General features: G+C 41.3%; 1 protein-coding gene and 1 pseudogene across 2 annotated transcripts; one reads left to right on the top strand and one right to left on the bottom strand.

The window, feature by feature from the left end:
* Positions 1–53304: 53304 nt before the first annotated feature.
* On the bottom strand, positions 53305–202664 carry SH3RF1 (SH3 domain containing ring finger 1). 2 transcript variants are annotated; one of them, XM_054576065.1, is made up of 12 exons: positions 202477–202664; positions 200488–200974; positions 108625–108900; positions 107710–107805; positions 90240–90542; positions 84405–84515; positions 77862–78016; positions 76524–76694; positions 73852–74111; positions 72610–72959; positions 63792–64150; positions 53305–55704 (listed from the first exon to the last, which is right to left on the bottom strand). In XM_054576065.1, exons 2-12 carry the CDS (start codon positions 200878–200880, stop codon positions 55536–55538), a joined length of 2643 nt encoding a protein of 880 aa, XP_054432040.1. In that variant the 5' UTR covers positions 200881–200974; positions 202477–202664; the 3' UTR covers positions 53305–55535. The 2 variants fall into 2 exon arrangements, with proteins under 2 accessions (XP_054432040.1, XP_054432042.1); XM_054576067.1 differs by lacking the exon at positions 90240–90542.
* Positions 115750–123676, top strand: LOC129072484 (mitotic checkpoint protein BUB3-like; annotated as a pseudogene).
* Positions 202665–203009: the final 345 nt, after the last annotated feature.

The raw sequence follows: 203009 nt of genomic DNA, 5'->3' as shown, positions 1-203009 counted from the left end.
AGTGAGCAGGTGCCAATACTATAAGAAGAATCCTGCCCCTCTAAGAATTAGTCTCACAATTTGATTAAGTTAGGGAGTTAAGAAGAAAATATTTATGGGTCCCTATATAACCTATACGTAAAATAAATGGGAAATTTATCCTCTTATTTTAAAAAATGACATAGTAATTTGTCTGGCTAATAGGTAATGGTAAGCTCTAGACCATAATAATTTAAAATATTGTAAATGAGTATAAGCAGATGATCCCTAACCAATACTATGGAAAGTAGTCCTTTTCCCTTCCGCTGCATAGACATAGATAAATCCATTGAAAAGTATTTATTTAGAAAGTGACATATTGCCCTGGCTAGTGTGGCACACTGGATTGAGTGCCAACCTGTGAACCAAAGGGTCGCTGGTTAGATTCCCAGTTTGAGCACCTGCCTCTGTTGCAGGTCAGGTCCCCAGTAGGGGGCATGTGAGGGACAACCACACATTGATGTTTCTCTCCCTCTCTTTCTCCCTTTCTTCCCCTCTCTAAAAATAAATAAATAAATATCTTTAAAAAAGAGAGAGAGAGAAAGAAAGAGATGTATTAAAACATGAATATTTTTCGGCCAAAACAAAGACTTAGTCTGATATTTTAGGCGAGGCTCTGGACAAATATGTGGTTGGCAATAGAGCGTGGTGTCTAACTAGATGAAGACCCTGAGTTTGATTCTGGCTATACCTTAAGTTTTTGAGTGAATTATTAAACTCCCTTGGTTAAAATTTCTGTATCAGTAAAATGGGGAAGTAATATTCATTTCAGGTCTCTTACCAGCATAAGATGGGTTCGTCTTATACAAAGCATTTAGCACAAATCTCTCCCCTCAGAATTATTACTAATCGGCAGTACTTTATTTCCCTGGGAACTCTGGGCACATGCACTGAGAACCCTGCTTTAGCAGCCACCATTTAGAGTCTTGTCTTATGTCATTCTTCTGATTTCTCATTTAAAAAGCATTCTTTTCCTCTGTTTCTCCTCCTCCTTAGGATCCCTGTCACTTCCTGGAGCTCAGGCAGGGTGCTAGGTAATTTATATGTGAATGCCTTTGATTTAATATGCACATATGCCTTGGAAAGGAAGATATCACAGTCCCCGTTTTATGCACAAGGGAAGTGCAACTGGTTGAGGTTAATGTCACTTGACTGCGGACACACATCTAAGTGTGACGCGTGGCCAGGGGCTTGGGCCCGGTCTTGCTTGCTAGAGCTACGCTCCCTCCACCTCACAGACGAACAGAGTTATTAAAAAGCTTTGCTTCATTGCCACCTAAGGTTAACATTTCAGATGCATTTGACTTTAAATGGTCTTTACTAGGTATCAGCAGACACAACAAAAGTAAATTCTGTATATTATTTTAATGCATATATATGCACTTATTTCCCCTATTTAAAGCCTCATAGTCACATAACATCCCGATCTCTTAGTCTCTATTCTGTTCTGTTGCGGATTCTTGTGTATCCTGAATTAAGAGCAATGTAATGGCATACAGTCTTATAATGGTGACAAGTGTATTGTGACTTCAAGAGCATGCTTAAGACCCACGGCAGTAGGCGAAGCAAACACAGAAAGATCGATAATGATGTGTTGGACATGTAAGCGACTGTGACAGATGTCATGGGAAAAACAAAACATAAGAAGTGCACTTTTTCCTCAAGATATGTACTGCCTCAGAGGAAAGACAAAAATAAAGACGTGGAAACAAGAAGTAGGCAGAACTGGAACAAAAATGCAAAGGTACAATGGCGTACGATTCACTGTGAAATGGGTGCTTTAAAGAGGTGAGTACAGAGTTTCATGAAGGACCTAGAAGGCCTCTCGGGTCCAGGGACACAGGAAATGAGAACAGTCTGCTTGTTCCTATGCACAAGGAAAATCTATGACGCCTACGTCACAACCCCAAACAGTGAAAGCTTGTCACCATCCATGGCCGACACACAGTGTAGCCTCGTCCCGGGGGAGAACGTCCAGAAGGTGATTTTCCAGGTTTGGAGAACACGACTCCTGAGTGGTCACTGTAGCAACCGTGACACTGTCCTGCTCCTTCTGGCTGAACCAGTGACAGGTCGCATCGCTAATCCTGGAGTTTATGATGAAGCGTCCTCGTCTCACGTGGAAACCTCTCTGGAGGGTTTGCTGCTGTCCTCCCGGGCTGGTTACTTGCGATTCATGTCCTGAAATACCAAACTGCATTTTTACCCTGTCATCAAAGCAGATCAGAACCAAAATGACAAGATTTAACACATACTTTCCCACGCCAAAGACTAACGGCAAAAATTGCAATGTATGTCGCCACATCCAAAGTAAACATGATATATTAATGACTGGGTTTTCCACTCTCACGAGTAATTACAGGTTCCTTCTTACTAAAAACAAATTATTTTAATTTCCCTTAAGAAGATTATGATTAATTGTACAAAATTACACTTGTCTTTAATTGAATAGATTTCCTGCTTTCCTCTGGATTAATGGTGTATTATATATTATTAAAAACCCAAAGAAGGAAATCTTCCTCTTCAGGACTAAAGCTGGGTTTTAATGGCTACTGTGCAAATATACATGATGATTGACAAGTTTCATTCCTTTGTTAAAATGACTTGTGGCAAATGGTCTTACAGCGCCGTCTCAGTCTGTTTGGGTTACTATAACAAAATATCACAGACTGCGTATCTTTTAAAAATATGTTTATTGATTTTTAGAGAGAGAGAGCAAGGGGTGGGGGGAAGGGAGAGAGAAAGACAGAGAGAGGATAAAGAGAAACTCTGATGTGAGAAGGAAACATCGATTGATTGTCTCCTATACAGGTCCCGCTGGTAGATCTAACCCTCACCCTAGGGAGGTGCCTTAACAGGGAACGGAAGCCCCAACCTTTTGGTGTATGAGAGGATGATCCAACCGATTGAGCCACACAGGCCAGAGTTGGGTATCTTATAAACAAAAGCCATTTATTTCTCACAGTTCTGGAGGCAGGAAGTTCAAGATCAAGGGTGCTAGCAATCTCTTCATGAAGGCTGGGTAAAAGCTCTCTTTTACATTCATAGCCAGCAACTTTTCATTCTGTTGTCAATGGTGGAAGGGGCAGAGGGGCTCTGTGGGGTCTCTTTTTAAAAAGTATTAATCCCATTCATGAGGGCTCCACCCTCAAGACCTAAGCACTTCCCAAAGGTCTTACCTCCTCACACCATCTTCTCATCAGGCATTAGAATTTCAATATGTGAATTGGGGTCATGGGGAAGGGGACACAAATATTCATACCATAGCAAGTCTCAATTCTCATATATGGGAAGCATAATGATATCACCGAAATCTCACCAAGGGTACCAAAAATTTTGGTTTTCAAAATTTTTGAAGAAAAACACAAAATGAAAGGAAAAAGGGATTGGTAGCATGTGGTAGGCTAAGGCTTTGTGAAGATATATCCCTAAGGTAGGGTTTCTCAACCTCAGCGCTGCTGACATTTTAGGCTAAATAATTTTAATGTTGTCATCAGGGGAGGCCGTCTCATGCAGTGTAGAATGCTTAGCTGCACTTACCCATAGATGCCAGGAGTACACACACACCCCTGGATGGGACAACCAATGTCATCCTCTGGGGGGCAAAACTGCCCGTGGTTGAGAGCAACTGCCCTAAATTATAACACTTCTTTCTGGCCTGCAACCTAGAGGCCGTGATACCTGATTCTGCCCGTCGCTCTCCAACATCTGCAACCCTGTTCTAATAAATGAAGCTCTAGCTAACCTTGTGGCTGTCCATGACAAAGACCTCACTTCCTTACCTCCCCTGCAACTAGATGGAGCAATGGTACAAAAAATTATGTGGCAAATCCCCGGTTATGCCCGTAAAATAAAAGGAGTATTGTCTCCCATTCCACTTTCCCCATTTTCATTGGCTAGGTGTGAGCATGCTGGTGAGAGCTAGCCACATAGGTAGGACCCACGGATGCCACCACCTGTTGAGGATGCTAGAGCAGTAAGAAAAAAGGTAGCTGGATGTTAGATATAGAGGAAGTGCCATAACAGCTCTGAGTCCAGAGCGGAAAATAAACTTCTGTCTTGTTTCAACCACTGCTCTATTGGAGTCTTTGTTATAGCAACTGGCATTGGCATCTTAACCGATACAGATCCCAACTACTGTTGCATAGACTAAGTGGGCAGCGATTAAGATAGGAGGAGCTTTCTTTGCCCCACCGGAATTTAAGGAAGGCTCTAACTGGGTCTTCATTCTTGACTGGAAAATAGCCCCTTTTGGCTCTAACACTACTGGTAGTCAGAGAAACAAATACTGAGCAGTGAGGGAGGATGGAACTAATGATCCAGTCAGTCAGGCCAGCTGAACTGGCCCAGGTGAACCAACAGGAAGGGAGTACGTGAGGGCGGTCCTTTCAGGCTTAAACTAAGATTCATGTCTGGAAAGGAGAGGCTGGTGGAGTCCCCTCGATAGCTGTCTATTTGCATGAGATATTTTGCCACGAAAGTGCGAGCTAGGATGCACTTTTTTGTGTGACTGCCTAGAATGAGAAAGACGTATCACTGGAAAGGACTGCCAGTCTCTGGTCACCTGCCCCGCCCCGTGGACAAGTTCAGAACCAGTGAAGAGTGAAGGTGACGGGTCCAAGTGAGGGAATGGGTTTGGGAAGGGCTTCCTGCAACACAAGGCGCACAGGGCGGAAAAGGGTACGCATGGCTGGGAGGATGAGTCCTCTCCCCACTGTGGCAAGAAGTGCAGCCCCAGCTGGTGGGAGAGTTTTAGTTCCTCAACAGTGACAGCAAGAGGACAATGGCAAAGGCATAGAGGAAGGCAGAGCCATGTGCACATCATGGTACCTCACAGGGACCTCCCAGAGCAGAGTGCTTCTGAGCAGACAGGACTTTGTTTATGAGCACAAATGAGATACTGTCATAGTCACAGCCGGAAATACTTGAGGATGGGGGATTTTGAAAGAAGGTGAGGCCACACATGATCAGGTGAAGCCTTAAGCTGGCCAAGTTGACCGTTAATGTTGACTATCTCCTGTGGCAGACAGTGACGAATGCCTGACCCAACCAGCATTCCAAGACCTTCTCCCTACCACATTCCAGCCACAAGGGACTCAGGCCATGTTCAGGACAATGTGACAAAAACAGAAGGCTGTAGTGATATTCCTGGGAAAAGATTTTCCTTCCTGATGCAAATGCTGCCCTTTCTCCTTCTTTCTTTTTTCCCAAAGGAACGTCGACGTGATTCCTGAAGCAGCAGCAGCAGCTGCCATCATCTTTGAGCCTCTGTAACCTCTGATGTCTGGACTTATTGTGAGAGAGGAAATAGCCCCATGTGCTTAACTGACTGTAGCTGGGCTTTCTCTCACTTGCAGCCATTGCTACCTGATATGTGGCTATGGGCTGATAAGGCCCGGGGAATTTTATATTACAACAAACGTTGCTGTCAACCCTCCTGAAAAAGCTGTCTAAGGCTCATATACAAGCCAAGTATCTCTTTCCACACACTTCGTTCAGTCTGTATTCAGCCTTTGTGTGAATTCTTACAATGTCTCGATGTTCATTCACCTATCTAAAAAAGTTTAATGCTGGCAAGGATACAGAAAAGTAATCCCTCTCATACTGCCCAGGGAAATATAAAATGGTACAGCCACTCTGGAAAAATTCTTAGTAGTTTCTCATCAAACTAAACACTCACTTTCCATACAATCCAGCAATCGTATAGTCTTGGGCATTTATCCCAGAGAAATGAAAAGTTATGTTCACACACACATGCACGGAAACCTCTACGTGAATGCTTATGGCAACTATCTCTGTAAGAGCAAAAACCTGGAAACAACCCAAATGTCTTTCAAAGACTGAGTGGTTTAACCTGGAACGTCCATACCTTCGAATTCTACTCAGCAACATAAAAGAATGAACTAATGATATGTGCAACCTCCTGGAGGGATCTCAAGGGCATTACGCTTAGCGAAAAAAAGTCAATTTCAAAAGGTGACATACTGTGTGATTCCCATTACATAATATCCCGTAAATGAAAAAAGTATAGAGATGGAGAACAGATTAGTGGCTGCCAGCAGCTTGGGACAGGGAGAGGGGGCAGGAGGATGTGCACATAAAGGAGTATGGTGGAGCTCCTTTGAGGTGACAGAGCCATTCTGCATCCTAACTGTGGTGGTGGTTGTACAGATCTGGACCTGGGGTCAGGCCACATAGAACTATAAACACACACACACACACACATACACACAAACTGACAGAAAATTGAATAAGGTCTAGAGTCTAGTTACTGGTTTTGATATTGTACTACCGTTATACAAGATGCCCCCATCAGGGGAAGATTCGTGAAGCATACAGGGAACTCTGCGTTTATTTTGCAACTTTCAGTGGGTTTATATTTCTAAATAAAACACTTTAAAAAAATAGTGAGCCCCAGCCCGTGTAGCTCAGTTGGTTGGGCCTCATCCCGCAAAGCAAAAGTTGACTGGTTGGATTCCCGGTCAGGACACATCCCTGGGTTGTGGGTTTGGTCCCAAGGCTGGTGCAGGCAGGTATGAAAGGCAACTAATCAGTGTTTCTCTCTCACACTGATGTTTCTCTCCCTCTCTCTAAAATAAAAATTAAAAAATAAAATGTATAAAAAAATAATAAACTTAAAAATTAAAAATTCTTAATAATCAGAAAAAAGAGACAACTAACTATTCAAAAAAGGATCTTTTCTGAATGTAATCTATAATTGTTTCCTTTAAAATTTCTCATATAGTTTTAAGCTTGATAGATAAAGTATGACAATTATAGAAAGAAAGAGAAAAAAGTTTGGGGTATCCCTGGCCGGGTGGCTCACTCGGTTAGAGCATCATCCTATTCACAAAAAGGTTGTGGGTTCAATCCCCAGTCAGGGCACATTCGGTTGTGGGTGCAATCCCTGGTCGGGGCACATACAGGAGGCAACAAATTGATGTTACTCTCTCACATTGAAGTTCCTTTGTCTTACTCCCTCTCTCTCTCCCCCCTGGCCACTCCTGTCTCTCTAAAATCAATGACCATATCCTCAGGTGAGGATTAAAAAAAAATTGGGGGGAATGGAGGAAGAAAGCAGGGAACAATACATATCCTTTGGACTTGGAGATGAATGGTAAATAAAACAATGAAAATATTTTCAAATTTTAGTTAGAAAATTGAACTTAAGAGTAGTATTCAAAGATGAGTAATAGCCCAAAAAATAAGGTGAATATAAGTACAATGCAGACGTGAATCTTTCAAGTCAATGACATTGTTTTGGGAAATTCGATTCAATTGCCTTTTGTGGGCCAAAGAAAGACTCCCTGTCACCCACCACACACCTCTCTAAGGAAAAAAAGAAGGAATTAACAAATTGTATATTAAGGAAGTTAAACAAAAACTGTATGTACTTTTCCTAGAAAGATAAGTTGTACATATTCACAACAAGCAGAACAAGAAATGTTTGTAAGATTCTTACACAAACTCTCTTTGAGGAGAAAAAAAGAGAAGCCGTCATTGGGCCAACCCCAGTTGCCTGAGGTGAGGTACTGAGCCACGGCAGAACATTCCCGTCACCCTTGAACATGACCACGGCCCTCATTTCTGTCTGCAGTGGTAATAGAGATGTCAGAAAGTTTTCCCTTTCGAAGTGGTCATCTGGTCCTTCATAGACATAGCTGTAGATTAGGGGCAAATATCCCCAAATCAAATGAAAGGGGGACTCCATATGGCTGTAACTTAAAAAAATTACTCTTCCAAGCAGCTGAAATGGGTATGGCTATTATATGAATGTTGTATAGGATTAGCTGGGGTAGAACGTAAAGGACACAAAAGAAGAATGGTTTGAGTCGCTGGTGTTCTGAGCTTCAGACCCCTGGCTTAATAAAAAGAACTAAAGCTAGACGTACAGGGAAGAGGGCTATCCTTGATTTTGGCAAAGCCCTTATATATTTAGGAGACTTCCTTTGTTTTTTGAAGTTTTACTTGTGACCTCTGATAGTTTGCAAACATGTATAGACTTAGAAAGTATTCTGGAAGCAAATTACACAAATTGAAAAGTCATACACATTTTATCTCTGCACATAGCCCAGCAATGCCAGACATAAAACTGTGGCAAATACTGGCTGCTGAATGAATACCTGAGTAAGTAAAATTTAACATAAACTTCAAATTACTGCTCTCATTTAAAAATATCAACTGGGTATGGCTATATCATCACATTCAAATTTCAATGGGAATTTTCAGAAAATTTGAGAAATAAATGTGCAATTCCAGAAGAACCATCACAATTATTTGAAATTATGTATTAGGATTAAACTTTTTGGGAAAAGGAGAGCACCCTTCATGGGTTTTTGTTTATTTGGCATTCCATCTATGCAAGTACAGGATTTTTAAAAGAGCAGAAGGCTGAGTTATGGCACCAATTGAAGGGCCCCAGGTATCCAACTGTGAGGAGAGACTGGATCAAAGGAAGACTGTAACTGTGGCCATTCATATTGTACAAACTAGTCAATTCTTTTATCCTTAATAGTAGCTACAGGAAATGTCAAAGCTCAATGTTTTTTCCTCTTCTGACTCATATTTTGTTGTGAGACGCACATCCTATAGTAACTCTTGGCTGACTTGAAAGGCTTTCTGGGACATTCATTCCCCAGAACTCAATTTTCTCTATCAGATTGTTGCAAATAAATCTCATTTTATATCTCAGCTCATAACAGCATAGAAAATGCTTTACTGTGTCTCCGCTTTCTATTGCTGTGTTTAATGCTACAGCTGAGGACTTGATCATCCTCCACAGAAGATGGAGACACAGAAGATGGAGAACATTATTTCCCTTCCCCCACCCTTCAGCTCCCAGGAGCAACTGAGCAGTAAGGTAGTAAATCACCATCATAATTGTCTAGATATATCTAGTCAACTGGCTTAATGAGACGGGAAGTAGGTTGCAGGGAAAGAGGAATGACATTTTAACAAGACAACTTGAATGAAACTGTAATTTATCCTTAACAACACATTTAATTTTTCTGGAAAGCTATCAGAGGCCAGATCGCCCTTTTGAAGATGCCAAGCCCCGCTTAACCCTTTTGAACCACTTCATCAAATCAACAAAAGCACACAAAACATTTTTTAAAAGTCTTTGAAAACATATACTAGCAAAATTCTATCTGTCTTCCTCATTTTTGATGGTTCTGTAGCATTTCGGATTTAAAATATGCCCTTTGAATAGAGTAGTTCAATACAGTTTGGATTTTGGGGTTTTGGGGTTGTTGGTTTTTTTTCCATTCTGCCAAGACTTGGCAAATTCTATACCCATCCTTCCACCTTCTTCTGCTAAGGAAATAGACTGGACCTGAGCTTTCTGTTTACTGTCTTCAAACCTCGTTAAATATTCCCAAACCTAAGACAGCCCAGCATCCCAGAACCTGCGAGGGCTGCGGTTCAGGCTGCGAGGGCGCTGCCAGCGCCGTGGTTTCTACAGCCTCATCTGGGGGACGAGGCGTCTGTGTTCACGCCACAGCAGCTTTGTATTGCCATAGTTTTTATCTCAATGTAGATCAGAAGTACATTTTTTAAAATGGAAATCACAACTGTTTCTCTCTTTGTAACTTTTGAGTGAAACGCTTTACCCGTGCTCTGCTTGGGCTTGAACACTGACAGAGGCCATACTCACAGCAGGGCCGGGTCTCTCTTACGCAAGCCTGTCCCTTTGCACCACCCACCATTCTCTTCCTTCATCCGAACCTCTCCTTGTCCCTTTTTTCTTCTTATTTTCACCCTTCCTCCTTTTCTCCTCCCTCCCTCCCTCTTTAGGTATCTCAGCTTCTCAGAGACCCTTCACCCCTCCTCTTTGAATTGCTTGCTGGCCCTCGATTTAGATGTAATTCAAACATAGGGACTTGCCCTGATCAGTGTGGCTCAGTTGGATGGGCGTTGCCCGGCAAAGCAAAAAGTTGCCTGTTCAGCTCCCGATCAGGGCACACGCCTGAATTGTGGGTTTGGTCCCTGGTTGGAGCGGGTGCAAGGGGCAACTGATCACTGTTTCTCTACCTCTCTTTCTCCCTCCCTTCTACTCTAGAAAAAAGGGAGAGGAACCTCACATGGATTTTTTAGTTGAAATTTTACTGATACTTAAAGCCTGCATTTCTGCTGTGATGTTGAGATTTTAAAGGAATAACTACTCTACTGCTTGCACGAAAGCATGCATCTTCCCTAAGCCTTTGCTTTAAGCAAGAGGCAATCACTGCGGTCAATCAGCCCTCCCAGTGTCCCGAAAGGGATGTGTGCTCAAAACACCTAGTCCCTTAGTTGAAAATAGGTGTATCTGCTCATGATATGGGCTTAAAACAATTCAAATAGCATAGAAGTAGACAGACTAAGTAATGACTGTATCGGGCTTGCCCTCATGGATGTACTCTTCACAATTCTCTATAGGTACTATTATTATCCCCAACTTACACCTGTGGGAATGGAGGCACAGAGAAGCTAAATATTTGCCCAGAGATGCACAGCTGGTCTCTGTTACAGCCAAGATACTCAACATGCAGGCTGGCTCCAGAGCTCCGACCTATGATCACAGCCCTACGCTTCCTCTATAGATATGTGGATATAAAGGACAGAGTTCAGAGGTTTTTAAAAACCTCCAAATGGGATAATACTGTACCCACTATTCTGATATTTAAAAATCATTTCTCAGTAATGGAGAATGACTGCTTAATGGGCATGGGGTTTCCTTTTGAAGCGATAGAAACGTCCTAGAATTTAGACAGGTGTGATGGTCGCCGGACACCATAACTGTCCTAAATGCTATTGAATTGCACACTGTAAAATGTTTTATAGTTAATTTTATGTTATGTGAATTTTATATCAATTTAAAAAATTAGTTCTCATTATCTTGGAGCTCTTCCCATACTATTGTATAATAATCAATGTAGCCATTACCTTATTTATGGACAATCATATTTTTGTTCCCAAGATTTTGCTATTACAAATCGCACTTTAATAAAACCTCCTTGATCTTACATATTTGTACACGTGTTTTTCTATAGGGCAGATTCCTTGAAGTGTAATTATGGAGTTGGAAGGCGTTCCCATTTAAAGTGTTGATAGATGCTGCCAAAATTCCCTCCAAAAAGATGTGTCGATGTATACACTTTAATAAGAACCACCACTGGAAGTGGATTTCTATATTGCAAAGCAGTTCCGTCACCTTCAGGTGGAAGTCTGATGTGTTGATCTCTACATCCACATATTAAAATACCACATACCATCTCAAGTTCTGATCTTGTTTTTCTCAGTAAGGAAGGCGTTAGGTGGCGCTCGCTGTGGTCCCTGTGCCCCTACCATGGACTTACAGTTTTAAAAGCCCTTCTGCGTCCAGATCCTACGCCCACACAGTCTACCTCAATCCCACTCCTAGGTGACTGACTTCCTTGCTTTCCAAATATACAGGGCCCAGCACAAATAACAGCCCTTTTTTGTTACAAAATCTTTTATTACAAAATCATAAGCTTGGAATTCTATAACATAATATCACACTGAAGCATACCATGTGACATTTTAGGTGTCATAGGTGAAATGTTCAAATTAAAACTATGTTCAAATTAATTCTAGGTGAAATGTTCAAATTAAAATTATAGGTGAAATGTTCAAGTTAAAAGTATAAATTATTATACCCATATTACTGCCCTACCAACCACATTCGAGCAGGCATTACTTCTGCTGGACCCTGTATATGTGTATCCATTTCTACCAAACATCTTGCCACTTTTAACCTATCGGGAAGCCCCTCTGAGGACCTTTCTTCCTTTCTATCTACTTATCTATCTATCTATCTATCTATCTATCTATCTATCTATCTACCTCCTCTGCCTCTCAGCCTCCATCCCTTATTAGAGAAAGTTGCCTGACTCTGGCCTCTGAAAGCTGGACCTTGACCTGGTCAAACCCCGGGAGCCACTGCTCCTCCTAGGGGGGCTTACAGAGGCAATTTCCCCAAAGATGAGCCTCTCCCTAGGAGGAATTTTCACATCAGCTCCTAAAAATATACACACCAAAATGTGTCAGGTCTTTTACTTTGAAAAAATAATGTGCTGACTCTTCCTTGTTGGATAAGTATTCACCTTCCTATTCTAATCCACCTTTTCCACACCCCCTTTTCCACACCCCCTTTTCCACAAGGAGAGGAGATATCTGTTTCTCTGGCTCCTTACACTTGACATCCTTCATTAACTCTCTGTCAGATTGTCCTTCATCAGGATAATAACACTCACCCAGCATAAATACATCAAATCGTTCTCAGCAGGCAAAATGAGAAAATTGCTCTCCTTTGCCATTTTTCCTTGTGCTCCCCTGTTTTTGCTAAATGCCTTACAATGCTCACTACGAAGATCATATTTCATTCTTCTTGGGCATCTAGAAGATTAAGGCCTACTCACCTTCTTCCACTGCTCATTTTGTCCTAAGAATAAAGTTAGTAAAGGAACAAAAAAACATAGTCTCTCCATCACACACTTTAGGAAATATGAGGTCTGTCCAGAAGGTAGCCAGCCATCTAATATGAAAAATAGAGACATTTATTGAAGAAGATACAAGATAAAAGACACATTGTACATAGGACAATGATGCCTCAATCCCCCTCAAAGTAGGCACCTTGGGACCTCACATAGTTCTCCCAATGGCCATCGGCTGCCCCTTCTTTTTTCTTGAATCTCATCAACAGTCTGAAATTTCTTCCCTTTCAAAGGTGATTTTAGTTTTGGGAAAAGTCAGAAGTTGCAGGGCAGAAAATCTTGTCCATATTGGGACTGAGTCACCTGGGTGATTCAATATTTCACAAAAAAACTCTGCATAAGACGTGATGCATGAGCAGGCATGTTGTCCTGATGAAGGTGTCAATCACCAGTTGCCTACAGCTGTGGCCTTCTGAATCATCCCAATAATTTCCATGGAGGAATGTTCAAGCTTAATTGATCTGACTGACAACAGACAATGACTTAAGCTGATCGATTTACTGAACTACCTAGTGATTAGGTCAATGTGATTACTTTATTCCTTTAAAACTATGAAACCATATCAATAGCCACACTTCAGAAATAATTCTAAATAATTTATGTGTTCTCATCTTTTAAAAGTTAACAGAAACAAGGTTTCTCTGAATTTGAGGTAGGGGATTCTGCCAACTCCTGATGAGTTGCTCTACTCACTCAGTCATTTTGAATGCCATGGCTACACAGGACACATGGCCACTCTATGGCATTTACTGCTTCCCACTGACTAGTACAGTGAAGTTGTCATTGTTCACACATGTGCATTCCAGTCCACTCTCCTCGGCTGCCAGGTTACATCAATGTTGTGCAAACCATTCTTATTATATTAACAATGGCTGGACTTCTTCCAGACAGACCCTGTGTAGTATCTTAGTTCTTGCCTTATCTCAGTAGGAGAGGAAATTTTTTTTTGATAGAAAACATCCCAGGAAGTGCATCTGTGGCAGAATCTTGCAAAAGTAATGTCTTCCAAGAATCCAATTATTCAGACTCCCTCTGACTCAAAATCTTTAACTCTCAAAGGTTTGGGTTTACCCTGCAGGGGCAAGCATCCAAAAAATGAGAGGCTAGAAGAAGTACACAGTTTCCTAAGGGACAGGGTACACCTGTTACATCTGAATCCCCAGAAGCACAAAAGCTGCCCTCTAATTTTCTGAGAACTAATTGTTCCAAGGCCCAGAGGGACCCTCCGTATAATCAATTTCTGCAGAGACTTCATTCCCTGGCAAGAAGAACCTTTTCCTTTATTTTTTTTTTCCTGGTGAGCTTAACCATTTAATTCCAACTAATTCCTTAATGAGTCTTTGTTTTCCATGAGGACTTTCACATATTAAAGCTACTGCTCCCTTCTATTTCAAAAGTTTTGTCAAGTTTGGTTTGCTTCAACTGGAGCTGTGCCTACGCTACATGAGCAACAAAACAAACAAAAACAAAAACCCAGAAAAAAAGCAATTAAGTGATCTGACTGACAACAGACAATGACTTAAGCTGATCGATTTACTGAACTACCTAGTGATTAGGTCAATGTGATTACTTTATTCCTTTAAAACTATGAAACCATATCAATAGCCACACTTCAGAAATAATTCTAAATAATTTATGTGTTCTCATCCTTTAAAAGTTAACAGAAACAAGGTTCCTCTGAATTTGAGGGTAGGGGATTCTGCCAACTCCTGATGAATGTCGCACAGCTAAGGCTGTGTAGAAATGCAATGCAGTGGCACATGCCATCCAGAACCAAGAAAATCTTCAAAGAAGTACTGATAACTTCATACTGCAGAAAAGAATTTCCATAAATATAAATACCCAGGATCCTGAGGAATTAATTTTTAGTTTGTCTTGTTGAGAATTCTGTAGACTCCTATCTATGAATTTCAAATAGGTTCAATTTTTTTTTATTTTTAGAGAGAGAGAAAGGGGGAGAGGAGTGGGGCGGGGAAGGGAGGGAGAGAGAGAGAGAGAGAGAGAGAGAGTGACATCGATCGGTTGCCTACTTCTTGTATGCGCTCCAAACAGGGACAAACGCACAACCTTTTGGTGTATGGGATGACACGCCAACCAACTGAGCCACCTGGCCAGGGCTCAAATGAATTCAATTCTCATGTTTTATAAATGGGAGGGGCTAATGTACCAATTACCCAATATTCTCTCCGAGAGCCTTCTTGGTAGTCTGCAGCATGGCCCTTGAATGAAAATTTAATTAGAAACGGCCACTCTGGGCAGCAGTTAGGCTCAGATAGGGGTCCTGTATCAACTAAGTAACAAGGTTTCTTCTTTATCTTTTAGATTTTATTCCAAAGGTATTATTCTTTAGGCCAAAAGAACTGTAATTTAGATGATTTCTCATCAGTCCAGCTCCCACCTCTGGCTGTCCCAAGCCCTTTGCCTCATATGTTACAATTTCCAGGGAAGAGCAGTTGATTCAGTGCTGATGGCTGAGACGAATGTCCTCGCCTCCTCCCACTTTTCCATCCTTAATATTTCATGGCTCCCAAACCAACGTGTGCTCACACATGTGCACACACCTCATGTTAAATGCACCTTCTTCTTAGCCTTCTGTTAATTTCTCTCCTTTTTGGTGGATATTCAAACATAAACAATTATCAGAGCAGCTGAGTAGGGGAGAGACCTAAAAATCTGTTGGATAGGATGTCTCATGGACCTTTAAAGAGCCTGCTCAAAATTGATGTGCTCCTCCATCTGGACCTCAGTTTCCCCACCTACAAAAGGAGAGCAGCTGTACCTGCCAATGGTTTGAGAAGGACGAAAAAGAAACCGCTTTCAAATTCTCTTTAAGCTTCTATGTAAATGGTGCCAGCAAAGAACAAAGTAGCTTTTTCCTTCGGGCAGAATAATTAAAACAAAATCTCATGAGTCCCTTCTCCATGCATGTCTCTCAAATTGATCACGCGGTGATTTTTAAGAACAGAGCAGCCTGTGTCATTTATTTATAATCGCTTTTCATGGTTACAGTGGGGCATTCAGACACATCACCTTTGGGCTCTGGGGAACTGCTCATATTCATTAGGGAAAGGAAACAGTCTTTCTTTCAAATAAGCAATCTGATTGCTTCAGGAATAGGTCTGTAATTACTAGAGCGCTGGGATATGTTATTGTTAATCAGATGACGACACCAGCCTTGCTCCAAATCAGAGGGGGTTCGGCCTCTTCTTCCAGAGATTGTAATTAAAAGGGATGGCACCGGCCCCCCTTTGCCCCGTGACAGGGCTGGCACCACACTGCAGACACTAGGTCAGAGGTGCCTCCTCCCACTCTTGTCCTTTGTGGAGCTGGTGGCCCAAATAGAGCAGACATCAGAACACTGACGTGGCCATGCAGGGCAGATTCACGTGAAGGCACGGAGTGAACCCTGCTGCTTACCTAGACGGTGGGGAGGTCCAGGGCGTGACTTCTCCCCACATTCAGAACAGTGTAAATAAGATCATTAACTGTGGGAGCCTGTCAAGCATTTAGAATTTTACTTTTCATATCCAGAGGCTACATCAGATTCTAACTGGAGTGGACAAATTCAGGAAGATTTAATGCTTGAAATCTGACAGAAACAAATGCATGTCCTATTAGCAGTGGGTATTCTAGTTTTCCAGGCTTTATTTTATCAGTCTTTTCAATCATTTGTTCAGTCAGTTAACCTGACAAACATTTCTTCGTTTCCTGTTCTCTTCCCAGTGAAGTGTGTGGCTCTGGGACAAAGTGGTCTTCTTAAGAACTCACTCACCAACCTGCTCCCCGCCCCCTGCTTCTTCTTATGCTATTTGGGTTGTTAGCCTTTCTCTTTCCTTCATCCTTGCCTTTCACATTCACATTTAAATCTTTTGCCACGTTCCCCCTACTGTTTGCCCAGCCTTACGAAGCTACCAGCTGTAAACAAAAAGTCTGACATAAAAAGTCTCGTTTTGCCCCCCTTTTTGCCAACCATTATACGTACCAGCAACAGTATCTGATAAAGAGCAGGTTAGCGGGGCGTGATACAGAGAAATAAACCTGGACAGCAGCTTCATGGGGTTATGCCTGGTGCAGTTCATTTTAGCGAAGGACAGTGCGAATAACATATGAGGACAATTCCGCCGTGGCATCTGAGGACACGTTTTCCTTTTAGCCAAGATCTGCTGGAGTGTGAGGATTTGGAATTGTTTTGCAAAGAGCACATTCTTCAGTCAGTACCTCAGGGAGAGATTTTTTTCTATTAGAAAAAAATTAATTTGAGAGTAGAAAGAGGAGCTTTCCATGTTCTGCATAACAGAGGTAGCTGTCCTTTGTGTTTCAAGGAGGCGCCTTTGGTGCCAATCTAGGTGCTCGTCAACTGTTTCCACTGCAGCAACGAGGAATTTGTACTTCTCTCCGCAGCCCTTACTGACCCTCGTGGCCAGTGCCATTCCCTGGGGAGACAGGGGACAAGGTTTTGAAGGGTAGCAGGACTGGCCACCCCCAAAATATGCCACTCTGATGTACGGATTGTTTTGAACTGCAGGCATTTGAAAAACAGCAAGGAGAGGCTTTCTCAGAACTCCCCTTATCTGCCGAAAGACAGGTCCTCCGAAAGGAACTCAATTGTCATCGATTCCCTCCCAGGAGTTTTGTCAGCCAGGAGATTGTTACAAAAGAGACTAGAAGTTGACACCACACCTAGATGAACTTTGTCACAAAGTGTCTCCCATCTATTCTTCTAAGGACCCATTCATTTTTCCTAAAAATCATTTACTCTCCTCTAAGAGCCCTACATCACCGTCCCATGCCCTTTTGTTATTAAGATGCTATTTAACTGTGAATTTTAAGTCACCTTGAGGAGTTACTCATTTTTCCCTGGGCATTTCCAATATGTACATGAGGTAAACATGTTAATAAACACTTGTTTGTTTTTCTCATTAATCTTTCTTTTATTACAGGAGTCTCATCTAAGACCTCAGAAGGGTAAATGGAAAATTACTTTCCCTCCCCAACAGTTTAGTTAGATTAGGTAGATTTTTTTTTTTTTTTTTTTTTTTGGTGGTAAGTAACAAAACCCAACTGAGCTCACCTTAAGCACAAAGGAGGAATTTAGTATAAGAAAGCAGAAGTGGACCAAGGAACCCAGGGCAGGAGTGTAGCCAGGCCTTAGGAAAGGCTGGAATTAAGAACGGAAAAGCAACCGTGTTCCCAAGATGCTCTCTTGGACCACCTCTCCTCTGCTTCTTCCTGTAGGCCTGCTGCAGTCTCTACTGGTAAGTCCAGCGTCCTCTGCTTTCGTTTCCATAAAGCCAAATATGGCTGAATCACAACTAATGAATTTATCTGTGATTGTTCCAGTCACTAGCAGAGACTGGCTGGCTGGCTCTCCTTTCCTCCTTCTGGGAGAGACTGTGATAGGCCCTGTTTGAATCAAGTGTTCACCTCTTGTTCAATCATCTGAGGCCAAGGTCGCACAACATAAGTAGAGCCGCTAGGAGCCGGCCTGTGTGGTCAGGGGCATTTCTCAGAGGAGGTGAAATGCGTTGAGAGCTGAAATACTGAGTTTTGGTAAAGATACCCCCCGAAAAGTGTCTCCAAGGTGGCCACCGAATTCTGGAAACACAGATAAATACATAATAAATGTTTTTAATATTAATATTAATAAGTATTAATAATTAAGACTTATTGATATTAGAATATTAAAAATAATATTTGTGTTTTCAGACTCAGTGGCCACCTTGTACTATAAGGGATGGAGCCTACAGCCCTAGAATAAAAGGAAGCTGTAGGACGTGAATCCTCAATGTTGTCATTAGCCTGGCTGTCCATTCATCTGAGTTAACCAGTCATAAATGCCCATGTGGATCATGAAAATAGATTCATATGTAATAAAGAGATAATTACTTCAGCTTTCTAGTTGCAACCAAATATCCTCTAGTTTCAGAGAATACTTAGCAGGCTAATTAGTAGCATTCATTACCCTCCCCTTAGTCCCCCAAGAATGATTCATGCTAAGTAATCCAAATCCTAGGGCTCAACATTCCAGCTATCTGTCCCTGGCTTGCACATTGATTTACACCCCCTCTGTTAGACTTTCCACAGCTGTAGGATCATGCTCATGTAAAAATAATAAATAAATAGAATGTGATCTCTCTAGCATAGCCCCTTCACTACAGCTGGACATCTTATCTGTCAGCTAAGGGCTCCCAAGACATGGAGAGAGAAAGAGGAAAAGAAAGAGAAAGAGAGAAAAAGAAAAAGAGAAAGAAAAAGAGAGAAAGGGAAAAGAGAAAGAGGAAAAGAGCAAGAGGGACCTGTATCACCTTTTGTGATCTAGCCTCAGCATGTTTGCTGTATTGTTTATTATAAGCAAATGAGCTAATGCTGATCCATAACGAAGGAAAGGGGAATTAGACTTTTCCTTTTGATGGGAAGAGAGTCAAAGAATTTGTGAATGTATTTTACAATTACTGTAAGAAGTTTATTTTCCTTGCACAAGGGGAAGCGCAAAGATAAATATCCCAAGGCGACTGCAGTGGCTCAACCGTGTTATCAAAAACCCAACCTCTTTCAACCTCTCTTCTGAACATCTTTAAGGGCTTGGCTTATCATGTTATGTTCATATAATGGCTGCTGCATCTAGAGATATCACATCTGTATCTAGGCAGATGAAGGCAGAAAGACATTTGTCCCCAATCCCCAATATCTTACTTGCCTGAGCAAGAAAGTAAAAGTTTCCTTCTCCACCATCCCAATAACTTCTTCTTTGATTTACTATCCAAAGTTGTGTCACATAGTTCTGTCAGAGGCTCAGGGAGCTGGGTGAGACTGCTGAGCTGTCAAGTGTTGGAGCAGTCAACTGAAGCAACGAGCTGAAATTAAAGCAATAGGGGAGGCTTAAATTGTTTAGTGACACAGTATAAGCGGGAGGCTAACCTGAGAAAGCACCCACTCGTCCAGCTTTATTTTTCTCCAGGGACTGGTATTCCTACACCACTGGAGGACAGTGAGGGATCAGCACAGACCTGGGTTGTCTTACACTTGAGGGAGCCCTGAGTAAAATATTCCTGCAGTTTTATGGACCCGTGGGGAGGGAGAAGTGTAAGAAGAAGGGCCAGAAACAGAAAAGTACTGAGTTGGTGGAAAAAAATGTCTTCAAGTTTTCTTCATGGGGAGACTGTCAAATGGAGGCCCCTGGGCTAGGAATGCAACTATGTATAAGAGCATGACAATCTAGGGGTCCTTGAGCCCTTCACTTCAATGCCCCTTCAAGGCTGCCACATACTAATTGTGAATGGGTCTGGTGTCAGGCAGGCAGCTTTCTCCTTGGAGGTCTGCCAGGTGAAGACTTTGGAATTGCCCATGGTTAGGCCTGAAAAATTCAACAGAGGTTTTAAACTAAGAATGAGCTTCCTCAGGCTTCATCTAGCTGCAAGAGAAGCTGGGAAGCTAAAAAAATTATGGAGAAAAACTTATAAACATTTGAAAGTTGCTTAAAAAGGAGAGAGTAAAACTAGGAAGTTGAGAATTTTTCTTTCTAGCCTCTACAATAAAGGAAACAAGGGCAAAGGTGACCAGGAATGTGTGCTGAATGAACAGTTTGGCATTATGTGTCAAGAAGCATAAATTCCCAGGAGCTCAGTTTTCATTAAGGATATTTGGATGACAATTCAACCGTAAATTTTTATAAACATATTATAATGAGTATATGTAATAGATACCAAGTAGGAGAAAGAAAGAAAATGAGTTTGAGGAGAGAAAAGTCAGGAAAAAATTGGGGAGGAAAGAGATGATACAAATGGGTAGGAACAGAGACAGATCCTCTGAAGCTGAGGAAAGGAAGGAAGGTCAGAGACCTGGGAGTTCAGTTTCTCAAACTACAGCTGAGTTGGTGTTAGTGTCTTTTGACATGTACAGTGTGACAGGTCCTCTTTTGACCTGTCCCTTCAGCTTGCCTCACAGCATTGTGAAATTGGTTTGGCCTGTTTTTGGCAGTAACACAATGATAACTCCCTTGTCAGAATAAAAGATTTATAATCTAAAATGAATCTTAAAGTTTTCCAGACTCCTCTTCAAGCAGAAAGTTCTGAAAATGAACGCACCCTAGCTCCATATGTTTATTTACCATCCCCTCTGTTAGACTTTCAGCAGCTGTACAATTATGTTCATGTTAAAAAAAAGAAAGAAAGAAAAAGAAAAATTGTTCCTGTTAAATTCCTTTTAGTAACACTTAATTTTTTTCTGCCAAAGTCAGAGATGAATTAGCAGTGACTTGGCAGCCAATTAAAATTCATGGTGAGCTGTTCTGTGACCCTTGGGTCAGAAACAAATTTCCTATAAACCGTAAGAGAGTATCTCTCCAGGGTTTCTTTGGGGTGAGAAAAATTCATATCCTGCTCTCCGGTTCTCGTCCCCTGTACAAGGTGATGACCAGCCGTGGTCCTGAGTCATTGTTTGTGAGACCTCGAGACAATTCTTAATTCCCCAGTCAGTTAATTCTCTGAAATGTGGAGAGGCCTGTGACTACAGCTGCCAGTAAGTGATTTTCAGCTGCGATTCTCTGTAAGCTGTGGATCAAGAAGAGACATGAACAGAGGGTTGGAGCAAAACTTGTCTGTTTTCCACAGTTCTGAGATTTGATCATTCCACTGAACTGAGAAAGTACCAGAAGGATACCATGCCAGGTCTGCAGCAGGTATGGAACAACCAGTTGAAGCTGATGTGAGTCTCCCTTTCCATGAGTTGGTGAGACAATTTTATGTTTTAGGATCCGTACATGAACTGATATGGGGAGAAAAATCTATTTCACAAATGTTTAGAACTTCCTGTTCCAGCAGGATTAGAAATCTCTGAAATTCCTAGTAGTTGACAAATCTTTTTTGTTGATGGTTATTCCACTGAGAAAAAAACAATCTTTGACCTTTAGTCATTAAAAGGATTGAATACGTATATGCAACATGTCTTTTTATGTCTCTGTATTTATATTAGAGCAAACACATTCCAACATGGAACATCTGTGAGGATAATATGCCATTTCTGATACTATGCTGCCAAAGGGACAGAAAAAAAAAGATTAATATAAAAATAAATGCAAATATAACTAATGTGTTATATTTGAGGGCAAAGGTAGGGGAGACATATTAACCTAATCTTCACAGTTGCTAAACACCTGACAAGGGAAATATGAATTTTAACTAGCTGCCAAGCAACTGGTTATTCATGTGTGACACAAAAAAACAGGGAAACCTTAATTTTCTCCTTGTCAGTTTTAAACAGAGAGACTATCAATTCAGCTACCAAACATATTAAAGAAGGACACCATTCTACCAACATCTAGTCTCAATATAATATCAAGCATGAGACCGCTGTATCATTATTGCCTATCCCACTCCAACCAGCTCCAGCCCTGTTATGGATTATTGCTTTTTGGGTGGCACCATGCTCCCTGGGCTCTGCCATAGCCCTGCAGAAGTGTGGCATGACATCAACTCTTTTAACAAGTAGCCATTATGCACTCACCTTCCTGGACCACTGTCTGACTCACAGAAGAATTAACGGGATTCCAGTTACTGGCTTAGTCCTAATTAGTTCAAGTCAATTTAACAAAAAGTGTTAAGCATTAGGTTAACACCAGGTGCTGGGGCTCTGTGTCCTATACCATGTTTTTAAATATGATTTCCAAAGTGCTGTCAAACCATTGGACATCTGGTAACAGCTACAGACATTCCCAGAAAACCCTTGGGTGACATTCTCAGTCACCTTGGGAAATGTGATAGGTAATAGATGATTTAACAAATACTTATTGAGTCCCACTACTCTCCTGCTCCCAAGGAACTTACATCTAGTAGAAGGAGATGGGTAATAACATGTAATCAAATAAATAAGGTGATCTCCTTGAAGTTCCTGCTATGACGAATATGAAATATGCTAACGGGATAAAGAGACTCTGGACAGAAAAGGTATAGAGCTACTTAAGATATGAGGGTCAGGAAGGAACTCTCATCAAAGATCTTTGAACTGAGCCCTGAATAATGAGGAGCTAGGCAAAAAAAGGAAAGGTGGGAAGAGTTTCCAGGTCAATTCCAAGGCCAGAATAAACTTCTAGAGAAGGCTGATAGAAGCAGGAGCCAGGTCCTAAGGCTGTGCAGATCCTGGTAAGGGGATGGGGTTTTAATCTAATTGCAACAGGAAGTCATTAGCGTATTTTCAGCCAAGTTGTGATAAAATACTTTGCCTGCTGTGTGGAAAATAAGAAGCAAGGACTCCTGTCAGGAGGCTTTGGCGTGGGCCAGGTAAGCTGTGATACCCTTCTTCACAGGAAAATCGATATCACGCTGGAATTCTGGTTGAGCCTTACATGAACTGAGTGCCTAGTGTGTGTTTGACCGGACGATTCTCAATTCATGACATTATGTCCTTAGAATATGGGGCTCCCCTGACTTAGAGTTGGGAATTCCTGGAGGATTTACTCTGACCTATCTTCTCTGCATGTAATCCTTTGAAAACAACAACAGTCATTGGAGAAATATCTAACTAGGGCTAGAATCTGAGGCCATGAAACAGACAAGAGTTCACTGAAAAAAGGTCGCTCACATTCTTGTTCATGGCTGCATTGCTCACACCTAGCACAGAGGCTGACACATAAATATTTGTTGAAGGATTTAATATATTGGTCTAGTCAAAGCTCAGGACATACCACGAGTAAACATGAGTAGCACAGCACCCCAGGCAGCTCAGCTAAGCAGCCTGGGGTACTAGCCTTGGCATTTGAAGACTGTTTTTGTGGAAGAGTGAGATGGACCCGCATCCAGGGCTTATTGCTGCTCAAAGCTTCCTACGCTGCCTGACCATGCAGACAATTCTACCTCTAGCCCCGCCCTCTGCCCCCAACCCCACACCCCTCAGAAAGATCCTGCAGACCAGCGTTGTATTCCCACGCAGCACCCTCCCGGTGGGCACCAGCCCCTCATCCTGCTTCTCAGCTGCCTCCTCCTTTGCCCTGCTTCGCACTTTGCACAAAAGCAGGGGAGCCTTTTGTGGGAGCAATCAAGCCCTAAATCACTATTTATATTTCTTGGAGTAAACTTAAGACTGAGAAAAGGTTCTGGAATGACTGCCCTGGGGACTAAAGCCCATCTGGAAACATGAATAATGTGAAATTTATCCCTCCATGGATCCCCCCCAAGACCAATTACAATATCATCCTTGCCGGGAATTTCTGCCAATTTTTTATGGGGTCACCAGAAAGTTATATCTTAAGTGAAAACTGCAGAGATTTATATAGGGGGTAGTTAACTGGTGGGCGAGATATGTGGAAGTAAACTACAGGAAACAGTGATGCTCCACAGATGGAAATGTGTGTAAATTTGGCTCTTCACTTCAGGAAGTAGAATGGATTTATTCATTCACCCACAGGTATTTATTGAGCGACTACTGTGGGCCAGGTACTCTTCAGGCACTGGCGAAAGAGCAGTGAGCAGCACTAACGCTACCCTTGTGGAGCTGACATAAAAGTGTTTTGTTTTGATTTTTTTGTTTTTTGAGTCATGTTACTTATTAACGTCAATGGGAAAGAAGCTAAGATTAAAAGTTGCTATTTAACAGGAACAAATATTGGTACGGTTTCCTTCCTGGAGAGGGTATGCGCTCAGATCATGAGATCTACTGATTTTTCACTGTTGAGTCCCCAGACTCGGTATTGCGATGCAGGAGTTAGGGACGTCCTCACGCTCCTGGCTGGGAAAGCGGCATGGCCAGAGATCCTTGTTTCTTATGAGATCTCTCTCAGCCACAGCTTTCCTGGGTTTTTTGTTTTCTGTGCTGCCAACTGACTCCAGACTTTCAGTCTTCTTTCCTTTATCCCAAAGTGCTTCTTTCTCTTTTTTCCTTTCTTCCTTTGTAAAAAAGCCTTCTCTGTCACATTGTGTTCCTCTGCCTGCAGTGCTCTCGTTGTGGCTGTAGTCTCTCCCTCTTTCCCAAAGTCTAAGCTCTTGAGCTCCTTCCTAATCCCCTTGCCCCTCCCTGTAATCCCTGTCAGTCTCATTTTAGGAATCTTTGGCTTTTCATTCATAAATTTGCCATCATGGCCCTGGCTGGGTAGCTTAGGTGGTTAGAGCATTGTTCCTGATACACTAAGGTTGCCAGTTTGATCTCTGTGCAGACAGGGAACATGCAAGATTCAACGGATGAAGGCATGAATAGGTGGAACAAGTTGATGTTTCTCTCTCTCTCTCTCAAAAATAAATAAATAAATAAATAAATAAATAAATTCAGTACATAAATTCATCATCAGAGCACTGGCGCCACGTACAACTTTCCCTATGGCACTTCCATCATTCTGGTTCTCTGTCTGATTTCTCGGCTTTTTCTCTTTTTTTTTAAAAAAAAAATATTTATTTATAGAGAGAGGAGAAGGAAGGGAGAGAGGGAAAGAAACATCAATGTGCAAGAGACATATCAATCAGTTGCTTCTTGCACACCCCTAACTGGGGACCAGGCCCACAACCCAGGCATGTGCCCTGACTGGGAATTGAACTGGAGACCTTTAGGTTCTCAGGCCGGCACTTAATCCACTGAGCCACAGCAGCCAGGGCAGGGCAGCTTTTTCTCTTTTGTCCAATACTTTTTCAGGCTTCTTCAGCAGTTTAATCTTTGTTTCCTTCTTCAATCTGTCCCTTTTCATATGTGATACCAAAAGTCAACATGGGGTAGACTCACTGACAATGTGAAGAAACCAAATTTGTGCTTCATTATAGTTGAGTGAAATAGGTGTGCGGCCTTAGTTCTTGAGAATGTGCAACAGAATCATATTCATTGTTTGAAAACTAGAATAACGACATTTGGCATTTATGTCTTCCCTCGAACTTCTCTCCTGAAGCTGCAAAGTTCAACTGAGAGCTATTTGGCAAAAGTCCTCTCTTTTGCTGAACCAATCACCTGACAACATGAGTGGGGATCTGAGCCAGCCAGGTTCTAACTCAACTGGAGCGGTTTGATTAGGTGATGAGCACACATTATCATAAAATTGCAGAGTGGCTGTAATTCACCACATCACAGCTAAAAATGATCTGCCTCCAAGGAAAAAATGTCAATGAGCGGTCATCTTCTTTGGGTCGGTAGTTCTTAAATTTTAGTTTCTGAAAAATCACTCAATGAGTCTCTAACAGAAAGAGCCCAGCTTCTTCCCCTAGCAATTCAGATTAAGGTCTGGGAAAGAGTCCAGGAATTTGGCCCCAGGCCCTGCCGATTCTGCTGCAGGTGGTGCCCCATTTGGAGAATCCCCATACTGCGCTAACCAGAAGATACAGAATACAGACTTCCAGTTCCCTCCCCCAAGCACGAAGTATCTTGGCCAGAATCTCACCCTTGGAAGGGAAGATGGCTGGGAGGGTCTCCTTTACTGATTACAGCTTATTCCTTTTTCTCATGGACTCAGACAACGTCGTTTAGCAGCTACAGTGGACAAGGCAGAGCCTAAAGGGAGGATGTCGTGATGAATCGGCACCAGTTGCTGCCCCGCGGAGCATACGCAGACCTTTATGGAGGGTGGAATGGAATTAACTGGGCCTGAGCTTGTCTGGCCTTGCACTGTGCTAGGGGCTCACTCATACAGCCTCTCACTGGGTCTTCCCAAGTTTTGCCTCTTCATCCCCTTCAAGTCTTTACTGATCTGTCTCCTTTTCAGAGAAAGCTCACTGCCACTCCAAGTCAAACTCGTGTCAAAAGCTGAACTTTTAATATTCCTCCCAATCTGCTCCTCCCAGAGTCTTCCCCCATCTCAGTAAGAGCCATGTCACTTACCCACTTGCTCAAGCCAAAGTGGTGCCAAATTATTTCTACTACCCCCGTATCCGATCCATCACAAGTCCTGTTGGTCCTGCCTTTAAAATATATCCACAACTCTACCGCTGCTCCCCACCTCCGCTGCTCCCACCCTGATCCAAGCCACCGCTCCTCCTGCCCCAGTTATTGCAGTAGTCACCCAACTGCTGCCCCAGGTTCTGCCCTAGGCCCCCTTCAGGTTGTTGCTGACCCAGCAGCCAGAGCAGTCCTGCTACAATATAAGTCTGGTCAAGTCATTTGTCTGCTCCAGACTGGCCCTCCACGTCACTCTAAGTAACAGCCAGAGTCCTCACAGGAACCTGACCCGCCTCCCGGCCCTTACCCAGCCCCCTGTCTTTCTGCTCCCCTCCCACTCACTTCTCCCGCCCATGCCAGCACAGTCTTACTTTGGCACCTTCCTACTTGCTGCTCTTGGAATTCTCTTCCTCCCTTTGTTCTCATGGTTTTACTCATCACTGTCTCTGCACCCTCAATTAAATGTTGCTTTCTCAGTGGGCTTAGCTGGCCTCTCTAATATTTGAATACCTCTACTCATTTTTCTCATCCATTCTTCCTACTTTCCATAACACCTCCTTATTTTCCATAAAGGCAGGGATTTTCGTCTGTTGCTTCCTCTGCGTTCCAGGGCCTATCACAGTACCTGACATGTTCAGTCCTATTTTTTTTAAATAACAAATGAGTTAAAGAATAAATGAATGAATAAATAAAATTGCAATCCCTCTGCATTCTGTCTCCTTCTCTCTGATTTATTTTCTTCATAAAACCCTCTATTATACTGCATAATTTACATATTTATTTTATTTAATGTTTATTTTTCCCTACCAGAATATAAGTGCCATAAGGGCCAGGATTTCTATCATGATCACAGTTATATCCTTATCACCAAGAATAGTACTTATCTCTTATGCTTAATATAGTTTATTGAATGAGTAAATTCTTTATATAAGAGTTTATATTTTTATATGTTAAGAGATTGACTCTTAGTAAAATTGTGTAAACTAAGCATGGTCATTTATGTGAGATCTGTCCAGAAAATATCCAGCTATGTACTATGAAAAAGAGAGACATTTATTAAAGAAGATACAAGATAGAGAAACATTGTATATAGGACAATGATGCTTCAGTCCCCTTCAAAGTTACGACCTTCTTGAGGAAATTTGGTTCATTAGTAGTGGTTTGAATCATATCATTAGCAAGTGCAGCACGATGTACCTTCTGCTCTCGTACCAGAAACTGCGGAACAAATTTTGCCATGACACGTTTCATGCCAAGATCCTGTATCAAAATCTTGGACACAGTAGTTTTTGGAATTCCCAGGTAAGCTTCTAGTTCCTGCACCGCCAGTCACTGACCTTTGTTGATTGTAGCCTGTACACGTTCAACATTCTCAGGTGTTCTGCTTGTTGCAGGCCTTCCAAAACATGGATCACTTTCAACAGATTATCTATCGTCTTTGAAGTGTTTGCGCCACACTTTTATTTGTGCTGCACTCATTGCATCGTTCCTGAAAGCCTTCTGAATCATCCGAATAGTTTCTGCAGAGGAATGTTCAAAGTTAATGCAAAGTTTAATGCAGAGTCACTGCTCTACTCGCTCATCGTGAATGCGATGGCCACACAGTACACATGCTCACTCAATGGCATCTACCACCCCCACTGACTAGTAAAGTGAATTCGTCATTGTTCACACATGCACATTCCAGGCCACTCTCCTTGGCTGCCAGGTTACACTGATGTTGTGCAAACCGTTCTTGTTATATTAACAATGGCTGGACTTTTTCTGGACAGACCTCATACAATTAGCCCATAGCAGAGTCAGGGTTATAATTTGGGTCTGGGCAACATTCATAGAATGTTCTGCAACATTCTCATAGTACACTTGTCTGTCAAGAAGGCATTTGAGCTGGGTATTAAAGAATGGGTAGCAGTTGAGTAGAATGACTCCCTTTGCTGCAAAGCTCTTCTCCTTTTCATTTCTCTCTCCTTCACCTCATTAACCATCACAAAGAATGAATCATAACTGAGATGTCCCTTCATCCGGAACATTGGCTCTGATCTCCACGCTTGCATCTGGAGTTCCTGTCTTTCTGTGTCATAGTACTTCCTACACAGCCCAGAATGCCAGTTACATATTTATTCTTTTATTTTCTCCACTAGGTTGTAAGGTCTGTATAGGTAGTGGTTATGACTACCTTGTTCACTATTGTACTTTGAACTTGCCATGAGATCTTGTTCATATTAGGTGCCCCATGACGTTTGGTTAATTTAATGAAGGAGGGGAAGGAAAATTCAGGTAGAGGTAAAATTGAACGTCACTCAGAGAATCAAAGAGGGCAAGTAGAGCTATGTGCCTGAGGCAGAAGCTCCAGTGGTGTAAAAATGTGAGAAACATGGAAAAGTGGGGATAGGTTATAAAAAAACATTGAAGGTTCTGGATTTTTTTTAAAACTCTGGACTTCAGTAAGCTATGGGGACCAGTGACTCCCTTTGTGCAGAATGGCAGAGAATGCTTCTTTTAAAAGATTAATCTGATATTGATAATAGATTGAAAGGAGAACGGGGAAAGGCAGAATCTGCTATGATAGCCAAATCATTAAGGTGAAAAATATCCCAACTTGAAGGGCAGCAATAGGATTGGAATGGAGTAAACAGATGTGAGAAACATTTCAGGAGATTCAATAGGACTTAGTGAATCACTGGGTGTTGAAGACAAAGTAGGCAAGGGAATTGAGGCTTTGACTCAGTGTGGCTGGAAGTCTGGTAGTGCCTTTAATGGAAAAAGAGAGAAATTGGAAAGAGGACATAATCAGATGGAATGAGAATGAGTTTAGCTTCAGGCACTTCAAGTTTGAACCATTTGCAGGCATTCTGGTAGAAATGAATCAAATTGGAAATTTAGGACTAGCATTCAGGAGAGATGTCTCTCTGTAAAGCCTTAAGTACTCTAACCTCTGTCATAGAGATTTACTGATGTGGACATTGAAAAGTTTTAAACATTATCTAAAGGGTTGTTTAATTTTCCAAAAATATTTAGTAATCCTTTCCTATTCAATGAGGCAAGACTCTGAGCGGATAGACGCACTTTTCCACACCTATAACCTTCAGAGCCAGAGGGCTCTTGGCATTTGGCTGGGATGAGTATTAACTCTGTGGACATTTGAAAAACTGGTGGAAAAAAATACACAATATAAATCTGAGAAAATATGTTCAAGTATTGAGATAAACACTATTGGCAATCTTCCTATTTGGGACAAATTGCTAGGTCTTCAGTGCTGTGCACAAAGCCACCAAATTTCCATTATTTGAAGGCTCAAAGGAAGCTGCTGTGTATAGTCAACAATTTACTAGGAATTAAACTTGCTTGTGCTTTTCTACGTACTAAAAATAAGTACGCATGGGTTTGAGTTCTATCTGCAATTTTTAAAAATATCTAATACACATGGGACAAGATTTTAGTATTGACTAAACCTGGATGGTGGACATTTGGGTATCTAATGAATTACTCTCTGTATTCTTCCATATGCTTGAAATACAGTAGTTCAAAAGTTTTTTAAAAACCTTCAAAAAACAGATATGCAAAACAGAGCAGAGGACTGAGATTCTGAGGCCTAGACAAGTCTGGGAAGATGACCTACAGAAGCAAAGGATTGACCCCTTTTCCAAAGTCCCCGTCTTCTCCAAGACGAAACAGCCATCACATTGACCAGACTGTCAGGGGTCATGGGAGAGAGAGGGAGGTAGTAATTATTTTCACAGGCCATGGGTCCCACAATGTCTGTAACAGTCCTCCTGAGGACTTGGAAAGTCACAGACCCACCACTGACCGAAGTCAATGTGACACAGGAACACAGTGACAGAGGAACTTCCTTAGGTCCCCCTCCCCCCGACACTGTGTCCCTGAGCTCAGGCTTGGTTCCAAGAACAGCGTCACTGTGTCCCTTAATGCCATGGCGACTTTCTGAGTCAAAACACCAAAGCATGCTGTCTTAAGGATTGTCATTCTGCTCCCAGGGCTGTGTGTCACCCAGAGCCTAGGTGACCTGGGAAAGGTGGGAAAGAGCCTTCTAGTGACAATTCCCTCAAGTCCTCCAAAGCTTTCCTGTTTTTTGCACCCTCCGTTTGGGCAAATCAATGAGAGTCTCTTTCCAAAGGCTTACAGCAGTCTGTCTAAGGCACATGCTTTAGAAAATTCAGCATTTCCCAAAGTGGACAAACATCTCCTCTGACCTCAGCTTCTTTCATTCAGGCCCTCGTCGGAAACACCACTCTCCGATAAACATCAGCCACACCAACCGCATGGGAGGCCCGGTGTGGTGACAGCCATGTTCTAGTAAATCAGCTTTGCAGGCCCAACACACAGGTAATCCCACTTGAGAGAAACGTGTTCATGAAGAAAACCTGTGAGCTTCAGACTCCTGTAAGGAGAAGGACTCTCGACAGGGGAGAAAGGGTGAGCCTATCTTTCAAGCCAGTTCTAAGTAGAAATCCTCCCCCACAACGCGTCTTTCAACAACGGAAGCAAGCCCGCCTCTGGCTTTTAAGCCTTTGAAAACAGCATCTAGTTCACAGCGTATCCCTCTGGGACGGCGGAGCCCTTCCCATAGTTCCCACGAACGCTTCCTCTGGGCCTCCCACCCAGCTCCGGGGTGCGGAGAAATGAAATCCCTTTCCCTCTGGGCTCTGTGATGTGGGGTCCCTCCAGATTGCTGCCTCTCCTGTCAGCTCTTCCTGCCAGCCCTGCTGATCACTCCCCTCTTCCAGCCAACCTGCCACTCTGCCAGGCAGTAGGCCCCTCTTTCTCACTGCACAATTAGGAACAGTTTCAGTGTTCCCAGCTTCTCCTTCCTGTGTCTGTTGTTCCCCCCACGAACACATGCTGCTTTGCAGTCCCCGTCACACACACGACACCATTACTGAGACAGGCCGGGCGTATGGTGCTGATCAAATTTGCTGTACCAAGTTGCCAGGACTTTCTGGAACAAATAAAATTTAACATTCAGCTCCTGGAGCACCCCCCAAACCAGACCTCCTAAAGTCTGCCTTTCCTTTCCAGCAAAACATTTGAGTCCCATGTTTCACTGTGGGAGAGGAGTTGATCAGAAATTTTAAAAGTCACACTGACTGACTGTGCCCCTCACTTTTAGCTTCCTGGGACCTCTGTGCAGTCACCATGCCTTCTCGGGCCTTAGGCTTTGAGGGTCAACACCACACAGTTCTCTTTCTAAGGAAACTGGAGAGTCACCAACACATACCCATTCTTTTAGTGGCTTATATACCACTTCTTTCCTGTATTTTTTTTTTCCTTGTGGACAACTTATAGGAAAACATGGCTTCTCTTCTTCCCCGTAGCCAAGTTGGTGCCCACAAGAGCAGGCAAAATGGCCTCGAGTATCTCACCGTTGCTACGACTGGAACTTGTTGGAGCACAAAATCAATTTTACACATATATTATATATCCTGACGGTCAGGGTAACAGAAGGCATCTTCTCAGTGTTGATGTTGTTTCTTATTTTGGAGGTCAGGGTAGAGGAACAGAGCCCAAGTCAGGCCTGGATATATGTTAAGCGGAAGAGGAAATGAGTCCGAGAATCTCCAAACAGTCTTCTCTGGTAAAGGGAGAGGGAGGGTGTATGTACCTCCTGTAGCACCCAGCTCTCAGAGCACAGAGGGAATTCAAGAGATGTACCTTACCAGTTCAGGCAAAGCATTTGAAATCCTGGTTGAAAAATACCTAATATAACCATGTACATACATTACTGGATGAGGTCTTTAAATCCATATACACAAATGCTAGTGTTAAAAGCAAAAGGTGACGGATTGGGGAATAACAGAATGCAGCTTGACCACCGAATTTGTCTCTTGTTCCAAAAATAAATGTTTTGGCAAATAGTATTTGAAGGATGGAAAGAGGATGCCAGGTCAAAATTAATATTAGAACAAAATAATGTAAAGAAAAGAAGCAACCGCAGGTGAAATACCCAAGGGTTATTATTTACAGATGTTTCATGTTTCCAAAGCCCCCATCTTGGCATCTGTCTTCCATAGACCCTATACAACATATTAAAAAATGCTGGCTAAATCTTTGAGTGTCACAGGACTTGTAAACTGCATGATTTGTTTAGCATCAAATAAAAACCAGAGCCTTTCTAAATTAAACCAACACTCCTTTCCCTGAGTTTTATCTTGCTTATGTGGGGCACAGAAAGCTGCAGTTTCTCCAATATAAACTTCTGCCAACACCAGCTAATATTAAGTAAACGTGTAGGATCAACAACTAAGGGTTGTTCGAGTTGTTTTCAAGTCTTTCCCATGCTGGGCTCATCAGGATCCAAGCCTCTCTCCCTGAGCTCCAGCTTTAAAATTATATGACTCTCGTTGCTTTGGCAGTGATTCAGAGGGAAGAGAAAATAGCGAGAGGGGAGGGGAAAAGATAATTACTTAAGCATCACTCCTAACATTCTGACAGCATTGAATAGGAAGGATTTTCAGAAAATATTCTGATCACACCACATAGGCATGGCGGTGCTGGGACAAGCATTGGTTAATAACCACATATATGTGCTGTTCCTTGCTGATTTTTTGGTCATCATTCTGCCTTGACGATTAGACAAAGACGTTTCTTATGCAAGAGGTCCCCAGAGCCATGTGGCTTTATCTTTCCCATCTGAATCGAAGGGCGAAAGGGCAGCTCCACAGCAGTTCTATGTATTTCTTATTATGTTCCTAAGGTAGTCATAAAGCAAATGACTGTTACATAAGACAGTCATTGTTGAACCAAGATCTCCCAGGGCCGGCGCCCTTCCCTGGTAGCAACCGTGAAACACATTAACTTTTGCAGGCAGAGGAAAATAGACCCTAATGGGTAGCAACTGTAATTCCTCAGCTAAATGCTGCCTTTGTGGCCCCTAAGTCAATGTGCTACACCAAACTCCAGCGCGCCAGGATGGCAGAGTTCCTGCATTTTCTGTATCAGAGAGTGCCCCTTGTTTTGCAAACATGCCACTGAACACCAATTGCACCAGCCATTCACAACAGTAACGTAGCAAAAAAGAAAAACAGGGATAACAAAAATCACATCACTTGAATGTCCAACCAGTTAAGGTGGCAGAGACCTTGCTTAAATCTCTCCTGAAACTCATCGTGATGAGTCCGTGCCCATGCTAGTGGGCCCTGGGGGTCCCAAGCGGATGATCAAGGGCCTGCAGAACACCCTCCCTGTCTCCCTCTGAGCTATCACTCATGCTTTAACCCCTCACCTCTCCTTCACAATGATGTAGTCAGCAAGTCACTGAACTTGAACTGGGCAGTGCATATTGTGGTCTTTTATGGTTGGTCTTCTCTGCAAAAATCCGATTTTTGTCCTTGCTCTGTCGTCTCCCTCCCATCAGATATGGCTACAGTGTGAAGTCAATAAAAATGAAGCTTCAGAATCCCTCATCTGCACAGACTCTTTCCAACATTCCCGGAGGGCCCCTAGCAATGTGCTAATCTGTTTTTAAATAAAATATACAAACATAATACATTTTAACTACAGATGCTTTAGAGCAATCACACTCTCCTCTACGCCCCTTATGTTAGATGGCATAGAAGTGGCCCTGAGCATTTTGGGGACCCAGCTAAGGGGGAAGTTGAGTTAAGGACACATTTAGCTGGATTTAGTGGGATATATTCATCTGGTTCACAGACATGTCTGTGCATAGTTACTGCTAGTCATCCGATGTCAGAATGGCTTCCAGGAAAGCTACCACCCATTGTGCCAACCCACCCGGCATCGTGACAAGAGGTGCAGGGCCAGGGTCCGCCTCGCCACATAGATTGTGCTGTGGCTTCTGGCACCCACACGTGTGTAGATCATGAACTTAAAACATAGTTTGAAACACATGGAGCTAGAAGCCAGTCTGGGGGGAAATTCTTCCAGATTGTATAGCTTATACATGAAGAGAATTTGGTAGAGGTTATCCCAAATTTAACAATAACCCTAGAATTTTAACTGACATTACCAAGAACAATTCTTTCAAACTATCATAAACAAATTTCAATTAACCATGCCAGAGGAAAGACTGAATGATTCTATTGTCTAGAGAAAATTAAATTATAAAATTATGTTCTTAAAAAAGAATATACAGCCCTGGCTGGCGGGGCTCAGTGGATTGAGTGCCAGCCTACGAACCAAAGGGTCACCAGTTTGATTCCCAGTCAGGGCACGTGCCTGGGTTGCCGGCCAGGTCCCCAATGAGGGATGCACGAGAGGCAACCACACACTGATGTTTCTCTCCTTTTCTTTCTCCCTCCCTTCCCCTCTCTCAAAAAATAAATAAATAAAATCCTTAACAAATAAAAATATAAAATAAAAAGAATATACAGCCAAAGGGTATAGAAGAAAACAGCAGTCAAGAGAAGTACAACAGTCAGTTAATTCATAAAAATATTATATTCTTTTTCTGGGTTTTGTGATTTTTGTATCATTTGTTAGCTTTTTAAAATATGTAATTTGTCATGATTTCTTTACTCATTACATCAAAACAAATGTGGTAATATAATGTATTTTTTGGTAAAGAGGGTCCACTAGATTATGTAAACTTCACACTCCACAAAACTGGGACCTGCCTCTACCTCCCACTGCATGTAGGAAAGTGCTAGGTAAAATGCTGAAAATGTTAGAAGTAGAACACTCTAAATGTTGGCTGACTCAAATCCTGCTCCTTCTTCCTTATTAAAAATCATTTCCTCTGCTTCATTTTCTCTCTCTTTCTCTCTCTTTCCCCCCCACACCACACCACCTCCCACCTCCATTTTACCAGCAAGCACAGACTCAACTCCATCAAACTCACACATTTCTCCGGGTCCCCTAGAGCTGCCTCCCCTTGACCACTTTTTCCACCTGCCATCTGGCTCATCCACCAAAAGCTCATCAGCTCTACAGAGATGCCCACCAACATCTACAAGATCCAGGAGCCTGCAGACTGATGGGGTTTGGGGGGAAGAGAAGGGGGCCCCTCGGGGCCATCTGTGCCAGCAGCAACGCTTCCGGGACAGCAGAGCGGGCGGAACAGCCATCCCAGTAATCACTGGTGTTGACCTTGAACTACACCACCATTTCTACAACAGAAACTTACAAAAGTACATCAGAGACAACCTAAGACTTGTCCAAGGCAGATTTGAGGAACAAAAACCTAGCTTAGTAAACTATAAAGCCTTGATGACAGTAAGCCACAGAAAAAATAATGACCACTGCGCTCCTCTGAAATTTAATCAGCTCTTTGTAGATAAAAACAGGAATCCCAATGGCATAAGTGTCCACTAGATTTTGGTGAAGGTGATGTGATCTACATGTGATTTTCTTGTGGGATGGTTTAGAAACAGAACGATATCAACAAACAAGAGAGTTCATTTGAGCTATGACCAGGGACACCTGCTTTTCCTTACAGCACTGGGAAAAACTAGACTGATGTCATTTTGACTTTTATTCATATATTTTGGTGTTCATTTATTTAAAGTGAAGGCATACGGGTTATCAAAAATTAAAATAATATTTTTAAATTTTAAATTGAGGTTCTTTTTCTTCCCAAAGTTATTGGCTCTCCACCTTTTGACTCAACGCCATCGATTACTTAAGGAGAAGGTAGAAATAGCCAGTAGTCAGGGGAGGTGCTGGGTGGATTTATAATTTACAGCATCTGAAGTTGAAGAGGATTGAAAGAGCTAGTCGAGAGAGGGAGAGGGAGACAGGGGGAGAGAGGTGTGAGTATTGTATTTTGAATTCCAAAATGGCTTAGCTTTAAGATGATAGTAAAAGTTTGGAGGACCAAGGCATAGAATTTAAGGGTGTTAACCTCTAAAGGATACATGTCATAGTACAAGGTTATCTTTCTATCACAAATGAAGCAATAGAACTATTTCCTGGCTCAGGACACAGGAGTAGGGGGCGGAGCCTAGACAGATTGGGAGAGGAGGAACAGGTTACATAGGAGTGCCTACTGGGGAGAGGGGGCTGTGCCCTGCCACCTGAGCTGAAACCCTGCTGGCTGGGGGTAGAAAGTAAGGGAGTGAGGATAGGGGGGCTCAGGCTTTGTTTCCCTCTAAAACTCTTGCTACCTGCGCTGCAAGAACATGGGGGAAGGAAGATGAGCAGAAAGGTCAGCAGCACAGACCTGGATTGATAGAAGGCTTCAAGCAACCTCATTGCCTTGAACCTCCCCGACTTCCTTTCTGTACGAGGAGAGCAGGAAAAGAGCCCAGAGCTCCTGGAACGAGGAAGGCAGCCGAGAATGAAGAGTTGTGGACAGCAGCGGCCACACTGTGGAGCGTGGGTACAGTCAGCAGGCAGTGGCCCCCACATGCTGCCTGAGAAGTGACTAGGTAGGTCAGTGGTGAAGGCAACAGGGACCAAGGGTGACACCTGTGACCAAGGTGACAAGATGTCTCCAAGGAGGCCAATTCGGGCCAGAGAATGGAAAGCATGGGACTCGGAGCCAGGAAACACCCCCCGCCAGAACTCACCCAGGAGAAGACGAGAGAAAACAGCCCTGATGGAGTTAAAAATCTTAAACTGACGGTGGAATTACCCAGAAGACGCTTTTAAGCCAGAAGGGAATCAATTATCCTAAAGTGCCAAGACTGAGTTTTCCACTACCTCACAAGCACATTGAGTGCAGTTATAGAGAAAGAAAGTTCCATTTTTACACATCTGAGATGTCACTGTAAATTTGAAATCCACTCTACAAGTTAGAGAGCTCTGCCCTCCCTCTCTGTGCCCCCGAATGGTTCCAATGACAAAGGCAGCCTTGTACACTGAGAATGTGCTTACGTTTTGGGGTGTAATTAGCAGGACCTGGACCAGGCAGACAGGCATATTTTAAACTTCCAGAAATCTACTACTAACAAAGCACTACTCTGAATTTCCAGAATTCTGATTTGGGGAGGTATTCAGGAGAGAGGGACTACTGTTTTGTTTCGTTTTTTAATGTGGGTGACATGAACAGTGAACACTGATATGAAAAGTGATAACCCCAATGTCACCTAAATAGTCACCTTTTCCGTGCTGTCCTGATCTAAGATAACAGGACGCACAGTGCAGTGTCTACGTTTTTTCCTCGTTTCTCCCTGCTTTAATTTGACTGATGTCCTGCAAACAGGAAGTTATGAGGTACACATTTGCTGCTACTGTCCTCTTTAAATGACATCCCCAACGATTAGGGGCGCCTCGCAGACACAGACCCTGCAGAAAGGGTGCAGCGTGCCCGGCGTCCAACCGGCGTGACCAGCACGCTTCCCTTTGTAGGGCCTCTGACTTATTTTTCTCCGAGCGAGTGGGTGAGAGGCTCTGACCGGGCTCTCCCAGTGCCCTGGAGCTAAGCGTCCTCGTGGGCTTTCTCTGGAGTAATTTCATTTATTCCCTCTCCCCTCCGTACGAGAAGGCTCTGCTCCCAGGCCTCTGTGACTGCAATGATTCATGCGTAACCGAGATAAAGGCCTTACAAATCATGTAGGTAAAACGAGGACGTTCGGGAAGTCCCATTATACACTGGGAGTAGCCCAAGTGCTCAGTGGAGACTAAATTACAGATTGAGGGTTGTCTGCTCTGTGTGTCCCCAAGGAGTAGCTTGTTGCTTTGCGTGTAGCCAGAAAACACAGAGGTCCCGGGACTGAAGCTTCAGCTCTGCTCTGAGTCTGTACGTAAGAGCGGAACTGAATTCTTGGTGATTTACTTTTCGGTATTGTGGCCCACATCCACTGAGCCCACATCAAAGGGGGCCAGGGGTATCCTTGCCAGTGGTCATCTGCGAGCCCCACCCCATGGCATTTCTACTCTGCCTCTGGAGCTTCCTATGTACAGAAGCAATCTTGGAAGCTTTGGGCCGTCCACAAAACATCTTTATGCATTTTTTTATATTAAACGAGCTTTTTAAATTTTCACACATATACATTAGAGCTAATTATCTTACCTTTGTAATGCCTTGCATTTTCATAAAAACATAGAACCTTAAGGTTAAAAGTTCTAAGCAAAAATAAACAAGTTGGACTACATCAACCTAAAAAACTTCTGCACAGCAAAGGAAACTGTCAACAAAATGAAAAGGCAACCTGCTGAATGGAAGAAAATATTCGCAGATTATATATCTAATAAGGGGTTATATTCAAAAGATATAAAAATTCATAAAACTCAATAGCAAAAACCAAAGAATCCATTAAAAAATGGGCAGATCTGAATAGACACTTTCCCAAAGAAGACATACAGATGGACAACAGGTACATGAAAAGGTGCTCAGTATCACTAAATATCCGTGAAATGCAAATTAAAACCACATTGAGCTATCACCTCCAACCTGTTCCAATCGTAATTATCAAAAAAGGTAGAAAATAACAACTGCTGGCAAGGATGTGGAGAAAAGGGACTCCTTGTGCACTGTTGGAAATATGAACAGCACAGCCACTATGAAAAACAGTATCGAGGTTCCTTAAAATATTAAAAGTGAACTACCATATGATCCAGCAATTTCCACTTCTGGGTACTTATCAGAAGAAAATGAAAACACTAACTCAGAAAGATGCACACACCCCCAGGTTCACTGCAGGAAACCACCTAAGCGTCCACTGACAGAGGAACGGATAAAGAAGTCGTGGCATACACACACCCATACAGTGGAATATGACAGCCGTGAGAAGGAAAGCCTGCCTTCGTGACACATGATAGACACTGAGGGCATTATGCTATGCGAAATGAGCCAGCCAGGGAAAGGCAAATATCAATGGTCTCACTTATGTGTGAAATCTTACAAAGCAAAACAAAACATAACAAACTCATAGATACAGAGAATAGACTGCTGGTTGCCAGAGGTGGCCAGGGGGGCGGCAAAATGGGCAAAGGGAATCAAAAGGTACAAACTTCTAATTATGAAATGAGTAAGTCATGGGGATGTAATGTACATCATGAGGACTACAGTTAATAATACTGCATCGTGTATTGAAAAATTGACAAGGGATTCGATCTTAAAAACTCTCAAGAGAAAAAAAAATTTTGTATGGTAACCAATGTTAACTAGATTTATTGTAGTAAGCATTTCAAAATATATATAAATACTAAATCATTTTGTTGCATGCCTAAAATGTTATGGCAATTGTATCTGAATAAAAAAATTCTGATAAAAATATTAAAACAAAAAAGTTGAAAGTTCATGTAATCTAAGCATAGCTTGAGGCCCCTCAACAGTACCTCTAAATGCTGGCCACACACCTCTTATCTGGCTTCTTCACGACAGATCACTGACCACCTCTCAGCACAGGCTCTTCCTTATAATAGGCACTACTGGCCTTGGGTTCATCTCCTGACACCCAGCGGGATAAATCTGAGCCCTCTTCCATGTGTAATTCTTTGGGTAATTGGTGACCGTTATAGACATACCTCAGAGATATTGTGGGTTCAGTTGCAGACCGCCACAATAAAGCAAGAATCTTAATGAAGCAAGTTTTAATCTTTCTACTGGTAGAGGGTCTTGTCTTCAGTTGGTGAAAAAGCGTATTTGTGTAGAGCAATAAAATAAGGTGTGCCTGTATCTTATCTCTCTCTTCGAGGCCTTTCTTCACAGGCCAACCTCCTTCAGGTTCTGTGACCACGCCTCCTGTACCGGGGGTCCGAGACTGCTTACCGTCCTGGCGCTCCCTTCTGAATGTCACCAACGTGTCAAGTCCCTCGTAAACACTGGCGCTCATAGCTTGGCACAGTGCTCAGCTCTGGGCTAGTTAGTGCAGAGCGAGGTGGGCTTTGTTCTAAATACTAAGCCTCTATTCACACAGCCTAGGGTTTAATTAGCTTTCTTGGCAACCACATTCAACTATGGCTGTTTCTTAGCAGCAACTACATAGATGAGTAGCTGAATTTTTAAAACCCCAAAACAGAGCCTGCCGTTTACTACTGATAGACGGGTCTTGGAATATGGGCTGATGGGTTCAGACTTTAGAGATCTTTTGCGATTCTGATTTTGCCCTTGAATGTATTAGCATTCCACTCTAGCTCTGCATCACCTGCGAATAAGCACATTTTCTGTCTTTAGTCAAGCCACTGATTTAAAAAAAAATCTCATGTAGCACAAAAATGTAAAGTCCTGTGGTATGTCAATAAAAACCTTCTTTTAAATTAAAAAGTACTGATTAATTAGCAAACCTTCACTATGATCCTTTAACCATTTATAAACCTACCCAATTAATTACCCTGTTCCTTCAACCCCTGTGAGGACATGAGCCATCCTTTCTTTTTTTTTTTTTAAATCCTTACCCAAGGACATGTTTTTGTTTTTGTTTTTGTTTTATTTGATTTTAGAGACAGAGAGGAAGGGAGGGAAGGAGAGAAACATCTATGTGACAGAGAGACATCAATCGTTTGCCTCCCATATTCGCCCCAACTAGGGATCAAACCCACAATGTTTTGGTGTAGAGGAAGATGTTCCGACCTACCGACTCAGTTTGCCAGGGCATATTGGTCATTCTTTATGGCAGCCATCATCTGACCTCCTTTTCTATCTGGGGTAATTATCTACCTTTTGAGTCTTTTAGAAGGCAGAGACCACCTCCCAGTATAAAAGGTGAAAAATGTCACCTACTGCCTTTTCCAGCTTCCTTTGCAGCTAGGGTATAGGTATGTGATCTAGGCTTCAGCAATCAGAGGCCTCCGCAGAACTCTGACCCAGGAGCTAGAGATGCAGAGAAGCTGGGACTTCAAGGTTTCCCTGCTGTCAAAGGGTGGGGAGAGCTTCATCCCCTTTTCAGGACGTCAGAATTTGTGGTGTCAGCAATACAAACAGCGGTGTTCATGCCAGTGTTGAAAAGCTGTCATGTCCTCACAATATGAGTTCTGTGGTTTGGAGATGTGCTTCTGATTGGTGATGGCCAAGCCTGGCTGTCTCGCCCTATAACCTTGAATAAAATCCCTTTTTGCTTAAACTATCTAGAATTTCTTTCTGTTGTTTATGACCTAAAAACAGTGAGTAATACCCTTCTTCCTACCTTATCCTCATGGTACTGGAGTGAACATGTCAGATTTCTTTCAGGAATGTAAACATACTATATCACAAGTTTGTCAGCCCAATAATCCTGTCAAGAAAGGAGATGAGAACAGCCTGAATTTATTTTCAGTGACCTCATGCTAGCTCATAATCACTGCTTCCCTTTCTACGAGCTCAGAAACCACCTTCTAGTATTCTCTTTAAGACTCTCAGCAAGGATCAATACCAAGCTCACTAATCTATAGTTTACAGAATCTGCCTTCTTTCTCTCCTTTTGAAAATTTCAGTGAAAATGTCCCCATTTCTCATGGCTCTGTTCTTTTTCATGATTCCTCAGACATTATCCAAAAGATTTCTCAATTACTTCCTGCAAATTCTCCCAGTATCCTGGGATGCAATTTTCCTGGCTAGGAAAACAGTCTCCTACAAGCCTCTCATATGTCTCATTTGAATTTTTTTAGTTTGAAGAACATTCTTCTTCGAGAGTGCAGAAGTAAAGCAAGAGTTGAGGAATTCCACGTTCTCTGTTAGTTTGCAGACTACACCATCAGTTTACATTACAGCATGTCCTCAAAGCCGGATCGTATCCCTGAAGATCAAGGCAAGGCTTAGCCCACCTGTCGGCAACGTCAAACATCTGAACAAAACCCTGTGCCCTCAAGTCCAAACACACCACTCTTTTTCATAGTATGTGCCTTATAAACCTCAGTGGAACAAACCTAACAAACAACTATAACCTATCCCGGGCACACCTTCTGGCCATTCAAACTTCATTGCTATTATTGCATACTTAGATTCTACCACAGAAAAATATGAAAGATTTGTAATAGGTAGTTTACTTCATCTGGGCCTTATTTAATTTCATTAAACATGACCTTTTAGTCTCAATCTATCTTACATATCTTTGGCCAAAAAGAGGCATGGCGAGCTTATTTCAAATTGTTTCTTAGAATCATCAATCTTAAAATTATTATATTGAGTTCAATTAATTTGTGCACAAATAATCACTATTCGGTTATAATGAAATATTCAGTAGAAATGAGGTTGGAGGTGAAAAATAGAAAATATCTAAGAAAGGAAGAGGAGAATGAGGAAGATGAGAAAACAGAGGAGAGAGAGAGGTAGTTTCCAAGGAGAACGATTATATCCAGAATAACAGGAAGAAATATTCCCTATTCCTCTGAATTTTTGATATCCTCCATAATTCCTGCAAAATGTGTTTAAGCTGCAAACGAACAATTTGAATTCAAAATTGCCAGACTTCTAAAGAACAAAGAGCACAGAGGGAAGGAAAAAACAGGGAGTAGAGAGATTATCAGCAGAGAGTGGGGAGTGGGGGTGGGAGAGGAAGGAAGAGCCGGAGGAAGGGAGCAGCGGGGAGACGGGCGCACACCGCCCCCTGCCCATCTCCTGACCTCCCCCCGACACCCTGTATCTATCCTTCATGATTCCTCAGAGGTCCTACCAAATCACCCTATGGTAGAAGACATTTTTCTCTTATAGTTCTAAAACATATGCATAGTCCGTTCTGACTCAGTTGCTTTAACTGAATGCTTCGTCTTTCTATGTACTCAAACCAGCCTCCCTGAGGTGTCCGCTTCCTAGAAGGCACGCTTTCTTGAATTCTGCCTCCTTTTCCATTCCACCCGGCAAAAACCTGCATGTAAGGGCTTTCTAACAATTAAGTCATCAAACTGTGTCTAGTGTCCTAGGAGTGGCGACTCAGAGATGTGGGCAATTAGGCTTTTGTGAAGAATTCAAGACAAGACACTGTGAAGTGAGCAGGCTTCTTGGCAGGACAGAGATGTTTCCCCTGCAGCACAAGCAGGTTCCACAAAGCGCTCCAGAAGAATTCGCAAAACATCGTACCCAGAGGGCCCCCTTTTCTTCCAAATTCTCATTGAAATGACCCTGAGAGAACAATGTGGTTCTACATCTATCGGACTCATGGCCGGTAAGGGATAGCACCACCCACATGCCAAAAACTTAAGAGGAATTTCTTTAACACAGATTGTTTGGGATCAAGACCAGAGAAAAAGGAGGATCAACCAGGGCAAGATCCTCCAGGGAAGGTCCTGTCTGAGAGGAGGAAAGCCGCTCTGTGGGAACTCGCCAACCTTCCTGGTCTGTGTGAGGGCGGGGTGAGGCTGGAGGTGAGGCCACAGGCCGGTGGGAACAGTACCAACTTGCCCCACTGAGGCCTCTTAGAAGTTACCAGATGCCGGATCCCAGGCCAGGGACATCTGGCTGTAGTGCCTGGGGCTTATATTTAGCAGAGACGGGGTGATGAGCAAGTCAGGTCTGTCTCTACTCCACCTCCAGGGCGGGCAGCTGTGGAGTTAGAGCGAGGTCCCCACCCTGGGTAACTTCAAATGACTGTGAGACATGTGTGTGGTGGGGTGGTTTTTAAGGGGGTCCCCTGCCAGAAATGAAGCATTGAGATTACTCCCTCCAATTAGGTGAGAATTGAAACTGAAGACCCCCCATTAGGGGAGTAGGCATGGGTCAAAATCCACATTGCCTGGGGAAAGGGGTGAACTCACAAGATACTTTGTCCTTTGAGGATTTCAAACGGAATCTGCACCGGCCCTTGAAAAGAGACCCCCGAAGAGCAGGAGGGTAGAGGTGGTCCTGGCCCGCAGAGCAGTGAGCTGGACATCATTCCAACACAGGTCGGCTGGCGGTACTGCTGCGGGCGTCCCTCACACACGACGTGGTGACTCCTCTCTGGGGCGGGGTTATGGCCCTGGGACAAATGTGCTTATGAAGAAAGAGATGGTCACTAATGGCTGTGACACTCTGGGCTTGGCCTGGTAGGGAGTGAGGTCCCCACAACCAAGCCTGGCTCCAGGGAGTCACTGCTTCCAGGGCTCCTACAGAAAGCTTTGCTCTGGCCGAGATGGAGCAGCAGCAACAGAGACACAAAACTCAGAGACAGCTTCGATCGCTATTCCATCCTCTTCTCCTGAGAGGACCCAACCACTGCCAACTCCTTAACTGCACGTGCTCACCACTGCCCTCTGCCACCCTGCACTGAGAGCTGACAAGGAATGGCAGGGTTTGACTTGAAGTCCCTGGGCCAGTGTGGCTGGGAGCGGGGTAATGGGGGACACCTGTAACCTGAAGGTCCCCAGCCAGCAGGACCAGAAGGTGTGGAGTACAAACTCTAAGATCAATTTCTGCAGGAGACACTGCTTCTCTCCTGAATACCCTTGGCCACTAGGTGAGGTCAAGGCTTTGCCCAGCTCTGGGCCCTGGGCGTAACTTGCCAACACAAGGCCCTCTTCAGTCAGCACCTCCTCTCCACCCTAATCACTTACTGACATGGGATCAAGCCCATTTGGACTCAACACTACACCCAAACTACCAGGAAACTCATGGACAGATAGGAAGAAAAGAGTGGGAGTATTTCAGAAAGACTGACTTCTGGATTTCCTGCCATGATGGGGAAGGTGGTGGTGGTAGGGGGCTCTTGAATGCTTGCTCTCTGGGGATGGAATGGGTCATATTATTCCTCCAAAAAATCTGTAGATCCAAAAGATACGGTTGTTGGTACCAACAACACTCCACCTACTCACACCCTTATCTGTACGATGCCAAAGAAAACTACAATAAATCTAAACATTTCCCATCTCCCAAAGGTTTGCAACAGAATCCAAACCATTCTAAAAAAAAATTACATTTCAATTCACATTGCCAGATACACATAGACTCCCCTCTTTAAGGATAAGCAAAATCACAACGAAAATCACCATACATAGGAAAATATTGAACAGTGCAGAGGAGGCCAACCTGAGGTATCAGAGTAGCTGGCCCCTTTCAAAGAAAACTACAAGAAACTGTAGAAACACTCAGAGAGTGTTTAACTCATAGCCTTAAAGAGTAATTACAGATATTTTTCAGGGAGGCCTCCAAGCGAGGTTCCCAGCCTCAATTCCAATGTGTGCGCTGGGGGCCAGGTGCTTCCCACACAACACCAAGCCATTCTCAGAGACCAGCAGGGTGTCCGAGAGGTCCTACTGCTGAGAGTGTCAGATTCTACAGCTAAAGGGTTCAGTCCTACAAGACAGCCCTCTCCCCGCTGCTTCAGACACCAGTGCACGCCCAGGTCGTTATGGGTGCTTCTGGCCAATGGGCTCCAAATTGGAGGTTCCAACACCCTCCTCCTTGAGTTCGATTTATTTGCAAGAATGGCCCACAGAACTCAGAGAAGCATTTTACTTACTAGATTACTGGTTATGAAATGATGTAACGCAGGAGCAGCCAGATGGAAGGCATTCGTAGAACAAGATATGGGGAAAAGTAGAGCTTCTATGCCTCCTCCAGGTGCACCACTCTCCCCTAATCTTCATGTGTTCGCAGCCCAGAAACTCTACAAACCCTGTCCTTTGGGTTTTACTGGAGACCTTATTACGTAGGCATGATTGATTACATCATTGGCCACTGGTGATTAAGTCAACCTCCAGCCCCTCCCCACTCCCAGAGGTCAGGGGGTGGGGCTGGAAGTTCCAACCCTCCGATCACGAATCTTGGGGTTGCCTCCCCCGGCAGCCAGCCCCCATCCTAAAAACCTTCCAAAGTCATCTTATTAACATAACAAGAGGAACCTTTGTTGTTATAGCAGGAAATGACAAAGGTTTTAGGAGCTCTGACAGAAGGGGACAAAGACCAAGTATATATTTCTCTTTAAAATCACAATACTGCGGCCTCCCCTGGCGGCGCTCTGCACAGACACTCGGCGACGACGAGCAGGTGGAAGCGGTGGGCAGTGCGAAGCCTCGGAGGGCTCGAGTCTGCAACACGACTACCCTTTACAGTCCTGCCCTCCACGCTACCTCGCACTGGGTACGTTGGTAACCTGTGACCCCTGACATCTCTTTCCAGTTCACCGTTGTATGTGATACCTGTCGACCCAGGACAGAAGGCCCAAGGGGAGTAGGTATAAACACAGGCCTCTGGGGAGACTTGAGTCAGAACACCTCCCCACCCGAGCCAAGCCTGCGTGAGCAAGGGGAGACCCAGGAATCCGAAGTTGGACGCGCTCTTTGAGGACGGGCAAAGTGTTTTATGACTCCCAGGATGTTTTCTTTCTGCAAGGAAGAAACACAAACAATTCTGGGTACTTCTCATTTTGTCCTGTCAGGAAGGAAACATTTTCCACAGACACCCTATGTTCTTGATCTTGAAAAATCACCAGCAGAGTTAATAGACATCACGAGCACTGCAGAATCAACAACAATGCGTGTTTCTTCCCTCTCCGTGGCCACACGCCCAGAGTGCGCGATGTAATATAAGAAGCAGAGAAAATGATTAGCGATGGAAAAAAATCGCATAAAGGAAGCAACCGGCCAAGATGTGAATCCAAACAGCGAATGGAAATGCTTGTTAAGTGTCCGCAGCAGCGAGCACTTGCCGAAATCGCTCCTCATACCAGGGATGTGGATCCCTGCACACGACTGTATGAATGGCCCAGGAGGGTGTGTGACTGTTCTCATCAACGATGTGTTCTTATTTCAAACAAGAAAAATCAGTGCAAGGAAAACATTGTCATATTTACATAGCAAATACCGTGCCGTGTTCAATGAGGTTTTTACATGGTTTTAAAAGACATTACTTTTTATGTCAGTCCCCATATAATATGCCAACAGGATTTACATGCCATTGTACGATTACATTACAGTAAGAACACAAATTTTATTTCAACTTTGATGGGGTCTACAAGATCTTTACATTCTTTTGCAGAAGAGGGATAGCTTTCTCTCTTCTTCCTTTCCTCCCTCCCTTCCTCCCTCCTTCCCTTCCTTCCTTCCTTCCTCCTTCCTTCCTTCCTTCCTTCCTTCCCTCCTCTCTCTCTTTTTTTAAACAGGAGGGAAAAGGGGCAGGACAGCTGCCAAGAACTTCTTGGTTCGGTTCCAAAGCATTCTGAGCAGAATCTCTCAGAATGTCAAACATAACATCCTGTTCGGGGATTCAGTTGGGACTGTCGGCGATGTGAGAAGAAGTTGGGAAATATAAACTGCTTTCTCCGTTCCTCTCTCTGCTGTGGTAGACCCTGTTGACCTCTCTTTCTGGAACATTGACCCCAGCTTTCAGGACGTGTGACTTATCCTGACCCTCTCCTCCTGCCCTGGTTATCAAAAGGAAGTGCTGCCCTGTGAGGGTCCCTTCCATGCACTCACCTGCTCAGGGGCCCTTCCCAGCAGCAGCCCTTGCTGCTGGGCTCCTCTCGCTCTACACACTCCTTTTCCTCGAACAAGTTCAGGATCACCTGACTGAGATCTTTCTCACTGTTGCCCTACTTGAACTTAAGTTCCACATTTTCAGCTGCCTTTGGGCATTTAAACTCCTGCCATCATTTCAAAGACAACATTTCCAAAATAAACCATATCATTATCCTGTGGAAATGCTCTTCCCGTCCAACTTCTGCATCCCTTTCAAAGGCTCCACCATTCCAACAGTCGTCTTGATATAGATCGCAGATGTTGTTTTTGTTCAATCGCTTCCATTTCCTATATTCATCCATCAATCAACACCTATGGCCTCGTTATCCCTGAAAGTGTCCCTACTAGCTGTACGTTGATCATTGCCTCCGCACCACCCCCATGGGCTAGGTGCCCCTCTCTTCATGCTGTCCCTGATCCCCCGATCCCCAGCCCCTTTCTCTAACTCTAATCTTGCAGCATATTGCTGGGCTAATCTTTTCTCCACTTCGCTTCTGTATTAGGAAACCTATGGCAGCGCGAAGTAACTACTTCTGCTTGGCTTTCATGACTTGCTAGCATCCAACCCTAAACTAACTACAAAAAAAGCTCCAAACAAACAAGACAACAACCCCCCCCGGTCCCCCCCCAATTTTCTAGATGAGTCCTGGGTTTTCCAACTCCTGACAGATGTGCCTGTCTGACTGCTGAAGAGCCATTGTGATTGATGTCCTGTCCCCAGAATGTCCTTTGCTTCCTGACACCTGCTCAACATTTCTCCCTTCTTCATTGCCCAGGTCCTATCACCGTTTTATCAAAAACTCATGCCTGCCTTTCCCTTTCCTCTGAGCTCATACTGTATTTGTACTCTCTAACTTAAGGTGATGGTAATACGATGCACTGTCCTCTAATCCAGGGGTCCCAAACCCCCGGGCTGCAGACCAGCACCAGCCTGGAGCCTGGTAGGAGCTGGGACAGACAGGGCCGCACGCAGGAGGTGAGCAGCAGGGCGAGCTGGCGAACCGGTCCCCGGTGCCAAAACAGTTGGGGACCACCGCTCTCATCTTTCTTATAATTTTGTTTGTATTTTTCCCCCAACCAGACTGCAATCTCCGTGAGGGGAGGGACAATGTATTTTATTTCCTCCTCATTATCCCCACCTCTTGATAGCCTCCTTGTTTTCCATGATCCCATATTTCACCAATTTTAATTTTTACCATTTTTATTGTCCACGTTCTTGTAATGAATTTCCAAATATTTGCAGGATTGAAAAAAAAGCATTTCTTCTCTCTCTCTCATACTTACCATTGTGCTAGCTAAATATACAGTGATTTGAGAGGGCCCACACAATAGTTTTGAAAAATATAAGGCGTATGTGGATTAATTTCAGGCAACTAAAAAATATAACCAGCTAATTAAGAATCTGAATCTAAAAAGAATCATTTAAGTCGTTTTCCCCTGTGACTCAGATATGCTGTCTTTTTTTAATACCCCAGTATCTTGATCATGACTTGATACAACTAAAACTGAATAGAAAAAAGGTAGAAATGACAAAAATCTCGAAGGCTCTTCAGATGGACACTTAAGGGGAGTCGCTGATAGACCGTTTCTAGCTGAGGACACTTGTTCATGGAATATTCCACCAGACAGCAAGCTCCACTGCCCAACACATGCACTGGAGAGAGTGTGGGGGGCAGCGGGCGGGGCAGGGCAGGGAGTGGAGAAGGGTAGGGAGGCAGAGATGGAGACAGAGACAGAAACAGGGAGGCAGGAGATAAGAAATAAATAATCCAAAACAGTTTTTCTTAAGGAAAAAAATGCATTCTCCAACATAAGGAACAGTTCAGGATCCAAGGCTAAGATCTGATTTTACAAGTTTTGAACCACTGGGTGAACTTAGACGGCGGAAGACGTTATTACAGCTTTGCTTTTGTGAAGCATTTCTTTTGCCATTTCTTCTTCATGAAACTTCACTCACTTCAGTTTTATTATAGGGGCTGACTGATAACCTGCCAATCCCACACGTCTGTCTTGGTGGGTAAATAAATCACAGGAAAGCACATTTCAGTTTAAAGGGTAGAAATTCAAGTCCAGCTTTGATTTCTGCCACTGTCACCACATCACAGGAACCCACAATTGCCACCCCAGAACCAGCCGGGCGGGCTATATATGGAGGCTGCCCTATCGCTGCGGGGGCGGCGGGGGCAAAAGCAGGATCAGACAGCTTAGTGTATTTCCTCGCATCTGCAAGAGCTTAGCTCTTCCTCCTCTCCACAGGGGAATGGAGGAACCGGTCCTTGCTCCTTACTTACCTTTGCCGCGTGTCCCAACAGGTGGCTATTGTGTGTGGTCTTCGCTGCTTGAGCATCCTGGGGCCTACATAATATATGAGCCACTTTTAAGCTCTAGGTCTCTTAAGTTATTCTCTCTGTCCATCTTATTTCACTGTACACAGAGGACTCCCACAACCAAGGTGGTCCCATTTGATGAGGAGCCGTTTAAAGCCGCCAGTTGTTTCACCCGAAGACCCACAAGAATTGGCAGTGCTATCTCCTGACGCAGAAAGAGGATTTTCCCCCACAGAACCCCCTGCCCCCCCACATCAGGATTCTCGATCAGAATCAGTTCTTACAAAATCCTTACTAAACCTTAGTTAACAAGGAAAATGAAAGGGGGTTACAAATGCAGTCTGCGGGCAATGATGCAATTAGCTTGTATTAAAGCACAAGCTGGAGGAAAGGCGTCAGTCTTTACTTTGTTTCTGCCTTTAGGGAGTTTATTGAATGTGCTTTTGTGATATAAATTATAAGGAAATTGGTTTTACTCAAAAGGACGTTTTTGCTTTATGTCTTGTAGCACCCTTGAGTGCTGAAAAAAAGGGAAAAGGTAATTCCATTAAGCTTTCAATTTTCACTGGCAAAAAAAAATGAACTGGATGTGATTGGAAAGATAAGGCCCGGCCTTCACATGAACTGACCTTGCTCCAGGGGTTGGAAAACGAGAAGCGTGGCCTTTGTCCCAGAGGTGTCACTTCAGGTTTAATTAGAGGGCTAGAATTCCTTTTTTTCTTTATTTTCCTCTATAAACCCTGACCCCAATCTGCCCCAGAGAATGTTCACTAAGTTCACAGTAGGCAGATCATCCGATCATCTTAACAGCTTTGGGAGTCATGTGTTTACTCTGGTGATCCTTCATGGATTCAAGATCATGGTGAATGTTAAAATCAAGACACACTTAGAAGAGACAAGGCCTGACCTTTGACTGACTACAGGATCTCTGCTTGTGTAGAAGGCACTGGTCCATGCAGCCACACCAAAGGGCTTCCACAGAAGCCTGTGTTCTTCTTGAATATAATCTCTAACTTCATCTATTTTTTTTTCTTTATTTTTTGGAGAGCAGAGGAAGCAAGAAACTATTCAAAATTAAAGAAATAATCTGTACAGCTCAAAGTTCAGATGTTTTCCCATCTCTTCGGGGGTTTCTAACACCATCAAGTTCTCCGTTCCCTAGAGCAGAGGCTGGACACAGCAGAGCCATATGCCACGCTTTCACATACCCCTTTTCTGGATGCTCATTTGGCAACAGATTTTTAATTCTCTGAAGCTGAACTAATACAGTAGCCATTTACATGCATATGGATATTTATAGTTAAATTTTAAAATAAATTAAATCACATTAGAGACTCTGTTTCTCAGTCACAGTGGTCGCCTTTCAAGGGTTCAGTGGCCACACAGGGCTAGGGGCCACCACAGTGGAGAGCGTGGATGTAAAACTCTTCTGTCACTTTCCAGAGCTGACGTTCGATGGGCCAGCACCGTCTAGGAGACAATGTATTGATGGAGTTTGTTTCTCTGTGCTCACACATACATGTATCAGAGTGCCTAAACATTTAAATAGCAATTCAAAGGTAATTTTACAACCACCATTAGCCTGTTTAAGCTATCAATTAGGTCTTACGATTTAATGGCCACCTGGGTTATGGTCAACTGATCTCTCATAGTGGGTCTTTCAAAGACTCCCCTTTCAAAAATACTCAAATTTAAAAAAAATAATAGAATTTCTTGAAAGGGAAACTTGAGACTCAGCAGAAAGAGCTGGAAAAAGACTCTTCCCACAGTGCCGGGAAGGACTCCATGAACTTTCTCTCACTCGCTCACACCCTTTGTGTTGTGCGAAAGTCTCAGTTCTTCTGTTGCTGCTCATCCTCTTGCCCGCAACAGCTCTACTGGGAGGGCGTGGCATCAAGGCTGAAAGGGGTCTGACCCAATGATGATATCATTGGACGATGGCTCAGAGATTAGTGCCAACTGCCGAGCCCTTCAGCCTGGCTCTTGGGAACACGGGTCACAGAGGTACAACAAGAATTCGCATTGAGTGAGACAAGGTGATGTTTTAGAAGTGGAAATAGCCATGTCAGAAAGTTATGAATAAAAACACATGAAGAAACGGTCATTTGTAAACCTGAGAGAGGGTATTTTAAAACGGTCATGGTTCCCATGGGCTGGTTACCACTCCAATAGTTCTGTCCTGTCTCTGGTGGTTTACTACCAGGAAGAGCCAACGTCCCCCCAGCACGTCCTGTCCCAACGTGGAGTTCACAGGAGTGAGTGAAGGGTGAGCCTTACTAAGCCTGGACATGGGCTAATCTCTTTTAGAAATATCCTCTGAATTACTCTGGTAGGTTGGCAAATTCTTTTTCCATGAAAGTAGTCGTTTTGATAGGATGCTACCTTGGTAAGGGCGTAGATTAATTGATTCAAAACATAGTTCTAAAAATTTCACATACACACAATGAGCTATACAAGTACTGAAATCTATTGAAAGCATTTTTCCAAACTTGAATTCTAATGATTAGAGTTCTGGATTGAAATTTTCACCTGAACTGCCAGAGGTATGAAAAAACATCTTTTCATTATGAATAGAAAACTAAATGCACAGCAGTTGGAAACATCACCTTAATTTGTTCCTTCTAAATCCAATTACACCCAGTAAAGGCATTATCTCCATATACTCCAAGGGACAGTGATGAAATATATGAAACCAGAGATGAAAATAATGCCACATATTAAAAGAGCACTTTTCAAAAACAGTGACATTGTCTCCTTTGCTCATCTTCACCAAGGGAGGCACACAGAAAAGCAACAGGAAGAAACTAAGTAATAACTGACTTGTTCAGGTGGTTGCAAAGAGAGTTTCTTGGCGAAGGTATGATACAACCTAGAATTCATGATCTTTTCATTCTGGTAAGTAATTTGATAGCAACTAAAAGTAAAGTAGGAAAATATATTTTTTTATATGACATACATGGTCCTTTTAAACTTACGACTTGTTGGCATTCCATGGAAGACTAAAATCACAGATCATGTTCCCAAGCCCTGCTGAGGCCCATGGGTTACTCCGCGGTTGCTTGTAAGTCTGGCCCTCCTTCTACGCCTAAGACAGAACTTCCAGGAGTCACTAGACTATTTTATTTAGTCACCATAGAAAGTGAAGCTTATACCTGGTGAAACTCCACAGACTCTTCTAAGGAGACTTGAAACTTTTGGGGGAACTAACCAAATAAGATTTATTAGTTGGAGGGATAAAATGTAGTATTACCACCAAAATGATTATTGTAGACTTTTCCTGTTTGAGGTGTATGCAAAGGATTTTTATGAATTAGTAAGTCAAATGTGTCCCAGGGGGGAAAAAATGAAAAGAAAACAATTTTAAGGACTGACACAAGAAGCATATGAAGGATGAACATCAAATTTTAATCTTGAACCTTTTCTCCAGTCTTCAAATTATTAACATGATAAATTGCAATTTTATCATTACCCTATCAATGTGTAACAAGCCCTTGTTACAAAATCTCCATCTATTGTCTCAAAAAAAAAAAAAAATAGAAAACCCATACATTATATTATCTAGGTGATCTATTAACAGATGAAATTTTAACCAACTTTATACCAGGAAACTATTAACAGAGGTACTCCAATCACATAGCTTAAAATATGGAGAAAAGACAGGTAAAAAATTATCTTAACCTGTAGTAGTCTTTTTACTTTTTAAAATTTTTATAAAATACACTAATTTCCCAAAATAAAGAATATTATGACACATTGGTGTCAACTTACACAGATGAAAGCTGATGTCAGCTTTTTTTTCTAACTAAAGTTTATTTCACCAAACCTTTATATATTACATGAATATCCAAGTAAAGTATTTTTTAAAAATTCAACACACAGGAACATAATGTACAGTGTCTTATAAAAAATGGTTAATTTAGGAATGATTTCACTTCAACCACATAATATATCTTTTTAAGACCATGAAACCTCTTGCTATTGCAAGAAGACTTTTCAGTTCGTATTTCTATTTCCCAGTTGTAATTCTTAAAAGAAATGAAAAAGTTTTTGTGTGTGTTTGTTCATGAGAAAACTGTGGCAATGATTTCATTCACTACGAGGCTGTCTTCCCTCCTTGTGTGTTTTAGGATGGCCCAGACCCATGACTGCGTGGCACGGGAGCGAAATGGGATAAGAGGCCAATGACATCAAAGAATGGATATAAAAAGACAGGCTCAGCTGGATCCTGCCACAATTGCAAGGTGCGGGCACTCTCCGGCGAGCCAAGCCTCCCCGAGCTGCAAGAGAACAGTTCCCGGAGATCCCGCCTCCCCCCGACATCCGTCAGCTGCGGGGACAGATAAAGGACCCTTTTCACTAATGACTTCATGTCATGGCTGATGGACACCTTAGCCAGGAAGGGAGGGAGTGCACTCAGAGAAACTGGTCAGTAGTGGCTTTGGGGAAGAAAAGAGTACTGTTTATTTTTCAGTTCCTGTGTTGGTCAACTCCGAGGGCAAACTCACCTCAACAGGAAATTGCAATGAACTACACAGACCATGCACAGCCTAGATCACTGTGGGAATCCAGGAACACATGCAAAACGGTGGGAGGAGACTCACGATGGATGAATGTAAACTTTTCACAGTGTTTCTTACAGCCTTTGACTTCAGCACAAGGGCATCACTGACCACCACTATCTCACAGACGCTTTACTGTGTCCTGGGCATGCAGACCACTTAAGGGAAAATGGGTGGCTTACATTCCATAGCCATTCTCAGACAGGAATACAACTGCAAGTTTTCCAATTTCCAACCAATGGATGGAGCTGCTTCTCTTGTAAAACTAAATAAATTTCTGAATACATTTTTGTTTAAAGGTTGTGCTTTACTCTTCCTTGTCCTTTCATTGATTTCTTTCCGGAAAAATTAAAAACCCACATTATTAAATTGAGGACTAGGTCTAAAGGGCGATCCCTGACCAAACCAGAAAGACAGGTAATCGTTAACTTCTCTTTTCTCAAGTTTCTGTCTCCCGAACCCCAGGCCCTTACTGATACTGATTCAGTGGCATGTTTTGGTTTCCTGAAGAGGAATACCAAATCAGAGAACTGGCATTTCTGTTAAAAAAAGAAAAAGCCAAAAATAAACAAACAAACAAAAAAACCCCAACAAAACAAAAAATCCCAACACCGGTATGGGGAAAGGAGGGGTTCATTCTCTGTTAAAAGGATTCTCTTGCTCTCGACAGGAGATAATCCAGCTTCTCCTTAGCTATCATTTCATAAATTAATAATTCCTTAAAATCATAATCCAAAGAATTTATCTATGAGAAAAATTCAAGTTTAAAAAAAGCAAATAAATTAGTTAAGCCTTGTAAACAATTGTCCATTTTAGCTATATCTCTTTAAAAAAAACAAAAAAGGTTTCTCTGTAAAGTAAATCAGACAGTACAAGGCACACCTTACACATCAGAATCCAGAGTGACAAAGACCACATACAGGCCTTCTTCACGCTGCCTGCTGGCCTAAACGTGCCGGGGCACTGGGGTCTCACGCCAATCCTCCGCTCATCTCCTGACCATCTGGAAGTCCACAAATGTGCTCTTTCCATTACATTGCGTTGTGCTATTTTGTTGCGTGATAGGATTGTAAGCTTCCTCAGTGTTAGCCTCCTCAGATGTTTTCCACAAAGCTTCCTGGGAAAAGGCCAGTTTTCCCATTACGTTGTAACGTGCCTTTGAACCAGCCATCCTCTCGTTTTTTATGGACAAACACAATATCTCCTTCCTTGAGTTCAAGTTCGGCCTCACTCTGAGGAGGATAGGAAACCACCACCCTGTGCCTAGAAAAAGAGATACTTTAGTTAAGAGTAGTGATAAGAAATGGTGTGTGCACACAGAACAGGAAGTAGCATGAGTCTGTTTACAATGTTTGTAAAACAACTCAACATAAAACTATTCTCTGTTAAGTACAGACTTGGTGTTAAGAGTTTGAATACGCTTGATAGCCTGCTATTGACACTCCAGACTGGTTTTTTGAACGTCATTCTTGTCCCCTTCAAACATTCATAACATGGAAGGAAAGTTTTATTCCATTTCCCTGGAAGAAATGTCCCTTCCTTTTCCTTTCTCCAAGAAGAAAGGAGTGGACGTATTTGATGGGTGAGCATGGGGAGAGGAGCGGGCGGGTGGGCTCCGCCCTCTATGAACACCTGCTCCGGGCCCAGGGGGCTCTGCCCTGCCTCTCCGCCGCGGCGTAAGCACAGAGCGGGCCAGGGCGCAGGCCTGCCTTCCAGAGGGGTGTCTGAAAGTCAGCCTCTCTGCGTCCCTCACACTGGGGCTAGACACAGACGAGCAGCAGATCTGAGGTAGTCCATCCGCGTTACATACTCAACTCCTCTCCCGGGGGGAGGTTGTCCTGAGGTCTAGACAGGGAGGGGAAGATTGTGGCCACAAACTCAATCCAAAGCCACCAAAAATGAGGCTGACACTCTTATCTCCATTCGTGTAATAACTGTGTCTGTTTCTCCATTGGTTCTCAACTCAGACACCAGAGGGAAAGGTGTAATTGTCACTTAAAAACCCCAGAAGTCTTGTCGCTTTAATGTTCTCTATGCCGTTTACATGCTGAGGGAGGTGACTTGTTTTATGCTCTATATCTTTTTATCTCTTTATTTTTCCAGCATTAAGGGCCTCCTTTACTCTTCCCTTGTTTTTCCCAACCTCCACAATGGCCCCAGGGAGCCTTGCCCCTGGTATTCATACTTTTGTGTAGCCTTCTCCAGCAATGTATAGTGATAAACCATGTGATCAATAATATATTGTGAAAATGACAGGGTGTGATTTTTGAGGCTAGGTCATAAAAGGCATGCGGCTTCTAGTTTACTTTCTCTTGGATGTTTGCTCTGGGAAAAATCAGCTGCCATGCTGTGAGAAAATTCAACATCCCTAAGGAGAGAACCATGTGGTGGGTAACTGAGGTCTCTTTCCGAAAACCAAAACCAACTAGCCAATAGAGTTGTGAGTGAGCCACCCCGGAAGGGAGCCCTGCAGCCCAGTCAAGCCTTCAGACGACTGTAGCTCAGGCTGACATCCGGACTGCAATCTCAAGAAACATCCTAAGCCGGGACCACCCAGAGAAGCTGCTCCCAATTTCCCAGCCCACAGAAGCTGTGAGGTAATAAATGTTTATTGTTTTAAGCCACTAAATTTTGGGGGTAATTTGTTACACAGCAGATTACAGAATCTTCTCTTGACTGTAAGTAAATAATGTTATGGTTTAAAACATGATAGTCAGAAGAAATTCTATAGAACTGCTCCCAAATTCATAAAACCGATCTGAGCATAGTCCTTTCAGAAGATTGCTAAGCTTCACCAATCTCTAGCCCATAAAAATCAGAATCTATTCTCATTAAGAAGGACCAGAGCAAGGGTCCCAGGCTATTAATCTATTAAGAAGACATGTCTCAAACGTCTAGCGGCTGCCCAAATAATTCCAATTGCCCAAAGAGCTACTTTGGGCACACAGACCAAATTATCCTCCAAGATCTGAAGCAAAAGCACAAAAAGAGGCTGGCCTATCATTGCTGAGAAAGGTTCAGTTAATTTAAACATGCATATTTATAGACAACAAGGCTTAGGGTTTAATCAAGTATGGAATGAGGGCAGAGGCATGGCATTGTGGGGGAGACCTGGCCCTGGGTCTGACACAATTGTAAAGGTCACTGGGAGCAGATTAACTTTGGGCCAATTACCTCAGCGCTCTCGGTCTCAGTTTCCTCACCTGTAGAACAGGACTGTAGTGAGTTAAACAGGTACTATTATGTAAAGTAGTGAAAGTATAAGTGTGATGCTCACAAAGTGCACACCCCATTATGATCACATGGCTGAGGCCAAAGCAGGCAGGGGGGCTGGTGCTCCAAGGCCGTGAAGAATGGGCCAGTCAGTAGCTGGCTACCACTGCCCAAGAAACAGACTCAGAACACAACCTGAGGGAAAGCTGGCTGATAATGAGATCTGACAAACTTTTGAATGGCGTAGTTAAGGTCTCGGAATCCCTCGTCTGCCATCTGTAAAAGCAAGACACATAATTTCATCCCGGACTTCTCTGAAGGAAGGGATCCAGACGAGATTTCTCAAGTCTATTGCCAAAGTGCTAAAAATCCATGTAAAAAGCAATGTAAACAGTTGCCGTTTGGGGAAAGTTAAAATTTCAGCAAAGCTGTATAATTCTAGGGGAAAAAGTGCACAAGTGACTCAGATCGTTTCAGAATAGATGTCTGATAAAAAGTGTTCCCCACCAGTTTCCTGTGAGCTGCCTTCAAGGGAAAATGAAACAAAAATAGTTCTTGAAAAACTTGCAGTGAATTAGATTAATATTTGCATTTTATGAAATGCACTAAGCCAATTTTGTCAAAAATTTTTTGAACTAGAACTGCTGCTGGGCTATGAACATAATCTTCCTGCTAAGTTCCCAGGGGAGCACATTTTCTTTGCTAAGTTATAAACCTCTGGGGGGTGGAATGAGAAACCATGTGCATAATGGAAACTGTGACACAGCCTTGATTGTATGAAGACTACCAGGTGCAGCAGTAACAGACTCTACGCAGAAATCTTCCAGCTCCGATCCTGGCCGGGAGCCGTGTGAGGTAGTTCGCATGCAGATTTCCAATAGGAACGCTCACAGCCAAATGCCGGGCACAAACTGGCCAGCTATCTCAGGCATGGCACGGGTCTGCCAAGTGGCATGGTTACAGACCAACAGACAGACGTAAAGTGCAGCTGTAGGGGCCCTTCTCGTCTGCTGCTGCACCCTCTGCCTCTCTCGGATCGTGCTTGTCTTGATTTGAATAGGGTTTTTGGCAAATTCGGGATCTCAGGAGTCGAAGACTTCTCTCCCATGATCTCCGCGGGACCTGCTGATCCTCCCTCAAAATCTGCACCCCGTCCACTCCTCTTTGTTGTCATTGTCACCATCATTTGTGGATAAACTCATCATCTTCCACCTAATTAAATAACCTACCTGTTCTTGCCTCAGATCTATCCCGGTCCCCGCTCCATTCTACACTGAACACACTCATCTTCTTAACTGGCAACTCTATTTGTAATGACCTATTGCTCAAAAACCGTTATCAGCTTCTCAATGTCTGTGAAAGGGGTTAATCCTCAGACTGGTACACAAGGCCCTATGTACCATAAAGGTCTGGCCTCCTTCTCTCTTTATGGCTATAGTTACTATTATCTCCACGAATGTACCAAACATTTCTCTAATCCTGAACACATCTCGCAAATATGACCTTTACTTCCTCCATTCCAGACCGGGGCTCTTGTGGTTCCTCCCACAAGGAACGGCCTGTGACGGCCTCTCCGCCCATCCACACCCAATCAGCCTCTCAAAGCCGCACTCCAGTCTCCCCGTGAAATCCTCGCTAGCCCCGCGGCTGGAAGTAATTTCATGCTTGACCAGATCCCAGAGGCCTCATGTATATTTTTCATGGCACTTGGCCCAGTCTACATTGTGTTATTGCCATCTGCACCCCTGTCTCGTTTATTCTACTGGACTGTAAGCTGCTTGAGGGGTGAGATGATGGTAATTCCCTACACGCCTCATACCAGTTAGCAGAGCACAAAGGATAACTCTCATGAAGCACGATGAATGACAAAAAGGCCCGATTATACAGTGAAACTATTTTTAAAAATGTATAAAGCTCCTTTAAAAAGTATGAAATTCTGACAAATTTAACAATACAGAAGAACCGTGAAACATTATGATAAGTGAAATAAGCAACACAGAAAAGGATAGTATCACACAATTTCACGTATACACAGAACAGCCGGGCTCACAGAGACAGAAAGCAGAATGGTGGTTCACAGAGGCTGAGGGAGGGCAGGAGAAGGGAATGGGCAGTTAGTGTTTCATGGGGGCAGAGTTTCAGCCGGAGATGATGGAAACATTCTAGAAATGGAGAGTGGTGACGGTTATACAATGTGAATATACTTAATGCTGCTAAATTTGAAATTGAAAAAATGGCATATTTTATATATATTTTACCACAATTTTAAAAATAGATGAATGAATGAGTGACTAAAAAGAATGGAAAGATTAAAGGGGAAAAAAAGTAAAAATATCCAGACTGAGTGGTCACTTGGTTAACTGGAAAGCACTCCCTGCCCCGTGGGCCAGAACACCTGGGAGGCATTGCGGCGCGTGCGGCGCGGCTCACGGACTTGGCCAGAGCCAGGAACGGGCCTCTGCCTCCAGTGGCTGTTGGATGCTAATGCAGTTTCTGGGGATAGTTGTTACCAGGGTGGAATTCGAGAAACAGAAGCTTGCTACAGAAAGAAGCTCCACTGGCTTTGCAATGCCAATCTTCCTGGTTTGGGCTACGGTGTTCTGGCTTCCACCTAATGGGCACTTGCAATCTTTCATTAATACACATTTTCTATTTCCTTCATTTTTTGGCTTCTATCACATTTTTTGTAGCTGATGCATTTTTGTCTCTAAACTCCCCTGGTATAGCCCACATGGGACCCCCAGTGGCTCTGGGAGGCATTCTGTCCATCACCCTGGTCTGGGTGGGTAACCATTTACTGGTTGCCGTTAGTTGCTACAACAATCTAATAGCCAATTAAGTATTTTACTGGCAAAACCATACTAGCTCTCACCCTGGCTGGTGTGGCTCAGTGGATTGAGGGTAGGCCTGAGTACCAAAGGGTCGCCAGTTCCATTCCCAGTCAGGGCACAGGCCTGGGTTGCAGGCCAGGTCCCCAGTAGGGGAGTGCACGAGGGGCAACACACATTGAGGTTTCTCTCCCCTTCTCCCTCACTTCCCCTCACTAAAAGTAAATGAATAAAATCTTTTAAAAAAGCAAACCCCAAAACCATACTAGCTCTCTTTGCAGTTTCCTGGAAGTCCAAGTAAATATGTCCACTGTTTCACCCAGCGGGTTCGTTGTCACCGACCCATGCTGGTTAAGCCACCTACCTTTATATAATTTAGGTTTCCAAGTGTTCTAGCTTAATACTTGATCAGAGATCACAGGTTCTTTTCTAATTTAGGAGATGGGTTTATAAGTATATGGTTATCAGTTTAATTCCTAAGCTTAAAAATACACACGGAGGTGGCTTGCTACATCTACTTAAGCCCTTTACCTGTATATTTTTTAGTAGAAAACAAAAAAAAAGCTGTCATATTACTTTCTTTTACTTGCCATCCCTTCTGAAATATTTTCTTTCTACCTTCTGTTTGCAATTTCCTGGTTAGTTTTTCCTCAATCCCTCTAAAACAGAGCCTAAAATATATGCTCTCTTATTTTTGCTTTCATCAATTATACATTTGCTGCTTCCAGGATACAGTGTCATTTCTTGCTTGTTTTCTTCAGTCTCTCTGACAAATACAAAAGAATCCTTTTGTTCCCCAGAGAATCCCCTCCGCAGACACCAAGACCTGTCAACACACCTCAAGGTCCGTCCCTCCTTATTGTGAGACCCTTTTAAGTCTTTCAATGCCGAGAAGGCTTCTTTCCGCTGACAGCACCGGCTGCCCTAGTCACATTCTTCCACTTTAGATTTATGGGACCGGCTCATGGTTTGAGAAGAAATTTTATGTTTGTTCTCATTATAATCTGCAGATGAATCCTATCTCATACTGTACCAATACTGTGCACTGAAAAATAGTTCTATGAAATGCTATCAGTCAAAATTCTACCAAAAGAACCCCAGGCATTCTGCACTTTACCAGGGCAGGAGTTGTTGATATTTAGATTGTGAATCAAGGAATCTAAGATCCTGCAACGCTTTCTGAATCGTACTGACGTGAAAGTTTGTTGTTCCTTCATTTGTAGCATTAAGTATTCTTTAGTGTGTTGAAAGTTTTGAAATATCAAAAGTGATATAGTTGGTAGGCTTCTGTTAGTGAAAAAATTTCCTTCCCAGTGAATAATAGGATTTTGTCCCATATTACTTGTTTCCACACATTTTTCCTATCATTTTTATAGCCGGACAGACCTAAGACTCCAAGTTAAATAAATATTATCACCATAATTGTATGAAGGCAAAGGGACTGTGAAAAGTTTGTCAGGCTGGCTGTTACATGTCGTATTCCACTGAACATGTGGATTATGATAACATACACTTGGGCAGAAATCTTCTCCAAAGACCCCTTTCCCACTTGTGAAAATGGAAATGATTACATAAGAAACGTGCTGGAGAATTCCAGAGTGCTGTGCCCGGCTGCCCCATCATGAAAGTCTCCACGTTCCCTGTCTGATGCATCCTGCGCTCCCTGAACCGCTATCACCTGCCTGTTCTCCTTTTTCAGATGCACCGACCAGCAGGGGCCTGCTGTTAGAACTGAGCTCCTGTTGAGGAAGGGGCTGGACTGCAGAAGCCACAGAGACTGAGGACATCTGGCAACTGAAAAGGAACGCACGATGGAGGCGGGAGAGCCGTGCCCGGGCTGGTGCCTGGGGAGAGTCTGGGCCAAGTAAATGAGCACTCTAAGCAGTCGCACAAACACCACAGATGACAGGGGAAGAAGAGAGAAACTCGGGGCATGAAGGGAAAGCTGCAGATCAATGCCTGGGGGTCGGCAGAGGAGGAAGGAGCCTTTGTGACCAAGAGAAAGTAAACAAGTCACTGGAGTGACTCCAGGGACAGAGGCTCCATCCCTGGAAAGCAGAGTGACACTGCAGAAGAAAAGGCTGACTCTCAGAATAAAAGCTTACGTGAATTCAGGACAAAATTTCAAAGCTCTACAAAGAATACAAGAGATGAGAGGATGGATGGAATTTTCTTTGTGGGGCAAGAGTACTTTTTAGGGTAGTATCTCATTTCAAAATGGTTTTATAAAGATTAGGACTACAGAAAATTATCCCACCTCACTACAAAAATACACAATAAATTGTGTACTTCACACTCAATGCATATAGATTGTGTGAAGTTTATTCCTTTATAGTCTATTTCTGGGTAAAAAAAAAAAAATTTCCCAAAAATATATGAATGAAGGCCTCAGATTCTGGTGGGTACAAATGTTCATCTGAAATACTGAGTTAAGATGAATTCAAGCTATTTTAAAGTATAACAGTTTATAGTATGTTTTCAAATCAGTAATATGAAATGCTACCTAAAAGGCAACACTTCCACAAATATTTCCTTTATTTATGAAATGCAGGTACAAAGGGCATTATGAAGCTTATGAAAATAGACCACTCCTTTTAGTGTATTTCACGATGTTTTCCTGGAGAATGAACGGTGTTGCATTTTTAATTCCAAGAATCCTAGCAGATATTGTTTATTAAATATATCTTCTTTCCTAAGGCACTCCCCCACCCCCAGCAACTGCCTCAGACAGAACTGCTCACCTTTCTAGTCATTATTCAAGGCTAGAATCACAGAAACAGGCTGTTGCTCTGAGTGTAACTGAACCAAGTCACTGGGTCAGGATGGGTAATAAGTCCCTGAGAACGGAGCCACATCTTCTGGCTCAGGAAGAATAAAAAGAGCATCCTTTTGGTTGCTGGGATCCTCCAGCTGCTTTACAGGTAGCAGGTACTAGTACAAAAGGCAAAGGATGGAATAAGGGAGCAATCGCTGGCAACAGAAGAGAAGCAAGAGGAAGGAAGAGATGTGAAGAAGTTTCCAGTGGTGGCCCAGCTTCACCCAGACACAGCTGTGGCGTCTGGAGGAGCTACACAACAAGAAGGCTGGAGGCCTAAACCCGTGTAAGGCACACAGGAGGGAAGAGCAGAGACTGGACTATGTGACAGGACATGGTAAAAGAAAGCCAATGCTTGGTTGTTATTACATATTTTAGTTAAAAAAAAAACTTAGGAGGATGTGAAAAAATATCTTAAATATCAGAATAAATATTGCGATATAAAGCTTGCCACACAGTTCTTCGTTTTTCTCCTGCAAAAACACTGCACTCACCTTTCGCAAACAACAGGCCTAGACTCACTCATGACGGAGCCCAGGGAGGAGCACGGCTGCCGAGGAGGTGGGGCGATGGGAACGGAAGAGTCCAGGGAGCTAGTCTTGCGATGAAGAGCCTCCTGGGCCAGAGCTGCTCCTGCGGCCACTGTGGAGGCGGGGCCGTCCCCGTCGGAGGGGCAGGAGCCGGCCCTGCCGTGGGCACCCCCCAGCGGCAGCTCGGGACCCACGGCTCCCTGCAGTGGCACCTCGCTGCCACTCAGCTCCACTTCCAGGGTGGGTGAGGCTGGAGGGGACATTCGGGGCTTCCGTTTGGTGGAGGCGCCAGACAGCAACTTCAACAAACCCTTTCTTTCTTTCTAGAAAACAAAAAGGTACATCAGTTGAAGACTGACAGTACTATTGTGCTGCAATGTATAGGGCACTGCATTTTCAATTTTCAGTTTGATCTCTTAAAATTATTTCTGTAGGTATTTGGTTATCCATGGTCTACCTGTCAATTCTGCATGGTATTAACTGGATCTTGTGCTTCTCTTTCTTCTCCCTCTCTGCCTGCCTGTTTCTGCTTGTGTGGGAGCATTCTATTGTTTATCACTACATTCTGCTGAGATAGGATATGAGATTAAAAAAGGATGTAAACCAAAAAACTCACCAATTCTCATCTCAGGCTTGGTGAAGGCTGAAGCAGACATTTTAGGACAAAATGGAAATCTCAGATTATGGATTTAATTTTCCAAAATTTACTTATCCTATCTCTAGTTCTTGTATGCCAGATTAAACATAAACCTAACAGCATTTTATCCTCTATCCACAGACTTGACTTCTTATATTTATAGGTAGTGATGTCTTGATCTAAGGGCTAACCTACTTCTCACATGTCACCTTTATAAAATTTAACAAGCTAAAAATGACAGAAGCCAAACCATTTGTATTGTACAAGTACACCCTTGCTTAGAAAGCCAAAAACAACTACAAAAATTTAAAGAAAGCTTCAGTATAATCAAAACCATTGTATGTCTCTTTTTGCAAGCAAACATATAAATGGGAATTTTCCCCAGCAGTATCACCCCAGAGAAGTCATCTCTTGAATCTTTGTCTCTTTTGACATTTTTGTTCTTTGCGCCTCTCAGAAAACCAGATCTAGAGCTAGTTCCCCTTCATTCCCAAACCCTAAGCGTCAATGTTCTTTCTGATGACCAAGCATAGGTAACAATCATCATTTTAAAATGTTTCCCTAAGATGTCAACTACATCATAAAGTCTTCTGAATGAAAATATGGCTTGAAAATAAAATGTTTTCAGAGAAACAATTCTTTAGAAATCTCTGTAGGCAAATTAGAATTATTAAGGTCCCACTAAGAGAAAAATAGAATTAAGAAGAGCCTGTATGGAAATATACCACTGAGGAATTTTTCTTGGAAATATGAGTTAGTTCATACTCAGTAGAAATCCCTTGGGGAAAAAAGAGTCCAACTCCGCAATAGCAGTTTCATTAGACACAGAATGGCAGGAGAGAAGGAAGAGACAAAAGAAATCATTTATCAGGCAATGAAAAGGCATCTGGGAGACTGCACCACATGCCCACTTACCTAATGCGGCGCACAGTGTGTGCTAACTCACGGGTTAGACACAGAGGCAGGGATGAGACGGTGGGAGCACTATCGTTTCTGTACATCCTCAACTCAGGCTGCAGGTGCGAAGAGCCAATCAACCAATTGCGGACCCTCTTTCTCCCCACCCCAGCCAGAAGAATATTCTTTTGCATTTTCCTTTAATGCCTGGCCTCACTGCACCTTACCAGCTACTGCTTCACTTACCTAATGTCACATTTTCCAAAAGGTTACTCTATGTGTTCCAATAAATAACCCTGTAAAGTTGGACTACCTGCTTGAGTGCAGTGCCTGGACCTCAGACACCTCTGGATCACATCCAGCGCCTAGTGTGCCTCCTGGCACCCCCTGAGTTGAGAGGCCAAGGTTGGAAGAGGAGGAGGCGAAAATATTTAGTTCATCCCATGGCTAAAGAAGTAAGAGGATATTCTGGATTACCCAGTGGTGATAAAGACTTTCCGCTATACAATGGCCAATGAAGTGGCCGGATGAAACACCTGCCAGAGCTGCTGCCACACTTCTCTAAGGGGGCCTGAGGTGCCGAAGGCCGGAAAATAAGCTGGGACAGAGAAACATCCCATGGCTTACACAAGGAAAGCAGCAGTCAGCCACAGCTTCCAGCTATTTCTGCCATGATGTAAGAAAGCACTCTCTAATTCTTGGACCCCTACAGATGTACTGAGAACATCAAGTCCACTGATAAATTACAATCTCAGCAAGCCACAGCTAAAGAGGTTTCTTAAAAGCTCAGTCTGGGCACTCAGAAAAATATCAGTTAACTGAATGGCGCTCAGGGAACAGCCTCTAAAGTGATTAAGAAGAAAGATGACTTGGCTCATCTAAAATGATTAAACACATTAAATACAGATTGCTTTAATGACTTCTAGGGGATGTGTTATCATCATCAGCCGATGCCGACGACCCAAGGAGCGGAAGGCAGAGGATTAGGTGTTGTTGGGGGGGGTGTGGCTAGGGTTGGCGGGGGGTGGTTAACACAGAAAAGATACGGCCAGCATTCCAAGGAGCTGGGCTCTTAATATCCCATTCTGATGTTCTCTATGTGAGCAGAACAATGTGCCACATGAGAGAGACAATTTTGCAAACTCAGGTACTTGTCATCGAAGGGCATCTTTGTTTTTTCAAAACCCAATGGCAGAAATGAAAACTACAGATGAATTAGTAAAGACTGCATTTCAGCAAAGCAATTTTTAAAATGTAATGTTAGCATGCATAAAAATAAGGGTCATATCTTTTAACATAAACCTTAATGATTCTTCTCTTGTGGGTTTCCCAAGAAGTTATTCTCAGATGAAATAATGACTTACAGTCATAATTTTCTTTTCAGAAGATTTGATGATTTAAAACTGCACCTCAGATAAAAAAAAAAATGAAAAGAACTACTCGGATCAGAAAGTCATCACTAGATACCAGAAAGAGTAATTTTTGCATATAAAAATAATTTCTGAACATCAATTTAATAACTTTCTATTAGTCACATCACAGAGAATAAGTACAATATGGGAAACATCAAGTCAGAGCAATTTTCCAAGCAAAAATAAATTTCATATAAGCAACAGCCAATTAACCACATTCACACCCTCCCCACGCAAGTCTTCCTCTTATTTTCCTGCCCTCAGATGTACAGAGTAAGTAGCAAAAGATAAATAATCTTCCAGGCCATTGGTCATCAAAAATCTACTCAGGCAGACTCCCAGTAATGAGGGTTGCTATTCTTAGGTAAGGAATTTCAAAAGCTTGATTCATATGATTGTCTAATAATCACTCATTGTTTCAACAAATATTTATTGAATGTCATATATGAACTAACAATGTGCTAGGCTCTGGGAACAAAATAGCGAGCAACACAACAAGCAGTTCACATTCTCTAGCACAGACGCCAGCATGGCTGTAAAACGGGCGCTCTGCCGAAAAATAAAGCAGGGTAAGGGGAGAGAGAATGACTGGGGGGTGCTAACTGGGAAGGGGGCAGGAAAGCATTTTTTAAAGAAGTGCATAGAGAAAGGGAAAGGCCATGTGACATTGTAGAGGTGGTTTAACACCGACTGGATTCAAAAATGTTATCCAACATATTGATAAGGATTTCCACATTTATTCCTCACATCTCCCTGATGAGACAGGTATCACTGTGATTCTCATTGCCTAAACCTCTCTAAGTTTGCCTGAAATCACACTGCTAGTAAGGAGTGATGGCTGGAACCAGGCCCCCGCTCTCCTGGAGCCCAGTGCAGACATCGCCTCTTGAAGCACAGCTACTCTGTGCAATGGCAAGAGCAGACGCACTCACCCCAGGGCTCCGATCACAAAGGTCACTCTGAGCTGAACACTGGGGGAGATACACGCCGTCCAGACTTAGTCTGGGTCCCAGCTGTCTGCAGGGGCAGCAACAGTGACTCCGATCACTTAACGTGAGGGGAGAGCTCCTTAAGGAAGTGAAATGGCGAAGCCCACAGACCACCTTGTTTTTGACAGCAAAACAAGAACTGGGGAAAAAGGAAGATCGTGTGAGCAAAGGAAGTGATTAGTAGGCACTTCAGGGCACATGTTCAGAATAGAAGAAAATGGGCATTTAAAAACTAGATGGATCCTCTTCTTAAGAAAACCAAGACTAATAGCAAAGAATCTTCAAACATTAGCAGGCTGATTGAAGAAAACCTGTGGTTCACTCCTTAGGGGAGAAAGTCAACAGGAATTTGGGGGTGGGGTTTGAGGCACTAAATGCTGATCCCTTGTAGAAATGCTGCCTTGCAGGAACACATACTGGATATGGCAGAGAGCGTGAGGACCAACACCCACTCCTACTGATTCCTGTGGGAATGAACGACAATGTCATTCATTGACACTCAATGAATGAATTAGAGGCAGTTTCTTCTCTTTTTCTGATGTGAGGGTTAAAACTGTTAAATTAATTAAACCATCAGAGGTTTCATTAGCGGCCATTAGACTGAAGTGGTTCTAATGCATTAGCATCCTACAACGGCACACCAAAACGTGAACCTGTGCCTCACAGTTAAGAAGTCAAAACTAAAGGACGATCAGTTATAAGCAGCCAACAAGGCTTTCCCAAATAAGGCAACTGCTCAAGCTAGTCAATCAAATAATTTCCTTGCTTTGCTTCCTATCTTCTCTGTAAAAGTCTTGCCCCAAATCCTGTTGGTCGCTGGTTCCTGACCACTTCTGGTTTGGTACCGCCTAACTTTAATAAGCAAATGCACTTAAATATATATACACAATATTAATGATTTTCTTTGAAATCTTGGATCATATTTAGGTTTTCTGTTTGGATGTTTGGATTTTCTCTAACTTCTAAATAAATATATATAACTTTTATAATAAGAAAACACAGCAACTATATACATACATATTCATGAGCATCTCATAAGGATTGAGAAACACATTTGTGTGGAGTCTAGCTAACCGAATAGTGAAAACTTTAAACTGAAAATGAAGTTAGAAAAATGCCCAGAGAAAGCTGTTAAACTGGTAACTGTAGAAGATATCAGAAATCTTATAGAAAGAACAACAATAGCAAAAAGGCCCAGGATTTCAACCAAGAAATAACAGATGATGTTTGGGAAGATATTACAGCGTTTCATTACCTTTTCATCACATCGCAGAATGCAGTTACCAGGCCAAATTAGCTGGAGACTTTAAATCAGGGACAAACACACGTTTCCTGAGACTTTGTGATATAGGACTTCCAGATAAAATATTGTTCAGCAGGAATAGCCCAGTTAGGTGTAGAGCTGCAATGGTCCTGTGTGCACATCGAAAGTCACACGCCACTGTGGCACACCAGTGGTAGCCCACAGCAGAGCACAGGGTACAGAGAAAAGAAGCAGCTAAGCGACAAGCTATCATTTGGGGGACACATCCCGCACTGCCTGGAGAGTTTATGTAAATGGGTGATGCTGATCACAAAATGACAAAAGAAGATAGAAATAACAAGAGAGTTGTCAAACACCTAAGTATTTGCTGGAAGTCTCAACTAAAACTAGATTCTCTGATACACTTTTCCCTTGACTTTTGGATAAGTTAACCTCACAGAAAGTTGAGCAAACTGCAACTTTGGATCTAATTCTGATCAAATGGGGGAAAGGTTGAGACCAGGTAGGGGGTGAAGATGTTCGGCTGTTGAAGCAGAAATATTGAGAACTTATAAGTAAGTACTCAAAGAGAAGTTAGATTTGAACTCTAGAGTTTAAAAGAATATATTTTAAAAGTTCAAAGAAAATATATGCATGATCTGAAACTCAAAAGGAAAAATACTTCAAGAGGGAGGGCTCTCCAGAATAAAATTCTAACCATACAACTGCAAATTACCTCAACAGATGAAAATGTAGAGGCATCTAAAGGTACTAATGTGATTTCCCCAGGGAGCAGCCTAATGGGCTCAAATTTTTAAAGGACTCTTACAAAGAGATCAAGAGAAAGGTTCATGAAAGAACATAATCATGGCCCACATGAGCTTAAAGTTGCAAAAAATGCTAAAGACCAAAAAAAAAAGGGGGGGCGGTGGGGGCCTGCACTGCTTTAAAGCTATGTTTGAAATGAGAACAAGAAAGATAGAAACCTGCTGTTTGAGATGGATGGTAGTTCTCAGATGGTATGAAAAAAAGCAAGGATAATCTTCAGACTGGGAAGGAAGGACAAACCTTGATAAGAGGAAAATAGATGAAGAGATTGGGATTTAGAGATCAAATGATTGCTCTTGATAGGCTGAATTTACCCCAGAGCACAGAGAAAATTTACAGCTGAAATGCAACCAATTATCTTTGCAGATCCTGGTGAGTCTGGGATCAGGTCAATTCAACAGGCAAAAGAAGGGCATGTGTAGTCATAATTTTCAAAAAGAAGACAACAATGCACTTTGCAGACCATCTGGAAAATTCTAGAATAATGTGTTAATGAAAGATTTACTTAGGAAAGGAAATGAGACTCTGAGGAGGAGACTCCTGCTTGCTAACAATAAGTAACAGCCAAAACGATGGGGTCACTGGGGAACTGTTTGGATGAGAGAATGGAAAAGACTTTTGATTTCAACAGTGATTAGAGAAGTTCTTCCATGATATCCTTGTAGACAGGATGGAGAAATGTGGGCTATGACACCCCAATCTTGTTAATCACGGAATTACTGAATTTACATCAATCAGGAAAAGTCTCTTTAATGGACTTGGAACATCAAATGAGGTAGTAGATTTAGGAAAGAAAAATTTGTTACCTGTGACACAAAGAACAGTAAAGAAAAAAAACTTCAAGAGTGTATCCACACATATGTCCTGGCTGGTGTGGCTCAGTGGGGTGAGTGCTAGCTTGTGAACCAAAGGATCACTGGTTCGATTCCCAGTCAGGGCACATGCCTGGGTTGCAGGCCAGATTCCCAATAGGGGGTGTGCAAGAGGCAATCAAACATTAACGTTTCTCTCCCTGTTTTTCTCCCTCCCCTCCCCTCTCTCTAAAGATAAATAAAATCTTTAAAAAAAATAAAAGAATGTATCCACACACAGAAGATAACCCTGAAATACCTTAAGGTATCCTATAGAAAGGAGACCAGCGTTTTCCACATAGCATCTTAAAACAAAGAAAATGGCATGGGACACTCTGGAGCTAGGGTGCTCGTGGTCAATATGGTATCCAAACAGAGGCCAGTGGCCATTTGTCAAGAATGGGTACTCAATAGCATATCTGCGTAAGGTCCTGTATGAATTTACTACACAGGGTAAAAATCAGGTCCTAAAATCAAGGTGTTGGCAGGGCTGCATTGCTTCTGGAGGCCCTAGAAAAGAATCTGTTTCCTTGCCTTTTCCAGATTCTAGAAGCTACTTGCACTTCTTGGCTGTGGCCCCTTCCTTGAATCACTCTGATCTCTGCTTCTGAGGTCACATCTTCCCTGGCCCTGATCCTCCTGCCTCCCCTTCATGAAGATACTTGTGATTATATAGTCATCCCACCCTGAAAATCCAAGATAATCCCTTTAAAACCTTTAATTTAATCACACTGGTAACATTCCTTTTGCTATGGAGGGAAATGTATTCTCAAATTTCAGGGGAAGGACATGGACATCTTTCGGGGGCCATTTTTCTGCCTAGCCCAGGTCCCTTCCAAGCCTCAGAGAGTCCATGGATTCTTTTCTGGGAGGGCAGGGGCTGAAGAATCCCTGTTCTCTTCAGTGACAAGGGCTCTGAGACACACTGTCCCAAAACTTTAAAGTTTACACTACAGAATAATTCCTTTAAAAATATTGACAAAGTTGAACATGTCAGCTTGAGTACAAGTTTAATGTAGTTAATTACAAACGCTGAAGAGATACCAATCTTTTTCAAAAACACTCATGTTAACCCAACAATTAAATATTAACTTTTTAGTAGGCTGTAAAGTTTATTTTCTTATAAACCCCTGTTTACAGGCTTACCTAACTTTTTAAATAGAGCGACATCTATTACCGCTGAACCAGGTGGCTAAGAGTTTATGATTACCCTAGAGCTTCCTAGTACTGGGTTTTATTGTATAAAAGGAGAAATGCATGACATACTGAGGAAAAGGTCATGAATATAATACAATTATCCAGACTCTGTTATCATTCTTCTCTTTCATCAATTCCTAAAATCATCATCAATTTCCCTCGCATCCAACCACCTGTCTCTGAACTCAACCATAGATTAGTCTTTCCAACACAGCTTTCCATTTATGTGTTCTCTGAAATTCAGCCCCAAATGAGAGATTTGAAAAAGACCAATGGATTTACAAAATAATTTTCCTGTATAATTCAAGTCAAGAGAAAAACTATCCATGCTGATTATAATCAAGCACACTGGAGAAAAAATAAATCCACAAATAATACTTCTGATCAACAGTTTCACCGCCACTGCATGTCACACACATACACACTGCAGGCCTTCTGACAAGAAACGAAACGGGCTGGACAGGAAGAATTAAGGACAGCAAAATGATGAAAGGGTGAGTAAGGGGGAAGAGAATTTCTCCATAAGACGTAAGCTGCAGATGAAGAAGTGACTAAGCATCTAATACAGGGCCTGGCAACCAGTGGGTGTTCAAATGCGGAGAAACATGAAACTGGGACCTGCACAGTGACTATGCATGGTAAGCACCTGAAGGGCCGCTGAATGGGTCCTTTCATGAGTAGAAATGACAGGACAAAACATAAGCAGAGAAAGAGGATGTAGGTCTTACTTTACTATCCTTGTCTGGTTTGGCTGCTGAACTGCTCCCACAAGCGGATGAAGCACTGTCAGGAGAGGTGGGAAGTCCAGAGAGAATGGCCATTATCTGGCTACTGGGCTCGGTCTCTAGAGAGGCGGAGGCGACGCTCGGCGAGGTCATCGGAGCAGCTGGAGCACAGGCCAGGGGGCCGCTGGCCCGACCCACGTTGACAGCAGCCACTGGAGGCGGAGGTTGTACCACAACCGGTGAGGCCATGGGATGATGGGACAGGCCCACAGCTGCAGGCCCCACGCCCGTGGCGTTCTGTACTTGGATGGGTGTCACTGCTGCTGTAGGGCGTTCTTGGTTGTGTGCCAAAACTAGTCAATGACAGGAGGGAACATGGTAAAATTCAGCTTTCCGGTAAATGCTACTACTCATCAAAACATGAGTCATTTCATTGCATCAGACCGTAATGAAAGGATGCTCTTGCATTTATTACAATAAATAATGGATGTATGGTGTTTTAAAAGCACTTAATCTTAGCTGGGTCCCTAGATGTCATTTCCTCTCCAAAACAGCCCTTGCGTCTGCTGAGGGCCTGGAAACTCAGCTGTAACCCTGAGGCCCTTCAGTTAAAGAAGGCCTTTCCACATAGTTAGAGATGCGGAGCCCCTTTCTGAGGCAGTCTTCATGGTCACACTACAGTGGCCTCCAGTCCTTTTTAAAAATTATTCTCTCTATTCTTCCTAACCACTTTCTTTCTTTTGGTTTTTCAGATATAAGTCAAACGTTTACTCCCATTGTTACCCAAGACTCCTGGTAGGTGTTCAATGCTGTAGAAAGAAGAAAGCTATGTAAGGTCGCAATAGGTCTAAAATAGACTTGTGACTAAATTCCCAAAACAAATCACCAGCACACCGAGTAGCAGACCACCATGCGGTAGACACGCAGCTGGCAGGGTGAGATTTGAGATCGTGTGATCTTGACCACAGATGTCGTATTCCCAAATATTATTGATATTCTTAGGAGCAGCCTAATTTCTTTCAGGCTTTCAATCTGTAGGTCAGGCTTGAATTAACGTGCAGGGCAGGTTTAGCCAAAATAAGCAGATGTAAAGTGCCATTGACTACACTGTGCCTACTTCTATTTCCTGTTATTTGTTATTTTAATATCACATCTGCTTTCCTCAACATCTGTCATAAAAGATCTGCTATCAGGCAGGCGGCTGACTGCCTTTCCTGATCCTTTCCAGTCGGGCTTCCTCCTTACCTGTCCTCACAGCATTGCGGGCCTGGTTGACTGTCATCTGCCCCGTCATGTTCAACAAGACCTTGGCCTGCGGACTTGTGTGGACGTGAGCTGCTGACACCACGGCTGTGGGGACAAGACTGGGACTCCCAGCCATACCATTGCCCTGGAGCTTCTGGGAAGACCCTCCTGCAGTGGAAGGACTGACCATGGTCACCCCCCGACTTGTCTGACCAGCTGTAGACATAGGGACTTTAGCTTGGGAAGCATTTGTTACTGCCCTGCCAAGACAGAAGCACAGACAGTCCAGTCAGCCATCAGCAAAGTGGGAAATAGAACAATTAAATGCAAAAAAAAAAAAAAAAAAAGACTCAAAGCTTTAAGACAAAACATTTTAAAAACTGAATGGAACTGTTTTTACAAAGCCTAAGAATAGCAAATTCAAACAATGCCCTGAGGCAGAGAAAGGTCTTGAAATGTATTCTGAGTCACAGAAAACCATACATCGTGTTCTGTTCAAGAACATACAGTTACTGGGCCTGGTGTTCCGCAGCAAGGCCAACCTCTCCGCTGACGTAAGGCCCTCGATTCTCCCACTTTGTCTGTCCAAGGAGCCAGGTTTGTCACCTTACAATCACCACACTCCCAGGGCCTTGCTCACATTTTCTGACCTTCTCCCTACCTGACCCCAGCTCCACATCACCCAGGTGTCTGTGTACATACATGCATGTGTGTGCACACACACATATACACACACTCTCTGCCACGTCCTCTCTGCCTTACCTTACCCTTACCTTAATCTCACTTTTGCTTCCAGATCCAGCAGAAATCCCGTCATTTCAAGAAGCCTTGCCTCAGGCTCAGGCTTAAGCCTGTATGACTCTATTTCATGTGGATCTCTTTATTCTATGCCCTGATCGTAAAATTTGGTATTATTTTTTTTTTTTTTAGTAAATTCCTTATTAAGTATTCCTGACTCAGTAAAAGTTCCTTGATGACAGGGCTAGTGTGAAATGGTTCTTTTCCATTGCTCCAGGATTTGTAGTTATAGTGGTAGAGGCAGCTCTAAACAAATACTTGCTGGTTGAATGTAATTAAATTAGGTTTGGTATAGTTTTGTGTAATGTAATTTTTTTGAGATCCTAAATTCATTGAAACAACAATTCTATTTATAGTAACTTTCTACTAAGTTGAACACTTGATTAAATTTGAATGTCCTTATTGTTTACCATGATGAATAACAAAGAATTAATTCTAGGCATCTCTCTGGAGGCCTTAAATACTTTGTTTTTGAGTCTTACAAAAATTTTTTCTTTTATTAACTTAATATTTTGTTGCTGTTTGGTTTACTTCTCTTACTTGTTTTTGTGGTTTTTGTTTTTTATTTCCACCAGGGAGGGTCTATCTACCATCTTCCGGATCCTGAACACAGATTTTAACATACACAGAAAGGAAGGTTTATATTGATTAAAAATCTGCAAGTCTAATTAAAGCTAGCGTCCTGTCACCATCTGCAGCAACACTGATTTTCATTTGATTAGGCTGCTGGCCAACCTATAAATCAAGGCCAACATCTGACAAACATGTCAATTCATTAAGCCATTTATTCAAAATCAGAGGGCTTAGGGAATGATTTAACACAGTTAAACCTGGACTACTTAAGAGCCCAGTGGCCAAAAACTGAGGTTCTCTCAATGCTGATGCCATTATAGGTCATTTCATTCAGTTTCCAAGGCTACTTTCCTCAGCAACCAGAAGGTGGACTTCTCTCTAAATAAAATAAACATTTTGTTTATCTTAAAGCTCTTACTTCCCATTACCCTATAAGAGGGTTTCTCAGCCTCAATGACATTTTGGGCCAGACAATCCCTGTCTATGGGAGGCTGTCCTGTGTCCTGTGATCTCTAGAAGCATCCTCAGCTTTTATGCACTAGATGCCAACAGCAACGTCTCTCTCAACCTCCCCTCCCATAACAACAATCAAAAATGTAACCGTATTTTTCCCCCGGGGAGCAAAATCACCTTCAGTTAAGAAGGAAAAGGATCTATGTTATATTTAAGGAATTTTATTTGTCTGTATTACAGAAATGATTAATAATTGCCAAAATTCAGAAGGAATCAAGCTACTGGAATATAAAGCCAGACCACCTGGGTTTGAGCACTTCTTCACTACGTGATCTCCGACAAGTTATATAATCTCTTTGTACCTCCATTTCCTTATCTATCAAGTAAGGATAATAACAGAAACTACAGCAACGAGTTGTTTAAGGACTTAGAGTTAATATGTGCAATGCATTTAGAAATCTGCCTGCCTGGCACATAGTAAGCATGATAGAAACATGTAAGTATTAATAATATAGCTTTTGTTTATACTAAACATTATACTTTTCATTTTCAAGCAGAAAAATATGGAAAATGGTCTAGTTGAGTCCTCTACATATTACTTAATCAAGTAACTTAAAACCCAGTACATTTATTCGTACAAACTACAATTTCACATACATCCATGTGAATGGTAAGCTAAGAGTTTTAAAGTCAGAAGGGATCTCAGCAAACATAGATATGGATTTTTTAAATGTTGGCTTGTAATAGGCAATTATAACATGTGAAGGAATCTGGATAGGTTGAGAGCCATGGGAAAGAACAAAGCTTCTCTGTTTAGAACTTAGTTAACTATTTATTCAAAACCATACCTTGTGACTGGTGCCACATAATTACCAGGGAAAACCCCTATCTTGCTGGTATGCATCGACGTCCCTTTGAACCAGCCATCCTGGCAACGTTCAAACACTAAAAACATCTCCCCTTTTCTGAGCTCCAGCTCATCCTCTTTCCGGGGAGCATATGGATATATAGCAACATACCTAGAATAGAAAGAATATTTGATTTCGGGCTGAGTAAAAGACAAAATCCAAGATGCTCAAAACTCATCCTTGATATCGTCTTGAATATCTTGTACAAACGTAAACAGAAAGTAAAATCCTTTAACCTGTACATAGTATTGGCACTTATCCATTGAAAAAGGTTTTCCTATCCACACTTAAAAGACAGAGGCCCTCCTGATTAAGAACTGCCAACCAGGTCCTCCCAGTGTGAAGGTGACTATCCCCACCAAATGGTATTTGTTGGGTGTGAAAGAATTAATGCAGCTTCCCAGAGTGCCTAACCTGCTGCTGGAAATTAGGTACCCACTGGGAAAATTGAGCTCTTTAAATGGCACTTGTTAGACTCGGGAAGTAGCCCCAAATGAGGACATATGGTAAAAAGTCCCACTGGGAAGCACAACAAGCTGCCTTCCACACACAAGCTGAACCTCGAGGCTTGGGCTGCACCTGCTTTTATGTGCTTAGCCAGGAACATTACTGAGTTTGAAAAAGTCAAAGGGAAATAAAAGTCCAGATCACAGAGAGTACAAAACAACCCCGTAATGCAAGGCGACTATGCTCCCCAGCATATGGAAACCAGGCAGGCTATGCTAACCACTTGTTTCACCAGGGCTCTCAACTGTTCCATGTACTGTATAAACTCACACAATGTAAGATCCACAAAAATCTAGCTGCATTCTGCCACGGATAAACTCTGAACAAGACAACCAGACCTTTCTGGATACTTATTGTTGGGGGTTTACAGCTTTTCCCATGCCAACTACGGACAACTCTATCTGCTTTGTGTAGAATGCCTTCCCATTCCTTAGTGTCCTAATGCAAGAACAAAAATGGAGACAAAAGGCTCAAAAGGCAGTTCCATCCACATCTAACATTATGAAGAAGCAAACAGCTATGGTCCCCTTAACTACGAACAGCCTTCCCTCAGCAGGATGGCTGCCCAGTGAGCTCCTGTATTAGGCCCATTTTGTTTCAGCAGTTTCCTAGTTATATGCATGACTGGGTAGAAGTTTGCAGAACACAAACCACTTTGGTGAGCCATAAGCCTGTCACCAGCTCGTATCAGAAAGATGTTTCTCTACCTCTGCTGTTTGAGCTTAGTTTGAAATGAACGTTTCAGCAGTAATAAATGACACCCTCACTTACACGCTGGGGCGAGTCTGAGGTCGTAAATGTGCGATCTGGTCAGCGGGTCCCGCTGTGGGCCTCGGTCCCATACCAGCAGCAGCAGCGGCAGCAGCAGCAGCACCGGGTGGCGTGGAGGCCAGGAGAGGGGGCGGGGGAAGGGGAGGATTCAGAGTCTGGTATAAGAAAGAAACAGAGGGGGGAAAAAGGGACAAAACACTTATTTACATCTCTTATGCAAGGTGGGAAGGAAAAGGAATCAGAAATGGAAAAAGACTTTAATGTAATCCAAACAGAGCAGAACCAGCAGGCTACCTAGTATGAAAGCCTCCTTAAAATAAACAAACAAAAGAAAACTCCTATCTTGTTCTTTTACAAGATCTTAAAGCCACAGCAACCTTTTTCAGCAAACAGGTAAGTAATCACACTTGGGAGGAGGGAAAGAAAAAAAATGGAAGTCACATGCAATTTAAAGATTAATAATACTTTTAAGAATAGACTTGGATAAGAACTCAAATGCCTTTCAAGGAGGCAGCTATAATGTCACACTGCTTGCTAGGAATTAATTTGTGATTGTTTCTGTAACCTGAAACTTACACACAACACTAAACAATAGGGCTGCACTGTATCTCAAACCATGCCTTCAGAAGAAAATTTCCTTTGATGCTTGGTCTCCAAAAAGCCCCAACAATAGCAAGCCACAATCACTGGGCTGTTGTTGCTACTTTTGCTTATTCTCTTCTGAACTATGCCAGCTTTTGAAATTTAGGACTATCAAGGCTGGTAATCTTTAACAAGTACACCAGTGAAAAGCTGCTGGTTCTTTTATGGGCACAGACTAATGGGGTTCTGCCTACAGGATTCCATGCCTTTTGAAAATCAATGGAGCAATTGTTACCTTCTGATCTATAAACCCCAGATAATTCTTTAGGGTCTGTATACCGAAACTCCTGGGAAAACAGGCACACAAAGACCTGCCTGAACCTCCACCTCGCCCTCCCCAAATCTTTGAACCACTAGATGTAAAAACTGAATCAAAGGAGAAATGAGAAGAGTAAAGAATGCACCTAGGAAAGCATAAATGGCTTTGATACATCAGCATATTAGTAAGAAAAATCCAATGACTTCTAAACATAGTTCATAATAGACATGTCTATTTTTTGGAATAAAAACTTGAATCTCATCAACACTGACTTCATCTGTCTATTAATGTGCATAGTTCCACAAACAAACTGAGTAGAAAAAAATTTCAAAACTCTAGACATATGTTGCAACTGTTTCACACTTTATATTTAATTTTCTTGCTAAAGTGACTTTCGGGAAGAATTTTTCCCAAACAGCAGCTCAGGCTGTTGCAGGAGTCAGAGCAGAAATAAATGAGGCGTAGAGCTGCTTACAGAGTGCTAACCTGGATGAGGCGGAGGTCAGCTCAGAAGGTCAGAACTTCGTGAACGTTATTCATGTTCTCCATACAAAACACGGCAGCATTCAGATTTGTTACAGCTTTGGAATGTGCATAGACTTGGGCTTAGAGCCTTCCAATCCTTTAACCAGGAGAAGGTCAAGCAGTCATTGCATTTGGTCTCCTTCCAGAGACAAAGTAGAGAGAAGTAAAGCTAACCCTTAGTAAAATACTCAGCAAATGTGCGACCTGGGCAGTAGATGGGTAATAACACACCAGTGGCTTGACAGGTGAGATAACAAGTCTAGACTATACATCCAATAATATACAGAGACTGTAAAATTACCACTTAACTGATTTCCATTTAAATCTTTTTAAGCCCAATTTCAAAACAGCGCAGCTGTGGAAAGGCAGAAGACAAATGACATGTGCTCAGCAATAACCATCCTAGAAATTACTTAACGTAGCACCGAAGCCACAGAACCAAAAAGCTCTATTTCACATCCTACATAGGATGGCATTTTCAAGAGGAAAGGAAATTAGAGTCACCTGTTATATTTTAACTTATTAAAACAGAGGATGTATTAAATTGGTTCCAAGAAGGAGGAGGCAAGGACATCCTTAGGCCTGATAAAAATATGTGCCACATTTTGTTACCAAAATGTAAAAAAAGGTCACCTCTCATAGTTAACAAATAGAGTAAACAAATGTTTCATGCACATGACTTTTACAAAGAGTAAGCCGTAGGCATTTGAAATATAGATAAAGACGATATTCTAAAAGCTCGCAAAGGTTGTGCTTGAGAGAAAATAGTTATATTCCCTTTATATGGTTGAAACAGATGATCTTAACAAAATTGGGCAGATTCTCCCCCAATGCTGGGTTACCTATCTTTGGAGAAAAGTGCACATGTGTGTGCATGTGTACTCCTGGGTATATAAGCACACAAAGACCAAGAGAGAAAGTCCAATTACAATCAGATTCCTAGATGCTGCTCAGCCCTGCGGGGTTGGTAAAGTGATAGGGCTCTTGCGAGCCCAGGGCTGTGACCGACTAGGAAGTTCTGTGGGTTGCTTTATAAACAACCTAAACTGGAATAATCTGGTGATGTGGAAGTTCAAAAGGTAATCCGCTGTGTGCTCTGCTTCAGGCAGCTTGCTTTCCTGCAAGACCTAACATTCCTACAGAGCAAACCACAGCCTTGCATTCACCCAGAGCTGACCTAGAGACCTGTCTATTATTTCAGAGCCCGGGCTGGCCCCGGCTCCAGGGGCCAAGACGCACGCCCCGCCAGCAGGAAAAAACAACATCTATGGTCCTGAGCCAGGAGCACAGGTAACAGGGTGCTAACCATATTTTTGTTACCTTATTATTGTACAGAATCAGATACCATATTTAAATGCCATATTCACTGGATACTACATGCCAAATTAATAGGGGCTTAAACGGTGCTCATCACTTGTTGTTTTATGGAAATGCAACAAGTCTATTTCATCAAAGTAAAGCTGTCCACAGCTGTGGCCCAGGCCACAGAAATACTGGTGTAGAAAACTGGATGTTATTTTGATATTCATTAAAAATGAGTTTCCTGTTTGTGCTTTCATAGATTCAGACCTTCCGTTTACCAGTATGTGGTAATGATTTGAGGCAAGAATGACTATTTCTGAATGACACTTAGCTCACAAACAGGACTTAGTAGTGGTCTGCTAAGGTAAACTGGTCATACTGTGCCATGTCTGGGTTCCCTTCCACGGCCCACTGATCTTCAAAGAGGAGGCAACTTTACGTGGTAGAAGCAGCATGGGCTTTGGGATAAGGAAAGACGCAGGTCCTAATCCTGGCGCAGTCTGGGACGGCAGTCCTTGGCTTCCCCGCTCTGGGAGCGAGCAGCAGGAAAGAAGTGCCCTCTCTCGGGGCAGGCTGGACGCCAGGACACGGGCAGGGCGCACTGCTGCTGGGTCTGTCCTACCCCTCTCCTGCCAAGTCCAAAGGCTCTCTTTCTTCCTCTCAAACTACCAAGATTGGCAGGCTTATCTTTCCCCTTCCAAAGGCCTCCCCCGATCCCGTCGACAGCAGTAAATTTTGTTTGGCCTCTGCTGTAGGCTGCAATGAACTACTCACATATTGGCTCTTCTGGGAACCTGATATCATTTAATCTCATTTCTTTAAACAAGGTGCGCGTGCGTGTGTGCATGTGCGTGTGTAAAACTTTTTTAGTTAGGGTTAGACATTTTTGTAATGCGATCTGTTTATAAGTTGTCTATGGGTCAGATTTGGCCTTTATTGACTTGGGCATCCTATGACATCTTACAGCTAAACCTCTCAGCTGGCACAGAGGATCAAGGGTTATGAATCACTTGTTGAAAAAGCTCTTCTACCATTGGATGGAAGATTCAAGACTAAGAGCTTCAGCCTCTTCCCCTCAAAAAATTAGCTGGAAAAAACCCTCACTACTATTAACAGACTGATATCTGAATTAGCTAGACATGATAACAGTTTTGTTTCTAATATTAGATATTTAACATTTTAACTGTTCCATGGGAGATGTATGAGACAATACGTTCATAACTTCATTTGGCATAAAAGATTAAATAGTCTCAATTCATAAAAAGTACTAGAAATAATGTTCAATTTCTAGTCTAGAAGTGGCATTTATTACCCATAAGTCCACACCACGAAAAGTACGGTTTCCATCCTACCAAGCTGCATGCTATTGCTGTGATAGTGCTCAACATCTTGGGCAAAACTTCAAATTTTATAAAGGACACTTGCCATGGTTAATGAGAGATGCAGAGGGCACATGCCACTGAGATGTTTCCCCAAGTAAACCTAACATATGAGATGCACAACATCTCTGCCAACCTACCAGAAGCTTTGAGATCTAGACATCTCCTGGGATGACAGACATGTCTGTTTATAATTAGTTTTTCATTTAGTGAAATTGGCACAGTAGACATACCATTTAATAGACCTTCCTCTTGCTTAACATGAAGCTTTCTTCTATAACTCCAGGATAAATCATTGAATGTAAATTACTTTTTGTACGTTCGTGCTCTCCTCTGACAGGTCCCATTGATTTGCCCTGGAGTGTACCTCCCACTAAGAGCAACTGGCCATTTACTATATCGTAAATTTTTTAGCTCATGAGGGTGAAACTCAGCCAGCTCTGTCTTCTCCACTAATTAATTTTTCTAAGATCCGCAAAGTCAGTTTTTTCTCCCCTTAGGAAATCAAGTTAGAACGTTCCCATGTTAAGTAGTCTTTTGGAAAGAGGAATGCCAACTGATGGTGAAAAAGGAGGAAGGAAAAAAGAATCTTCTCTGGCGGTGAGAGGGCAGGAGGTTAACAGAACTTGGCTCTGGTCAAAATACCCAAGGGCTACCAGAATGTCAGGGAACTACATTCCCGAAAGCTGACTGAATTTCATCTTCTCCCCAGATGTCTCAATGCAACGTATCCTCCTGCACCAAACTCTTATACTATTGAGGAAGCTATAATCATTCTAGGAACATTAAAAAAAAACAACAAAAAAAACCTTTAACCTTTAACCAGAACATTATTAACTTCCACTTAAAAACAAGAACATGCTTAACTCTATAAAACATTTTCGAAAGTCTAAGTCAAGCTCGGTTCCAACTGCATTTATTTATATCCCACTTTGTTTCAAAGTCAGTTTTCAATGATTCATAACATGTACCAAGACAAATATAAAAGGAAAAATGAGGCAAAAGGAAAATGAGGACAATAAAACTAGGTGGAGCCAACATTTTAACTCACAACATTGTGCGGTCTTAGCTGAAGAAGGGTACCAATTCGACTCTAAGCATTCTAGCAGAGGGAACTATAATCTTTACAACATATATTAAATCCACAATCTAAAAACAAACCAGCTGCTTAGAAGCCTCACTGTTCCTGGTATAGGGCGCAGGGAAACCTGTAACAAAATGAGCCAGGCCCTCCAAGGCATTCATAGAGTAAACCAGTGGCACATGCTACAGGCCCACCTTGAAACAGTCCTCAGTAGAGGTTAATAACAGGAGCAATAATAGTCACCTCTCTCTACACTGTAGGTGTGGCACTAACTCTCGGAAGTAGGTACTATTATCAGTCTCATTGTATATGCAGGGCCATGGAGGCTGAAAGAGGCCGGGCGACGTTTCATGGTCCTGTAACATCAGTGGCCGACTGAGGCTTCCGACCCAGCTCTGGGCCCCCGTCACCGGTCACACCATTTCTCTGACAACATCACAATCGGGAGATTGGGTAAAACAGTTTATGGGGGCGCGGTCCACTGGACACATCTGATGTGGGGATCTTTTCTATCCCCTTTCAACTCAGCACTGAAACAGTCTGAAAGCATGAGCCAACGCATTGGCCTAGATGAGAGATGTCTCACAATGGCCGGCCCCTTGCAGTTCAATTGCCTGTGATTTTAGGAAAAATGGATTTAAGCCATTGTGTTTCAGCTACCTAAGGTTGCATTTGCTTGTTTTTTCCCTTTTAATTTTCTCTCCAGAGTGTTTCTTCTTTGTTTTTACCTCCCTTGGCTGCCCTCCTTCTTCCTATTAATTTCCCCCTTTAGAATGTTTTAAAGCAATTAGTGTTTAGATTCTGCCTGTAGGATGCTATGTTTGCAGAAAGAAAATCTACATAATTTGAGGGGCCTTCCAAGGCAGCAGGGACCTTTGGGCAGCCATGGCTATACCCACAGAAGACAAGAAACTAAAAAAGGCGAATCATAACTGTAGAGATTTTAAATCAACTTAGCGTGGGACTGAAGAAAACCATTTAGCCTTAGGGGATCCCAGCTTCCTCAGTATTTCTATTAATGTGTCTTTGTAAAAAGTAAGCAAGGTCTACAAACTCAAAAGAAATATAGGTTAAGCCTTCAGGAAATCAGGATGAACTATAATGAAAATTAAAAGTATTTTACAGAGTTCTTCCAATAGCTTCAGGCCACTGACCCTCACTGTGAAAATTTTTTTGCAGGCCGCAGGCAAGAGACTTTCTAATCTTGTTCTAAGTTCAGCAGAGATAATAGATAAAAGATACACCCCACCTAGCAAGTGTCATGTAAACTGCAGGTGTTAGGAGGTGGAATGCGCCAGAGTAATGTGACTAATACCTAAAAGACAAACAGAGATGGGAGGAACTATACTCACTCCAAGCGCAGCTGTGTAGGGAGCATCTGATGGGAATGTGAACGAAGGGCCAGTTGTCACTGGGCTGCTTGGGGGTGGGGTCACAATCAACCCGGTGGTACTTATATGAACCTGCCAAGAAAAAAAAAGGTAGTAAGAAGTCAGTTTATACCAGGTAACCATGGGAAGGCAAGTAACAATTTTTTTCTTTTTAATCCATAGTTGCTATTATTTTTGAAAGGCAGAATCCCTTTCGGTTTATTCAACCAAAATTTACTGCTTACCTAATTTGGATTAAGACACTAGGAAGTCATGTGGTAAGTACTGGTCATGACAATGTTTCACCCACAGAAATCCACTGCTGTTGCCTTTCACAATAACACGCTGCCTCACTGGGATGCTACCGTCAACCAAGGTGGCTTCTCAGGTGCTCAGGTCCTTTGGGGCCGGTGCTCCACTAGCCTGCTAACAATCTCCCTGAAGATCCTGTTGAAACGGGTTATAGCCGAATACGCGCAGTTCTATCAATATGTTAAATCTCTGTGAAATGGTTCAGGTGCTCTGCTATTTTCAGTATCATTTTCACGATTTGTACCTTTTGGTGGGGACACATAATTAAAATGCAGCTGCCTAGACATGCCTAGAGCAGGCAATTACTTATAGAGCCTTTAAGGGAACGATGTCAAGCCAAATTAGCTGTGTTCAAAGGTGCCTTATCCATGATACTCCCTAAGATTAATTTACTAGAAAGAAACTGAGTTATTCAGGTCATTTCATTGCCTGTGTTCGGTTACTCGATCAGTTTCAGCCAAGTTGCGCATCAGGCCTGACTGCAGAATGCAGTGCTGCTACTTGATGCTGCAGAGCTAGGGATGTGAGTGCCTGTACAAACGATGTCTTTCCTTCACTATCAAAGACATGGGGCTGGCTGGTACCTTGTTTCCCCATGGAAGCAATGCTATACCCCCCAAATGCTAGGCTTTTTGTAATAAAAACTTAATCCCAAACAGAGTTTCCTCAATTGCCACAAATTAAATAAAAGAGTATCGGGACAGAGAGAAGCTCCGAGATGAGTTAGTTCCCAGAGGGCCTGAAGGAACCTTTAGTTTTCCACTGGGTTAGCCCCTGCACAGCTAGAAGATTCAGCCTCACAGCATATATCTGAATTTTCACCATTAAATCTGTGTTATACATGGAATCCACATCCTTTTCAAACTACTTCTGTACTGATTGAACTTAAGCACATTGAAGGGGTGCCACTAAAAAAATGTTTCCCTTCAAACCTTCATTTTCTGTCTCTTCTGTGAATCAAAGTCTATTCCTAATTAATTCATAATAAGAACAACACTGGGTAATAGGAAGAACACTGTTTTTTCATTCTTGGAATAAAACCTAATGGCCTTCAGCTACTTTATCTAATAAATGTTGATACACACACTCCAAGGACACCTGCAAGATTGGCACCTCATAAAAGATGGTCTTTCTTAGAAGATACAATGGAGCTCACTTCAATGTGTGCACCATTATTAAGGAAGGTTTTGGGGCAGAAGAAAACCCACCACAATACAGCTTCCTAGGCCTGGCCCTACAAACATCTGAAAAAGATCTCACTCTGGACTGACATTTCTCTACATGCCCCCAGGCTGGGAATCAGGATAATTAGCTGCTAACAAGCCTGGGACAAGTAGGTCCCTTCACATCTCTGGAGATGGACCAGAGCTTCCCTAACACCTCTACCATCAGGGACACAGGAGTGAAGCTCTGAGCACGGAGAATCTTGCCGGCTCCACGTATGGCACCGGTGCATCATGGCGCTGCTCCCAGCCCTGCAGTAAAGGAAGGGAGGGAAGTCACCAGAGAATGACTAAAAGCAGGAAAGAGAAATGGCTGATGGTGGGCGTGTCCAGAATAAACGTCCAGAGGAGGAACAAACTGACTCCATGCTGTGCTCATCCCTTTCCCATGGAACTGCAAATCAGGTGGGTCTGCCCTCCTAGAAAGGACTAAGCTGGGAGGGGAAAAGGGTGGGGAGAGCAAATGAGAATGAGTGGGTGGATTTTCTGGCTTTCCCTGAAGCCACTGGCCATAAAAAAAAAAAAGTGCCACAAAAACTCAATATTATGAATCAGTCCTCCAGCTGGCGAAGGCCAAAAAAAATATCACGGGTGTGGCATCATGTGCTTTCACAGGTGTCAATCATAGATGTCTGTACACATCTGTTCTGAAGGTGCACCTGGACAGCAGAGCCTATAAAATAATCTTTCAATTTATGTATTAGAAAGCTCAGTCTTCACTCAGTAGTCACTGAATAAAATTGCATGCAAGCCCTTTGCTCCTTTCTTCAGTTCATTTCCCCATCCTGCTGCCTAGGATTTGGATGGGGCAGAGATCTCCAACTGCCATCCAGAAACATGAGGATAAAGACCTAATGACGAGGTGAAAAGGTGAGTTGGAAGGCACTGGCACACCAGCTCTGAACTGCCTAGAAGTGGCTCTCACTTCAGTGAGAGAAAAATGAACACTCCTTTCTTTAGGGCCCTTACTTTAGATTTTTAAATAAATTCAACCAAACCTAATTAAAGTAAAGCAACACAGAAATCAGGTCACTAGCAAGAGACATATTCTGTCATGGGCCTCAGTCAAATCTACTGAGCAGTCCTTTCCTCGCAGAAGGAAAGCTCCATTTAAAACAGCCTCACAAGCACCATTTTCCATGTCCACTCATCTCCATGGTTAGGGGAGTGACTGCCTGTCACACATGCTACACATACTCATCGCTTATTGTGGACTGTGGTTCCCACCAATGTACACAGCACCCCGGATAAGTAGTGTTTTCTGTAAACCTAGACTGGAGAAACAAGGCAGCACTTCAAACATCTCCCATCCTCTTCTAGAAATAACCTCTCCCCGAGGCAACACATTACCACTGAAAACAGAACAAATCAGAACATGGGAGGAGGGTAGAATGGTAGAAGGGGGAACTGTTTCAATGGAACACAGAAAGGGCCTTGTTTCCTAAGCTACTCAAACGCAAACAAAAATAGCTCTACTTTTATAGTCTTCATTCCCAGCTCTGGTGTGGCGGCGTCAGGCATGCTCACACCTGACTGCCGAGTTCTCTACAAAAGATACAAACACTAAGTTTATCTTCCTCTCATTTCATCTTCTCTATTGCCAAAAGATTACTGCCCATTCTTTTAAAGCAATTTCCCACTGGGAGTTGCCATTATTCTTGACAGAAATTTATCTTTTATTTTAAGAAAACATCGTTGTAGCCCTGACTAGTGTGGCTCAGTGGGCTGGGCATTGTCCCACAAACCCAACGGTCACCAGTTCAATTCCTGGTCAGGGCACCTGTCTGGGTTGCAGGCCAGGTCCCCAGTTAGGGGTGTGAGAGAGGGAACCAACTAATAATTCTCTCACATATGGATGTTTCTCTCCCTCTTTTTCTCTCCCTTCCCCTCCCTGTAAAAATAAATAAGTCTTTTAGAAAAGAAAAAAATCACTGTGCAAATGTCGGTAGGCCAACGAAATAAAAAACTCAAATGATTCGGTTTTCTATTCATGAATGACCATCTTTACTAGCCTTCTCCATCAGAACTTGATTAAAAAAATCTTCCGTTTTGAACTTTTCCAGAGTAACTTCACTTGGTACTTTGTGCTCTGATCTACAGTCTATTTTTCATACAGTATAATTAGTTACATGAAAAATAACACAGTTCTCTCTACACATTTTTCAAATGAGTCATCCATTCCACAATACTTATCATTCGACATTTGGGATATATCAGTGAACAAAACAAAGATCTCTGCCCTCACTGTCCTCGTGTTCTAGTACAGTGTGTGTATGTGTCCTGTTTCTCTCACAAGATCAAAAGTTTCATGGCCCTACCACCTAAAAATCATCGACAAAATGCAATCTTATTCAGGGAGTAAAAGCATTTAACTCATAACCTATAGTATGAATCTAAAGGAGCAGGGTCAAATAAATGAGCCTGAAAGAAAATAATTTTCAATAATATTAGCAAGGATTACCAAAAACTGTTGTAAATAGTTTTTCTGTGGTCCAAAACAAATATTAAACTGTGCAGGTTTCTTGAGAATAAGGACTGTGTGTGTGGGGGTTTCTTTCTTTCCTTTAAGGGAAAATAATTCATTTGTATGGCTAAAAAAAAGAAAAGAAAGAAATAAAGAAGCAAGCAAGCAAGCAAGCAAGCACAGCTATAGCTCGGGCTGGCTAGCTCCACTGCTTAGAGTGTCATCCCAATACGCCAAGGTTGTGGGTTCAATCTCTGGTCAGGGCACATATAAGAAACAACCAATGAATGTGTAAGTACCGGTAAGTAGAACAGCAAATTGATGTTTCTCTCTCTGTCTAAAATCAATAAATTTAAAAAAAACCACAACAATTACAAACCACAGCTATAAATATTACAGAGTAGAACATAAAATTTACGTGAATTTTTAAAATAGAACATGAGACTTGAAAGAAATTTCTCCCACTTGTGCTGGCTCCTCTGGACAAGGCTCTCTGCCTCTGGGTTGAGAAAAGCACAGCTTCCCTCTAACTGGATGACGACAGCGGGGTCTCCGCTACGCTCATGCGCTCATGCCGCAGTCCAGGGTCAAGGCCGAAAATAGGGAAGTCCTCTACCTTACTGGGTTGGCCAAAAAGTCCTCTTAGTTTTTTCCATAAAATAGAAGACACTTTTTCATGTTCACCAGTAACTTTATTCATTTGCATATTTTGAATATGTCAGCTCTCTCCTGCATGTTATAATGTTGAATTGTCAATTAATGTCTTGATATGATCACTATCAACTTCAACTGGTCTACGCAACCATGGAGTATTACCCAGCAAGAAATCTCCAGTACAAAACTTCCCAAACCACTTTTTCCCCCCCCAAAACACTTTTGACATGTTCGATCAGTCACAGAACCGTCTCCATACACTGCACAGATTTTTTGCATTTCAGTTGTGTTTTTACCTTTCTTGAAATAATACAGCATAATATGCCAAAAATGTCACTTATTTTCTTCCATGACACATAAAAATTCACCAATTTTGATGTTTTTTAAATGCACACTGATATGACAGCTGTCACAATACAATCTAACAAAATTGTTTCAAAAAAGTTAAAAACAACTATGTGCTACTAGAGCCATCATATGGAAAAAAACCAAACAAACCTTTCGGCCAACCCAATATTTAGTTTGGTATATACACAGTTCCATGAAGAACCTATCATAAGGCAGCCAGTAAATGTTTGCCAAATGAAAGAATCAATGTTCCCAATCACCTTGAGCATTTTTATTAACACAAGTATAATTTGCAGCTATTTTTTAAGACAGTCCAAAGTCTTGATGAATTAATGAGCTTTTAAAAAGATGTTAGGCCGATTTCTAATTTAAATTAAATGTTCCTTCATGCCCTATTCTATAATTCTGACTGGGAAATCCAAATAGCAAGGTGAGTTACACAGCTGTAGGCAACTGCAACCTTTGTGAGTTTCGACCACAGCATCTTCAGTTTGAATGGAAGTAAAGTTTTCGTTACCAAGATCTCCCAAAGCAGGGGGAAACAGGGGGATTGCTTAGTGATACTGATAATTATTATTTAAATTGTTTTCTAGTTTCTGATCTTTCCTCTGAAAACTACTGAATACCTCTGGATTCATACGCTCAAGTTATTTCCCCATTTTTCCACCTACAAAACGAGGAAGGCTTTGCTCCCCAGGAAAGCTGCTATCTTCTGAAGGCTACAACAGACACACTTTTCAGCTGGGGAATACACATGCCAGTCTAGCTGGTGATGCGATGTGGCCAACCTCTCCCCGCGCCCTCGTGATGGCTCACCTGAGAAGGGGCGCTGCAGGAGAGACCGGACAGCTCGCTGATCCGCGCGGCCGCGGTGGGGTTGCTGGAGCTGATGAGGACCGGGGGGCTGATCTCCATGGAGTGGCGGTTCTGGGACGCCTGGGAGGACTTGTTGGCCATGGTGAGGGACGTGAAGGAGTGTCGCTTTTTGGTGTTCTTCTTGGTGTCGGAGTGCTTTGGGCCAGTGCTGCTCTGAGCTGCTGCCGAGGTACCTTCTCCAACGTCAGCTCCTGGCACAGGAGGCTTATCCCATTCTATCAGCTGCTTAGCAGCTGAGTTAAACTGCAAACCAACATGTCAACACGCGTTAGGTGATTCTCAAGGACCCACTGGGACTGACTTTCAACACACTTTTATCTAAAATTTAACATCGCCACTTTAATATTTGCAAATGTAAGTACATATATTTTTTTCTCCATGGGAAATACCCAGATACCTTTTCTCTCCATATTGGGATGTCCTTGCAGTATCTATGCCACAGATAGATGCTCAATCAAGAATAAACAATTCCAATGCAAAGGCTAAAAAGGGTAAAACCATTCCCCCCCCGCCGCAAGAATCTTTGGAATATCTAATTTTAAAATGTGCCATTAACAAAAAAAGATTTATTTCAGTCTGCTGATGAAATGTAGAGAAGTGCAATGAAAAAAAGGTGCATTTATCTGACCGAAGACTCTGCTGTCCAACAATGGCTGGGTATTCGCTCAGAGCACAAATGAACAGCGAAGGCACAACTTTGGGGCTTGGTGAAAATGAGAAGGATGATGAAGGATGAAACCATAAACATTAACTCACATGTTTCAATATAAATATGGGGGAGCCTCACAAAAAAGATGGTAGGAGCTCTTGATATATTTTTGTCATGCCACCGTGTCTGTTATTTTTATATAACTGTGACTAAATTTTAAATCCCAACAGGGTAAGACATGAGATTCAAGCCCTGTTGGCAAGATAATTTCCTCTATTCAAAAAGTTGCTTGAGTGTGAATGAAATAAGGAGCCAAGAGGTCAAGAGCTGTGCACCGGGCTGATAACGCCAGCAAGAAAGGAAAGAGTATGAGGTTTTTGTTTCCCTGAGGTGGACTATGCTTCTGGTAGCCTCATTAAAAACAAGCTGCTTATAACTTACCTAGATATTACAATAACAGGAAAGCACTGAGTGTAATTCAACCCCTCATAAAACACACTAGATAAAAAAATAAACTTTTTAAAGGTTAATTTAGGTGATAGAAAAAATAATAGAGATTTTTTCCCACCCCAGCTCTGCATGCTCAGCACTTCACAAGTACCTTTAGATAAAGTAACACCATCAAACGTTATTTTTCACCCACCTAAAGAATGGTTAGGACCATGTCTTTTAATCCTGTTGATGCAAATGTCCTACTAGAAGAGTGAAAATCCTGTTGGTCAATACTTAGCAGTGAACTTGCTTTGGCACAAGTGGCTGTTCACAAAGCCATATTCACTGCAGCTCGGTAACCAGTGCTTCTAGGGATGACTGCAAATTGATTAACGATTTGCTCCTGCGGTTCCCCCTAGGACTCAAATTCATCTGGCCTGTCTGATCTGTAATTAGTAGGGCACTTCTTTTGCCAACACAAGCATACCTTTCCTCTAGGGTTCAAGGCTTTCTTCCACGTGAGAAGTTGGAATAATAGGCAGCATTACCACAGTTAACACCAGAAAGGAACCATGACTCTGCGTGTGTGTTTAGGGACGAAGAAATGAGGTGGTATTAAAGGGCAGTCTTATAATAACATAGGATGGCGTTTTGACCAGGAGATCCTGAATTTACCAATCCTACCTTGGTCTAGCCATCCTACCTTCTGGTTGGTTCCTAGGAGAATCAAATGACTCAGGGAAGCAATATAATGTTTCATTTTTTATGATGAGAACAGCCCAAACCTCAGTGGGGAGTGCTAATAAACTTCAGCACACCACGTGGTGGGAAGGCCTTCATTCCTACACAAGCTGGCTATAAGGAGTTAGAAATCAAAGCAGGCAGAGGAGCTACTCTATTTCTCTCCTCCTAAACTTACCATTCCAATGAGATGAAGGCCCAGCACACCCCACAAGGCCAGAGGATAAGGAGTAAGAGAAAGCCTTCTTCCAACAGAAGCTCATTTAGTCCCCAAGGCACTAACCCTCAAAAGCATGACCTAATCGGTGTGCTAAAATTGGACCAATTAACTCAGCAGTGCTCCTGTGGCACTAAGAAATAGGGGAAGAAACTGAGAAGACTTCCTAAAATATGAAGAGAGAAAACTATTACATCTGCTGGCTTTCATGGTTGAATTAATTCTGGAGTCAAACCATAGGCTCCATTAGCAGCACCTGAATTGAAACAGTCTGAAATATTACCATGGTCTAGTTATGGTCATACCTAGCCAAGTGTCAGTTACAGTTAATATTATGTTAGTATTTCAGGTTTCCATATGCTGTGTTCTAATAAAAACATCTGAAAATTATTCCCTATATTCCCTACTGTTTTCCTCAGTAGAGAAATACTTCCCTTGTGTCTTTTTCTAAATCATGCACTTTCTGTCACAACAGATACACACTGAGCTCCTGGTGTGTGCCAGATAATGTGCTAGAGATCTACAGCTGCAGAGAAAGGGTCCCTGACCTTATGGGGCTTATAAACAGACACACAAGTAACACAAATGCCCTCCACAATTTTCTGTGTCTGGCTTCTTTCACTCAGTGATATGATTGTATCCATATTGCTCCATGAATCAGTCATTCTATTTAATAGCTGTGTAATATTTCATTGTGTGGATATACCACAATTTATTTATGCACTCTATAGTTGATTTATATTGGGGTTCTCCTTCCCTTCCCTCCTTTCTTCTCCCCTCTTCTTCCTTCTTTTCCCTCCTCCCCTCCCCTTTCTCCTTCCTTCCTACAGCTTTTGCTTATTAACAACAATACTGCTGTGAATAATCTTGTACCTGTCTTTTGGTGGATATTGGGCCTATGTCCAGGAGTGGAACTGCTGGGCCACAGTGTTGGCATGTTTAGAAAAATACGGTCTATGTGCAGAAGCATGTGCATGGAGGTGGACATGTGGTGTGATCAACTAGCAAACTGCAGGCAGAAGTGCACGGTTCTGGTCCTAGCACAGCCATTCACTTTGAGACCTCTCACGATGGCAGTTTCCTCTGCTATAAAGTAAGGAAATTGGAGCCAGGGAATTTTTTGTCCCCTTTAGCTCCCCAGATGTATAATGATCTCACTTTAAACAGATATAGCTCAGTTTTCCATTTCATTCCTTTTACCTCTATTCCTCTAAATAGGCTAGTATAGTTTTCCTGCATTTCATTTTTACACATGGATGCTAATATTTGTTAGAAGAATGTTGTCGTATTTTAAAATTACTTTAGAACTCTTCTAAAGCAGCAGAGGTTATAATTACGGGTCAATATTTGCTGTCTTATAAGTTACAAAGACAGCAATAAAGTTGGGACTATTTGGTAGAGGCAGTCGGTACATCTAGCAGGAGCTTCAAGAGGCTTTTGTTGTAAGTATAATTTAACCTGGAGTAACAACAGGAAAGCAAAGATCTGACAGATTTTAATGGAATTTTGCTAAGGTTCATTTATGAATGTTTGAGCTTAGTAGTGTAGGCTGTTCATGACATTTATCTAGACATGACCTTTAAGTTGAAGAGTGCACTCATCACCTGCAAAATAAATTTATATCCTAAAATACCTTTTTCTAAGCACTTAGGAAGGAATATTTGATAAGATTTAGGCTGTCTACAAGGAAAAATTCAGCCCATGGGAGCTAAAAGCATGGACAAGTGGGATTTGTTCATCTTAAAACTACTCTCCCATTTAGGTAAACCTTAGAGTTTAGAAAGAATTAGTTTTTGAGTTTATCAAAAGTATCAACAGAAAAAGGAAACACTGACAAAACAATGATGACAACAACAAGGAACTTAAGAAATAACAAAAAAAAATTTGAGTATCTTCTCAAATTTGGCTATCTTCTTTGCTAAAGAAAATATGGCCTTTATAAAGGAAAACAAAACATTTAACGAGAACTAGCATGAACACTCAGTATTTTACATGAAGCTTTAGAGATGAATCAGTCTCCAGCTTTTGAGCACTAGAGACTACAAATAGTAGGTCTGAGGAATCCATAACCCATTAGAGTGCCCTGAACCTAACAGTCTCTCAATAAAAGGCAAATACTTTAGACTATGTATTATAAAATAATATATCCTTCCACATATTTTCCATGTAGCTGTTGTTAAATATGCATCTATTTCATTGCTAACACAAGCAGCACACACTACTCTACACCTCTCAGATCTCATGAACCTCTTTTCACGTGAATAGACACAGGTCAAGAGTTTGCTCCGCACTGTCTGGACATGCCATCGTGTGTCCTGGCACGCCTGCGCAAGCACAGCTGCAGGGTAAACTCCTAAAAATGAGACTGTTAGCTCAGAGTGTAAGCTTAGAACAGTTTTTTGAAGGATATTGTTATACTGAACTCCAACAGAGTCCATTTTCATCTGCTCTAATAGTGTATAAAACAGCCCATTTCCTTATATTATTAATAGTATTAAGTGTTATCAATAATTTTAAAACTTTTATTAGTTGGAGAGGTTAAAAAAAACTCTCTGTTTTAATTTGTGTTTCTCCATTTATTAATGAGATTAAGCATCTCTTTTCTTTTCCTAGGATTTGCTTATTCTCACACTTTAGCCATATTTGTTAGGTTGTTGGTATTTTTCTTATAGACTTATGTGTTCTTTAGGCATTATATAAGTCATTCTTTAGTATTATATGCATGTATGTATATATGTGTATATAAATCCATCAAAGTAAAAATATTGTTTCAATTTGTTTTCTAACTTGATATGTGTTTGCTATACATATATTTTTATATTATGTGCCAAATTTATCAATCTTTTTCCATTAGGGCATCTCAATTTAACATCGTGCTGTGAAAACCTTACCCCACAATTATTTTTAAAAAGAAAATCACTTTTTTCTTGTATGTCTATAGTTCCTTCCTTCCTTCCCTTTTTTTCCTTTCTGTTTACCTCTCACTCTTTGAACCACGTGAGCCATCTGGTTTTGTGTGAAGGATAAGGTGGGGCCAGAGCTCTGTCTCCCACGGGGCTCCGCAGCTGGGCCAGCAGCACCGCCACGTGGACCTGATGGTCCATCTTTTCCGCACTGGCTTGAAATGCCACCTTCACAAAGCCATGTTTAAATGTTGTATTCTAAAGTCGTATGCCTGAATTTAATATAATGGTAGTAGTACCCCAATAAATTTAATTTAAAAAAAAAGAAAGAAAAAGAAAGAAGTGGAGTACGTCAACAGTCTACTGCACGGCTAGGTCCAGTGTGCCTTCTCCAGAGAGTCAGACACTGTGAACAAAGCCAGTGAATGGGCGCTACGGGATGGGACGTCATGCCATTTACCTCCTCTTAAAAGAAAGGAAACTATTTTGCCTCACATTGTGAACCTTTGCAAAATGTTTTTCACATAACGGCAATGAGGAATTTGTATTTCCATTAGTCTTCTATTCTTCCCTGCAATTTCAGTAACAAAGTTTTTGTTCTGGGATGACCTAAATACAAAAGCAACCTCAGTCTTCATTTATAATACAAGACTCCTCCCACAGAAGAGGCGTAATTAGAGAGACCGAAGGGATTACTTGAGAATCTTTTTAAATTGATCCAAACGCATCCCTCAGGTAGCAGCTCCATCTAGGCCTCTGTAAACATCTGTTGAATGAATAAAAATGTTGTTCTGTTAAAACTACCAAGGGAAGGAAGCAATGCTGCCTCTAGATCAGCACTGTCCAGTTGCGGTATTGGGTTGGCCAAAAAGTCTGTTATTTTTTTTTCCCGTAAAATAACAGACATATCTTTTCATTTTCATCAGTAAGTTTATTGATTGGATTACTTTGAGTATGTTGGCCATCTCCCAGTATTGGCTTCTAGTGGGTAGAGGCCAGAGGTGCTGCTAAACATCTTCCAATGCATAAGCCCCACAGCAAAGAATTATTTGGCCATAAAATAAATGTCAATGGTACTAAGAAACTTCACCAACCACTTTTGACACATTTGATCAGTCACAGTGCCTTCTCCATACACTACACAAATCTTTTTTGCATTTCAGTTGCATTTTTACCTCTCTTGAAATAATAAAGCAAGATATGCCAAAAATGTCACTTATTTTTGTCCATCTTCAATATTAAAATGGCTGCACAAAAATTCACCAATTTTGATTTTTTTAAAAAAATGAACACTGATGTGACAGCTGTCACAACACAATCAAACAAAATTGTTTCTAATGAAGTTAAAGACAACCAAACACTACTAGAGCCATTGTATGGAAAAAAATGTAACAGACTTTTCGGTCAACCCGATATAACATGAGTCATATTGTAATTTTAACTTTTCTAATAGCCACATTTTTAAAAAGATAAAAAGAAATAGTAAAATGAATTTTAATGCTATATTCTATTTAACCCAGTATATCCAAGATAGTATCACTTTACCATGTAGACTCCTAACTAAAAGCGGGTCACGGCAGGCGGTCAATCCCAGGCCTGCAGCTCCCTTGGCAAAGGTCAGTCTGCGCCTTACGCGAGCCTGTCTGTTGTCCTTTGGCATCTAAGATAACACGCCCTTGGAATGTCAGAGTAACCTCCTCTTCTAGACCCCTCAGGGTGCAACTGGGCACTGAAGCAGAGATCACAAACCCTGTATTATCCTGTCCCCCCAATACCACCTCCATGGGCTGAAAATGCTAATCATTAACTATCCTGTACCAACCAATGCAAAAGAAGCAAGCCCATGCCTCTCTGTTTCACTCTTTATCCAATCGCAGAGGTTTCCCCATCTTGCTCTCTCCCACCCCCTAACATACCACCCATGCATTTCATGTAACCACCCCCTCATGTCTCCAACTTCGACTCTAATGTATAAAACAAGCTATAAAACTGCCGTTCTCCAGAACAGTATCACAATCCACTGAGATTCTGCTTCCCAGCAATTGTCAGTTTGGCTCAAATAAACTCATGAAAACTCTCAGCAGGTCTGGACCTTCCTTACGTCGACAAAAGGACGTCTGAAACTCCTCCCTTGACCTCCCGCAGCCCCCATCTGCGAAGCCCCCCAAGCCCTGCGGCCGCTCACTAGTACTGACGCCCGGGTCACTCCGTTTGGCCGTAGGACAGTGAGAAACACAGACGTGCAATACACCCCCCAGGGCATCCTGCCCAGGGAAAGCAATTTTCGGTGTAACTGCCTCACTGCACTAGGTTAGGAAGACGAAACATCCGTGGCTCAGCTCATTGCTTATTTTAATTATCGTCACCTCTGTTGGGCCCAGCTGTTAAAAAATACACAAACAAACTAGAATGTTCTTTTCCCTGTTTCTGATTTTGAAATGTAAGGGGCAAAGGGAGGGTGCACTTCACAGGCAGCCTGAAAAGAATTTTAGCTTGAAGAGCTGAATAAAGAGCTATCGGAGAAAACCACAGGGAAAGCTCCGACCTTGAAAGGCCTAGACTGGAGTCAGGTCTCTGGCCTCACCAGCTGAGTAATCTTGGGTGAACCATTTAAATTCTATGGCTTCAGTTTCCTTAGCTGTATGAAATGGTGGGGGTACAATAATATCAATTCTGCATACCCCAGGTAGAAATGAGAACAGGGTAAAGGGCTCTATGTGAATGCGAATTATACTCACTATTCACTGAGGGGGTCTAGTCAGCCCTTAATTTGCTCTGTTGCCTCAGGCAAGTCACGGTATCTTGTACGTGTCTCCTATTTCTCATATGTAACATGAAGCTGGACTTAATGTTCTGTGAGGTTTTATGCCTATGTAAAATACAAATAACTTTTCTAAACCCCAAACAAAAATACTCAGACGCAGGGACCTCTGTGTCAAGTATATAGCCCTCAGGTCCAGAATCAACCCCAATGGAGCCTTTTGCTCATCCAAATGTTGAGTGACTCTTAAAAGCTGGGCACAGTAAGGGTGGGGGAAAGGGGGAAACACAGGAACAGCCCCTCTGACTCATGAAAAAAAGAGGACTCAGGACACGGCACTGTGAATTTCTAACATTAAGGGAAAGAGGTACAAATTCCCACGTCAGCAGAGGTTGGGCAGGTGAGGTCAGTGAGTGAGGAAGACCAGACAGAGACCAACAGGGAGTGGCAGACACTATGGTGAACTAAGGAGTGTCTGCCCTGGCTCGGAAGGGCAGCTGTTTGACAGCAGCCACTGATTTTTGTTTGGCTGTTAAGAAAAGCAAGAAATTTAGGCCTTTGAAAAATCTTCTGATTTTTTCCCTCTTAAAAACTAATTAAAACAAAACCATTCTGCAAGCCAAGCATAAAAGTCATGTGGGGTCGAATTAGTAGTGTTCTCTGACTTAGGGAGGAAAACGTAGAGCAGAAAGCAGTGGCAGGAGGAAAAGCAAAAGGCACTTAAGAGTTCTCAGGCTGCAGAAAGAGCTCGCCAAGCTTCCCAGACCAACCATCCAACAAATGCCCCAGAATGAAAAAGGCAGAGTTTCAGGGAGATTAAGAATGCTGGTCACAATGGTTAATTTTATGGGAGAAGGAAAGAAAGTAAAAGAAAAAAAGAAGGAAGGAAGGAAGGAAGGAAGGAAGGAAGGAGAAAGGGAGGGAGGGAGGATGAGAGGAAGGGAGGGAGGGAGGAGGGAAGAAAGGAGGGAAGGGAGGAGGGAAGGAAGGAAGGAAGGAAGGAAGGAAGGAAGGAAGGAAGGAAGGAAGGAAGGAAGGAAGGAAGGAAGGAAGGAAGGAAGGAAGGAAGGGGGATGTCATTGGAAGATACAAGAACAAAACGAGCTAAGAAAAGGCACTGAGTTGGCGGCAGCCAGGAGGGCACCTTCAGGGCCTGAAGGCTAAGGGTCGGGAGTAAGAAAGCAGAAGCAGGCAGCGGGTGTGATTCTTGTGAGGATTTTGGCAGGAAAAGGAAGGAAAGAGGCAGAACCATAGCTGGAGGGAAGTGCAGTCAAAGAACATAGTTTAGAGATATATATGATGTGACCAAGTTCCTGGCGATGAAAGGCCGAGGAGGAAGGAGGCGGCAAAGGAAGAGAAACACTTCATCCACTGAGATGAGAGAGAAGCTGTGAAGAGTGACTGCAGAAAAGATGTCAAGAAAGAAGAAACTCTGCCCTGAAAGTTAAGGCTAAAGAGGTAATAATACTTAGTAATACTTCATAACATAAGTAATCTGTTACTTCTGAAGCAACAGATAGATCTACATTCTAATTATGATGCTGAGGAGATACACTAATGAGTAAGTTAAAAATTGGGCTCAGTTCAGTGTAGTGCTTATAGCCTCTGACAATATACTAGTTTTTGTGTATTCTTCTTTCTATCTGGTATTTGTTCACCAAATGCACACCATAAATAAGAAATGTCTATAAACCAAAAAGATACAGTCCACTGACACAATTCATTTTCAAGGACCTCATTACCAAAGGTAGGAACTACAGAAGAAAAATACATATATCTCAGGAGGTAAGAATATGGAATTGTCATTAAATTCAAAGTAAAGCAGCGTCAATGTAAAATGAAACACTGACAGAAATTCTATAGTGATGTGTAATTGGTTAATAAATCAGTGAATGAATAGTTCTCCTGCCCTGGTACCTAAAGTGTGTGTGTGAGAGAGAGAGGGGGGGGGGGGGGAGAGAGAGATGTAAAGGGCATGTGTGAGAGGATGGTCACCAAGAAGGAATCTAGCACAGAAAGAGAATGCTGAGCATATTGACCATAATGACTTCATACTTTTGTTCAAAACCTTCCTTCTTCTCAGCATATAGCCAAATTTTTGTTCCATACATAGGTGAAACCTAATAGGTACATTGCCACTAACCCCTATTACAAAAGGCAACATCATTTTATAACATAGGAAAATTTTTCCTGAAACACATTCTATTTCATTACAGAGCAACTTGTTCCCCATTGGTTTAATAATTAAGATGCTTCATCTGTTCATGTTATTATATGCCACATATGCACACAGGAGTGTAGACGAGTATGGAACATTGACTCAGTTTTCTTCACAGGATACAGACATGATTTAACACTTGGTTAATTAAAGTGAACCTCCTGTGCTTCTTAAAACCTTAGTTATTAGCCCTGGCTGGTGGGGCTCAGTGGATTGGGCACAGGACTGCAAACCAAAAGAAAGGCTGTTGGTTTGATTCCCAGTCAAGGCACATGCCTGGTTTGTGGGCCAGGTGCCTGGCTGGGAGCATGCGAGAGGCAACAGTTCGATGCATCTCTTGCCATTGCCGTTTCTCTCCCTCTCTTTCTCCTTCCCTTACCCTCTCTCTAAAAGTAAATAAATAAAACCTAAAAAAAAAAAATTAAAAACCTTAGTTTCTAGCGAAATTGAGGATGTATATAGCAACATAATAACATTTTTAAATAATAAAAATTTTAAGATCTTAAAATATTAAGGTTTGAGTTAATTTGTGATTTTCCCCCTTTAAAAAGACAACTTCAGATATTTGAAGCCATTGAGCAATGAAATCATTTGTGAAAATTAATTGTTTTTTGGCGTCCCTGGTTCGGCACCAACCAAAATTAACCTTTTAAGTGTCAGAACTTGAAAATTTGTCATTATTCTTGATGAAAAATCAAAATGTGCTACAGAATTCTTAAGGGAAGCTTCATATAAATACTGATTCTGTACCAACATTAGGAACACCAGCATCGCATGTGCTCTGAGGCCAGTGAGGGAATACAGGGCAGTAATGGATAGAGACCCTGATTCACTTTTCAGTTACTGGGTGTGTACTCCCAAATGAGACACTTAACTTGTTTAAACAATGGAAAAAATAATTAACTAAATTACGGTTTAGCTGCCAGCATAGTTATTACACAGTCATAGAAACTGATGGTTAGCAGTACTATAATAATGTATAGAAAGGCAAAATCGTGTGTTTCATTAAAGCACAAGGAAGAAGAATGGAAGGATATTTAACAAAATTATATGTGATGGAGCTAAGGGTTATTTATTTCCTTTCCAACTTTTCTGGAATGCAATTACATTCTGGAAATAATTTAAAATATTTTATGTAAGATTTGGTTCCCAACACAGGAAAACACCAAATCATTTACACACAGAACTATACTCTTAGCATGTGCCAAGTGTGTAAGAATGGTACAAACTGAGCATTTTGTAGAAGTCTGAAGCAAGGGGAGGGTTATTCTGTCTTCTCTTCTGTTCTGCTTTGTTTCTGCACAGGAGAATTAGGAAAGAAAGGCTTCATGAGAAATAAGAGTATTCATTAGAACCTGGGAAAAGGTTGAGCTTTCCACAGATACAGGTACCAAGACATATCCCAGGTGAGCCGTAAAGGCAGCAATTCCAAGGTATATATTTTCCAGGAATGATCAGCAGACCAGTTTAGCTGGGGCTCTGGGTATGTGTAGGGGAATACAGCCAGGCTAAAGAATTTGAGGGCTCCTTAGGGAGTCATTGTGGACATTAGACACCATTTGGTCATTATCCTTGGCCTCTGATTAAGGCTCTACAGAAGACCTGCATTTTTATGTTCTATAAAACTACCCAGAGTACCGGAAACTGTCCATTCATGCAGTGAGAACTCAATAAACATTAACTGATCTTTAGACTCTCAGCTCCCTGAAGTTTTCCTAATGGAAAACAAAAGGAAACTCTTAAATTAGTAAGAAGCTGCGGAATAACAAATGGAGCATAAACTGCCCTAAATAAAATTCCTTATCTAATCTAAAGGACTCCTTTTCAGATTGGGTCTAGTTCAGTTGCCTCTAGCTGTATATATTAAGCAGTTGTTCCCGGAGCCCAGAGGAGACCTGCCTTTGCCCTCAAGAGCCAGGGGGCATTTATCCTTCTATCATTGTGGCAGGAGGAAAGGCAACAATTGCCTGCATCAAGCTGATAACAGTCAGAAGATATGAAAACCTGCACCAGAGACAGAGCCCAAAGTGCTAAAAAAATGCTGCTCCAAAGTATCAGTGAATCAGAATTACAGGTGAACATATAATGCTTACAACGCTAAGCAATGGAATAATTCTCCATTACTAATTTCTTCACAGTATCCCTAACTTTCATTTATAAATACTCATTTACTTCAAAATTGAAGAAGAACGTTAGTGGTAAGCAATAGAGTAATTCTGACTTTCCAACAATTTCTCCAAATTGCTTTTATAAAAATTAATTTACTTCAGAAATAAAGGGGGGGAGGGATCTGGATGTTAAGTTACATAGTAATTCTGTCTTTCCAACTTCCCCCAAATTTTTTAATAAAAATTATTTCTATCAATTGAACATTTCACTTTTTAATTTTAAAGGAAAAGAATACATTCAAGATATAAATGATAGAATATATTTTCATATTGTTCAATCAACTCTGATTATTAAATCAAAGACTATAATTTAGGCTTGTGAGATCATTATTTTCTAGACAAAGGCTTTGAGTTAAGAAATAAAGTTAATATTGCTATTCTTAGCTCCTCCAAGGGTCGGGTCACCGTGGCAACTTCACACACATACCTAAACTTCCATGGCCTATTCCTTAGAACACAGACAGTGTCTCTCAATTCCTTAAATCCTTCTCAAGATTTAGTGAGAAGAGGAAAGTGCACCCCTGCCCCCTAGTCCACTTGAGACCCACACAGGCGATTTTCCCTTAAGACTGATAATAAAATTCTACTCCCAAGCCCCAGGGAGGTCTCCTAAGATTTGCCTACGGGTTGGTTCTAAAAGCTGAAAACAACAAACAATACCTCATCAAACTGTACACTTTAAATATGTGCAGTTTATTGTATCATTTATGACTCAATAAAACTATTTTTTAAAATGAGGGTCCCTGACAGTAGGGCCACCCTAACCAAAGAAATAATCTCAAGCAGGTGAAAATGTATCCCAGAAAGTATCAGGGAGATTTTCCTATATTAGAGATAAAAGCTAGAGGCTCCATGATCTAATTCCCAGAATGTCCAACACAATTCACCATTATCTTAGTCTGGAAAAACTCTAAATTTGGCATAACCAAATACTCATTCAGCTTCATCTTTAAAAGACCTCACAAAGGTCATATAAGAGACCTTCTGGTTTTGAGGACTGTAATTTCTTGATATGGCATGAAGATAAACTGATGACAAAATATGTGCTTACGTGGTGAATGATGCGAATATTAGCTGAAAAATGTAAAAGCTGGCAACATCTAAAAACCAACTTGTTTTTGGTTTAGGTTCAAAAGGCTCTTAGGTTGCTCATTCATTCATTCAATGAACATTTATGGAGAGCCTACTAGGGGAAAGTGCTGTACAAGGACCTCAGGAGACCAAGGTAAACCAGAAAGACAAGATGCTGGCCCTCAGGAGTTCATGTTCTAATGGAGGCATGGAGAACTGGGACAGTAACCACATTAACAAATAACTTAAAAGAGTTACAGAGGGTAAAAAGTGCTATGAAGGAATAATAATAATAACACTGGTGATAATTATAGTGGTCACTTATACAGCCCTTACCAGGTGCGAGGCACTGTGTATAAGTATAACTGGAAATAACTGACCCTATGAAGGTGTTCTATTATTTTACACATGAAGAGAGAAGGCCCAAAGTCACATGGACAATTCATGGCAGAGCCAAGGCTTGAATCTCAGCCACCTGGGTTCAGAGTCCAGGTGTTTTCCCCATGATCGTACCATCTTAGGAGTCAAGAACAGAAAGTGGAAGAAGGAAAATTACTTTAGGTAAGGTGGTGAGGGAAAGTCTGTCAGAAGAAGCGACATCTGAGCAGAAATCTAAAGAATGAGACATGTAGTCCTTTCTGGCAATAACTGAAGGCCAAGAGTACTTGACTATTAAGCCTCCTTTATGGCACAGACCATTAGAAATGCTAATTTTTATTCTATCTACAGCAGAGAAGCAAGTTGCTAAATATTATTTTTTAAAACTGGGCAGTGGTATTTTAAAGAAATGACTAGAAATCAAAGTAAAACAATAAACTTAACAAAAACTTATGGTTTATGATAAGCCTATAATACACAATAATGTTTGAAAAATGTCCAAAATCCAATGTTTAGCACTTGCTTCATTCAAACTTTTTGCTTGCTAAGAATCATGTCTTCCCTACCCAAATGACTACTGAACTTACATGAGTCAGCTCCGAATCACGAGGGTGTAAAAATCTTCCATTCTATTTTGTAGAACACTGGTATTTTTGAACAAAGATTTCTTTTTTTAACTGCCTTCAGTTCCTGGCAAATATACTCATTTATACATACTCTGGCATGATGTCTTCAAGAATTCCCTGGGGTTTTCCAAGAAACTCTTACCCCTATTTTCAACTTGCTCAAGTTTAGGAAGATCCTGTCTAAACAGAATAGAACCCACAACATTTACAACCACCCCAAGGGGTCTGATGAGAATCTCCAGAAGTGAAGAGTGAATGTGATCAAAGCAAGAGAATGCTATCTTAAGAATCTGAACAAAGACTCCAAGGGACAGAATTCAAGGTCATTTATACAGCCACTCTTGCCCCTACTCACTCCCCATAACCAATTTTCTCTTGAAGAATTTCATACTTTAATTAAGAGGTCATTTGTTTGCAAGTCACCATACCACTACCTTCATTTATTACCTATCCTAACACAGGCAGAAACTGTAGTCAGTTATGGAAAGTTGAGGGAGAAGAGAAAGGACAACTGAAGACACAAAGGGAGGGCCAACTATTCTAGAAGCACATTTCCTATCTCAGTCCTCCTGTTAAATTTTCTTTTTACCTACCTCTAATGCTCAGCTTCTTTCAAATTGCCCCACAGCTTAATTCCACAGCTGAACCTCTGATCCCAGAGAATCTACTTCAGTAGAGAATCTACTCCCAGGACCACCCTGTTTTGTTTCTGCCACAAGCAAGTTCCTTGGGCCTTTCCATTACCAAAGTGAACCAAGGAGCTGAGGGGGAGTTCCAGCTTCTGCTGACAAGCCTGTGGCAAACAAAGACATTTCTCTGGAGACTTGGAATTCAATTCTGAACTCATTTCCCTCATTACATGTGGTGGTGAGATTCTTTTATTTGATCATGACTACACTCTGGCATACTCTGAGTCACAGTCTAATCTGAGCTCCAAACCACTATGCATAAGACACAGCAGTGCCAGACACTTGAAGATATATTATCACATTTGATCTTCTCAAAACATCTGGTGGGGCGGGCGGGGGGTGGGGGGTTCAGTGTTTGGCAGCACTGTGAAAAAAGCAAAAGTAGGTAACTGATGGAGACTTAAATGTATGTTTACAAGATATAAGAAAATAATTCACAAATGAATTTTTATAACACTGCTTGTTTTACATTGGGAATGGTCTGGGCCCTGAGTAGTTTACAGAGCAAAAGAAAGAGCAATAGTCAGAAAAAGTCCCCAAGTCTGACTCCTATAGTTGGCTTTCCTCTATCTGAAACTACCTGAGACTTACCCTAAAGGCTAAGCCAGGTGTCACTAATACCTGGATGTTTTGCTCACCATCAGAAACTTCAATCTGATGGCCTGACATCAAAGAAATAGTCACAGTCTCCGAAAGATAGATGATTTGTTTACCTGGTCTCAACTGGCACAATTCTTGTTCCAATGAGGAAAATACTCATTTGAAAGAAAAGAGACAGAAGAGTGAAAATACTTCCCACTTGGGCAGCAATTTATCGTTCCAACTTAAGTGAGAGTAAATAATGCAATGATTTGAGTGACTCTAAGTGACTCTGGACTTTCCCTAGGCGGATCTTTATGCCTATCTGAGCAATTCTACACCTGTCCAATAATAAAAAGTATAGCAATACTCCTTCGTGCATCACGCACCAAGTGTTGGCATGCAATGCTGATAATACCTAACAAGTAAAGACAGGCTTTCATTACCGAGCTTGTGTTTACCCATGCTCTTCAGTGTGACTGTGGAAATTCTTGGAAATGGTTGTCATTTTCCATGACCCATAGTTATAATATATAAATAATATACAGGAAGGACAGCCTGAGAGTTAAGAATTGTTTTCGGTGCTTACCTTCAAAGGAGGAAAAAATATTTCAATAAAAAGGAATATCTGAAGGGTATGGATAAAGTTCAAGGCTCATAGATGGTTTAAATTACTTTTCCAGGGATATACAATAGTCAAACTGATTTTTTATGAAATCTTTGGCAATCTCACTCTCTGTGGGAGAAAGTGAGTGTCATTTTAGTCTTGAGAATCATGCCAAAACAAATGCCTCAGATAAAAGATGGGAAAATAAGTGACAGTGGTTTCTTTTTTACATGCTTTGATATCTTAAATAACAGAATCGCTTTCGGCTCCCTAAGCAGTTGGTGATGTCTATTTTTTGGCTTTTGCACATGTTGGTCTTCCTGCATAAATATTCTTCCTGCCATAAAAAGTCACCTTTTCCACTTCTCTTGGTTAACTACTTTTTATCCATCACACAGAAAATCACTAAGAACTCACATTTCCAGAAGCCTCTCTGACCTCAGCCAACCTTGTACGGTTGGTTGTTTGGGCTGTTTCATTCTTTGAAAATGCCTTCATTGTTTTCAGTAGGAAATTCTTTCGACTAAAGGGCGTGAAAGTTTATGATCTATCATGTAATGAAGGTCTATTGCAAATTGCAACTTCCTAGTTCATTTTTAATTCACATTATTCTTCAAAATAATACAACCATGTTACTTTAGACATCTCTAAAAAGACTTCACTGAATCAGATTGGCCATAACCTTTCTGAGTAAAGCTGATTAAAAAGGGGGAAAGGGGCAAGCTGCTGCTGGGATGGAACAGAGGTTCGTTCATTTATTTGGAGTTTCTTGGAGGTCTCCTCTGAAAATCACTATTCTCATTCTGATGATGAGGCAGATAATAAAAGAAAAAAGTAAACAAATAAACCGTACTCAAGAACTTTATCAGCCTTCTGAACCCACAGCTGGCAAATGGACTAGAACACTCAGAAACAGTATAGGTGCTGAGAGGAAGCACACAGTGACATTTCACAAGATACAGGCACACTGTGGGCAGGGGCACCAAGTGAAGAGTTCCAAACATTTCATGGCCTCAGGACCTTCCGTTACTGGAGGGTGGGATGAAGTTCTCCCTAAACCATCCAATGATCTGGAACAGGACATTCCCAGTGCTTTGTGCTATGAGGACTTTTTTTTTTTTTTTTTTTTTTTAAATAGACTAGGTTTATCTAGGTTTTTTTTTTAAATAGACTAGGTCTTGGTTCTCCCCGCTCCAGTTTTGCTGAGATATAATTGACATAAAACAGTGCATATTTTAAGGTATCCAACATAATGATTTAATATACATCTATATTGCAAAATGATTAAGACCTAATGCTCAGATGGCATAATTAAGATTTATTTCCTAAGCTGAGCACTAACATGATATATATTTCTACAGATGAACTTACCTCAACATATGAAATTGGGAATATTCCTATTTTGTCTGCCAGCATGCCTTCAGCCCAGTTTTCATCCACTCTGCGGATCACAGTCAGAACATCATCCTAACGAAACAATAAACATTAGTCTACCTGATCCCATCAAGCCTGCCACTTACTTTTCCTCTTCAATAAAGAGACTACCGTTTTAAGAGTACATGAATAAAAACGCTATGACATATCTTTAATACATGCATCCAATGTTTTGATGAACTAAATGGTATCTTTCAGTCAACCTGTTGTCCTTTCAGAAAATTGTTAAACTAGGAACACCTCCTGTACAAGATTGGCTGCTTGTGTTGTTTAGATCCATAAATTGCACCTTGGAGTGCTACCCCTTGAACCTGTTTTAAATTGATTCTCAGGCTCTTGTCACTTTCTCTCTGGTAACACACCAAATGCCCATTTAAATTCATATCCCACTTTTTTCCTTTACAAAAAATACAATATCCTACTTAAAATGCCAAAGCATGCAGGTATGATAATTCAGTAGATATACCCCTGTGTACTTTTCAGCAAAGAAATTTACATATAAAATAAGGAAGCAATGATGCTTCATTTTGTTATTCACAATTCTGTGAATTAAAATTCCTAAATAGTATACCCTGTAAAGTAGCTTAGAATTAAATTTAGGCTCTAAATATGAAAACGATTACCACATAGAGCATCAAACAAAATTGTCTTTCATATAGAAGAATCCAAGCACAAAATTCCTTCCTATGTGACTTTAAGAAGTCTGCTACCAGGTATGTTTAAAAGCACAGTGATATAGTTCACATATATCTATTGTGCCTTTTTTGCAAAATGAAATACAAGCCATACTGCCATGTATCCAGGTACAGAGGAATAGCTGACAGGCGGAAAACAATCTCATTCTAATTTTACCTTTGCAAATGGAAGGCAATCTTTGTCTGCTTCCTTGTCTTTCACCTCAAAGTCATACAGTGCTTTGCACTGCGGTGGGGGCTGAGGTAACGGTTTGATAATCTGCACAAAGTTGGTGGGGAAAAAGCCGTGGATCCCATTGACTTCCCCATGGTACCAATTTTCATCCACTTGTCGCCGCAAAATGATGATGTCACCTTTGCTGAATTTAAGGTCTCCGGGCTCTTTCCCTTCGTAGTTGTATAATGCTTTGGCACATGGTAACTGAGGTATACCCTTAAAGAAAGAGATGAGGTTTAATGAAAAAATGTCCTAAAAATGTCTGAAAACTTAACTGTGTTATTATTTTTAAGCCATGGTCAAACTAAAACTTTGACCTAGAAAGAAAGTCTCACATGGAGAAACCAAACATGTATCTCATTAAGATACAACAAACAAACAAATGTCACATTGAAATAAGAACAGTAGAACACCCATGCACCCTTTGTGATTTAGCCTTCTACTCCTAAGTCTAATTTAACGGGCTTAGTTTGGGGTATTTAATACAGGGAAACACAACTGCTGAGTCTGGCTCCCTGGAATAAAACTTGAAAACTCATAAAAAACACACTCATTTTCCAATACTAGCTACTTTATTCAACAGGATGAATGATAAGTACTGAGAAGAAAAATTTAAACAGAGGCACAATGAATTCATTTACTGACTGCTCTTAGGCTTGGTTACGAAGCAGAATTTGACTTTGGGCAAAACTTTCCCAACTGCTTTTAATGTGGACCGTAGGTCCTATTCTCTCATGAACTCAAGTTATTTATTATTATTATTGAGGGTCTACTATGTGCCAGGGTCTGGAATACCACAGTCAGACAGCTACAGCTGCTGCCCTCTCAAAGTTTATAATCCATAATTGTACAGCATATGGTCTTTTACAACCTGTACAAGATCATTCAACTTTGCACGCTGCTGGTTAAAGAGCACTGTTAGGCTGATATGCTAATAGTTGAGGGTTTAAATGTTACTGTACTGCATTATGATTTTAAATGGCAGGTTTAAAAATGCATGTGTATCCCAAGACAATTTAATCATCAAATGCATTACATGTAAAATTTCCCAGTGGCATGGAGGCACCCATTCTTGAGCATTAGTTGTCACTTTAAGAAGATCTCTGGCCTCTCTGGGATACAGCTGCCTATCATTGATTCGAAGAATAAATGACAAATTAAACATATTTATAGTAATTCACTGAATGAGATTACTGGGCTCCTGCTTTTCATGTACTTATTCATTTATTCATTCATCTAGAAAACATGTATTAAGCTTTTTCATTTTTACCAGGCAACTTGCTAGTGCTGAGGATTTAAAGAGGAATAGGGCTCAGTTCTTATCCTTAAGGGATACAACATTAGAAACAATTATAATACATTGAGTAGTGATTGCAATGATAGAGTTATGCAAAGATAGGGAAGGAATGAGAGAGAGGATAGAGGAGCAGAAAGCATAGGCCTTTGGTGGGTATAAAATGAGACACTTCCTGCAGGAAGTGACACCTGCGTCAAATCTTTAAGGATACATAGGTGTTAGCCAGGCAAAGCTGGAGCAGACAAAAGAGAAAAGCAAGGGCATTGCAGGCAGAGGAGATAGCACCAACAGAGACACGGAGCATGCTGTGCAGAGGAAGTGGGGTTTTAAAAAGGACGTGGTGTTCCTGGAGAGGGATTAAGGAATATGAAGTACAGGAGAGGTGGGCAGAGGCAGGTTTATGGAGAGTCTTGAATGACACGTTGAAGAGTTTCAAGTGCCGTTTCCTTCAGGCAGTGATCGGCCACTCCCAGGCTGGAAGCTCAGACAGCCACGGTAAGAGCCACGGGCCAGGCTGACGCATCTGGCAGTGGGTAGCAAATGGGCAGGAAGTGGGCTGGTAGGCAGACAGCTCTGTGCAAAGCACAGGTCTACACTAGTTGAAGTAGTTTTTTTAAGTTTAATCTTTCTAATGAAATAGAACAATAGGGAGAGTTACTCATATTACTACATTCTCCCTAGCGCTCCCCCAACCCACAAGAAAAAGTGGGTCAAAGTTTTATACCCTTGATGGCAACAAACCTTCATAATATAGTTTTAAAAAACAGTTTGGTTTCTCTTCAGAGATTTAAGACTCTGACCTACTTATAAAAGCCAACTTTTCTCTCTCTCTCTCTCTCTCTCTCTCTCTCTCTCTCTATTTTGTTTGGCTGAAGAGGACTAGCCAATTCTTGAATCCACATTCTTGGTCCACATGGTGTTGCGTTTGGTTACTCAGAGCTGCTCTAGAGGCCAATATCCTGGGAAGACAGGAGGTGAGCCTTCTAGAAGTCCTGGGACCCGCATGTGCCCTATGACTTCTGAACCCTGCCTTAAGACCCTGCCTCTAATGGCCTGGCTCCTGTTACTCATCCTTGACTTAATCTTGTAAACAATCCTGCTGTGCCCTTTGGTTTCCCCAAAAAGGAAATGCCCATCAGAACTCGGGTGCTTCAGAGTCCTGTGAACTTTGGTCATATTCCATTCAGTGTCCAACTCTGTGGACAGAGAGATGTCTCAGAACATTCTCTTCTTTACTGCATGTTTCTTGAACTCTGGTTATCACAGTTTAACAATATTTCCCAAGATAGGTTCGAGGACATAACAGTAAATAAACACAGCAATAAATATTATGAGACGAGAGAGAGAGAGAGCACGCACCAAAGACAAGAACTCTGACAACTACTGCAATAAAACACCTCTTGGAACGTTGCTGATGGGGCCAGGATCAGGCAGGATAGGGTACCTGTCGGGAGCACAGACTCCAGCGCCAAATACCTGGATTTGAATGCCTGTGTGACCCTGAGCAGGTTAACCTCTCTGTGCCTCATTTTTTTCATCTGGGCTCTTGTGAGGATTTAGTGAATTAATGTATGAAAACCACCCCAAATGGCCCAGCAGGCAGTGAGTGCTACATGCATGAACTATCATCATCATCGTCATCACCTGGAATGAAAAGCCTGTTCACCAGTGAAACACAGCACCTGAAAATGTATTTGTCTCTACAGCTGGATGCTTTTGTTTTTGGACGAATTCACATAGCAATTACATTTTAATACATATTCACTGTATAACAATGCAAAGAATGTTCCTCCTAGGAAGTGTACGGGATTTCAAAATGTGCACTTCTGAAGCACACATTTGTTTTCTGAGTGGAATCCATTCATCTTCTGGTTGAACAGAAGAAATTACAAATTCACTGACATGCACCGTTTAATAGGGGATGGCATTTTAGATGTGGCTGTAGTTCATCTTGACAGGGCTAATGTAAGGCATTGGATGCCTGCATGAATTAATTGAAAATCCTATTACAGACTCGGTGACAAATAACTCTATTCACCATTACGGCCTGTTCTCTCGATTTTTTCCCCACCTCAATTAGCTCTGTTTGGCGCACTCTGCCAGCCAAATCCATGCCAGCCAAATCCATGCGCGGAGATACTGATTTAGCACTCTTAGAAACCATTCTGAACTGCTCCTTGAGGAGATCTGTAAAATTCCAGACAATCCACTGTGTGCTGCCTCTTTTGTAATATGCTGATGTGGGAACTGAAGGAATTTATTTCTTCACAGATCACTCCTACACACCAGTGGCCTAATGGACTTGCTAACTTTTCTACCAAAGCAAATACATTAAGTGTTCCTAAAATCATTAAACAATGAGTAGCAAATACTTACAACAGCGCTATACATTATGGTGAGCCTAGCTACAAGCCTGTGACTGCAACCTGAAATTCATTCATTCACACTGACTTGCAAAACCTTGCCTGGTAAGGTTATTTCAGTGATCAATAACCACAGAGAAAGAATCATAAAGCTCAGGGCAATCTAACCCATGAGCAGACAGACATTTGTGCATCTGGCTGTGTTTTTCTATGGTGTTCTTTTTCAATTCAATTCTAAGAGGCCAAGAAGCCAGTTTGTGTCAAGTTTCTCAAAAGGAGGTTTCCCACATTAAATGAAGTGAATTCTTCTCTGATTTCAAATCAAGCAAAGTTCAGTGATCTTTAAAAGACTTATTCCCACACAGACTGCAGATGATTAAGGAGGAACGGTTAACGACTTGGAAGAACAATAAAAGAATGTATTTTTCTTTTGCAACATCTGAAGGATAAAGCCAAAACAATTGGTTTGATAGCCTAGGATTACTCTTGTGAGTAAAATACATCCAGAGCGCACAGAGGCGCTGCCTTCTCATTCATCTCCTTAGGAAGGTCTGGGAGTCATGTCATCACCTGGGCCCTTTGCCCTCGCCGCTTCGGCAGGCTTTCCAGACTGATGCCTTTCTTCTGTATCCTCTCATCAGGCCAAGGCCCCTGAGGATCTGCAGAGCTTACATTTCACTTGGCTACACATGAAAGGGAGGCTTAAAAGGAGAGAAAGCCAGAGAGAAACCCACTCTGCAGTCTAACCTTGGGTTTGCAGCTGCCATTCACGCCACCAGCTTTATCCAAAATCTTGGCAATTTTGACAGGTGAGGTAGTATAACAATTCTTAATCTAAAATACATTTCAATCAATAGTGACTGATTTGCTCATATAAAAAAAGAATACATGTGACAGTGAGCCAGTTTTACTTCTCCAGTAATTTTTGCTTCTATGTTATATGCACAGGTATTTTATCTGACATTAAATTCCTCATGAGATCTGCACACACAAATATTTTTGATTAAATGCTTTACACTCCATTTCTGTGCCATCAAGTGTATTCCAATATCTGGCAAAGCACTATTTGATGATCTAGCTGAGATTCTAACAGGTAAATAAAACATTCACTGCCAATTTATTTTATGGACTCTAAATGCCAATGCTCAGATATAAATGCAAGGCAGCTTCTTGAAATTCAAATTCCTTCATGCATTTCTTACTGCTCCATAAAGAAAAAAGATTCAATGACCTACTTAAAAGAATATCTAGAAGATACTCTTGTCGTGGGAACAGCAATAGAATGCGTATAATTTAGTAATTTAGTTACATCTAAATTGGCACAAACTCTGGCTGATTCCAACTTGACTTTCAAAAACTATTTAGAAAGGACCGAGGCACAAGGCAATCACAGTAATAGAAGGTACTGCTCATAGAGTAGTGAGTAGCAAAATGGGTTGAGGAAAAGATTTTTTAAAATGTCCTTTGTACCACAAAATACATACCGGCTTTTCCCTACAAAGTGAAATAGCTATCAGGATATAGTAACAGTATTTCATTAAAATACTGATTCTTTAATAGTTTTACGTATTAATCTCACGAAGTCTAGGTTGGACTATCACTCAAATATTATATAACCATCACTTGAACTATTTCAACTTCAATATAACAAACATCTAAGAAGAATATTACAAGTTATTTTTCCAAAGCAGTATCAAAACGGATTGCGAATCCCATCATCTCACCATAGTTCATCTTTCTATTTGTTCTTTCCTTTAATATTTATTTGTGAAGAGCACTGTACTGGGCGTTTTAATCTGACAATCACTTTCTACCTCTCACCCACTCCATATTCACCACATAAAAATTTTCTAATCAGACTAACTTTAATCATATCGACCAGTACTTCGAGGATAGCAGTTACAAATAAACAAATGAAGAAAAATACATTTTTCCATTCATATTCATTCTCTTTTGTCCTCAGTCTACTGTCCCACTGTCCCCTTTTCCTCAGAGTTCCCCGTAAAGTAGTTTCCTTCCGGCCTGCCAGACGTGCTGCCTCTCTCTACTCGAGACCTGGTTCCAGCTCCCCGCTGCTTCAGGAGAGTGGGCTCACCCAGGCCAGGCTGTGTGTTGCTCACGCGCCCTGGTGCATTCAGCTCCTGCACACTCCACACGCTGTCCACTCCTCTCTGCACACAGCTCCGCATGCCACCCACTCCCCTCCGCACACTCAGCTCCTGCTCCGAGTCCACACACTATCCACTCCCCTCTGCACACTCAGCTCTGGCTCACAGTCCACTCCTGCTCACATTTGGCTCCTACAACCCAATCCACCACCAATCCTTATAGAGTTTCTATCCCACCTTGTGACCAAATGGCAACCAACCAGTTACAATTTTCAACCTTGTTGTTTTAGTGGTATAAATAGTTTAGGGAAGGGGTGGAGGGAGAGAGAGAGAGAAAACAAACAAACAAACAAACAAACAACCAGGGGTAAAAGAAGAGAAGACAAAGCAGCAACTTTATGTCATGAGCATTCACCTTAGTGTCTGTAAGTGGATTCTTGCAAGAATTTAAAAAAAAAAAAAATGATACCTCTATTGGGCTGAGCGCTTAGGTGTGAACATCTAAGTGGAAAATCACCATATCCAAAGAAAAGCAACCTAAAAGACAATGCTATGTGGATAGTCAGGCTCACTAGCTTTGAACACACTACACAATACATTGCACCAATGTATTTATGTGTCTCTGGTGCACCTCACGTGAGCTTATGTTTCTGAAACTGCCCTTGGTGCCTCCGACAGTACATAGTGCTTGGTGGACACGCGACACTGAGACATGAGAGGAGCAGGATACGGGTGGGCGAGTGTCATCCCTCACTCGAGATCGCGGGGAACCTGGGCACACAGAGGGGGCATAGGCAGACCTGGGGAAATGAGAGCTAGGACTGCTAATTGGTGTCCACTTCAATAGGCTCTGGAAACCATATATTCTGGAAATGGGCAGCTGAGTGCTTTGTACTAAGGAAATTGTTGGCATTTGAAAAATATGAAACAAATTATGCAGCAAACCACAGCAAACAAATATTTTCCTTACAGACTCATTTGGGAGTTATGAGGAAATAGTCATGAAAATGATATATAGCTTTTTTTTCTTGGATGGCCTTAAAAAGGGAGTATTCGACAGACAGACAAACCATTAAAGAAAACAAATCTTACTCATTTCTCTAAGGGAAGATAGCTATTGAGAATGCAATCACTGAACTAAAATGCAGAAAATTCATACCATTCATTGCCCTGAATTTTCGTTTTCTATTTCATCACGTGTTTAATAATTACAATAGTATTTTTCAAAAAGCAGGAAAATGTATTGGGAAAATTCCCTGTAGTAACTTGAGTTACCATCTTCAGCACTCAAGGCGAAATGAGGGATAATTCCTGGTAAAAGGTCAAGTTTCCATCTATTTGGAAAACAGCTTGATTCCCGGCAAGGCACCTGCCCTTCCCTCCCCCTGCTTAAGCCTCCGGCCTGCCCTGGAGGAAGGGCCATCTGAGGAACTCTGAGCGGCCTCCGTCTAACCCTCGCAGAAGCCCAGGAAGGAAGGGCGAGTCGGAAACATGGAGCAGGAGGGGGTGTGGGAGCAGGTTTTAATATTAAATAAAAACGGCAGGAAAGGTCTTGATCTAATTCAATTGCCTGGTTTTCGTTGTTGGTTGTGGGTTTTTAAATTTTTTTTCAGTGCTTTCAGTAAAATCCGGGAGAGAATTTACTCATATAATTTAAACACGACATTAAATGTGAAAGATGGTTCACAATTTCAGAATGAAAACATCAGAATAGCCCCTCACCTATGTGGACAATTAGATAAAAGTGCTAAGGCAATTCAACTGGGGGAAAATACAGGCTTTCAACAGCTGGTTCTGGAAAAATTAGAAGTCCACAGCAGGGGAAAATGAGTAGTGACTCCTATCTCACACATCATATATAAAAATTAATTTGAGATAAATCCCAGAATCATATGTAAAAGCTAAAACTGTAAGTTTTCTAAGATAGTATCTTAGTGATGAGGTAGGCCAAAAAAGAAGCCTAACTAACCATAAAAATGTATAAATTATACTTCATCAAAAATTTTGTTCATTGAAAGTCACAATTAGGAAATAGAAATTTCAAGTCACACATAGGGAAAATATTCACTATACACTTGACAAAGGATATGGATCCAGAAATATAAAGAACTACAAACCAACAACAACCAACCCAATTTAAAAAGAGGCAACACTTGAACACACTTCATAAAGATACGTACATATGAAAAGGAGCTCAACATCATTAGTCATCAGGGAAATGCAAAATAAAACACAATGAGATAGTATATCGTTCCCATTGGAATAATTACAATTTTAAAAAGGCTGACAACGGAAAATATTGTCAAAGACACAGAGCAAAAAGACTATGTAATACATTGCTAGTGGCTAAAGTTTATCACAGGTATGTATGTAGAGGAAAAAACACAGTATATTTAGGGTTTGATACTATCCGCAGTTTCAGACATCCACTGGGGAGGTTCTTAAACATACATCCCTGTGGATAAAGGGGGGGCTACTCTAATCTACATCTTGACTGAGATGTTGGATATCCAGGTAGAAATGTGTCAACACTTAACAGGCTCTACACTTAAGAACTGCAATTTACATATGCAAATTCTACCTCAATATTAAAATGTTCAAAAATAAACCAGTAGCACCATTTAGAAAAAAAATTAGAAATGACCACATACGGCAGATACGTGACTGTGTATCCGCAGGGAGGAGAAATATATAAAAGTTCCACGAAGATCACAAGCTACACCGGCAATCAAGAGAATCACAAACTGGAACACCATGAAACCTGAAGTCCAGAAGTCCAGAGCTTAGTGCCTAGAAAGATGGCTCCGCTTCCCAGAGGAAATTCATCACCGATGTACAGAAACAGAGATCCATCATGCAGGGTCTCTGCTACCATCTGAGCCTACATTTACCATTACTCAGTCCTCACTAGATGTCCAGGGTACAGTCTGAATCCCATCAACAAAAGGAATGGAAAACTGCAGTGTATTCAGTGGGGAGGAATACAGATGATAAAAGTGTCTGGAAAATATTATGACAGACAAGCTGCAGAAACTGCAATACATTAGTGGGTAGTATTAAAGTAACGTCTTCAAGTACAATGAAAAGGCATTATACAGGGAAAGTAAGTCAGCTTCTTATTCACTGAGGAAGAAAATACACAGGCTTAAATCGATGCATGCATTATTTAAATTGGATAAAGGCATTTCCTGATGGTGAGGGTTGTTATGTATTACAATGGATTATGATATCATTCACTGGAGACTTTTAAAATAGGACAGTTTCATAAGTTTGGTTCTGCCCCAAAGCAAAGGGACAGATTATAACTTATGATCTCTAATAATACTATGATTTCTTGGGCAGTAAGATCATTTGAAAGAGTAATTTTCGTCTTGATAATTTTGTCCTTTCTTTTTCAGAAGCAGAATCTCAAGAATAATGGCAGTGATGAGGTGTGGGGGAGTGAGCAGCAGAGGGTCATTGTGGGGCTTGGGGGATGAGAACAGGAACTAGCTGCAGAGGTCAAACCGAGCCCGACTCAGCACTCTAAAATCTGTCACAGCCTACTACAATTTTGTTAGGAAAAAAGAGGGAAGCTCAAATGTGGTCAAGCGCACCAAGTTGTCTTTTATCTTATTATTTTTGCTTATGTTGAAAAAAGTAACATACAATGTGTATTTTACTGTACTACTTTTCAAGGACGTGTTCTGCTAGTCAACTAAATGTGAAGTTTACATATGGATAACTGAATGATTACTGCAGGAAAACATCTCCTTACTTTGGAATAAATCTACTACAAGGCTACAAAACCAATCCTGTGAAATCCATAGGGTACAATGAAGGTATTTAAAATATAATGAAGTCTTTTTATTAAAAATATGCATATGTTTTGAAATTTTGACTTTAAAAAGTATTAAAAGTATTAACTGAACGTAGTGACAATGTTACAGTTGTTTCAACTAAGCTCTTTCACCTTTGATTAAGTCTTTTGTAAAATGATGCTTAAAAATACTTGCAAATATTCTGTGGTAGTAAAATGAGTGTTACTAGAAAATACTATTACTTTCTAATTGCTCCATTACCTGACTGGGCAAGAAATGCTAAGGAAAAAAAAAATATCCATTTACAATACATAATTTTACTAATAGATAATTATTTTAAAAGGCAGTTTTATTGAAGCTCCCCTCCAAATAAAAAGTATTCAAATATTCAAATTCAAGTTCACTAATCACCAAAAATAAAAAATAAGAGAAAGAGCCCTAGCTGGTGTAGCTCAGTGAATCAAGTGCCAGCGTGTGAAATCAAAGGTCACCGATTCGATTTCTGGTCAGGACACACGACTGGGTTGCAGTCCAGGTCCCCAGTAGGGGGCGCAAGAGAGGAAACCACACATCAATGTTGCTCTCCCTCTCCTTCTCCCTCTCCTTCTCCCTCCTTTCCCCTCTCTCTAAACATAAATAAATAAAATATTTTAAAAAAGAGAGAGAGAAAAACATAAGGGGAAAAGATTTACTAACTAAGCCAGTTCTGACAAGCCCAAATACAAGTCTTTTATTTTCACTTACATAATTAAATAGTAGGATATAAATTACAGTGTTTTTAACGAGCGTAACCATTATATAAAAGTTACATATTATTTTTTATATTTCTAGGTGATTAAATATATAGCAAAGAATATAAAATTATGCAAGAGTCCACATGTGTACCTGAGACTGCTTTTATTAAGCACTTAATATATATTGCATAAGATTATCATTCTACCCGTCCTCACAATAATAGGAAATTGGAGATGATGAGAAAATTAGTGATCTGAGATGGTCATGGTAACAAATAACTGTTCTGAAACGTCTACCCACATGATATACTATATTAGTGTGTTTTTCAAAATTATTTAACTAAATGTTTCTTTGAGCAAAGCAACTAGTTTTTCACGATCGCGGGCTGTGAGCAACGTGAGGGCAAGGGCTGGGCCTCATTCAGTTTTGTACCCTGACAGCCCAACACATGGCACAGAATCAACCCAGGAGATGAATGCTTTCCTACTGCCTCCTGCTTCATTCCATCCCATCGAGATCTGCCAGATTCACCTTCTTAAAACACACAGATTAACAGATCCTCTGTCTGCCCAATTTTTCTAATTCCCTTTCTACCAATCTCAATTCAAACCCTCTTTGGCACTTAAGATGCCCACATTCTGACCCCAAACTGTTTTCTCAAATCCTTCACACTCTTCCCCAACAAGTATCTGATATTCTAAAGAAATAAGACTCCCTCCACTTCCTGTAACATGGCCTCTCTTCTCCCTCCTCTGGGACTTTTCTTTGCCATTCTCTTCACCCAAAGAGCCGTGCACGTCCACTTGTCGGAAGTCCATTCACCTTTCAAGACAATCCAAACAGCACATTTTCCAAGCCCTTCCTGATTTCCTAATACGGATGTAGATTCTTCTTTTGAACCCCAGAAGGTTTTGTTTATAGTTCTCTGTTGGCTTTATGGTACCTTTCATTACATACATCTGTGTACTTAACTAATAACCCTACCAGACGGAAACCCTTCACGGGCAGGGATGGTCTAGTATGTCTTCTTGAATCTACCCACAGAGTCTAGTGCTATTCCTTATGTGTAGTAAGCTAATTTACTGACATGAATTAGATCGATCCCTCCCGCTAAACGACTCTTCTTCCCACCTATTAGACAATCCTAAAAGAGGAGGAAGTTTCTTCACTCCTATCTTGCCCCCAGTTCAAGCTGGCAGTCTGTGTCTGGTGTCCTACTCTAAGGAATTCTGCTTAGGAAATTAGTAAGCTGGCTCAAATGTTGTCTGCCTTTATTTTTGAGCACATAGCATCTCAGGGAATTTATCTCCTGTGCATTTCAAATGAAAACAAAAATCATCCAAGGAGATATCTCCGCTTACCTCCCAAAACACCACATAAGACTCCTAGGGAGAGGACGTGTGATAGAAGAAAGACGGGTGGCTAAGAAAATGGAAAGGAAATTTAAAGAGGATCCACTGGACTTAGAAGCCGGTTTCGTCCCGCTCGCAGTGAGGCAGGACCTGGTGACCTGGGTTATAGTTCCTTCTTTATGGAACCAACCACACTGCAGTAAAATAGAGTTTATATAATCATAATACCGCAAATGCTGTTTTTATGGGGTTTCAATTTTCAGAATCAATCTCCACACATAACAAAGGAGAATGAATTATACCTACAGAACAGGATGTTATAGACCCTGATATCATAAAAAATAATAATAATGTACTGAACAAAAATCAGGGGTTAGGGAAGGAGGGGAGGTGGGATGGTGAAAAAGTAATCTAAAATTTTTTTACTTGGTATCTGAAATTGATATTGTCGAAGACTGAAAAAAAAATAGAGATATATTATTTGAGGTTGGAAAGGTAACCAGTAGAAGAACTAAAGAACAGAAAATAGCATAAGTACTTAGCTCTGGAAAATAGGCCTAGGGTATGAGAGGAGGGATATTTTTACTTCAGAATATTCTGCGTGTTACATATCTTTTCTTGTGAACAAGTATAACTTTAAAAAAATAAAATGTATAAAAAAAGAATGAAGTGTAGAAAATTCTAATGTTGCTATACATTTTAATAGGTTATCTTGTTTATCAAATAATTCAGACATACAAAGAAAATGAAAAGAAAAAAAGCTACGTAGACCCTCACGCTGCACTTCCCATTCCCACTGCTGTTACTCCTAACTGACTCTGGCACTTTGATATCAACAGAACATCAGTAAGATTTCCACTATGCCCACCACCCCCTCGCCCCCTGTTATTCAGACTCCTATCTTTATAATACATGCAGACTTTTTAGTTTGCTGTGCTAATTTCCTTACTGGATATAAAAAAGGAACAAATATATACAGTAAGCCCAAAAAGAAAGGCATCAATCACCTCTACGGTCATGCTCCCCACTTCTGCAAGACCTTGTGATTTGATTAATCACCTGGGGAATTTATGTCTAGAAGCTGGTGATCCTGAGACGCTGGGCATGGAACCTAGAGTTAAGTGTGTTAGCGTGGGAGAAAATAAAAGCGTAAACATTTTGTCTCCATTCAAAAGGGGTTTACAGAACTTGTGAAATACATGTAAGTCTCTTGACATGTCACCTTCTACAATACCTTCTTCTTATGCAAACTTAGGCAATCAAAGTGTGATCCAAATTACCAGTTATTTAATCATTTACAAGCTGCTTTTTAAAGGCGGGCGGGGGGGGGGGGATAGCAAGTTGACAGTATGTGAATTCTTAGAACCACAGTCACAAAAACTTGATTAATCCAAGGTAAGATGTTAAAATGTTTAAAATAAAGCCATTTTTCTCTTTTTCACAATGTCTTTTAGAAATGTAAGAGCTCCCCCCCACCACCACTATTGATCTGATGCTAAGGGTAAATAGCATTATACTTTCATTTTAATTTCCCCTGAGTCATTTTATATACAGAGAGACAGGTATAGATATATAGCCTCTGGTTTTCCTACCTCAGTTGCTCCAGGGCTCAATCTCCTGACAGTTTCCCCCTTCTCTCTAAAATCACTCCCAAGGTGATCTCATGTATTCTCTTCTTTTAAAACCATTTATACAAGCTGTTACCAACCCTGGCTGCATATTAGGGTCAACTAGGGAGTTTTTCTTCTTCTTTTAAAGCCCTATTGCAAACCAATTAAATAAAAATTTCCGGGGTTGGGTCAGAAGTGTAGGCTTTCAAAAAGCTCTTTAATGATTCTCACAGAGAGGGCTAAAACCGATTGATCGACACACTGATGTCCCCCAGACCTGATCTCAGCTACGACCTCCCTGCTGCACTCCAAGTGCCCACTCCACATTTCCTCTTGAATGTCTAATAGGCATCGCCAAGTTGACTTGTCCAAAATAGACCTCTTGATTCCCACATGCCCTCCCTAAACCCTGACCTTCGACCAGTTTTTCCCATTTTGATAAAAGGCCCCAGCATTCACCTAGCTGCATGGATGCAAAGACTGCGCTTTGCCATGATGCTTCTATTCCTATTCTTTCACATCCCACACCCAGCAAACCTTCTGGTGCTCTACCTTCAAAATGCAGGGTCTGTCACAAGTAATGCCCCTTTTTTATCACAATATCTTTGATTACAAAATCATAAGCATGTAAATCTATAACATAACAATATCACACTCAAGCACACTATATGACATTTTAGGTGAAATGTTCCATTTAGAACTATAAATTAGCAGCGGCCAAGTTGATTCTGAAGGGAACTCAACATAACCATTCTTAATGAGTTCAAGCTGAACCAGCCAACTGAGGATGACATCTCCTCTGTGCAGTTCAGCTCCAACACCTCCCAGCTCCTGCTGATCTCGTCCTGGGACACATCGGTGGACCTCTACGATGTGCTGGCCAGCCCCATGCGGCTCCAGTACGAGCACACCTGTGCCATCCTGGACTGCGCCTTCTGCGATCCAACACATGCCTGAAGTGAAGTATTAGATCATCAAATGAAAACGCATGATTTGAACACTGATCAAGAAAATCTTGTTAGAACCTATGATGCCACTATCAGACGTGTTGAATACTGTCCAGAAGTAAATGTGATGGCTACTGGGAGTTGGGATCAGACAGTTAAATTGTGAGATCCCAGAACTCCTTGTAATGCTGGGACCTTCTCTCAGCCCGAAAAGGTGTATATCCTTTCAGTGTCTGGAGACAGGCTGATTGTAGGCATTGCGGGCCACAGAGTGTTGGTGTAGGACCAGCGGAACATGGGCTACATGCAGCAGTACCGGGAGTCCAGCCTGAAGTACCAGACTTGCTGCATGCGAGCATTTCCAAGCTAGCAGGGTTATGTGTTGAGCTCTATTAAAGGCTGAGTGGCAGTTGAGTACTTGGACCCAAGGTCCCAGGTGCAGAAGAAGTATGCCTCCGAGAGTCACAGACTGAAAGAAAATAACATTGAGCAGATCTACACAGTCAATGCCATTTCCTTTTACAACATCCACAATACATTTGCCACAGGTGGTTCTGATGGATTTGTAAATATTTGGGATCCATTTAACAAAAAGCGACTGTGTCAGCTCCATCGGTACCCCACCAGCATCGCATCACTGCCTTCAGTAATAATGGGACTATACTTGCAACAACATCATCATATATGTATGAAATGGATGACACAGAATGTCCTGAAGATAGTATCTTCATTTACCACGTAACAGATGCAGAAACAAAACCCAAGTCGACATGTACATGACAAGATTTCATTTACTTAAGTACCATGTTGATGATGATAAAACAATTAGTACTCCCTAAAAAAAACCCCAAACCTATAAATTATTACACCCATATCATTACCCTACCAACCACACTCAAGGAGGCACTACTGATGCCAGACCCTGTATATCCCAAACCAGTCCACTTCTTACAACTCCCACTGCCCCCAGCCTGAGCCAAGGCAACACCATCTCCATATTGCTAGTCTTGAACACCTAGTATCTGATGTTCACACTATCTTCTGCTAACCTCCCAGTGGCTTCCTCTCCTACTTACAATAAAAACGCAAACTCCCTCCCATGGCCCCAAGGCTTTCTGGAGTCCGGGCCCCTACTTAAGTTTCTGGCTCTCCCTCTCCAACTTCTTTCACTTCTTAATCCCCAACTGCTGCCTGCCCACACCTATTGGCCTTGTCGCTGCTCATGACCACTCCAGGCTCTGCTCTGCCTCAGGATCTTTCTCTTGTTATTCCTAAGCCTGCAATATTCTTCACGGGCTTATTCTTGCACACTGTCCAGGTCTTCACTCCAATGTCAACCCAGACAAGCCTTCCCTAACTGTACCAAAATAGCCTCATACAACCCGCACCCAACCATAATCTCCTCACCCTGCACTTTCAACCCTATTCATTTTCTTCATGGCATTTATCACCACCTGAAGTTACACTAGTGTTTCATTTGTTGGCTTGTTTACTGTCTCTCCCCACTTACCCCAAAACACCAGACCATAAGATCTAAAAGACAGTGAGTTTGTCTTGTTCAAGGTAGGATCAAAGGCCTATGTTTGTACCTGGCAAGTAGTGGGCACTGCATGTTGGTTGTTATAAACAGAATGTCTGTGTCTTCCCCAAATTCATATGTTGAAGACCTCATCTCCAAGGTGATGGTATTTGGAGATGGGATCTTTGGGGAGTGATTAGGTTTAGGGGAGGTCATGAAGGTGGAGCTCTCACAATGGTATTAGTGTCCATATGTGAGGGGACACCAGACAGCTTGCTTCCTCTTCCTCTCTTCCCATACTTGTATACCAAGAAAAGGCCACATGACACACAGCAAGAAGCTGGCCATCTACAAGCCAAGATAAAGGCCCTCAGCAATAACAAAATCTGCCAGAATCTTGATCTTTAACTTCCCATCCTCCAGAATTAGAAGAAATAAATATTTGTTGTTTCCCACCCAGTCTGGTATTTTGTTAGAGTAGCCCAAACTGACTTAAGATATTGGTAAAATGAATGAGTCAACAAAAAGTAATCTGGACGGAGGTCTCTATAACATCGCCCCAGAACTCTGTAACTGTCTATCCTTTGGGATGTCCAGCATATTTATTAATAATCTGAACAAAGGTATTAAGGGGATGATTAATTTGCTAGTGACACAATCTTGGAAGAGAGAGCTAACTAATATGCTGGATGACAGAAATATGATTTTGAAAGATTTTCACTGATGATCAATGTAGACCAAGTAAAGTAAGTATTTACTAGGATGAACACCAACTTGCGTATCTCATTGTTTAAAACCACTTACACAGGCACAGGAAGCTACAGAAGACCCGCCTTAATAGCAGATTGAATAAAAGACAAGGGAGCAACAGAGGGAAGTTACTATGTGTCAAGCTCTTTTCCAGTGTAAGGAAGAAATTTTCCAATAATGGGCTCCTGGTCAACAGCAGTGTTCAGGTGCGGCTGGCTAACTATCTGTCATTATGCTGCCCAGAAAACAGCCAGCTTGGGCGCGGGCTCACAGGTCCCTTCTTCTGCTCACCACTGTTCTTCGATAATATATGTTTTCTTTTCCATCTAAATGCCCACTTCAAACCCACAGCAAAGAACATTGAATGGTTATTTTTACAACTCTTCAAAAGCGGTGATAGCTAGTTACATTTGAAGGGATGATCAAGCCATCTTCAAGTACAGCACTTGTATATAATTCAATTATTACAAAACAAATAAGGGACGTTATGCCATCCTATGTCAGCCCTGCACACAGCTGCCTGGTAGTCACGAGTATGCTCATAATTAGGGTTTTGCTTATCTCTTTGTCCTCCAATTTTAAATTCTTTTATAAAACACAGATCTTTTCCTAAAGATTTCCTCAGTTTGTACTCTAGAGATCTTTATAAACACACACTTGCACCAAAGGAGATACTTTTCATTCTCTAATTAATTAAGAAGATGTCAACTAAACAAAGGACAACACTTGCAAGAATAAAAATAAAAAGAAGTTATAAAATTAAGCACTGAACGATCACCACACTGATTTAACTAAATATACCAAAATTTGTAAATGCAATAAGTTTATTAAATAAACAAAAAAGACCATTCAAAATCCCTTGTATATGTCCATAACACTAAAAGGATTAGTCTAATGTAAGCTCTTTTACATGTTAACAATTGTATAGTGAGGGACATTTTAACTGTGCATTAACTCTGTGATCTACTATTTTTAAAGTAAACTCTAATAAATATTCAAATGTTTTAAAATACCTCTAAATTTTCTAATTGATTACATATATGTAAACAGGTTTCCATGGAGTTAAGGGGTTAAAAGATAGAGGAAAGATTCTGTATGTACTTCATAGATACAGTTTCTTAATACAGGTGAATGAAAAACATTACATATGTATGTATATAATATGAATACATTTACAGATACTCATGAAGTTGATCAATAAAGGTATAAGGCTTTGGTTCTCACAGATGACATCCTTGAGAGTTTTGTTTTGTTTTGTTTTTAATTCAGTAACTGGGAACCAGAAAGTGTTTTGATGTACATAATCATAGAACATTGGGGCTGAATGGGACCTTAATGATTTTCAGCCCAACTCACACACAGCAGGACAGGACAGCGAACTGAGTGCCCAAAATCCCACAGCTTGTGAGTAGCAAAGCCAAGACCTTAAAACCTGAGAAGATGTTACTTTAATGGCAAAAGTAACACTGTAAGTGGGATGAAGTTAAGAGCCTTGAGATGGGCAGGCTATCCTGGATTATCTAGGCGGGCAGGGTTACCTAGGCAGGCAGGATTATCTAGGTGGGCAGAATTATCTAGGTGGGCCAAATGTAGTCATAGGGCCCTTAAAATCAGAAAACAGTCCCAGCAGATACAAAGTCAGAGGCCGGTATGACCATGGAAATACACTGCTGTCTGTGAACGTGGATGCCGAGATGCATCGTCACTGGCTTTGAAAATGGAAGACCACAAGCTAAGGACCGTGTACAGCCTCTGGGCAATGGAAAAGGCACGGAAGCAGATCCCCTCCTAGAGCATCCAGAAAGCGGCACAGCCATGACTACGCCTTGATTTCAGGCCAGTGAGACCCGTGCTGGGCCTCTGGCCTACACAATTATAATAGTGTGTGTTGCTTAAGTCTCTAAATTTATGGTAATTTGTTACAGCAGCAAAAGAAAACTGATTTACTATAGGAACCAATATCCCACATTCTCATCCCTTGGCCAGTCTGATGCCCACGGCCACATGGGACAGATCCGGCCTTCCGTTACATCTCTCCCTGAGGAACTTCCCACAGTCCTCGGGTTATACAAGGATAACTTCAGGAGAACGGTGCACAGCTTGACAACAGAAAAGAAAGCTGCTGAAAGCCCTATACGAAGACAACACTACACAAACTTGGAGTGAGTTAAATTTCACTGTTTACTTTAGCTCATTCTTTGAACTACATTTGCTTCCAAGTGAAATAAAATTGACTTTGAATAAATTTTACAGTGTTCTACTTGAAACAGCTGGTTGGACTTTTCAAAAAGCATCTTGTCAGAATTATGTATTTTTTTCCTAAGACATGTTCCACCCACTAAGTCATACCAGAAGCCTTAGTAATCATGGTAAATTACAGTGTGAACGCAAATCCTTTAGATTTCCATTCTGTACTAAGCTTTTTAGAGGAAGGTGTGAATATATCAAATAGCTTAAGTTTAATGCAAAGGAAATCTGCATAAACCTCGGTCATACCCATTGCATAGAGGAGCAAGCAGAATTCAAGGAAAACTTGTAGTTCTTGTGCTGAACAACCGAAGCCAGGCCATCTGTGTAACAGCAAAGGCAAAAGCAGCAAATGCAGCAAATGCAGCAAAATGGGACTCAAGCCTTAACTGATTCTTCCCTAAGTTCCAATTTACTGTGTCCCAGTTTGGGAAGGGTTTATCCATGAAGAATAAAGGAGTATGGGGGCAGGGGGTGGAGTTAAACTGAAAGCTTGCATATGAGAAATATGTGCCCAACAAGAGAGTCTAAAGGCTCCAGTTACAAGTCCCGCTTGTGTAAATACTGGTCCTCCACCTCACGGAACTGTTGACATTACATAATTAGCCAGTTACAATAATAACACTGCAGCTTAACACACGGCCACAACCAGAGGAATTTTAACTACTCTAGTGAATTGCCCGTCACCAGCTACATTTGCGCTGAGCTTCAAAGAGAAAACGGGGACAGAAAAGAACGAACGTTTAGTATGCAGACGAACACAGAGTAAACGAGGGGAGTCTGGTCCATCCAGGAGTTGGGTTCCTGGGCTCCCCCTCGCCCACCCCACTTGTCTTTTTTTTAAGTTGGTCCAGCCTTGGGTTGTTGCCTACTTAAGTAAATAAGATTCAGTGAAAGCCCTCATATACACTGTGACATAGTAAAAAAACGTACATTAATTCACATCAGATTAGTGTGTATATGAAACAAACTCGGGCACTTTTATTCTTCATAGCTCTAAACTTTAACACACACCCCAAACAGTTTTAGATACATTTATTTCTCAATTTTTTAAACTAAGCCAAACAAACAAAAAAACACAAACAAATGCTTTAAAAATTAACATTCCCCTCACTAGCCAGAGGAAGATTTTTCACCTGCCAGTGACCCTTCCTTTTCTCTTTAACCACACATTCGCTCTAGGGAAAGAAGGGTGCTGTATTCTTCTCTTAGTAAGTTAAATCTGAAACGTAGTCCAAGCTAGGTAATCAGAAAGATTACATAGGCATTCTGAATGTTCTTAGACACACTGTACAGACATGCTCAATCCTTCCATTGGGATGACAAGTATTTCGTCACAATTGTTTGAGACCATAGCCCTGTTTAACCATCAGTCGTGGAAGGAAGTTTAAAGATCACCTATTCCACTCTCTTGCTGTACAAAAGAAACAGGACTGTGGTCTCTTTTCTCTCCTGTTACAATTAAACCATAAAACCTGGCTACACTGCGCATCCTTCGGTGGGCTAGTCCCTTCTTCTGCTATTCCAGGCAAAGGACAAAAGCAGGGCTGTGGCGCAAGTTCCACTCAGAGGGCCATACTGAAAATAATGACCTGTTTGTGTAATTTAACCTGTTTCTTTCCTTCCTTATTTTGATGGTGCCTCATCTTCTCCTTATCCCTCCTACCTATGTCCCATATGCAAAATTGTTTGTATAAATACTGACCTTCCACCTCAATGAATTGTTGACATTACATGCTACACTCACTTTGGAAAACCTTTTAATAGAAGACTCCTAAAGATTAACAAGGTCTTTCAGGGACCAAAGAAATAAAATAATACTGAAATCTGAGGCACCCTGATCTGAGTGTGTAAAAACTCCCCCAGCACACTACACCTATATCACACAGTTAGCTATTATATTCATATAAATTTAACATCTTCTCCTGCTCAATTTTTTTTATTTTATTGTGGTAAGAACACTTAACATGAGATCTATGCTCAACAAATTATTACATGTACAGTACAATGTTGTTACCTCTAGGCATAATCTCATACATCAATCACTAGAACTTACTCTTGCATAACTGAAACTTCAACCTCTTAAAATCTATCTTGCTTACTCTGTCTTTTTGAAACTGCTACTATTTTCCTCTTATTCTCATTCTTCTAAGATTGTGGTACAGACAGAGTGGGACGGAGAACAGCAGGAGGCTTAGGCCTCTTTGGCCCTCAGAGCTGAAAGTAGGGCCTAAGGTCATCACCCAATCGGTCATTTCTGAAACGGTCTCAGGGAGTTCACCGCTCCCTTCAGAGTTTCTCCAGCCCCACTGGAAAAAGCCATCATTGCTCAACAGTCATTTTTCATGACTAAATTTCTCAAAATAAATGCTAAGATACGTGGTCTGACCAAAATGGTTTGATGTTTATGTTCCCACCAACCTCTAAATCCCCTTACTCTGTTTTGTTTTTCTTTCTAGTACTTACAGCCTGTTTCATGTCCATTTATACACATGTACTGTGTATGATAATCTATTAGTTATCTATTTTTTGTTGTATACTGTGTCTCTCCCACTAAAATGAGAAGAGGGACCATGTTTGTTTTATTTACTGCTGTACCCTCAGAGTCTAGAGCTGTGCCTGGCATCATGCAAGTGCCCAAATAATATTTGTTGAATGAATAAATGGAGATCTGTGGCTTATGTGGGAGAATGGAATAAAATATTTAAAGTGGATATTATTTTGGAAAAAACAAATACATGATTGCCATACTTACACTATGTATCCTTGATTCCATGCAATCAACTTAATAGTTTTAAAGTTATTTGTATCTTATTCTGTCAATGAAAAGAAAGTCAAGGAACATATAGCAAGGACTCATGGACAAAACCAAAGGGGCAGAGCTGAGGGAGGGAAGGTGGGAGGGGGCAAGGGAAAGAGGGGGGGAAGGCAGAGACAAATGTATTTAAAAAGTAAATAAATTAATTTAAAAAAAAAAAGAAAGTAAATACATTACTACAACTGATTTATTAGAAATATCTGATTTTTACTCTCAGAGCAGGTAAAATACTACCACTGGCAGAAGAGGTTGACCGAGTACAGTCATTTACCAAGCAGCTGCGTGTACAGGATGACACAGGGTAGCATGATCTGTGTGATTCAACCCTTGCATAATTAAGGACACTAAAATATTCTCTTTTTAAACTATTCTTCATGTCCTAACACTGCCTAGAAAATTCAAAACTTCTCAAAAATATGATGGAAACTCTGAGAGTATGGAAACCGACATAGCATAAAAACTAACCTTTACAGTTTAAAATAAAAGAGACATTTTATTAGCCTCTAGTGTAGATTAATTTGGGGATTTCTAGATCCAATCTTGCTCTGACTTACAAAGACTTATGGGCAATGTTTTTCCTGAATACAAAGGCTTAGTTTCAGTACCGTGTTAATGATCATTCTTTTCTTGCCTGTCTTCATAGTAGGTTCTATTAGAAAAGGACTTAGAGGAGACGAAGTGGTCAGGTGTAAAGAATATCAATACACTGTCCAGATACTACTGTTTATTTACAGATCTTACAACCGTGAAATAGGTGGATAGGTAAAGAATTGCTTTTTTTCTGTCATTAAAAAAAAAGGAGGGAAGATGGCTTTTACTAGTGTTTTTCAAGACTTTTTAATAACCGCTTAAACTTTTAAAATGTGAACAAGACACAAATGAGTTAGGACATGACTACTTGTTGGAAGTCTTTGCTAAGATTATAGGAATGTAGGAAATGGACTTACTATTTCTATAAAATCATGAAGTTTATGAGACTACAAAGATAAAGCTAACAGACTGTCTCCATTAGCAAGGCTAACAGGAAGGGCTGTTTGTTTTTAAAAGGAGTAATAGCTTATGTCATTCTTTTTCCTTCAGTCTGTCACCTGGGATGTAGTAGTGAAGAGACTGGGGAGCATTAACAAACAATCCTTGGTGACTAATGGAAATTCACTCACAGATGGAACTAGACCTCCAGGTACCTATCAGCAGGCTGACTGTGAACCTACACATCCCCTGCCTCCAAAATCCATTCCATAAAGCAGGACGCCTCTTGCAGGAAATCTGTATTTTCAGACCCAATTATCTCCTGAATGCTTTACAGCAATACTCTCCATTCAACTCTAAATGTTAAGATGTTTCCAAGCTCCAGCAGCAATACCGGGGAGCATCATAGGCGCACATATCAAAACAGATCTGACCTTCCACATTTGAAGATTCTAGAAAACCAGATGGCGAGGCCACGAAGCCGTGTGTAACCAACGTGGGCTGTGAAGTCAGTCAGACCTGGGCTTGAATCCAGGCTGCTCCGCTTCACCACAAGTTATTTCACCTTCCTGAGCCTCACATGAGGAGGGCTATTCTTTTCCTTCCGAGCCATTCACATGTAAGAATGCAGTAATATTCTGAAGAGAGCTGAGCTTCACGACCTTTAAATGCAGTCCACAGCAGCCACTAATTAACAATGAACCACTGAAAAGAAGATGCCTATCTCAGGGTACAAAAGCTGGTGGAGAAAAAGTTCCTAACTTCCCAGTTATCTGAGGTAAAAAGAGTTTTGTTATTTTTGCACATTGGCTAACTGTGGAATATGCCCTAGGTGTACAATCTAAATTATATCTTGGATAGGACCACCTAAAACTAAACTGGGCCACAAGGAAGAAAAGGGACAGCTGTGGGCAAGATTGTACATGTGAGGGATTATCTTCAAGATAAAGGATTTTATTTCCTGACTCAAATTCTTTGTGCCTAACCTTAGTTTTCAAACAGCGAGGTCACAGGACCACTAAGATAAAAGCCTCCCTGTTCCAAATGTTCTGTTATCTGCTTCCTACAATAAAGTTTCAATGGAGACATGTTTTAATAGGAATTTCAAGATCTCCTTCCCTCTATATAAAGAGGCTGTTCTGTCTTTTTTCATTCTTCTTGCAAGTATGCCGCCATTCATATTTAACAATGCAGTAATACTCCGAAGAGAGCTAAGCCTTGTGACCATTAAGTGCAATCCGCAGCAACCACTAATTGACGTGGAGCTACTGAAAAGAAGATGCCTATTTCTGGATGAGGAAGGCTGGTGGAGAAAAGGTTCCAAACTTCTCGATTTCCTGAGGTAAGACAGCTTTCTTAATTTTTGCGTCCTGGCTAAGTGTGGCATAGGTGCCTACCACATACCAAGCACCGTGCTGGACACTGAGGATAAACTAGATGAACAAGAAGGAGCCTCCCCAGTCAGGGCCCACACCCGAATCCAGGGACAACTGCTGAGACAGCAACAGCGCAGGCAGGAATTCAACCTCAGACTTCTCCAACAGCTGAAATGTTCCAGATGTGGAGGAGAGAAAGAATTCTAAAATTTTAAGTGAGTTGCAATCTCAGGTGATCTCTCTAGCTGCACTGAAAAGAAATATTGTTCTTAGGGAGCTTTACTGTTTTCTTTTAGAAAAATATCTTGGGCTGAAAGGTGATTCCCAGCTGCTGTCCCCTACCCTCAAAGCTGGTGTGGGCAGGAAGGGAGAGAGAGCTGACTTATTCTACGTCGTTAGGTAAACGGAAGCGGAGAGCTGTCCCGTCTCTGCTCACTCAGGAGGACACCGGGGAGGAAGGGCAGGCTGAAGGCCCAGGGAGCGGGAAGGTGGGTCTAGGAGGGTGGGGAGGGGCCCAACACCACAGTCACAGCCTCGACCGCTAGGTTTCCAGAGCGATAGGAACTTAAAGATGTTAAATTGTCTGTTTTAAACTATTTTCTAAGTCTCCTTTATCCTCCAGGCCTTCAGCAGAGTCTGTTACACACAGCAGCTTTGGGTAAATGGTGCTTTTAGGAATGAGAAGAGGGTTTTTGTTGCCCCCCCCCACCCCCGGTTTGAAGCAACGAGGCCTGAGAGAAGACAGCAATCACGGTTGGGGAGAAGCATACACAGTAATCAGAACCCAAGGGGAGTAGAATCCCAAAGTTACAGAAACCAGAAAAATGCTTCTCACAAGCTCTCCCCACATGTACAGACATCCCCCAGACTGCCCCTCTCCTTCCCAGGATCCTCAGAAACATCACAGAGGACAGCGGACTTCCCAATATATGGGATGGGGATTCAGTTTACTCAGCTACTGAGGACAGAGTGATGTTACAAAGTGGACAGATTTAGGAACCTGTAGGTTATATGGAAATTTAGTGCAAGTAAAGAAATGAATCTGTCTTCCAACACAAGTAAGGACTGCCCTATCTTCTGAGTACTTATTAGAGTGGCAGCTGGGAAGTGCCTACAGTCATTGTCAGAAGTTTGTTTAGGCAGTTTAGGTGTCTCACTTTACAAAACTGAGGCTATTTCTTCTCAAAGGCTGACTAGAAAATGATTGCTTATATCAAATCCAATTTTATTTCTGAGCCTACTATAAAGTATCCTGTTCCTTTAGGTGCAAGAAATAAGGAAAACTGCACTTATTATTTTAAAAGGATCCCTTTAAATTCACATTTCCGAAATGTTCTTTAGATAATACCAATATTAGTAATAAAAAGACTACTTCCACAGGTGTATTTTTCTTAACCGTTAATATATCCTATCGATAAAGAATCTGTCCTTTAAATTATCAGCACCGGCTCTACTCTCAGGTAAATGAAGGTTCTCTGTACCACCTCAAGATCTCCACTCTGCACCAAAGGGCTCTTCTTTTCTTAACTATTACGGTGACTGGCAACTATTTTTCTAGCTTCTGATTAAAAGTTTTAAATCAGCTTATTTTTTAGTTTTACTTTCTTTATGACAACTCTTTCTTGCTCATCTAGTTGATAAGCAACTTGCTTAAGAGTATTCCCATTTTCACAAGGGCAATGCCCAGCTTTAACAAAGCAATTAGGGGTCTTACGAAAATCTAATCATGTATCTGCAACCTATAAATTAAAATATTTAAGCACATTAATACCAGATATAAATAAGGTGTCAGTAAAATAAGAATAAATTCGCTTTGGAACAAATCAAAAGGGTATCTATACTGGGTTAAACAGTCCAAAATCCATGTCCCCCTGGAACCTCAAAATGTGGCCTTATTTGGAAAGAGCGTCTTTGTGGATGTAATTGGTAAAATGGCGTCATGCTGGATTCGTGTGGGCTCTACATCCAATGATGGATGTCCTCATGAGAAGACCATGTGAAGACACAGAGAGACATTCACGGGGGCAGAAGGCCATGTGACACAGCATCGCAGGGAGACACGGAGTGATGAAGGTGAAAGCCAGGGAACCCAAGGGACTGCCGGCCCTCACCAGAAGCTAACAAGACAGAAGAAAGAGTTCTTCTTCCCAGGAGCCTCTGAGGGAGCATGGCCTGCCAATGCCTTCATTTCAGCCTCCTTACCTGCAGAACTGCGAGAGGACGCATTTCTCCTGTTTCACACTACCAGTTTGTGGTGATTTGCTACAGCAGCTGTGAAAACTGATATAACATCTTTGAAAGGCATGACTGGAGAAAAATAGATTCCCCAGGACCCATTTGTTTTTCAAATGAAATTCTAATGTAGCAAAGATGGGTGACACTAGAGCAACTGCCTATTTAACATTAACAACACAATATTTACCATACTTCATCACTCTCACTGTAGACTACCGTGTTCACGCACTCTGTAGCTCTCTGTACCTTTACACAGCTATGAGGTAAAAACAAAACTACAAAAATCAAAGGTACTGTACAAAGATTGTTATTTCAATGGTACGACCACTGAGGAACAATGCACTGTTTTTCTCTAATCGGTTCTGAAAACCCTGCCCTTATTTACAGTGCAGAAAGTAATGAAAATGCAGTCGTAATCATTATCATTCACTGAAAATCTGACAGGAAAAAAGCCTACATCTAAAAACACTGACATACTCAAAATCTTTAAAGCTTTTCTGGCTTACTTAATAATTTCAACCTGCCTGCCACAGCTCAATAAATTCTAAATGAGAAGCTTTGTGCAAAAGTGGTCAAAATTGGCAAAATAATTTCTTCCATACTCCCAATCTGTGTGTGTGTGTATGTGTGTGTTTCAAACTTTCAACAGGGAATGTTAAACACATGCTCTTTTCTTCCTCACTATTTTGGTGGCTGCGTCACTAAGGAAATAGTTTATCAATGTATTGCTTGTAACTGACTTTTCAATGGACTTATGTAGTCACCTTGACATTTTCAACAAGTTAGGTATAGTGGAGAGGCAAACATATTCACACACACAAATATAGTGAACAGGAAAATTCGTGGGGATACAATTAAACTGTCTCTTCCTAGTAGAGATAGCTTTGGCGTAAATCGTTATTCTGAAGACTCACTAGTTCAAGTAGAAGCTTTTCCAAATGTTTAAGATGAAGCACATTGTGGTTTTCACAATTCTATCCAATGACGCAACAGTCAAGTGCCCCCCAGAATAAAGCAAACATTTATCACAATAATGAACTCAATACCCTCCCTAAACCATTTAAGTCAATTTAGAAAGGACTCTCTGAAATTAGTCAAATATGTCATAAAGCAGTAAAGCCGTCACCACCTAGTGCTGATACTTTGCTGTTATTTCAGTCCCATTAAAACACTCTCCTTTAAAGACCCGGTATTCTATTTCAATGGGTGCCACGTGGAGCCCAGTGGGGCCAAGGAGTCACAGTGAGTTAGCTAGCGTGAGTGTTCTTACTCTCCCCCGCAGCTCTGGACATGAAAAGCCAGAACAGGATCAGCATTAGGGCAGGGAAAGGACTGGGTGCAAAGGGAAAGTGTACTTCTGCTCTCCCCTGCCAGCGGCTCCTCTGCAGATCTCACCACAGACAACAGACTTTCTGTTTCAAGGGCCATCCTTGCAATACCCCGGTTTAAGATAAAATCAGCGTTTCCCCAGGCTGTAAGAGAAAGTAGGCGCTTAGGAAAACAAGAAGCTTTAGACCTCCCTTCTCCTCCACCACGCTTAGCCGTGTGCTGTGTGCTCTGGGACAAACTGCTCAGCCTCCCAGAAGTTGTTTTTTTCATTTGAGTGAGATGAGTCTAGGACACTCAGCTCAACCAATGTTAGCTCCTGTTCTTCTTCTTTCCCTTCCCCCAGCTAAGTTGAGGTTTAAGTTTCAGAAGAAATGCTGCAGATGTGTCAGCCTCCAACAGACAAAGCACAAGGATCCCACCCCCAGGAGAGTGTCTATTGCTATTCCAGGACTGCTATTTTCTCTGTCAGTATATATGGATATTAAGCCTGCAAGTTAAAACTGTCATTCCAAAATTGCTCCCTCTGGGACAAATAAGTAGTCTTTGTTACTAAGGATGCTTGGCTGATTGTACAGCTGAGTAATTATTACAGTATAGGCCCTGTCTGGGAACACAGCGCCCCATCAATGTAATCAGGAGGCCAGGGCTCTCCACACAGCCCTGCTAGTCACATGAAGAAAAGGTCCCTTGGCCTGGGAACTGGTACCCTATGAGGTCTCTATGTACAAGTGAACAGATACTCTCTCTATGAAGAAGGAGGACAGAGTCTCCGAGCCTCGAGTCATGAGACTCAAGTCTAAACAGAAGAGACTGTTTTTCAGGTTTACGTTCCTTTGTTGTTACAGGGGTTTTTTTCCTGCCTTTTCCTCCCTGGATATTTGGTAACCTCTTTTTTCAGCTGTGCAAAGACGACCCAAAGGACGGGCATTTTGTTCGTACTTAGCCAGAGTGGTAAAGGGGCACTAGAGGACTGACCCGCTCCTGGCAGCGGGCGTGAGAGCTGCTGAAAAACCGAACCCAGGGAACCTCCAGAATGTTTTCTTTTAAACATTTTAAAAGGGTGACTGACACACACAATTAGATAATATGAAGTTAAGAGAGTTCTCTATCTAAAAATTGTTCTGTATGGTTCAAAAATTAAATGAATATGTATTTTAATCTTTTTGGTTGTGAAACATACCACTCACAGAAATATCCACAGAACAAGATGTGCAATTCAGAGATTTATCACAAAGGGAAACACTCAGAATTTGCTTGCAAGAACCTACAAGCCTCCCTCATGATCCCACTAATAGCTAGCTCCTCCCTTTCCCCAAAAGCCAAGTACCACCTTGACTTTTACCAAACACATTTGGAGACACTATGGTTCTTTTTTACCTTTTTAAACTGTTACTTAAAGGAATCAAGCAGTCTGTATTCTAGCTTGTTTGTTTCACATTCCGTTTGTGAAATTTATCCAGGTGCTGACATGTGGTTGTCAGTTTATTTGTTCTCACTGACATATTCGATCATATGAATATACAACAATTTGTCCATTTAATCTTGATGAACATGTAAGTGCTTTCCATGTTTTAGTTATTATGAATGGTGACGTTATAAACATCCTTGAATACATATGTTGTATGCATTTCTGTTAAGTATATGTTAAGAAGTGAAATTGCTGGATCATAGAGTATGCAGATCATAAACTTTTGTCGATTACACAACTTTCTAAAGTGGTTGGACCAATTCACGTTCCCCAACAGCTGCCTCGTACACGCCCTTGCCACACTTAGTGGTGTGGTGGCGTCTCACTATTCTCAGGGAAGTGGCATCTCCCATCTCCCTGTAACAAATTATGCTGAGTGCCTTTTCGAAACCTATTTGTCATGTGTTTTAACTCTCAGTATATTTTAAACCCGACAAAACATTGTCACTATTTTATGTAGTTAATAGATTTCCCTGTATAGCGTATTCATAGTTGTATTTCTAAATATCTGGGATAATTTTTCTCCTACCTAAATAACACTCTTGAATATTTCCTGTGACTAAAATCCATTGGTAATAACAAAGTCAAGTTGTGTTTGTCTGAAAATGTCTTTATTTCATCCTCATACTTGAAGAATGTTTCTGCGGGGCAGAGAACTCTTAGCTGGCAGTTTCTTTCCATGCTTTGGAGACATCATGCTCTTGCTTTCTGGCTTCCACTGTTTCTGCAAAGAAATCAGCTGCTTGTGTAAGTGTAGCTCCTTAGAAAGTAATTTGTCTTTTTTCCTTTGGCTGCTTTTAAGATTTTTCTCTTTGTTTTTCCTTTCATCAGTTTTGCAATGGTATGTCTAGGTATGAGTTTCATTTTATCTTTTTTGGAGTTCATAGGATTACTCGAGTTTGCAGATAGAGGTTACTTATCAGGTAGAAAGACCTGAGCCATTTTCTATTCAAATATTGCTGAGCCATTTCAGAACCCATCTCCTTCAAAGATCCCAACTACGAGTATGTTAAAACTTCTCAGCACATTCTTTATGTCTCTGAACCTCTGTTCTGTATTTTTTTATCCTTTTGCTCTGTTTCATTTTGCATATTTCCTTTCACCTATTTTTCAGGTTGCTAATTCTGTCTTTAGTTATATCTAATCTGTGTGAAACCTATCCACTGAGTTGCTCTTGTTGGTTATTGTAATTTTCAGTTCCAGAACTTCCATTTGGTTCTTATTTATACTTTCCAGTTCTTTTCATTTGTCTTCTCTTTAAAATAGTAAGAATAATAATATGAAGCTTCTATGCATTTTCTGTTGCTATTGCTTTCCTGGGTTTTGTGAATGTGGTCTTTCCTCCTTAAGTGTTTACTTTTTATTGTTAAACTTTTTTTTTTTTTTTTTTGGCAAAATTGTTAGCAGAAATAATTTGAGACCTAGGGTGATATTCTATTCTTTTGGAGGACATTTCAGCGTGTTTCTGCCAGACACCTGTGGGACCAGTGCTCTGGAGACACCTTAATCCAACCTCAGGAGCAGAGAGGGTTAGAAGCTGGGCCTCTATTCTCCCTGATCTTGGCCCCGTAAGTCTTCATTATTTATAACCTCCCCAATGCCTCCAAATAGGCTTTTTTTTTTAAACATAAGACTATTTTTTTGGAGAACTTTTAGGTTGATAGCAAGATTGAGAGAAAGGTACAGAGGTTTCCCATCTGCACCCTATCCCTACACAAGCAGAGCCCACCCCCACCATTATAAACATTCCCCGCCAGAATGGCACATTTGTTACAACTGATTGACTCATATTTGCATATCACAATCACCCAAAGTCCATAGTTTATATTATGGTTCACTCTTGGTGTTGAACATTCTATTCATTAGGCTTTGACAAATATACAATGACATGTATCCATCATTACAGTATCATACAGAGTATTTTCATGGTCCTAAAAGTCCTCTGTACGTGGTCTATTCATCCTCCTCTACCCTCACGCTCTGACTGCTAAATATAAAATCAGAATGTTCTCCTTGAAGGGAAAAATAAAAATGTTTCATAATAGTGCTTTAGAGGACTTAATTGGTCCAAAATTATTTCATCTAATAATATTTTCCACCCTTTCTAGCAATATTTTTGGGCTGGAGGAAAAGGTAAACTACCTTATGGAAAGGTCCAAAACAAGGGCCTCTGTTTCCATCTTTCATTTGCCTTCTATAATCAGAAATTGATTGTCAGGATACTGTAGCTTTCAACACTTTAAATCACAAATGAAAGGCCTTATTCTTAGAATACAGGCGACTAAGTACTCTTAACATCCCTAGTTATACTGATATTAGTGTTCTGCTTCTGCATTTAATATAGTTTACATATGAAAAGAGTATTAAATAACTAAGTCCTTAACTCTTTATATGCTATAATTTTTCCAGAGGGCTGGTCAATATAAATGTGTATTTGAAATTATATACCTTTGTAAATGTCCAAATATATACATACACACACATATGTGTGTGTGTATGTATATATTTGGTTTTGCTCCTACTTTTTTATATCATGTTCAATATAATGTGTATGTACCAACACATACATTCTCATTGATATACTATTTACGAAGAAATTCATTTTATTAATATAAATGCACACTCTGGAAATAAACCAAATGATTGATCTTTTTTAGATCATCCAATTTATATAAATCTTTATAAATGTACAAATAAATACATTAAGCAAAGAATACTGGAGAGGGAAAATAAAAAGAAATCACACCTAGACATATTATAATGAAACTGCAGAACATCAAATACAAAAACTTTAAAAGAGAAAAGAAGTTGGAATATTCAACAAAGAAATGACAATTAGGCTGTAAACAAATCCCAACAGAACAAAAACAAAGAAGGCCAAGAGTGAAAATACCTTTCAAGTGCTTAAAGAAAATATACACCAATCTGGATTTAAAACCCAGGCTTAAAAGAACTAGAAAAATAAAGAAGGTGGCAGCATAGGCAGACATGGCTCACCTCTTCACATAGCCACATCAAAATTACAACTAAAATATAGAACAACCATCACTCAGAACCACCAGAAATCAAGTTGAATGGAAGTGTAACAACAACAGAATTAAAGAAACCACATCCATCCAGAAATGGTGGGAGGCGCGCAGACCAGAACAGGCCAGTCCCTCACCCACATGTGGTGGATAAAAATTCAGAAGCGGTATCTCGGAAGCAAGGAGTCTCTGCCCCACACGAGTCCCCCAAGCCCAGGGCCCTAATACCTGGAAGGTAAGTCCCCACAACTTCTAGCTGCAAAAACCAGTGGTGATTGAGTCAGTGGAAGAAACTGCTGGAGCCCCTAGCAGTTCCTCTTAAAGAAACCACACATGGTCTCACCTACTCAGACTCACTCTCTCTGAGCTCCATCTCCAGGGTAGCAGCTTGAAACCCACCAGTGGTATAGGGGGAGAAACTGAAGTGTCTGGCACCAAGGCAAGCAGAGGCCATTGTCCTTTTTCTAAACCCTCCCCCCACAGAACTGGCAAGCTGGTGCCATATCTGAGACTCCATCAGATATGGCTAACGCTCTTTGACCCGCCTTCGAGATCCCCAGAGACTCTGCCCCACCCAACTTACAGGCCCACCCAAGCTGCTTTTCCATATGAATGGATGGTTTTGGCTCATGCTTCACAACTTCCTAAATCCTATCAAATAAGCAACAGCTGCTCTCAGTGAGTCCCAGGTCTGGCACTGACGGCAGCCTAGATTCACAGCTTGGCTTCTCCTGGGGATCTCCAAGCCCAGCACAAGTAGCAACCCTCTCAGATTGCTTTATAGCTCAGGCAGGGTGGCCCCAGGCAAAACATAGGTGGGGGCTGACCTTGGCCTGCACCACCTGGGAAATCTAGGGCCAGGGCACCCAGTGGACAGCTACAGATCATATCGGAGCACCACCACCTTGCCCCTGCACAGCTGATCCTCCATGGAGAGTGGAAGTTGGTGGTAAGTGGTCACAGCCAATCTTGCAGCTGACTGGCCTGGGTAAATCCCTCCCACTGACCTGCCAACAGTAACCAAGGCTCAACTGCAAGAGGAAGGTGTACTCAGCCCACAAGAAGGACACACATCAAGTAACCAGCGTGGGTGATACGGGAGGCTGCATGAGTGGACCCTGCAGGACACCTGCTGCATTAGGCCACACTGCCAAGACACAGAGTCAAAGCACCTCTACCTAACACGTACAAACACAGGGAGGCTGCCAAAATGAGGAGACAAAGAAACATGGCCCAAATGAAAGGACAGATCAAAACTCCAGAAAAAGAGCTAAATGAAATGGAGATAAGCAAGCTATCGGATGCAGAGTTCAAAGCACTGGTTATAAGGATGCTCCAGGAACTTAGTGAGGACCTCAGCAGCATAAAAAAAATACAGTCAGAAACAAAGGATATACTAATTCCTTTAGTATAAATAGAGGGAAACAACAGTAGAGTGGATGAAGCTGAGAATCAAATCAATTATTTGGAACACAAGGAAGCAAAAAACAACCAATCAGAATAATGAGAAGAAAAAAGATCCTGAAAACAACGAGGATAGTGTAAGCAGCCTCTGGGACAACTTCAAGAGGTCTAATATTCACGTCATAGGGGCGCCAGAAGGAGAAGAGAAAGAGCAAGAAATTGGAACTCTATTTGAAAAAATAATGAAAGAAAACTTCCCTAATTTAGTGAAGGAAATAGACATGCAAGTCCAGGAAACACAGAGCCCCCAACAAGATGGAGGCAAAGACACCCACACCAAGGCACATCAAAATTAAAATGCCAAAGGTTAAAGATAAAGAGAGAATCTTAAAAGCAGCAAGAGAAAAATAGTTACCTACAGGGGAGTTCGCGTAAGACTGTCAGCTGATTTTGCAAGAGAAACTGCAGGCTAGAAGGGATTGGCAAGGAATATTCAAAGTCATGAAAAGCAGAGACCTACAGCCAAGATTGCTCTACCCAGAAAAGAGATCATTTAGAATCAAAGGGCAAATAAAGAGGTTTCCAGACAAGGGAAAAGCAAAGGAGTTCATCATCACCAAACCATTATTATATGAAATGTTAAAGGGACTTAAGAAAAAGAAGCCCAAAACTATGAACAATAAAATGGCAAAAAATATATATCTATCAACAATTGAATCTTAAAAAAAACAAACTGGGCAAACAAGGAGAACAGGGACAGAATCATGGATACAGAGAGTATCTTGATGGTTGCTAGATGAGAGGGGGCTGTGGGGGGCTGGGTGAGGAGATGAGGGGATTAAGAAGTACAAACAGGTAGTTACAGAACAGCCACAGGAATGCCAAGTACAGTATAGGAAATGGAGTAGCCAAAGAACCTATGCATGACCCCTGGGCATGAACAATGGTGCGGGATAGCCTGAGGGAGTGTGGGGTGCTGGGTAGATGGGGGCAAAGGGGGGAAATTCAGGCCAACTGCAATGGCATAATCAATAAAATATAATAAAAAATAAAGACATATTCAGACATAAAAACTGAGAGGATTTATTATCAGTAGAGTTTTACCAACTAGAGCTTCTAAAGGACATACTTCAAGCAAGAAAATAACCCTAGAAAGCACAGTTGAGTTGCAGGGAGGAAAGGAAAGCAAAAAAATTGGTAAAATGGAGGTAAATCTAAACAATCAATTAAACAGTAATAATGTCTAGGGATTTAAAAAGAAGAGTAAGATAGTAGGGAGACAACTGGAGTTGTGTTCTAAGATCCTTGTATTATTCAGTTAAGGGTTTATAATCAGATTGAACTTTAGATTCTGCTAGATATGCATTGACAATTTCACAGGTACCACTAAAAGAAAAAGTATATAATTTCAACCTTTTTAAGGAAACATTAGCTGCTATAATAAACCCCCAGATTTCAGTGGCTTATCACAATATTTTTCAGAATGGCCTCATGTTTGATTGGCAAGTGGTTTTCTTCCACACAGAGATTCAGAGACTCAGGTTCTTTCCATCTGTGGCTCTACCAGTCCTTAGAGTCTCATCACCTCCTGCATCCAGAAAGCAGAAGGTGAAAGAGAATATGGAAGAGGTTCGGTACTCTTTAAAAATCTTGGCCCCAAAATAGCATACATCACTTCTCTTCAAATTCCATCGGCTAAACCTCAGCCATATGGCAATGTGTAATGGCAAAGGAGCATGGGAAATGTAGTTTAGTTGTATGCTCAAGAAAGTGGCTATTCAGTTTAGGAACTCAGCTAGGAGTCTTTGTCACAGCTTCCAAATCAGTGGCATAAGAAATATGCCAGTGACCAGTGACAGTGAAATAAGAAAACAAACAAAATGCAACCAATTAAAAAAGAAGGTCAATAAAGGAGAAAAGAGAAAAACAAAGTGAGACAAATAGAAAGTATAAGATAAAATGATAATACGTCAAGCATATAACTAATCATAATAAATGTGAAATAATCTGTCAGTTAAACATTAAGTGATTGTTATAATATATGTTAAAAGAATAATAACAAAATCCAGCAACATGCTGTTTCTAAGAGACACACCTAAGGCAAAGACATGAATCATTGAAAACATGGAAAAATATACCAAGCAAATACTATCTTTTATGAACTTCACAGGAAAATATTAAAGAGAAGATTCATATAATGATAAAAATCTAACTTAACAGGAAGGTAAAACAATTCTATATATGAATACATCTATTAAAGGAGCCTCAAATATGTATAGAGCAAAATTTAATAAAAACACAGGAGAAATTAATCAGCTCATTATTTAGTTGGAGACTGCAAAACATGCTTGATGTAATAAAAACATATCATGCACCAAATAATGAAAGAGCATACATTGTTTTCACATACACATTTTCAAAACTTTTGTATGTGCCACAAGGTAAATCTTGATAAATTTCTAAGAATAGATATTATACAAACCATGTCCCCTAATCACAAAGCAGGTAAGTTAAAAATTAATAATACGGAGATAAATTTAAAATCCCCATATGTTGGGAAATTTTCAAAACATTTCTAAATAACCCATAAGTCAAAGTTAAGATTGGAAAGGAAATGTACACATCAGTAGGCATGAACCACAGCTCACAACAACATAGATGAATCAGAAGTACAATATTGAAGGAAAAACACAAAAACAAATTGCTACAGTTAATGTGTTGCCATGTCTTAAAAACTACTTGGACTTATGTAGCAAGTAACACAAATCTATTTTTACAAGACAAGTGAATGTTAAAACACAAATTGATAGAAGAATGGAACAAGAAGAGAACATTCAAATAACCTCACTGGTATTGGTAATGTTCTACTCTTAAGTTGGCTGGTAAATGCCATAACACGTACAACTTACCTAGTCTTTTAGACGTATCAAATGTTATTATCATCTCATACCCTGGCACATACATCTGTGATCAATTCAGCTCTCTCTGTGTTCCTTTTATCATTTTAGCATTCCCTTTTATTTAATAGAAACCTCCACTGCTATTCACTTCTCTCTGTATATGCACAGATTAGGAAAATACTTCACATCAGAATAGATGAGAGAGAAAGACACTTTGAATCCCAGTGTAATTTGTGGTACTATCTGAAATAAGTAAATTGACAAATTTCTAAAGCTTAAGGGACCAAAAGTACTATGAGGTTCCTGTCTAGAATGTTAGCTCTTTCAAAGTAAAATGACAATAGTAAGTAGCAGAAGTTTCCAGTGTGCCCTGGAGCCTGTCAGAGCCGATGTAAACATAAAGAAATTAGATGGTGAACAGTAACATAGTAGTGCTGCCACTTCCAATTACTGGAGACCAAAAAATATTTTTTCAATGACAAGGTTAAGATATATGTCCAATGTTTTTTAAATAAGCATTTTTTTGAAAGCATTACATTTACTGAACAGCAATAGAAAAGATGGAAATTAAAGTTTCTGTTGGGGAAAAAAAAATCACATTTTCTTACTTCACTCCCTCTAACTGCCAGAATTGGCTTAACAATTAACAAATACCAGTGCTAACTTACTCTACAGGGAATTTGTTGATGCAAAAACCAGAAAACAGTTTATCTACACTGGGAATATCTGGAAGAAAGGATTAGAGGGGGCCTGGGGTGGGGAGGCTCTGAAAAAAAGCAATATTTGCTAAACTAAAAACACATATGCACACATGGGAATTATTTTACTTTCAACAAGTTCTGAAAGTAGTAACAAAACAAGTGAGAGTTAAAGGAATGATTTAACACTGATGTTTGGGAAAGAGGAAAGAGACTAGGCATTCAGAGCTCATTTTGCTCAGTTTGTTCATCCAAAATCTAAAAGGCACTTTCATGACAGACAACTCTGCTCCTCAGTGTTTTGTCTCCTTAGGCAGCTTACTTCCCACTCAAGGTTATAATTCTGTATTCATAATACCACAATAATTTCCATGGTAACCTTCTGAGACATCACTGACTTCCCCACAGCTCTGATTTCCCAGTAAAAAAAAATCATACATTGGTTTTATTCTATCCAATGTAAATAAAAGATTTATTATTTAAAGTTCTGGGTCTAAGATCTTGAAACCGAAACCCCACCTATCATGATTACAGAGGCCCATGGAGAGAAACCTAGTAGCACGGGATGCTGGGTAAAACTGCAAATATCAGCGTCAGCCATTGGGTTCACACCGAGGTTCCAGCAGTTATGAGATATGGTTCTTTGGGCACAGTTATCTAACATTCCCCACCTGTAAAATGGAAAAGTACTTCATTTTGTCTTGAAAATTAAATGAGACAATGTGTACATGACATTTAGCACAGCACCTGGCAAATGTCAACTTAAAAAAGAAACTATCTTTGAGTTCCCCAGAACTTACACAGGTACCTCTGACCTTGGGATATGAAATTAAGGAGGAAGTTATTGTTTTCGTCATTCAGCAAATATTTATTGAGTGCCTACTTTGTGCCAGGTATGGCTTGGGTTCTGGGAAAATAAAGAACAGTGTTTGCTCTGTGGCTCTAACAAAAACGGTTTCTTTGTCCGGCTTCTTCAGTTTAAATGCTTACCTCCCTCTGTAGGAGGCTGGTTGAGAGCAACCCTGGTTCTCAGCCCTCTGTATTTTCTCTGTGCCCACACATCCAGGCAAATAGAGCACACATTTAACAACCTCAAACAGTGAGTCTCTGTGTGGATGAGAAATAGAGTCCGGGGTGGTCAGTACTATTTCAATTTACCATCTCATCTGAAGGAGAGGATGTGCTTCTCTTTAAAGGGTAATTTAAAACGAATAAAAGTCTTCAGCTTGCAGCCAGCTTATAATTATTATTTGGGTTTAAAGCAGAGTGACAATCGTCTGAGCCTCTAAAAAAACAATAGTAGAAAATTCCTACCTTCAGGAACCAAAGTATCAGTTCATTCTAGGCCTGCATAAGTGCCTATTTCTAAAGAAACAGCATTGTAATTTTACTTGGCCACTTCATGACAAGCAGAGACACAGTTTATGATAAAGTGAAAGCCTGACCCACTGGAATCCTTAGATACATTACTGCCATCAGATACTTAATTTTTGCACTGAAAGTAAAACTTAATACATTTACTATTAGAAATGCTGAGGTGATCATCAAGGAAAGGAACTTCTAAAGACTACTGTGTGCTAAACAGAAAAGAAAAAAAAAGTAACAGAATAAAAGTAAAGTATCTAATGGTAATGTAAGTTCTAGTGAACACTATTTGGGCTAGGCTATTCTTAAAGAAAAAAGTCCATGGCCAAATAAGCTTGGGAAATAATGCACATGACTCACAATGCACATTAGCATCGTTAGGGCTCTTAGGTGTTTTGCAGTAAAGAAATCTGTTTATTTGTACTTAACCGAGCATTTCCAAAAATTAGTTGGCCAATACCCCACAGAACACACCTAAAGACAGGCTGTTGCTTAGTACGTTCCAATTATGCCAAATGCTAACAGTTACTAAAAGTGTGTCACAGAGTGCTAACTCACAACTCAACACACTTTGCTGTTTGTAGCTCCCTCAAAATAAAGATAACCCGGGACTGGTCTCTAATTGTTCACCAATCCCTATCAGAAATAGCAATTATCTTCTATAAATGTATAAATCATAGTTAAACAATATAAAACAATGTAAGCTGTTTTGACGGTTTGGTTGAAGATATACCTAGAGCAGTATCTGGCATATAAAAATATTTGTGGAATGAAGGATTGAACAATCTTCATTTTCTTCTTTATTCTAGTCAAGAGACCATTGTTCTGAACTGCTCTTCCAGACTCCCTAAGAAGTCCCAGCAATCTGTGAGTCTACAAAAACACACATTTAGGAACATATTACAGAAGAAAGGACACAGACCTTGGCCCTCACCAGATCGAGTTTGAAGTCGGGCTGCAGTACAAACTAGCTGTGTGATCTTGAGTAGTTACTTTTTTGCAAAGTAGGAATTAAAATTGTTTTCATCCTCCAAGACTACTGTGAAGAAAGCACCTGGCACAATGCTAGGACACAGATTCAAAAGTTACCAGGCATCTCACTGTTTCCCTCTCTCCTCTCTCACTCTCATTTACTTTTCCCTAATGGCAGCCCTGACGAAAAAGAAACTTAGGGATAAGTAAAACTTTACGGTAGGCTATTAAATGAGATAAAGCAAGGCAAAATAAATCCCACAATAAATGTGATGAAATAAAGAACTAGTTTCTAAAGATTGTAATGCTATTCCCCATCCATTTCCTAAAGGTCTTCAGTATTGTAGTTTCTTTTCATTTTGAGGTATAGATCTTCTTTTAATCAAACTAATTCAACAAAACTTCCAGCACATAATTTCATTAAATTTTTCTGTTCCTTGTCAAAGGCTCATCATCTTCCAAATCAAGATAGCATATTTTTATGATAAAATAATATTTGAGAAACAGAATGATCCTCTGGAGGGCAGGCCCCTCATAGTACAGGCTTCCCCCACTAGATGAGTGTTCTAGGAACCCACCTGTATCAGAGAACCATCTGGTGGTGTCGTGAGAGGCTGTGTTCGGCTTCAGTGAGTTTTGTTTTTTGGAGACTCTTTCAACGCATATGCCCATTTCATGATGGGGGATTTATAAGAGCACCTGCCCACAATGGGCTGAGTTTTCGGCAGTTTTTTAACAAAAAACAGCATGACCCCCACGCCCCACCCTCCCTATTCACCCTATCTTACCCCCAGCTACTTTTTTTGTATCCCAGATGAAAAAAATCCTCAAAAGGAAACATTTTGCCGATGTGGAAGAGGTGAAACAAAAAATGGCAGAAACACGAAAAGGCATCAAAATTGATGAGTCTGAAAACAACTTGAACAGTGGAAAAAAAGTCTCAATAGGTTTATTGCATCAAATGGAGAGTACTTTGGAAGTGACTGAAGTTTAAATATGTAAGAACAAATACTTTTTTTTGATAAATAAATTCCGAGTTTTTTGGGGTCCCCCCCCATATTGTCTCTTTCCTCCAACAGCCCTCAAACATAAAAACTTGCCAACAAAAACCAAGTTTAATTTCCCATATACTAAAAACAATTAGACTATGAAGTTGGGTATTTATATATACCTAATTTACACTAAAAAGACCAAATCTTGTTATCACCAAGATCGACTTCAAGCCTTTGATGAGTCTGTGCTCATATTTATCTTGCTTCTGGAATTTGAAGCAATTTATAATATTGAGAAGTTGATCTGTTGATTAAAAGACTTTATAAGAAGGCAGAGTTTGCCTTTCTCTGTGTCAATGAGTCATTAGTGAATGATAGAGAGATGGGAATCATATATTAAAATGGAAATTCACCAGCAACGTGGAGTTACCTGATGTGCTGACAGAATAACAGTGAGTCAAGAGAAATGGCTTCATTAAATGCGCTATTTACATTTCCAGTAAACCCAGTGTCTTAAAATTTTGACATTTGTTTTGAAACCAGATTCCAATTTAGTACATAGTGTTTCTTTGTTGGCAAGAGCTGCAAGGAAGTTAATGCCAATAAGTCTGGCTATGTTACACACACTTCTTGTGTGTTAGGGTATCAGAGGAACTATGAATGAGGTCAAAATTAATACCACATGTATGACTTTGGAGAAACAGAAATGACTTGTCAGGTTTCCATCATAAAAACCAATTTATATTTCTGTTATCTCACTGATAATGCAGTAATAAGCATGGCAAACTCTCCCAAGTGCTCTCTCTTTTATGTTAGTAACTGTGATTTTGTACAAATAAGGCCAGATCACCTAAAAATGCAGGCCAATTTCCAGGCATGTCGCATAAACTCCCCTAAATTGAGGGGCATAGTGAAGCACTGAGCACATCCTTCTTGGGTTATTTTTAAGACATTTGATCTCATTAAAGTGTTGACAAATACTCTTCTGTCAGAAACATCTTCCAGCATGTTTTTCCACATAGTAATATAGCTAGAAAGTCCGAGAGAAGCCCAATGACATCCTTAAGTTGACTAATACATTTTTATGTTTCCCTTTCTTGAAAATTGCCAACACTGAGTGAAATTTTTCTGACTCAAGGAAAGAAAACCTGGAATATTTAAAGAATTTCTTAATATCACTTAGACATAGGAAAAGCCCAAATCCTGACTTGAGAAAACAAGCAAACCCTATCCCAAGAAATTCTCAAATCCCCTTTAGCAAAAAGGCGTCTGAAAAAGCTATGTCTTCTCATTGGAGACATTTACATTAGAGCTATGCTTAGAATTCTGGGCCTTTTAAGTTGGTTCTGCCCCTCAAGGCCAACGCAAGAATAACAGATACACTTTTTAATTCATATTTTTAAATGGTATAAATAATTATGGAATTGAGGAACTCAGCAAATGCAGCAATTGAACAGAGGGCACCTATAGTCTCTCTCAAGATCAACAATTTCAAGGAATTTGGAACAGTGGTTCTAAAGATCCCTTTTGAATATCAGAACATTTCAAGAGGACATAGAGAAAATGTGGCAAAACCTATGAAACACTGACTGCTATAAATGACCCAGCACTTCCAGATCCTTGAACATGATACCTCTGTGTGCCATACATGACTCCAGTTACACAGGATGCTCCAAGTTCCACTGGAGTCATGACCCCTTGCAACAATTTAGCCCTGGGCGGGGATGGGGGGGGTGTCTGCCAACACTGCCCTGGGGTCTATGGCCAAACTTTAAAAAAAGACATTGCTCATAGAATATAACATATTAAATAAATGAAGTCAAGAAACACTTAGATCAAGGTGCTTGTCATGTGCAGTGCCCCACAAAGGTGCTACAAGGGTAAGTTACACTGAGAATCCTTGTTTCAGGCTCTTAGGCCACCCTGGGTGCCTCGAAGGTCCAACCTTTGTAGGGCATGCAGCAAAAAAATACATCAAGCCACAGGAGATGTAAGAACGTTATGTTTAGTGCTGTCATTTTACCACTGGGAAATGAAGAAGCTGGTGAGGGACAAAGTGAACGGTGCAGTCACCTAAAAAAGAAACGAGACCTGCTAACTTCTGGAGACTCTACCATCCACTAAAACAAAACCCCTACATTTTAAAACAAGTCACCACAATATACTAACACCTTTTAGGATTAGACTCTGGCTTGTGAATCAACTCTGCCCCAGGAAGGATGGAGAAGCTCGGAGCTCCGCCTCTGTGTGGTCAGCTCCGCTGTGGTTTTCAGCACTCCTGAAGCTCAGCCCTCCAGGCTCCGGCTGCTGGGAGCTCTGCTGGGAGAATAAACCCAACAGCACAATGTGACGGCCAGGCCAGTTCCAGCCAGCCTACCTTTGTGGAGGACACTGTTTGAAAAGCTCCCTTTTTCTTAACTGCTTGCCTACTGGGACAAAAACCACCAAGACATGACAGAGGACAACAGGAGACAGGGCTGTTTATACAGGTGCCACTTTCCAAAGGAGCAACCCTCCCAGCAGGGCTGGGCTCAGACCGCAGGGCTAATGGTGACACCAGAGGGGTTGCCCTCCCGCATCACACCGGGCAGCAGGGCCTGGAGGAAACCCAAATAACACTGGTGAGTAGAGCCTCTAGTCTGATCTGCCAAGTTTTCATGTCTGCGGTATAGAGCAGGTAAAATGAAACATACTAAAGTAAGAGAACTTCATTTAGAAATCTAAAGATTCAACTCCGACTTGCTTATTTAAGGCCTCCAGTTCTGTTTTGTTTTCCTAAAAGGAAACCGCATTCCTTCACCAACCTCCTTCGTCCACAACCCTGCGGGCAGACTCCAAGTATTAGCAGTTTCTGTCCAGAGTTTAAATGACCTTTGCCCTTCCACCCACTTTATCTTCTATAGGAATTCCATTCATCCTATTGTTGCCCAAGGAAACCCACTGCGCCCTCTCACTTGTACTTCTATTCCTAAAGAAACTCTTGAGAAAGGAAATAGTTATCACTGGGATCCCTGGGTATGGGCAGGGGGAGGATAAAAATTAAATGTAACACCAGAAGCTATACTTTTTAGTAAATTATTTTCATTCCTAATTAAATCAAATAAATACACATAACCTAAAAGGCTAGTAAATGACAATTAGTCATCTTTCATTATACCAATGTCACCTTGTCCCACCATCCAAAGACTAAACGAGATGAAACTGAGTTTTGACTCAGGCATCAACCGTGAAGTCTGAAGTGCCTGTCAGGCTGCCTTACCTATCTCCTTCCATCAGGTCCTGCTCCAAGAAAGCTGCCCCGCAACATTCACTGCAAGTAATTTGACGTTCAAGGAACAAAGCCAAGAAGTAGGCTTTGAGCCTTAATGATGCATAAAACCCCCCAGGCGCAAGTAAAAAATAAGAATTTTTTTCTCAAGACTCTACTCTCTATGGCCAACAAAATAAGCAAGGGTGAAGGAAGGAAAGAAGGGAAGGAAGAAGGAAAAAACGAAAAACATACCAAACAAAATTTTAAAATGAGGCAGATTGTTGCAGGAGAGTGGCCTTGGTCTCAGTCAGCTGGTCCTTCAGATCTCAGCAAGGATCTGCTTCATCCAGGAAGCGGTCCCTGATGTCATACGTTTCTGGTGCTGTCACCCCCAATTCTCTTACTGCCTTCTCCTACCTAGAGAACTTGCCACCATGCCTTATAACTGTATAATTACTTGCCTGCCTTCCCCACTGGAATTTAAGCTCTGTGAGGACGGGGACCATTTCAAGGTTGTAACTGTTATTATTCTCAATGTCAAGCTTGGCCCATGATGAGAGTCAGTAAATATTAATAGAACAATTAAATAGCATGAATTCAAACCCTGGTTCTACCATTATTAACTCACACTGGGACATAAATTAGTAAAGTTTCCTTACGTGCAAAATGGAGAAAGTAATATACATAATATTATAATGTACCAGAAAGTGCCGGCACAATTCATGGCACTCAGAAAGTGTTAGGTGTTTTTCCTTCTTCATGCCTTCTCGTTAGCCCTCACATGTCTCCATTCTGATAGGTCCCTCCCCCCGGCCTTCCACCCTCCCCAGTCCCTCTCGCTCCTCCTCGCCTCCTCCTTCCATGGGTCTTTCTGCCATTTTGCCCTTTTCCATTATCTTACCCACCCCCACCAGCTCTTCTTTCTGTATTCACCTTACTGTTTATTTCTACCTTTTTACCACATTTGAAAACTGAGAATGTTTCCTTCTAATTAACTCTAAGATAAAATACTTTATGTGAGTGCCTGGCTCATACTCTACAAATGTTTTAGCCTGTTTATTTATAGTAGGATGCAAAAGTTGAAGGAAAGGCTAATTTCATAAATTATAATGAAGCATTATGCAGACTTTAGTTTACTAAAGAGATCTAAGCCTAATGGGGTATTTAAAAATTAAAGGAAAAAATAAACCCCTACCGAAATAGAATTGCATTTACCTAGTTTGTGAAAGAAAATTCTTTTCATAATAATATGCACAATTTTTCATAATTATTACTTTATGTTTGGAATGCATCTTCAATGTTATGCTGTCAAAAAAACACACTTTTCATCAAAATAGAATTATTTATTTTCAAAAAACAATGTAAATAAGAACAAAAGTCAAAACACATCCATCCTTAAACCCAAACTCCCATAAGAAGTTTCCACCCCATTGTCCACTAGTGCACAGGTTTTGATGTTTCACTCCATTCTCTAGGAACTAAATCCAAGGAACTAAAGCCATTCACCGGAGATCTCAGAACAAGCAGGTTATCTATCACATCAGTGCTTGTCTACTGTGAAGAGGAACCCGGTCCAACTGTTCTTAGACAGTCACTTCAATTTGAGTGAAGGCCTTGTGTGCCTCTACAGCATTTTCATAATTACAGGGGGAAAGGCTCCATAATAATCAGAGCCTAGATAACGAATGTGTAAATGTATGTGTGTGACTGGCAGGTGAAAGCATTCACGTGTCATTGCAGTGAATGTCAGGGAGTTTGTCAGAAGCAAATAAAAGTGGCACAGAATTGTGCTAACCTCACCCAAAGTCACCATGTGGGTGGCCACCACTCCTGAACTCCACTCTCCTAAGGCTTTTCCAAGTGATATTAATTTCTCATCTATTTTACACCTTAATACCAAAAGTGCAAGAAAAACTGCAAAAACCAGTTTTAGGTACCTCTTCTCAACTGTAGCTAATTAACCTCTCCAATTTTCATACCATTACTTAGCCTTTCGTGAATAGTGTTCCTGAGAAACATTTCTGTGATATCTGTGACATCCAGTTTCTAAAATATTCTCTGAAATATCTAATCATTATCAAAAATATCTAATCATTAGTTTGAAGCAATAGAATGACACCATAACCTCGACTCCCTTCAATATTAAAGCAAACATCTGTATATATTTTTTTCATAATTTCCTTCTATTATCCTCTTTAAATAGACTTTATTTTCAGAGCAGTTTTAGGTTCACACACACACAAAATTAAGCATTAATTCCCATATACTTTTTGTGCCCCCCCCCCCATGCATAGCCTCACCAACAACATCCCCACCAGAGGGGCATATTTGTTACAATTGATGCACCTATACTGACACATCTTTATCATCCAAAGTCCAAAATTTAAGTTAGACTTCACTCTTGATGTTGTACATCCTATGGGTTCTGACAAATGTATAATGTCATCCACTAATATTATACGCAATATAGTTTCACTACTCCAAAACTCCTCCATCCCTCCACCATAACCCCTGGCAACCACTGGTTGTTTTATTGTCTCCATAGTTTTGCCCTTTCTAGAATGTTATATAGTTGGAATCACACAATACGTAGCTTTTTCATATTGGCTTCTTTCACTTAGTAATCCACATTTAAGTTTACTCCAAGTCTTTTCATGGCTTGATAGCTCATTTCTTTTTAGTGCTGAACATATTTCATTGTCTGGATACAGTGCAATTTATCCATTCACTACTTGGTTGTTTTCAAGTTTCAGTAGTTATGAATAAAGCTGCTATAAACATTTGTATGAACATAAGTTTTGACTCATCTAGGTAAATACCAAGGAGCACAATTGCTGGATCATAAGCTAAAGGTTTGTTCAGTTTTGTAAACAGCTGCCAAACTATCTTCCAAAGTTGCTGTACCATTTTGCTTTCCCATCAGTAATAAATGAGTTTTTGTTGCTCCACAACCACAACAGTATTTGGTGTTGTCAGTGTTCTGGATTTTGGTCATTCTAATGTGGTGGGTATCTCACTGTTGTCTTAATCTGCATTTCCCTGATGAGCATTTTTCCACATGCTTATTTGCTATCTGTGTATCTTCTTTGGTGAGGTGTCTGTTCAGGACTTTTGCCCAGTTTTAGTAGGGTAGTTTGCCTTCTTATTGTTGAGTGTTAATAATTTTTTATAGATTTTGTCTTCTTGGTCTCTTGACAGTATCTTTTAAAGAGCAAATAATCAATGTAGATGAAGTCCAGCTTCTTAATTGTGCCTTTGGTGTAATAGCTAAAAAGTCATCATCATATCCAAAGTCATCTAGATTTTCTCCTATGTTATCTTCACAGAGTTTTATACTTTGGCATTTTACATTTAGGCCTATGGTTCATCTTGAGTAAAATTTTATGAACAATATAAGGTCCATGTCTAGATTCATTTTATTGCATGTGGATATCCAGATGTTCCAGCAACATTTGTTAAAAACATTATCTTTTATCCATTGTATTGTCTTTGTCCCTGTGTCAAAGATCAGTTGAAGATATTTGTGTATGTGTGTCTCTGAGCCTTCTATTCTATTCTATTCTATTCTATTCTATTCTATTGGATATTCCTTTATAACCATGTCATCTGTGAACATTTCTTCCCTCCCAATCTGTACATGTTTTATTTCCTTTTCTTCTCTTATTGCATCAGCTAAGACTTCCAGTATGATGCTGAAAGGAGTAGTAAGAGGGGACATCCTTGCCTTGTACCTGATCTTTTAAAAAAGCTTCTACTTTCTCACAATTAAATGTGATGTAAGCTATAGGGTTTTTATAGATGTTATTTTTCAAGATGAAGAGGTTGCCCTCTATTCCTAGTTTAATGGGAGTTTTATCACGCACAGGTATTAGATTGTCAAATGTTTCTTTCTGTATATATTTATAATCATGTGGTTTTTTTCCTTCTTTAGCCTGTTGATACAGTGGATACCATTAATTCATTTTGAAATGCTGAAACAGACAAACTTGTAAACCTAGGATAAATCCCACTTGGCCAGGATGTGTAATTCTTTTTATATATTGTTGGATTCAATTTGCTAATATATTGTTGAGGATATATATCTTAAATATGTTTGTAAGAGATATTGGTCTGTAGTTTTCTTTTCTTGCAATGTCTTTCTCTAATTTTGGTATTAAGATAATGCTAGACTCATAGAATGAGTTAGAAAGTATTCATTCTGTTTCTATTCTCTGTGGATAGAAACAGAGACTATGGAGAGATGGGATAGTTTCTTCCTTAAGTGTTTGGTAGAATCCACCAGTGAATCCATCATGGTCTGGTGTTTTCTGCTTTGGAAGTCTATTAATTATTGATTCAATTTCTTTAATAGGTATGTTTGTTTTATTACATATGTTTTATTATTATAATAGATATATGTTTCTTATGGAATTTGCATTTTATTTCTCTCAGAAACACCAAATTCACATATTTATTTTCTAAGAAATCGTGGGATACTCACTTGTTTTCTGATAGTCAAGCCATGAAGTCTATGTGGTATATGCGAGCTTTATGTACAATATAAACCATTATTTCCAAGGCAGGCAAATAGTAAGTAAATAATTTTTAAAAAGTCAATATTCTGTAAAAGGCTTAAGAAAATTGGAAATTATAATGTTTAAAATTATGAGATATAACTAAGCCTTTTAAAAATCAATTTAGCATTCATCTTCATGATTCCTTAATTAAAGTACGCAGGTATTTTTATTTGCTTTCTAGCATTTTTTGAAATATTATGTTTGGGAGGTAAATTTTCTATAACTGCCTTTACTTATTGTGGCATTGTTGTGAGTATAAATATAATCTATGCATGACTACTATGGAGCATAAAAATGTCTGTTCAGAAACAAGAAATGCTTTTTCCTCACGTTTTCATATCAAAGACTCATGTTATACTCTAATACATGAATAATATCTCACGAGAGCAATTCATTTGAAAATTATATCTACATGTGCAAAGCAGTATAACTTGTTATTCCAAGCAAAAATTATTTTCTTTAGTTTACCAGATACAAACACACACACACACACACACACACATAAACCATATATCACTATTGGTGTACTTAACTATTTCTTTAAGAGAGTTAACAATAAACTAATAAAAGCAAGTTAGAAATAAAGTTTTAAAAACGTTAGATTAAAACGTTAATTAAAACTGTTTTGGAATACTGCCACCATGTAAGGAGGGTGGCCTAGACTGAGATACCATGGAGAGAGAGAAGGCCCAGGCAGACTTTGCTGAGGTGCCAGACACGAGGGCGAAGCCACATTGAATGTTCCAGCCCCAGCCAGGCTCCCAGCTGACTGCAGCCTAATGAGCAACCCCAGCAGACAACACATGGAACAGAAGAAATGCACAGCTGAGCTCAGCCAACCCAAGAAGCACAAGAAATAATAAACTGTCATTTAAGACATCAGATTTCATGGTGGTTCATTACACAGCAATATAACAACTTAAGAAATTATCTTTATAACTTGGGTAAATACAAATTTCTTAAACATACAGTCAAACCTATTAAAGGGAATTATTCTTCCATCTCTTTTGTATTATTCATTAATTGCTAACTCAAAAATTATTTTTAGAAATACAGTTAAGGATAGTTAAATCCTTCCTGCTGTTTACAATTTTGGTAAATAAAATACAGTTGATACTTCATTTTTCAATGTTACATGTTATAATAAAATACCACTTAGTATCTTATATAGTAGATGTCCCATGGCCTTCAATAAAAGAAGCTAGTCTAATACTTAAAAACTGCCTGATATCATTTCTTTCATAGTCAGGCAAGGCTTGGTTGGCAGGCTGGACAGGACCAACAAAGTAAAGGCAGTTGTGGGAAAAACAGATGAATCTGGAAAGAAGTCTAGAAGCTAGCAGGCAGAAGACCCACGCCAGATAGCTGGGCAACAGAGACAAGGTCCCACAAAGCTGACCCCAGCAGGAATGTCTGTCACCAGGCGATGAATCAGAAACAGGAAATCAGGGTAGGTAATGGCAAAATCAGAGAGAATCAGTTGGCCCAACGGTCCAGGACATAAGCCTGGAGCTCAGGGGTAGCTGAAAGGGAAAGAAGCACAAGAAACAGAAAGGCGAAGCCCAAACCTGGAGGATATACAAGACAAGTTACGAAACCTGGGGTTCCAGATCAAAGGATCAAGTCTACAGAACGCATTCCCGGCAAGAAATTAATTCAAATATGAGTGCTTTTATCCCCAGAGGGAATAAGCAATAGCCAGGGTTTACGTCAGTGTTAAGTGTGATAGATCATCTTTATTTTAAATGTGTATGTGTGCAGACATACATATGCACACACACACACACTTAAATATTGTACATACACACATACACACATACATACACACTCACACACTTGGAGGGTCAAATATTTTATTATTTAAAATATTCAAATGTTTGTCCCTCTCTCCATAAAAAAATCACTGGCCTGAACTGAAACTCCCTTCACCCATTTCCCTGGAGCTGGGACCAAGAGCCTCGAGACAGGGGTTCAGCCACTTTAAAGCAGGGAGGGAGGCCTGCAGAGCAGGGACTGATGGGCACTGCCTCCACCCATGGTCCAAAATGCAGACAAAGCCAAAGTCACTTATCGTTAGCTTAAGGTTTAGAGCAGCATTAACTGCCTAATTATAGCTGGTTGGAGCTAATATTAAAATGCATCTGAGGGTATGCGACATAGGTGTACTATCTAATAAATAAATAGATGAACTAATTAATCCGAATCTCAGAATTTTTTAATGTTAAGTAGAGGTAGTCTAGCAGTACAATTTTGCTGCAGGTAATTAGGAGTTAACCATTCTTTCAAGGAAACTTAAGACATAGTGATCTGCAGTTTTTAGAAGCAGACTTTTGAAGGATCCTCCCTCTAAAATATAGCCCTGAGCCCAAAAGCATGATTCCTCCACCCAAATACAACGTACCGCAAAGCCTCTGTACACAAACTCCTTAATAACCCTTCCTTATGTAACAGAGAATTCACAGTATGTCTAGTTATCTCATCTCTCAACTCATAAAAGAATTAGAAGGAGTGGCTGACAGATGCAAGCATAATGACGTGGAAGAGATGAAAACTGGCAGCCTGACCTCTACAAAAGACAGAAAAAGAACCAGACTCTGGACGGTGCTGAGGCCTGGAGCAGCAACGTGCACAGGTAACAGTGCTAGTCCTACATCCTCCGGGAAGGGCTCACCTGTGCTGCCTGGTCTCCGTTCAATCACTGTGAGGAGTGCTTGAAGTATTTAAGGAGAGACAATTAAAATTTCCAAAAAAAAAAAAGTTCTGGTATTTGACATCATAAAATCCAGTTAGACAAATATTCACCCACATGAACACCTTATTTTCTCTCCAATGTCAAATAAAGGAGCCACTGCTTTATTTTCAAGGTTTTCTTCCTAAAAGAAACTATTTCAACGCTATCAAAGATTGCCTGCTAAAAAGCGAATGTGCTCTTCTCTCAAATGAATCCCTTACCAAATATTTGAGGGATGTGTAAAAGGGGCAGCTTGTGTTTGTTCTTCTTTGTCCACTGTTTTCTGTTTCCTTTAGCCTGTTTGCAGGCAGAGGGCCAGCAGACAGCTGCTCGGTTACTCCAAGAGCTCGAACTCAAGAACTGTGCGCGCGCATTCTCGCCGTTGCAGCCAGGGCGTTCCTAATGGCCATGAGAACACTTCTTCATTTGCGTCCCTCTACTATTTTCTCTTATCAAGCAAGCAATTATGTGAATCAAATATTTACTTATAACTCTCTGTAATATTTTATCCACTTAAAAGTCATGCTTTTTAATTCCCTGATTTTTATTTTGTATCAGCTAATGAAAATGATACTTGGATAGATAATTTGTTTTTTTTTTATTATTAACAATCAACACCTACGCAATCAATTCAAATTAGCCTGTTGGTGATCTAAATTAGGGGAGGAAAGAAGAAAAGAGAAACTTCTGGTTTATGTTTCAATCAAGTACTAAAATTACTTCAAATCAGTCAAAGTAAATCAACCATCAGCATGCCTCATACTACAATGCCCATCTATAACAAAGAGAGAAGTAACTAACGCAATTGTTTTGTGTTATAAGCTGTGCTTAATTGTCACCATTTTAATAATAAAATTTAAATTGCCATAATTTTCTTTCTTTACTCTGAATGTCTTATAACTACAACTGGCAGAAAAACATCAAGTGGTATCCACGGCTAGCTGATTCTTCACATGAAGAATAAATTTCATTTTAAATACATGTCATTTCACATATTCTATGATTATAAATATTTACACTAGCTTTCCTCAGTCAAAAATGAATGAATACAATGAACTTCTGTGTGATCCTTTCCTCTCTGGGATAAATTTTCCTTTTTCTAATACTTTTAAAGTACATATTTTGACAAGGGTGGATTGAGGAGTGGGGCAGGTGTTAGGCGTGAGGAACACGTGCTTTGTTCCAAGGAAGCAGCCATCATCTGGCCTTTGGCGACTTAAGCAATCTGAAGTCTCACCCACCTTTCAGCAGCCTGGACACCTGGGCACCCAGTTCCAGTGGAATTCGCTTTCACTGCACTGGGCTCCCCAGTCAAACATCTGACCCACAAAGCTCTAGAGAGTTCACAATTATGCACCACAAAGCCTGAACAGACTAACAGCCTCTTACTATTTATTGGCACATAACGCACAAAGGAACTTGTAGTTACATGAAAATACAATCTGGAGCAAGAAGCTATAAATCCATACATTTTATGAGGTTAGTATCTATAATTTTCAAGAACAAAGTCATTGCAGAGGTTTTCATTATTGTTAAAATTAATGATATTGAAGGTCAGTCACAGGTAAAATTTGCCTTCAAGGCAGAAGTTTAGCAGATGAGTAATTCTGGTTTAGTTAAAAGTACATGGTCTTTGAATGTCACGTGTCAAGATAGTTTAAACACAACTTTAATACCAAAAGGTCTCCAGTGGTTAATCAGAAATGAGAGGCACATGCTGCCTTTTACACTGTTTCCAAACAGCTGACAGAACGTCTGTCTGCGCTCACAAGTGAGCAAGAGGAACCCTCAGTGGCTTTAAGATGAGGCTGAGCACGGAACCATAGGCAAGTCAAGGGATGCTTTTATTCTTATTGTCATTTTTATTTCAAATGGAAGACTCCTAACACTCTGCTTCTGACACAGTTTATAAACAAAACTTTGAGAAGCATCTGAATGCAAAAACAAAACAAAACAAAACAAAACAAAACACAACAACAAGGTCTTTCCAATAAACTGTGATGGACGACAATCACCCAGCTGAGTCCTCATCCTGCAGACATTGAATTGGAAACATTTTGAGACCTAGTTTCCACGGAGACAAAACTCAATAGCCCAAATTGTTGGTTTTGATCTCCATCAAAGAAAAATAATGTATTACTTAAGATCTACCTTCATCAGTTATACTAATAACTCTGTTCTTGGAAAAATTGGAAAACAGTAACATTGAATAAGAAAGTTCAGCAAAATATATACATTGGGCTAAAATCTCCATAACAGCATTTCATTTTAACATATAAATACTATACTCCTTGTAACATACCTTATAATTTACAATCAAAGGTGACTTCCTTTGTCTTATAAGATTAAGAACATAGCTGTTAAGTCCAAGGTGACATAACATTTCATCTGTCACTCCCTAAAATTTGCCATGAATTTTTAAATTCATCGTTCACATAGTATCTGCATTCTACAATTCTAATAGCTTTCTATTAGAGGGATCTTATACATATAGGATCTTTATTCAGCAGAAAGAGTGAACTGCTGAGCTAAAGCATAAATTAGTGCTCAGTGGATAAACAGACTAGAATAATAATAAACTATACAATCCATCCTTCTATAATTTAGCCTTCCTCCTCTCACCCATCCAAACAATTCTCTACTAGTTTTTCCTTATAATAATATCAAGTGTCAATGTCTATTATGTGATAATATATTTTCTTTTTTTAATGCTGACTTATATTTCCTTCTGAGGCAAAGCATACTGCAATATAAAATCAGCAACGTGGTGATTATTACAAGCTTTAAAATGATAAGTCATTCGTTGTTCTGTATATTTTCACACCTTCCTAACAAGGATTTAAGATAATAGAATTAACTCCAAATTAACAAGCATTGGGTAAATACCGTAACAAAATAATAACAAAGTCTGCTACAATAAAAGTGGAATCACAATCTGAGGGGCAAATTTCAGTCAATTTACTGCTTCCCTCATTAATCTTTCACCTGCTAAAATGCATTTTACAACTAAATGCAAGAAAGGACTTAACGTTAACAAGTCTCTACTTCGTGACACTTCAACTTTTATGGAACGTGTTTATTCCCCGGGTTCCATCTGGCTCCCTACCATGCCTCCAATACACGAGTTCAGCTGAGAAAATTCAGTCTAAAATGCAAAACCCTGAGCTGTCTGACTAAGCAGCAGACGCAGCTGGTCGTAGATGCCTGTGTGAACCGCATCCCTGCACTCCTTGGATTTTTATGAGGTCCAGTGTCATGCCCCCCACGGCTGGCCCAGCTGCAGCTCTTCACAAAGGTAAAGCACACGCAGTACTGCCTCCAACTTGCTTCCCGCGTGGCATCGATCCTCCAACATGTCGTTACCTTATGGCTCTCCTCCAGGGCCTTCTAGGCATGAAACTTCAAGGAGGGACCTTCCTCTCAGGAAAGTACAAAAGGACACCTATCCAACTGGCAGGTAATGGACTCCCGCTGAGTGCAAGGTGCTGTGCTCAGCGCATGGGGGTGGCAGGATGAAATTAACATGGGGCGTGAACCAGCAAGGGAGACAGACACAGAAACAAATAACCACACCTCCCAGCAGCGTGCAGCATGTACCTACAGGGGTGGGCAGAAGTAGCTCTCCAGTTGGGAGTGCTAAAACAGAGTTCATTCTCATATTGTTATTTATTCATTATTGTATTGTCTGACAACTTTAAACCTACTTTTGCCCACCACTGTATGACAGAGATCAAGTTCTGTGAGAGTTCTTAGACTTTGGCAAGATCAGAGAAGGGATCATGAAAGAGGTAACAGCTGAAGAGGACAGAAAAGGATGGGGAGGAATTAGAGATGCAAATAAAGCGCCCTCTAAACAGATGAGGGGAGTAGGGACCCCAGAGTATGAAGCAGGCAAGGGTCAGATGCCTGCTCAGTCACTCAATCCATAGCTTAAACTCATTCCACTCCATACCTTAAAGTGATTCATATCTTGTTTCTTTTTCTTCCTTTTTATTGAATTTATTGGGGTGACACTGATTAACAAAACTATACAGGCTTCAGGTGCACAATGCTATGGCACATCTTCTGTAAAAGTGATTCATGTCTTATAATCATTCAGTCAACTAAAGTCTGTTGACCAGTGAGTAAGGCCATAGATGCTATTCTAAGTGCTGGGAATACACTGTGAACAAGACAGGCAAAGTCACTGCACTCATGGAGCTTATTTTCCAGTAAAGGAGACAGACAAACAGATCCACAAATAAATATACAAGATAAGTGTCAAGTAATGGTAAATATAAAAAAGAAAAATAAAGCAGGGTAAGGGCACAGTGAGTTAGGGGATTTCTCTAAGAGTGATCAATGAGAAGCTGACATGTGAGCAGAGAGCTGAATGCAGCGAGAAAAGAAGTGATTCAAACAGTATAAGATAAAAAGGCTACTGAGCTCACCCAGGAGATTATGGCAGCTTGAACTGGGGTGCTTTATAGTGCACACGCTGAAAAGTAGTGATCCTAAGGGTGTTTTGAAGAAAGAGAAGTCAGGATTTGCCTAATGTGGTGTACCCAATCAGAGAAGAGAACTGAAGAGGGAGCGTCGAAGATGAGGCGGGAAAGGGAAATGGGGGTTGGGTCGCAGGGGGCCTGGAGGGCGGGCCCGAGACTGTAGTCGCCCTATGTCAGTTCCAGGGAGCCAAAGGAAGGACTTCATTCTCACACAGGGCAATCCAACAGCCATGTGCAAGCTAAATGGGAAAGAGAAGAGACTGAAGAGACGGAGGCCTGAACCCCAGTCCTTGGGGGTAAAGGCAGCGGGCTTTGCACTGACGAACCCAAAAGACGTCACAAAGTCCTGACTGGTGTAGCTCAGCGGGTTGGGGGCCGGGTCCCCGGTTGAGAGGCAGCCGATCCATGTTTCTCTCACACATTGTTTATCTCCCTCTCTCTCTCCCTCCCTTCTCCTCTCTCTAAAAATAAATCCATAAAACATTTTTTAAAAAAGACATCACAAAGACAAAGTTAGTGCCAGTTAGTGACTGGCTCACTCTGAGAGTCAACCCTGGGTGACAGACCACAATAGGGCCACACGCAAAGCTCGGCGCCACAGAGAAAGGACAGGAGGTGAGAAGACAGGTAGCGTGTCCGGGCTCAGACACACTGGGTCTGAGTGTTGGCCAACCTCACAGGTAGGAAAGTCGGCTGAATGTGTGCAACCAGAGCTCAAGCACTGGCTGGAGCTGGGATCACTGCCTGGGAGTCATCGTCAAGGTGACCTCTAAAGTCACGAGGTTGAAATTGCGTCACCACCAGAGAGGAGGCTGGCAGAGAAAATCTTGGATAGAATCCCGGGCACAGGAGAAAGGAGAGAGGCAGTTTCAAGAATGCAGCTGTGTGTGCAAAGGTCAAATGCACAGATGTAAAGGAGGACAAAGACTGAGAAAAAGCTGATGGATTTTGTGACTAAGAGTCAGGAACTGTCTAGAGTGCAGTTTCACCAAGAGAGAAAGGTGACTTCAAAATGCTAAAAGAGGTCAGTCTAGGAAATACCAATGAGTGCACACTACCTGCCAAGGCTTGGTTATAAAAGAAAGTAAACCAAAGGAGTGGTAGGCTTGACGGAGTAGCACAGGTGAGGGGAGGGAGCACTCCTGTGTGTGTCTCTTAAGGGTGAGAATTAATTTGAGGAACTTAGAGAGAAGAAGCAATGCTAAGGGAGAGAATAAAAGTGCAGGATGAAACTATCTACTAAGGAACAAGGTAAAAGAAGAGATGCGCAGACAGGATACCCTTGGGGAGAAGGGACACCACGGGAAGATGACCAGGCCTGTCGCCCACTGGGGCTGACGTGTGGCTGACAGACCCCCTCTGACCAAGACTGGAGACAATAATATGTGGAGTTATGGGGTGACCAAAGAGGCAAGGAATAAAGCTCTATATATAGTAACACACTTCTGATAATCATTTTTAGGAGGAACAATATTCTGACTAATGCCATTATTCTAGTTAATGTCGTGACATCAGAAAAACCAAATGCTGTGACTCACAAAGTGTCTCCTTTGTTTAATATACTTAATGTGAATGAAAGAGGTGGGTGGTAAAGTACCTTTGGTAAGTGAATGAAGAAGAACCTTCCAGACAATGAAGGCATGCTATATATAAAAAGAATGTATTTTGTTTCTGAAAATAATTTAAACTCCTACTTGGTTTGTCTTTTGCAATCACTTGGCACTTACAATTCAGTTTCAACTTCATAAATCAAACGGATTTTGCTTTTCATTGTAGTTGTCGTGTCTATATATCAAGTTTTTTCCTGGTTACCATAACACCACCATTCCACAGCAGTGGAAAGCAGATATATATATATATATATAATGCTGTAACAAAGAAAAATATGGTGAAGCTTGATTTTTTTTTTAAAGGAGCAAGAGAAAACAGAAAACATAGGTGAATTAAGTAATTAATGAGATAATCAATCATAGCTCATGTTAACTACCCATCCCCCCAAAACAGGGAGTCACAGAAAAACCACAGCCAGCGGCAAATATGTAGGTCAGGAGTTTTTAAATAATTGGTCGTGATGCACCATCACTTTTATAGGTAACTACTACAGATAATGAAAATGTATCTTTGTGACTGTATTTTATACAGTGTGCCAAAATGGTACACTGTATAAAATAGTGAAATAAAATAGTGAAGCTAAAAGGGTTATAACAACTGTGACTGGTTAATGAACTAAATGAGTTAAACCAGCATTACTTACCCCAATTCTAAATCTAAGTTGGACTATGTCAAATACCAAACTAGTTTTAAAAACACAAAAAAGAATCAGGAGTTCAATTAATTCCAATTACAAACTGACAAGAATAGGAAAGAATTTAAAAATTACTAGACTATAACATTGATCAATAGCCTATTTTCAAAAACCTCAATTTATTAAACACTAAAAAATTCAAAATGGAAAACGAGAAACAAAGAACTATCCTCACTGCACATATTTTTAAAATGCTCTATAAACTGTATCTGTCTCGAAGTATTTCATCTTTCACTGATAGGTATACGGCGAAACAAAACAATTCATGGAGACCATCCATGGCTACAAAATTACGTGGTTTTCTTAACAGATGTCAGGTGTCAAGCCGGAATTTATGCTTTACAACTTGTAATGGAGCCCACAGCAATACAATGTTTCTTTTAAAATCTGAATTAGCATTTTATATTCTGAAACAACATTTGACAGGGGTAGCTGAGATCCCTGGGTGTTCTCTAATATCCATGCATTCTTTATTTTACTATTCTACCATATAGATCTGTAAGTGCTCTCTGTGTGCCTTTCTCCACCAGTGGACTGGACACAACTTGAGAGCAGAGAGGCTGCATATCCCCAGGCAGCAGAAGTGTACCACCAAGATGAATCCAGCGACTTTTAAGAGGAATGTTAAAGGACAATGAGAGAGCTATAATGGAATTCCCCGCATGGAAATAGACCATCTTTGGACACTTGAGCAGAATCTACAGCATCCCCAAAAACTTTAATTCCAGAAACTTCTAAGGAAAACTTATTTAAAAAATAATACCAGAAGAGTAAATGAATGGAACTCCATAAATCTTGGAGTCATGAAGTGATTCTGAATCCCAAATGCCTGATCTGAACTTTATTAAGGATTTTATTTCCTATAAAAGTAACATAATGCATTTTCAATTCTTATCTTTCTTCGACAAGTTGTTTCACTATGCTACTACATTTTAAACTGCTTTCAGGAGTGGTAGGCAGATCACCATTGAGTACATAGTTTACCGTCTGTAAGAATTAAAAATATGCACTAGAAAATATTGGCTATAAAATCAGGTGATTCGAATACAGGTAGTTCACCTAAACGGGTCACAATATACCTGTATACTATATTAGTTTCCTATGGCTGCTGTACAAATTACTACAACTTTGTGGCTTAAGACAATAAAAAGTAGCTTGCAATTCTCGAGGTCAGGAGTCCAAAAGGGGTCTCAGTGGGGTAAGTTCGAGGTGTCAGCAGGGCTGCATTCCTTGCTGGGGGTTTTCGGGAAGAACCCTTCTCTTGCCTTTACCAGCATCCACTGGCTCATGGGTCCCTCCTCCATCCTCAAGGCCAGCCAGAGCCGTTTGAGTCCTCACAGGGCGTCACATGCTCCTGCTTCTCACTTCCACCTCTGAAGGCCCCTGTGATTACACTGGACCCATCTGAACACTCCAGGGTCTTCTCATCTCAACGTCAGCTAAGTAGCAACCTTTACGCCACCCCAAGCTTAACTCCCCTTCGCCATGTAACAACGTATTCACAGGTTCCCTGAGTGGGGATATGGGCACCTTTGGGGGAAAAGGATGTGATTCTGTCTCCCACAGTTTGTCATCACCTAGTAGTACCCGTAACATTGTATTTTCTCTTACAGACACATAGACAGAGACCACATCCACAAACAAAATTCTTTGGATCTCCCTGCTCTAATTTACTAGTTTCTAGACTAACGCTGCTGAATAACTCCACAAGCATTTCCTATAATTTTATTGTGTTAAAACTTAATTTAAAAAGTCATCCTGCTTTAATTTCCAAACATAACAATAAAAACACAATAGAGTTCTTTTAGGTTCACAGTTTGGTAACTACTAGAGTAATTCGTTTCAGGGCTTATTCTAGAAAAGGTCCTAAGGTTCCTGTTACAGTTATAATTCATTCCGCTAGAGAGGCAGGCGAACCTATGGCTATACTTTTGTTAAGTTAATTTTACTCTATCTCAAAAAAATGAGCTTTTCCAGAAACTCTGAGGTCTCCATTTGGTTAACCAAAGATATCTGAACTCTGTCTCAACTATCACTGCTCTCCAATAAAAATAAATCATGACATTTTAATTCTAACCTCAGTTGTGGGAAAATGGACTCATCTTCACAACACTACTTTTTTTATTAAGTGAAGAGACTCACATAGATGAAATAAAATACATATTTGAACTTAATTAAGAATGGTTCTTTTGTCAAACAACTCAATTCTCTTAACACTTCTGTTAGCCACTTTCTTTGAAAAATGATCAAAGGAACAATTTCTGAATCTTCAAAACAGCAACTTAAACAGTAATAACTTATTCTAAAACACATGACTTTTTGGTTCCCCAAACTGACTGTGCTCCTTGGAACACCTGGAAATGTAAGTCAATATACCTTTTAAAAAAAATAAAACAAAAAGCCCTATTCTGTGGTCACATACATTTCGGAAAGGATGTATATGTATACTATGCCCACTTTTTGAGGGTCACAGTGCACGTTAACTGTATAAAACTCTTAAGACTCAAAGTACTGAAACTTGTAACGTTGTTCAACCTCACTGTTTTCAGAAAGTTTTCCTCATACCCCTAAAAGTATTGGGGGCCACGGTGGGAGAGTGAGAAGAGAAGACTAACGCAGAGAATACGTCCTGAGAGTATTACTTATTGAGCACTTCGGGGCACTCCCATCACAACTGGGAACAAAACCAACCCCCGTTTAGTCCTCGAGAGCTTATGAGGTATATACTTGCAAATGTCAAATGTAGAAAGAATGCCAAATTGCAACTATGACTAAGATTTACTTGAAACAACACAATCTAAAAATATACTGCAGCCTCAAATTGTATTTATATGGATGGGTCATTTAAAAGAAATAATGTTTAACTCAATATGGCTTTAAATGATCCAAGTCTAAACAAACCATACCAAGTTTATAAATAGTCAAAATGTATCTCACTCAGAATGCTGGCCCTCAGAGCCATAGATACTCCATCACTATATACTCATATAAACAACAGATTCATAAAGTGCATTGCAAAGGTATTTTTTTCCCTTCATCCACTGAGTTAATAAAAAATAATATTCAATTCAAATAAATTAAGATAAAGGTTTTTAAAAATGGACAATTCCTTTTAAATGGATTTCACCCTGTTTTCAATGAAATTCCAGAACTATTTCAATCTTAATTTAAAATCTCAACTTCAAGCTTAAAATACTAATAGCTATTCAAATATTACTGGTTCCCTCATTTTGAAAATTCTATAAAAATGAGATCTACTTACTTTAAGTTTATGGCCATTAAGTAAAAACAACACACTAGGCTCAACAGGTTAACAATGTCTTTGGCCAATGAGTGTCTTCCTGCTGTGAGGTAGTTTTTTCCTTCATAAATAAGAAGGAAAATAAATTTCTCCTACACTCAGGATTCTAAATTGCTAAAATGAGTTTTTGCCCAAAGCTGAAAAAACACTTATTCCTCCACCAACTACTCATTTCTCTTCCCATCACAGTCTTGAATGATCAATGCCTTTTTCTACTGCTGCCTGAACCATCTCTCTTCAATTATTGATTCAATCAACTGTATCTATCAAATACCTACCATATGTTGGGCACTGTTTGACATCAGAAATATAAAGATGATTGTATATAAGTTTCAGGTTCCGTCCTTTAAAACCTATTAGTCTAGAAGAAAAGTAGGGGAAATTTTCATCGGTTTTAATATTTCCAGTCTAGAATTTATTACACTGGCAAAAAAAACCAAGCCTGGCTACCTTGCTGGGGGGAGAGCGCGCCAAGCCAGGACATGGTCAGGCGGACAGAGGGAGAGTTCAGAAGCGCGGGTGCAGGGGATGGCGTGTACAAAGGCAGCAGCGCAGCAACCGGCTTAGCATCTCCTAAACACCGGACGGCCAGTGAGGGCGCCGGTACGGGCCTGCGCAGTGCGAGGGTCGGTGGCTGTCTGACCCAGCAGGCTCTCTTGTAGACTGTGTTAAAGTTTTTGGACTTTATTCTCTATTCAACAGAGGGCTCTGGAGAAACTGAAACTGAGGAGTTCGTGTTCAGATCCACATAGGTAGCAATGTGGAGAATAAAAATGGAAGTAGAAACTAAAAATAAAACCAGGAAGGCCAAGTCATCAAGCTTCATGATTTTCATAAGTGTCTTCAAAATCAGTTCACTCTTGAAATAACTTTTTGTGGAGTAGGCATTATCATTCCCATTTAATGTCAAACTGAGTTTCAACAAGATCAAAGACCTGTCGAAGGTCACATAATAATGATGAATAACAGCTAAGATGGCCCTTTGAATCCAGGTCTTCTCATCCCACCGGTCCTGTGTGTTCAGCCTCTTGAAGTTAAAATGAAAGGTAAACTTCGGTCACATCACATCCCAGAGTGGTAATGAGCTTGGTGTAGCTGGGGCAAATGAACTGAACCTGACTAATCAGATACTTTCTGATTGAAAAAGCACAGTGCGTACATCACAGCTATGTAAAATCAAGTTGGTTCAGTAAGTTTTTATCAACTGTGCTTTAGTCCTGAAAGTCAGCTACTGCTAAATGTTTTACCCTTCTTCAGTGATGTGCTCAAACTCCCCAAATAAGGTTCATGCCCATCAAACAATTAAGCAGGAATTTAGTTTAATCCCTAAATTCTGAACGTGATATAATCTATGAATCTGATCAATAGTGGAAGCTGCCTTGTTGTAAATATTAAGTTTTACTATGTAACAGATGTACAATAAAACTCTGGTTTACCCCAAAACAGGTATTAAATGGGACGTCCTGATTACCTGACAGTTAACATGTATTCTATTCATCGTAGCAGACTTACCAATTTTCAAAGACAGAGTGCAATCATTTAAAATTAAGACGATATTGTGCCCTGGCTGGTGTGGCTCAGCGGATTGAGCACCGGCCTGCAAACCAAAGGGTGGCCAGCTAGATTCCCAGTCAGGGCACAGGCCTGGGTTGTGGGCCAGGTCCCCAATGAGGGGTGTGTGAGAAGCGACCACACATTGATGTTTCTCTCCCTCTCTGTTTCTCTCCCTTCCGCTCTGTCTAAAAAGAAATAAACAACAAATCTTCAAAAAAGAAAAGAATGTAGTTTAAAAACGAATAAATAAAATTAAAATAATACCGCATAGGATTATTCACGGTCCTTGTTTTAAAGCTAATGATAGCTACCATTTATTCAAAGCTTGACATGGGGCAGTACTCTTCCAAGTGTTTTACATCTATTAACCCATTGCGTTACACTTTACCCCATTAACTTACTGATAAACAAGAATTGCCACTGTAAGTCATGAAAAGCATATCTGGTTATTTAATTATTTTTTTTTGGTGGTTTGGCTTCTGGAAAAATGAAGGTTATAGTCTACCATGATAACTCATTGACTGATTTTCTTCATAGCCTCCAGATAATGAGCAACTTAATCAGCAAACCACCTCCCTCGGACCTATTATTTCACAGAACCATTACTCTTCCATACTTGTCAGCTCTGCCCTTATAAGCTGACATTTCATTAAGGGACATAATTGAAAATCTAGCTTTCAGGTAAGTCTGAGGTTCTTCCTTCCCCCTTCCAATTTCTCTATTTTTGCTCCTGCCCCACAGCAGCTATATAACATTTTCTGTCCCTGTTCATCACCACCTGCCTCCCCACCCTGTATTCTGAGATATTCGCCAACTATCATTCTGACTCTCTATTAATCCATAAGCTGAAAAGTACTCCAAGTTTGTAGCTGTTGTTGTTTTCCATTCCTACCTCACTCTGATGACCCTGCTGGTTCAGTCCACCTGAGTCCTCTCCGCCCCCGCCCACCCCCCCGCCCCGGGGAAAGTAGTGTCCTCCTCCAAATTACTCTGGAATTTCACTGGATGCATTCTCCCCCTCCCCCACCAGGGAACACCTGGCAATGCCAATGTTTTCACTGCCCTTCCTGCTCAGGTGGAGGTGTACTGGCATCCAGAGGGCATACAGCTAAATCTCCTACAATGCACAGAACAGACCCCCCGCAGAAAGAGAGTTATCTGGCCTAAAGGTCAATGGCGTGAGGTTGAGAAACCCTGATCTAAAACAGGATTTCAGACCAAGTACCACAATCTCCCAATTCTCACAGGAAGTGACCTAACACATAACTCCTCAAATATACCGCCATAGCACTTAAGGAACAACAGTTTTGGTGAAGAACATTTACGACATCTAAAGAGAGCTATCCTGGCAGCTGCTTTCATGGGTAAGAATTAATTAACACACTTCTAACACTATAAAAAACCGCTACATCTCACAGTACAGCTTTGCTAGAATAAACTGCCTGGCAGTGTTTGGAAATAGCCTCATACCATTTCCAATAGGTCATTACAATGGTATTTACTACAACAGGAATCTACCTGCACTCTGAGGATTCTTTCTATTTAAAGTAGTCCATAGTAAATCAATTTCTATTTTTAGGTTGGGGTTTCTCAACCTTGGCACTATTGACATTTGGGCCTCATAGTTCTTTGTTGGGGAGTGGCTGTGAGCTGTGGGGTATCGGGCAGCGTATGTGGCCTCTCCTCACTAGATAGCGGGAGCACCACCTTGCCCTGTCCGGTATGACAGCATGTCTCCAGACAATGCCCAAGGCCCCCTGGGGAGCAAAATTACCGCCCCCCTCCCCGTCCTGACAACCACCACTCTAGAGTTTAAACAAAACAAAACAAAAAGCAGCTTCTACTTCAAGTTTCCATTTCCCACATCTTTATTTTCATATCTTAGGCTTTCTGGATACAAATATATTTAATAACTAAGTTAAGTTATTTTATGTTGATATTCTCTTTTTATTATTGTCTTATTTTTATGTGATATTCTTTTTGCGGGGGAGAAAAATATCAAAGTATGAGAGATGATCAGTTGCCTCTTGCACACCCCCAGCGGGGGCCTGGCCTGCAACCCATGCATGTGCCCCTGGCTGGGAATCAAACTGGCGACTTTCCAGTTCACAGGCCAGCCCTCAATCCACTGAGCCACATCAGCCAGGGCTTATGTGATATTCTTAAAACAGGATTCCACCTATAATCCTCTTGTGGGAAACAATATCCAGTACAAATACTTCTTTAATTCTTAATAAATACAAATGGAAACTTATAAACATTAAAAATACCCAAGCATTATGAAAAAAAGTTAGCTTACATAACAACAAAGTAATAACCTAGTCATCAAACTTTTTTGCTTACAGTTAAGTTTTTAGAGACGCCATTTATTATACTATGACATTAAAATTCATTATAAAAATACTAACATGTGTTCCATATTTACTACGAATTCCATACTTACTTTTCTAATAACAGTACACATACACACAAATGTTTAAAATCTCTTTCAATGATACAAGAAGTCTATATGATAGGTACTATTATTACTATTCCTGTTTAAATATGAGGCAACCAAAGCGCAGGGCCGGTAAATAACATGCCCGAGGTCACACAGGTCATCAGTAACAGCTGCCATTTCAATCGAAGGAGCCCAACTTCACAATCCGTGTTCTAACCTACTATGCTACACTGTTCTTCACATAATAGCAAACCATAATAATAATTACAAATCGCATAATAATGAGCATATTATAGGAGAATTTTACTTCATTTCCTTTAGTGACACGTCCTCCCCTTCCTAAGTGACCAAACTGTTCTGGACAACGCAAGCCTCAGGGCGCCTGCCACGTATCTTCCTACAGTCGCAGTCCCTGGGCTGTAATACGGGCCACAGCCCCTGCGGCCCGACAGCCAGGACCCCAGTCCTAGCGCCACCACCGTGGTAATTATCAGGCCTGGTGACAAACATTCCAATTCTTTTCTCTCCCTGGGCACACGGCAGGACTGCACTTCCCTGCTTCCTTTGAATTGAGTCGTCGCCAAGCGACTTGCTTGGACTACAAAATGTGAAAGGCAGAAAAATGTGTCACTACCAAGTGGAAGCTTTAAAAGCCAGCTCCCCCCAGAAGAATGTGTTGAGATGGAGTCTTCCTAGGCCTGGGTCTCTAAGTAACTAATACTCTGAGCAGAGCCCCCTGCAATCCCACACCGGGCATGTATCCTGAGTGAGAAGTAAGTCTTTGTTGTGTCAAGCTTCTCGAATTTAAGGGTTGTTTGTTACTTTACCATACAGCTTAACCTCTTCTAAATAGTACAGTTACTTATTAGCTGTGTGACCTTACACAAGTTACTTAACCTCTCTGTGCCTATTTCTGCATTTATAAAATTGAGATAATAATAGTGACTACCTCATAGTGTTGCTGTGAGAATTCAACAAGTTAATACATATAAAGCACCAGAACATTACCTGGCACACAGCTTGCCCTAGATACCGTCATGCAAGCTATTTCGTACGATGACTGTGGTCATGAGTCTCTACAACAGGAGCGATGCGTATGTAAATACATACATTGTTTCTATATTGTGTCTTATTATTCTAGTAATAAAACGCTAAGTACGCAGACTCAAAAGCAAACAAATAATTGACTGACAGGCATAAAAACTGAGTAACAAAACCCAGAATCTCCTAAGCTACAAAATAATGAAAAAAGCATAAAAGAAAGAAAACAGAAGAGAGATGACTGTATTTAACCATCCCAACTTTGGCTTCTGCCTCATCCTCCGCGAGTAATACACATAAAAACAAACACAAATACACACACACACCCCCTTCTCAATGAACAGATTTCATTTGCCAGCCAACTAGAAGGAGATTCATCAGAAGGAGCCAAAAAATGTGGTGCCAACTGGCTGTGTGACATGCACAGTGGTGTCTTCTAATAAACCAGCACCTGACATCTAGTAACTGGGAATAGGAAACGCAGATAGAAAAGGGGTGATGTGGACACCAACCTGGAATGTTCCTAGAGACACAGTGAAGGGGATTTGGTTAGAAAGAGGGTCACACTTAGAATCGTGGGGCATTTTAAAGAGCATAACCATCCAAAGATGATTTTCACCGGGTACTTTTTTATTTACTCAGGAAAGAAGTAAAACTGATTTCATGAGGGGAAATGGCTGTTCACGACCATAAGTTGGTTGCCCATAACAACAATTCACATACGAGATTCTTAAGTCCTTACTGGATAGAATTTTGGTGGGAAAAAAAAAAGGGGAGAAGACGACTTTCTTAAAAGCCACACTGCCATACTGAAAAAAATACCCTGCTCTGCTAAAAAGTAATGTAGAGAACTGGTGTAATAGAATGTGGAGTTTTACATAGTTTGAAATGCAGATTTGAATGATAAAGCCCTGGAGGCAGCTAATGCAGGGAAAGACACTCCCAGTGGAGTCACATGAATGTGATGGATTCCAGGAAGCGTGGCTGTGCAAGTGACACAGTTTTGAAAATATTAAAGAGAGTGTCCTGAGCCCAGAAAGGTCAGCGAAAGCATACAAGACAGTTAAGATGAAGGTCTGCTGGTCATATACATCACCGATAAGGAGTCAGTAATCGGCCTGCAGAGAGAGAATATTGACCAGTCTTCATCAGGAAACAAGAAATGTGCTTATTCGAGACCTCTAGTTCTTAACATTTCGGGGTTATGGAGCCCTAGGGGGGAGTCTGAGGAAGGCGCGTGGACCCTCTCTTCAGGGAAAAAAAATAACATTTTCATGTATGCACAGAATTCTTCACACAAATTCAGAAGAAAAGAGAAAAAATGTCAGAGGCTTCTGACACTCTAGACCCATGACAGAGGACAAGAAGAATTCGGAGAATAAAATAAAAACTTCCTCTTCTGGAAGCCAGACGATGGGAAGCTAAAACCAACAGTCTGACAAGAGACTGAACATTGGAACAAAGGGATGAGCCAGAAGGACAGTACAACCTCTCTAAGCACTTGGCCACCAATCTAGAACACTGCTAGAAACGTGCTGCTCAAATACCATTATCTTTTTCTACAATAATACTGAGGCTTGAAATAAAAAAAAAAGAAAAAAGGGAAAAAAAAGTTGAGAATTGAAAGTATCTCCAAAATTGAGGCAGCAGCCCAAGCCCAGCCAGCACCAGAAAAACCAGCAAAGGGGAAGGCAGTCCACCAGGTGTCCTGTCCACGGGCGAAAGGGGATGGCCCCATAAGCCATCGCCAACACTCAGAAAAAGACAATATGAAGTTGCCACGGACACTCCGCTGCCCTCCCAATTTACCAACCCTACCAATGGATGGGATGCCTCTGTTCCAGAGCATTCCTACAACTCTGTCCTGACAGACACCTGTGAGGTAGAGCAGGCTGCGAAGGGCTATTGTCTACCAGGGTGAAACAACTTTCTCAAGGTCAGATTTGAGAGCAGAAAGGTCAAGAATCAGCTCTCTGTGCTCTTTTCACAAGAAACAAGTCACTGCCTCCATTTTTCTGGCACAACTGAGTCAACTATACAGCAAAGTTTGCTTCTCCGATCATGTAACTGATAAATAAAACTTACAAGGCTCCTTAGCTTCGAGAATATTCACTTCCACCTTGAAAGCACTTGGGTTGCACTAGTACATTGCTACAAAGAATTCTTTTATTGTTCACATCTTCCCCCGCCTCACGTTTGGCTCTGCCTCCCATTACTTCAAAAGCAGCATGTACAACTTCCCTATCCTTTTTCCCCCTTTTTTGATTTTTAGGCTATTTCAGGCATAAATATTGACAGGTAAATAATTCCCAGGCGAATTCTTTTTTTCCTCCCTTGCCCCCTTTCTGTTTCTAGATACTAAACTCATCTTTTATGTACTCTCAAAATGATAGTTTGTTAGCATTGTTCTTGCTCAATTCTTAAATATTAGAATATACATTGGGCTCATTTAAGCAATGCTTCATCATTCTTTTTTTCTTATTTGCCTCCTTCTTCAACATCAAATTTTTGCATTTTCACAACCCTATATGGGTCTCTGTTTCAGCCAAAATTGCACCAATAAAAAAGGCTCTACGCCCTCGCTGGTGTGGCTCAGTGGACTGAGTGTCAGCCTGGGAACCAAAGGGTTGCTGGTTCAATTTCTTCGATTCCCAGTCAGAGTACATGCCAGGATGCAGGCCAGACCCCCAGTAGGGGGCGTGCAAGAGGCAACCACACACTGATGTTTCTCTCCCTATCTTTTACCCATCCCTTCCCCTCTCTCTAAAAATAAATAAATAAAATCTTTTTCTTAAAAAAAGGTTCTAAATCTACCTACTTTGTAAGGGACTATTTTTGTCACCATCATATATTTCTATTAAACCATGGAGAATATAATGCAGGCCAAATGCTCAAGTGGCACACAGAAAAAAAGCTGATGTTCAAGAAGTCAAGCATACAAAGAAATAACGAGAGGTTAATGAAGTAGGCTTGGAGTCACAAGTGTTGCTCAGAAAACAGACATCTATAATGATCAGCCTTGGAACTAGACACTGCTACTCAATGTGTATACTAGATACATTTTTATTAAAATAACCATTCAAAGACTTTTCCAAAGAGATCAAAAGGCATAGTATAAGGTTTAAAATGTTTAACCATTCCAGCTTTAGCAATGTCTACCTCAGTTTCAAACATTCCTAAATGATGAAATGAGTGCAGTATTTTAAAGTAAAATAATTGCTATTAATTGTCAATTATAACATCAAACACTTTTCTTAAAAGATAATTAATACCTACAGTGAGACTTACAAAGCAAAAACTCTCAAAGTGGACACTGGAAGATCTAAGAGTGGAATTTTAAGACAACCAACTTGTTGAAAGTTAACTAATGAACTGACTGTAGAAAGGTGGCGTATAATAAATGCAGTTTCACCTAATTATTTAAGGAAGCAGTTTGAGAAACTGTGATCAACTTAGGACACTATCCTACTTCATTCACTACCTGACTGATACCACTTCTACACCAGCTCCTCATAGTCCAATGATCCATGTGCTTACGAGCCCTACCTGAACATCACTCAAGCCTCCTCTCATTGCAGGGAGGCCTTCTAGAAAGAAGTGAAATCTTCTTTAAGAGATACCTGCTAGGGGCTAAAAAATTTAAACCTATGCCCCTGCTCAAGTCTATGTAAAATGAACCCAAGTTTAAACATTCCCTAATTAATAAATACATGCTATATACTATTTAGAAGGAACTTGAATAGATTTCCTTCAACAAATTCACCCTTCAGCAGACAGGCAGTAAAACTCACTCCCAAGTCTGTATAGAATTGTTTGGTCTGGACTTCTGAGGGTTCTGTTTGCATTTTAAATCACCACCCACTAAAGTAAAGGCCTTTGGGGAACAGAAGGGCTGGTGAGCATCTGAGCAACCAGATGGGCTTGGGTACAGGCCCGCAGCCAACATCAGCACACCTGAGCTCCACCTGGCCCTGTCCTGGAGTAGGGCCCAAATTCAGATGTTCCAGAAACGCATCTAAACCTGAAGGTGAGTGTGGATATCTTTCTAAAATGAAAAATCAAAAGCGCAGGCTGAAATGTCATTCGAACACCTTAGACCTGGTAGCGCAGTTACTGAAATACATACTGTTCTAGGGACGCAGGAGGTGGTTCCCACCTGTAAGGCCCTGTGGTACATGACAAAGTCAGTGCTGTGGGCTTTGGGTCCCTGAGTCTGTTGGCCATGTAGCGAAACAGCAGAAAGTCTAGAATCAAAACTGTTCTTAAAAATATGCGATAAAGTTTCAGGTCATTTGAGTTTCAGGTTATTCATATTTTGAATAAAATCTGAAGATTATATATATGAATGATAAAGTTTATGTGCTAGAAAATATTATAAATAGGATCCTTTGATGGGAACAAAGGGACTTGAATCTTAATCAAACATTCTTCTACTTCAATAAGAATACATTTTTTAACAAGAGTAAAAATTATAATGGTTAATGATTCTCTACCACTATCCCCAAAAGGCAAATACTCTGCCTAAACCATTTCAATCATTAATCTGATATATGATTTAATCACAAACATAAAACTTCTTTCCGTGAAAGCTTTTCTCCCCACACAGGCACCTCACTTGTGCAGTGGCTCAAGTTCTAGCATCTAAATAATCTTTTCCTTTCAAGCAATATTTTTAGGATGAAATACCACTTCCAAAATGATACCCAGAGGAAAGAGAAATTTGAAACATTAAATTCATATGTCTTAATAGCTAAAAGTTGCACTTAAACTTTGGAAGTGTTTACCCTCAAACATCAGTGGGCACAAGAACTTACTTAAAATACCAATTCCTATGTCCCAGACCCAGGAAATCAAAATCAAGTGGGTCTGGTGTGAGACTAGGAATCTGCATTTTTATTAAGCACCCTGGTGTTTCTGATGCAGGTGGTCTTGAAAAATAGCACTGCAGGGAAAAGAATTCATTTCCATTTGTCCAGGCTTCAACCCCTTCTCCCAACTCCATGATTTTTTTTTTCATTTGCCACTTTTAAACTACCCCCAGTTGGATGAGTATTTTTCAGGGAAGTCTCTGAAATGTAATTTTCACTACAACTACAGAATAACAATAACACCAAAAGGCATGGCAGACAGAGCAAGAGAAATTTCGCGGAAAAGCTCACTTGCTCCAAGAAATGACTGAAAATTAGAACTGGATGGAATTGTGATCATTCTGAGCTAATTCTCTCATTTTAATCTTTAAACCATATTTTAAGCACTCCCCTGACTATTCATTTTGTTATCTACATTCTCCAGTTACCTCATTCACACAACAAATTGAGATGATGCCTGAAATATTTAAATCAGTCTCCACAAACTCTTGCCGTGGGTTTTGAGTGAGTCTTGCTTTCCTTTTCCACGTTTCCCTATTTGAACTTTTTAGAGTCAGGAATTCTTTGTTTGATCCATTTATTTCATTATTTTCCAAGAGATGACTTAGAACCTTCTGGAAATTCCCACCCAACCACAAATGTAATTTGTTGCATTGACTACAGTTAACATATTTTTAGATCACAAATTCAGATTTTCACTTAAATAACTGCAGACAGGGCAAGCTACCTTGGAGTTGCCAAAATCAATATGTTAAGTCTGTCTCTAGGACAACAGACTAAAGCGTAGTAAATGAGGTTTTGAACTGCATTCCTGTTCATTTCTGATTTAGCAACAGGCTTCTACATGCTGCATTATGCCCTGGCCATCCTTTTGTCTGATCTTGAAATTACATGGAGTGACTTTGCGGTTGTTCTACTATTTTTTTAAGACACTCTGTTTCAATTTTTCCACACATATTACTTTTTGCTAATTTTCACTATTAGTCATTACATGCACTGTTCTACACACACACACACACACACACACACACACACACACACACCCCCCCCTCTTACACCCGCCTCACCACCATTTAAAAGTTTTTCCATGTGAACTGAGGACCATAAGCATTCAGTGGCTGACTTAGAAATCTGCAAACCCCTCCACACAATGGACCAGTGATGATTCAGTAAATACTTCCTGCTGCTTTTGTAAAAGCTCTTTCCAGTTTTTTTTTTAAAGCCACTAGACAGATGATGTCTTTCTACCAATTCCTAAATTTTACAATACATCTTTTTTGTGGACTCAAAAATACAATACACTTCCAATGACAGAATGTCAATCTAAATTTTCTTAGACCAAAAATTAATAATTTAAATTCAGCTAACTATTAAAGAAAACCTAAGACAGAATAATGTTTTTTTTAAGTCGCACATATTTAACTAGGACACAATGACAACCCCACAGTGCTAAGCTTTTCAAAACTTAATCAGTTTTCCAGTACTGTTGTTTTGTTAATTCCCTTAATATCTTTAAATAGTTCTATTATTTAATATTTTATTAATAAGAAACAAAAAGAGGTATAAAAGGCTCTGCGTGAAAAAGGTGAAACACTCCTAACATGGTCTAGATTTTGGAAAAAAAAAACTTACGTTTACCATAATAATAAGAATAGTTAGTTTCAAAGATAAAAGGAAGAATAAAGTTCTCGAATGCAACTTTACCTCTACCAACGCCATCCAACAGGGTAACCTCAAAGAAAGCAATAAATGAAACTTTTTTCATTTGTCAGCTCTGAACAACTCCACTTAGATTTAAGCCTGTGTCTGTGGATAGAATATGAACAGAAGGCCCTAACGGTTGTGTTTACTGGGGCCATACTGACCAATAATCTACATGTTCAAGTGTCCATGTTTCAAATCCCCATCTAGATTTGTGTATTGTTCACCATATTTTGACAGCCACTGATGAAGAAAGCTTGAGTTCTTTTACCAGGAGTAGCAAAAATAGTACAGAAAACAAAGCTCCAACTGGCCTAACATTGCCAGCTATCTATCCTCAAGATCCTGCTCTGTGGGAGCAAACCTACATGAAGAAACCACATAATCCAGTATAAATATAGTAACGATAGTAGACTTCAGTTTTCTGCTACAAAAAAAAAATAAATAAATAAAAAGGACAGAAATACAGTAAATACAGCTGAAAGAAAAAGTCAAATCACTGGGGTAGGTTAGAAATAAAGACTGTAGTCTTATAACTGCAGGATATCCTATAAAATGAAAATGTAATTTATAAATCATTTTTAATGCTCCCAGAAACCAAAGGAAGAGCAATAGGGGAGTGTTTGTACAAAACCACCTTCAATAGATTCTCCCTATAAAGCAATCTACCGAAGAGAAAAATGGTCACATTGGTTTTTAATAAAAAGCAGGGAAAACATTTCTGGTCACTCACCTGTGCAAATATCAGCTGCTTAAGTTGGAAAGGAAAACACAGTTCTCTCAGGGGTGTCACATCTATTGTAAGGTACCAACGGAAGACCTGATGGGGAAAAACCATCACTTCAGAAGCCCAGGTGACATTTTCACCGGGCCCCTCCACCTGGCCTGCAACTGAGTCTTCCATGCTAATAATATGTTGTTAGGCAACATGTTCTTCAAGTTGTACTCAGCAACTCAAATTAATTTATCACATTCACAACAGGATGTAGCTACAGTTTACTCCAAATTGGAGCATGAGAAACATGTATTGAGGGAGCTCAGATTTCCAAAAATAACACTTAAAAGTGGGGAGAGGAACATAAATCTTCCCCAGCATATCTTAATCTTTCTATCTAGGTATGTTCTATAGGTATTATCTCTATAATATTGGACTGAGCTGGGACAATGTGCAGCCTTGCTCATGTGCATTCTGTCACTTCGTTCTGCTCCAAAGACACTCGCGAGGTCACGCTTAATGGCCAAAAAATTCACTATGGGCCTAAAGGAGAAAGTAGAAAAAGATAGGCAGGCCTGAGGGTATGATTATCTATTTAAGTATGCAACTGTATTTTAAACATAATTAGACTAATTGCCTCCCAATCTTAGCTGATGCATCTGCACACACAATTAATTAGAACTGATTTTCAAAGCGCTGTTTGGAATCCTTTGTTCCCCACTTTCTACAAACCAAATTACCAAGGAACAAATTTAGTTTTTTAACTTTTATTTTAAGAGAGAGACAAATTTACATTAACTGGGTCCTATCCACCGATGTAAGTCATTTAACTAGCAATTATTTTACTCTGCAACTCACTTTTTCATCTATAAAATAATTCCTGGTAAGTATAACAAGCTTGCTAGGCTGTTGTAGAAAAACCTAAATATCTCATAGCTCTTCATTTAAAAAGGAAGGTGGACCTGACTGGTGTGACTCAGTGATTTGAGGCCAGCCTGCAAACCGAAAGGCTGACGGTTCGATTCCCAGTCAGGGCAAGGGCCTGAGTTGCAGGGCCAGGTCCCCAGTCAGGGGTGTGCGAGAGGCAACTGATGGATGTTTCTCTCGCACATCGATGTTTCTCTCCCTCTCTTTCTCCCTCCCTTCCCCTCTCTCTAAATAAACAAATAAAATTAAAGGGAAAAAAGGCGAAAGAAGATAAAGTTCCATTTTTCAGGATAATTACAGAAATGTATTCTTAAAGCTGCCTTTTACTACGTGCTTTAATTCTCTATTTGTTTTTCTACCGTGAATCAAACGTAGTTAAGGAATGGTAAAGGAGGCATTAGGGACTGTTTAACCGCGTAAGACCTGATGTGCTCATTGGGAAAAGGGTGGTGACTTGCCCTGGCTGGTGTGGCTCAGTGGATTGAGCCCCGGCCTGAGAACCAAAGCGTTGCTGCTTTGATTCCCAGCTGGGGCACGAGCCTGGGTTGCGGGCTAGGACCCCAGTAGGGGATTCTCAAGAGGCGACCGTCCACACATTGCGGTTTCTCTCCCTCTCTTTCTCTTTCCCTTCCCCTCTTTTTACAAATAAATAAAATCTTTGGAGGAAAAAAAAGGTGGTGACTGAAGACAAAAGCTCAGACAGGAACCTGGAGATGGGGCTGGGAGGGGGTTTGGAGGAGGGAGGGACAGGAAGAGGCAAACAAGAAGTGAGAAGGGTCGGGGGAGAAAAAGCTAGCTTGATCGGTTTCCACAGAGATTGCAGCCGGTGAACAGGAGAGGCAGTCAAACCAGCTCAGGGATGTTTTCCCAAATAAATATTTACTGAGTGAATGAATGGTGGGCAGTGTCCACAGCACCTGAGTGGCACGTACCTGATCCAGAGGACAATAATTAACACGTGATAAGTGAAAGGAGCCACAAAGCGCTCCCACAGGCCTGGCCACGTGAGGCGAGTGTCAAGGTTCCTGGAGTTCGGGAAGCCAGGCGACCAAGTCAAGATAACCATGATCTGGGCCTGAGCAGGGACCCCGAGCTTGGGAGGAAGGTCGGAAACTGGGAGATGAAAAAGGGGTGTCACTTGACAAGTAATAGGAGCACATAGGCCGGGGAGGGTCCCCAGTCTCCTGCTGGGGCCACAGAGAACAGTGTTACTTAACTTAAGACAGCACAGGGGTTTTCTGACCTTGGGAGCCCAGTCTGAGGGTGTGCCACGACCCTCCTGTGCCTGCCCGACACTCCGCAGGAAACTTTGTAGCTGAGGGCCAGAACACAAAGAAAGGGAAACGCCCACAGGAAATGTCCCTGTTTCCCAATGTAGGGCTTGGTTGGAACAACTCAAAGACTGTGATTTTTCAGATGCTGACACAAAGAGTTCCTCCAGCTTGATGTGCGCTCCCTACTTACAGTGACCCTGTGGAGCTGCCTGAAATAGTATCTGGTGCTTTCCCATTAGGCAGCAGAGAAGACATCCTCTCATTCAGTGTGGAAAGCAGACGGAGTGCCAATACATGGTAAAGCACAGAATTATCTGTCCGTGGGGGGAAAAAACCAAACAAACAAAGATGCCTTCCATTGGCTGACACACAGAGGGCAACAACGGGAAAAGTGAATTTTCAGCAACCTGGGACTCCCTGAGTCAATAAGCGAGAGAAAACACATGCAGATGTAAGTATGGCGATTGGTGCCACATGGGACTGCAGTCATGTTTGTGAGCGCCTACAGACAGGCACGTAAGTGAATTCCACTTGTAATGTATGCAGCCAGGATTAGATTAGAAAAAGGAAATTCATTTCTGACATTAATCAACAGGCTCGGGACACTCAACAGAGTCAACCCACGATTCAGCTGTATTATTTTGCAAAGGAAAAAGAAAGGATATCTGAAGGCTAATTTGAATCCACACTACCTCATATGAGGAAATATGCTCAAGTCACGACACAGCCAAGATTAATAGGTGTTTCCGCCCACTTCTTAAACAGCTTTAGGTACAGAAAACAATGTCACTTCTCTCCCCACGATTATGTGAAGCCTAGGAGTTTGCAGAAATATATGCAAAAGACAGCGTTCCTTTCCATGCTCTCATTATCTGGCATTCTATGTGGCTTTAGAAGTATGAGTACTGAAGTACATGCACACTGTCAGCTATAAAGGGTACGTATTCATTTCCAAAAGCTAAAAACAGAGATGCTGCTATAGTTTGAGATCATGTTGCTCATCTCCGGGGTTGAAAAAAAACACTCATGGCAAGATTATTTTTAAAATCATTCCACATTTATCTTCATAAAACAAAACAATGCCAAATGAATCGCCAGCGAGCAAGTATGACACTTTAATTCTCTCATCTATAAAAATTCTCAGTTCCAACCTAAACATCTGAATGATTAACAATTGTTTTTCTACTGGCCGCATTTTTTCAACACGAGGTTAGCAGGGCAATCAAGACCAACATACATCAAGTAAACCTCACTTACTGATTGGTTATTTTAACAAACTCTTTTTAAGGGCCTACTTTGTACCAGGCTGTGTTCTAGCTGCTGAGGATACAGACAGAAGCAAGTTCACTCAAAGTCCTAGGCCTCATTGAGCTTACCATCTATTGGGGGCTGAGGGAGTAGACGAATAAATACATCATTTTTAAATGGCCATGAGTGCTACACAGAAAAGTAAAGCAGGGGAGGCAGGAAAACTGACAGGAGCCGAGGGAGGGGCTTTTTTGGATTTGGTGGTCAGAGAAGACCCTTTTAAGGAAGTGACATTTGAGAAAAGCTCACACTGAAGTAAGGAAGCAAGCCGTGTTGAAATCTGGGCGAAAGAAGACATTCCTTTCAGGCAGAGCGAAAACCAGGCGTAAAGGCCCCTGGCCCTGGTGATTTGATGGACACAGAGAGAACCTGTATGGCTGGACCACAATCTATAATTAACTTATAGCACAAGGTGAAGGAAAAGCCATGGTCAGTTATACTGCCTCAGTCTAATGGGCCATTACAGAGTTTTGATCAAGAGAGTGCCATGTCACACTCACTGAGATGCAAGGGGATGACTCTAGGAGACACAGTTGGAACGGGAAGATTAGTTAGGAGGCTATTTCAATAGAGCTTAACCTGATGCTCTCTACATGTTTTCACTCTCCAGATTATGTAGGGGGGTGGAAGCTACTTCTTAAATATAATTCTACCTAAAGATGCAAACATGAAGACATTTATACACTGTATACACAGATCCCCTCTCAGTGACTTTATTAGCTTGAGTAACTGCAAACTTGTTTCAAACAATCTCAGTCAAGCAGCCTTAAAATCATGCACAAAAGATGACCATCCTCCTCCCTTTTATTATAACTACATGAAAGTCTTGCAGGAGTGAGTAGTTCTTTTGTCCTCAAACAGGCCATTTGAAAAACAGAAGCATACTGTCTTTTATTGTCGATTCATGGTTCACAAAGCCCCTGGAGGTTGGCTTTCGTCCTTCAAAAGCTTTTAATCGACAGGTACATTTAAGCCTTATTTTACAGGCTGTGAGAAGTGGAATGCACTGGGAGCGGTCCACATCTCCCTTTTCTGAAAGGAAAAAGATATCAGGAAAGCAGAGTGACCTCACCTAGGAGGAATGCATCGGTGACATGGAACAAAGGTGGCTCCTTCATAAGGAAACACAATCTGTTGCAGAAAACTGCTTCATTACTTTTGAATGATGTAGGGCTCCACAGTCTACTAGAAACAGTTCCAGTCTTTAATCCGTATTTATTTTATTAACAAAACTGTTAGTGATACCATTCTTTGTTCAAACCTTACCCAAAAGCCTAGCATATTCATTAATCAAGACTATATATGATTGTTCAGGTCACCTTTGATCATATGTGTTTATACAGAGTAAGGGTATTTATCAGGTGGAGACTACAAATGAAAACTGTCTACAGGGGCAAGGGCTTTGGTATGCTGTCCAGAGACTCAGGAACCACATGAGATGTGGGAGGTAGAGGCAACCTCACGTTTCAGGTTGCACTTCGTATACAAAAGGAGGCCTGCGTTTTCACATTTTAGGGTATGTTGAGTTTTTCAGTTTAAGAAATTTATCAGTTTCCTTTTACAAACAGTGACATCAATGCAAAACAAATTCTTCAAGAATAAGATGAATTCATCCATGGCTAACCTAGACGCAACAAGCAGAACACAGGTACTAAAATATTTCTTTGCCCTTTCGAGCTCACAAAACGTCTTGTTACATATTTCCCCCCAAGTTCAGGTCGTCAATAATTTACTTTCTTGAATTGGATATACAGTATATTCCACAGGATCAGTTCTTACAATGACTTCATGCCCATTTAAAAGTGATTGCGTTGTCAAACTATAACTGTTACTATTTCCACTCTGAAGCTACTGATATGATAGTTGTGATCTAATTACCCCCAACTTTGCAGATTGTATTATCTAGTGCATGGCTGCCAATAATTACAAGCTTTGCATACTTGCCAGATAACATTCAACTGACTAGGAAAACTGATATTAAGTATCAAATGGAAAATCAATTTTGATCTCAATTTATTATTAACTCACCTCTTGGTTTTTTTATTTAATATGCCCTTCTGTCTGGTAACAGTGCCAATAAATGGTGACCTTTCAGCCCAGGCACAGAGAAGAAATACATACTGAACCACTGCTACAAGCATTCTTTTCATGCAATCTAAATTTCAACATCTATCGCTGAATACGAGGCATATTAAATAAGTCCCACATTGGCCGGTGACCATCAGTTACAGAAGGGATGAGTAGGTAATAGCATAGCTGCAGCTAAACAAAGACAACACACTAGCTTGTTGTTAATGATGGGACCCCCCTGCCCAGGTATGGACCTGATACCACTAAAATGGAAGGAGAAAAAAAGTCACCAGCAGGGCTGAGATATCTGCATATCAGGTTAATGTGAAAAATAAACACCTCTCAGTCCAGGAAGTACAGAAAGCTAGGATCACAAAGAAGAAACTTAAATAACCTAGCAACACACAAATTTACATAATAAATATTCACACAGCATTGCCACGCCTTCCACGCAAAGCTCTTATTCATTCATAACATACCTACAAACCACAGCAGGGCACATTTCTAAAGTTACCAAGCCCTCCTAACACACAGCTCCTTAAGATATGCCATTCTCTTTCATCTATAATGTAATGTTAGGTGCATCTAGTATGACTTATTTGTAAGTATCACATAACTTAGTCTCTTGAGAGAGGTAATAACAACTCAAGGTATTTCTATGCATTAGAGTTTAATATTTGATACATTAACACTCACAGAGAATCAGCCTTGCATGTATCTGAACTAGAGAGCGGGGGTCCTTGTCAGGTTTCATACCGTAGCTGGCTGGCTTATGATTTGAGAATTGGAAGAGTCCCTTGGGGCTAATTTATTCCTCCAACGGTCCTTTTCTGCCCCCTTTCCTCTTCGTTCTCAAGAATTTTAATTTAATTGTGAACGTGCACATTGCCTCTCAGGGGATTTAGCATGGGAGGGTGCTATTGCTAACCACATCATTACCTGTGCTTCCTACCCTCCACAGGATTACCTGACATGGGACTTAGTATATAGATGTCTGCATTAAAACAGAGGCCACTGTTACACATTAACATTTTCATTGCAAAAGTAGAGATTTGCTAGCAGAGAAATTACAAGGTGTTTGGTGAAGCTCAACCTGCATCCTAGTAACTCCATTTCGTTTTCCTCTATATCAGAATGATGATGTGCCTGGGGGATAGGAGAAAATAGACCACCTATTTTAACTTTCATAAAGCTTCTGATTAAACTCAGCAGAACATTCTTCCTAATAAACTAGGAAAAGATGATTTCTAGACCACCATGGTGGGTGCGACACAAATGCTTTGAGGGTCTCCCCTCAAGAGACATGTTATTCAGGATCCAATTACAGCTGAGTTTCATGAGGGTTTACCCTGCCTTTGGGTAATACCTTCATTGCTGTCTTAAATAATGGAAAATGAACATCATTAAGTGCACCAAAATTAGGCGTGTGGCTAGGTACCCTCTCTTACAAATATGTGAATGTGTCCGAATGGACCATGGGATTCTGGAATGTGAACCGTCTATCAATCTTATCCAGTGTATTTACTGCATGGGCAGCCACTACTTTCTCAACTGTAAGAACAGAAAAGAGGTAAGAAATACAGGGGTTCCTGCTCTCAAGTTACTTACCACTTGGAGACAAAACTAAAACACGGTTAATTTGAGAACAAATATCTAATGGGGAAAAGAATACTTAAAATAAACGTAATAAGTTATATATGAGTTTAAAAATCAAACATGCATATAATTACAAATATCTATTAGAGCAATAGCATTTTGGATTGACATCTTTCAGTTCCTGTTGATAGCTGCAAATTGCTGACACTACCAGAGGATGACAGAACAACAGGAGGCAGTTTAATTAGGATGGTAGTAAAAACTAATGGCCCAAATAAAAAATGGGAGAAAACCAAATTGATATAAGTAAAAGAGAAAAATCTGAGGGTTGAGGTAAAGTGAGAATGAGCAATGTAGTGAGTTAATTTTTTTTTTAAAATGTGTTTGTTTTTTAGAGAGAGGGGTAGGGGAGGAGAAAGAGAGGGACAAAAACATTAATGTGTGGTTGCTTCTGACGCACCCCCGCTGGGGACCTGGCCTGCAACCCAGGCATGTGTGCCCTGACTGGGAACTGAACTGGCGACCCTTTGATTCTCAGGCCAGCGCTCAATCCACTGAGCCACACCAGCCAGGGCTTTTTTTATTTCTTTTTTTTTTTTAAGGTACATAAGATCAGGTAAAAGCAAGCAGGAGGGTCACGGGATAGCCCTTCCCCAGCAGGAACTTTATTACCTGGCTACGAGCTATTCTGGACCTGAACCCAAGCAAGACCAGCAGAAGTTGGAAAGCGTCCAAAGGAGAGCGACTAAAATGATTAAAACGTTAGGAAATGGGTCCTGAGAGGACATGTAAAGGAAACACAGTTATTGAGGTCAGATAAAAGATGGCTAGGGAGGAGGCTGGCTGCACAACAGCCTGCAAGGTCATGAAGAACAGTGTACAGGGGACCGCTTCTTTTCCATTAGGGATGGGATGAGGGGAATGCGATTAAGCAGCAAGTTCAGGGATTTGTATTTGATACAAAGAGAGAGAGAGAGAGGGAACCTTCCTGGCTCAGAAGATTGCAAAGCACTGGAATAAGTTACCAACAAGCTTTTGAAATGTCCTTTTCATGAGACTTTTTTAAAGATTGTCAGAAAATGTTCACTAAGTGTCCTTTCTTACCCTACAAAATCAGGAAGTGAATATTTTAACTATAAATAGAAGTGCCATTTAAAAAAAAACACATACAAACTTATTGAAAGCTGAAGCACAGTAAGGCTCTTCACTGTTGGCTGCATTTTCCAAATCTATCAGAAAGTTATCAGTTACATAAATGCACTTATTTAGCCAGAGATGGCCTGGTCACATTAAAAAAACAATCAACTCTCTGGATAGGAGATATAAAAATAATCAAAACATGGATAAACTGACCAGTAATGTCTATTTAAGGAACATACTCTTGATGCTATGGGAAGAAGAGTGGGAGAAGGTGACAGGGGTATGAAAGATCAGTCACAAAGGAACTGCGTGCGCACACACACAGTACATCCAACAGTGGCATCAAAAGACCCATGTGAGGGCATCATAATCTTTCCTAACACTAATTTTTAAAAATTAGAACTGCACGACAAAGTACATTTACGATCAATTTCTTTTCAATACTCTGCCAAAGAACAAAGTCAAAAGGCATGCATTTAAAAATATTTGAGCTATTATTTTCCCCATATCATCAAAAGAAAAGAAAAGTTGCCCTAGCTGGTGTGGCTCAGTGGATTGAGCAACAGCCTGTGAACCAAAGGGTCATGGGTTCGAGTCCCAGTGTAGGGCACATACCTGGGTTGCAGGCCAAGTCCGCAGCAGGGGGCAAGCGAGATGCAACCACACATTGATGTTTCTCTCCCTCTCTTTCTCCCTCCCTTCCCCGCTCTAAAAATAAATAAATAAAAATATTTAAAAATAACATTAAAAAAAGAAGAAAAGCAATGTAACAGTCAGAGGTGGTCAAATATATCCCTGATTCCACTGGCTGAGTCTCTTACCCCAGGATGAGGGAACAGGAAGAGGTACAAGAAATAATGGTGCTCACCATCTCCTTCATAGTGACACCCAGAGAACCAGTGTCGTACTACAGTTACTGGTAGAAGCAGGACAAACCACGTTTAGTAACATCATTTGTAGTCACTGACCAATCAACAGCCTGTGTACCTGAAGTTTAGGCTAGTTGTTTAAAACAGAACCAAATGTGCTATGGCATTAACATTATAAATGTTGATTAATTCAATTACCAAGTTACACCCACCCACATGCATGCCCTCATACACACAGACTTTACTCTACAATATAACTGATAAGTGGTACTAACAGTTCTATTATCTGGAAAGGGAGAAAACAGAAGGTACTAACATTTACTGAACATCTACTAGGTCCTGGGCACTTAAGATCCCTTATCTCATGTAATCCTCACAACCCTGGAAAGCAGATGGCCATCATTTAACAAATTAAGAAATTAGACTGAGGAAATAACATGCCCAAGAGCCACACAGATAACAAGGCATAGAAGAAGGCTGGCCTGATGCTAAAATCCCCTGCCTTTTCTACATCACGTTTTTGCTCCAGCAAAACCACAAAGCTCAGAGAAAGGAGCATTCAGAGGAAGAAATCAATTCCCTTCACTTCCCCTGAAAATGTTTGAAAGAGCTTCTGTATTCTTTGGCATCTTCCCCATACTCGCTGAAACCTTCTTCTGTGTCCTGGGCTAAATCACACTGCCCTCCGCTGGGGTAACCATTCGGCCCTGTTTGCCCCAGACAGGCCCGGTTTAACTTCTGTTGACTCTGCAAAATTATCAACAGCATCCCTTCTCACTGTCAGTAGTGTCCCTGTGTAGGGGAGAAGTTACATGGTCACCCCACCGAAGCCCCTCACTGCACTTCCCCGACGCACGCTTGTCTGGCCCCACAGAAGCTCAGCTCCTTCCATCCCTCCCTTTTAGCATATACATCCTGCCTATCAGAGGAGACGTTCTCCCGTCAGTAAGAACAGTATAAGCAATGTGGTTCGATGAATCCATACTCTTCCACAGAGCAGAACCTTTTAACATGTGGACATTCAATCTCTAACAGCTGGAATTTCAGCCAGTGTGACAACTTTACATGAAGGTAATAATCAGGCAAAAGAGAGGTAGCTCATTCTAGGCTGAGGAGTCCCATCAAGCAAGCCAGCCCTGCATGGCGCTTGATCGCACATCAGGCTTCCCGAGCTGCCCGTGCTGTTCTGCCCAGCCCCTCTTCTGCACGCCCAGATTATTCAGCAATTCATCTGGGGGTTCCTCTGGCAGGCGCCATGTGGGCTTCCTAGGGGACATTAAAGCAGACGCTGGTGGTGTCCACGGAAGACTGTGAGAGGCACATTCACCTCACAACACCAAGACGATATCCAGGTACCAATCTCAGTTTGTCCTAAATGTTCACCATCAAACTTTGCCTTTGCTGGGGTAATTATTTCCAAAATGTCAAGGCTGCAAAGGGCCCTGATTTTATAGAAGAAGGAACTACCGCCTGTGGACGAGAAATCACTGGCTTAAAGTCACGAAGGCAAGACTAGAAACCAGGGCTCCATCATTCTTGCCACCATACAGGTGATCCTCAGTTTCCACACATCATACATTTTCGTACCCGTATGTGGAGACCCAAAACTTCTCTGCCGCCAGGGCTAGGCTATCTTGGACTGTGTAAACATTTCAAGCTGTCACATGATAGTGCCTCTCAACCAACACTTCAGTTTCAACAAAGTCACTATCTCTTTTCAACAGAATTAAGGCTTTCAATACCTTCTGGTATTCTGGACTTGTTTTATGAAATAAGTGAAAAATAGAAAAATGAAAGTGCTAACACCAGCACATAATATTATGCACTATGAAACACTAATACTGAATGAAAATAATTAGGCCTACCAAAAATGGAAAAAATATTTGCCTCATGGATTTAAGCTCTTCAATTGTGTCCTACTATGGGGAAAAAAAGAAGTAAAAACACATGAAATGCTGGAAATAATTTATCAAAGAGTATGCTTAAAAGACAACTTTAACAATAGGAAAAATGGAGCGATTTACTAATGTCACTTTGAATGAGCTGAGCAAAACAAAAATTTAAGGTTGAAATTTAATGTTATTTCATATGTTAATGTTTAATCCTTGCAACTTAGTGTGTTAAAGAACTTCTTAAATTCTTTAAAGAGCTTTAAAAACTAAGCAGTTATATAATCAGGAGTGTAAGACTATTTTTAGCTCTGTAGGAACTGAATCTTCTTCAAACCAGAAGTTCAACTTTCAAATACAGTGCTCAAACACACTTCAGGAACCTTATACAAATGCCAGGACTACTCATATCCCGCACTGGTATTTTTTTAATTGGGATTTTTTTTCCTTTTTATTGAATATATTGCAGTGACCCTGGTTAACAAAATTATACAGGTTTCAGGGGCACAACCCTACAGCACATCATCTGTGTACTATACTGTGTGTTCAGCACCCCAAGTCAGCCACGCTGACATTCTTATTTTATTACTACTGAATTATTTGAAGGGGCCCCTCACATAAATTAAAACTGGACGTGGAGCACCCTGTGGTAAACTTGAATTTCATTTCTGTATAATGGTTCATTGCTTAAGTTCACTCACCACACTCTAAAATAATGAAAATTTACTCCTGTTCATTCATTGCTGAATTACAAAAAGTGATCATGTAGTGTTTCAAAAGCAGTTTTTTCCTACAAAAAATTCTTTAAGGAAATTATTATTTCCTTAGGCTAACAGAAAAATGTTTATACTTGACAGTCCTTGCCTTTCTGCACTATATATAATGTAACTTGAAATTGATTTGCACATCCGCCTACTGCTCTTTTTCCATGTTTCACAATGCAAATAATCTACTACTTAACTGCTACCGGCAACCCTTTGAAATGGCATCTCCATTCCCTTCTCAGCTACCCCAGAAGAGCCCACTCACACATGTCTTTAAATTGGCTGTGTTTACAGCTATCCATATGTCACCATTCATGAAGCCACTGCTGCCACCCTCTTGACTAGGCACTGGCAGGCACAAAGACTGCAAAGGACTGAAGGGCCTCAAAAAGGGGGGTTGGGGTTCAGAATTCTTCTTTTTAAGGTTTCTACTCTCAGGAGTCTCTGAAATTAAAAAAAAAGAAAAAAAAAGGAGGAGGAGGAGAAGGGGCAGGGAGGGAGATACACACACTCTCCGTGATAACAGCTCCAGACAGTGACAGGTCTAGGTCCCACGGGGAAGGAGCCTTACTAGCACAGCTGTTCCCAGGCGTAGCATTTCGATCACATGTATGCCTCACTATACTACACTTTCCACGTTGCTCCACTATTGCGGATCCTCATGAAGGATCCTGCTACAAAGCGAACTGCAAAGTCATTTGCCTTTTGACCTTAAGAATAAAAAAGGCTTGCCATGTGTTGTCTCAGGTTTGCTTAAACCACGTTAAAGCCATGGACTGGAGGGGGGATGGATTACTAAGCAGGGTGCGTGCCTGCCTGGAGCGGAGAAAGCAGGCGCTCTTCCTGGCGGAGGTGGAGCGCTCAGAAACAGAGGGGTGCCAACAGGGGTCAGGGGCCCCGGGAACAGTGAGGAAGGGCGACGAGCAACAGGAAAGGAGTCAGAGGTAGGGACTGACAGGGTGCCCTATCTTTGTGCCTTTTTTATTTTTTTGTACCTGTTTTTATTCTGCCCTTCATGAGCCCAGAGACTAACTATGGGGCAAAATGAGCAATTTGGGAGAGAAACCTGGATAAACAATTCAAGGAAGGAAAGTGGATCAGCATGAGCCCTACTGTCCTCTCGCCCTTCTTTTCTACCATTTCGCCCATCTCCCCTCTCTTAGCCATGTGGAAAATGCAGACCACGCTTGCAAGACAAGGCCATGAAGGAAGGACAGCCGGCACGTGAACATACTACAGACGTTCCACACCAGCTGATGCTGGAGCAGGGGTGAGAGGCGGGGGCCGGGTTCGAACCTGGGGTGGAGGCGGGACTTTTCACAGACTAACTAAACAGCAGCAACTCTAACTAAAGCAAAACTAGATTTTCTCCCCTTTTTCTCCCTTTTCCTGCCCGGCCGGCAACAACAAAATGATCTCCCCTTCCCTCCTCTCCTTCAGTCACCCAGAGCAGACAGACAGGGAAAAGGGGTAGTTCTTAGGGGTAGCCAAAGAGAATGGATGTTCATAAGGCTGTTTATCACAGGTAAGGGGCCAAAGTAAGCGCAGGTCCCCATTCTGTGTAGCTCTCTATTTAAACATTACAGCCATTTCGTTGATCTTTCAAATTTCTTTTTAATTACTTTGGTTTTTGTCACCCCAAATAGAAATGATATATTCCTTTGGGATGAAGACTGATACTATAATAATACTTATACTACTGATAATACATCCATTTACATTGACTTTATAATTTTCAAAATGTTTGCTCATCAATTCTTGCATTTACCCACAAAACAACCTATAAGTAGGGATACAGATTGTGAGGGAACAGCACAAAGGAAGGGATTAAGTACATATCAGTTGTTGAGAACGTGTCCAGCTAAGGATCCTTACAGGGTGATTAGAATTCGCATCGCTCATTCACACTCTCTCATGGATTCATTCACACATTCACTCATTCTGTTATGGGCTGAACTGTGTCCGCCAAAGAGATCTAAGTTCAAGTCTAAACCACGCCCCCCCCTCCCCATGTGTATGAACGTGACCTTATTTGGAAACAGTGTCTAGCAGATATAATCAAGTTAAGATGAAGTCCTATTAGATTAGGGTGAGCCCTATTCCATGACTGGTGTCCTCACAGGAGGGAAACTCACGGTCATGGACAATAGTGTGGAGATTTCCGGGGGGGGGGGGGGCGGTCAGAGGAGGGCATGGGAAGTAAACGGTGATGCACAGCCTTCACTTGACTTGGGTGGTGAACACACGATCCAGTGGCACCTGTTGACATTTGTTAACCTGTGTCACAATTTCTCAAGGTTATTGCACCTCGGGAATAAAGAGCACAGCTGGGCTGGGCCAAGGTAAGTCTATGGAGAAACCGAGGCTGGCAGTGGACAGAGAGGCCCCTAGTGAGTGTATTACTTTGCTGGGGTGGCCATAACAAAATCCCACAGGCAAGGTGGCTTTAGCCACAGACACCTCCTCCGTGTTGGAGGCCAGGAGTCTCAGACGAAGGTGCCGGCAGCGTTGGGTTCTTTTGGATTCCTCTCTCCTTGACTTGTAGATGACCACCCTCACCATGTGCCTTCGTATGGTCTTCCTTCTGCGTCTGTGTCTTAATCTCCTCCTCTTATAAGGATAACACTCATGTTGTGGATTAGGCACCATCCATATACACTCGTTTTGCCTTCAGCACCTCTTCAAGGGTGCTACCCCCAGATACAGATACATTCTGAGGTCCTGGGGGATGGGACTTCAACTGAAGAATTTGGGGGGGGGGGGGATGATTCAGCCTATAACAGCCAGCAATAGGGAGACGGAGAGAAAGGAGGTGTGGGTGTGACTGGAGAAACTGAAGCATAGTCGGCATTCACAGGAAAGAGGAAGCTGTACCTGTGTTCCACCGTGTCCAGAATGCCCTGCCTTTCCTGTCTCTCAGTGCGTTGACATCAAGCTCCGTTTCCATCCTGAAGCCTTGCTGATCATCTCAGCCCTTATGATCTGTCTTACTCATTCCAAATGCAGAGCCCTTACTAGCTCTACCACTCATCTGGCCCTGAACCCCATGTGGCCTTTTTTTTAAAAAAGATTTTATTCATTTATTTTCAGAGAGGTGGGGAAATACAGAGAAAGTGAGGGAGAGAAACATCTATCGGTTACCTCTCGCATGCCCCCAGCCTGGTACCTGGCCTGCAACTCAGGCATGAGCTCTAAGCAGGAGTTGAACTGGTGACCCTTCAGTTAGCAAGACGACACCCAACCCACTGAGCCACACCAGCCAGGGTGCCTTGTGGTGGCTCTCGATGCCTTGCACATTACTGCACTTGAGGCCTCGTTTTAGGCCACTATCCTGTCCCTTGCTTAGTTCACATTCGCCTTTCATTAGCTCTTTCTAGGAGCCACGCCCTGTCCCACTGTAGGTCAGGGCCTTTGCAATACTCGTCCCCTCTGCCCCTCTGCCTGCCCAGTCCCATTTCAACTAACAATATCATTTCGCCCTTCAGACTCAGTTCAAATGCCTCCTCTTCAAGGAAACTTTTGAAGATTACACACACAGACATACACATGCAATTTACCTCCCACTTAACACCAGTCCCTCTCCTAGCCTCTCCCCTAGTTCTCTATCATTGACACCTACCTCATTGTTATTGTTATTATGTATCCCTCTTACGATACTGATAGGTAACTCATAAACTCATCACCAGAATCCCCAGAATCTGTATCTTGTTCGTCCATCATTATCTATCCAGCAGCCAAAGCAGTGCCTGGCATCTAAGGGCTCAGCAAATATTTGTTAAATTAAAAAAAGAATAAGTGCTGTGTAAATCAATAGTTGTATGATATATTTTTGCTGAAAAAACTTATTTTTTTTTCAGCAAAAAAAAGTCAGTGTGAAATCATTAAGCAATAATACTTAGATACAGGTACAGATGCAGATCCTGAACAATGGGACCACACATAGAAAGCAGAAATTTAGCTGTCCTATTCGGCTGTAATCTATAGGAATTACTTAAATATGCTTTCCATATCTCATTTTGCATATATATGAAATCTATCTTCTGCAGGTGTTTTTTGGTCCATTAAACAGATATCTACAGGCACCCTCTCCCTGTGACTCATTCCACTGCTTGACTTTGGCTTAAAACCAACAGCAATTCTTGGGGTAAAGAACTGACGGATTCCCTTGGTGACTCCAACCCAACACTTTTTCATTTTCTTCTTCATATTAGACAGGAAACACTAAAATTCTGGGAACAAGATGTGTGTCACACATTGGAAATGTTCGTATCTGCTGATAACACTCAATCTACCTCGGCTAAACACATGAGGAAGCCACATGGTCACAATCTAACGGATCATAGAACATAACTAATAAACTGAAGCAACATTCCACATGTTATCACTTTCAGCTTCGCGCAACATGTGGAAACAGGCTCATGCACTGCTTGGTCGTGTCAGAACATCTAAGGGAGGAGGATGCACGTTTGGGATTTATTATGGCCACTCACCTCAGGGAAGTGTCCGAAGGAGCGCATTACAACCTCCGCCTGACTGTACCTTACAGGTTTCTTACTTTTTAAAGGAAGGATTTTCTGAAGTGTTTTTCCTTTCCGCATGCTCGGCCTATGTGTGTAGCCCTGGCTGTTTTGAATACTTGAAAATAAAAGGTACTAGTAATTGCTAATGAGAAATTATTTTAGGCTACGAAAAAAACTATTCCTTTTGTAAGAACTGCAGCATATGCATCAACTCAGACAACTGAGAAATCTGGCCGTTTTGTCCTCCGCGCTCTGTGCCACCCCCCACGTAGCAGACACCATCTCCTGTTTTATAGACCCCACGTGTTTTATCCAAGTTATAGGGCTGAAGTTCAGTTGCCCTTCTTGGTGAGTAGTTTTTCTCATGCTAAAGAAAAAAAACATGAAATAAATTAGGAAAATAATACTAACATCATCAAAATTTCACAAAAATTTACCTAAGAGAAGTGAAATGCAATTTTGGTAGCTCAGCAGTTCAAATAAATGAACACTGCAGCAAGCATGTCATGGTCAATTTCTGTTAGAAAGAAAATGTTCATTTGAATGCTTGAGCCCTCTTGTTAAATTCCTTTTGATCAGGAATCAAGCCTTCAATGTATTTCTCACAACAGGTAAGGAGATCTGTCAACCACTAAGATACTTCTATTCATAGCCAGAATGTGTGCCTTCTCTAGTCTAATTAACAAGGAAACAAAATCTCTCCAAAGAAGCAAAATCTACTCCCTAGTTAGCTAAGCAGACCTGGGTCAGGTGTCTCAGAAATGATCAACCAGATCACTGATTCTGCGGTTAAAACATTGATAAGTACATATTCACTAACCAAGGTACCCATAATCTCTGTAAAATAAAGGAAGTCTAAGAAAAGTGCTATAAGCAGATCCATTTTACAGCATGTGGGCTTCAAATATGGAAAGAAAACCTCCCTAAGCCAAGGTTGTTGCTGTCTTAAAAATTTTTTTTTATTAAATATGATTCAAAAAAAATCTGATTAGCCTAGTGATGACACTGTTTTCTAGTGATTAAAATGCTTTGCATACTTTACATCTAGTGATGTAAACACTTTCATATCATTTTAAAAGATGACTTGAGAAGGAAGTAAAGGAACGATCATAGGGCTGCTAGTCTGTTCTAGTTATCTGGCAGTCACAAGCGTGAATTTATACTGCCTAACGCTGTCCCAAAGGGTTGTTCCTGCATTAAACAAAAGAAGCCAGTTGTGTGTGTGTGTGTGTGTGTGTGTGTGTGTGTGTGTACTGTGAATATCTGAAAACTATATATTCTCATCCAGATTAGCTGTTCTTTAAAAACATATTTTATCAGTTTGGCCAATTATCAAAATTGTTTTTTCCAACACAAATGGAATTGTTATAATTACCTGAGGTCCATAACTAATTTTTATTTTCACAAAGATGAGAAAAGCAGGTCTTATTGTGTGTGCTGTCACCCACAACATAAATTCAGATTTGTTCAGAATACCTTTCCTTCTAGAAATTTAAGTGGTATTAACTGTCTAAATATTTAGCTTCACTTAAAATTATTTCAGCCCAAATCCAAAACCCAAGAAAAATCATTTTAATGGAATGTTTCATTTCACTCCCTGTAAAATCCAACAGCAAGCCAGATTCTCTAGCTCTTTAGCATAGTCCTAAATGACATTTCGTTGCTACAGCAACAAAACTCGGCTACCTGTGGCCACGATTTGTTAAGAATTCCTCCAACCAGTAAATTCTGTGCTGTGCATTCATAAAACCAATAGAATGGCTGTAAGCAGCATAAAAATTAAGGCTTGGCTTCCTACTTAGGATTTACCCACACACATATCCATAACATGTATACACAAATGCACATATTCATACAGAAATATGGCTCTCCCGAAAATCATCAAAATGGTAAAATGGTAACAAATTTTCATTTTCAAGTGGGCACAAAAAAACTGCTGTGTGGTACATTTCATTGAATGTCTACGCGTTTCCCAAAATTTATTTTAAAAGATAATAGAGACTGTCTGGAGAAAATATAAAAACAAGAAAATGTATTATTTATATCCAATCTCATTCCAAAAGGGGACGAAAATATCCTGAAACATTATTTCCTCTCTGTTATGGTAAGTGTGGCTTCTTTAGCAATAAGCTGATTTAGAAAACGTCAAGTTAAAGAATAAAGAAAAAAAATATGGTCATTACCACCGTGATTCATCAAAATGCTCCGCAGGCTACTCACCCTCACTGGGGGGCTCCAGGCTTGCACCCGTGGCTGCTGTCCGCTCTGGGAGCTCTGCAGGTCTTTTGAGCTGCAGTTAGCCATAGAGCTGCTCTGAACTCTCAAAGCATTTGTGCAGTTCGTCCCGCTGCCCCCACCAGGGCCAGGCTTCCAAGGCCTCTGCTTGATACCATCCAGAAGTCTGACCAGCAGGATGTTACTTGGAAGTTCCTCAACACCCGAGCCAACGAGAGTCCGGCACTCGGGGCATCTGAGTTCATTTCGGGAACCTACAATCCCCAGCAAACATCGTTTGCAAAACGTGTGTTGGCAGGGCAAAACCTTGGCAGAAGCATCGAGCCGCTCTAGACACACAGGACACTCCAGAAGATCCAGCAAGGCAGATTCATCCATCTTTATCTAGTTTACTGAGAAAAAGCTTCAGAAATATTCATAGTTGTACGCTGCCCTTAAAGTGATTCATGTAACATCCATTTCAGACTTCTCTCTGGAGTCACGGGGGAGAAGGAGAAAAGACAAAAAAATTAGTATCGTTCTCTGGGGAAAAGGTTCAGAGGAGCCAAGAAGCAAAAAGTACACAAAAGTGCTTCCTCTGAACAGTGTAGCTTTGCTTTGGAATGTGGTTCCTGAACTCCAAAGTCAAAAATTAAGAACAAAACAGGCTTCTTAAAACAATTCAAAATTAATCCCCAGCAATATTTAGGAGTTTACTGTGCAGAAACAGCCATGAAGTACTATACAGGATTCCTGCAATAAATAGGATTTATGAAATGCAATAAAGACCATAATTTCTTCAGCTCTCAAAGTGATATTAGCTGCCTTAATAGTCCTCAACTCATATGAGAAGCTGAACAGAAGCAACTGAAAGTTTCCTCCACCTGAAATTATTTTTAAATCCAACAAAATTCCCAATTTTAGTGTTTAAGAAAAACCATGCCTCATGTGATCACTTGTGGTAAATGATCCCAATATTAAATACATATGTTTCTTCACTGGCCTTAAAAATAGAACTGTTTAATCTTGCCCAACCAATATGAGCTGAAGGTTGTGACAATTCTAAAGGACACAACTAAAGACCTGCTTGAAAGCAGCTGAAATATAGAAGCAGTGCTCGACACACTCAGAAACGGATTTCTGAACGGCCTGTCCTAATCCCATTCAGAAAATCTGGCAATTTTTTCACAAAAAGAATTTGACAATGGAATGCTGGACGGAAAACTGGGCATACGAAAATGGGACCATTCAGAAAAAAGCCTTTAAACCAGCGACTGCGCCGCTCTCCCACCACCACCAAAATGAATATAAGTGAAAGCCTAGGATGGGGAGGAGGGTGAAAAGGTTTTAAAAGGTTTTGCTGGGAGTGCTAACAGCTGTTCTTGACAGAGTCGCGGCGGGGGGAGCCCCGGGCTGCGCCCTTCTCCCACGCTGCCCAGCACAGGTACTCCAGACCCGCGGGGAGGCGCGGCGGCGCGTCGCAGACACACCCCGGGGCCAGGTGTCGCGGGCACCGGCAGGGGAGGGTGCCCCGTTGGGGCTGCGGCCCGGCCGGTGTCCGAATGGGGATCTCATTCAACAGCCGCATCTCCGCCTCCCTTAGAGTCAGGCCGGGCACCAAATCCCCCAGCTGGAAGTTTTCAAGGACTTAGAAATAAATTCGAACCCTTAAGTTGCTAAAGTCTGCCCCACAAAGTGCCACCGGGGAACAGCTATCACCCCGCAGAGAGGAGGCGGGAGTCCCCCGAGACACGCAGCCAGCGGGGGGGTAGCTGGGCTGCGCCGGAGACTTCGGCACGGAGCCCGGGCAGCTTCCTGCCGGGAGAAGGCTGCGAGGCCGCGGGCTCCGCTCCCGCAGGTCCCGGCCCCGGGCCCACGGGGACCCGAGGGTTGGGGACGGAGAGCGTGAGCAGCGCGGACGGAAGGAGAAGGGGACGCCCCGACCACCGATTTCTGCGCCGTGAGGCTCTGCCCGCTCCGGTCCCCGCGACCTACCTCGCGCCTCGGTTCCTCCTCTTTGTTCGCGGCCCCGCAGCGGTGGCTGCGGCCGATGCGGATGCGGCCCCGCGGCGCTCGCGGCTCGCAATGTCTCTGACGCGGCGGCCGCACCGGAGACTCCTCTCCGCTGGCCCCCTCACGCGCGCACACACACGCCGCCGCCACCTCCCACTTTCCCAGCCAAGGAGGGCGGAGGAAGCGGAGGAGGAGGAGGAGAAGGAGGCTGAGCCGCAGCCAGCGCCCGGGGCGCGAGGGGCCGCCCAGCACCACAGCGCCTCCCCCCGGAGCGGCCGCCGCACCTCCGGGAACCGCGCGGCCGCCGCGCCCTCCTCCCAGCGCTTAGGTACCTGCGCGCGGCCCCCGCGGCCCCGAGGGCACGACGGGGGCGGTGGAGCAAGAGGGCGCTGCGAGAGCCGAGAGTCTGGGAAACGGGGACTTCAGGGGGCTGTGAAAAGGCAGGTTTGCGGATACATGCCCCTAAAATGAATCCACCGGAGGGGAGAGCCTTGGGAGTGGCGGCTGAATAAAGG

This window comes from Pteronotus mesoamericanus, unplaced genomic scaffold (genome assembly GCF_021234165.1).
Source record: "Pteronotus mesoamericanus isolate MK-2021 breed Mesoamerican mustached bat unplaced genomic scaffold, CSHL_Meso_final contig_32, whole genome shotgun sequence".
In the NCBI taxonomy this organism is placed as follows: Eukaryota; Metazoa; Chordata; class Mammalia; order Chiroptera; family Mormoopidae; genus Pteronotus; species Pteronotus mesoamericanus.
The sequence above is the reverse complement of the archived record's forward strand: the minus strand, read 5'-3'. Positions and strand labels throughout refer to the sequence as shown.

Coding starts and splice junctions, on each gene's coding strand:
- SH3RF1 (XM_054576065.1), bottom strand. CDS start 200,880: ATGGATGAATCTGCCTTGCTGGATCTTCTGGAGTGTCCTGTGTGTCTA. Junction 107,806..108,624: donor ATTGCCTTCCATTTGCAAAG/GTAAAATTAGAA, acceptor TTGTTTCGTTAG/GATGATGTTCTGACTGTGAT. Junction 72,960..73,851: donor CCGCAATGCTGTGAGGACAG/GTAAGGAGGAAG, acceptor GTCATTGACTAG/TTTTGGCACACAACCAAGAA.